This window comes from Psittacula echo, assembly GCF_963264785.1.
Source record: "Psittacula echo genome assembly, chromosome: Z".
NCBI classification, from domain to species: Eukaryota; Metazoa; Chordata; class Aves; order Psittaciformes; family Psittacidae; genus Psittacula; species Psittacula echo.
In genome coordinates this window covers 11,650,379-11,896,676 of record NC_137742.1, presented here as the reverse complement: position 1 = coordinate 11,896,676, position 246,298 = coordinate 11,650,379, and the positions used below count along the sequence as shown (strand labels likewise).

General features: G+C 42.5%; 2 protein-coding genes across 2 annotated transcripts; both read right to left on the bottom strand.

The window, feature by feature from the left end:
- Nucleotides 1–13,176: 13,176 nt before the first annotated feature.
- LOC308231703 (protein unc-13 homolog B-like) lies at nucleotides 13,177–227,454 on the bottom strand (the record flags this gene model as incomplete). Its single annotated transcript, XM_080637365.1, has 40 exons — nucleotides 13,177–13,462; nucleotides 14,629–14,788; nucleotides 15,883–15,975; nucleotides 21,252–21,399; nucleotides 21,795–21,875; nucleotides 26,515–26,571; nucleotides 33,567–33,690; nucleotides 35,683–35,835; nucleotides 39,014–39,102; nucleotides 46,076–46,153; nucleotides 47,089–47,166; nucleotides 47,305–47,448; nucleotides 48,254–48,350; nucleotides 53,610–53,736; nucleotides 60,641–60,726; nucleotides 61,656–61,789; nucleotides 62,599–62,733; nucleotides 64,183–64,272; nucleotides 67,266–67,334; nucleotides 68,335–68,485; nucleotides 70,862–71,025; nucleotides 72,811–72,926; nucleotides 73,814–73,983; nucleotides 83,066–83,207; nucleotides 83,502–83,729; nucleotides 92,041–92,260; nucleotides 92,765–92,839; nucleotides 94,548–94,626; nucleotides 99,488–99,534; nucleotides 142,740–142,830; nucleotides 144,733–145,050; nucleotides 157,348–157,473; nucleotides 159,910–160,132; nucleotides 179,678–179,735; nucleotides 183,006–183,076; nucleotides 191,573–191,696; nucleotides 192,665–192,782; nucleotides 195,983–196,082; nucleotides 199,098–199,127; nucleotides 227,433–227,454. 40 exons carry the CDS (start codon nucleotides 227,452–227,454, stop codon nucleotides 13,177–13,179), a joined length of 4,902 nt encoding a protein of 1,633 aa, XP_080493491.1.
- Nucleotides 110,694–113,150, bottom strand: LOC308231666 (uncharacterized protein; the record flags this gene model as incomplete). Its single annotated transcript, XM_080637329.1, has 1 exon — nucleotides 110,694–113,150. One exon carries the CDS (start codon nucleotides 113,148–113,150, stop codon nucleotides 110,694–110,696), a length of 2,457 nt encoding a protein of 818 aa, XP_080493455.1.
- Nucleotides 227,455–246,298: the final 18,844 nt, after the last annotated feature.

Sequence of the window (246,298 nt, the reverse complement as noted above, 5' to 3'; positions counted from 1 at the left end):
ACCGGTTCCTATGCTGCTGGTCCTTGTCTTTACATGTAATCTCTCACCATCAGGTGTCATCCCCTTCTTTCTACTGGGAGGAAACTTGGGTAAATAGTGTTTCTCCTTGAGGACACTCCATATGGTTGCATGGCACACTTGGGACAAGTCATTGATCTGGATAACAGGAGGAAGATGGGGTCTTCAACACACACCATTGCACTTAGCCAGGGTGCAGCTGGGACTGTGCTGAGGGAGCTGCTGTTTCATATATGCCTTCAGCTTGGGGGAACGATTTATTGTTGGGCAGTCAACACAAGGATACATGCTGCCATTGCATAGCCCATGCCATCATTGTATGCACTCATAAAGAGGAAAAGTCAGGTTGCCCGACAGCATGAAAAATAACCAAAGCAAAGAGCCATTATTCAACCTTAATGCTATTTTAATAATGACCTTATAGACGCTGTAATGCTCTACAATCCCACTTCAAGTATTTTTCCCAGACAATCCTGATTTCTTATGATTTCTGCCATGTCTCATAAACCTTTTGTTCCAAGATCTCTATTAATGGAGTCATTGTGATATATTGGAGCAGTATTCCTGCTAGCCATAGCTCCAAAAACCCCACAATATGATTAATGTGGCAGGGAGAACACTGTGGTTGGTTGGAGTGGCACCAGGTCAGCAATACCACAACACTTGCAGGATCTCATCCCTCTATTTCTGCCCAGCACCGCATTGTGCAGTATCACTCAAGCCAGGTAAGATCCTAACAGAAGCAGGACCTTAAGCAAGTGGTGAAGGAGATGTTAGTCCTGGCTGAAGCTCAACATGCAGATCAGGCTCAAGCACGCTGATGTAGTGGGTATGTGGGAAATCTGCTTGTGCTGCCATGCTGTATAGAAAAGGAGGCTCACTTTCACACCATTTGACAAGAAAATAATTTTATCCTCATACCAAATACCCTGCATCAGTGTTCTACACTGTTTATAGTTCTGAAGAATGGTCCATTATGCAGCTGCAAAACACCCGCTCCATGCAAATGACAAACATGAGGAACTACAGAGCCGTAAGGGCCTCTAGAGACCTGTGTAGTCTGGCTAAGAAATCTAACCAAAACCAACACAAGTCCTCCAGCATTGTTCCTGTTACAAAGATAAATTAACTATGTTCTTTTCTTGATTGCGCTAGAACTACATATTGTATTTTCTTCATTATTTGCAATATTAGTCACATAGAAAGAAACCCCTGAGGATTCAGAGGGTTTTGGTTTGTTGGTTGGTTTTTTTTTTCCTTTTAGTAGGGGAAAAAGACCTATTTCTGCTGATAATTTCTATTCAACAGAACTATGTAGTCAGATTCGATACTCTAAAGAACTGGCTATGTACAGAAGTGGTAAGAGCCCAGACCACTGACTGGCAAAAATATCTCAGCCCTCAGATGGCTGAACTGCTATTTACCACAAGCAGGTAACAGGATTAACTGAAAGGCCTCCAGCAGGAAAGGTCCTTTCATTGAGAAAGTTTTCCTTGGGACAAAGATGCTGAAGGAGCTTGGAAAGTTTCTTTGAGCAACCTGGTCCTGTGGCAGGGGTGTTGGAACTGGATGATCTTTAAGGTCCCTTCCAGCCCAAACCATTCCATGACTCTATGAAAGTTGTATGAAGCTGTGAAGAAGAGCTGCGTGGAAGCCCTCTGCAGCACAAGTCAACATGACCTGAAAGAACACTTCTGTCTGATCTCAAATCCAATAACCAGTATGACCTCGAGCATTTGAGCAAGATGAACCAACCAGACATCTAGGAAAAAGGAAGCTTTGTGCTACCCATAATCTGTGGAGGAGGGACAAGTTCAGCCTCTGGTACTTCACAGGAAAGGTGGAAGAAGGAAACATATACTTCTTCTTAGCTTATTTCTAACCAGCTGTTCAGTGGGATGGAGATGGGGGGTTACTGTCTGATCCTTCCAGGGCACTTCTGAAGTACTGAAGCATACGATCTGCCAGTGGTTTGTTACGTGATGTTTCTTTCTTCTTCTGGACCTAATTCTGATCTGATTTGGTCCATGTGGGTTCATTTCAACAACTAATGCTTTCCCGGTAAACCTGCAGCTAGACAGCATCAGTCAAACCTCTTCTCTTCTCTTGCTCTGAACACCTGAACTCCTATCACAAGTGTGTAATAAAGTAAGAACAAGTGCCTGGAAACCTCAAACCAGTGAGCATTAGGGATATAAACACTTCAAATGCATTAATCAACAGAGCGAGACCTGATCTCCATTTCTGAGTGTTTTAGCAGAAAGATGAAGAGTATCCTTCTGGGAGAGGTAACACACACATCCAAAGCCACTGAGCTCAATGCAGAGTGAACTGGGTGACCCACTGTGGTCTGGGCAATGACATAGATTAGGTAAAATGATTTAGTGTCTTTCCTTGGCTCTAATCCTGTGGATTTAACATACACTGCAGTCATAACCACTTTGGTGTCTTATAGGAAAAGGCCGTAATGGTTTGTAGTGAATTGGGCAGATGGTGGGGTGGTAAACTATGAGAGAACTTGTGGGCTCTTCTGTCACAGAAGTTGATGGCTTTTAAATGCTGGAGAGGATTGCTTTCAAAACTCATGCCAGCCACGTTTTCTGCCAAGTCACGCTTTTCTGTCAATCTTTTAAAGCCACATTGCATGACTCAGATGAAACCCACAGCATGGACAAAATTGGCTACAGCATTAGCACTTGTTTTACTGATGCTCATTATATTGCAAGAATGGTGCTCTGCAGAACAGACGTGAGTTATTACCGAGGCTGAGCTATTACTGGTACGAGGATGGCACCAGATAGACACTGGAGGCTGAGCAGCATCAATGCTGAGGAACAAAATATGTTTCTTTATCTCCCGTCTCATCATCCCACACTGTGCAGAGAAAATGATCAGTGGGGTATCCTCAGGCCACGTTCCCTTCTTGTCCTCATCCTCTATTTCCCTTTGGTTCAAACCTCGTGCACATGAGCTAAAAATCTTCAGATTTCAGCAAAATGCCTGATTGCCACAGTTACTCCGCATGACACTGGTGAATCCTACAGATTTTCTCAACATCAGGAGCAAAGGATTGAACACAGAAGAAGCAAAACATTGAACACAGACAAAGGCACAACTCACCTTGTCTGTCTGGACAATAAATTATACATGAAATACAAGAGAAAGCCAGTAAATGACTTATCAAGGATAAAGAAGACAACAGGTATCACCTTCCATATTGCTTGCTGTTATTTTTAGTGGAGAAAAGCATTTGCTGGCATCATTGCATCTATGAAGCTGAAGGGTCATTTACTACTTAGAGAGGCACCTTTTATTGTGAAAGGGCCCAAAGCAAACTGAGGGGGAGATCACTGAAATGCCATCATGCCAATCATCTGGTGATTGCTGGGAAGCATGGCTTACAACCATGGAAATCCTTGCTTCTGCTGGCACAGGAACGTAGGAACCAGGTTTAATGTGTGGGCTCATGAGTTGACCAGTGGAAGGGGTTTGACTTGTCACCCTGAGGATGTCACCCTCCTGCTTCTCCTTTGGCAAGAGTGATCCCAAAGAAAAAATATGTCACTGGCCTATAAATCTGTGAAACGGAACTTCTTCTGGCAGAAGTTTTGCTTTCATTTCCTCCATAAATTGTAACTTTTGGGGAATGGATTTGACATTTTGCAGCACCCATCAGGTGACTGAAGCCTTTGCAGCCTTCTTCATTTGGGGAGTAATGGCATGAGTTTAGCTAATCTGAACTCCAGATGAAAGAACCAGATGTTCTCCAGTTGTTTTTTCTGGTGCCAGTGTCTAGACTGGAATACAGGCTCCCCCTGCAGAAAAATGTGCAAGGGTTGCCCATGCGGTGCTATCAGATTAAAGGAAGGGTGATTTGGAGAAATCAGCTGTATTACAACAGCTTCACAGCCACTACTGAACGTGGTCCCCAACTTCTGCTGGTCGATGTTTTGCTACTTCCAATGGGGAGAAGAGAGACAAGTAGGAAAATGCCTCAAAGACTTCTCATCTGCAGCATGTGGGGGTCGAGGGTATTTGTGAGAGGGTGGGTGGTTTTGTTCAAAAATGCTTCAAAACTGTCCCTGAATCACAGGAGGTATTTGTGTCTGAATTCCCCCCTTCCTCCCAAGGGAATAACCTATTGCTGCTGCCAAGCTCTGAGAGAAAACCTGGGTTGCTATTGTACGGCTTTATTGCATCCGTGATGGTCATTGTCAGAAACTTCCTCCTTTGATGAAGCAGATGACCTGACCTAGGCTTGACTCCAGGTGCACGAAAATAATTCCAAATAAGGTTCTGCAGCCTGACAAGCTGCTGTGCTCCAGAGAAGGACAAACTCACCATGTTTAGCGGCAGCTTGAATTAAAGGAGGCTTTTTGACTCCATCACCGCTCGCAGCTGCCAAAGGGATACACCTCTGTGCACGTCAAGCTGTGATTAGGAAGGAGGTAATCACAGTAGATTATGTTTTCTGCTTCTGAAGATGCTGACAGTCAAGGCCGATGTTCCTTCGTTTGCCAAACACTAGGGGGTTACAAGAACGAGTCTTGGGAAAAAGCATCCTAGGAAGGGGAGGAGAGGGGAGAGAAGGAAAAATATGCCTGAGTGCTTCTGTGTTTGCAAACTTCACGTAACTCAAATGTACCTCCCCATAGGCCATGCCACAGGGTTGGTATGCTCACATTACCTGAATCGCAGCCAATAAATGGAAATCTTTTTGGTTGACAGTTGTCATTAGAGGAATCTAGCGTCTCAGCAACTGGCAAATAGCTTCAACTAATAAAGGCACTACTAGATGTGACAACCGACAGGTTTTGTCAGCACATAGTTACAAAGATGATAAAAGCAGGTGTTATTCTGGGTTTGCTTCCAATAAGCAATAAAAATACTGAAAAGAGCAACTCATAAAAACACTGTTGTCCAGTGAATAGTTATTTGCAGTTTAAATGAAAAGATAATTTCTGAAACATCAAAAAAACCCACGTATATGAGAAGCCAAGTAAGAGTAAATAAGAACGGGTTAAAGTTCATCTGAGTTAACCATGAGGATGGAGCAGAGAGAATGTAGAAGTTCTTTTAGGTACACAGAGTGAGAGCACAGAACGCTATGTACTTTGTCACAGCAGAACTTGAGGCTAATACTTTGGTCTCAAAGTGAAAACGTTATTGGGCTGGAAGAAGTCTTTGACACGGTTTGTGATGAGCACTCCAGGCCTGACATCATGCTGAGTGCCTGAGGGTGAGATGAGTATCTCCAAATAAAAGCTTTAGCCTCCAAGTGTTCTGAATCTTATCTGATATTTCTTGAACTTTCAGTATGTTTGCATCATTTATCACTTAGTATTTTATTCTACTGAAACAGACAATGCCACACTTCCTGCGCGTCACCAGTAAGCTGCCAGAAACTATAACTCTTCTTTCCCATTGCATCACCGTGCTGATCTTCAGTGTATTTTATAATGCACAACAAGTGCTCAGAGATCAGCTCAACCATCTCATGCTCTGGCTTTTGCTCAGTGTTAAGCAGGATTGTGGGTATGGAGGCTCTCGGGTCAGACTGACAGATGTCACCCAGGTCTGGGATTAGAGAGGAACAGTTCACCTCCTGTTCTTCTGCCTATATTTGATGGACACATTTGGGAGTGAAGAATGTGCTAAGGTGGTTGCAGTGCTGTAGTTGTGGTTTGCTCTCTCATGGTTTCTTGAGATTTTGAGTGGGCTGGATATGATGCTAGAGGATTCCCTCGGTGTTCTGTCCTAAGGGGAAGCGGAGCAGGTGTTCCCAGGGACTCTGCTGAGTTTAAAGCCTGTTTTGTGGTCATGGGTGACTGAGTGACAGGCTTCATAGGGACCCTAGGGTCCCTTCCATTGTGTGTTCTTTTTCAGGAAGAAGGTGGGCAAGGACAGGCAGGTAAAAAATATCCCACAAAAGACCTTGACCTCGGAGGGACTGCCCATAGAGCAAAAACCAGCCTGAAACAGAAAACATGGAAACAGAAAGCACTGCAGTATGGTCACCGAAAGTTCAGAGGGCTCAAACACCTCTGATCCCAAGGGAAGGACCACTTCCATACTACATTTCTGATAGCTCCAAAATGTGAAACTGAAAGCTTGGCTGCAAGGGTCAATTCATCTGTGGAGGTGGAGGTTATGTGGCTGCAGAATAATGTGCAAAATGTATTATATATCCACGTGACTTCCAACTGTTAAGCTGTGTGAATGGCAGGTAAGGCTTTAGGAGAAGTCTCAAAGGAAAGACTAATAAAAGGAACGATAGAAAGTGAGACAAAAGCCACCGTGGTTTTGGCAAAGCTAGAATGTGCAGGTCCAACTTGACCCTGGCTCATAAACGATGCCCCAGCTCTATCCTGTCAAAGGTGTACTTTTCTGTAAGCTGGCTCCATTGCGTCTGAGATGACCTGGGAGCAGCGGCTGCTGGCAGGACTAAATACATGAAAGTAAGAGGCATCCAGTTTCATTTGGGAACCAGCTGAAGCTTGTCACAGGTTGCTGCTGGCCAAACCTAAATCTAGGGACAAATCTGGCAGCTCAGATTGAGGTGGACTCAAAAAACCCTGTTGCATGTAACATCAGATGGAAACTCTTGTTGAAACGGGAGGAGACTGGGGTTAGTGAAAGGACTACGAGGTGACATAATGGAAATGGGCTGAGAAATATGAGGCAACCAGAAAGGCAGGGACTGTTAATGAGTTCTTAAAGCTAGGGAAAAGTGATGCTAGAAAGGCTGCATATTAGAGCATAAACAATGAAATTATGCACATATGACTGGAAAAGGAAAGCACTGCTTACAAGCAGACACCTAGCTCTTGTCTGGTTTAGCAGAACAAAAATTAGTGGAGATGACAGTGTTATTCAAGCATCAGAAGCTACTAAAGAGCCTTCATCAGGATAAACAACAACGTGGTGCAAGGACAAGTATTTCTGTATTGACCATAATCACATGCAGTAACTGAGAAGGGAATTTTTAAGTCTAAACAACTGAGGTCCTGAAAAAAAATCCTCCAGTGTCCACACTCCTGGTATAAAAGAGGAATTTGGGGGCCTATAGCACAACCGCTATGGACGGCTAAAACCCATAGTGTATACTCCACCAACCACTAGAGAATACTGCCAGCCTCCTTAGCCATATTGCACACATTCACAGACCTGTGTCCAGAGTTTTCCCTCGAGGGGAGGAAGCGAGAGCATACGAGCAGAAAAGGAGGAAGATGACGTGTCTGGAGCAAATCCCATGAGCAGCCTGTCCTTCTCCACTGCCTCCGCCCTCCCTGCTGTGCCCAGAAGCAAGGAAACTGAATGCCATGCCTGAAGTACTCAGCTGCCTTCTCAGCCTGTCCTGGTCACTCCCCAACTCCCTCCATTCTCCTTCCTGCCTTATTGTCTCCATCCGTCAACTTGCTGATCTCTTCCAGGAAGACCGATAAACCACCCTCCCCACCTCTGCCCTTGGGTCTCTGCTCTCTCCCATCACACAGCCATCCTTTACCATAAGGTCCTTATATCTCCATCACGTGCTCACAAGCGCACGTCAGCCCTTCCGAGTCCTGCTATCTCACTTCTCCAATGTGTTTTTCTGGTGGTGTCACAGCCCTGAGTTAGTCACAGCCTTAGACGGGGATTCCCTCAAGATCAAAAGGTCTGTTCAGTCCAAAGCCAGGCTTGCTTTCTTTCTATTTTTAGGAAATTACCTCATGTTTTCAAATAAAGGCCAGAAATAAAAGGACTGTTAGCAGCTTTCTACCATCCATCCAACCTCAGCAGGTGGCTTTTCGTTCTTTCTTGGGTTTTCTCTGAGAACCCTGACTTTCCAAGTTGCAGTAACCTCTTGAACTTCCCTTTTCGGGTTCCTACAAAAGGTCTCCCTGTTAGCTGGGAGGTCTGGCATTATGGCTGCTCCCCCAGCATCCTCCCAGTGTCTTCCACTAGCAGCCTGGAAACTTCTACTGAACTGCTGAGTATTACTCTTAAGATTAGGAGCAGACTGCTACCTCCAAAAGGCTTCCTCCTTGAAGCTGGTCCTCATTTTGAGTACTGAATGCTGTTATGGTCCTCAGAGCTCAGAAATTATCCACATAAATGGAAAAGGCTCAAAGGAGGGCAAAGATTATCAAAGGTTTGGGGTAACTGAATAAACTTGGACACTGCAGCCTCAAAGAGCAATGACTAAGGTGGAATATGATAGAGTTCTACAGTATCTCTAATGCCCAAGAAAGAACAGAAGAATGGAGGGCAACAAATTAAATTAGTTGCAACCAGGTTCAAAACAAAAGACAGGTCTTCATGCAAAAACTGATGAATCCACTCTGAAAAGGCACTCAAGGTGGGATAGGAGAAGGATAACTTAGGACTTACTAAAGAGAAACCACGGAGTCAGGAACATTCCCCAAGTTAAAAATCAGCAGCACCACAACGTGCATCAGCAGGAAACATCCTTGGTTTACCTTGTTCTTATTCTTCTCTGGACAGCTTCGTGTAATGACTCCTGGAGGCCAGATTTGCACAAGACGGTCTGAAACCGCTTTGCTGTTTCCACCAACCCTGCAGAAATCCCCGGGCAAGGACAGACCATAGCAGAATTCACCCACCTGCCTCCAGCATCCAGCTCATCTCTCACCTCTCTCCTGGATGCGATGACTCCTGGATGGCACAGCAGGCCATTTACACCATTCCTTGCTTGCTGTCTTTAACACCATGTTCTTAGAACAACCTTTTCCAATTCAGGATAGCCATTCCCACCCAAGGTACACCAACATATATATATGTATGCATTTATAAACTGAGTATTCTATTTTTCACTTAATATATTTATTATTATATATGTATATGTACATTTGATACACCCAGTGTACATCCTCTATCCAGCTGTCATTTTGAGGAGTGTTCAGACAGAGTGAAGATAGTCATATGCACAACACAGTGCTGTCACAGGTACAAGAAACAGGCTGAGCATTTGTAGCTTGGGACGGAAAGATTTTTCAGGCAGAAAACATAGTCTGAAAGCATCACAATGAGTGTAAAACCCCCAAAATGAGGCGGGATGGGCAGACACTGGTAGACAAACATGTTACTAAGCAACGCTTACGGAAATTGATCCCATGATTAAGTTCACAAACTTCACTTGCAGGAGAAGCATTAGACTGGGGGATAAGCAGCATACTCAGGAGCCTTGGGTTCCTGGCTCTGCTAATAACAGCCAGTCCTCTTGCCCTGCCCAGGCCTCTTCCCCATGGTTACAGATGCTGCTTGCGCTGTGAACAGCTTTTCACTGGTTTCTCTCCACTCCAGTGCTCACTGAAGTGATGACAAGCAGGCATACTGATGAATTAGAAACCTGTGTATCATCTAGCTTGGTACTGAAGCGGGGCTTTAGAGCTGTGCTTTAATCAACACATCACATGGGATATGCCACCAAAATCAGCAACTTCCCTATGAGGAGCCCAGAAACAGAAATGCAGCTACCAGCTAGACTGGGAGCTAGATGAGTGTTACTTGCATTAGAATAATTTAGGTTGGAAAGGTCTTTAGGATCATGGAGTCCAACCACTGCCAAAGCCATCACTAAACCATGTCCCTCAGTGCCACATCTACATGTCTTTAAATACTTGCAGGGACAGTGACTCCACCACTGCCTGGGGCAGGCTGTTCCAATGCCTGAGCACCCTCTCTGTGAAGAAATTGTTCTTAATATCCTGTCTAACCACCCTCTGGCACAGCTTAAGGCTGTTTTCTCTTGTCTTATCACTTGTTACCTGGGATGAGAGACCAACCCCCACCTCACTGAAACCTCCTTTCAGGCAGTTGTAGAGTGTGATAAGGTCTCCCAGAGCCTTCTCTTCTCCAGACTAAACCCCCTCAGGTCCCTCAGCCATTCCCCATCACACTTGTGCTCCAGGCCCTCTATGGTCCATTGTTCTTCTCTGGGCCCACGCCAGCACCTCAATGTCTCTCTTGTAGAGAGGGTCCCAGGGCTGAACACAGGATTCGAGGTGCAGCCTCACCAGTGCCCAGTGCAGGGGGATGATCCCTGCCCTGGCCCTGCTGTCACACTATTGCTGGTACAGGCCAGGATGCTCTTGGCCTTCTTGGCTGCCTGGGCGCAAGCTGCTCATGTTCAGCTCCATCAATCAGCACTGTCAGGTCCTTTCTCATAAGCAGTTTTCCAGCCACTCTTCCCCAAGCCTGGAGCATTGCATGGGGTTGTTGTGGCCCAAGTGCAGGCCCTGGCACTTTGCCTTGTTAAATAAACCTCATCCCACTGGCTACAGCCCATGGATCCAGCCTGTCCAGACCTCTCTGCAGAGCCTTCCTATCCTTCAGTAGATCAACACTCCCACCCAACTTGGTGTCATTTGCTAACCTCCACTCAACTGGGACCTCTCCAGTTAGCCAGGGCTGCTGATACATGATGGAAAGTGGCTTGGTGAGCACTTCCACCAGCTCCCTCAATACCCTGCAGTGGATCCCATCCAGCCCCATAGCTTGTATGTATCTACGTGGTGTAGCAGGTCACTGAACATTTCCCCTTGGATTTTGGGGGCTTCATTCTGCTCCCCATCCCTGTCTTTCAGCTCAGGGGGCTGGGTACCCTGGTCTTATTGTTAAAGGCAAAGAAGGCATCAGGTACCTCAGGCTTTTCCTCATCCTTTGTCACTGTTTACCCCCGCATCCGATAAGGATGGAGATTTCCTTCTTGAAGAGTGTTCAGCCTCCCTGGACTCCTTTGCCCATCAGGACCGCCTCCCCAGGGACGTGTTGCTAAGCATGTTACCTAAGGAAAAAAAGCTGTCTCAGACCACAGAAGTTCAGAGACCTGCACTATCACGGAATACGAGTCTCTGAGTTATCTGAGACTGTCTGCTGGAAATTGGCAGCAGCCCCAAAAAATGAGGAGGGGCAGTAGTTTACTTGACATCAAGAAGGTTTATTCTCTCATCTCTTGTCAATATCATTTACAGAGTATTAATGCTCTTATCAGATGGAAAGCCACAAATCAAGTTTGACACATAATTATTTTTCTTCACATGCTATCTGTAAAGTATTCTACTTTACAGATATCCTACTGCCTGCCTGAGTCTTTCCACTCACCACCTTCAGGAGGCTACTTGAGTGCAGAGGGAACCTGACTTAAAGGCCAGACAGGAGAAGAAAAGGAAGTAAGTTATTCTTTATGCTTTTCTGCAATGTCTCAGCAGGTTACCAAAAGCCAAGAACTTCAAGGAAAGATGTCAAAGATGGAGTGACCATGGAGGAGGGGGAATTTTCTAACTCAGACCCTTTGCTGGTCATCTACAGCACCACAGAAATACCTATGTACTAAACAAGAGTAATTTGCAAAGATGTAGTAGCAATACCACCCTAAGTGATTTAGCAAACTCAAATACAGTTACACTGCAACAGATGACTCCAAATGCTGCTAAAAGACTTTATTAAAGACTACTAACAGTTCTCATAACAATGGCACATACAATGATTCAAAATCATGACAAATAGCATGGAGTTTTGAAGAGCACTATTATAACACACCACGGACAACAACAAAGCAGATGTGCCATCTCAGAGCTCTATGAGCCGGCCCATGAAATAGGAGTTACACAGCTGTACAAGTGTCAGAGAAAATAGAAAAAAAAAAAGAAAAAAAGGTCATTCAATAACACAGTCCTTATATTTATTGACAGTATTACAGTACTTCATGGGCAAGGACTGGCTTGTTCCAGCTGCCCTTTCCAGAGCACAAGGGCAGCTGCAAATAGCAAAAATATATCCCCAAAGTATCCCCAAAACAATAGGAACCCTCTAACAAACATACCTCAGGTGCAATCACTTCTCCAGACCTTCCTGCTTCTGAATTTTCAGTCAGAAATTCTGACCTCCCTGCTGTCACTTTGCTCAGGACAGTGTTTTGTTTTGCAAGAAAACAAAACAAGGATGCTTCTTTAAGACAGTGCAAAAGTATTTTCAATGGTATAGTTAAAACACAGATTAATGACAAACAGCACAGATCAACCGCAGCACGGCCAACAGAGACTTCAAGATAAACCAAATGGACCTGCTGCTCTTTGACCAGCACTCCAGACCGAGTGCTTGCAGAGGGGAGGAGTGCTGATCTCTCCCAAGCAAGCCATCATTTCTGGGTTCATAGTGAGGAATGGTCTCAGCTACTACAGGATAACAAAATGCTACAGAAAGCCTGCAAGTATTAAATTATCCAACCCTATGTCAAATAACTAATGAAAGAGTATCTAAGCGGAAAAAGTATATAGCAGCCATGCTATTTGTCATGGCTCTAATGTTGTTCCCTTCCTTACCGTGTCGGCCACGGTAGCCGAAGTGTGACTTGCGGAGTTCAGCAGCTTACAGCAACCCCGTGGTGATGCAGATTTCCCAGCAGCACATGGGGATTTATATTCTCCAAGACACACAATCTAATTACAATAGCAGGGCAGCTGCAGTCTGCTCCTGCTGTATTGTCTTTGCAGCTTTTGGCTATGAGATCTTAGGCCCCTCTGCACTTGTCCAACTGATCTCACCCATGCTCACAGCAGCACATCCATGGTCATATTCATCTGGTGTGCATCTTCAGAGCAATTTGCAACTTATTTTGTAAGCAGACGTTGAGGTGTCTGCATATCACATCGGGACATTGGTAAAATCTGTGCCAGAACATCCACTGGCAGCTCCACAGTACACGAATTAAATGAGAGATAACCGTGATTCGCCAAAGCCTCAAAACATTCTTCTTCTCCCAATTTCCACACAGTTGTGTGTTTGCGTCCTAGTGTGATTATGTAGAACCTTTTCAACATCTGCCAACTTCAGAGGATAAAATCACAGTGCTGCATATCAACAAAACCCAGCATACCTAGCCTCCAATATAAAATAATTTATATACGCAAAGCAGAATTCGCATCTTAAATAACAAGAGACTGTCTCATTCTCTATGGTGTCTTAACCCAGCTACTAAAAAATAAATAACTCACATCAGACTGATGGGTTTGTTTCCTGTACAGCACACGTGCGTTATCAGAGCTGACAAAGACAACAAGAAAGAAACTTTTGTGATTAATAAAAGAGAATTGTTGAACACTTGCACATATTGGCACAAGGCAGAAGAGAAAAGGGAATACTACACAGCTCAGCTCAGGTGCCTTCCTCTGTGGAGCGGGACTCAGATTTCAACTTTACAAATTCTCTGGCAACTTCATCATTGGTTCTTTGAGAGAGAATCCTCAGGATTGTAAGTCCAGTCTCATCCATGTGAATCCTGCGCCCCAGGGGGCACCAGCAAGCACAGCTTCCTTTGTCTGCTATGTCTCTGAGCTGCATCACTGCTATCCCCAGTACCCGGTCCTCCCGAGCAAAGCAGTAGTCTTTCACACAGACTTGGAGCTCATAAGCATCAGGACCATCTTCATTTCCCAATATGCTGAAAAACACACACAAGTTTACTTACAGTTTCTCAGAATGTATAAATTACTCTGCAAAATAAAGGTGTCTGCAGCTGGCTAGAGTGCTTTGATGAGCCACAGAAAACTTTCTACATAAAACCCTGGTCAGAGACGGAGAAGTAAAAAAGAATGCATATGGGTATTTTTGTTGGCTTACAGCAGATACAGACAACCTGTCTAGTTAAAAAGAAGAAATGAACAACCCTCATCAAGTTCCCTTTGTATATGTGTGTGTTAAACTGTGAAATAAGAGGAGCAGAAAACATTAAAACCATGTTAACAGATTTTTCAACTCAGATGACTTTAAACATTTTTGCTTCTGTTAAGAGTTGCTTCCTTTCAATAATTAATATTTTAATTAGATGAAGTCTTTGTTAAAAATTCAGAACCTTCCATTAAAGCAAAAGCTAATAAAAATACATCCCCAAGCCCCTCTGAGGTTTCTAAAATTAAAAGAATAATTTTAGAAGGGCAACAAAAATCTCTTCTCTTAGAGGAAGCCTGTCAAAGAAAAATTATATGTATGGTCCCTCTCCCCATAAGATGTTTACAGTCTTTTGCTGTTCATCTCTTTTCCTCTCATTCTTAATGTACAGCTGGGTGAGCATTACTCTGTAGCTCCCTTTATTGAGCCTTCCAAGAACAAAGATGCCTTTGTAATAATGAAAGTCAAATAAGCAGAGTTCAATACTCCGTGTTGAGAGGTACTGCAATTTTCGCAGTGCAACTTACTACCAGTTCCAAGGGCTTAAGCACTTGTTCCCTGGAAACAAGTTCCGAAAGCATGTCCCACAGGTCAAGTTGGGATAAAAACACACATTAATATTAAAAGAACTAAAAATATATAATGAACTTTTAGCCTCAACTCTTACCAATAAAAGTTCATTAAAATGATGGAGCACAATAAAGTAGGTTCATAGATCATGCAGTGTGCTTCAGAAGGCAGGCAGAGGATGCTGCTGATACAAAACAGACCTAAGCATCCTACCCACATTTCCTGCCAAGACATTGAAGACTGGCCAAGCTACTGCTTCATGTACTCTTCTGGGCCCCAAGCAGGCTGTCTGTAGACTCTGGAAAACCTTCTCTGCCCTCTGCACCTGCGCTTGCCGCGTCAGATCCCCAAGCTATTTTTCACACTTACAAGTGAAAAGTTTCATTGTATTTGGGAGCCCAGTTGTTGCTCTTTGACTTGGTTGTGAACTTCCTCTTCTTGTCACTCTGTTGGGGCCCAATCATGGTGATTTCCACAAATGGACGGAACATGCCAGATGTCTGCCACTTCAGGTCATTGGCTGCCACAACTGGAAAAGAGAGTCACAACCTGGTTTACAGTAAATACTCATTTGTCCCCATTGCTCTGGACACCTTTCCTGTCTGCTTCTAACTTCTTGTTTCAGAGGACAAAGTTCAACTCCAGGCACACCGGTGCCCCTGACACATGTGGGCAGGACTTTTTCGTAATATAAAGATATACTTTTTTGCTCTAATTTAAGTTCTGTGATAGGCTTGGGGACAGCACTTTGCTTGTGACATATGCATAGTCAAGAAACTAGTCCAAAAAAACCAGGTATTCCCACAGCTCTGGGCAGACTGCCCTGCCAGTTCAGTGCTTGGGTCTACATTACATATGGAATGAGATAAAAAAGGTGGTGGTGGGCATTTTGGCAGATGATAGTAAAGTCTGTGTTGAAAAGGAGAATGAGACTGCAGGTGAGAAAAAGCCCATGAGCTGTGAGTGGTCCCAGAGCCCAGAATTATTAGCTGTTTAGTTCTCATTCACTCTCTCAGGTCACTGCAGGGAAGAGACTGAAGCATGGCTCTGAAAATCAGGTTTTATACTGCAGTGTAGATTTAACCAGAATAGAGGCCTGAAGAGCTATTTATATAAATCTTTAGAGGAAACTAAAGTAGTTAAATATGCTGTATCCAAGCAAAGGAGATGAAGGAGGAAGAGGAAGCCTGGGATGAATCACTGCTTGGGTTATTTTCAGAGCAGCTCTTCAGGGACGAACATGGCCTTCAGGATGGGGAAGAGGAGCTTCTGAACTCTTACTGGCTCTGTGATCCTGGTTTACACTGAGCAGTTTCGCAACATCACCCTGTCCTTCTGCTCTGTTCTCTGCAGCACAGGCTAAACTGTGGTGCCTGATGACAGGCATCATCTGATTTTTGTTTACTTCATACATCATTGCCAATAAACAGCAGGACAGTACATTGGTCTGTCACTGGCTGGACAAGTTCATTTGCTGTTTCTCTCCATGTTCCTGATATAAAACAGACAAAACAATCCTGGATTCACATCCCATGACCTAACACAGAAATACAACCACTGCCAACTGGAGATTTTCCCCAGTACAGTCACAGAGCCTAAACAGCAACACATGTCTTGCCATACCTTTCACTGTGACCTTGTGTTCACCAGTTCCGGGGTGGGTATACAGGTCGATCTGTATAGACACTTCCCCCACAGGATCATCCACACCAGAGCCTGTTAGAAGAAAATTGATACCTCCTGTGCACACATAGATTAACATTTATGGGCACCCACCTCTGGTTTATGGCCTCAGCAAGGCAATACAGTGTTTTCACAGCACACCCTCCATAGCCAGCTTTTCAGCCTACACTGATAAGGTAACATTAATGCAAGATAACATCAGGCTTGCATGCCCAACACGCGTAAACACTAGCATATTTTGCACTCTCCCATGAAGATCACATCCCGTTGAGAATACTACTAAGAATTTTAACAGAATTTAAAAGACCTAAAGCTCAACAAAGGACCCTCATAGACAGCAAGGATTTTTCAGAGGTTCCCACCAAGCCATTGTGTGTACATGCAGGCATTCCAGTGGTGGGCACTGGCATTCCTGTTCACTCGGGGGAGAAGGGAGGATGAAAAAAACCAGCAAAACAAAAAAAAAAATACACCAGAGAGGAAGTTTAGGAAAAAAAGACAAAGATGTTAGAGATTTGTATGGAGCCATTGTGCAGTTACACCTTCCAGGAACCTTTTTCCATGTTGTACATCAGCTACAAGTTGTTGCCCTGACTGCCTGTTGACTTTCCCTTGAAGGTTAGTAAGAACCCCTTCACTACCAAAAAAGATGAGAGAGAAGCACTCACAACTTGCATATTTATTCCCCTTCATCAATAAGCCAGGGAGAAAACAAGATATAGCTTCGCAGAGGAAATGACAGCATGGTGTAACAGAGGGAGATTCCATAAATCTTACAATTTGTGTATCACAATGTTTTCAACCTTTTAACTTTTTATCATAATTATCAAGCAATATGTGGAAATGACATTTTTTCTGTGTAGGAAAGTCAAGATGTCACATAAATTACAGAAGATGGCTTTGCAAAATGAAAATTAAGCTTTGATAATAAGATAGTGTGATTGATTTTGCTTTCTCTTCGATAACTATCTGACCTCAGGTTAGCAATGATGTTGTAACTGGGATACCTACAGGGTAACTGAGTACCTACTAACAGCAATGTTATTTTGTCAATTTTGAGGCTGAGACATATTATTAAGTGAAAGAATTGGTGCGTTTGAAACTGAAGGAGCTTGAAGGATAAAATTAAATAAACATTTTGATTAGATAGATCTAACAAGTCACCTTTCACAAGAACATCCTGCAGGCAGCAAAAACAGTCGTTTAAAAAACAAAAGGTTGAGAGCTAATCTGTGTAATTCTCTGAAGAGAATTACAGAAAAATTTGAGAATTACACAAAATTTGAGAAAATTCTCTGAAGAGAATTACACAGCATGGAACTGTAGGCAGTGAAAGTCACATTAATATACAAGGATCTGAGCAACCAAAACAGAACCTCAAATTATTATCTTAGGGTAGATTCTCATTCTTGACCTCAGTACAACAGCCTCTAGACTAAGATTTGCACTGTTTTCCCCCCGCTTAGAAGTGCAGTGTTCCTTCTTTTCCGTATATAAGCACAGAGCTTTGAAATTGGAAAGCTTAATTAGTGACCTGACCCACCTGATAGTGTGGGTCTGTCACACTGTTGGCATTTTCCATGTGAACAGACGAGGTTATCAACAGTATATAACAACTTTATCAGGCTACATCTGCAGAAATATCAGCTGTCAAACACTCAGGTCTTAATTACACTAAAGATGTAATTAAGAGGTTATAAGGGAGACACTGATGCTTCAGAATACTGACAGTGGAATCACTGCATTACCTTTGAGGGAGTAGAAATATAGATATTTTTCCTACCTTCATTCTTGTCTTTTCATACAAAAGTTTTGTTCTATTAACTGAAATGCTCAGAGACAAAAAAACTACTTGTAGATGGCCAGAGAAAAGCATTCTGAGCTTGTACAATTGCATGCGTACACATGCTTGCACATTCAGTGACAAACTGATTTAAATTTTGGCATGGAAGTCTCATTGGTATTGCAATACTGGAAGGTGAAACTGCAGAACTGAGCTCGTGCAATGGGTTATAGATGTTATTTCACCTAAGATAACAGAAAGACTTTGGACAGCAAAAAATAAATTGAGAGATGAAACACAAGACAACTTAATTTTTTAGGGCTCTCCTGAGCACCCAGACTTTCACCCCCTTCTTCAAGCCAGATGGTTCAAGCTTGGCCATAACCTTCAGTGCATATCAGACATGACCATGTGTTGCAGTAGCCTGTCTCAGCAGACTATATACATGCAAGTCCAAGATTTGAAACAGCATTACACAGCCCATGGTAAAGGGTAGGGGAACAAGTCCATAGCATCTCTCAGAAAACAGTCCATTTTCAAGACAGCTTTCATATCCCATGAATAAATCTCAAGCTTGGTGACAGGCTCTCAGGCAAGGTACAGACTTCTAGACAGCGCAATCTCCGACTCTGTGTGTGGGATGCAAGCATTTGGTGAAGGTTCACTTCTACAGGGAGCTACGGGGAATGGGTCTCTGGAAAAGGTTTCTGAGCATGGGCAGGATGACTTCAAAAGCAAGGCAGTTGAGTAATGTTGTTAGGGTAACAACATTAGTCTTGAACATACCCTTATCTGGAAGAACGTCCTCATTAGCGGTAAATCTAATACCTTTCCCATCATGCACTGAGACATGAATTCAAAAGGCAAGAAGTGAGCAGGACAGAGAGAGAAGAGTATGAATTACAATCCAATTAGTGTTGTCACTTAAACAAATAAAAGACAAGTATTCTTGCTCTTAATAGACAAAATATCCATTTAGATCTTCAACACCAACACAGTCTTTGGAGAGCAAGGTTGTCTGCAAGTAAGTGATTGGCTTAAGTCAAGAATAGAATGTGTGCTGGCATAACTGAACCACAAGCCCTGACCCAACTTTGCAGAGCAAACATTTAACAGCATAGTGCTATAGAATCCTGCTCAGTAAGGAAGGGAGGGCAACAGCTACCTCACAAACTGGAAGATGAAACCATTGAGCAGTGAAGTAAGAGAGGCAGTCAGCATTTAAATATTTCCACATGCAGCCTCTCATATGCTTGTGAAAAGCTTGACTTATTCAAATCTCATCAGTCAGAGAGCTCTGGTAAGCACATGTCAGTGTAAATACTAGTTGCTTCTGTTCCTCAAACCCACGTGCAGATCTCCAGACCAATACACCAACTGAGGTTACCAAAGAAGTGTGTGCAGCCCCAATCCCAGAAGCAAGTCATGCCTTTCTTAGACATATTCCATCACTGATCCTATAGAAATAAGGTGGCGTAGCTGAAGTCTTCTGTTCCCTAAATGGGGTCCAAAACTCTCAAGCTACTAATGTAGAAGATGACAATCTGGACTGGCTCAGACCATTATCTGTCTTCTAAAGTGGCTCAGATCAGCCACAAAAAATGTCATCAGTCAGCTATGAGATACAGTGGATGACCTTGTAATGAGTGCATCTTGTGTCCTAAAGCTAGAGCTGCACCCTTTCTAAGTTTTTAAAAAAAACAAACAACAAACCAAAACAAACAAAATCAACCCTACAACCCTACACACTTCTGTGGCAACCCTGTATATTCCTTTTGCTCTTAGCTCACATTCAATTATCTTTATGTATCTGATAAACTCACCCTCAATCGAGTTTTACAGTCAAATAATGCATTGCATAAAGCTGCTTTCTCATACTAGCTTTGAATTTGCCACTTTTCACCTTCAATGGAGCAACTCCTTCCTCTGATTTTAAACACTCCTGACTGCAGGATGGAGTGTAGAACAGCAGTGCTGCACATGTCCTTATATCTTGGCTCATCACAACAACATAATAGGATCCACATACAAACCTAGCTTTAATTCATGGTCTGGATATATAATGGGAAACATTCACCGTACAGCAGCAAAGATTGAAAACACACTGCTCACACAAGTTCCCTGTTAACAAGTGTAGCTCTAAATGGCAACAGCCAAGTTCCTGGAGTCTCCCGTGGACGTGGCAGTCTTTGACATGTCTGGCCACTGGATGTCATCGTTGCTCTGCTGGAACACAGCTAGAGGACCACTCTTCAGTTCACTGTTTTAATGCAGTTACCTTTCAGCCTCAGCAAGAATATATTGTGCCGCTAAAGGAAGGGATGATTCAGTCCCGCAGAACTGAACTCAGATTTTTAACTTTAGAAACAAACCTTGTTCTGCTCAAGAACTCTCAGTGATTTCTCCACTGGTTGGGGAATGCCAGTATCAAAGAGTCTTTTGCACACGAGGGAAAATTGTGTTGTCTTGGAAGTGCTTTCCCCTTGATTTAGGGATCAGTGTGACAGTATGCTGACATAGTTAGTACAGTCTGTGGGGCTTGGAAGGACTGAAGGAAAAAGTATCCCAACAAAGAGAGGGTAAAAAGACACCCCCATGGAGCTGAATGATTTTGCTGCTGGGATGTAGCAATCCAATGCCAAAGCTTCTATTTAAATACCCTGAAACCCTAAAATATCAGTTTCAGTTCTGATCTAAACTTTAATGGAGTCTGTCCTCTCTTCCTGAAATCAGTGAGATTCAGTCAGCCACTAACAGCCCCTGGCTGATGGGACCAAATTATTCTGTACAACTATCTCAAGATGTTCATATGAAAGCAATGAAACATAGAGACAATTAACTGTTTCCCCCTTGCAGGTCAATGAAATAGCACCACCATTCTCACGGCTTCCCAGAGAGCTAACAAAGAACTCCAGTGACCCAACCCAGCAGCTTCTTAGTATGCTGTGGTGATTTGTAATCATTTAGCTCACACACATCCTGTATTGGCTGCAGAAAAATAGTGCTTTCGTTGCTCTCCTACGAGACTTTTCCATTTACAGACAGCATGTAGCTCTGTGACTCATCACTTCCCTGTCAATCAGGACTACATGGGTTGCTGGCAGAAGGCCTGTGACACAAGCACCAACTAGTTTCTGTGGTGGTGTCTTGCTGAAATGGTTTCTCACACCACTGTGTAAGCCTCCGTACAGTAACTTCAAATTCCACTTAAGTCACCCACCCACATTAATTCATGAAACGTGACTGTTGAGTGAGGATTGCAGAAAAAAGGACCACAAACACACCAGGCCCTGTGCCTCATAAATTTCTGCTCTCTCAGAATGTAGCTGAGTGGGAAATAACCCCCTTCTCCTCCACTTCTTCCCAGTTTCAAAAGCTCTGAACTGTCACGTTTCCAGAAATGTTACTGCCAAAAGCACTCTACAAACTGGCAGTACAAGACAGAGTAATGTATATAATATAAATAGTAATAAAAAAAAAGCAGAGAGCTCCATTCAACTTTGCCAACAACACAAAAGAGCCTTACCCTGAGCTGTCTGAGTCTGGACAAAGGTTTTGATGAGAGTGTCTGTGGTCTGAGTGTAGAGAGAGAGAGCATATCTAAGTGACTGCAGGTCTGGACTCTTCTCCAAAAAGGTTTTCTTCAGTCCATTCCCACCAGCATGGAAATATTGCTAAGAGTAAAAAGAAACAGGTAGAAAATGAGGACAAACTGCAACCAGGAACCAACATTTACATGCTACTTGTGTGTGTGGATGGGAAAAGAGCTGGAATAAATTCACAAAACAGCTTCTGTATTGGAAACCCAGCTCTTAGACCAACTGACACCTATGACTCATGGCTTTCCTCTTCCAAAGCACTATATAAATATGCTGGCTCCAAGTATGCCTATCACCTGAGTCTACTCAGGTGTACACAAACACAGCAGTATCACTCACTTGGAGCCTTTATCTCTGTAACTGCAGCAACAGAGTCCAGGCATCTCTTGAACTGGCACAGGCACTATCCTCCCAAACAGTATTTGGGGATGGAGCAAGTGAAGGACTGAGACAGAAATGGAATCACTTACTTTGATCGTATCCAGTGCCAGATCCAAAACAGCACACTGCTTTGGAGTGAGACTCCTAGTTTCTTCTCTCACCATATGATCCTGTGAACAACCATTATATTTGACATGAGCATGCTGACAGAGACTAAAGCAAAAGGAGCCCTCAGTTATCATCACCTTCTCTGGATTCATGCTGTGGCATTAACTCAGCTGTTTAAGAAACACTTAATTGAGTCTCTCAGAATCATTCATTATACCTTAACTTGAAAATAAACCCACTTTCTCTGTTTCTTGCAGGTACAGAAGAGTGAAATAAGGGAAGGAACCAGACAGAGGTAAGCGGCAATTTAAAATCATTTTGTCTCTTAGGAAACCCAAATAGGAGTTTGCCTGTACCCTGTCATTCTAGAGCAGCTGCAACAAGCTCTTAAAATACCACTTAAATCAACAGATTCTCAGAACCAGATATTGGGCAAAGCTGTTACATGTTGTTTGTGGATTTTCTATATTCTTTCACCTGCAAAGGTAAGTAATACATCATTGGTGTAGAGGAAGAAAAACAAACCAGCAGCATGTCTAGAAAACCCCTTTGCTAAAAGTTTTCCCCATTAAGACTCACTATCTCTAAGAGCAAAGAGCTAGGAATCCCTTGGCAAGGAATTCCTTTTCTCGCAGTAAGAGTATATCCCTATCAGACTCCTGCCTGACCACAAGGATGTGCCATCCTTTGGTTTTTCACTAAGCTCTTTCTCTTCGATGCTCAGTCTAGATCTCAGGGAAAACTGGCACATTTCAGTAAGTCAAAAGCTTTGCACAAAACCCAAATTCTGTGTGAGCTGCTGGAGGGTCAGGCCAGCTGACTGCAGCCTGGGTGCTGAAGTATTCACAAAAAAGATCCAGACAAATCAGGCAAAGGTTACTTATCCCTATTTTAAACATGTCATGGCCTCTGATATGAGACACTTTTCAGGAAACACGTCTACTAACTAGTTTTGAGTATAGCATGCCTGCATGTGGCATCATGTGCGTGCTCCATGATGATAAACCTACTAGCTATCTGGCTGCCTGGTGATTCTTCACATTGCCTGGTGCTGTTCCCATTCATTATCCACCTTGATCCGTCTCCTGCCTGACAGAGACAGGTCTCACTGCAGTCTAGGTTCAGTGCTAGGCATTTGCCACCCTTCTGACAGACATCTAGCTATCACCTCTTCACAGTGCTGCTTTAAAGTGTACAGAAGATGTCTCTCGAGTCAGCAGTAACTAAGACAAGTTTGCACTATGCTTTCTTGAATAGCAGAGACATGCCCCAACTTGCCTCCTTCCCACACACAACAATTTTCCTGGTCTGGGGACCTATGTGCAATGGCAGAGTACTCTGTAAGCTGCAAGGATTCTCCTATTGCGACAAGCCGTCCTTAGGGGACCAATAGCTCACCTCCCTCTTCTTTGTGAGCTGGGAGTAATTCAATTGAAGATGATGTGGCTTCACACTTGAGTACACAGAGGGTAAAACATTCTTTTCTCTGTCTGACAGCCAGATCAAGTGCACAATCAGCCAAAGTCCAAGGCCATGTTCATGGGAGAGGTAAATTTAGACAGGGTAGCTGTGTCCCCAAGGCAGAGTGACTTTCATGTCTGCTGAAATTACTTTCTAGGTCTGCCTGCCAGATTACCCACGAGGTGATAGAAACCAGGTGGTCAACATTTTTCTCTTTAAACACCTATGGAACTCATTCAGCCCCACTTTGAGTGGTCACATCACCCAGTGCCCATGCTTTCAATGCACAGCAACATGTCACTGCTTTCTAAGAGAGCTTCTGGGTGCCATATAGTTCAACACATTATGTAAAAATAACTCAGTGCCTGGACTGGTAATGCCTGCATCTGCAGAGGAGCCCATAACTGTCATTCCCCTCCTATCTGTCCTCTCCAAATCTCAGACTGCACAGACCCTGCACTTCCCGGACTGCCAGCCAGGAGCAAATCACAAATATTTATGTCAAATAATTATGCAACTTCAAGCAGAAGTAGTAAAAAGCCACAAAAATTAAAACATCTTTTCCTGGTGTCCCAGACGCATCCTTGTGCTCTCCACAGGTACTCTCAGAAGAACCTCTGTGGTCAGAGCTTACCCTGAGGCAGTGCAAGGGAGAGGAGGCTGCTGCTCCCTGCTCCAGCAGCTGGCTATTAACCAAACCAAGCAGAAAGAGTTTGATAATAAACAGGAGGCAGGTATGTGGCACCAAGGTGCCAGGTTTATGGTAGGTTTTCTGAGGGCTTTAAAATACACTGTGAAATTGATTCATCATCAGGCAAGAGCCTGTCCTTGTTGGGTCTGTCAGTCTCAGTTTTTCATCTGAGTTACCTGATTCACAATGGCTCTGTACCCCCTGTTCTACTTAAGACAAATAAAGCTTAAAATCCATCCCATAATTCTCCCAAGCTTTCAGTGAAATTGCAAAATGCACAGAGGGGGGGCTCTGCAGAGCCATTTACTCATGACTTCCCTGCTAGCTTGTATGTGCCTACAAAAACAAAAGGATAAATATATATACATATATATATATATATATTCACAATGCTTACACAGACCCAAACAATTTACAGTCTTGGAACACCTTTACTCTTCTGGAAATTTCTGGATGCAGTATTAGTTCACACCATCTGCCTGAACTAAGTGTCTACAAAATTCAGGTGGTAGAGTGTTTTCACATTCTGTGTGGCTCTCTTGCCACATACAAAATCCTGTGTACCTGTGCTGCTGCAGTCCTATATGTGGATATGCAAAGAAAGGCTTGAACACACACCAGGGCTTGCCTGATTTGCATGATTACATGCATTTCTAATAATGCAGTGAAGAGCTATTGAAGTTGAGCTTTATAGTAACTGAAGACAAGGTGCTGCTGAGGGATGGCCTTCATGATCAATGCAAATGGAAACCCACAAAGCTTCCAACTCATTCCTGGCAAAATGCACTTTTTACATGTTAAGAAATTCCAGTAATGAGAAAATACATTAGAAGTAAAAGGTAACAGTGAACATCACTGGCTATGCCCAGGAATGCAAGCAAGCCACAGGAACTTGTAATCTGTGCACAAACTCGTGCTTATAACCTAGGAGAAACAGAGCAAATTCAGAGCTCTCTCCCTTTGACATGAGGCGTGCACACAGAAGGCAGGGATGGCTTCTCTTTCCCTAAATGCTGGATTCTTGCTGATTTTTTTTTCGAAAGGGGATGCAGGTACTTACAGGTAAAGAAAGTCATGTTTGGAGGCTGTGGTCCAGCTCCCACTCTCCCAGGCTGGCTGCACAGCTCCTTGCTCCCCATTCCTCCCATGGAAGCAACAGAGAACATTGCAAGCACAGGAAGTGGTGGAGGTAGTGAAATCCCTGGGAGTCACCCGTTAGGACACCCTGGCAGTGGGAGTGCATGGGGCCACCCCCAGCACAAGTGACAGCTATTCCCCTGGGGAACCATACTCAAAGGTTTGCCTCATGTCAGTGTTAACTGCTATGCAACAGCGTCAAAATGCAGCTGGAGAAAATGATTGTGTGTGCATCTAATGACACACCTGCATGTCCAGATCACTTACTAGGATTGCTAATAAGCACTAAAATGAGTTATGCACTGTCCTGGCTCATAAACATGCATGTGATGTATGGCTGCTGGGCAAGGGAAATAGGAAGTCCTATACAGACAGCTGTAATAAGTGCACAAGACAAAAAAAATAATTATGGGAGAAGATGAATGCATTTTGAAATTGCACTAATCACTTTGGAGAATGCCTTTTGCTGTGGGAAGATTTCCCTGATCACACTCTGAGACAGAGTTCACATTCAGCTCTGTCTTCCTTGCAGCACTTTGCACAGTTTGCGCATTGTGACACTTCAGATTTAGTGCTCCTCTTGCACAATACCTGCTGTGTAGCACAAGTCAAACCACAACACAGTGCAATCTGAATGCTGTAAGGTGTCACTATTTTCATACCATTCCCATCGTGACCAATGAATTAATGCTTGATTAGATTAGACGAGGTGGCGTGCACTTAGTAATGCTCATGTCATGCACTGTCACGTCATGCATTGTCAGAACACATCAGCATAGCCTTCATGCTAATTGCCAGCTTGCCTGCAAAGAGAGCCCACGCAGAAGGAATTTACAGACATGGGCTCTCTTCCATAAGCAACAGCTATATTTGTAACAGTTCATATAATTCATTAATAGCTAGCACAATCATCTTTCTGACCAATTTCTCATTACTGGGATCACATAAGGGACTCCCTTTTATCTCCTACATGGAGATACAGAGGAACTGGCCAGATAACTTGATATTAAGTGTTCAAGGCCAGGCTGGATGGCGTTTGGAGCAACCTGCTCTGGTGGAAGGTGTCCCTGCCTGTGGCAGGGGGTTGGAACTGGATGAGCTTTAAGGTCGCTTCCAACCCAAACCATTCTGTGATTCTATGAACTCTACCTTTTTCATTTTAAATTGGTATACGCCAAATACTGTAGCTACAGAAGAAATTACTTGGATAATTAAACTCACAATAAAATTTAACAGTTTAACACAATACTAATGTTAGCAGAATGCATTTAAATGCACATGTAATGCATTTAAAGGCTTTCCTCTATGATTGCATTCAGCGACAAACCACTGGAAGCACAGGACATGCTACATGCTACTACACTTCCATGCTTACACACACGGACGTTAACACAAGCCATGTAGAACAATACCTTCAGCTTTGACAAGTGTCCCAGTTCCTTAGCAGCACTGAAAATCAACTGTGTGCCCTATGATTGCAAGAAGTTAGAAAAGAAAGGAAGGTGAAAAAAAGATCATAAACAAGCTTTGCATTATTTTTCCTTTGAGCAAGTCAAGTCGATTCATAGCTAGAACTTTATACAACCATCCCAAGGCCAGTCACAACTCAGCTCCTTGCCAGTTTATTACCTAATATAAAACCTGGAATTTCTGTGGATACCACATCAAGTGCTATTTTGGTGCACAATATCATGCAAACTGGTTCACTCTTGCTTACAGCAGCTACCCATTTAAGCAGGATGTGCCTTCAAATGGAAGGCGCAGGCTAGGGGTGAAGTCAGCGTGCTGGCTTCATCTCCAAGTGCTTCTTTGGATTTGAAGTTTACATAAGCATGAAGACAGCTTAAGACTAGCCAAAGCAAAAAAATCACACAACTGATGACAATATCTCTATAGAACTAGAGCCCAGCTACTGGGGTGGGAGTAAGCACACATGAGATCAGAAACAACACTGGGTGTCAAAGAAAGTCCAGTGAAGAATACTACAGCACTGCCTTTACATGTCACAAGCTTGGTCAATGGCTCTTCTTCCCCCACTGCGGCTTAATGATGCTGTATGACCAATGAAGAAACAAAAAGGAGAGATAAACCCCAATGATGAGAAATCTTGCTTCAAGTCACTCACACTCTAGCACAATAGATTTTTACACTACTGCCTATTACTGGAGTTGGTATAAAATATCAACCTACTGTAATTGTGGCTGTAAATTCTGCATCTATCATATCAAGAAACTTTGCTCTCCACTTCAGCCTTCTCAGGCTGCTCAGATGCTATACTTCCCCAGAGAAAGTTGCTTATTCCTGGAAAATATATCACAGAGCTCTGCAGACAGCTCCTATTCCAGGTGCACCTCTAGGGAATGAATCTGGAACTAAATCTGGGCTTGGTCTTAGGACCAAGACAAAGCTACTGGTGACCCCTCTTCCCCAATTAAATCTCCCCTCCATTATCTTTCCCAGGAAACCCTCCAGTATATCAGGAGCACTTAGCTCTTGAAGATGATCTTTGGCTCTCCCCGCTATAATTGGTCATTAGGGGCTAGCATTAAAAGTACACATCAGTGTCACCCCAAGTGTCAGTTGAGAAGTGCCTGCGGGATGTCTCAGGTAAATACCTGAAATAACCTTCCAGAGACAGACACTGCTGGTGGCACTTTCCAGTAGGGTCTTTTTGCTCAGGAAAACACTTAGGAGAAGAAAAAGCTCATCTTATTTGGGTACTGCTGGCTCCATGAGGACTGAGGACCACATTTCCCCACAGGCTTCCAGCAAGAACAGTGTTCCTTTCCACAGCCCTCCTTCCCTCTCCTTTACCATCTCTTCTCATCTCAACAGCCTTTCACCATCCCACTTAACCACAACTGCTGTAACTACTCCCAACACCAAAATTCCTCAAACTGTAATGAAGAAAGATGTAAACCCAGAATTAATATATTGTTCTTTGCCCCTGCCTATGTCACTTAGCTTGGGGCTTTTCTTTGCTGTCTTCCTCAGTGTTTGTTTACTTGCTGCCTTTTAAGTCAGTACTCTGGAGCAGGAACTACCCATACACGCATTTGTAGAGGAGAGGGAATTGGGTTCAAGTGCGAAGATCATTGCTGTAATAATTCTTTTTATTCCCCTAGGATTAAAGTTAACATCAGCCATATCGATGGGTTCCCCTCAGCAAAAACTGTCTTTATACCTGCTCCTAGAGCTAGCAGGCACCCTTCTACAGAAGCAAAGCAGGCAAACAGTTTTCAGATGTAACACTGCAATGACTGAGACCCATTCCAGCGACACTGGACACCCTCTGCCCATTACAACAGCAATCCAGAAGTGAATTTTTAGATGAAATACTTTTTTCTATAGTTTTTTCAGCTTCAGAAATTTCTTCAAATTAAAAGACTCTGTGACCTGAAGTCACAGACAATCTCTTGATTTGCTCAATCTGTAACCATCATCTAACCCTCACTGTTCCTCAGCCTTTTATGTTTGTTGAATACAAATCAATACAGAAGAACATTATTGACTTTGTACGTAAATAGAAACCCTTGATAATTGATTAAATTCACAACTCTTGGGGGGGGGAGGAAGGTAGAGAGAGAAGTGCAAGCAAGGACAATTCACCCATAAAGGAAAGCTTCTGAAATAGGACTGGCAGCTTCCCTTGCTCTCAGTACCCAATAGGTAGCACTAAAGAGTACAACTCTCTAAATTGAAAGAGTACAAAATTCTCTGTATTTTCAGCAAGAGAGCTTTAAGATGACTGCTTAACAAGATGAACGGAGGTTTCACTGTGAGCCACACCAAATACAGCGCCTGCTGTTCTGTATGACTGGTCACAAAGTTTGATTTTTGGGTCTTAAAATTCAGGTTTTCATGCCTGTTGACCAAGCAGAAGACAAAAAAAAAAAAAGCCCAAACAATTTTTAGAAACTGAATTTTGAAAAGAGTAGTCTCAAAACACACTAACTTACCTTATACAGAATTTTCATGGTTCATTGGACACCTTTTTTTAATATACATTTGAACAACAACATTAACCAGCTTAGTCATGTAAGGAGGGCAGGTGGGTAACACTGAGCAATACCCAGTGGCTTGATACACTTCAAGGAACAAAGTTGCTCGTAACTACTACTCACTCCTTGCCCACTAAGAAAATCCTCATCAATCAGTGTCAATCTCTGTCAATGTGTCTGTAAGGAGAAATTGTTTTACTCTTATACTGAGTTTGTCAGCAGCGCTGGTAACATCTAATGAAAATCTGGACAGCTTCTTCCTCTGCCAAATGGCATTTTTGTAAACAAGATTCTATGCCTCCTTAAAAAAAAAACGATTTATTCATGGAAAACATATCACAATGCTCTACAGACAAACATTTATTCCAGGTGCACCCCTAGGGAATGAAAACAACTAAACTTCAATACCAGTTAGTTTTGAGAAAAGTTGCCCGCAACAGAATTGATTCAAATTTCAAGGGTAGAATATGAGGAAAAAAGAAGATCTTTTTATAAATTGCTTCTGCCTCGCTCTGTGGCAAACACAGCCAAAAAGGAGACAGGCATCAGTGCTGCCTTTCCTGGTTCTTCCCGTAAAATTACTTTTACCTTCTTAAACTTTCTGGAAACATGAAAGACACCTGTACTCCACAATACAAGGATTTCAAATTCTTTGCTAATAGTCTGCTTTTCCCCCCTCAGGGAAAGCATTTAGAGAAGGATTATCAACTGACTAATTGCTAAAACCCAGTAGAACTACCCTGGTTTATATTCCAAGAGGCTCAAACTCTCACAGCTTAAATGTCCTACTGCTCAACTGACAAACTTAGGAAACAGAAGCCTGCTTGCAAGTCTTTCTGAAATCCAGTCCTTTTTGGAAAACGTATTTACTCAGGCTGAGTACATACTGAGACATACCAATCCAACCTAGTTTCATCTGGTACATTCCTTTCCCAGATTTTTTTAATTCTTACATTCAACAACAAGGGGATGTGTCCTTTTATTAGCAGCATTTAAGTTCATTTAAAAAACTTTATCATCAGGCAATGTCCACTTCCACCCATTAAGAATTAAGACTATTTTTTAGCTGTTGGCAACTCTGTATTAAACTCTGAGGAAACAGGCTTAAAAGTGGGGATGAAAAAAGGGAAAATAATAACCTGTCAGTACAGAGACCTGGGCACATGTGCAGTTCACAGACCATCATTTCATTTAACGATAAGAAAGCTTTTTCTCCTCATCGCAAAGGCAGTTTTAGACTTTCCTGTTCCTAGCTAGCACAAGGAGGAGGCTTCATTTAAACTAATGCAAGTTAAGAAAGGTTTCAGAAAACCTCTTAAAGCCACCCTTTCCACCAGCACAGAATAGGTCTGGAGTGGTGCTGCTTGCAGATGAGCTTGAAGAACAGCCAATTTGGAATTCATGTGTGAAACCTGTCCGCAGCTTTAAGAAAATTTTCTTATCTTGGACCACGATCTCATTTAGCGAAGGGAAGTCCAACAAGCAGAAAAAAAGGATAGCAGGAGCAAGCACAAACGAAGCCTCACGTGAACGGCTGCAGTGTACTATGTGAGATACATAAAAGAGAGGCTCCAGAGGAATCATCTCTGTGTAAATTTAGCAACCCTTCACTGATCAGACTAGTCACTGATGGCATACTATAGTTTTGTCCTAAGCAGCAAAGGAGAAAGAAACACATAACTAATCCATTAATATCCCAGAGTGTTGTGCACAGAACCCCAAAATAAAGATTCCCAGGGGGCTGTGTTTGCATATCCACTCACCCAAGACACAGAGTGTTTAATTAAATGTTGATCTTTACTTAAAACTAGGTGTGAACTGCTCAGTGAGCTACTGGAGATCACGTTGCTCCTAATCTCACAACCCACAGCAGTCAATGCTCAGAGAGGAGAAGCCTCATCTGAAAGTCATTAAGGGACCTGCAGTTCAGGTAGTCAGGGTGGGAGGCTGTCAAACTGCCCCATGCCCACTGGGACTCGGCAGTACCTGACTGCTCTCCCACCCTACACAAAATCTTCCAGAAGCAGCAGAGAATAGAAAAGCAGAGCTCAGATTTTCTTCCCTGTGCGATACAGGGAAGAAAATATAGTTGGAATGGATCAGTCTGAAGAGTAAAAGGAATTAAAGCACTGTGCAGTGCCAGCAATGCAAGCAACAAGCGAGACACACTGCAGTGTCAGGAACCATAGAATCATAGAACAGTTAGGGTTGGAAAGGACCTTAAGATCATCCAGTTCCAACCCCCCTGCCATGGGCAAGGACACCTCACACTAAACCATGCCACCCAAGGCCTCAGAACCATCTACCCAAGTATGCTTTCCACAACCACCATCAAAAATGCTTTTGCACCTCTATCAGTTCTACAGAAAGTAGAGCAAATATTCCATAAAAGGGAATGTCTCCTACTATGAATACCCCCTACTACTTAAGGCCTGCAGAGGAGTTTTAGGAGAAAAATTGCCATTCAGTGCCCTTCAGCCACGGAGAGGCAACACTAGGGTTTCTATTGCTGAGGGCTGGGAGTGAGTTACAGTGCCTGGGGCTCTTTCTGAGTCTGATATGCTCAGAACACTGTCAACCCTGAGTTTTGCAATTGTCTTGCCCTGACACTCTTCACTGCTAAGATGATGAAAATCTGGAGGTGACAGGATAAATCACTGCATCCCAGGGGACAGCAGAAGTAGCTCTCTGCTTTTGTAGCCCATCAAGCACCTCACCACAGGTACTCTGCTCAAGGACTGCAGACAAGGCCAGTTTAATCACTGCATTGTTCACAAACACCTTTCTGAAATGGCAACTCTTTTCCAGCCTGGACTTGTTCAGCCTCCTCACTAAGATACAATTGATTAGACAGCTGAAAATCCAGCCATGAGTATTCTTCATTATTTGAGACAGCTGAGGATGCACTTCATTACACAAAAATTGCTTCTCATTTTGAAACTGAAGCGATGGGAACAAAGACACTTTGTTAAAGAAAAAAACCCATAAAAATCAAAGTGGCTTATAGCAACGTCCTGCAGATTGGAAGAATTGGCTGATCACAGTTACTGCCTTCTTCATGATGCAAGCACTGAATCAGTCTCCCACTCTGCCTTTAAAATTCAAAACTAGCATATATAAAGCTCAGGCAGCTCCTCCCTGGTTCTCTCCAAGGCCCTTGATCTCAGTGCCTCAACTGTGAAGGAGACATGTTAATGCTGCTCTTACATGATGATTTTATCACCTGTCCTAAAAGACTCCTTTTTGCAACAATTCAACTGAGAAAAAGAAATTTCATCCTCTTATATTTAGATTTTTTTTCTCCTTTATAAATCAAAGAGGCAAGCAGAAATGATTACTCCAAACCAGAGCTCAGAGCAAGCAGTGTTTAGCAAATTACACCTCATGCTAATTTTATGCTTAGCAGGTACGACAGCACACTGCATCTCAGCAGTTTTGTTTAAAGCTGTCAGCATCAAGGCCAGAGACAAAGGCTTTCCCTCTCAGAACAAGAAACACCTAGTGCAAGATGCAGGTTTACATCAATTCTCCAGACACTGCAACCCAAGAAGTCCACTCAAAATATACCGGCAACTACTGAATAGTGAAAACACTAATGTTCAACCCAGTCCTGGGGAAAAAAATACATCAGTATAAATAAGCCACAGACCAAAAGTTTACTCCAACACATTGATGAAGAGAAGTTCTGGATCACCTCCAAATAATGAGGCTATAACCCAAACTTCACACTGCCTCCAACTGTGTCATTCCCCAGAGCAGCTGGGCATGCATGAGTAACATTTAAACAGTTTCTATGGTTTCTCAAAATTGGGGAAGAGTTAATCTTCCATTGTTAAAAGCATCACTACATTCATAACACACATTCATTCAGCACATCCACACAGCTGAACAATTATATAAAAGACTGCTTTTGAAGGCCAACTATCTGGACATGCTTCCAATTCCTCACCATAAGAGACACAGAAATCATGCCAGCCCATACTGATGCTGAAGCCTTTTGAGGGGCAAAATGGGAGGTTGTATCATTAAAAAGCAAGCCTAAATCAACCACATCTTTACAGAGAGACACTTGAACAGATGACAATAATTAGGAAAAAGTGTTTACAGGTGTTGATCTAATGCCATGAGGACAACACTAACTGCCCAATAATCCCACATACTCGGCTCTCTTTAAAGGATTGCAAATCCCTAATCAATGTGGTTGGATATACTTGATGGCAACTCCCTTTGGATCACGGATTTTTAATTGTTGTGGGTTTTTTAGTGTGCTCTGTATTTTGCAAACCTACTATAAATAGAGCTGCTCTCTTTCTTCACCAGGTTACAGACATATTTTTCCATCCTTGAGTGGGCTACATGCAGGCAAATCTACCTGGACAGATGACTCATTAGGACAAGGAGATGAGTTACACAGGCAATGGCAACACTTTCTGCTGTGAGTCAGGAAGGAGAAAATGCTTTACCGTATGATCTGTCAGAGGAGGCAGCACAATCAGCTTCTCCATGGTATTCATTACTACCCTCCAGAGCTCTTTTAGCACCCTCTTCAACACTGTCTTTTCACACACGGTTGCGAACAGTGTCAGGCTGCAGGGAGAGAGAAAGAACCGCATAATTTATGCGGTAAATATATAATATATAATATATAATATATATAAATATATATATATTTATATAAATATAAATATATAATATATAATTTATTAGGAATGCAATTTACAGGGAACAGTAGATGTGTATGGGAGAATCAGTGCTCCGTCCAAAGCAGTTCATCATAATGACTGCTTTAAGGGTAAAAATCTTCCCTTTTCATAAAGTGCAGCCTGTCCTCACCATTGAAGTTCTGACACTGAAGATGTCTGGCTAATAGGAATTTATGGCATTTATGATCCCAACCGTTTCTATTTATTATCCTGGGATTACAGAAGGCATCCCGAAGTTACGGTGGTTGGGAATATGCCACATGACAGCATGTAGTTCCCTTTAACAAGGTACTTCCTGATGTATTGGGTTTACAGGATATATAGGAAAAAATACAAACAAATATAGAATAATAGGGTTTAAATTGAAGGACCTATTATGATTTGTGTTGAATACTTAATACTTCCCAGAGTGCTAGGCCAAAGTTCTTGCAGAGCTTCTGACAGCTGCTGAAATGTCTAAATCTTCCACATCTATAACCACCTTGAAGTATTTCTTGGACTTCTCTGTATTTTGTGCCAATTATATCCACCACCAATCGCCTGCCATACGTTTATCCATGCCTTTTTACGTAAAGAAGTTCTGCTTTATCCCTTTAGTTATTCCTCCTTTGTTATTGCACAGACTATCAAAAAGGCCAAGAAATGTTAGATTCTTCTTTGAAATTATTGTTAGATTTTGGCATTTACTGATCACACTGGGAATGCTACAAAATAGGAACTCTGCAGCCAGCAGTAGTGCACAGGCGATAGCAGACTCTTCTGCATTGCGTAACATCTTCTCCCAGGTTTCCCTTCTTCCCATAGCTGGTTAGATAGCAAATTAACAAAGCTGAACAGGAACAGGACTGATGTGGGTAGGATGCAGAAAACATCTAAAAAGACTCTCCTTCTGCATAGGAGGAAAGAAAATAATCCAAGCTCAGATTAACATAATCAAAATTATTTCCTCCACATCTGGTTGAAAGGCTTGCAGCATATCAAGTTCCCAGTGATACAAAGGAAGGTGGTTTCTGAGGATTTGTGAAGGCATGCATGGAAAATGCTCAAATGGAAAAGCTCCTAGATGTAATGATTGCTGCAGACAGTCATAGTGACCCAAAAGAAAGACAGGACAATCAATACAAAGAGCAACAAAAAAACCCTGTATTTTAAACTCATGAAGCTTCACATCTCTTGCACCATTTATTATGAAAATTGCTGGCCATCATTTTCAAAATAAAGAATTGCTGTGCATCAGCAAGAAGTTTAACTTCTACAGTGATTAAAAACTATTTTTCTTTGTAGTTCAAGGCTTAGCTGATGAGAATTATGTGCAGTTAGCCAAAAAAAGCCCCTGTACAGCTGAATCATACTGCGTGGTGTTAATAGCAACAGTTAATTAAAGCAATGGATCAAGCTTATATACATCACATAGTTCGGAAGCTCATTTTCTAGTCAGAATAGCACCAGGTATGACTAGAACAAACATGCTTACATGACTGGGATACTGAGTAGTGTAACTATCTCGTGTGTAAGTATGGTTTGCAATAAGTTTGCTAATAGGATACTGCACAATTTGTACAGGAAAAGAATATATAGCTAGTAAATTTCGAATTTCAGTCTTTCCCGCTACCTGATCAGCAGTGTGTTTTGCTGATAGCTATAATTGCCAGAGGGAGAAAGGAGAATAGAGCGTGCTCTGACACTCAATGAAGGCTGAAGAGGTAATCCATGAGAGAGAGGCAGATATGGGAAGAAAAGTCATTAATTCTTTTTGAAAATTTGGAGGCTGGACATCTCAAGAACAATTCAAGAATGTGAAACTATTTTTCCTTTCCCCTTCCTGTTCCCAACCTGATGCACTGTATGTGTAACATGTATTTGAACACTCCCTTACTTTCCATCCAGGAAATCCATCAATGGCCTCAGGACATTATCTGCATCTTGTGCAACTGTGTTTCTGGCATTAGCAGCAACATTTCCCGTCCCTTTCACTTGACAGAGGATATCAGACATTTGCTTGACACACTCATCAATACGAGTCTGAAAGCTGAACAGATAGGAGAGATGCAAAAACAAGATTATCAGTGGCATAGATCTCAGCTCTAGTACATAAGGTAAAATACTGCAAGTCCATAAACCACATACTCATTTTACATACTCTTCCTTCACGAGATTTGCTGCTCATTTCCTTACTGTATTTGTTACCAAGCGGCAGGCTATCCAGTCCCTATGCCCATTATCCACAAGCAGCCTACCACCTCTAACATGAGACATGCTCACATTTGAGAGGAGTTTGTTCATTCATTTGCAAAAAGAAATGTTCCTTTCCTGTTTTCAAGAAACACTGCTTTTCTTTGCTCAAAGCACTCTGCTGTATCTCTGTTTTCTACATAGGTTGTTCCTGCAAAGACTGGGGTATCATATGGAACAAGGGCACAAGGCATGCACAATTCTGAGCACCCAGGAATCCATAGGCAGTGATCCCGTGTGACCCATCATAAGTCTTTAAAATAACAGAGACAGCCTGAAGACAGGCACCAACAGAAACCAGTTCACTGCCATACAATCTATGCTGTATCAAAGTGTCAAAATGGGATGTGGAGCTCAGCTGTGCAACGAGCAGTGTCACTGTAATGAAGTGACATGCAAGGCATCAAAGCACAGTTATTTTCCTATCTTGTACTGCTAAAAGGATATTCAAAATGAAATAATATATGGTTAATAATGATGACTAGATCAGCACAGCTGTCAACATATCAGCTCAGTGAATAAAGGAAAATGCTTTGACATTTAGAAGAACAGTTACTAACAACAGGGATTATAAGTGACATTTAGCTATCCACTAACAGCACAGGGGTTTGAAATCAGGAAAAGAAGTCAGTGTTAGCAGCTAAGGTAAAGATTTAAGGGCAGGTACACAGGTTTGGAAGTCAGCTTTAGACTGGAATAAGTGGCCTGAACTTCTGCTGTGTGAGCCACCTTGGACATCCTTGTGCTGGGTACTAGCATAAACCCCTCTGTCCTGCGGCTCTCACCTCCCTTCTCCACCCAATCAGTCACCTCTCTCCCCTCCTGCACTGCCACCTCCACCCTCATGGTCCCTCTTGCTCACTTCTAGCCTGCCTTTCACCAGAGCAATTCCAGACAGCAACTCCAGAGCTGTCTCCCCACACTGTTTCCACTTTCTGCACTTCTAGAGGAGAGTGGCTTGCAGCAGTCAGTTGTGGCTACAATGACAGCTTAACCAGAGGCGTTAAGTCACATAAAATAAAATAGTACCAGGTACCAATAGTATTTCCTGTACTGCTGACACTGCCTGTTCTGGTACAGGTTAACATCACCCCACAGTTCTCCCACATGCTGCATCAGTTGTAAGGCCCTCCTTTAAGATGCTTTAAACCCCCAGCCAGGGGATGAAAAGTAACAAAATCCCTTAGAAGATAAAAGTTAACATGAGGCAAAATAGTGAAAAATTATAAACCCATTACTGTGGCAACAGGTTCACTTGAAAGTGAAACTCATGCAGATGTAGAGTTCAACAGGAGCCCTTGGCAGCAGCAAGTTAGAAGACAACCTCACCTGTGCTGTCAGACAGAGCCTTCTGCTACCTGTTCCCACAGGAATTCCCTCCTTCACTCCTACAGCCACCAAGAACAAAACAGAAGCTACTGAATGTAGTATAAACGATCTTGAGGCTCCTTTTCTCCATGATATTCTTCAAAGCAGGAAAAGCTCCTCAGTCCAGACATAACCCTCTCTCAGCACAAGGGTGGTGAGTCTCTGCAGATACATGCTGCTTTTCCAGCAGACGCAATTATCTCACATAGGTGAAGAAAAGGTAAGATCTGCAGCTTCAGGTGCACACAGTGTGGCAGAACAGCTGCTTACAGGATCTGCACAGAATATTGTGGATATCTGTCTTACCTCCCCACATTTACATCCTTTAGAAGATCCCACTTATACAGTAAACCACAGCTCTCCTTTTCATTCCCTATTACTACAAAGGAATGAGCAAAGCATCTGAGCCGTCTGACTGGCTAAATCTCTTGCCAGCACATCTCTCTCAAACACTCCCCGGTATGTATGCTGATACTGAATAATCTCTTTAAATCATATTTGCAAATGTCAAGATTGTACCCTAATTGTCTTTTAACAGTGCACCATGGAGACAGGTTTCAGATAACAAAAACCACTCCTTAATTATGATTTCTCTCTCATCCTCCATCTAATTATGAACCTTATCAATTCAATTCAGCTACGGTCTGAATCTCTCCATTTCTTGCTACAGCATCCATGGTAATGGGAACTTCTCTCTTATCTCCCTACTTAGCCCTGTGTGCTAAAATACAAATAGTCGCTGACAAATCCCACAGTGTGTTTTTTGGTCATAAGTACTGCAAATCTGTAGACTGCAGGAGGCCAAGTTGGTACAATTTGCTTTATTCCTCTTGCCCACATTTCAGCTACACTACAGTTCATGCCTGCATTAATCTCATTATAAACCACAACTTGAAATGAATGGGGTTTATCTTGAAAAGTGGCTACTTTTGAAGATCATTTGGGAGCCCTGTATTTCTAGATTTTGCTTAATTGATGTCTTTCATGGTTCACTACAAAATTATTATGAAGTCAAGTGCATTTTTATCCCCAGGTAAATGGTAACATGATTTGCAATAAAACTTAATTGCCATAAATTACTCTGGCAATACTTTAAAGAGCTCCTCCCTTTGAAACAGCACAAAACACCATTCACTGCAACACAGAACAGGTCAATTTCAAATTCTAAACCTGTTTCATTTCTATTCCAATATTCATTTAACAATCAGAAATCAGTCAACTGTTTCATACACTTAGAGCACAACATTTAAACAAGAATGTTGCTCCATAAACGCTGAGCTGGAAACTGTTTTCTGAGCAATAAAGAAGCAGGCACTTCTGTTACTGACAAGCACTACTTACAGAAAAAAATCTACTCTATGTAATTCAAATACATTTCACAGTTGAGAGATCTCCATGTCACATTTCTTGGGAAAGCAATACAGAAAGGAGAGACTCTATAAAACATTTCTCACCTCTTTAGATGGTTTTAGTATTTGAAAGAGCATGAATTTATGAGAAAAAGAAAAATATAATGCAGTTGACAGGAGTGTCTTTTCTTAATCAGACTGAATGAGATTAGGCAAGAGAAAGGAATGCTTCAAGGACAGGGACCTCATTATACTCACCTGTTACCAAACACAGCACTCAGCTCATCCAAAACATTGTTCAGCTTCACCTGGAGCTCTTTGAGATGGTCACTTGCTTCTGCATCCAACTGTGGATGAAAGAGAACTTAGCCTGAACTCAGAGGACAATTTGCTGCGCTTCACAGTATTCTTCTTCACTGTCGAGGCTACTCTTAATATGCAGGTGACCTACCACCACTGGACTCTGCTAGCTAGGATGCTCTCCTCCACTGCCTGCTGCTGTTAGAGAAGCTGTGAAATCAGCAACAGCCAGTCTCCAATACCCTTTGAAACCTTTACTGGTATTTGTGAAATGGAGAAAGAAAGTGAACATGAAGCCCCTGTGGCCAACAGAGAAAGCAGGCTGAGAAACCAAGCACTGTGCATTACCTTGGGCTCATGGGTCACTTCACTCCTCTAAGCCTAGAAGAGAGGGATTTTCAGACTGTATGTTATTTACTTGTGCATTTCTCCATTTACAGTCTTGAAAGGTGCTATTTCACCTTCCACCTTCCTGTCAAGTGTTCAAACTGAAGACTGACCCAGCCACTGCTCTCAGAAGACTGGAGCCCGGCTATTTTGAAAACGTGGCCACAGCATCACAGCAGGAACTGTTGTGCACTGATCACTTTTGGAAAGCATAATCTCAGCTATGGGTATTGAGCACAAGTAGCTCTACTCCCACACGGAGCAAAACAGCTTTCTGTATGCAATTGTTCAGGAGAGACTTCACAAAAGAAACAAAAAAGAATGCCCAAGTACTACCTGGGTGCTGCTGACACCTTGGCACATTGTGTAAGAATGTGCTTGCATAAAGCCACCTGCTTTTACATCCAGTGGTGCCCTGTATTCCAGCTGTAGTCATTTCTCCAGCCTCGGAAGAGCCACTTTTGGGTAACTTACCTGTATGCTTACATAAACCACATGTTTAATGATTTGGGAATATTTGCTCTGGAAAAGTAACTTGTAAAACAGATTTGCCTTTGTATGCAGGCAGGCAAGCTGCTTGTAAAACAAAAACCTTCCAGAAATGTTTGCATTTGGCATTCAGAGCTTCAGACCTTACCTCTAAGGCAGAGCATCTATTTACAAACGTAATGAGCCAGATGCCAGTACAGTGGTTAAAAATCAGTTTAGATTTTTATGGTATATCCACATATACAGGGTTTGAACATGACAGGAGTTCCCAATTCTATATTCAGTATTGAAGCTCTCTTCATATTCGTCAGCATCTGTCAGAGAAAGCCAAGCCTTAAGGGATTTGGAATCTGATCTGTTCATTTTCCTGTTGTAAGCTGGCATGGAAAACTGACTCCATTAGGCATTTGAACCTGTGCTAATGAAATTCCTGGATCAGAATTTTAAAAATAATTAAAAAAACCTCCAAGCAAATGATGATTTATTTCAGCCTCATAACTTTCGGCATTGCTAGCTCTGATTATTTTTCCTTTACTAAAGTGAATCTTCACTCCTATTACTTTTTTAACTCCCTTGCTGTAAGAAGGCAGAAGGAGGCTAATGTGCCAATCACCAGTCATTCTAGCCAAGCTTTTAGGTAACAAAACAAAAACACCATCTGTTGGTGGTGGTTTGTCTTGCCCCTATATTAATCCTTCCCTTCTACTGTGTAAAGGGAGAATGAGCCACAAGCTGTCTGGTTTGCTATCTAAAATTAATGGCACTGAACAGTCCTCTGATTTTGGCCCTTTTTGGATGATTTGAGGCAGCACCAGCTCATGATTCATCAAAACGTTTCGAGTAACTTCTTTTCCAGCTGGGAAAAAAAAAAGCCAGGAGAATTTGGCATATGACACCTATTCCTCACTATTTACTTCTACATCTTTATAAGCTATCACATGCACGGTCTAGAGGATATTTAAGGTCAGGATCAACAACTTGCCATTGTTCATGAGCCATGCAATTAACGACTAGCTTTACTGTGAGGTGACATGGAGAGCTCACCAACTACTTCTAAGCTTCTCCTTCCTATTGTACTTGTTGACTGCAAACCAACTGTCTAGGGAGCAAAATAAGGGCTTATTTCTAGCCCTCATTTAGGAAGAAGCTGGAACAATGCTTTGCTAAGGGGATGATCTCCGTTACCTGTGGGGTGAGGAACTCTCTCTGCTCCAGAACACTTGCTTACAGCTCTCTGGGTGCAACTGGCAAGATGGCAACCCAGATTTAACTTTGAGGTGCCCAGCCTAACCCTCAGGAAGACAAACCCTGGTGGTAAACATTCTGATTCAGTATCCACCAAGTCCTCTGTCATCCTAGACAGGCTGTTGTCTTCTGAGCAACTGCTACTACAGAAGGAGAAGTCCACATAATACATTAATGATCATTAAAGCTTTGGCATTAGCAAAGTAAACTTCAGGGAATTACCCAAGTGTGATTTAAGTCCATTAGGAAGGTGCTGGTAAGTGTATACTACTGTTTCACATATATCAATTACATGCCAGTTACAGAGTTCCCTGCAGCATGTGATGTAACTGCAAACAATTCTTTGCCAATACAGTGAAGCACTGATAACACTGCTCAAATGACACAGCGTATGTTTTGCTGTTGCCGCTCAGCCAATGGATTCTATGCATATCAGCTACTGCTGATAGCAGGACATGCTACTTGGACTGCACAGTAAATCTGGCTGGTAAAGCAGGAAGTAGTGTTAGGCAATTGGGTCACTGCCACATGTCATGTCCAAACCATTTCTATCAGAAGCTGGAGCTCAGCAGGCTTATGATCTCCATTTTGTGGGTGTATCAGAGATGATTCAGAGGAAGAAAGCTAATGAAAAGTTCTCTGTGCAAAACATGGGACAGCACCCACAGCGAGGTGGCTTCTGATCTCTGAGCAAGTGCTTAAATTCCAGTGGAAACAATGGCTGGTGCAGCTATAGCTCTGTGGTTAAGACTAAATATGTGATGCAGAAAACTGAGGTGCACGCAAAGAGGGAAGAGGTAACCCTGTATTTACATTTCAGGGAAGAAAGCAAGGCCCTGTTAATTTCCTGAAAAGATTTGGGACTTTGCACTGCAGAGAATCTGAGCCTTGAAGTCTCATACAAGCACATTCAGGGCTGGAACCTCAAGCTCCTTGCTAATCTGAATGGTGCACAGCACGATGATCTTCAATTTAGGTTGATCTTCCGCTTCAATCATGGATGAAATGGAGCCCATGAGTCTTAGAATTTGCTGTGATGGGCTTCCAAGATTTCCAAGAGATGTCATTAGTTCTTTGGTTTCTACATACACTGGTGTGTAACCAGAACTGGAACGCTCATCTGTAGCTGTAGAAACAGCTTTTGCCTTCTAGAAGGTTGAAGATGTTAATCTTAAAGCCAGAGAACCTGTGAAATCATCAGGTCTGATCTGACACATCAGCAGTTAGAGAATTTTGCCCTGCTTTCCTATTTTAGCTTTATGCAAGTTACAGAGTTCATGTGCCTCAGGCTTGAAGTTGCTGATTTTTGTTCTGCCCCCTTCCACTAGTCCCTGGGAGTTCCTCTCTGCAACTATGAGGCAGGAGTTCAACTGATCCAGTCTCCCTTTAGGGACTCACTTGCACTGAGTTTTCATCCCCACTTTCCTATAGGATTCAAGAGTAATATGAAACACTGAATCCAAACAACAGCTGACAGCTTCTCAAATACTATGGTGGGCTTAGCCATGGCATGTGGGAGGCTAAAGAGAAGTCATCAAATAGATAGGGCAAATCCTTTGAGAACATTCCTGTCAAGTCTTGGCAGTTTCTAAGCAGTCCTGAAATTTGTTATTCAATAGGTGGCTAACACATAGGCTAACCCGGCTGAGCATTAAGAGGACAGTATCCTGAAGCATTGTACAGATTAGCTTGAAACCAAAGGCATGAAAATCATATGATGACAATCTGCTGCTAATTCCTTGGGTTCCTCAGGCAGTGCTCGTCTCTGATACTCACCTCTCATGCTTGACTTTGGGGAAAAAAAAGAAGTGAAGAAATGTATTAAACTAGGCTTCCATAACACATTCAGACTCCAGCAGTGGGCAACGAAGTACAGCACCTTTTAACTTCAGTGCCATGAGTTCATAACTTATGAAAAGCAAAGCAACATAACAGATTGCAGAAAGCCATTTCTGTCAAGCAAAACAAGAAATGCTTATTCTGGTGTCAGGGACAGTGTGCAAAGCACACTGAAGTCTGCAGGAGAACTGCAGAGGTGGGTAGAAAATGCAGGTCACATTAGGTTTTATTAGATAATGTATGAATAATTAAATAAATGGGGCCAAGTTCAGGCAAATGCTAGCAATGAAATCTATATAGCCCACTTTGGCAAAGAGCTAAATTACAGTCTCCATTCTGTGGGTGTATTGGAGGTTATTCAGAAGAAGAAAAGATTTCAAAAGGTATCAAGGACTCATACTGCAATTCCACTGCTCATTATGCTTTTAATGCTACCTGCCACTTCATAACCACTGGCTTTTCAAAACGTGTTTCAGGAACGTCTCAGAATGCTACTGAAGCACAGTGAAGCTGTTTTGATCCTGTGAGATCAACACAGCTCAGAAGGGAAATAGAAGTATAAATCTTAAAAATCATTTAAGATACCTCTTTCTGTGTGTGCACTTGTGATATATATATATATGCCTTGAGATCTCAAGCACAGACCCAAGAGAATCCCACCACAGAGCTCTCTAAAGCTCTGCTGCTGTCATTTCTGACTAGTAATGTTCACAGGCATATGATGCCAACACATTAACCACAGACATGCTGGGTAACTTTTGCACTGTCTGTGCCTTCTAAATACTACAGTTGGGAAACTCAGTAAGGGCAAAGGTACTATTCCTCACCTAGGAAGGAAGAAAAAAGTAAAGGAAAGCACTATACCCAGGAGCCCAATCTCAAGAAATAGTACTTGCCAAGCACTTGTGTTCCACGTTATGCTATTACACTGCAGGATGACTATGGGCAAGCCCTGTCTTTTCATTTTCCTTGATGCAAAAGGAAGTAAGTGATAATGGATTTCTGTAGCAGTGTGTTTTGGACCCACTGGCCAAGAGCACTAGGTAGCAGAAGTATTTCAAAGCTTTCCAGAGCTGTGCAGTGCTATAGCTACAGCTTTAGATGGAGATGGATCTGTGAGTCAGAAGCAGATGAAGCCACAAGCACGCATTAACTCAAACAAATCCCCAAGGTCCGGCTTCACACATGGTACATCTAACGTTCTGCCACAGGAACAATGGAATAGTTGGTACCTAGTTCTCAACAACACCTTTGGGAACAGAAAAAGGTGAACAGCTCAAGACAAGCAGGACATACCACTGTGCTATTTTCTTACTTCCCCAAGGAAGTAGTTCCTTTTTGAGCAGAGCAGTCAGGATACTGCTTGTGCAAGGTACTGTGTGATAAAACCCACAGATGTATTTCCAGCAGCATGTTTGCCTGCATGTTCTATTTTCAAAGTTGTTGTTTCACCAATTGTTACTCGGTTTCAATCTGCATCAGAAAAAGAGCTACTCAAACTAGGACAAGACCTCATTTACTCTAGCAAAACAGAAAACCTGGCAGGTTTCAAGTTAAGAAGCGAAGTACTACATAGTCACCGAGAGGCAAACCCCTGGGGACAGCAAATAACACAGGCACCTAACACAGCACCATTTATTTCTAGTGATCAGAGGCAGCCTAATGAAGTAGACAATCAGCATTTGGAAAGAAAAGAAAAAAATCACTTCCAAAAACCAGCTTCCTAGCATGTTTACCAGATTTGTTCCTGTGAATTTTACTACTTGCAGCCTGGGTTTCTCTCCCTCTTTTCTTCTGATTTCACAGTACAGGAGAAATATTGGATTCATCACATCTGTTCTACCTTACTTACGCCTCCTGAAAAAGGTTTTGAAGGGCAGAACGCAGACAAGAGGTCTAGGCTAGGAAAAGCAGTCATCAGCCCTGATAAATACTTTTTTTCTTATCCTATATAACACCATATCAGGTGGTATTTTCAATTTAAAATACAGGAAAACCCTACTTAATGGCCACCAGTAGGGAAAATAGTAGCAAATTGATTCCTCAGGGGAATCAAGTGCATATGGATTATAACTTTATAAACCACTTCAAAGACCATTTCATCACAAGCTTATTTTTCCCTGAGAAAAATGAGCATTTAGCTACCTCTGCTATTACAGCTGGGTGCCTGTAACACTAGTTCTTGTTGCAGGGCTCTGAAATTGGGATTGTTGAGAAATTAGGATGCAATTTCACTCAGAAAATGAATCACTTGTGAAAGAATGACAGCAGTTTTTCTTTGCCTCATAGGGTAAATCTATTTGTTGAGATTTTTGCCACTTCATAGAATTCTGCCACTGAGCACAAGAAAGATGCAAAACAGCAATACAGGCAAAAACTGTGCTGCCCATCAGCAAAGCTAACTTTCCTCTTGGCATACAGGTCATTGCACAGGCTCTACCACAACACAAATAAAGAAAATGCACTTAGGCTTTGAAACTTATTTTTTCCTAACATCAGCATCAGCAGTTTTTTCTTCATCTTCCTGAATCTTGAAAAGCAAAGAAAAAAGAAGAGAGGAAAAAAAAAAAATACACTGATTATATCAGAAACAGTGACCTGGGGGAAGAAAACCATATTTCTGCAAAAATGGCCATCTCAGGATAAATAGATACATGAGTACAGAACTATTATTTGCATGTCTGCAATCTATTAGATATTGGACATTTAGTGCCACAGGTTCCACATTTATATGCCATGTAAAATGATTCAATGTCAACAGTTCTATGACCTCAGCTAGAGTTGTGAAACCATCATGCCCACATCCAGTCCATGTAATCACATTATGTAGCCTTCTCTTTCCTACTCCCTGCTATTCTGTGCTTCAAAACATTTGCTCCTGCATCTTATGACAAATTTAGTTGAAAAGTGCTCAGGCATGGCTGTCCCCTCACACTTATTATAGTGCCAGGTGTGACAGGGCTCTCCTTATGAGTACAGTCTTCAAAAACCAGTATGATGCAAGTAACCTAGTAACAGCACAGTGGGGATGAGTAATTCTCAGCCTCTTAGCGCTCTTACCTCTTTACCACCCATGGCTTCAAACATCTTCTCTAGCTGCACCCTCAGTTGTTGGACATTATTCATCAGGATGCAGGGCTGAAGAGACAAAAGCAAGTGCCTGTTACTGCCTAGGATGCTGACACATTTTAACCAATGGTGCACTTTGTGCCTCACCACCCTTCTCCAAGTACCACCAGGTCTGAGAGTCAAACAGGAGGTAGAGTATGCACAGATTTCAGTTCCAAGTCATTTTTTAATCCCGCTTGAAATGGGATAGCCAGCTCCAGAAACCTCAGATCAGGAGATCTCTGCTGCTGCTTTTTCCTCCTCAGCTTTATCAAAGAAATCGGTGTCAGGATGAAGTTTAAGCCTCTGCAGCTCCTGCCATGCTCTGCCAGAGTTCAAGCTGTGTCACCTTCAGCCTCTTAATGCTGCAATAAACTACCGTGAGTGGTTTAAACCCAGTGCCAGAAGGGAAGCTGCCAGCCAAAGCTGCTTCAGAGACACTCCCAGGCCAAGCCTGAGAGCAATAGTCAAGAGCAGCCTAAGCAATAGACTTCCCTCTGCAGTTACGTGCCCAGTACAGGTGTGGGAGATAGCAAAACCAGCACAGGACAAACCCAAGGTTCAAAAATGTAAGGCTCTGTTTTATTTAATAGACAGAATTCTACTGAATTCAGGACTAAAGAGCAATTAGATGGAGACAACAGTAAACCAAGAGTGCTGCTGACTACCAGATCAACAGAGCCTTTTTTTTTCAATCACCTTTCTGACACACAACCCAGACAAGCACAGTGGAAGCAAATTTCCAGGCGACCTGACAACTTGCAAGCCCTGCAGATCATCTTCAGGACCTAGTATTATTTTATGGCCAAGAAACAATTCAATCTGCAAAAGGATATGAATGATGATAAAAACAATACTGAAAATATTCACACCATCAACACGGTCAGGTGCAAAGTGAAAAACTTGGTTTCATCAGGACAATTATGTGATTCCTCAGGGCACAAAAGAAGTTCAGCACAACTCACCAGTTTCTCCTTGGAACAGTAGGACTGGAAGGTCTTGGAGAGAATGTCAGCATACTGCATCAGCACTTTCCCAATAGTCTGTGAAGATAAGATGTGATCACTGTTACTTGTTCTCTATCACTGCAGGAGAACTCCAGGAAATAAAATGAAAACAAACATCATATTGTTTTGCATCCCACTAAGGGAAACTAAACAGATGGATGTTGAAGGTATTACCTTAGCAAACCTCCTATTATAATGAGCAACAATGACAGGGTCTGGGCACTCCAGCTTCTTAATGATCTCAAAGCTCTGATTGAGCTGGGTGAAGACATCGACCACTGAGCAGGAGAACAGAGCATGCTCGGATGTTTGCTGGAACTAAAACAGAAGTAGAAGGAGTCATTCTCAAAAGGAAAGCTCTGAAATACACCCATTTCATGGATGTCTCCATTATCTGCTGTGTTGGAGGCAGGACAACTTAATCAAACCCTACATTTTCCTCAGAATTAGTCAAAAACTCTCAAAAAGGCTGAGAGGAGCTAAATAACCAATTCTATCTGATTACAAGTTCACTGTCCTTCACCAGCTATGACATGACAAGTACCAAGGAAATGCAGCATGATCCTGAAACCTTTAATGTGCACAGCTTGCCTGTCAGTTAATGAGGAAAGATGGACTGAGTGAAGAGGTTTTTTTAGATTTTCTTAAAATTTAAAGAGAACGCTTACATTAGCTTCATAGGCTACAGCACCAACAGTCACTGAACAAATGGGAAAGCTCTTGCTCTCCACTGGGAATACCCAGCTAATTAAGAGTAAGATCAGTCTGTCAGTGGATTAAGGTCACTTTCTTACTGCATGACTAAGTATGTGCAAAGTGCCTTATATTTCAATTACCTCTCATAAACAGAGGGAGATGAGAGAACACCTCCCTGTTAATCTGCCTGACAGATTAACACCAGTAGAACAGACCAGACATAAAGGAATTATATTCACCTTGCCGTTAAACAGCTCTTTTTGACCTGTAGAGAAAAGTCCTAAAATAAACGAGTTTCCCAGTTGTTCAGTAAGCAGACAGAGCTGCACCCTCCATTTGTATGATGGCTCAATTTCCAGTGCTGGTGTTTGGTTTTGAGCACTGAAACATGTAGCACCAAGTCCTCCACTCAGAGTGACTTACGTACCCCATCTTTTTTATCTCTCTCCAGAGCACCATGCAGGAATTCTAAGGAAACGTCTTCATTTTCATCTAGCCACTGCATCACAAACTGCTCAAACCACCTGCAGGAGGGACAGGAAAGACACCACATTACAGCAAGTAACAGGCAATCCAACCACACTCAGACAGTGTTGCTGTTTCAGCCAGACTTGTGAAAGCTTGCCACTGTTAGATGTGATCTGAATGCTGTTACCTGTGTGTGCAGCCAAAGTTCCCGAAAATACTCCTACTTGTATACAAGCTACCAATGAGCAGTGCCTGTATCATCATTGGGCTGGGTCAGCAGAACACAGCCTAGCCCAGCTTCTGCACACTGTTGGTTCTGAGCTGGTTTTGTCCTTTCATCCAGACAGGACAAGGGAGACTTCCAAACCCACTCTTTGCACGCCAAGAGAGACAGCTGTCCTGCTGCCCATTTGGTGTACTATCTTTCATGTGAGAGTTGCAAATGAGTATAAAGGGAGGAAAAGCAGTGCCTGTTTTCCAGGGCCCTTCAGCTACTTTATCTGCAGATACAGACATATTTCTGGAGTGCCAGAGGGGAGAATCAAGGCTATAAGATTTCTCCACTTTAATCCTGCTCTTCTTTTCCCCAAGCTTTCTATAGAACATCCTCCCATCTCCATGGGCTGCTGTTCTGACTGAGATGACGCTTGATTAAAATTGACTTCTGGTGATAGCACAGCACATCTGTTGTGGCTTCCAGGAAGCTGGCCAGCCCTATAAGCATCTCCTCATTGTTTTCTCTTGAAGGAGCACAAAGGTAGTTCATATTAAGTGATGAACCAACAGCCTGGAAGCAAAGTCAAGTCCCAAGAACAGGCAGGTCCTACAGGCAGCACAGCAAAGTCCGTCTCTACTTCTCCTCACTTAGGAGGATAAGCTAAATTGTAGAGCAGAATCCAAGAAACTGCTGAAACAGACACTGCTATGACTCGGGAAGATGCCTTACATGAAGCGGTGTTTGAAGCTACCTCCTACACTGAACAAAAGGCTTCTATGCAACACCATTTTGGCCAAACAGGAAGACGAAAAGCGGTTTCAGTGATCTTCAGGGATTTTACAGGCAATCATCCCCCTTTGGGATATATTCCCATAGGACAAAAGAAAGGAGGAGTTGTCTGTGTTTAAGCAACAACAGAGCACCTACAGCTATATTTAAATGTCTTGTTTAGCATTTGTTGTGCGCAAGTTCCAACATAACCACAGCTGAAACAAATCTCAGTCTCAAATATTACTAAACAGCATTCAGAAACAAGGGGGAGATGTGCCCATGTGTAATTTCAGTCCATACAAAAGATTATAATATGAGATTCAGAGTACAGCCTTCTCTAAACAGACAGCTGTGTTCATATAAAGATTGTGCTAATTATGGGCTGAGTTCGCAAAGACCATGAAAGCCAGACATGAGAGAAGATCAAGAGCAAATTCACAGAGAATACTAGGTAGCCTTGAATATTCTCTACACTTCAAAACATAAAGAACATCAATGCTAATATTGGAAATTGTAACTGACACAGTGTTAAATGCCAACAGCAACCTATCTATGCAGCCCTATTTAATACAGACAGCAACAGTGGAACATTGTCACACATGGATGTCCTGTATTATGGAAAAACTTCTTTGAATGGCACTTCAGACTCCTAAAAGCATATTTTGAACTCCGCTACAAGCTTCTTGAGCTTACAGCATTTTGCTTTGAACTACAATAGCGTATTTTAAAACAACAGCTCAATCCTTAGAGAACTCAAGCAGTTTACAAGGAAGTAGCTACACATTATTGACTTGTTTCACAATTCCCTGGCTGGAAGTTGCTGACTGCTTCAGTGTCATAGGTCCATGTACAGAAGGGTTTACTTGTTTGTGCCAGAAGGGCCAGTTTTCATTTTGAGAAGCAGAGAAACTTCCTGATTATCATTCATAAGAAAGAGCCATTCACTGCTGAGAACAGTCACTGCCCATTTTTATGGCTACCGTATGCTACACAAAATCAAAAAGGTAGGTATTTTACTATCTTACCAAATTGTCTAAACAAAGGTGACAAGGAAAAAGGCACTGCTGAGTGGCTGTTGGTGGTGGTGTGTTTGCTCTCCTTCCTATTAAAAAAAGCATTACCTCCGGAAAGAGGTTTAATATGAATGTTTAAGTGCAGTGAGTAACTTAGGTCAGGTCAGGAAATTCTGTATCTGCATTTGCAAAGACAGCCTCAACTTTGTCTGGTTTTGGCTGGCAGGAAAACAGAAGAGATAGACAGAAATAATGGATAAATATTTCTATCCCTGGGCACATTCAAGACTAAAATGTGTTTGAAGCTGTAACACAAGCTAGAGCTATCTTTAGCCAAATACTCCCTGCAGTGTTTTACTATCAGGTCTTAGGCTGCTGAGCAAATGAGGGGGCTCTCTGAGGACTGTGAAGGTAACATATCCAAAATGATATTAAAAAATATCTAGCACTGAAACTAATAAAACCAATCTGATTTCATGCAGAAATAGGTTCAAAATGTTGTTATATAGCAAGTATCTTCTTCCTAATCTGCTTCAATTATTGATCTAGAAGCACAAACTATAATGACTCATGAGCCAGCACACAAAGCAGAGGCTTACGGTGCTGCATCAGAGACACTCTGTGCTTGCAGGGGTCAGTACAGCCAACCTCTCCAAACGAGGTTTGCATGGAATACGCCTCAGTCCTGCCTGCCAGGAAAGGGAGCGGTGCTTTGTGACTAAATGAAAGGTTACCTCTGTTGGTTGCACAACAGTAATGTAATATAAACAGCTTCAACCCACATCTTGGCCACTAGCCTGGCTCCTGTGGTGTCAGTCTACAGGTGAATTAATCTTGTTCATCTGCTGCACGGATACATGTGGGTACCCAATGAACATCCTGTGGGCCTTGGTAAATGCAGAAGCAAGAAGGCCAGCAGGGGTTCAGTGAGTAACAGAATAAACACTGTGTTTGATGAAGTGAGCCAGAAGACAGGATTTCAAAGGAGGGAATGCCTTCCCCCATCAAAGAGGAGATAGTCTCCAGTACAGCTACAATAGCAGCTGCATGCTAACATCAGTATTAAAACATTTATTTACACATTTAAAAAGCTACAGTATTTTGGAAACTCACACTTCACAGCTTTTCGCTGGCAGCTAAAAGTGAAGAGACGAAGTTTTTAAGAGCCACTCCCAGCTTTGCTGCTACTTCAGTTTCACAAACTGCTGCTGGATTCCACAAAATAACGGGAGTACAAAGCCTTCAGCTTCAACACTTTGGAGCCTTCACTTTACTCACGTATCTCAAAGCTATCAGAAACACAGGTTCACAAAGTTTGAAGACAAAAAGCAAGTTTGTGGATAGCCTCGTCTGTGGAGTAGACGGACACCTCAGTTTTTCTCTGGACAGCAACAATTTAGTTTCATCGAAAGAGTTTACTGATGTGCAAACATGATGCATGGGCTCCTTTGTTTAAGGAAGTTTCAAGACTAAAAGTGCTTGTGATGAAGCAAATCAAAGGACAAAAGCACATTGCTGTAATTGATGCGAAGGGGCTATTTCTTGACAGGTGAAGGTTATGGTTGAAATAAACATCACCCGTGCTTGACAATGTGGCTGTTGTACTAAAACACAGGAGTGAAGTAACAAAGCCAGCAGCTGCACATGTACATGAGCACTGAAGCTCTACCAAAAAGGCCAGCAGAGCAGAACAGTCTGCAAAAGGCTGCAGAATGAAACTGAGCATCATTATCCTGATTACACAGGAGAAAAAGAGAGATTAAGAGTATCTGATCGCTTGCCTGAGACTGCACCGACTCAAAGGCACAGCAAAGAGAACAGGGCTTCTGAGACTGTGACTCCAGCACCCTGTTCACTGAGCTAATGCCTCTTGCTGACCTGATTTGTTAGGCAAGGCCCATAGCCTAACTGCACCAATTGCCTCAAGTCTTATTAGTATGCAGCTAGCGCCAGACTTGAGGGACTGCATGCACCACAGGATGGAGAGAGAATTCAAAATGCCAATCCAGAAACACAGTCCAAGCAAGATGATTGTTTTTCAAGAGGTGCATGTGCAAAGTGCTGCATTTAGACCTCAGTGAATATACCGGATTGCAAGAACAGGTAAGTAGGACACTGTTGAGGGTGCCTGGGTGATGGCCTGTGTCCCACTGGGAGCATCACTAGCCAGCAATACCCCTGAAGAAAAATAAAAAAGGCTGCTATCAATCCAACATGTGAGAGCAACAGTGCTGCCTGAAAGGCAAAGTCTAGGGGAAACATCACTCCTTAAGTCTGGGTGTTTTGCATCCAAACACAGACCGGATGCAAAGAAGGAAGCAAACTTCACTTACAAGGAAAGCTGGTAGCAAATGGGAACCAGCAGAAGACTGGGAAGGGACACGAGAAAAGCATTTTACTCTTGTAAAAAAGAAACAAGTTGTTCTTCTTGCCCACACTGGCAGGACAGGATAACAAGCTCAAACGAAAGCAGGAAAAGATTTGGAGGGGGAAGAAGGGGATTGTGTTAAACCTCCAAAACTCAAGGGAAGGTTAACTGTGAAGCACAGGGGAAAAAACTGATTTGAGGAGATGTGGAGCAACCACCAATCAAAGTCTCTGAAAACCAATTAAACACTGGTCAGAAAAAACACACCAGCTCTTGCCTTAAGCCAAGCGTGGGATTCTAGCTGCAGTATTCCCTTCAGGTTGCTCAGACAACATTGGGCTCATAAACCCTTTTCAGGTCTGAAATCTACTGCTGCTCTCTTAAATGAAAGTTGCAAACAATTGCTTAGAGCTTAAGAGCAATTAAAGAGCTTATCTGATTTTTACAACTAACTCTCCTGGTCTTAATTAAAACAAAACCAAAACCAAAACCAAAAAGAAACCCCAGCATTATCTTTAGTTACAAATCCCATTGTGTATGTATATATATGACATCCATACACACACAGAGACATACATACATACATACAGTACATATAGATAAAGCTGTATCTATTAACAGAAGAATGTAAGCTTACATCCAGAAGTCTGCTGTTCAAGAATTGACCAAAGCACACCGCGTAGGCACAAAGTAGTTTAAAGACTGTCCGTGACATTGCTAAAGCTTTTGGGATCTTGGGAGATACTGTACAGTAAGGGACGGAATTGTGACAGGGACAGTGGCAGGAACACCAGAGGTGACAAACATGCACACAAACACAGAAAATCAGGAGTAAAGAAATGGTGTATCATGAAGGCAGCCATAGGAGAAAACCAAATGACTACCCTCAAAGTAACAGAAGGAGACAGATCTTGGGGATCTACTACAATAGACATAACACACTCACACTGGATATTCAGGCACTTTTCCCTTGAAGGCAGGCAGATCACGAACATATTCATTGTACAGCCACTTCACTTTGAAGTGTAGATTCATATAGTCTGCACTTTTACACAGCCTGTGTTTCTCATGCTCTGTAAGGAAAGAAAAAAAGAGTTAGGTCTGAATTTACCCCTATCACCGTATTAGGCACAGGAGCATCTTACAAAGCATGTCTGTAGTATGCAATGGTTTTGTAGATGGAGCACCTACAGAGCCACAAAATCTTCACAAGACAGGATTTTGGCAGCAGGCAGGGGTTCTTCGTGGTTGACTGTTTAGGCTCTGGAGTTTATTTCTGTACCTCTAATTAATACTTCCATTTGTTGCAGATTTTTTTGTTTTCAAAGCAATAAAAATAGAACATTCTGACGGCCTTTGCATTTAACATATGACAGTTCAGATTTCACCTTTGCAGGAAATAAATCAAGGAGAGCAAATCTGTTCATTCTTGGATATAAAGAAAGTCACTATCAACACGTTACACTACATCCCCTAAAAGACAAGAGTAAAAAGCATCCAGTTCTTTAGAGTTTGCCAGTGGGAGTCACAAGCAAGTTCAAACAAGCTACACAGGAGCTGGAGCCTTCTCTGATCCACAGTTTGAAGGAATTCATAGCACTTCTCTTCCAGAAGGCAAAAGTTTTCTTATTTGTATTGCCTTCCTGAGCACAGCCCACTGAAGTGACACATGGATCTCCATCTGGTGCTGAGCCTCTTCTCCTGCCAGGTTTCATTATGGTTTTGTACCCAGGCAATGCTGGGACAATGCTGTTCCTCCCTGTGTAATACACATACCTCCACAACATGATCCTTCCCATACATGTCTGCTGCTAAAGCACTTGCCATATTCAGACCAATGTTTCTGCAGAACTCATGCTTCTAGGCTACTGCTCCCCTTTCTCTCTTCACGAGAAATGTATACTCCACGTCTTTGCTCTCAAGACCCTTCACAGCCTACGTCCACACTACCATCATTCAGCAGTTGATTCCCACCTCTGAGCAGCCCACAATCCCTGGTTTTAAGCTACTTAAGTTCTCCTGAACAATCTCTACACTTTCTCCCAAGCCAACCCTCATTTGCTTACACAGGCTTACCACACTGCTTTTCTTCAAAATCCTCCTTGAATAGAAAAAAGAATCCCTTTTCCATGATGCTAAGAGGACTCAGCAGTTTGCTTTTTGCCTGCACTGTGATCTTGAATTATCAGGTGTCCAATTCTGCCACTCCCTAGTGCTGCCTGTCCATATCCATCTCTTTCTTCTGCCAGACTTCAACAAAAATGAATACAGTTTGTGCCAGGTCTATTTGTTCTCTCCAGTACCGCAGCAAGCTCCTAGTCCATGGCTACAGTGTGAGATAGGAGACTAAAATACACATTATTTTGGCTTAGGCTTTTTTCCCCCCCCCCCAAAAAAAAAATTGACATTAGACTAATCTTTCTACCTTTTATAAGGTTACCTCATTTCTGATGGAGCTTTCCAGCAGCATCACTACTGATGTGTAGACAGGATCCAAACATGTTAAAAGGTGGAAATTTTTTTCTCATTTTTGAATGAGTTTAATCTAGGACTTCAGTACAAGTATCCAGTAACTGGGTAGATATATGCACACAAGAGCAATACACGCTACAGACACTCATCAGCATAGGATACATCCTGATGATGCAAAATGGCCCTAGCTTTCTACCTGACAAACAAGCTTATCTTACAATATCATAATCTATTTTCATGTAAACATCAATTCTCATAACAATTTCAAACCATCAAAAAACTTTCACCTCTCTCTCAGCTTTAACAACATGTATAAGAAGAAAAGCCAAACAAATTATAAATTATCCAACCGAAAACACAAGAAGCAAAGAACTTTACATGGATAATTATTCTGCAAGCCTTGTCAACATTCAAACAGTGGAATACCTCAGTGAGTTGTTTGCAAACCTCTAACGGTGTAATATAGATTTCCTTCTTCAACATGTAGATCCACACAGATACAACCTCAAAAAGAAAGAAACCCAACCTTTGTTTTCAAGAAATTAAAATGCCTGTTATCCAAGAGGCACAGTCCTCAGAGGTGATAGTTTGATGGACAAATTACTTTACATGTGCTACTATTTCACATGTACTGTGATCCATTGCTCTTCACAGTGAATTTGCTTGTACTGGAGCAAAGGAAAGTCCATTCCTGTTAAATATTAATAAACCTAGAATCTTTCTTGAGCGCTAAGGAAGTATATGGAAATATCCAGTTCTCTGAACTGCTGATCTTCCTCCACAATAACTGAGGAAGAAAATGCAGAGCTCACTGCGGATCTAAAACTGGAAACAAACACAGCAATAACCATGCCTGCTTAGCTCCCTGTGACAGCAAGGCAATCAATGGACAATTATAACTTCATTAACTTTGACATGTGCTGACACCCAGGTGCTGTTCCCACATGGGTAAAGCACTGTTCCTGCAGAAGGAAGGTCTGGCTTGGAGGTAAAAAGAACTCAGATTTTATCAAAATTAAGCAGTGCACTAAGAGCAAGTAATTCAAGCCTTTCCTGGGGTTTAGGACATTCAAAAGGCTATTAAGTTGAAGAAAATGAAGATGCAAAGCAGCCACAGAAGCATAAGCCCAAGGACTGCTACTGGGACTACCTAGCCATCTAAAGCAGATAAGGAGAGGCTTGACACCAAGGGGATAAAACTACAGGAATGCAAAAGAAAGAAGGAGAAGTCTTACCACCATAAAAGAGAACTTTACGTATGCGGAAGAAAGGTGGGGCTTGTGACAGAGAAAAGACAAAAGAGAACCATAACAGCTCAAACATGCTGGAGGACAAAGAAAGCCAACAAAGCCCCCAAGCCCCTTTACCCCAAACATCTCGTTCCATCTGCCTTCCCCCTTCAATAGTCCCTGCACAGTTTGATCACCTGCATTCTTTGTAAAGGGAAATCTTTAAGAGCATTTGAAGGTGACATGGAAACACAGCGGCCAGAGGTGTACTCTGAAAACCCATTTTGGATAAAAGCAAAATGTAAAGTGCAGAAGCCATCAATCTTAGCACGTTTCTGTTCTGCTTTATCACCTGCTGGCTTTTAAAGGGCTTTGTGGCAGCAACAGTGGAAGAGTGCACAGATATTTTGCAGCATCTGGCGTGTTTTATCCTGAAAAGACCACAGAGTTCTCTAAGTCCCTCACATTTCCTCAGCGGATTTCATCTGCAAAAGCCTCCTCCGGAGAAGAGCTTCTAGGGTCACCAAGGCCATATTATTAAGGCATTAATAGGGAACCACTCCCTAGAAGCACACTTTCTAGTGTCATGTCTAGTTCTATTTTTCAGGCAGAGAACAGGACTTCCTTAATCCACCACATCTTTAATCCATGTGATTTTTTTTTTTCTTGATTGTTAGCCTACTTTCCATGGGTTAATTTCTAGCTAATAATACCAAATTTTTGCAAAATAACTCTAATAGGTACCGAGGCTGCCAAAGCATTAACACTTTAGACAGCTGGCATCTGTGTGTACATCTGATTCCCCTCCCCTTACTAGAAATGAGAATGTGGCAGAATGATTTATTTCAATCCAGCTCGCCAGCTCTACTCAGTCTCTCTTCCTACCAGAGATGCTTCCAATTTGCAACTCTCCTAATGCTGATACATCCAAATTAAGACTAAACGTTGCTGTCAAGGATGATGTTGATTTTCTATTACTGTCTTCTACTAAAGAAAGAACGGAAGCCCTCTTTGCTCAGGGTATTTGTGTTTTCTGGGTTGCAGAAGTTTCACAGATGACAGTGAAGAAATTTGTAATCCCAGTTATCAGTGGGCTCAAAAGGAGGCTATCCAGCACCAGTCAGCATTCCAGAGGTGGAGCTAACTGTATGACTTGGAAAAAACATCCTCTATGCTACTGTGACTCCAGGGTAGAATGATCTTGCCAGCCAAGTCTGAGCCATGCAACATAAGTATCCTATCTGTTTTCCTCTTAGGTTGATGGGGAACAAGGGACACTCCTCAATGCCTCGTATACTGCCTCGACAGGAAGGAGGGAAGGGCTAGTCTGCTGTTCATGGTGTCCTGAATTGTTACTGCTTTGGGAGAAAGAGAAAAAAACAAGTAGGGTAGATCTTGGAGTTTCTGCTGTGTCTCAGAAGCTGAGTCTCCCTAGGGGAGATGAAGGCATAAGATAGGTCTGCCATGCTCTTCGTCTTCCAGCAGTCAAACACACTGCTGCTGTGACTATTGCTACCAGTTGCTGAAACAGAAAATGGATGTTTGACTCTCCATTTCTGCAGCAGCACTGTGGTCGTCCAAGTCATCTTTGCAGATCTGCTCATCAGTGGCATAAAACTAAGGGAATAACACTAATATTAGGAACTACATACAAGGTACTAAAACTATGGGTATCAGATGAAAGTCTTTGCCGACTCACAACTATAAACTCGACCAAGGTGCACAAACTTACCACTTGGTGAGGTGAATGAGCTCATGTTATCTAGAACTTAGGAACAAAACACCATGAAGAAAGTTAGAAGCAGGAGTTACACTCTGAATTCATATGCACATATATAAACAAAACAATTAGCTTTTGTTGCAGAGAGCTCCTGATGCATACAGATTTTTGAGCACAACAGAAGCATACCCAGGATTATTACACAAACTGAGAAATGACAGGGCACAGCAAATCTAATCATCATCCTTCACATGACTTAATCTGTCTCCTTTAATCCCTTTTATCCCCTCATTAAAAATAAATAAATAAATAAATGCAGTAGCTAATCTAATCATCTGCATTTAAAACACATGTAGTAAGTAACTGAATTATTGTATAGCTTGTTCTAAAGGTTATATTCCTAAATTTCTGAGAGCAAAGCAGTGAGGAGTCATGCTCACATCAAATAGAATTCTGCACTCTGAGGATTTCTTTAATATATATTTGGAAGAGACACACACCAACACGAACTCTACTATTGTTCAATCCTCCTGCAGGACTTGCACAGCTAGAATACCAATACATGTACTACACAGTTTTTCAGCTTTCATTCAAAAGGCAAACACTTCCCTGCCCATCAGCTGCCTCTGTGTCAACTTTTCTCACCACAAAATACTTTGAACAAGGATGCTCTCTCAGCAAGTATTTGCTATGGGCTGGTGAACTCATGGATTCACCAGCCTATATGAATGGGAAAGTTATAACAAGTCTTGTCCTAAGAAGCTCACAAGTGATCAGAAGGATGCCAGGAAAAGCTAAAATAAGTCCAAGTTCACCAGGGTGGACAGAGGCAAAGGGGACACGGTATGAAATGTGAACAGAGAAAACCTGGAAGGCAGAACTAACCAAGGCACTGGCAATCAAACAGAGCCATTTAAAAGAGGAACAAGATTAAAAAAACCGAAGTCTTGTCCCCTTTGATAGTCAAATTCACACACATAACAGTAACCATTTTGCAGCTGCATTTTGGATGCAACAGAGAAGAGGAATCTTAGGAAAGTCAGCAACTAGATCTGGAAAGATCCAGCTCTTGTGGCTGCTCATAAAAGAGGAAGATACAGCACTTTCAACATGTAGAAGAGCCAACTGCATTATAAATTCCTGAGGGTGAGCACATAGGGGTAAATAAGGACAAAATAGAAAGGGGAGCCAAAATGGTTTGCAGGAGCAAACAGTTTCTAGGGAAAGTGTACATGAAGTTACCACAGTTGCCCTATCTCTAACACACAAGCAAGTAGTGATAGTCACTATAAAACAGACTCTTCAACATAGCAGGTCTTAGTCCTTCTTTCCAATGCCTGTTCTTACATCAACACGACCTCACAACATAAAGGAACTGTGAGGTACAAGTGTATATAAAAAGTGCCTAACACAGAAATGAGAACACTTCATCCAGACCTGCAGCCTGCTGAATTCAAGCCTAGAGCTGGCAAAGAGTGTATCCACACAGCACAATCTCTACTCCTGTTGCGCTGTCGAAGACTAAGAAGTAGATGGAGTCAATCTTCTTAGCTTACAGAGCAACCCCACAGACCGTTCCCAAAGAACAAGCTGCTCTTACTCTTTTACTGACAGCAGTTTTTCCTAGAGGTCTGAAGTGAGCATCTAATAGGCTGTCACTTCTAGGAGTGACCTGAGATCAAACTGGGGACAAATGGATCAAGCATGATTTTGTGACTGACCAAAAGCAGTAGCTTCACCTGGTTTTGGAATATGAACACAGCTAGCATGCCACAGCCAGCACTGGCTGGTTTATCTGCACTTACTTGTCAGCATTTATCGGGTTTATCACAGTATCAGTTTACAGATGATCATAAAGCCTGACCCTGCAAAATACTGGGAAAACAACTGCTACCACAGCTGCACAGTTGGTGGGAGCTGGATGCTCTCTGAACTTTGTAAGAAGATGATTACATTGTGCAAATGAATTTATAGAACTGAAAATAAATTCAGAAACTGTAATCAACCATCAGAAGTGGACTGCAAGCAGCAGAATTCCTTTCCAGGGGTTTGCTGGGCTCTGTATGCCTAACTCATTTTCAGAAACAGGAAAATGTCTCCTTTTCTAGGAGTTGGCTGGGATTACGCAAGATTAATTAAAAATGAAGATATCAGAAGGAGGATTTGTTCTAACAGTATGATTCTGCCAATGGCTTAGACTGTCTATGCTGTACTATTCAGGAAACTACAGCCAGGCACAACCTAGAGTCCACCTACTTCTCCAGCCCTTTCTACCATTGTACATTGCACAAATAAATTGCCAAAGTGAACTGATTTCAAACCAGCTGGGATGACAACAACCGGCTTGCAATGAAGTCTGACACACAGGTCTAGAGATCATGCAGATCTCAGCCTCGATTTTCACACATTATGCAGCTGTCCACAAATAAACCACTAGAAATCCCTGCTCTGAACAGTGATGGTACTAATGTGCACCATTAAGCCTCATTTACAGCAAATGAATTGAGAACAAAGATCAGCAAAAAGTCAGCTGGAAGCAGGGAGGAATTCTCTTACCTTCCATGGCGTATTTCATATCCTGGGCAAAAAGACTCCACATCACCTCTGCACTGATCTTCCCAACAGCAAGCTCCTGAGGAAACCTAAGTGGACATTAGGGAAAGGCTTCAGCATGTATCAGACCAAAAGGCTCTCTCTTCTTTATTCGGCTCTGAGTTAAACTACAAGCTGAAAAGCTCAACATTACAAACGCCTCCTTCACCCTAAATAAATGATCAGGTGGAAACTGGAGATCATGAACTGGACTCTGTGGAATAGACTAAATAACCTGAAAACAACACTGCTATTGAGACTCGTTTTAATTCAAAAAGCCAAGCCCTGGATGTCTCTCCTAAAAGAGAAGCATACAGTAATTCTGGAAACATGATCTCAGTGCCCTTGCAGCTTTTTTCTCTTTCTTGTCCATATGTCTTTTTTTCTAAGGTTACTAGGCTGACCTGTGAGTACAGGTGCCCTTGCCATGTTTAATCAATGATCCCTAGGCCATAATCCAGCATTTTGTGTGTAATACTTTGTTAGATAGCTCCTGCCCTGTGGGACTGTTGGAGGAGTATCCACCAGTTAAACAGACTAGTTTCAAGTTCCTTTCCAATGTGGCAATCCCACCCACTGCAAGCTTCCACCGCTGCATGGACAGCACATTCCTAAATCACAGCGTAAGGTGGTGTCAGCATAGCACCATGTGTGTACATTAATGCGTGTCCCAGACTGCTCAACATGAGAAAAAACCAAAAGAACTCTCACCCCATTTTCAGGTGCCTCCCTGAGTTCAGGATTGTAATAATCAGGGTGTTTGAGCTTGAACGCCATCGTAACTGAACCTTTTGAAACTCTTCCATCCCAATCAAAAAGTTATTTATATAGACAGAGACAGATAAGACAGAAAGACAGACAGACAAGATAAGTACTTCCATAAATACACAAGTGACAGAAGAGATAGAAAGCAGTTTAACAAATAAAGCAGAGCACACAGAGACTAGCATTAGACACACAAAACAAGGAAGATTCTTACTGATTCAGGACTGGGGTATAAGAATTCTTGTCCTCTTCTATAATGGAAACTATCAAAGTGATGAGCTTGGGCCAGAAATCCAGGTTCCTGATGCTGGGGCCCTGTTCCTCAGGAGGAAGGTCCTGATTTTTGTTCTGGGAAGGAAACCATTGGAAAACCAGTGTAAATTTAAAGTGGAAAGAAAAAGCTGGCAAATGTAGATCACCATAGAAACTTCAAACACTAATTCCCTATGGACCTTTTTCTCTGAAGAGCTTAAAATTATTAATGCCTGCTGTCAACTTGCATGATCTAATGCAAAACACAGTAACAAGCCAAACCATATTGCTTACTGGTAGCCTTAAAGCCAAATAATCCCTGTTTTGTTATTTACCACGCCAAGAGCAGGGCAGGCTCCAGGAGATATGCTCAGACACCATTTGCTATAAGCTAGTTTGAAATACTTGCTTTTTAGGGACCTGGGTTAACAACTGCATCCACGCTGACACATCGTGTGTGCATTACTGCAGAGTGGCCAGTAGAGCTCTCATGGATTTGAAAACAGTTTGTGTCTAGAGGTACCTCCTAAACCCAGCGCAGGGCACTGGGTTCTAGTAACCAAGATAAAATTTCACTACTTGAGGTTTATCTATGCTAAAGACTGTTTCTTGAACAGTCTACATTTTGCTCTAATTGGCTTTTTTCACTCAAAGCTGCATCAAACCTTCCCTTCGCAGATTGAAATAAAATAGCTGAGCTAGCAAAACGGATCGTAATTAGTGTAAAATAATTATCATCCTCCACTTACTAATTAGTGTTCATTAGCTGATTACAAGTTTTTGCATTCAGAAGATAACAAGTCATATAATTTTGTTTGTGTTAGCTCTCTACACGAATTAGTATTCTCATTATTATTTGAAGAAAATCAGAAACTTGCGTTTCTGCCCATTTATCAGCTACTCACAGGATCTGTCTGGTACTCGCGACTGTACAGCTCGTGACAGTTGTTGAAAATGTACTCATAGGTGGAGTTGAGGCAAGCTTTCACACAGTCCTTCACAACCTGGCTGGCTCGGGGTGGACTCTGCAGCTCTTGGACCTGACAAGGAGGCAACAAAGATTGTCAAATAAAGCACTGCTCATAAATCAAACATGGAAAGAACAAGTCAGTGGTTTGGGAGCTACCAAGGACTTGGTGGATCTCTTTTCAGCAACCCCTGCTATCAGCGATCTGAAACCGCAAATGGATTGCTCTCTCCAGGCATAAAAAAGCAGTGACAACACTTATGTCCCTGCAGGATCATTTGGAACATAAAAGGGATTTTGAAGCATCAAGGATAATCTTCAGAATAAATAAATCATGTGTATTGATGCGTGTATAATCTGAGCCAAGCACTCATAATTTCTGTTAAATTCATTGGATTTTGCTAAGAAACCAGCAAGCAATCTTTCTCTACACTAGAAGAATGTGCAATACACTAGAGGAGTGTATCACATCTAATCTGGAAAGCCTTGCTGAAAACCAAACACTTGCATGCCTTTAAATACAAAAACTTCCTTTAAGGATATCTTTCATCACAAGCTTTATTGAATTTTAAAGTACACCAGACTCCTTAGGGACATACCATCTGATACTCCTTTTCCTCTTCCAACAGCAGCCCTTTGCATTATTTCATCGCTTTAGAAAAACACTGCAGAGTTAAACTACACAGATACACAGCCATCACCCTGTGAATGAAACTATAACCTGAGATGATTTTGATATTGTCACTACCTCTAAACTTTTCAGAGTATTTCTATAAAGCAAACTTTCAATACAAATATATTGTCTGAACGGGCACTTTCAAAATAAAGTTCTAAAACTTCATTTACCCTATGGCTTAAGAATAAAATTATAAGCACATCCTGAAATACCTCAAATTAAAGGTTTGCTTTGGTTTTGATAAGATAAAAATTACTAAACGACATGTGCTGACGTACAATACTAAAAACAAAAAAGGCAAAAAAAAAAAAAAAAAAAGCAGGAATAATCTCATTATACACTGCTAGAATCTTACACTTAACTACACAAACAGCACATTAGTATTCACAACAACCTTCTTGGATCTCTGCTGAGAGATATGATCCCATTTCAGTATCTCACCCCCCAAGAAATAAATTTAAACTTATTTATGAGATAAAAAATGGTGAAGAGATGGCAATGACCGATAAATGTTGTACACAGGAAAAGCTTCCTAATGCCATTAACAAAAGTTAAATTATCTTCCCAAACCCAGAATTTTCTTTTTTCTCCTTTTTTTTCTTTTTGATTATTTGTGCCTTATTTATGACTGAAGAACCTCAGGGGAAATCACAACTTTCATCTTCATGATGCAAAATACAGTGAAGTAAAGATAAAACGTGGATGTTTATTACATGGTCAGCAGATGATCTCCATTTTCCGTAAGTGTCTAAAGCAACAACATGAAACTATGATTTGAAAATGAGAAACCAACTCCTGAGGCAAAAACTGCAGAGGCCGCGCTTCCATCCCCACCCATAACACTACCTTCATCCTGAAAAAAGTGATGCTGGTCAGCAAATCCACTGTAGACTTCAGGTCCTGCAGCCGTTCCCGGCTGCTGGCTGGGAAGTTATTCTGTTGACAAAAAAGGAAAATCCTGTTGGAAAGCACAGTCAGATCCATGCAAGACTTTAAGCATGTGCTAAATAAGGAAAGTGTCTTGGAAACATTTCCTGCTTGAGAAGCTTTTACCAGTCAAAACAATGCTCAATAAATAAGGCCTTTTTGCTGCAGGAGCTTATCTGTTTGCTTAATTAAATAGCTTCTCGTATGAATGTAAAATCTGCGGATGCCAGGAGACTGACAGCCCTCAGCAGAAGGAGGTAACTCCTTGGCTGCCCGAGGAGCAAGTAAGGAGCAACAGCCACGTCACCAGTAGCTCCTGGCCTCTTGCTTGATGTTGCTTGTGTGGACCCTTTCCTTTCTGCACTCACTGCTTCTATTTTGGTGTGGTATATTAGCAACCTCCAGAGAGAAATAAACAGGGCTGAGAAGGGAAAATGAGCCCTTGCTCCCTGTAAGAAGTCATGGTAATCACTCAGTCCCTTCTAAGACCCAATCTGCTAAGATAAGCATGTATCCTTTCCTCTAATGCACTTATTTTACATACTCTGTCCACCACCCTGCTGTAGATGACCATAGTTTCCTCTTCCACACTCTGGGTTCCACTGAAGTTACACGTCTCATTGTCCCTTCCAGATACGATACATATGTGTGCATATGTATATACATATATACACATATAAATGTATATGCTGAACACAAGGAGCTTTGCTTCTTGCAAGAATCCATTCCCTTTCTGACCTCAGGCATCATGCTGTTTCCTACATTCCGTCTCCCCTCCCTGTGTCCTTTAACAGCATTCATGTTTCTCAGCGCGTTCTTGTAAGCAAGCTGATGTGATTGGTTTTGTTGCAAGTAAAATGGCAAAGGCAACCTTAACTTGGATAGTCTTTTCATATGTGCACAATCAAAAATTATTAGACACAAAGGCAAATAGGGCAGAGGGGAATAATTTTTCATTTTATTTTTATTTTATTTCATTTATTACTGAGGATTTGCAGAAAAATATGCTGTCTCCTGACAGCAATTAAGTACTATTGCAGTTCAGCTAACCACTGCAAGCAATTTAATGCTCTTTAGCAGTATTTATAGATGCTCATTCCTAGACAACTCTCCTTTTAAACTTTACATTGCCCACACATGGACTTTCTGGCACTCAGGGTATTCATCAAAATCAAAGACTTTTCTCATTCAAGATTTAAACAGAAACCGTTGGATGAATATTGAGGACTGAATGCATGTTATTAATCAGAAATAATCACTTAAACAGGGGAAGTTTAGATTGGATATAAGGAAGAAATAATTTACTGTTAGGGTGGTGAGGCACTGGAATGGGTTGCCCAGGGAGGCTGTGAATGCTCCATCCTTGGCAGTGTTCAAGGCCAGGTTGGATGAGGCCTTGGGTGACATGGTTTAGTGTGAGGAGTCCCTGCCCATGGCAGGGGGGTTGGAACTGGATGATCTTAAGGTCCTTTCCAACCCTAACTATTTTATGATTCTATGATCAGGAAAAGATAACATTACTTCTATTGAAATTTAATCTCCTTTATGCTTATGTCGGCTAGTGACCAAGCAGCTTACAAAACAATTTTCAAACTAATTATTCATAGGGTGACGTGGAGCCACCCGAGGGAGCTCCAGCTGTCCCATCCTGACCTGCCAATGGAAGCAACACACATTCGCTTGTCACTTTCTTTTCCACAAATCCACACTGCTGGTTATTCATTGTTTAAAGTGCTTACAAATAGCTTGATTAAATTAGGGGAAAGGGGAGGATTAATCTGCGCAATTTAAATTGTGAATTCCCATCTCCCGTCTTGAAAGCTGGAAACCAACACCTTTCTCTTCCAGAATTTAACATGCCCTTCAGAGGTCTTAAGATAATTATTAAGGGCTCCCAAATTGATTCAGGCATTTCTGTAAATATACTGCCAATTAGATAACATCTAAATTATTTAAACTATACAAATCTCTCCTGATCCTTTATGTAAGAGCTTACTTGTTTGTCCATGGTTTAGCTGCATGAGCCACTGGAAAGCAGCTTTTACTGAAGACCGAGCAAACAAAAAAGACATCACCACTAGAGATTCCTATTGCCACTTGTTGATAATTTTCCCTCTTCTACTCGGTAGATCAGTGCTCTCTTCAGACCTTCTCTTTCTAGTGATGTAGTTTTAGAATAGCTCTTTATACAACATTCCTTTTATCTTCTTTTGCAACTTGCCCCTTGTTTTTATGTCTTCCTAATGCACTTCTCCTCTTAGTCTGCTCATGTTTCTCTACACTATATGCTTCACTGTACTTCACATAAATGCACTAATCAGAAGAGGTTCTACTTGTAAATAAATCAAATCAAAGCTCTTATTTTGCCACCATTGTTAAATTTTTCAATATATTAGTCACTAATTGAAATCAAATAGCAAGGAATTAAAAAAAAAATGAAAGAAAAGCCACATCACATGGTAAGACCATGTTGATTAGAATAGCAAAGAAAGAAAATAGGGGTTTCAAGGAGACTGAGGGACTGATACCAACATCTGAAACTCATCTCTTCCCAATATGCTGAAGCCAGGGGGATCTCAATCTGAAAGGACATCTTGTAGATCCAGAGTCAGTGTCAGTGACTCAAGTTCAACAAACCTAAAGTAAGTGACAACACAAGGGCAGTTCCTCTAAAAGATTTCTGTATACTAGGGGAGAATAAGTCTGTTTTCTGTTTGTAGATGATACCTGAAGTAGCTGATAAGACTAATTCAAACCCAACTTGCACAGTTCACAATCCTTAAATTATTTCAGAAGTCTTGAGGAAGTTATAATGCAAGAAAAAAACATGGTTTGTGTATCCATGAAGAAAACAAAATGGTGTATTCATGCAACAAGCTTGACATGACAATTCTGTAAGACAGAAACTACCCAAAAACTTAGAAACATAAGAGAAATCCAAATAGTGTGTTTCCCCTCTGCCCAACAGAATGCCTGAAAGGATTCTGTTTATTCCCACTCACCCTGTACATTGAGAGATCAATCCGAAGTGAATTATGAAGCTGGTCCAGAAGCTTCACAAATCGTTCTTTCTGTTGAGCAGAAAACACCAATAAATGTTACGTATCATCACTGTCTAATCGATGTTCAGTGCAAGCAGCAGGGTATCAGGGAATTAGTGTCAGATCTCAAGAGAGTAGGAGGAAGCAATATGGATGCATGGTATTGTGCAAACAGTATTTTCTTTTTATTCTTGGATTTACTCTCATACTGTAATTATTTCTGAAGTCTGTGTAACATTAGAATTGTTCATGTGTAACATCAGAAAAATGCTCCATTATCACTCTCAAGTAGAGGCAGAACAAATCTCCCTCTGATTTCTAGTCTGCAATTTGCACCAAACTTATATTTAAGAGAAAATATTTATTCAGAGATGAATAAAGGAACAGGCAGAAAAGGGTCTAATTCAGAGCAATGACACAGCTCCAAGATCTTATCTGTTAGTTCAGTGACAAGTATTACAGGCTTCTCGTGACTATCTTCTCAAGGTCGGGTCTCTTCACTGGATTCTGATCTGGCATCGTGAACACCTCCTCATTCAATCTATAAATTCTCAGTCTGAAGAGAAGCACGAGCTTTCCCAAATACTTTTCCAGCACGCTCAACTCCACCACATGTTATATGAAAAACATTTTAACCATTAGGGGGACAGACATCTTTTTGGTTTGTATTTTCATAAACCAGTTTCTGTTTTTAAAACAAAGTTCTGAAACGATCAGATCACACAATGTATTTTATCAACAGCATCACCCGCAGTGTTTAAGACTATTTGCTTATTCCATACCATCTGTGCTCCAGTATAATTTGAACACAAAGAATAAACATCATAATACATTACATTGATTAATATCTAAAATGCATGGTGATGACAATAAAACGATGCTCTTTGTCTTGTCTAGAAGAGCTCCACAGATTCCAACTCCTCACAGAATTAATATTCTTTACACAGAACTAGTTATGTATTGAGAGGCAGAAGGACCGTAGGCAAATTACATAAGTTGAATTGTAACATCACCAAACACGCTAACATACCCCAAAATTGGAGGCTGCAAAGCGGTCCGAAGCAGACACATTCGTGGAGGCAGTGGTGTGCGCATAATAAGCATTGATATTGGCAAGTAAGGTGCTCATCACAGCTGGCACGCCTGGGCACATGTATTTAGAGGAGAGACAAGCAAAATGCCTGCAAAAGGACAGTTCTGTAAGTCATTCTGGTCTCTTTCATGTAGCACAACTTGATTCTATCCCTTTAATATTCCCCTTACTCTGGCTGGCATCATGAACAGATGATAGTCATTTCCTCCCTTCCTGTAAATCTGCAGCATCCCAGAGCTATTTCAGAAAGATGCCATCTAGACAACAGATATGCTTGAAACAAGAGGAAATCCCTTCACTACATCCCTTTCCAGATCATAAAATAGCTTCTCAAGTATTTCTTGCCAACAGCTTGTGACTTAGGTGATACCCTGTGTTCCTAATCCAGTTCCTAGACTCAAGCTTGACACCAGGAAATCTATGTAATTTGCTGCCACTTGAGGCAGCCACAGGTTCTGAGGTAACATGAGGCAGCAGTAACTGGAAAGCATTAAAGCACAGTTAGATCACCCACTAGTATTTCTGTGCTGCACTGATACGTGATTCCTTAGGGCTAACCCCTTAGCCCGCAGGAAACATGCACACTCATTTGCATTTTCTCATTTAACTGTTCTCATTAAAATGCATGGAAGCTTCCTGCAGGAAATACCAAAATTATGCCAGAAGCGGCTGGGCTTGTGAAATGATTAAACAATCAAAGAAAATCTGTTCGACATAAGCGGGGGGGAAATCAGAGTTCAAGAGTCTGATATTATGTGACATGGCAAGTAAAGTTCATCCCAACACATACAAGAGTTGGCATTTTTAAGCAGTCCTTTTTAAGCAGGAATCCTCACTGAGTTCCCAAAGTAAATCTAGGAACTACTTTCTAAATGTAGCTTTCTCCCTATAGGGCTCACAGAATCACGGAGTAGTTTAGTTTAAAACTATTACCCCTTCATCTATCACTACAGATGTTCTAAAGTTGTCCCCATATTTCTTCTAAGCCCCATTTAAGCATTGAAAGACTGCTCTAAGGTCTTCCCAGAGCCTTCTTTTCTCCGAGCTCTCTCAGCCTTTCCTGATAGGAGAGGTGCTTCAGCCCTCTGAGGGGTTCCATCCACTGGACTCATCACAGACATTAGCTTCTGTTCTAGCTAACATACAAATGATTATAACCAAAAAAGCTCCAGTGAGAGAATTTCTCTCACTGATATTGATGCCTGAATCTTAACATGCTTGCTACACGATAACTACGTACCAAGTGGTCATTTAGACATGGTAAGTAAAGATGAGACATATACAATGGCTTTATTTAGCTAGGAGAAGGGGTGAGGACTGGAACTCTACTCAATGTCTTCTACTTAGCAGAGAGGAGAGGGTTAGTGAGAATATTGAGCCAGGACAAAATCCTTTTAGAGGGAAGACTAAAAGATAAGCAGCAATATGCAGCAGTTATAGCACAGGAAATTCAAAATAGGGTTTTCCAATTTGGATTTCAACCATGGATTTCTTCCCCAGAGTAATACAGCCTGACATCTGGAGCCCAAAGAGGTAGTGAACATCCACCCTTGGAAATTTTCAACAAGCTGAAAGAGGCCCTGAACAGTCTGGTGCAACTTCCAATTTAGCTCTGCTATAAGCAATGACTAGATCTCTGGACCTACCTTCCATTTCTTTTCCACTTTGGCTTAAATCAGTAGGCAGAAAAGGTGTTTGCAAGTGACATAATTATAGATTACACTTCACCCAAGGACTCAGACCTTAAGAGCTTCAGCATCTAACATGAAAAATTTCACGTTTGTCTGCTGTATTTAATATCACATTTGAAATAACAAAAAAGCAAAGCATATCACTGCTAGTCTTTAAGAGGAAAAATGGCTAATCCCAAGTCCAAGTAAAAATATAGTGAGAAGGAAAATGCTCTTTGAAGATCAGGAACTGCATTAGCCTAGCTCCAAAGAGGACAAATCAGTAGCTCCATTATACAAACGTCCTATAAATACCTTCAACAGCACCTGGGAAATTAGTGACTTCAAAGGACTTCATCAATTGCCACAACAGACATGTTGGACAAAGACTTTCACAAAACCTCATCCCTTCTCACATCATTAGAAATCTTCAGTGGGATCCCTGGGCAGTATCTTTTTAACAGAGAGTGCCCAAATGAAGATTTGAGTCTTAAACCATAAATGGCTCACAACCAAAATTGGTGCAATTCCTTAGAATTAGTTTTAAAGATGTGCATACAAACTGTTCAGATAGATGCTTAATTCCAGCACTTTATCAGCATTAATTTCTACGCTTTGAGGAAACCAGTGATTCAGAAACGGGCAGCCTTTCCCCTCACACAGTAAGCCCTATAAAAAGCAGCTGTCACTGACAAGCCTTCCATTACCAACACATTTCATCTTTAAATATCAACAGTCACATTAAACAGTTACACCAATTACCCGCCCTAACAACCACATGAAATGCATCTTACGTCATGGCCTGGTATATAGATTCAATGCCGTAACGCATTGCGAATTCATCCACTATCTCTTGAGCTGTCTCATCAAAATACACCTTCCAGGCATCATCTCCTTTGGCATCAGGGATCTTCACCACCCCATTCCCTTGCACATCTGTGAGATGGTGAAAGAGGTTCTGAAACACAAAACAGGATTGAAAGTATATGTGAGGCTGATGAAGCCTTCAAGCTTCATGAAGAGTTTGGAACTGCTCAGAAGAAGTCACTCACACAAATTTCTTTGCTCTAACACCTCTTTCTTCCCCCCCTACCCATTACATATTTCTTTTCTTCTTGAGTTCTCCCAGCTGAATTTTTTGCATGTGTACCTACGATCTTACCCAGCAGACACTGTGAACGATGCAGAGGAGGTGCATGTGACAATGCATGAACGATGCATGAGAACGATGCAGAGGAGGTGCTTCAATGCAGTGAAACCACAGACTAGTTTCCTGAAACCTACACACGTCTGTCCTCAGAATGAAATGCCTTAACATGGATGAGCTATTTAAACTAGCTGAAGTAACAGTTCTATATTGGCTTTGTAACTATTATTACACAGCAAAACAGTAAAAACAAGTTTATTTTTTTTTAAAAGGACATCCTTAAGATCACCCCCACCAACTAAACAATTGCATTATTATTCAACATAACCCTTCATTTTATCTAACACTGCAAAGGCTTTCAGCTATCACTGCTGTGCAGAGTATGCACGTCACTTAGAGATTCATCAGCCTCTCAGACAGCTGGCTCCCTGTAGTAAGGAATACAAAAGTCCAACAATCTTATTAGGAGCTCAAGGACTCTGCTTTACTCTACTGTTTTTCCTGATTAAAGTATTCTAGCTGCAAATCATCTTCATATTATGATACACAAATGAAAGAAGGTGATACTTAAAAGGAGACCTATTTGCAAAAAAGGGCAGCAAGGGATCATGTATGTTCAGAAGGAAAAAAATGAAATGGCTTACCAAGCATGAGCCATCACTGAATTGAAAAACAGTAAATATTTATTGAAGGACACAACATAGCCAACTAAAAGAAGCCTACTGCTGTTTTTCTAAGCTTCCTATCTGTCTGTTCCCTGGTAAGGCCAGAGGACACCACAGGGCTCATCTAGCCAAACATCTGGATAAATATGTTGTCCTGTAGCTGAACATTCCTCTCTGCGATACATCTGTCCTTCTTTTCTAATCTGAACTTGCTTAAACCTCACTGGATCTCATGATATTCTTGTATGTCAAGTGAAAGGGCTCTGACTACTCTACCTTATTCAGGCTCTTAGACTGACCCTGCTACCTGCCTTCTCTTTGGCAGAGAGACTTTATCATGTCATGTATCAACCTGAGACAGGGTTTTCCTTTTAGTCCTTCTCACAAGTCATCTTTGGAGTTTACCCACCTTGTGCTGCACTGCCTGCCCAGTTCAGTCCACCTGAGACAGGTCAGTAATCAGTAACCATAGCTTATTTTCTGTTCCCCAACACACACCAGTGCAGCAGCAGAGAAGCACCAACACCCACATAACTCAACAGCAAGTGCTAAAGCCCTCCCCAGACCAGAATTTACTCATAAAGAAAGTCACAGATAGGTACAGTACATGCTGAAAACATCACTCAAGAAAATTCACAGGTTTCTCCACATTAAACCTGTGGACCAATGCCTTATCTCTGGATATGGCACAGCTGTGACAGTGGAGCAGAGTGAGCCAGCCAGCCCCTGGTGCGGGGGAAACAGCCTAAAGACGTCTCTGCCTCCCTGACAAATGCAGGTCTGATGATTCAGTGTAGTAAGCCTGGATAGCAGGGAAAAGCAAAGCTCATCTAGTGCAAGGAGAAACATTTTAAGGAAGGAAAGGTCAGAACATTGCTTCTTCAAGAGACAGAAGGAACATGGTGATGACTGAGCTGAACCCACTTCTTACCTCATGAAGGCAAGTGTACTGAATATGATATGGAGCCACCTTCTCCTCGCCTTTGATCTCCACACTGATTTGTAGGCGAATAGCCCCAGACACTGCAGACTTATCTGTTCGCTTTTCTAGAAGAAAAAATCATCAGCAATTTCATGCATTGCTCCTGATCAGAGCAGAGCCATCTTGAGGTGACAACACTGGAAAAAAAACTGCTGGAAGCTCAGGCTGAGCTTGTGATCAGAGTCACCACAGAGAAAACTTTCTGACTTTTTCTAACATTGGCTATTAAGTAGACATCAGCAAAACAAATGCAGTGTTACACCCTCAATATGACATCTAGATAGAACCATGTACATTTCTAGATGTAAGAGGGCCTTTCTGACAGCAAATGTGCTATAGGGTCTTGGGTTCAGTCAGCTGAACTAGAACCACCAAGGACAGTTCCCTTTTCCAAGAATGAGGCTGACTGACGTGGAATTTATTCCTGATTTCACCATAGTCCTTAGCTCCTGGGAACTACTGGTTGTGTCTCTGAAGATTTTGGACCTCCTAAGGTAATTACTATACCTGTCAACTCAGCACCACCTTGTTACTTGCCAGTATTTTCTACGATGTTCTATTCTGGTCACTGGCAAAGCTCTCAACAACTTCCCAGCCCAGTGCAGTCCACCTTCAGGTCTTACAGACTGTTTAAATGCTTGTGTTGGCACAAAAAAAGGCACAGGACAGGAAACACATCTCCAGCACAAATGGAATACAGTCCTGCTCTAAGCATTTTACCCACTCTACTCTTCAATGCCTGACAGGGAAAAACCATCACCCTTCTGACATGTTACACTCTTCACTTTAACTGGGACTAAAGCCTTGGAGCTGCTCTGCAACATCATCATATGCCCCTTGATATCATGTGAGCTTTTCTTCCTTTCTTGCAAACTGTTCATATGCACCCAAGTGCTCTCAAGCATTCCCAAACTAACACATGACAGGTTTTCATCCCCAAAGCCCTGCTCACCAAGATTGTACCACACATCCATTTCTCCACTAAGAGTACGGACTTCAATGATTGTCTGCCCCAGGAAATCATCGGACTCGCGCTTCAGTCTCTGCTTGACACGAGACTTGATGTCATCATCTTCATCCCAGACTCGCACCTTGATTCGGTCAGAAGAATTATGGCACTCACTGCAAACAAAACAAACATAATAATAAGCATCCTGCCCTGACTACAACCACCAACTTCAGACTTGCTAAGCATATGTGATTCTCTTGCTCATCCTCACTCTCCGCAGCAGTTCCCTGAACTTGGGAATTCTCTTCACTGTTGTTACTTTTGCTGTGAAGCCCACAAAAGCCTAGTGATAGCTAGGATGGTAAACTCAGCATACACACCCCAAAGATGATGATGAGCATCTCACTGGTTTCTGGTAGCTCTCCCCATCAATGATTTTCTGTTCAGCTGTAGGCTTTAAAGGCTACTTGTGTTTATGGATGTGCAGTATCTACGATAGTACGACCAAGGCCTATGACAAACACCCTTCATGCTGTTTTCTAATAGAAGATAAATAGCTCAGGTGGAGTTAGTTCTCTTACTTTAAGATAGTCACAAGCAGTAGTGTATCAATGTACAATACATTATGATCAGATGATAAAAACATGGCTGTGCCTGGGAGGAAAGGGTGGGATACAGTAGTTAGAAAGTTGGTATTTAATTACTAGGATCGATTCTGCCTGCTCTTCATAGCTCAGACTGATCTGCTCGCTGGGCGGATCAGTAAGGACACTTCCATTTTAAAAAAAGCAGTTTACTGCTTGCTGAATCAGCTTAATGCACAGGCAGAATTTGCAGGTTTCCCCCTCTTTTTAGGTGTTAGATACCTTCTGTAGATCCAAACAGGCTCCCACATGTCAGAAGTGGGCAGAAGAACCTTATTGTAAGAATTCTGCAGAGCATGAATAAAATAAAGCAATCTGAATGCTCATAGCCACTACAAATGTCTGCCCTCAAGGAAATAAAACCTATGAAAAGAGGCAACTTGTGCTGAAGGCCTGTTTTCCAGCCTTTTTAACATTAACATGCTGCATCTGTTGCTAAGCAACAGGGAGAAGGAAGAAATGGGTCAGAAGAGATTTGCTAAGTCTGGTCAGTAAGATTTGGCAGCGACTGGTATTTACATGATCTCTACCTAGAAATTATTTGGGCTCCTACTGCCATTATTGTAATTCAGGACTGCTTAACAGACATCCATGCAGCTACTATTGATTTTTCCAGTAGAGAAGAACAGCTGTGAATTAATCAAAGAAAGTTAGAGGCAATTCCATGCAACTCCAGTCACAGGCAGAAAGGACCGCTGCTCCTTGCCTTTGCTGTACAATCAAAGGTCTATTTAGAGATCAGAAGAATGAAGGTTCAATAGTTCTCTCCTGCCTTTATTCTCCCCTTCCTCCTCTTCTACTTCAAGGGTATGTTCCTTTAACAAAACCATGCAGAAAGTGTTTACAAGCAGGGAACACTTGGACTGCTGCTCTTTTCAGTTCTCTAATTTATCTGAGCACAATGCCACACCTACCAGCAACACAGCATAAGCATGTAAAAGAAAGCCTCTGCCTCTGACATGGTGCACTAGCATACGTTGTCTCAGTACCTCAGAGGTTCAGTGTTCAGAAGTGCACGGGTGCCTAAGAACGCAGACTGGCACACATGCCATTTACAAAGCACCCGATTTCTTCAGACCTCACCTCTGGCAGACATGTTCTTTGTTAGGACTGCTCTGATCTTGTTTCTTTGCCACTGTAGATTGAAAATGTCTCTTTCTTTTAGGAAAACATTCACTGTTTAGACCTAAATCTACCTTAGCCAGTCCCCTGTGCATGCTACCAGGCTCGTGGAGTACTGGCTATCATCCTTCACTTGGCTACAGCAGCGTAACTCACTGTTGAGTGCTACAGGAAACTTTCCAGTAACATTTACTGAGCAATAGAAGCTTGTATTTTACCACACCTTTCCTTATGTTTTTAAGACAGTGCTCAATTCATATTCCTTATGCTGCTCCCATGCCAGACAGTGAGTCTTATCACTGGCTCACAGCAGCTGAAAGCCTTGTGATGGTTGCTTACCCATAAAATATCAGCATCTACATCAGCAGGAAACATGGACCTTTTGGTGAAGCAAGACAGTTGTGTCAACACCAGTTCTCCTTCCAGAGAGCACCCCAAAACAGAACCATCTATACCAGAGGACTTGGGCTTGATGACTGATAACAGGCTAACTAGTGGGAAATAGCTTCCAATCTGTAGCAGCATCACAACAGTGACAGACTGTGGCTAACAAGCTCTGCTGCTAGAAACTCTCCCCTTTGCTAATACAGGAGCTGGAACATTTCTAAAGATGCCTGCCCCACTTCTTGCTACAATCCTGTGAAGCTTGATGTCACTGTGTGCACACATACGTCTGTCCCGTCTCCCACGGCCGAGCTCCCACAGCTTTCCCAAGAGGATGCAGAGAGAAGAATCTTTCTGTGACCCCATTGTAAAGAAGAAAATACCAAATGCTTTCAGGCCTGTTTCAGAGTGCAAGAGACTGGAAACCAGGTTCCCTTTGTACATGGCTCAGAAATTGTCTCTTTTATGCCCATATTGTCCTGATGTCTGTATTGGTGCCATTTTTATAAGGAACTTCTACACTTCAAGCTACCAATAGAATGACAACTTCAAGAATCAGCATACCAAATATTTAAGGAAACTTAAAATCAAATAAATTGTGGAGTTGGTTTTTCTTTTTTCATGAAGTTTTTCTGCTTGAAGCCAGCAGTTCCCGGAGCAGCAGAAGCACCCGAGCCTGGTTCTGCTGACTGTGCTCTACCTCCATCTCTTCTGCCACATTCCCCTATGGCCTCACCCAACCCCAAGCCACCAGTTCCCCACACACGTCCCCTGCACTGTCAATACTCTGGCCTCCTCCCATGCCCAGTTATCAGCTGGGCTGAGGGGAAGCACGCGAGCACACGAAGCTGTAGTTAATTCTGGTCTGCTCACACAGCAGCATACCCACACACATGCTAATTGGTATATTGGTGGCTAAACAGAACAAGCAACTGCTGAATTTACACTATAGTGCCTCCCACAATGAAGTTAGCAAGTTTACCCTTCTAATCTAGCTCCAACTTCCACCAAAAACACTGTAGAAAGCAATTCTTACTTCCGAGACCTCTCCTCATCTGTAAATAAAAAGACATTTGTGCTGAAACTGCTAATAATTTGCTGCTTGTGCTAACAACATTTGCAGCATTGTCACTTAACCTTCACGAATGCTAAAGCTAAAGTCATATGCCTTGTTAAGCTGTGGCAAAGTTAGTATCTCTTACAGCAGAACCTTTGTAAGGGTATACTATAAAACCATGTGCCCAGCAGTTCACAAAATGATCTTCATGTGAGCAAAGATCACAAGTTTAAAGCATGGAGAGTGCCAAATTGAAAACCTGTAATCTTCCACCTCCATTAGTTCACATTTGTGAACCTATGCTCATGAAGACAGTCTGGCAAATAACTGGAAGGTTTGAAGTCCATTTGTATGCCACCCACGTGGACATCTCTTCGCAATTGATTTCTCTTCTCAACACAGGTGTTATTAACATGTTGACCCTGCAGGACTCCCCAGGCCCTCAGCTTCATTCCATTAACACTGTGCAGACACCTAGACTGTGCATTTCTAAAATGCATTGTGCAGACTAGAGAGGTGGAATGCCTACACAGAGTCACAGAATGGTTAGGTTGGAAGGGGCCTTAAAGCTCACCCAGTTTTAACCCCCTGCCATGGCCAGGGACGCCTTCCACTAGACCAGGTTGCTCCAAGCCCTGTCTAACCTGGCCTTGAACCCTGCCAGGGATGGGGCAGCCACAGCTTCTCTGAGCACCCTGTGCCAGTGCCTCAGCACCCTCATAGGCAAGAACTTCTGCCTAATACCTAATCCCTATCACTCTACATGGCCATTTTATATAAAGATGTTTCCTTAAATTATGTTGTTTTCTTCTATTTTCTGCCTGAAGAGCAGCAGAGCCCAGAGGCCCCTTACGCAGCCAGGAGTTCGCTGTATTAGGCAGCTCCCAAAGTGGAAGACAGCCCCTGACTTGTACAGTGGACAGGCTCATAAAGACAAAAAGCTGTAAGCAGATGTAACAAGAACAAACAATGGAAGTTACGCACCAGAGGAAGCAACAATATTTTGCACATATGTCAGTCAAGCCGCAAATTAAGTAGTTTTGCTGTGTTTTGATACGACAACAAATATTTATGGTTCAAAGAGTCTACTGAATATCTACTGAATATGGCCATATTCTGTAAGACGTTTCCCCTCTGCACCACAGCAGATGCAGCTCTCCAGAAGGGCCTGTAAAGTTCACAGTCCAGTGCAAGGGACATTTCATGTAATGATAGAGAAAGAAAGTGCAGGGCTGCTTGCAGAAATAATAGGTGAGAGTGAAGGAGGTGGGAAAAGGCACAGGAGAGAACAGATTAGCAAGGCTTCAGGGCCTCGATCATTTTAGGAGGAAATTTTTGCTTTTCAGGAAAAAAGTTTCAAAAAAAGAAAAAAAGAGTTATTTTCTGAAAAATGAGAAGAAGATACAGTTGTCAGAACCACTATGAGAAAGCTTAGTAGAGAGTTATAACAACATACACAGAAGGAGCAGAAAAAAAGTTGCCTATGGGAAATGGCCTGGCTGAAAAAGCAGGAAGATCTGGATGCGGTTCAGATGAAGGGTCCAACTGGCAGCTCTGTTGTGGCCAACTTCAACGGGAGCGGAAGGCAGGAAACTCCTCAGGACAGGTTAATTTTTAAACAATACCAAGACTCTTCGATTAGTGAGAAAAAAGGACAGCAGGGAGAACACCAAAGGCAAAATCAAAGTTCTAAGAGAACAAAGCTAAAATCCTTCGTAGCTTAGACATATGCCCTGAGATCCAGGTGTTGCTGTCTAAGAACAAAGAAACGAGTTTTCTGTTCTAAGTAGCATGAAGCTCTTTTATTAGGGGAACAAGTACAATCGTTTTCCTGTAATCCAGTGCTACAACACCAGCTGACAAATTAATGGTGCGGCTCTCTTAACTACAAAGAGCAGATAAAGTGATTCTGAGCGTTACATCCTTAGCTACATTAACCCAGCTTCCCAACAGGTGCTTGCCACAAGGCATCAGCTCTGCGTGCAAATTTAAGTTTCACATTGGTAGCTGAGCAGGGAAACAACTGGGATTTTATAAGTGCCAGTTTCAGAATCCGCAGTACCTGGAGAAGAAAGAAAGCAAGACAAACTGAATGGCTCCTGCCATGCAGTGAAGGGAAGCAGAAGAGACAGTTACAGTGGCATTTATAAACACAGTGGTCCCAGAAGGGGTAGTACAAAATACAGCTCTAGAACAGACGTATATAACCACAGAGAAAACTGAAAGATGCCAAGTGTGACAACAGCTGAAAGAAAAACCGAGGAACTGAACAGAAGCTTGTGAGTGACCACCCACTGGTTAGCTATGCAATAGCAGCATTCCCAAAAGATTAACAGGAACGCATATCATGTGTGGCTCTGCATGTCCTAGTAAAATTGATTATCTGCTAGCAGGAGGCACCACATGTATTTTAACTCAGTTACTCTTCTGCAGTCAGAGAGAGAATAAACATGCTTCTTGCAAACTGTTCAGTGACAATGTAATCTGTTCCAGGCAGTGATTTCACACCCACCATTCAAAGCTTCAGACACAGCTGTACTCAGACTATACAACTTCAAAGAGATATTACTGTAAAATGAACGAGTCATTCTGCACCTAGGCCAAGAAAAACAGCAGTGTCCTGTTTGAATCCAGTACCTTCTACTGTTCACAGTCATTAAAGACTGGGTCACTTCCTGAATAAAAGCTACAGACTAACAGCCTCCAAATAAGCTCTTTAAAAGAACTCTTCCTTTAAAATGGAAACTCTGTCCTGCGGTCAAGTTTATTCTCCCTAAATACTGTCTCCTATTGTAACCCAATGGATGCTCAGCTTCAGCCTTCACAAAGGGTTCTAGGAAGCCTGTAATTTCTACTGACAGTCTAAAACACGTCTAAATGGGGAATGTCCTGTTCTAATCACACTGAACAATGAAAAAAATACCTTCCCTCCAGTATTACTGGGCTGTTTCCTAAGGAAATGGAGTTCTGCTGACTTGTTATGAAAGCTTCAGTGTTCTGACAAGTTTTGTGAGAAGAGAATCCCATAACCAGCTGCTATCCCTGGAAAGCCTGCAGCCGCCTGATTCTTATGTACCAACTGATGCAGACAACTCAGAACCAACTGCAGGCAGGACATGTGCTGTCTTCTGTCCCACCAGAGTTACAGGCAAGGGAAGAGAGTTGAAGGCACAGAGGAGAGAAGCACATGGCAAATGAAGGAGGCTACTCATAAGGCTGCTCATCATAATGATAGGAATGATGAAGGAAAGGGATTGGCATGTAAAGCCAAGGGAAGCTGGGCTTCCTTAGTGCATACTGATAGATCATCTCTTCCATCAGTGCCTGGAGCCCCCCATTAATCCTCATCCTACCAAGCATCCCACTCGACACAATCTGTGCATCAAGCCTGCAAAACTTTGCACTGAAAGATCAGAAATGAGCAGAAAGACCAACCCTTTACATTTTCCTAAGTCTTCAAACTCTGGTGAAAGATACAAATATCTCTAACAATGTATTTCCAAAAGCTGAAGATGTAAGTATACAAAGAGATCATTTTCAGAAAGAAATAGAACCTGCAAACCACTTGCCCAGACAACGCGAATATGCTCCAAGAACTAGTCATTAATCAGCAGATGCCTACAGTTACACAGGCTAGCAATGACCTAAATAGCACTTATAATGGAAACCCAAAGTGTTTTCAACCTTGCCTTTTCTAAAATACGGATCTAAATGTGGACTTTCGAATTGGGTCAAGCCTACCAAAATATTTTTTTCTGAAAATACGCAGAAAAGGAACAAAGTCATATTTAAGGAAAAGTATTTAAGTTAATACACTTTTCCATCCATCACTGTAAATAAATACAGAGAAACTATTTGAAATAGGCTACTGCAGCCTCAAAAATATTACACCTTATTTAAGCTGCTTTTAATAAACTTTACTGAGTCTGTAGAAAGAATTATACCACTCAGCTGTGCACAGTCTGCCTCAATTCATGCCATGGATTACAACAATAATGCTATAATTATAATGACTGAGGCACACAGGTTTCTGGCTCTATATCCAACCTTTTAAAAGACACTGAAATCGTGATTGTATAAAAGACACTGGGCACCTAATGAGCACCAGCTACAAACAAGTCTCTCCACCAAGCCAAACAGAAAAGGAACAGCAATTGCTAACAAACACATTAGTTACTGCCCTGACCTCTATCTACCCACATATCTCTTCCCCTCATTGAAATACTTAAGCATTTTGAACACCAGACTTTTCACATGTCTACCACAAGGCAGGCTTTCAATAACTACCAGCACACATTTCTCTCACTATAACAAATTAACTTCATTCTAAGAATCAAACACACACACACACCCCTTTAAATTTTACAATCTCTTGATTGTCCTGACAATCTCTAAAAAAAGCTTAGTATGTAATGGGTATTTTGGGGCCTGCATATGTGATTTCCATCTAATTATGGGGTAGAAAAATTCAGAAATTTTAGGAGTTGTAGGCTGAAAAAAGAGCCATAAATGTAAAAAAAGAAGATGGGCGTGTAAAAGACCAGTGCCGCATACATGTCTAAATGACTCTCCTCACCCAGCATAAGGTGAGCTTTGACATCAAGTAACAAAACAACACATTGACTCCAGTACTGAATGGAATCAATTCTGCCATCAATCTGGACACCGCGCTCATTTCCTTCATCACCTCCTGCTATTCCAAGGCAATTAGAACAACAACCAAGACACAGGCAAGAAAGAAAACAGCATCAACTCGCATCAACTCTTAATGGCCAACAGCATATTATCTGCTGAATCACAGACATGGCAATAAGATCTGAACAGTGGCACCGTTAAAACTGTGACATTTATCACGTTGTGGTATCTATCTTTAAACACAGTATTTGTTAAAGCTCCTAAATTTAGAAGGGAACACACTGCAAATACCATGGTAACTACTTGGCACGGCAAATCAAGGTCCTTAAGGCTCCCACTTAGACTTATTGCTATTGTGACTGGAGTTATCCAAATGGCACCTAAGCATCCTTACTACTTACCAAGCAGTAATGTTACCTTGGATTAAACTAAGAATAAAGTCAAGGGCTTAACCCCTCAAAATAGCACCAATTTCTGATGTTAATGAAAAGTTCAAAACTACTTTAAAAATAATTTTGTTTTCTGTACATTGTAAAGACAAAGCTGGGCTGATACAAGCCTCATTTTATAACACAAACAAATTTCAGTTTGTACAGACAGCTCCCCCCAAGCAGTTTAGGAATTAAAAAAAGGAAAAAGAGAGAAGATACAAGGGAAGAGCTTACACGTTAAGGAAATAAAGATCTTTGAGGTTAAATGAGATCACTCAGAATCTTTAGAAAATGCTTGCTGGATTTCATGTCTCCACTTTGCTTTATAACATGATCAATGATAAATTGAGGGTATTGTTTACTTATTCAATAAAAGCAGGATAGAATAATACATTCTTCAGTGTTCCGAGAGTAGTTGATACATAAAGGATTGTGCCTACAGCCTTTGCTTTAAATTCAGACACGGATGCATTGCTCATCTTGAAAGCAGATAATCTCTTGACTTACTGCTACATTGATTTTCCAGAGCTGAAAGGGGAGACTGGTAGTGCCACAGCCAAGTAATCAGACAACCATCTTTAACCTCAAACACCAATAGCAGATCACAGCAGTAAGTCACAGGAAGTTTGCTTAGTCTTTTATACAAACTTTACTCCTTTATATTTCAAAGTATTTTGAAAGTATGTCTATTTACCAGGCACAAAAGTCACTGAGTTAAAGATTTTCCTTTCTCTTTAGCTTTCTCTAGAAACATCAATATAAAATTGTTCACAAAGCAAATGATTTATAAATACAGAAGACAGATGAGAGGACAGGTGTGCACTACATACATTGTTAAAGACATCAACCCTCCAGATGCACACACACAGTGAAATAAAAACCATCATACATTACAGATAATGTAGGAACACACAATGACAGAGAAGACACAGATTATACGGACAGACAAAATGGGGCTGAGAGTCATTGTAATAGCACTTACAAGTAAAATTTCTCTTCCCATACAGGGTTCAGATTCCCAAAAATCGTTTTTGTCCTCTTCTTTGTTTTACCCACTTGAACGGTTACATACGGATCGCTGGACCCAGTCTTGTCTTTAGCCTGCAGACCCTGAGCACACACCACTGGAAGGAAAAGACAAGTGTTACCACCCCCATGCAACAAGACAATGCATCCACACATGACACAGCAGCTCAGAATGGCCAGAGGAACAGGAATATCACTTATGAGAGCTCTCCTGATGATCTGCAGCTCATGGTGCACTACAGTGCCTGCGTTAGGAGTATCTCCACCTGCTACCGTACACGGAGAAAAAAGAGACACAGGTCAGAGAAGCCTTTTCTCTCCGTTTCCTCTAGCTTCACACCAACTCTCTTTTACCTTCAGCTCCCAAGTGAGGCCATGCATTCATCACTCACCTGTGATCGTGATCTTTGCTGACCATTTTGAGGTGCCATCAAGCACGCTCTGCTTCACTGTCTTCATCTGCTGAGCATGTGTCAATTTGCTCTCACAGAACACATCTCTTATCAAGTCAAAGATCTCTGGCTTGTTCCGCTCCCGGATTTTCATGCGATCCTTCATTGCCATGATGAAATTCTGCGTTCGGTCTTCAGCTCCATGCTTCGAGCTCTTCTCTGCTGCTCCTGTGCACCAGAAAATACACAATACTCATCGGAAAGAGCCAAATACCAACTCATGCTTCCCTGAATCTGAATGGAAGATCAAAGCCATGAGTTCCCCTCCTCATCATGGCTCTTGCTGTTAACTTTCACAGTTGGAATCCCCCCCCATTTCAACATACATACAAGAGAAAGTGGGCCACTCAGTGCTGGGAGGGGATAATACAAGGGAAGAGACAGAAGAGATAATAGAACGGAAGAAGGCTCAGATTCTTCTATAACCTCGGATCAGGTTCCTCTACTGACAACAGGCCTGAGTTTAATACTCTTGCAGCTGAGGAAGACCCAGAAATAATGGTTCTTTAACAGCAAACATCAGGATGCCTCCTTCTCTTAACACCTTGCTTTGAATAAAAAAATTCCTGCTTAGCAAGTGCTAAGAAGATGGTATAGGAACTCCAGTACAAATAGTAGCTATGAACTTGTCTCAATACTGCACCTCAGCACCATGAGAGAACATAAGTTCAGATGGGCCGACATGGTCAGCATGACTCCCCGTTCAGCAGAGAGTTACTGCACAATCTATGTCCCATTCTGCCTGGAACCACCTTGTTTGGATCAGACACCAAGCCAGAGACATAATAACAAATAAATATAAGGTAGCAAATTCAATAGTTAAAAACTTTGGCCATCATAAGCACTAGTACAGTATCCAGCTGGAAATACAAGAGCCAAGCATAGGGTCTGTACTATGTAGGTAGCCAACTGTATCTGGAAAGAGAGAGGTCTCTAGTCACTTGCATACCTCTCACAAAATTTAGAGTTCAGATAAATAGGATGTAAGAACCCTCCCCCAACCAACTACTCCCTACTCAATTCATACAGTCATGTTTGATGTCAGAATTCAGCCACTGAGAGCTAATGAAAGCACTGACATGAGCTAACAGGGCAGACAAACTTGGGTATGAAATGAAAAGCAGGAATCCAAGATTGCACACAGGGTCTGTACATGCAATCTGCAGCAATTTCAAGCTATGCTCTTAAATCAGATTAAGCTAAACCAATATAAATGTTCTGTGAAAACATTTGATCATAATATTTCTGTTTAGTTTCATATGCTTTTGCTTGTTTTCCTTCTCTGGGATAGTTTAATTAAAGTAAGCTTTTTCCTAGAAAAATTATCTCCATCCAGGTGTTCACCAAATATTACATCACCTTAAAAATCCATATTGAAGCACGTGCAAGTGTGTACAAAGAGAGACATCAATCACAAAGATACATAAAGCTGTTTTCTTTTGGAAGAAATGGGCAAATGTGATATCTGCAGCACCTTTACTATAAGTTTTGCATATGAAACAGTTTCAGCAGGTAATGACCAAATATGAATAAAGGTCTATGAACACAGATAAAGGACCCCCAGCACTACAACATAACAGGCAACCTTGTTATCAGGCTCAAAAAGGTGCCCAGTGACTAATGGTGCCTGAAGACATCTATTTCTAGGGCCTTCAATCTAACACCTTTCACCGTTACTAAATTCACTTCAAGAAACACAACTCAATTATAACTTCCACCATCCAAACCAACAAAGGAAAAAAAAAATACCACAGTTTGGAACAGGCTGTGACCATTGAAGTTTCAGAAGTTCATTAAGGACACTGCATACTCATGCATGCTATTAAAGACCTGGGTATAAAATAAGCCATAATTTCACATTACCTGATTATTCTTTTCATTTTACTTGCTAAAGGCTTGATGTTCAGTATTTCATTTAGTACAATAAAATGTATCTGCCCCAGAGTTGCCTATTGTTGGCTTAAGATGAAATAAAAAGACTGGAATTAATTACATAGTCCCTGCTGTCTCTACTCACCAGTGATGAAGAACTAGCACCACCCAAAGTGATGTCTTGTATCAGGCAATCATCCAGCTGTAGACCCAACATTTATTAAAGGAATAGGAAACTGAAATGATACCAGCGGCTATACTTTGAACTTTAGATAAGAAGTGCTATTCAGCTTTAACAGAACTAGGTCTTCTAGGGATGGAGGTGGACTCTGAATTACACACAGAACTACAGAAAATTGCTGGGAAATCAGGAAGGGCCAAGCTGAATAATTTGCCTGTCCTAGCTGGAATTCTGCAGTCTGTCATGATCCAAATGCACCAACTCTGCCCTGACCTTTGTGACCCTAAGGAAATTAAGAACATGTAGAAATTCAAACATTAAGAGCTTATGTTGTTTGTGCATGAGCTGAGTGCTCTACTTCAAAACCATTTTCTAAATAACTTACTAGACAAGCAGCTTACAAATATAAATGTTTCATTGCTCATCACTGAGATGGAACAAGAGTTATCACAATTCTGGGATAACATGATCTGCATTACTGCCTTAATGCAAGCACTCTAGGAGCATCGTGTGATGCTTTAGAACACAAACTTGGGCAAATGGAGGTATTCTAGTTAAAATAATATTTAACATCCCCACCCCCTCCAGAGACCTTGCATTGTGCATGTATCCCTCTCTGAGGCTAGCAGCAGTTCCTGGCATGTGGGGTTGTAGGAAGTGAGAGCCATTTCACAGAGACCCCAAGAGAATCCTCTCTTTATTCAGCTCTAAGGCTTGGCTCTGCCTCCTGACTTTCAGAGGAAGTCCCCCACCTCCATCCATGCTTCTTCCCCACTTTGCTCAGACAACTTGCACAGATAAGAAGGCTCCATTATTCCTTCCCTGGGGAAGGTCTCTCTTCCTGCGGAGTCTGCACCTGAACTGCAGTGGAAGAACCAGAAACAGACAGACACTTTAATTAACAATACAGACTAATAAAGAACAGAGAAACTCTCTGTCTCAATAGTACACTCTTAATTTTAACACCTGCTTGTTGGTACAAAACCTCCACAGATTCTAAAACATCCACTGGGGGACTAATCACTATGATGTATGTGATATAAACCCAAAGCATGTCACTATACTGGATGGCACAGGGTGCTTTTCCTGCCACTGGACTTGGATCCTATTTATCCTGCTACAAAAAGAGGGGTTTGGACAGCAGATCAGCTTTTCTTGTAGTCCTGTAAATGGCAACAGAAAGGCATGGGAATATAGAAGTACTGCATACAGCATCATACAAATGGTACTGTGCTTTCCTTCTCTCTTCTCTAGGGCTGAATTATAAGTCAATTTATGACTGGAAACAGAAAGCAAACATGTCTATATTGGGAATTGTATCGATACAGCTATTAGTAAACTACCAGTGCTGCTATCCTGTGCTTTAACAGGAAAAAGTCAAGAAAGCAACACTGGCAGGATAGAAGACAGCAGTTCAGTAGGCGGATAATGCTTAGAAATTATATATTCTTGAAACTTAAAATAGATATTCAAGTTTCAGATAAAGGTATCCTTCCTCCTTCTGTGCAAATATTTTCCTGCATAGGATTCTGGGAGCAAACAAGTATTCATCACCATGGTGCCTAATCATCACTCAACACAGAAGCCAAGATGATTATCACAAGAGTGGCTTATTTGGTCTCACTAACAGTCCGCTCACTAAGCTGGTCTCTGAACTGCAGTCTTTGAATTCAGAGTACCACACACACAAGTTTCTTATCCAAAAAGCAGTAAACATACCTGACTTCCAGTCTTGAGTCAAAACGCACTGAACAACTCCAGAGGTGAACCAAGACCCTAGGTGCCAAGACAGTACTGAAAGCAGGACATTCAGTAATGCAGCCCTAACAGCTCGTGTGAAGTTCTCCAAGGTTTGTTGCTCCAGCACAGCATAAAGAAGCACTAATAAAGACATGTGGCTAATCACATTCACAACACAGATTTCCAGTTCAACAGTAGTTTAAAGCTTGAGATCTTATTTCCCCACTGTCAAGATATCTGGAGGACAGGATTCTGATATCCCAGGGCAGTTTCTTTTCTCAGGTTTAACTGTGGCTTTTCAAATGCTAGCCCAGAACTGTACAGGCCCCTTTTACTAGGATTGTGCTAGCATAATGCCCTTCCCTTCCACCCTCTTCATAATTCTGCTTATTTTGCTACATCTGTTCCTTGGTATCCAACACATCCATCCTCTGCTTTACTCTTCCTTTGACACCAACATTGCCCAACCCATTGTATTTTAGTTAGTACCACACCAGTGCACAGGGCAAGGGATAAAAGCTCTCTGTTTTCAACAGCTTTGTGTTCTGGACTTTAAAGACCATCCCACCATCCAGTTTCAACCAAGCAAGAAAGGAAGTGGACGTAAGCAGCAGAGGCTTTGAGTACTTCCAAGAATAGCAGAAGGCTAAAAAGGTGAGCATCCCACCATTAGATTAATGTCTTCTAAGTACCTACATTAGAGAAACATCCTCAAAGAAACAACCTCGTTCCCACAGAGCCATAAACCAGATGGCTGCAGTACACATGCCACAGCAGATTCCAGTTTACTGCACTTCAGGCACTGCCAATTCACGGAATTGCTGAATCAGTCTGCAAATGGATTTTGATTCAAATTGCAGCAAAGCATCGCTGAATTTGAGTGTTTCATCACTGCAGACCCATACATTTGTTGACTGTATCAGATACTCAAGTTTCTTCAAAATGTACGGGTTAAGAAAAACACCCTCATAAGAAATAACCAGACTCAATTCTAACAGAATTTGGAAAAGAGATCCTTTTATCTCTCTCAGAAAGGCATTAAAGGGACAGAAGATGGATAAACAGCACATTCTGATTATAAGGAATAAAACCCCAGGTGCCTGCCCAAAATTTTAAGGCATTAAGACAATGGTACTGTATTTGTGACCAGCCTGAAAATTCATTTTACTCCAATGCAGCATATTCTGGAAGACTTACACAGACTGAAGTGAAGATATATCCTGAGGCACCGAGGTTTTATCAATAGATTTGTATTTGTTACCAGCCTGAAAATTCCTTTTATTTCAATGTAACGTTTTGTGGAAACCTTAAATAAGTGAAGATGTCCTGAGAATGTTTGTGTGGGGCCTTTTACTGACAGCAACAATAAAGCTTCTGTTAGGAAAAACTCCCTGCTGAGTTCAGTATACTGAAAGTTCAGAAAGTTCAGTCTTGAATTTACTGGATCTCTAAACTGTTGCTTGTTCCCCAGAAACCCTGTTTCTCATTCCTCAAGCACAGCCTATGTCCTTAAAACATACAAAAAATTAAATAAGTTTTTCTATTTTCTTCTGGCCTGGTTAGAAGGATTTTAGCATGAGCATGCCAACGCAGAGAACACAGCTGCCAGGAAAAGCCTTTTAATAGATTTCTAGTATCAATAACATGTTTCTCCAGACCAGAAATACATCCATATATTGGCCCCACCATCATCTTAATTTCCCAGCACTATCTTTCCTTGGCCCTCTCTGTCTTAATTACCCAGCTACCACCTTCAGTTTCCTTGACATCTCTACCCCAGATATTGATACCCACCACACTCACTCTGGATACCCCACCAACCCCTGGCTCACAGTCTTTCTATCTCCCCTGTTCTGATGGTGGGCAGCTTTAAAATAACTCAGTAAGTAACTTTTTTGTTTCGTTTTTGCATGTTTCACAAGTTTTGATCCCAGTGTACTCTCAGCTGTTTCCTCTTCATTTGTCAAACTCTGGACGCTAAGTATCTTGTATTTTCATTTTGAAAGGCAATGTGCAAAGCAAACATCTGCAAGCTCCTGAATCAAAACCCAAGTTCTTACCTAATGCTTTACTATCCAGAGAAATAGAGTAATTTCCAGTTGTTACTTCTATTCCATAAAAAAGTGCCCACTTCCACCATCATCACATCCCACATCCCATTGCATAAGTTTATGTAATTCCAACCAGAGTTTAGAAAAGCTGCCCCCATTGTTATTCTTCACAGGCTGCTGCAGAAACATTCTGTTCCCATCAGTGAAGTTGTCTTCTGCTTCCACCTTTAATTTTCTTACAGCAAATTTATTCAATTTTTTTCTTCTGTAAACAGTAAGCTCAAACAGACCATCTCCCTCCCTGCTGTTTATCTCCCTCTTCCCCAACATGTTTCAGGCATAAACAGGTTCAAACAAGGATTAAACCAATTCACAGAGACATCACTGCCAGCTGTTAAACATGAACCACTGTTCAGAAAGGCTTTAGGCCATGGATAGCTGTAAGCAAGTATAAGCCAGAGCCATGTGAGATTCACATGCACGTCTTACACCTCGGCCTTGGGCTCCACAACATCCCTTTAGAAATATTCTACTGAGACAGACCTGATAGGACTATTCTCTACTTTTACTTTTTTTAGGCAGCATCATTCCCATCCCTCTCCTGTTCCACGCTGCCAAGCCTCTTTTGAAAGATTAACTCCTACCATCCTCTATCAAGACATTCTCATATTTTCCCCATTATCACTGAACTTTCTCCAGTACTCATCCCTGTCTGAAGTCTCCCCTCTTGAGCATGGACCACCACAGTTGTCCTCTGCAGGAATATAGTTTCTCTTAGTCATTACCTATTTCTTAAATCAGTTTTTCTTCTTTGTTTTCAACTTCATGACCTCTGCTCTGCACAACAGCTTTGTGCCTGTTTCCTCACTGCTGCTGCTGGTGCAAATTTAATTTTCCTCTACTTTATATAGCATTTTCCCCATACTGAGATATCACAACTCCATTTCAATATTGTAACATTACAGACATTCATGCCTGGATGTAAACGTCAGCAGCTGTTCATCTCAAATACTGAAAATCGCCAGTTAGCAGAGGGTTCTGGTAAAATCTAGAAACAAATAGTTATCCTCAGTCTAACCAACCCTCTTCATCAAGTTGCGTCAAAAAAATGAGATCCAAATGCAACACAGCAGCTCTTTGCTTAGTCATAAAAAGGTCACAACAAAGCCAAAGTGGCAATGATGCAGTTGCCTGAATGCTATAAACTACAAAGATCACCTTGCAACCCTCAAAGACAAATCCAGAAACACTGAGCAACTGAGGAACAGAGATTTTTCACCAGTATCAGCTGTGTCTGACAAGTAAGCCATTGCAAATAGCCCCTAACTACAACTGATTTAAAACTCTGCTCATATCAAAAATACAAGCATAAAAATATCCATTTGAGGTTTTAAGATAAGCCATAGAAAAAAACCATAGGTATCCCATGCTGGATCATCCAGCCTGGTTTTCCTGAGCAGCTAGAGCCTGAGGCAGATAAAAGATCTGACTGTTTATATTCTTGTAACTGCTGTCATGGATTTGCAATAAATCTGTTTGTATTTCACAAACTTTTCTGATTTCTTAGACATAGTCCATCAAGCTATAATGCTAAGAAAATCCAGAGAGAACAGAAACAGCCCCACATTCCTACTCAAGATTTAACACATATGGCAGAAATTTATATTCCATTTAGACTGAGATATTTTTCTCTCAAGCAAGAACATGAATTTGAGACCAAATTAAGAAACTTCTTTTAAGCAAATGAAAATAACTGGGTCCAGCCAGATGTCTAAATTAATAATTTTTCCCTCTTTATTTTTTTAATTTCTTTAATCAAATTCCTTTTAAAATTCTCCATTGTTTGTATAAGGTCTCATTTATTCTGCAAAGTTCCAGCTCTTCGAAGAGCTCTTCTGTAAAGAAAGGGCTTAGGTGCTGAACACTGCAGGATAAAAAAGAAACAACAAAATAAACAGAAATTCTAGTAGAAAAATAAAATGCTGTCCATAAGCTCAAACAACACCTTTCTGTCTGTCCCAGCACCTCTGCTGACTCAGACCCAGGTCTACAAAGTGATTCAGCCATGAGACCTTACTGTTAAAAAGACAAAATGTCTTCCCAACCTGCATTTGGTACAGCGAATCCAAGCTAAGTCCATGGACTCTATCCTCTAAGCAGGAACCCAGTGCTGCTTTTCAGAGCTTAGAACAGTGTAACAGACTAATGGTTGAAACAAGCAACCTGACAAGGGTACTAGCGCAGAAGGGACAGAATAAAAGCCAGAGCATCCAGCCTAGTACCTTGTTCACACACTGCCTCTCTTCCAAGCAGCATATGTCAGCAAACATACCATTTGAACTGACACAAGAGAAATTAGAAGTTACATGGGTTATAACAAAGAGAGTGAAAAGTCAAGAATTAAACCTTCTTTTAAAGTACACCAAGCACAATGCTGTAAAGAAGTTCTTCTGTGTCAGTGCAGCTGCCTATGTCTACAGGGCAGGGGAGGTAGGTTTAGCCCAATGACACCTCCACAGAAAATACAGTCATTTAAACAAATGCAGCTTCTCTTATCACTGAGGAATCACTTATACACTTAGAAAAGGTCTGGTCACACTTTTGGAACAGCTGCACTCCACTGGACACTACTCACTCTGTAAGCAGTCAGCGTTGAGCAAGTCTTGGCACTTCTCATGGCACTTGACTCCACATTCTCCGCAGCGCATTCCCTGCCGCGCAATACCCCACAGGAGCCCCTCACATTCATAGCAGTAGGTAGGGGTTGTGGCTGTCCACACTTCAAAGTTGTGCGGGGTTGTACAAGAAATGGGGTAAATTAAGGCTTGCAAGGTCTTCTTATAGACATGAGATTTCTGAAAGGCAAGGGCACACATAAAACAACACCCAGGAAGGTTACTGAACCTATTTTTGCTGGTTAACACAGGGGCTATAAGGGGAAAGGCATGATCAGTGCAACATATCTACACATTTGAGGTAATTAAATTTATCAAACTTTTACAAGGAGGAGCAGAGGACACCCTTCCAAAGATCTTTGTTCAGGCATTTAAAAAAGTGGGGGAAATAGAAGAAAAAAATTAATGTTTGTGATTAAGGAGTATCTTGCATAAAGTAAGTTTCGCACACTGGCCCCCATGGTAGATACCGCAGAAGGAAACAGTAAGTTTACATTTTTCAGGATCATATTGACACAGTAAGTGTTACTTTTTACAATGTTTGGTTTCTTTAAACAAATGATACAAGAATTTTTGCATCTATCTCTTTAGACATCTGTGAAGCTGACTCTGCGTCCCAGAGACCCACATTCCCTCAATTTGCCTACTAAAAGTTAACAGGAGCCAAGCCACTCTTCTACTTACCAGCTCTTCATCTTTGAGAGATGTTCTAGTGGCCATTGCTGAGGTAATTCCGGCTTTCCGGGACTGAACCAGTGACTAAGAAGGAAGAAAGTTTATTATTCACGATGAGTATTGAGAAGCGCACGAGCAATACCTGCCCAGAAATATGACCAAAGGGACTCTGTCACACCAGACACCAAACCACCAGTCTATGACATTTAAGTTGGTTTCTTAAATGACATCTCACATTCCAGAAGAGTCAAATGCATATTCTGAAAGGTCTCCAACTTGTTTCCATCTGCCCACAACCATTCACACTCAGGTGAAACTTTTGTTTTTTCTCTGGTAAGAAGTCTTAATGAAACCTGGGTTCAAATCTCCACTTCCGTGTTCTGGTAGCAATGGTAGCTTTGTTATTGCCTAAGGTCACTACATGGGGCTCGCTCTTCTATATCTGACTTCGTTCATATCCAAAAGGAGATTATTTCATCAGTTTTACAACATGCACAACACCCCCAACCATGATGCTGAAAGGGTTACAAATATACAGGGTAATAACAGAACAGAGTGGGTTGGGAGCACAGGTTTGAATGTGCTGGTGTTATCACATTCATTGGCCATCACTGAACACAATGAACAGCATTTTCCCCTCAAAACTGCCTCTTTCACATCACGCCAACATGAAGTTCTGCAGCCTTGGACAGCACAGGGCAATGCCTTTGCAGCACCTCATACTGGTGTACAAAGGATTTCTTCAGCAAGCCATTCCAGTTTGATGAAGGCAGAGAAGGAAATTCAAGCTAGCAACATCTGCTTTGAAATTATCTAACCCTATCAGAAACCTCTGTTTATGCTCTGCTTTATGCTGTTTGCAGACAGACAGCAAAAGTTCATTTGATCAGTGATGGGCAGAACAGAGCACTAAGATATACATGCACTGCAAAACTGCAGGTACAAACTAAAAAGCAAAGAAATGAAGGGAAAATAAGGTAAAACAATTTTTGTTTTGGTGAAGACTTGGTGGATAGTTTTTAGCTCCACTTACCATGGCCTGTGGAGAGAGATAATGAAAGCAAACAAAGGAAGTAACACAAGTTAATGCCATTATTGCAAAGATTTAAGATACAACCAGTTGGTAAGACATGTATTAATTTTCCCATGCGTAAGCTGGCAGAAAGATATGCATGCACCTTTTCACACTAATTACAGCATATAGAAACTTTGGTCTTTCAGCTGTTACAGCATTTCCCCCATATATGAAATCGCTACTTGTACTGCACACAGCCAACAGAAAACCATTTGTCCCTCAGAAGCCTTATTTCACCACATCACATAAGCATATGAAACTTGTCCTCATTACTCGCTTGGTTCTTTTGCTTCCTCAGTGCAGAAGCCTACTGGCAATACTGCAAATAGCTTTAAAAATTCAAGCACATATGCTCGTTTATCTATCCTCTGAAATTCCAACCTTCTGGTAGGTTGACAACCCTCACACGGACATTAGAAATTTCCCTAAAGTATGTGATTTTTAGGAAAACATTTTAAAATAGTGCAGCCCTAAAAATAATCAAATATTATGTGTAAAATAAAAAGAACATGAAAAAATATCTTATTTCTGCCAAATGAATGAAACCGTCTATGAAACCATAGCTTGTTCTCACTGAGTTTTTTCCGAGCCCAACTTCTAAGTCTTTAATGTAGGAATTAATTTAACAAAACAGGAAGCGTTCAGCTTCTTAAGTGACAATGAATGTTACCGTATGTCAAAATCGGTTGTTTGGCTAAACAAAAACAAATCTCTTACCAGATCACTGACAAGTGGAATTGGCTTTTTTTTGCGCAGATCGGGCATGCTATCAATGCCATAGAGACCACCTGCAGGCCTGGAAATTCAGGAGAAGAAAAAAAAGATTAAAATTCTCACCAGCAGTGAGAGACAGTAAAGAGATGACAAAAAAAAAGGGCTTCCTTAAAACATCAGTCTCCTTGATAGTATCATAGTCGATGAGCATGGGAAGAATCCGTTCACTGCAAATGCAATTTGAAAATAAACCAAGGTTGTTAACACACTTGAAAAAGTTTGTTTTCCTATTTTCAGTTCTGAGGTCTGAGCTAGGTCAGAGTAGACTGGGCATGTGCTTGCAGAGCACCACTGCTTCAGAGCTACAGATCTGGCAAAAATACTCACCCAAGGGCAGAACCAGAGCTCCCTGGCAGTAACTCACATGCAGCTTAGTCTGTGGTAACTGAGCTGCGCACCTCTGCTTTCAAAAGAATGTTTTGTTCCTAAAGGAGAGCTCAGTTTATGGTTTATTCCTGCCATTGAGTGCCATGGCAGGAAAGACTTTGGTAATTTGAAAACATCCTGTCTCCAAGTCTTTCTCCATCCCCTTTCTTTCCATTCAATTAATTTAGGGTTCTAGGGTGAGGAAGGAGATGCTTTACTGGAGTAACTAAAACAAACCAGAAGATAACACTTAAGAAAGTGTAAAGTTAACAATAAAATTATTGTTTATCTTCTTCTCACACCACAATCCAGATGCTCCTGCCTGGTGTTAGTGGTTGGGAAGAAAGCATGTTAAAGTGGTAAGGCCAGAGTGGCAGGATGCTGCTACCCATCATCTAATTCTAGGCAAGAACATTCTAGGCTTAATCCTGGCCTTTGAGGCCCATACAATTATTAGGAAAAGCCTCACATCTGAGGAGAAAATAGATTTTTTTTATTTCTATAAAAGGGATCATTTGTGGTGCTCAAGCCATCAGACCTCTTCACAGAAGAGCTGTCGTTTGCTTGTGGTAGTAGTGGTGGAGCAAAAGGGCCATTATCATAAAATCACAGAATCATAGAATAGTTAGGGTTGGAAAGGACCTTAAGATCATCTAGTTCCAACCCCCAGCAACACTCAGAACCTGCTAAAATAAAACACTGTAATCTTCTGATGTGACCAACCTGGATAACAGTATCTGGATCCTGCTGTTCACTGCTAACACCACATGGATGTAAGCCTATGCTTGAAGACCCCCAGTAAATCACAGAACACCAGGTTGGAAGGGACCTCAAGGATCCTCTTGTCCGATGTTTCCAGGCAAAGCATGACCTAGACTAGATGTCCCAGCACTCTGTCCAACCACACCTTAAAAGTCTTCAACGTTGGGGAATCCACCACTTCCCTAGGGAAACTATTCCAATGGCTGATAGTTCTCATTGGGAAAACTTTTCCTCTTGTGTCCAGCTGTAATCTCCCCAGGATTAACTTCCCACCTCCACATTCCTTTCATGCCTTCCTAACATTAAGAATATGGTTGCCAAGGCCTTTTTCTTGGCTACAGAGACTGTAAAGGAACCTTCTGCCTCTCTATCCTTACCCACTTGTTTTCACCCCATACCATGCTGGCTTATGCCTTTTTGCATTTGTGTGCTAAACTGGCTCTTTCAACCTGCATATTCCACTGATTTGGTACACCACACCCAGCTACATGCTTTAGGACACCACAACTACAGGGAGGAGCATAGGACAAGCTGTTCTTACTGCAATAAAAGACACACATGGAACTACCCTTTAAATAAATTTAGGAAACCAAACTGTCTCTACAAATTTGCATGTCATGAAAACTGGGAGGCTGGTAAGTGATGAGGCAACTTACACTCCCCAGCAAGCAGCACCGACGCAAACATGCTCTGAATACAGTCAGTAGTCAAAAAAACCCTATTCAGGATGACCAAACCTATGTTATAGTAGACCATGCTTTAGGGTGGAAAAGAATGTGAAGGCACAGCCTAGCACAAGGGAGGGAGGCAGTCTGTTATATACAGAAACACGCCATAGAGCTAGAATAGTCAAATGACTTTCTCGTAGGAGGGTGACATGTCCGAGCCTTAGCTGAGCTGATAGCTGCTGCTGGCTGAAGCCTGGTGGGAAGGTGAGCAGTCACACCTAACTGCATGAACAGCATCAGCTCTGCATGCACCATGACTCACATCTGCACCGTGCTCGCCTCTCCATGGTCCTACACGATGAACACAAACCTCCCGCAGGCAGCTGACACAGCTGGGGATGGAAGGCAAACTCGGACTTATGGAAGGTGGAGATTTACAGCAGTTAATTACAACTATTGGAATCTTTGGGCAAGCATGAGAGCAGTTTTCCAACGCTGGAAATCCTCACAGCAAGGCTACATAGCATTTTTACTAAAGGATACTCTCATTTCCAATAGAGAATTGCAATAAATCCCTTCTGATTTATTATAGAAAGCATAAGCAAAATACAAAGGGAGAGTCTGTACACTGAAAAGATGAAACAAGATGGTCACAAGCAAAAATCTGACTTCTGACAGAAGTCAATGGCACAGCTGGGAATTTACATTTTGTTTCCAATGACTTTTTTTGTTTTATCCTAATTCAGTTGAAAGGAACCTGTGATACTCTGACACTTCCAAGGAAAGGAAAACATATAAATTGCATGGTCTATAAATTAAAGATGAGCCTAAAAAAGTTATTGTGCTCGAGAAACATGTCTAGTTAGATGTCTGGCTTGTTGCAAAATACTTCAGATAGACTGAGTTTTATGATAAAACCAGTTGTAAGCCAGACTGATAGAGAACAAACATATTTGAAAGGTGCTTTTTTTCACCTACTGTATCTTAGTATCCATGTAGTTATACATTAAGATGACCTGCTTTTAGCTTCTTAATATTAAAATCAAAAAGAATTCTAAGCAACAATTCTTAATATTCAAATTTATTCAAAATAAAATTATATATAATATTAAAAATTATTCAGCCTATGCTTTCAGCTACCTCAGTCTCTTTATTCAAACACAATTTCTACTTCACTTAACAAAATTGGGAGTGTTTGCATAGACAGAAGTACTGACAGTGCCTCAAATATGCACACTGGCGCTTTATAGGTAAGCTATATGTAATAGGGTAACTCTCCTCTGCAGTGCATGTAATATTTATGGCATTATTATGGAGTGCTGTTTTGAAGAGTGAATAGCATTTCTGTATGAAAAGATGATCTGCGTTAGTAAATAAAATATACAGATATGAGATACTACATCCAGATACTGATCAGTAATACCAACAGTACTTGTTTTTTAAGATATCTCTCCAAAGCCAGCAACTATAGACAGGGAACTACCGTTGCGTTATGCTAGAAGTGAAAACAGCTTGAAGCATGTATTCATCTTTTAATACAAGTTTTATCATATAGATACTTCCATCAAATTTTTAAAATTTGAGGAAGCAAAGGTGGTTTGCAATGACAGAAGACGATTACTTCCTTCAAAGGATACCCTAATCTGCATATGAAAGAGAACACCAAACGTAAATGTTTTAATGTACTTTGTGGCTAATAAACCACAACGTAGCTAATGGTGCAATTAAAGGTTCACCACCCACAACCACCTCCTCTGTAAACCCCCTGCATCCGCTGATACAGCAAATAAGCTGAACTTTTGTCAAAACTACATTAGCCAGACTGTTTTATCTCACATTGAAAGGGAAAATTACCAGACTAGAGCAAACCTTGCCTTGAACTGACAAAACACATCTTTAAGTATTTCAGGACTGCACGTGTATTCGTCTTTCAGGCTGGGAAATCATTCTGCATGCATGAACCAATAAACTCAGTACATTGTCTCCTCATTAAAGCAGGAGAAGGTGCTGTTGATAGTTAAAATAAATCACTGTCTTTTGCCTCTGCTAATTGCCAGTTCTCCAGGAACCTGCTCACTGAAGTCCCAGGCTCCTTAGGAAAGCATGGGGTTGCTAGGCAGCTCCAAGCATCTGCAGGTGTGGAGGATGCTTAGTGGGAATACCAACATCTCATAGAACAATGACTCCAAAACCAGAAAGCCATAAAATGAAGCCTCTGATTTAACTTTGCATTTTATTAAGAAAGCTGCCTTCAGTAGTTTGAGAATTAACTTATGCATGTAGCAAGCCAACCTCTTCCTGAGATTTCAGGGCAAATATGCTGCTACATCAGCTCCTAATGAGTGCACCACCAGCAAACCGTGTCACCCCCATCACGTATAAGGCACATAACCTAGCAGCCTGTACAGTGTGTCACAGTCTTTTTTTTCCAGAGGGGATTCTAGGGAAGGAAGCTCCCATGCTGACACCTATTATGCAGAGTAGCATGGTGAAATTACAATCAGAATTTGTCTGCTTCATTTGCTGCGAGTAGCATGTTGCAGAGGGAACATGCGGCCTCTCACTCTCACCTGTGCAAAAAGAGGCATGATGATCACTGCAATGATTTTCAGACTTACCAATGTTTTGACTAGTTCAATGTCCACATAAATCACTGCAAAGACAGAAGACCTCCCCAAAGGTACTTTTTTCTTCTAGAAAGGCACAGCAATCTTTCTGAGCTACTCTCTCCCTTCCCTGGTGCCAACAGTGACTGACTCAGGAAAAATGATTTCATCCAGACCACCCTGTGGTGCTCAATAAGAATGTTTAATGCTGTGCCATAAGCACTTGCCACCATCAGGTTTCATATTATACATAACATGTCCTCAAACACAGATCTCTTCAAAAGCTGTGCAGCCCACCTCCAGCTGTTTAAGAGGAGACTGAAATACAGCAGCAGCCTGGCTCTAAGTGAGGCATGGCCACTTGATTAATCCTTAAATCAGCCATTAAAAACATCAGACTTTTTTATTTAGATTGAAACGCAGACCTCAAATTACACTGTACTTATAAACACAGGAAACAAGGTCCCAAAATACCACTTACCCTCCTTTGAGCCACGGTGGTTTTGATGGATCAGCCTCATCTTGACCCTTAAATGAGGGAAAGGAAAAGAATAATATGACATTAGTTTCTGAAAACCCCAGGAAATGTATGCAGATTATATTCTGAGGAAAGGATAACAGACCACGCTGCATGCAGGCAAATGTATACAGAAACTTATTCAAGCACCTCTGATGACCAACATGTCAGGGTAAGTCATACAGACACAGACAGGCTATGCGATTTCACTGAACACCTAAACTGAAACCTGAAGAGCCTGTTCAGTGCACTTTCTCTTTCGACAGACCAACTGTTGGCTTTTTATTTCCAACCAAACAAAACCATGAGCTACTAGACAGCTCCTCCACTCAAGTGAACATGATCACCACTTACATGAACATGGTCATAATGAAGATGTTATGAATTAAAAGCAACTTTATGAAATGCACAAATGACTGATCAACATGAAACTCTGTACAGATACTGGTGAGCTTTGCTCATGCTCAAATGCAAAGAGTCATCAGCCCCCTAAGCAGGAAGGTTCCATTGCAGCTCCACACATCCATATGCAAGTATTTAATTTTCCAAGAGGTGTAAAACAAGGGCCGTTGCTTGCAAGATGATTGCAGGTGAACTGGGATCTCACACTATAATAGAAAACACCACAGTCTGCAAGTTTGAGGATTAATATTAATGAATTTAAACCATGTTCTTATGTTTGTAACAATATTACGTTCACTTGTTTACAGAATGATGTTTTGTTTCTCTGAGAATCTTCAGGGCTGAGAAGTGCTTAAACAATTGCAAAATGCCTGAAGGAAACAAAGATTTTGAGTACGGGAAAGATAGGTTATAGGTTTACCTATAACCAGAAACCTCTTTGCTCCAGCTTACAATTCACAAATTCTCCTACTCTCCCTGAAATAAAAGCTGTTTTCAAACACAACTAAGCAAGACACACTGGTAATAGCTAATACCCCGACCTCAGATAATCATGTCTGCTAACAGTATGAAAAGGCTGCAAGTTGTATACAATGGAAAACGAAGTATTTTATAACCTGAGAATTGTAACAAAAGAAAGGGGTATGGGTCAGGAAATAGGCTCCAGCTTTATGGAAGATAAAAGAACAAAACAAAAGCATCTATTTGATGTCTCGATTTGTACAGCAGCAGAAGTCCAAACTTTTAATTTGTTAGTTCTAAAACTCCAGGGCTGGGCAGATCTGAAGACTACATTATTACTTTAAACAGGTTTGAACAACATGACATTATCCATAACTGCATGGACACTCCAGCTTTTCTACATGATCACACACCCATGGTCCAACACAATCAGAGCAGCACACCAGGGCTAGGCTCTACCCATCTCCATTCCAAGCTGTGCTTCCAAAACACCTTAGCCTGAAACCTGCATTTCTCCCAGAGAGATCTGAATCAACTGCTAGTCAAGAGAAAAGATTTATGAAGTAAATGCAATCAGATCCTTCAGAGCACACGAGGTTCTTCACCTTTGAACACTTGGAAGAGCTGTGGCTAGAAAGCAATCCTAAAATGGAACAACGTTTTATACTTGTTTGAGCTTAACACCAGTCAGTTCAGATGTACTGAATGACAGAGAATGACAAATACAAACGTGGCAACATTTACTGGCAAAAGCAATTAGTGTGACAGGTTTTTCAATCAATTTATCTGAGAAACTCAAAGTGCAAGTGACCAATATTTGAGATAGAAAAGTACTACAAATAGCATGGGCAACACTGAAGCCTGGAGACTACAAGAGCATCAAGAGATCTGTTCAAGGGAAGAAGATCCAGGGAGCGTTGTTTACCTAACTGAGCAATAACTGTTTCCTACAGGCAACCATGAGTCAATGGAGAACAGCTGGGAGTGTGGATGAAAGGAAGAGCAGAAAACATGATCAGGAAACAAACCTCCATCATCACCCGGATTTTGAGACATGCCAAGTACAAATTGTTGACAGTCCAGGTAAACTGTACTTGTTCTCATTTACTTTTAATTACTTTTGCCAAGCCTTTTATACCTACAAATAAAAAGAAAACAAGAGAAGAGAAAGAGCTTCTCTAGCGTGCAACAGCACAAACCATAAGAATGAGCTTTCAGTAAGTGACAGTATTGATGCAGGGGCAAGGAGGCGATGGTTGTGCGTAAACAGGAGTTATCACCTGCTGAAAGTAAAGAGGTAATTTGCTCCAGGCAGCATCCTCCCTGAGAAAATGCCAAGAGAAGCAGCACCTGACTTCCATCAAAAGAGGGCTGATGCTTTGAAACTATAGAAAAGCCAATGCAGCATCCACAGTTAAGGTGTGGGGGAAGAAGGGAAATGTGATCTAGACTAGTGTAGGCTCATTATTGGCTTCAGCAGCTTGAAAGTCTTTAGAACAAACACGAAGGAAAGAATTAACATGGAGGCAATTGGAAAACAGGGAAAAAAATGCAATACACGGCACACCAGTTTTTAAAACACGGGGGTTTTGTTCAACAAATAAACTATTTTTCATTACACTGTAAAATGAATTATCAACTGAATTTTCATTTCAACAAAAAACTTTTGATGCAATGCCATGTGACGTTAATAAGGCCGGATAAGCTGAGAAGGAGTGGGGAGCTTTAGGGTGGATAAACAAGTAACTGTAACTGAGCCAGCCACGGACAACGCAATAAGGATGCTAGTGGGAGTAAGCAGGATCTGCTGATAAAATCTGCTGATGACAAACACAGGAGAATTATTGATACAGAACTCAGATGGTGAGTGGAAAGAACTGATGGCAGCAAAGCCTGCAACAACAGAGGATTAAACACAGTAGGAATGGCAAGGTCAAAGCCCTAAAGCCTGCCATGAATCTGACCACACAGGAGGTGTTCCTCAGTGGAGAAAAGCACATGATAACAGACTTTACTTCTAGTCATCACACTGGCAATGAGCCACTAAGACACTCTGCAAGCCATTTAAGGAGAAAACATAATCCATACAGCATGTCCAGCGGAATGTCTCTGTAGAAGTAAAACCATAAATGCCTCTGTACTGTGCTGGCAAGACTCCTTCAGAAAGGTATATACGATCTTTTTATTCTATATCAAGGTAAAAAGAATTCACAAAGGAAAACGGCAAAGCAGTATGAGGATGTAAACACAATATTATAGGAAGAGACCAGGAGAGCGGGCTTAGGCCAACAAAAGGCACCTTTTTCTGTACTTATTCAATAGACAGCTAAATATAAACAGAGGATGAAAATTTGAAGGTGTCTCACCATGATAGCCTTTCAGAAGGAGAAGCAGACACCAAACCTAGCCAGTTTTAAAGAAGGAAGTTGGGCAGTTTATATATGAGGTAGTGGCACAGTATCACACAGTGGCAGAGTGCTGGCAGTCACCAAGAAGTCCTACGCAGGTCCTTGTTGCACAAACTCATCTAGTCAAAGAACCAGAGGCTGAATTACCTACCAGTGTTGGCATGAGTGTTAACAGGGTCCAGACACCTCTGGGAGTGCCAGTTAAACAAAACAATCCATAGTTTACACCACCGTTGTGAGTAGGAACGCTCCATGTATCCCTATTCATTTAAAAAAGGCAAATGGCAATACTGTTCAGATGGATTTTCTGCAGCTCGGGAGCTCCTCGCTCTCTGAAACCAGGACCCAGGAGGGCTCCAGTAGGTGCTCTAGATCTTGTCATCAGCCATGGATCTGCTTAAGTTAGCCCTTGATGAGAGCATGGCTTGCTCAGAGCCTGGGCAAGCAAACAACAGGCAGATGAGAACACTGGAACAATTGTGAAAGTAGACACATTTAACACCTGGACATCCCCATGCTGCCTGTCACAGAAGGCTTTTTGCTGGCTTATGCTTCGCTTCTCTGCACAGATCTGTCACTTGATCACTTAATTTTCATCTTAATTTTTAATAAGTAAGCACATAAAGCAGCACTGATAAGATGGAGAAGCGAACATGTAAACAAAATAGCCCACCACATCTCTATTCAATTTTGTTTTATTTCTGATGCTGATGGATGACAGTTTTACACTTACTGTCCAACAAATACCTTCAGCTGGCAAAGTGCCTGTCACTGTAGTAATGCAGTATATTCACTCACAGTAAAGCATGCTGCAATGAGTGGCTGAAAGGCCTTTTCCAAGTAATTAAAGTTTCTTATCAGGCAAGAAACAGTTAGCAAAATAATGCTTGTGACAAAATAGCAAAGATTAATACCCTGGATTAAACACATCAACAGACATGATCGTTTAAGGCACATTACTCAATGATAGAGAAGGCAATGTTTGGTGAAGCCTGAAAATGAAACAAATAGGGGTTTTTACTTAGCTGGGAAAAGCAGCAGGTAGGCTTAAAAGTAACTTCAAAAGTTATTTAACCAAGCTACAATTTGTAAATTTCACAGTTTATCTCATACACATGATGTTGTAATGGACAGAACAATTACATATTTCTGTAGAGGAGGAAGTCCATAAAATGGACAGAGGCATAAAATAAATAAACGAATAAATAAATCACCAAGTCTGGAGCAGCACAAGACAAAGGAAGAACATCCTCAGCTCTGTTAGCCCTCTCCATATAAATCCATCCCTCCACATAAAAGGCTTTCTCACAATGTAACTTTCCATCACGTTTAAGTACTGTGTCGAGCACATTATCCTCTTAGATAAAATACAGATATAAACCATGGAAAGATGATTTGTTTAACAACAAAATACTAATAATGATTTTTTTATTTGTTTTGAAAATCATCCTAGCTTGTTTTCAGATACCATGCTTCATTATTAAACCTCAAGGCCTCAATTTAGCTATAGATTAATCTGAATCAGGCTAAAACAAGGAGCATCTGTTTCACTGTCTAAATTAAACTTCTGGTCATGCCTAATTAGAACATTTCTTCAGGGGTATTAGCAGAATTAGTCTGAACTAAATCATCTCAATTAGACTAGTCAGTCTTGTAGTTCCATGTCTTCATTGACCAAATACACTATGTTTTACATGGATTCCAAGGCTGCAACAAGCCAAGGGATTATTTGAAATTCATTCTACATTCCATATTCTGCAAGAAAGTCAATTTAGATAATTACTGAAGAGCCCCACAGGAAGCTCCTTCCACCTGATATATCTTCCAGTTCCAATTTTCCAGCTGCCAGATGAGCAGCTTAAAGGAGGCTGCGGTGTTTTTGCACTGAGGCCAGAAGAGGACAGAACTTGACGCCAATATTTGACACCAGGTATCTCTGCATGCCTGAAAAAGCGCTAAGGGACAGACATTTACCAGTAAGAATGAAACAAAACTGCTGATACATGAGCCAATAAAGCTTAGAAATGCAAATTCATCAAACTCAAAGGATGAGATCTGCATGGAGGCCAGAAGCCATGCAATGTTCAGCATACTCCAGGAAGCTGATCTGGGCTGATTCATACAACTAAGGGAGAGGCAGAAGCACAGCAGGCACTGAACCCACATAACATAGGTTCAAGAAAATAGAACAGCTGACAGTCTAAGAGCCAGAAACTTCTCTGTATGAGGTACAGTTGCAAACACAAAATAGGAAGTTACACAGCAGTCAACAACACAATTCTGCGTATCCTCTTAGGAGAGTTACCTATTGTCCACAGAGTGATAAGCAGAGAGTCAACCACCCCCTGAGTGGAGAGGCAATAGTTGTAGGTACTAAAGGAAAAGTCCTGCCTTTTCTGCGGGGCACACAGCCCTGCTCAAAGCAAAGAGCAGCCTGTAGCTAGCTAAAAAGCAAAGGATCTGCAGCAGACAGCTCCCAGCATCCACAGTCTTGCTTAATCTCATAGTGGCACTTTTTACCTTAATTGCTGTAAATGTACAAACCAGATAGAGATGGAATGAAGTAATACAGCTGAGGGAAAATGAGGAAATACTTGGTTTAAACACGATTCATAAAGAGGATGATTGGAAAGATAAACAGCTTGTACTCTGCTGACACGGTGCCTGTGCACATTACGTGCACCCCACAGAGCACCGAAAGGAGACCACTCCAAGCATTCTTGTTTTCCTCTTTGTACAAGGTAATAGGCACTGAACAGACTCTTAATGCATACACAATGTTAGCAATTCCTCAACAACCATAACATGCTAAACTGAATCTCAGCGCCTCAGTGGGAACAACTAGCTGCATGAAGACAAGGCATGCACACACAGGCATTTCAGAAAGAGAGGCTGGTTACAAGGGACAACACGTACAACCTGGAGCTCTCCTCTACCTCCTTCTGCAAAGAAAAAAAGAGAAGGAGAGGGACAAAAGTTAATAGACCAGATTTCTGCCATGAGCTCTGTAAAATGATTTCAGAAAGTGGGGTAAACATATGTCTCAAGTTGATACAACATTTGTGCAGCGGAGCGTTTTCCCATGTGCTTCCTGGGACGTACACCAGTTAATTAATCTCTAGCAACTACTCTCAAGTTAAACTAATCAAATTTTATCCATAACTGCACATGCATTTAGAATATATACTTTTGAGAGATGCTTTTTAGAGTCACAGTTCCTGTTCTATAAACTCAAGAATTTTAAGTAACCTTCGGACAGAATTAGAGCTGCTATTTACCATACTGTAAAGAGAACCTGTCTTTATTACAGAGAGGAACAGATTTTTTCCCTTCTTCCCTCTCTGACTGCATCCACTGCCTGTATCTTAAGCATCCCCCCTCCTTCCCTCTTCGCCCCCTGTACATTTTGCCCATTAGGAGGAACCTGGTAGCTCCCACAGAACACATTTTGCTTTTGCAGATACCATAATGCAGAGAGATACTTTCTGGTTTCATAAATCTAGGCAATCCTCCTCTGAGAAAAAGAAAAAAAAAATAAAAAATCCGTAAGCCTCCTACACTAAATCTCATGTTTATGGATAGGCAATTTCATGGCTAGTAAAGTTATATGAGAGTCATACTCAAAACTTCCGGTACAGGCGTGATATTTTTTAAGTAAGTCTTCCAATCAGATAATTCTATATCTGCATAGGAGAATCATACTACTCATTTGCATATGAAAGATGGAGGGGAAGGAATATCTTCATGGCAACAAGGGCCACTCAAATTGGTTTAAAAGCTAAAATAGTTTTTGAAGTTACTGTCTGTATGGGTGTAATTACACACATGCAATCACCAAGACGGGAAAATAGAGCAGCTATTTTGACTCAATCACTGAGGAGAAGTCAAATCACTTCAGCAAATGAAGTGCTGGATTGTAGCTAAAATAAAACCCCTACTTTCCAACTTAAGACATGCCTGCGTGGATGCTCATCAGGGAGGAAAGCCTCCGGACTGCCCTGTGGGCCTCTCCTTCATGAGCTAATGGGGGAGAAAACGCAAGCAGAAGGATGTTGCCATGCTCTGCGCAACAGCCGGTGCTTCAGGAGTGCTGCGATTTGACAGTCAGCTCTGCACAGACCTGCCAACCTGGAGAAGCTGAGGGTCCATCCCAGACTCTGATGGGAACATGCTTTTTTGGGTGCTGTCACGTCTGTCTGTTCCCCTCTGAAGTCATTTTCCATACCATCCTCCTGCCCATCGCATTCTGTTAGGTAAAACCTCACCCAGGCAGACCTATTTCCACTGCAAGCGCTCTGGTTTTGTCCTTCTCACCCTGAATCCTTCAAACCCCATCTCTCCTGAGTTCGTCCCTGGGGTTGTTCCGGCTTGTCCCAGGCAGATACAGACTTCTCTCATTCCTGTGTTTGTAACTCCTCTGTATTTGAACCAGATTCCTTCCTGATGTCTCCTGTGAAGTCTCACAGAGCAGGAGATGCGGAAGATCTGGACTTGTGTCCCCTCTCAGGTCTGCCATGGCTCTCAGTCACGCTGAGCAGGGAAAGCCCTGCTTTAGCCCCCAGCTGGAAAACACTGAGGACAGATGGAGTCTCTGGCAGCACAACAGCTCAACTGTAGCAAGCTACCAGTGAGCATATGCAAACTACACACTTTTCAAAAGCTTATTCACTTGGCTCATTTGGGGTTGATTTTCCACAGAAAAAATCCTTGACACAGACTACCACTGCCAAATTTTAAGGCCTGAGGGCACTACAGCTTCTGAAATATAGGTCAAACTTATTTTTATAGAAACAGAAAACAATAAATCTTGCATTAGACCCAATTTTTTTTCAAAGAAAATAAAAAAGAGGATTATTTTGGCATAAATTTCATACATGTCTTTTATTTCTGAGCCCCTTCATTTTAAAGCTGTTAGGGACAGTTTCAGGCCAAATATGAGGTTTGGTAAAGCTCTGAGCAACTGCAGACAAAGACGTAAAATCTTCTGATTATCTTTCATTACAGCAGGTGTGCTCACAGCACCATCAGTGGTGACTAATTCAGTTATATAGGCCAATCGCAGAATTCTTTCACCATTCCACTTTTGAGTAGTCAAATAACATCTACAAAACCCTCTGTCATTTCAGGGCTTCTTTTAAACATACACAAAATCCAACTGTCTTCAACTTCGCTTATGCTGGGGTTTTTATTTTCCCTTTTTCTTAGATTAAAACTTTAAAAACTTGCTTAGATTTTCAGCAGATATTTTATTTTTTCTCTTTGGACTTCAAATTAAACACTATTACTTATAAGCATCTGCCAAGTTCTTAATTGCTCTGATAATTTGCATCTGTGTACAGCTATAAATAAACTTTTATGATAGTGCATCCTATCTCTGATTCACCAAAATACACAGATTTACCAACACCTTCAAAGTTATCATCCATTCCTTCACTGCAGACTGCTGCCAAACACATTTAGTAAAATACCTTGAACTGAACTTTCAAGTGGGCGTGAGTAACACAGTGGTTATTCAGGCTCACAAGCAAAAAGCCAGTAGGCAGAACTGAGTTTTCAATGGACCTGACCCAGAAGCTTAACATCCTATTAAGAACAAATTCAGATTTTAAAGAAAGTTATATATGCTCATCTGCAGCTGGGAAAGAAAAAAGCAAATCAACAACCTTCCCTTGCATGGAGTATGATCTTTTTCCCAAAGGAAGAATATAAAAGCTTGGCTCAAACTTACTTTGAGTACAGTGAAGAAGCACATAAAACTGTTGCTTCCCTTTCTCAGAAATGCATGCCAAAACAAGCCTACTTCAAATTGAATGAGTATCCAATTAATTTTGCCCTGCTCTACAGCCCTTGGCAATACTGTCTTCCCCTTCTCTTGCTCTCGCTACAGCTAAGTGGTTATTCCCCTGCTGGATCCTTTTCCACTTGCTTATCCTTCATGAGCACTGCTGCTTTGATTGTATCCCTTGACCTCCAATCGGGACAGGCATGCTCTTTCCAGCCCCCTGCCTTGCTTTGGTGGTCTGAGCTGCTTTGCCTCCTGACAGCTCTTCCAGGTTTTTTTCCCCAGGTTCTCTCATTTCTCATCCCTTGACCAGTGTTTTCCACTACCCTTGACTCCCTTAGACTTCTGCTGTCTCTCAGAGCACATTTCCTACATTGTGATTTCATCCCGTACTTAACTGTTGGAACTTCAGTTGTTGTATGTGATATACAGATGCACCTTTACATTGGTGTCACACAAGCATCAACTCTTTGTCACATCACTACATGATATTCAGGAGAACTGAACCAGGGAGACTCAGCAATGCCAATCCACCCTGGAGCCAGCTCTAAGGTACCAGATCCAGCAGTGACCATCCTTCTCCTTTTCAACTGTTCTGGCTACTTCTCGCCTTGTGAACATGCCTGTATTGCTCAAACTCTGCTGAGATGAGCAGCCTCCTCTCACATTCAGAAATGGGTTATTTCAGTGTTCTTGCTGTATTGTGGCAAATGCTAACCCACTGTCTGTTTCCTCGGGTCCTAAAATTAGGACTTATGTCCAGGACTTGAGCACTATGCAAACACTGCCTAAAACCAGGGAAAGAAGTAACAGAAAGTAAAAATAGCTTTCTGATTTTCCTTTCTTTTTAAAGGCATATACTATCCATGTTTTAGTAATCTAAACATTCCCTTCAAACTCAAAAATACATATGTGTCTGTGCCAAGCCTGCTAACAAATCCTAGTGTTTCCCTCATTAACAACCTATTGTTTGAATCAACTGTACTAAGGACCTCATACAAAGTAAGAAAGCAAAGAGCTGATTACAAGCTTTATGATCTGCATAACTGAGAAGGTCACTGGTAGAGAAGTCAAATATAGATTGACAGATTGTTTCTTCACATCAAAAGCACAGTTGCTGGAAAAGACACTTGGAAGGAGACAACTCTTTCAGAGAGAAAAAGAACACTCTGATTATCTTGACTAGCTTTCATGATTGCAGGAAGTGCACACAGTATTTGATACAAGGAGGTTCACAATAATGATGTAAAGATTTCAAGCTGTAGTTGCAATATCTTCCACTCTTAAAACAAAGCCTTTTCCCTTAACTGTGCAACGATTTGGAGATGACACCAAGAAAGTCTGGAGAGGGAGAGGGCAGATGGACTTACACTTCAAGGTTAGGTTTCATTTCACCAAATCAAGGCCTATCAAACATGGTTTATCAAAACATGTCAGTCATTTCTATCGCCCACATCCTCATGAATGGGTTAACCAGCACTGTTCCACCACTGGATCAGCCCACATCTGCTGCAGTCAAACACTTCAGTACCTGTGCTGGCAATAAGGGATGCAGCTCCACAGAAATGGAAAATTTCTCATCTCATGGGCAAGTTATGGGAACAATACCAAAACACAGGTGTCAGCTTCTTTATTTTTGTTCTTAAAGGTCTCTACTAGGTTGACATCTAGCAGTGATTAAATACTGAGAACTCCCACTTCGTGATGGAGCCACTTGAAGTCTGGATCCACTCAGCACTCAAAAACTGCAAGTCTGGCTACTTATAGCTCAGAGGCACACTTTGTTATCACATGTCTTAACTATTATATTTAACAAGAAACTAAGTCACGAATTATGACGAAAAAACTTAACACCTGCTATTTTGAAGATGCACTGCAAATCTCCCTCTTTCCCTCAAAGAAAAAGAAAGAAAAGAGGTGAAGCTTGGTAAGTTGCATTTCAGTGTGTTACACAATAAATTTTTTTTTGGGGGGGCGGGAGAGAGAGAAGGTCAGTACTGTTGCACAGCATATGTCTTGTCTTCGTAACTATATCCTCATAACTTCTAATAAACTGTCCACCCACAGAGTGAGGTTTTGACTGCCAGCTGCACAAATATCACACCTTGGCAACTCCTTAAAAGCATTGTTTTGGTTTACCTGAATTTGTCTCCTCAGCAGAAATCCAGTTTCCTTCCTGCGCTAATTCTTTTAAGAGTCTCCTACGCATCTGTCTCTTTTCCCTCAGCACATTTTTGAAATTGTTGATGCATTTGTTCAGGTAGATGGTCTCTGCGCACACCTTGTCGAGGCTCATGGGTCTGCAGTCCTTTGCTGGCTCAGGTAGAGAGTTCACATCTCCCCCCAGCTCCTCAGGAGGTAAGCGCTGCCCAGCCGGGATTTCACACTCGGAAGATGGCACCACACTGGAAACAGGAGGCTCATGTGGAACAGAGGAAAGGCTGGAAGGAACAAACTGCATCTGACCAGATGCTTCGCTGTTGGCAGTTGTGTTTGCCTGGCTCTCAGAGGACTGACTAGGAGGGGTTTCAGCAAAGTTGTCAGAGCTGCCACACATACCTGAACTGGTCAGCATCAGTGTATTGTCATCATCCATCTGTAAGCCACTATCATCTTCCAGAAGGGCTTCAGAATCACTTGTCTCCAGTTTGTGAAACACCACCTGCAGAGCAGACCTGAAGTGATGAATAGCTTTCCCAAGCTTATTAGTGTAAAACTTCATGTCTACAAGATCAATGTTGTCCCGGGAATGGTCAAGGAAATACTGGGAATTTTCCAGGACATCCCTAAAGACCTGATCAGTTGGATCTTGATCATTCAGGTCCATTTGGATCATATCCTTCAAACTGTCACTACTATCAGCCATTTCATCTGTTGTATGATCATAGCTAATAGTTGTCACCCCACTAGAAACATCTTCTCTTTGAATATCAGCTTTCTCCACGCTGGTGAGTTTGCATGGGGTATCACCATCTATTTCAATCTCTTCTGTGGTTATCCCTTCATCTTTATCTAGAAGGGAAGAACAATTCTCAGTGATACTTTCAGTGTCAAGTTTGTGCTCACTGCTATTGCTTGAAGCAGATATCTGGCTTGCATGGCCTGAAGAGTCAGATGAGCAGCAGTAATTTCCATCACTTGATTTGGTCAAACTGCTCACCTGAGGGTTTTGCAGAGATTCAGGAAGGGCCTGGTGAACATCACTGTCATCTGAAGGCTGCTCACTGCAGCTTATTGGCTGTGCTTCCTTCCCACTTTCAGGTACCAAGTTGCTTTTCTTAGTCAAGGTTGACTTTGGCACTGTATCAAGTCTCTCCCCTATGCACTGTGTTTTCTTGCTCGTGCTTTTATTCTTAACCTGCCCTGAGTCCGTTCGAAGGTGCTCACTTGCATCAGGATCCACTGAGCTGCGATGGTTCTTCTTGAAGCCAGATTGTGAAGAGACTGAATCTGTTTTGCGGCCTCTTTGGGCGCTCTGACGCTTTTGCTCTTCACTGGTAGCAACCCGGACCCCTGAGCTTTGCAGAAGGGCAGACTTCTGTAAAATAAAGTCTCTCTGTTCACAACTGACAAGTTTCACAACTGCTGGTCTTGGCGTTAGTGGCTTGCCTGTTCCAATATCTGATCTATAAGCATCTTTTATATACTTACTGTACTGGATACCATTGAAACAGTGATATTCAGACAAGAAGTTACAGATAAGCTCTAGCGTGTTTTCACCATCTTCTTCTGGGATGCCATAAAAATACAATACTGGTTCTTCCTTGCGTACCTCCTTACTTGACTCCCGAGCATGTGTACCCTGGGTTTTGCTTGTGGAACCACTTTGCAGGCCTTCTATCTCACTCAAGACTGTGTCCACGCAGCTGGAGACTTCATCCACTGAGCCTTTTATCAAGGTGAGATGCTCTCGGAGCTCTGCAATCTCTGTCTGGATGCGACTTATACCCTGGAGCTCTTTAACAATATAATCAACCACGTCAGCTGAGCGATCTTTCGATTGCCGTCTACGACTCTTGTATGTGGTGGGGGTTTCCTGGAAAAAGTAATCCTGCCTTTCAGCTACCTCCCTCCAGCTCATGGTAACACTCAGGGAAGAAAGGTCCTGCCCCTCAGACACTCTGCCCTTCCTTTCAGAAGAGGTCTGCATTGTACTATCAGAAGTTCCCTGTAAGTCCTTCTTGTTCTGTTGGACCGAGCATGGTATTTTCACATAACCATCCCAGTTCAGTTCCACCTCGCCAACACACACTTCACTCACTCCTTTGGAATCACGTCCTCCATCCTGATGGAAGTCCCCTCCAGCAGCAGAAAATTCAGTGCTCACTGAGCTCCTCTTCATTCCACAAACAAACATGTCCGTTTCAATCTCCACTGGGGAGAGCTGGCAGTGATGAGCATGGTTTGGATTCTCATCTACCTGGCCTTGAAGAAACCTCTTCATTTTGTCCCGCAGAAACAATTGGAGTTTTTGTTTGCGGAATTGCTTCCTGCCCCACAGTTTTACAACAGGTTTTCTGAGCAGAAGCACAATTTCATTTTCTTGCCTTTTCAATCTACTTCTAGCAAACATCAGCACCTGTGCTTCTCATAGTGCCACAAGCTGCACAAGCACACATCAATCACTTTCCAATGCACAACTCGCATCCAGTTTTTACTCTGTCACGAAGCAGCTAACAAAAGAGGGGAGAAAACATTACATTTTGGTTCAGACAGAAATAGCCAAAGTCACTTAAGCAACAGAATGGAAAAAAAAAACCAACAAAACAGCATACACATAAAAACAGACAGAAAGAGGATGTGCTATTTAAAGTTTACAGACATCATCTTGGTTTTGGCCACCTCCCCAGATCAGGTCCTTTTTTGTCAAAATAAGCATTCCTCACTCCTTCTTATATCCAATAAAGAAAGATAAATTAGAATGAGGAAAAAAAAAAAAAAAAACAAAACAAACAATCAAAGAGCAATTATGTGACCATTCCCTTTTTTTACCAGGTTTGCAAATTACTAAGCTGAGCTAAGCTGAGCTAAGCTGAGCTCCTGGCAATTGAGCACTGTGATTTAATTACTCCTCTGAATAGAGAATTCTGACAAGTATAGTGATTCTTCTATCCCTGCATATTTCCTTTCCTTTCAAGTCCACAGTCTTCATCCTTCCTTGCTTCAAACCAAAGCAGAAATCAAGTTTAACTTGGCACAGTACCAGCTATCCCACAAGAATTGCACAAAGTGATGTGAAGTGGCAGGAAAACTGGATGACAGATTTTAAGTGTAAAAACTTGTTATTTTAATATTTTTATCTTAATATTTTGCTACCGAACACTAAAAAAAACCACACCAAAAAAACCCCAACAAAACCTCAAAGCTTACAAGCTCCTAAGTTAACCTGCAGTTAAATATGCCACACTCAGCATATGTATGAACAGGCTGAGCTGACAGCATGAAGATTCTGCACGTCACTTCTACTCCAACCCCCAAGATTCTGCAGTGGATCATTTTCCCAATTTAAATCGCCACTGTAAAGAGCAACAACAACAAAAAAAACCCTATGTTAACTACTTAAAACTTTCATGGCTCTTCACTGCCGTACTCACTAAGCAACAATCAGCCAGAGAGTAAGGCAGACAGACACCCATACAGAGGTCCTCTTGGAGCCACTGGATGACAATGTCTGATGATTCAATTTGGACCTCCTGCTGAAACACATATTCTGACTCACATTCTTGTTTGATTTAAGATCTACAGTAATTGTCTTTCATTTTTATGATTACCTTAGTTCTACAGCCTTTCAGCCTAACTTAAACTTTTCCAAGCATGTCCTGCTTCGCCATGTTTTCTGCCATATAGAAAGGATTAAAAACAGGGGGGTTAACCTTGTTTTAGCTTTAGCTGTTTTAAGGCTAATGTGCTGTGGTTCATACCAATATTTTCTGTCTCTTCCATTTGCACCTTCTTTGGCTCTCCCAGTGTGGTCTTTGCAACCCTGAAGCCCTCTGCAGGCGGGGGACATATGTCAACCCAATAGCACCCACTGGGGATTGCTGAACCAGGTGCTGAGCCCAAATGTTTCATGCTCTCATGGTAAGCAGAGGACAAAACACTACCGTAAGTCCGTCTGCACTTGATTGCGCCCCAACAAACTCATTCCAAGCATTCTTACTGCCCAAGGGCCAGCTCCAGAGTTCACAGGAGCTTTCACCTAGTGCTTCTTTCAAATGTCACACAATTTCAAAGCACTAACTCAAAGTTTCTATACCTGCACCAATCCCAAACTGCTGCAGTGCAGAAACCCTCCCTAACACATCCTCCAGCTCCAGATGACAGCCATTCACACTATCACCAGCATTTCTCTGTTAGTGAGCGTTTTCATCCTGGTGAACATCTTGTTTTCATTTTTGCTGTTTCATTTTGGGGGCAGGGAACAAGAGAGTGGGTTTTGATCTGGAGGAAGCAACATTCGCAAATACCAATCTCTATAATCAGAGCTAATTAATATGCTATAACATAGGCTGCATCTGTGCTTCAGGTTTAAGCCCCATCATCCAGCATTTCAGCTGAACTTCTATGACAAAGACAATACCTGCCCTTATGTAGGCTAAACAAATTCCCTGTTAGATTGATTGTCAGCTTCTTAAAGAAAATATATTTTAGTTTTCTATATAGAATATAGAACAGGTTGCCCAAGGAAGTGGTGGATGCTCCATCCCTGGCAGTGTTCAAAGCCAGGATGGATCATGCCTTGGACGACATGATCTAGTGTGAGGTGTCCCTGCCCATGGCAGGGGGTTGGAACTGGATGATCTTAAGGTCCTTTTCAACCCAAACCATTCTGTGATTCTATATGTTTTCAGGACATTGGTCCATATAGACCATGTTTTCTTTTTGATGTCTTTCTTACCTATTTCCTCATGGGACAGTGTTGACCTAAGAAATACTTGCTTAGGCTCTCCTCCCACTTACACAGTTTATCTTCCAATTGAGTGGCTAACTGGTGTTTTACACCAGAAACACGCTTTTGCATCAGTACCAAGAAGTGAACCCTCAGGAAGCAAGCACCTGAATTCAAAGGCAGCCAAGAAGAAAAGCTCTACAGTTGTGGCTCCCTACACATGTTGCTTGAGGGGAACACAGAGATGCTAATTTCAAATATTTACCAATATATTGTACCCCAAACACTGGCAGAAAAGCCTATACCTGCTTGTGCATGGATTCCTTCAGAAAGCTCAACGTTCCACACTTCTTTTCGCAGGCAGGTTTCAAGGCATCAGAGGGGCTTAATGAACAATTTAGTTTTAACAAAAAAAGAAATCAGTTCTAGCGAGAGTTCACTCTCATTTCGTTTGTCTGCTGCAGCTCTCCAGCAGCAGTTTGTTAAGGAGAACACTTATTCCTGCTGAACACTTAACTTGCAGCAGTTTCAAAGCAGGCAGCTCAGTGCAAACACTACAATGCTGTCATTTTTAGTTATATATACAGTGTTTGTGGTATATACATATGTATGTATAAGTATATATAGATACATAGAAATACTTACTTCATTGGAGGTTTTTGAAAAAATATCTTTGATTCCCAATACCAGTAATATCCTTCCAGCAAGAGCTTCCTCCCAGGAAACAAGGCCAGAGCAGAACACAAGGATGGCAGCTCCGGCTCAGAGGGAAGCCTTCTACCTCTCCGTGCAGTGGGTGGCAGTGAACGGAAATATCCGTTTCCACTAAAGAGCAAATCACTGCCCACTGACAAGGATGACAAGAAGCAAGAAGCACCTCTCCCACAGGATTCCTCCCTCCATTCCCCATATTCTGCCACCCCAGAAACACACTCAGACCTGGGTATTCCCCCTCCTCATCCTTTGGGCTAGCTCCATAGTGCCTCTGCACCTCCTGCCACGGTCCTTCACTCCTCCTTTCCACCCAGTGTTGTGCATGTGCTCCTGTCCCCTTCCACCACTCTAGCCTAAGTGCTCTACAGTCACTTGTCTCCCTGTGAAGATCCCTTACTCCTCTGATGTTACCTCTGTTAGGGTCATACTTCTTTGTAGCATAGATAGATAGGCAAAGCGACAATGGAAATTAATGCAGGTTCACCCAGGAAAAAAAAAATAATCTGATTTGGATGCAAATCACAGAATCACAGACTGGTTTGTGTTGGAGGGTTGGAAGGGACCTTTAAAGCTCATCTAGCTCCAATGCCCTGCCACAGTTAGGGACACCTTCCACTAGAGCAGGTTGCTCCAAGCCCAATCCAGCCTGGCCTTGAACACTGCCAGGGATGGGGCAGCCACAGCTTCTCTGGGCACCCTGTGCCAGCACCTCAGAACCCTCACAGGGAAGAATTTTTTCCTAATATCTAATCTAAATCTTCCCTCTGACAGTTTAAACCCATTCCCCCTTTTCCTGTCCCTACAGGCCCTTGTCAAAATCCACTCTCCAGATCTCTTGTAGCCATCTTTAGGCACTGGACACTGCAGAATCCTTGCTGAAGTCTTTTTCTCTTCCAGAATCAATCCCGGAGTCATGTTGCACATAAGAAATCAAGTCTTTAAAGAAAAAGTATTTGCATCCTGGTATCCTGCCAGATACTGCAAGCCCTCACTGACTACATGATCTTCATTCTGACTGCCTTTTTAGCAGGCATTTTTCTCCAGGAGAACTCCATGCTCAGTTCAGCACAGTTGTCTCTGGGTTGGCAGACTGAAGGGTGGCATGCACCACTTCTATATCCCCCAACTCCCCAAAAGGAAGCCAGGCTCAAGCTAAGCAGGAGGAAGATGTTGCTGGCTTTACTTGGGGATGTTTGGGTTGTTTTGCTATTCCCAGGATGACAAATTAAGATTTTAAACAGGGGAAAGAGGTGAACTATGACCAATAATGCACAGCTTATTGCCTTGTCACCATGCACACTCCAAAATATCCTTGTAATAAATGAGTAACAGTTATTTCTCCTCCTCACATATGATTTGTTCTAATAATAGGAGCAAAAGCATGGCATACATTCACCAATGACTGACAAATAAGAACATGAAAAATCCCATGAAGGAATAAAATGTGATTATGAGATCTCTGCTTAGCTGGAGATCAGTCACACTTTACACTTAACAGCACCCTGGGGAAGATCAGGCTCTCACCAGAGAGATGGCTGCCATCACCTCTGAGCGGCATCTTCACTTCTGTGAGCCCCTGGACAAGCATGGTTCAAAACAAAGGCAGCACTGCAATGCCTTCAGCACTGCCTTGCACAGTAGTGATATAGCTGCAGTCAAGTGGAAGAACAGGCAGTGAGAGCAGCACTACTATATCCATTAAACCTCTGCGGAGATGAGAGAGGTTTATCTTACAGAATCATAGAATGATATAGTTTGGAAAAGACCTTTAAGACCACTAAGTCCAGCCATTAACCCAACACTGCCAAGCCCACCACTATCCATATTCTCAAGTCCCACATCTCCCTACCTTCTAAATACCTCCAGGGATGGTGACTCCACCACTTCCCTGGGCAGCCTGTTGCAGTGCTTAACCACCCTTTTTACCGGCTATCTGGTTTTCATACCACAAACAGAAATACAGAGACATCTGTACCCCACACCATCATGTTAGGTGCTGGTACCCCAGGGTAGACATGATGTTCAGAGTCACCAGCAAAGAGGTACAAAAACAATCAACTCGGACTAACAAAAACATTTCACAGCAGCCTCTCTGGCTATCTTCACTCATGCCACCATGGCACCGAGTGAAGTCTTTTAGATTAGATTGTATTTTTAGTGTGTTCCACACAAAGTGGTATTGCATTACCTGTACTAGCAGTTAGGAAAAAGCAATAAAATGATTGATAAATGGTCTTGCTACTTTATAAAGAACCGTTTAAACATGAAATATATCAATAAGTAAAATGCAGGACATTCTGGAGGAAAAAAAAAAAAAGGGTTTTGGCATTAACAAGAAACAGAAATCATGGCTAAGGCTGCCATAGCAACATCGCCCCAGCACTCCGCATGCTGAAACATCCACTCTTCCTGGGAATATTATAGCATTTTTAAACACATTAATTGCTCAAAGAATCTTAACAACAAGGCTTGACAGACATAGAAGGGTTACCGCCAGCTTCGCCTATTTCTGACTTCTGGAGGTGAGGATGCAATTTTCTAATTAACATGATGAGATTTAATTTTGGGTTGGAACATACCTAAACATGACATCATCGCTCGCTTTTGAGAATGTGTCTGTTTTCAAACCTTATCCTGATAATTAACAAGAACTCTAACTTTTAAGTCCTGGCATGAGTGATGGGAACAAGAAGGTGATGAGCAGAGTGATTTTGGGCACAGCAACAGGATCAGAGAACAAAATGGACTCTTGAAAAATGTATTCACCTCAGGACATTTAGACTAAAAGCAAGGTACAGAGGGACACATGGCACTTCACAGTGGATTAAAGAGGAAATACATCTATACTATTGAAAATGCAGTAGTTACAAAAGGATGAGAATTATTTGACAATGTGAGCAAAGAAACTATTACTACACAGTCCCTTGGTAACCCTTTCATAGTCCTATTGCATGCAAACCTCAGCCTAGGTTCTTGTTCAGGAATTACAGCACAAGATGTGCAAAATGTGCAAAACCACATCCCAGCCCTGCCTGTAGAACTTTCTGAAATTTTAAGTACTTCCAACAACGTCTCTCCAGGTTTCAACTGTACCTACAGGTTTGTGTCAATAAAGGTGAGCAAAAACTGCGTTACAACACTTCAATGCAGACATCAATGAGAGCCAGCCTTCACACCGGTCACATTTTAGGCAAACACTTGAAATCCTTCCAGAGCAGTCTGATAGATGTGACAAAAGGGCAGGTTTGGCCAGCCAGTCACCCTCATGGTGGAAAATTGATGCAGGGAACACTGCATATTGGCTGAAAGAATTAAAAAGTCCTACACCTCCCACACTGCAGTTCTCACCTTTTACACATTGGCATTAAACAGGGGCAAAAACTGCCTCTGAGTAACATTTCACTGCACCAGCAAGTTATTGGTGTAGCTACAAAGTGAAGAAACAGTAAAAATTACTAAGTATGAGGGTAAAACACCCACTGAAGTGTTGCAAGTGCATTCACCAGCGTAAAAAATTCTGTTGCAAAAGAGCATGAAATTAAATTAATGTAATTAAAGAGTGTAAGTATGTAGTAGAGCAAGGAGATAGCACACCCTGCCTTAACTCACCAGTATCCCATTCAAACATATGGGACACCATGAAAGTTGGTAAGCGTGTCTCAGCTTTCTGTAAAATGAGACTAACATCGGTCATCCACCCAACATCAGTTCTCTAAGCAAAGATAGAGAGGGATTGAGATGTTTGGGTCTTTTAAGTCCAACTGTCTTGGGAGCACCCCGACAGTGCCTCAGCACCAGGCAGACCTGCCATTCTTTGAGACACGCTTATTCCCTCTGCAAGCCACATCCTTTTGTCAAGATAAAAACAGCAGTGGCTGTCACAGCAGTGCACCAGTTGCAGTAACAAACGAGGTCTGTCATTACCTGGTGGCCAAGAAAAGGTGGCATCCAGAAACAGAAGGAGGTGTTGCCCCTGAGGGAGGCACAGGCTGGATGCTGCTCACCATGGAAGGCTCATGTCTAACCAGCAGCAAGCTAAGTCTAAGGCACCTACCTAGTTCTGAGACCATCCTGTGCTGAGAAAAAGGCAAAAAGAGTAACTGACTTCTAAAAAATAAGAAAGAAATCATAACAGCTTCTATCATTCCTATGTAAAGTCATTTCACTCCATACCTGAGCAGCAGCTATCAGCAGATTAGGAGCAGACTGAGAAGCAGTTAAGTTCAGCAGCCCCCTTACTTCCAGAGCACAGGGGATTTGTACACAGTTGAATCAACCAATTAATGTTTTTCCTATGACAACCTAATGGGGTAGTTGTTCCTTAAAACAGATTTTTCCCAAATCAGGATACTAAGGACTAAGTATTATATTAAACAGATGAGTCAGGAGCAAGAACTAACTTTTTGTTGAAAGGGAACAGCACCAAGAACTGAAACACAAGTACTGGAGCATGCTGACATGTTGGCTTGCCTTGGGATCAGAACTGTAGAAATGCCTGCTAGCCTTTGGGGAAAGGTTTCTGATTGTTCAGCAACCCCTATTCAGAGAGCAGAGAGACAGCACTGCCAGTACAAACCCAGTACTTCTGTTTAAATACGTTTTTAGAGCACCGTTATGAAAATGTTAAGAGCTCTGCCTAGACAGACAGAACACGCTGTGCCTTTCCTCTACTTGTAATCCAATTTACAACCCAGTGCTGAAGCAATGGTGTGCTACGTTTTTGATAAGGACCTCCAGGAAACACTCATCCTTAGGAATTTTCTCAAAACTCTGATTACTCCCTGGAGCCGTTTTTTGAGTTAATAGCACCTCAGCTCACAGGGACACTCAGGGTGGGGAAGGACAGGCAGCATGCACTAACACAGGGTGACAAATTAGGAGACCCAACTTCTGTTGTCAGGGCAGTGCTAGCACAGCTGCGGTATGGACTGGTGCTATATGATTTTGCTCACTGCTTCTGAGGTGACTCCTTTAGAGCAGACACTCGGCAGCGTTCAGCCGGGCTGGGTGAAGGTAACGTAGGCAGCTGATGGAATAATTAGGGTTTTCCAGCTCCTGCTGCTAAACTGCAGCGCTCTGCAACTGAAATCCTCCTGGGCTAAAACTGCAGCTTTACTTCTGTAAGCTTTCCCCTTTTCATCTTGAGGACAGAAGACCTTAGCATCCTGTATTAAGTCTTGATGTTCATCCCCCAAAGGCTCGCCCCACTGGCAAAGGAAAGCTGCCCATATAAAAGGAATGAAAACTGAAAAGATATCTGAAACAGTCGCACCATCTGCTCTGATTCATGAGCTTGTACAGCACCCTCATCGCTCTTGCATGCCAGTCATTTTTTCTCATCAACTCACAAGCTTCTCGGCACAGGAAATCAGGCCAGTGACAAACACCGTGGGTTAAAAGCAAGCCTGTTTTAAGTGACATTTAATGAAGAATCAAGCAAAAAACTCTCAGTCTATTTGCTTTTTCAAGTGATCAAATTTAACTTATCCCCAAATCCCTCTCCCTTTTTAACTCTTCTTCACATAGTGATCTTGATGTCAAATTCCAGCTGAGATACAAACCCTCCCAACAGAGAAGTATGAGAAGTAAACAGACACTACTTCAATTAGAGCAGCAATAACACATCTACAATTAGTGACTAATGGGTGAACATAAAAACTGAGAAATACAGCATACAAATAAATGTACTAAGAGTAAATTGTTTTTACAAAGCACGTGTTTAAACCCAGTCAGCTTCCTATGGAGCTGTTTAGCTGTTACTAAAGTAAACACACACACACACACACACAGAGTCCACTCTAAAAATAAAGAACAGTTCTTGGTTGCTGACTGCTTGCAGTAGGCAAGTATTCCAATCATTCCAATCAATCCAATCATTCACTTACCTTGCTGGTTCAAAATAAAATACAAGGCTAAAATGTAAAGGAAATGTATAGAATTAATAGAAAACTACAGAATACAATAGCTTGTTCTCATAGAAAAGACAAGTCCTGAAGGATTCCTAATCTTATTAAAGGTTCACCAGAGAGTGAACTTTCCCTGTGGAGATTATAAACATATTGTTGGTGTCCCATCTCAGGTAAGAGGGAAAACAATGTTAAAGGCACCGAGAGTATCCTGTTCCACATCAGCAGTAGGATGAGAAATCACGTAAAGTTGAAGGCATATTTTGAAGGGGGAAGAAAAAAATGCAAAGAGCTACTAAAAATCCAAAAAGCAAAAAACAGCAGAAGCCAATGAATGTAAAAGCCAAAAATGCAGAAATCCTGTCGGCTTCCAGGGGTATCCCTCAGCAGAAATTCATTAGTTCAGCACCACAGTGCATCTTCTCCCTTTCTCAGGCAGTACCAAGTACAGTTAAAACTTCATCCTTCTCTTCAGTTGTGACTCAACAGAAAATATTGTACTTCAGAGGCAGAGAGAAAGCTGTGCAGCTATTGCTACTTTACTCCTCCTCGTCAGCTGCTTGCTGCCTAGCTCCTCACACACGCAGCCTCCCCGCTTCACTCCTCGCCTCGGAATGATTCTCCACTTTATTATCCATTCAGAAGGAAACACGAACTGATGGAGCCAATCTGACTAAAGACAAAACGCACTCCTCTGGCATTACGGGAGCAGGCAGTACAGCGCAGCAAGCCGATCTGTGCTGGAAAAGCACTCTGCCCGATTCCTGGCATCCTGCAGGACTGCCGAGCAGGCAGGCTAGGGAAAAAAGCCCAGGACTCACACAATCAACCAGCTCCAAGGAGATTCTTCACCCAACTCTGACATAGATGTTTATTTTTGTAACTCCTGTTCACCCCCAGACTAACCTGCAAGATTCAGCGACGCCCTCGCTGAGGCAAATCACATCCAGTTTCCAAGGAACACTGGTACGAGTTCTGCTACAAGTGTGGGGGATTGAACACCCATTGATCTCACGTTTCCTCAAAATAAAAGTCACATTGTTACATAAAAGAATGACTGCAGGACTGTTGTGCACAGAATCACATCCACTCACGTTCTACCAATAACTTCTCTCCCAGGAGCGAGGAGCGGCAGGCATCCATCCTGCAAGAAGCGCCTGAATCAAAGGCACTGTTTATTTGCCCCACAAATGTGGTGGGGTGGCATTTTGAAGAGGCCTATATGACTTAGCTGTGGAAATGCCACTATCCTCCCATCTGCTCAAATACCTCCTACCTCTTTGTGAGCCAGCTTTGCTGTGAATGATACTTCCCCTCCAATCTCTTACCTACACCAATATCATCTTTTATTTACCACTTCCCCCACAAGCATCACTGTGCTTCCAGCCCTGCCCTCGCTGCATGGGATATTCTCCCAGCACCTTCTGCCTTCTGGTCTCACAGCTCCATGCCAGTACCTCACCGAAACTTCAGCTAGCAGCTGCCAGGCTGTGTCCCCAACGGCTCATTTCTCTGATGGACGTAAGCACAAGCTTTGCATACAGGTAGACTGATGCCACAGTTCACAATACTTTGGCTCAGCATCACTTACCCCTGCTCTCTCCATGTGTAGCCACAGCACTGTCCCTTGTAGCCCAGCACAGAAATCACACCACCAGCCTCCTTTCAGACTCTCCCTAAGGTTAGTTCTCCTCTATGGTCACTCATATCCTCCAATCTCCCAGGAAGCCCTCCCTCTTTTTGCACTGTCTCTTGCTGCGGCAGACTGGACCATAGGTCAGATTTTCAGAAGTGCTTTAGCTTTAAATGATTTTAAGGAGCCTGACCCCAAGTTTCTCATTATATGGTTGCACCCCACCAGAACGGAGTTCCAACCCAACTAAGGGCACTAGCTTCCACTGCAATAGAAATGATGGCTACTAAACACACCAATTGTAGCACTTGAGCTCAGAGCCGAAGCTCTGCATCAAATTCATCCACATAAGGATGAAGATTGCCCAACTGAGAAAATAAAAATGCAATCCTGGATTTGCACGGCACTTAGTTTCTTCAAAGCTCTGCATATGAATAAGGCAAAAAAGATCTTGCCAGGGGTCTTTTTCACAGCATTAGTTTAAAAAAAAATATTAAGCATCTGTCAGACAGCACTTCCTTATTCACATTAGTGCTCTAGAGCACCTGAAATATCCATTAAACAGCCTCTCACGCCTTTATACGTGTTACTTTTTCCAAAGTTTGAACTACAAGTGGAGCCAACTTCATCTTGCAATTGCTACCTTCCCTCTTTCCTCCTTCGTCTTTGCCCGTCCTTGCAGCCATTAACACCATACATTAGCACATCCAAGTCAAAGATGTACTGGGGTGAAACCGAGAATCCTCCAGCTGCAGCTCTTGAGTCCCAAAAAGGCTGTGCAGATTTCCAAGCACTGCCACATAGAATGCCAATACTCCCATGCTGCCTTGTAAGAACAGGAACTGAAGAAAACATGGAAAAAAAGAGCAAGTCTCCTAGACAGATAGGCAATGAGGTGCTGGAAGGTGTCACAGCCCTAACCACGGTTCACAAGGAGCTGGAAAGCAAAATGTGGCTACAAAAAAATCGGTGCCCTCAGATGCAAGGGAGATTGCACATTTCAAACGTTCAAAAAAACCTCACCTCCACACAGGAGATTGAGACAGGTTCTATTTTTCAGGGATGTTTTGTTTATGGAAATAATGTAGATTAGAATTGGGAAAAATAGGCACGACGTGTATCTGAAGAAAACCTATTAGAAAGAGTGTGTTTTACACCTTAAGGCTCAAAGCACTGAGTTATTTGCCTTCTACTAGAGAAATACCCACTTAAAAATTTAAATACTTATTGAAATCTTTTAATTCACCAACAGATTTTAATTTTAGGTTGAGCCAGCAGGGAATTATTAAAACTGATAACGCTCAGCTCAGCTATATAGGCCAAATGCTTTGATGTCTGCGAGGTATACATTACCCTTTCTTCTTTTTTAATCCTCATTATCTGTTTCATTCCAACTTCCTGTAAAGTACTAAATTACTGATAAAATTGTAGAAAGTAAGCAATTCCTTCACGAGCACGAGTGGATTAACCAAAGGAAAATGAGCACGCTTCGAGCACAGGTCCTGCTCCTCCCTCTCCCATACTCACACTGCTTCTCCCTGCAGGAAGACGAGCAGGAACACTTTCAGCATCCTGGCACCCGGGAAAGTAAAAAATTGGGTGGCAAAGTAAATTAGAGAGTAAGAGTGTTATATAGAGAGCTGAAACAAAGAGACAAGGGGGAAAAATGTGAAGAGACAAGAGAGAAGAGTCAATGGAGAGAGCTTCCCTGGAACAGCAGCTGCATCCAGCTCTCACCCAGGTTTAGTTCATCTCACAAATGGCAACCCAAGAGCTCTCTAAAACAAATTCATTTGTTTCACTGGAACAAAAATAAGAATCATCTGTCCCAGATGAAACTGCCCGCTCTACCTCCCTCCCTACAGAGCTCTCAGTAAGGTATTTTTGAGTTCAGTGCTGCATTAGACCTCGGAAGTTCAAACACACAGCATAAAGCTTGTCAACTGACTCAGCAGTGAAAACATGCTATTTATTATCTTCTTCAAAGCCTCAAGAAGATCCAGTCAATCAGCAGTCTAAAGATGAAGTGTTAATGAAAAAGCAGTGACCTCCTGCTGTTTGACAGCTGTCTCCAATAAATACCACGCTTTGAGGAGCTGTGCATCACCACAACCTAAGCAGTACTGCTGAGACAGAAGCCTGGAAGAGAAGAGACTGTATATTCCAAGACATTTAAAACTAGCCTGTCAATGCCATTTCTGTTGTTACAATAGCTCCAGAACACACTTACGAAACATATGCTTAAGATGTCACTTTCAGATGAAAGAACATATTTCTTTAAGAACATGTCATTCAAAGCACTGATTCTCTCTTTTCCCCTTAGGAAAGGGTAAGGTAAAGTGCAAGAGCAACCTATATACTCAGAGCGGAACAAAGGCACAGGTACCTTCTACAGTACCCTGCGAGCACCTTGGAAACTGGCCTTGAAACACTTGAAGGAAGGAGATAATCTCCCCCCAAGCCTCAAAAGTTCTCCCTCCTTACAAAAGGGGTTTTTTTTTATAAAAGTTGAATTATTTGGTTTACAGAAAGATAACAAGAATAGCACTGGCACGCTGAAAAACCTGCTAAAGATCAGAGATACTTGAACTGCTTACCTTCCAAAGACAGTCAAGTCCATTTGTTGTGCCTAGGTGAGACCAAACCACTGGCCAACTGGTCTTCATAGGAAGGATGTTTACACTCCATGTGTTAACATTATTTGACTGTAAGGATGTCCACTGGACCCCAAGACATGAACATTCCTGAATTAATAGAAGGAAAGCCTTTCAAATGAGAATAACGGGTATTTCCAAGGCCAAGGATGTAGTAAGACTTAAGGAGTGGGATTTTCATAAGGTTATGAGTTAGCATAGCACTGATGTTTTTGTAAAGACACAAACCTCTTGCACCTCACAGTTTAGGCTGATCTTTATCAGGTAGGGATTGGTCAGAGACCTTAAAGAGTGGCCTGAAGTGAGACCTCTCATATCCTTCCCTCAGCAGCTGCTGCTGCTGCCACTCCAGTCAAAAAACCCTCCACAGGCTAGAACAGATCTAGTCTGAAATGGGAAATTTTAAGGTGCACAACCTTTAAGGGAGCGATGGTCATAAAATTAGAAAAGCTCAGATTAAAATCCTCCTCCATTCTATTTGTTTACAGTCATCAGTGTCACTCACAACAAAACCTTTCCTGAGAGATGTGAGACAGCTCTTCAAATGCACAAGCTAAACCTGCTTGCCCCTTTCTTGTCTCCATGTAGGTTTTCACACTGTGAACTTTTGGGATACAAAATCAAATACTATCGGCTCTGTCACCCAGCAGGGTATTTTGTTCCTCATCTGGTAAATGCCAGACACTTCAGGGCACAAACAAGCCTTACCTCCCAGGAACCACACTCCCTTCAGAAGCTGCTGCTGAGACAATAACAAACCAGCTCATCACAGCCCACACCAGCCTTCAAACTCAAGACTGAGACATTAAAAGCAGAGCTCTCTCAGGTGATGGGCTCCAGAGCAGCATACTGTCTCCCTGTGCCCCAGCAATTACAGACACAAAACCTTCCTTAAACATGCTCCCAAAAACAACTGAATCATAGGATCATAAAATCACAGAACGAATGCCCTTAGAGCTCTTGCCCTGTGCTCTGGCTGCCCATCCTAACGCATGGAAGCCCTTCTCTAACTGAAGCACCCATTCACCATTTTTAATCAAGAAGTACAGGCAGAAGGACTCATAGCAAATCTAAGCTCTTGCCCTGCAACTCAGCTGACTCAAAAATTTTACTATCTGGGTGCCCACATTCCAGAAACAGCTGTAAATCTGGCTTTTAAAGCTGGAGTCAGCTTGAATACCTTAGGTCAACAGGCAGTGAGAAAGCATCTACAGCAGAGAAAACTCTCCCTCTGCTGCTTCCTCCTTCAAATTACATCTCTCTCCCTCCTAATGGTATCCAAAACATAAGGACTTGGTACTTCGTGAAATTAGAAAATTACAATCAATGTCTTAATTGCACATCTAATTAAATAATCAGCATCACTAAAATGCAGAGGCATCTGAGCATAGGCATGTGCTGGGGGTGGAAAAACCTGAAATTATACTCAATTATACTCTCAGTTAGAGCAGTAATTGCTTTTGATCAAGAAACCTGAGAAGGAGAAGTTGCAGATGCTGTGAAATATAGATCTCAGGTAGATGTAACAGCCTTCAAACACAAACTAGTTGTGGCAAGCACAAGGGAAGTAAACTACTGAGCATTTCTATTGTAAATACGGATAAAGAAATAACAGGCTTAACTTGCAGCAGTGGAAAGCTAGGTTAGACATCTAGAAAAGTTTTTAATCGTAAGTATAAATAAGCGTGGAAGCTACAAAATCTCCATCCCAGAATGTTTTAACAAGAAAGAGTAAATGCATTTTTCAGAGATGCTTATGAGGAAGATGGATGGTCTAGTTAATCTCTTCACATATTGCCTGGGTCTTGGCTTTATTGCTCCTTACCTCTGTCATTCCAGAACTTGTTTCAGGTAGGGAACCGCAAGGTAACACATGAACCTGCTAACAGGCATGAAAGTGTGTTGGTCCCGACAGATGGTCTGCATGACAACCCAGCTGAACACAACACAACAGCTTAGTTCAAATGCTTTTGAGCATGTTTTCCTACCTGGGCTTGACAGTGAGAACAGGGAAATGGTCTCTGACAACTGTTCATGCATTCTGCAGAAACACAGGTCCAGCATCCAAGGATGTGGCTACAGGAATTCAATGCCTTGATCCTACAGGGTAGCACCCAGTATGAACTTAAAAGTGGATTCTTTTTCCAGTGCAAGTAAACCTCTTTCTGAGGAACAAGAGTGGGTATTCTATTGCTCATTGAGCAAGAAACTGTTTAATATTGTTTTCTTTGTGTCATTCAAAGCACGACTGCATGCAGTATTTACTGTACCACAGCCAGGCCCTAAAATTACAGTGCAGTTACACCGCTGTTCAATGCAGTGGGCTAAGAAGTCATCACCATATTGCTCAAGTAATTCAAGCACTAATTGGTGTTTTCATAGCATACCTGTGAAAGTGAGAAAGTCCCTATTACAATTGAAGAATGAGGACAAAGTCAGGTTAAGACCTTCTCTGTTTGGACAGCCATCTCAAGACAACAAAACCCTAATTTTTCAGAATAATTAAGTTTGGAGCATATCAAACACTATGAAGTCTGGTTTTCAGCGACTTCACTTACTGCTCTGATGGCTTGTTTCCAGAATCTTAACTCAAATAACCAGAAATCAGTTCCTGGATCAGAAGGAGAGAAAATGGAAAAACCCTTTTTAAAAGCCAGCATGGCTTGCCCAACATCATGTAGTAACATGCCAGAGGAGTTACAACTAATGACCTGATGGAGCGCTGCCCAGCTACCTTTGCTGACAGATCGTGCCCTATACCAGCACCTTCTTCCTCATTTGTCACAGACGCACCAACAATCAAAAAGCAGGGAAGGAATATGTTTTACTGCCCTACCTTCTTTTTTATGACTTCTGCCTTAAATAATATGCTTTTCTCTTAAGCGGGAATAACTTCATGTATTTATATTCCCCGCAGAAGGCAGCAGTTGATTAACAAGCCAAAATACCCCATAAATAATTGTTATGAACCACATATAAGCCTCTGTCAGTCTCTGAGAACACTGTTAGTGTAGGCACTGAACAAGAAAAAAGGGGCATTGCCACACTGTACCTCTGACAAAGCTGATCTCCAGCAGTCATACTCGTATTAGTAAGCCCAGACACAGCTTTCACACCTTCAGTAACACTTGTCAGGCTCTGCAGAATGGTCCTGGATTAACTGTGTCTAGAAATCCAGTCAGTCTGCTTGTGTGATTGGAAGGGACAGGGAAGGAATTTAATGCAAACAAAAACTGAAAATAACTGGATTTAGAAAGCATCTGCCAGGGGATGAAAATTGTACTACAAAGCAGGCTTTGATTACATAGCTGACCTAAGCCCAGTGCCTGGGAGGCCAATTAGCCCCTTCAGCAAGTCTGTGACAGGATAGGCAAGTAGATTGACCAAAACACACCCAAATGAGGAGCATGGGTGGCTGGGGTCATTCCAGTAGCTGCTGCCTCTGCTATTTGCTCTCAAGTCACAGAAGTCACTCCACCTTCACCAAAACTGGACAGAGGCGGATGTAAAGATAGGGTTAAAAAGGGATGATTCCAGCAGCTGCACACTGTTGTGTATTAACTAGCTATTACTACCGCAAGCTAAAATTAGAGTGATTTAATTAGGATGAGTAACATGTATCCGTGTCACTAAATATGAAGGAGACTTGTACTTGCTTTAAATTGAATTCCTTAAATTAGGCATAACAAAATTCAGAGTGAATACACCAGCCAATCTATACAGTTTTGTGTAGACAAAACTGGATCCTTCAAGTACCCGTTATATGAGATATCACAAAAACACTTGCATGCATTTCAATCTGCTGCACTAACAAGATACATTGAATAAAAATAGAAAAATTTAAATAAATTGCAACAGAATTTAGCACTCTCTGTTTCTCAATAACAGTTTCTCCAAAATGTGTGTGTTATTTTAAAATACAAGGTGAATATTGACTCATTAACAAAAATAAAAAACAGATGGAAATATGGTTAAAATAAACTGGTCTTTTACATAAAGCAGTCTCTATCTGTATTTCATTTATTTCTGTATGTAACTTCTTAAAGTAACCAAAGTGAGGCTAAATAGATCTATCAGTTCACAGCTAAATCTGAATACCCAGCTAGCTCTAGTATCTCCTTTTTAGGGCACAAAGCCAATTCTGTCTTGATATTCCCTTGCTTTTCAAGCTCTCCTAGAAAATAATTTTCCAGCATTAGCTTTTAAAAACTTTTAATGAACAAAGGTTCAATTGCAATTTACTATCTAAATAAGCGATTGAAATCCCATGAGGAATTTTAGAAATCTCATTTAAGAATAAGCCTGTTTACAAACTACACCATATTTTCTGAAACTATTACCACTTGAACATTTGTCAGAAAATAAAATGATATCTATGACAGGTTCATTACCAGGCATGAGTCACTAATAAGTACTGTTCTTCAAGTACAATACTTGAACCTTCTCGCTGTCTAGCATCGTTAATATCTATTGCGCAACTGCACAGAAAAGCCATCCAAGCAGGGCTGCAGTGTGGTTTTCACAATTCTACATCACTGACAGCATCTAAGTAGCAAATAACCTCTCCTATGCACCTCTGGTTGTGCTCTGAAACCCACAGAGTCCTGCAAAGCACCACCGCTTGGCAGCAAAGGCAGGGAGGTGGACAGTGTAAGCACAGGGAGGCCATGCTGTGTAAAATAGCTATGGAGGCTGTGGAACCATGGACATTTCTCACAGCCTACTTAGAGACTTTCTGGATGATGAAGTCCCATTCTTTGCTCCCACAAGTGACTGTCATACAATAGCTTTCATAAACAGACACATTTTAGATTAATTAGAAACAGAAAGGGCAAAGAAATCCATTTGGGAGCTGTTCACTAACAATTAGAAAATCACTTTCTGACTTTTAGCCTGGGTTTGTTCATAACCAGCTTATAACCTTCTGTTCTTGTGCTAACATTAACCTTTATCTTAAATAGTTGTAAGCTTGCCAATGTTTACTCCCATGCTGTATTAGTACATGGCAGCAACATCCACTCTCAGCTTCCAGCCTGCTAAGCTGAGCCATACTTACTTGGTCTCATCTCACACCTTCAGCACCTCCCTTGACAGGACTTCTCCAGTGTCCCCTCTCCCACTTCTCAAACTTACTCTGTAATTTTTGCAATAGTCCCCATCTTCCTCAAATAATTTGCTGGCTTCCTACATGGCATATTACACATATGATGGAAACACAGGCAGATGAGACCTACTGCCCACCTGGTATGTCGCAGCGTAGCACTGAATATAAAGCAGCATGCAATTACTGTCTTCACTAATATCCCGTTTTCCAGGCAGCAACTTTCTTTCCCAATTGTTTCTACACCCATGTGTCCTGGTTTAGCAGTAGCAGTCATTTTTTCTACTGGTGCAGTGCTTGTGTTTTGACTTTCAACCTGGGAATAATACTGATAAAGCCGATGTTTTCAGTTGTGGGTCAGAATGTTTACCCTGACCAAGGACTTTGTGAGTCTCATGCTGTGCCAGGGAGGAGGAGAAGCCGGGAGGAAGCAGGGACAGGACACCTGACCCAAACTAGCCAAAGAGGTATTCCATACCACAGCACATCATGCCCAGGATGTAGAATGGAGAGGGCCCGGAAGGGCTGGATCACTGCGGGGTGGGGGGTGAGGTACCGGTTGGTGAGCGGTTGTATTCTCTTCCTTGTTATTTCCTTTATCATTATTACTATTAGTGGTAGCAGTAGTGATTTGTGTTATACCTTAGTTATTAAACTGTTCTTATCTCAACCCGTGGGAGCTGCATTCTTTTGATTCTCCTCCCCATCCCTCCAGGAGCGGAGGGAAGAAAGGGGGGTGGGGGGAAGTGGACTTCGTGGTTCTGATTTACGGCCTGGGCTTAAACCACGACGCCATGCTAGTGAGGGCAGACTAAATGAGCCTAAAGGTAGCCAGTACAGCCCTTCCTTCTCTCATCCTCATCCAGCTCATACGAGTGGCTTAAACAGGATCCTCTTGTTTTTAGCAGGACAGTCCCATAGGCCAGGGAGTAGCGCCACTGCTCACCCGGTACCACATCATCCTTCAAGCCTGAAGGCACAAGCCACCCTGTATGGCAAGAGACTTGCTGCCCACAGCACCCCAGTAAATTAGCACTCAAGACTTGCAACAGCCATTCCAGCATCTGGTACCTGCGTATGCTTGAGAAACAGGTGACAATCCCAAGCTACATTTGGGATTGCACCCCAGCTTTATGCCTAAATTATCTTTAGTTTTATATTACAGACAGGATGAAGCTGTCAACGTGTTCAGGAAATTCTCCCTGCAGAACAGCTACACCATACATTGATGTTCTCAAAAGCCTTTCGGCAGAGGATGTATGTTACAAACCCAGCTCACAGGCCACCAGGAAAGGCTGCAGGCATTTTCCTACAGATTCAAAAGCCAAGGAGAGGAAGAATTAGTCCCACTTTTACCACATACTGGTTTCTAATGAGACCAGACCACCAAAAGCCCTTTTGAAAGTTCCAGTGATTAACCATCACAGCAACGGAAATGAACACACAGATTGACTCAGATCAGTCCTTCACAATGTCAAAAAATTGTTCAGACTGTAAATATGAGCAGACAGTAGACAACTTGGTGGTGGCCATGACATGGCTTAAAAATCCTGTTTGAATGCCAAGAAAGGAGTCTGGATGCAAAGAAAGTTCTTGTATCACCTGCCAAGAATTACATTCTAATAAGCAGCACTCACTTGCTGTACCAGAAGACCTTCAAGTGGCTTTAATTCTATAAAGCAAATACATTAAAATGATTGAAAATAAAATTCAAGTGCTACTCTATTCTATAATCCATGTAACACCAGCTAGAACTGGAGTTCTGCTATCTTCAGGCATTACATTAAGCATTAATAACAGGACTTTGACTTCCAAATGCCACCTTTACAAAGGGGGAGGAAAAGCAATCATTTTAAAGATGGATGCACAGTACGAGAAGATTCCAGTTAAACAAACCTTACACAACTCCAGAAATTAGCTCAGAAGCATGCATCTAAACAAGTTGTGTAACTATGCAGCCTCAAAAACAAGAAACAAGTAAAGGAAAAACAACACTAAAAGACAAAATTGTCATGCACTTAACCCCTTTTCTGACCCACTGCCTTCTCCTATGAAGTTATGATGCTATTCAAAGGGTTTTCTAACACTGCATGAAGGGTTAACATTTCATTTATAATGCTCTCAGCCTGTGCTAGTTAGTTCATCTCTCCCCTGAGACTTGTGCTTTGTAAGCCAAAGCCCACTGCTATCTCTCTGGTGCAGCATTTCTTGCACAGATTGCTTCAGTAATGCACAACACTGGGAAATATCCCCTCCTCCCACACAGAGCCTTAAAAATAAGAGTGTGAAGTCTGGCTCTCCCAACAGCCAATGCTATTTTTAACGGCTGCGTATGTGGCAGGTAGGAGTCCCCCCACCCACCTTTCCCATTGCACCCCTATTCAGAGCTGGAGGAACTGACTTACTCCAATGCTAGATGAATCTCTCTCGATTTCTATTGAGCATCATGCATGCCATGGCCAGGACACCACAGGTTTTTGTGCCCCACTCCACAGCAGACAAAAGTCTCTATCAAGAGAGCACACTTCTGTAATTCTTTCTGCCATTACACCCCCAAAACAAAGAGGGGATTTATGTGTAAGATGGCAATGGTCACTTCATCTCCGGTCACTTCATCTCCAACATTTTTAGTATTACCATGCAGTCTTTGATATATACTATATAGAGGACTTGGTCCACTCTCCAACCAGGTCTGGTTTCCGTTTTTCCTGAAAGCTTTAGGCAACTGCAGCAGCAAGCCTTGGGAAAAGAATCATAGAATCATAGAAAGAAAAGCACTTGCATGACAAAGTGTTTGGATGAGTCTTGGTACACATGTGAATGTAAGCTGGGCAGCACCAGGCAGTGGAAAAGGGCTTACTGTGGTTCAGAGGTGCTCTGGGCACATAGATAATTCCTTCAGCCTGCAACATGGAAGTCAATTCTGGAGATAACAACACCAGACATTGCTGTAACCAGATTGCCTAAGAGAAATGATGCCAGAGACAAAAAGGCAGCAATTCTGGGTATGCAGTCTGATTGGGAACCTGGCAGCTATGTAAGATATAAGTCATCTAACCCCACTGCCAGCCCAATGCTGCTACCCACATCTTGGTCTCTGACGAGCAGAGGTGCCACCTCCATGGAGAGGAAGGAAGGTAACCAGAACACATTTTCCTTTAGAAAACACCAATTTGTCAGAATCAAAAATCTGATTTATAGGACAATGATGAATTTGAACAGGAGCATTTCTCTTGTCTAAGATATCCAAACAGGTGAAGGAGCACAGGGAAAAGTGATTTCCTAGAAGAAATTCATAAGCTGTGGCAAACCTAGGTTAAAATCTCAGTATTGCCCAGTTTAGATCAGGAACCAGAGTCCTATTTCCCCCTCATTCTAGATGTAGTCTAGCTTAAAATGCTGACTCTTCCACAGTGGGCTCTCCCATCTGTCATATCCCAGTCTGCCTCAAAAAGTCAAAATCCCCAAGTCTAACCCCCCCCCCATGCCAAAAAACCCTCAACTCTTTGCAAAACCAGCAGGCACTTTCCACCCAGCTTCACTCCAGAAGTCAAAACACTCACACATAAAACGTTTCAAGTCAAAAAAATAGATACAATGGCAGACTATCCACATGCCTTCCAGTAGTATCATTTTGACCTTTACAAGTCAGAGAAGAGAAGCATACGGTTCAGCCAAACAGATCTACTTGAACTTAATGTGCAGTGCTGGCACAAAGTACAAGATCCACTCAATAGTGGAACACCCTGTGTTTGTAGACTATGTTCCAGATGTTGCATAAACATGTTTCCTCTTTTTATAAGGAAATCAATGGAATAAACCATGGAAGAAGAGTAAATTGCACTTGGATTCCCATTCAAAGGCTGCCTATGAATTTTGACTTACAGGTGTCTAGAGTTTACAATACTGTCCTGGGTTCAGCAGTAGCAGTCAGTTTTTCTCCTTCTTAGTAGCTGTTGCAGCACTGTGTTTTTGACTTTCAGCCTGGGAACAAAGCTGATAACACCGATGTTTAGACTGACCAAGGACTTTGTGAGTCTCATGCTGTGCCAGGGAGGAGGAGAAGCTGGGAAGAAGCAGGGACAGGACACCTGACCCAAACTAGCCAAAGAGGTATTAAATACCACAGCACGTCATGCCCAGGATGTAGAACTGAGAGTTCCCGGAAGGGCTAAAGCACTGCGGGGTGGGGGAGTTATCAGTCGGCGGGTGGTAAGGTGTTGTATTCTCTTCCTTGTTATTTCCTTTATCATTATTACTATTAGTGGTAGCAGCAGTGATTTGTGTTATACCTTAGTTATTAAACTGTTCTTATCTCAACCCGTGGGAGTTGCATTCTTTTGATTCTCCTCCCCATCCCTCCAGAAGCGGAGGGAAGAAAGGTGGGGGGCGGAAGTGGACTGCGTGGTTCTGATTTACGGCCTGGGCTTAAACCACGACAAAAAAACTAGAGAAAGCAAAAAACTAGAGAAAAAAACTAGAGAAGCAAAGCTATAACCCTAAATAAAAGTACAGATCAGGAAAAGAACATGTCAGGATGCTTTGCCTTCTTACGGAGGCTACCCCTGGTCTTGCAAGCCCACAGGAAGTTTGCAGTGAAAAAGTAAAAACAGTGCTATAGGAAAGTCAGCTATCCACTCTGCAAACTCCTGTTAATGACTAGAAAACTCCTCAATTTTGTTTGGTTTTATTTTTCCAGTAAGCAACAGGAAGATATGGAGGAACTTGTTGTCACAGGAGGTGACAAGTGTCCTGTGTCCGTGGAATACAGACCATCAACACCAAAACTGCTTTTTAGCAGAGGTGAACAGATGTTGAGTGTCAGAACTACCAGTTGAGTGCTATGTTCAGAGAAGCTTGTAGAAAATCCTGTTAATGATTTAACAGGCTCATAGCTGCTGTGGTCATTATTGAAAGTGTTTCTGACCAGCTTATTACCCTACAAGAGAGTATTTCTCTAAATTTTAGCATAGCTACTCTAAAAAGGTCAAGCCTGCTGATTTTTGGAGATAACGTTATCAAAAAGCTACTCAAAAATCACAACAGCATTATTAATGAAGGCACATTATTTTCCTCTATGTGCATACAAATATGTTGCTGCTGCAACATAATTGTGAACTTTCGCTGTAAAGCAGGTTAAAAAATGATAGTAGGTATCAAAGAATCCCAGTAAGGAGTAACAAACATGCATCTTATTCCAAAGAGATGCGAATAGGTATTTTATTTAAGAGACTTGAAGATAAAAGAAGCTTTTCCTCCTCTGAGGAAAGCATGTCGGCTGAAACTCTCTTTCCAGAGCAAGAACCAGAGGAGGCAACAGACACAGGTTGTTCAAGCATCAAGGAGTCACCCTGCACTAACAACTGCCTGGGGAAAGACAAAATGGGCTCTGGGGAGTCCCACAAGTCTTGCCAGCCTGCAAACTCAGATACAACATAGGGAAATCAGATTTTACAGCATGCAGAGGTAGTAGAACAGCTCCAGTACTTTTGTATTTTTAAATACAAATGCTTTCTAAATAATTACCATTAGGCAATCCGTAAGGGATCTGAAAGCCACTTATGCATTTTATAGATAAGGTGTGCAGAAAGCATTTTTGAGTGCCCTTGTGAGCATAGCCACCTGACAACAGTCTCTACCTACAGCTAGCAGTGACCTTTGGGTCATGCCTTACCTACATGGATCTCTCGTGCAGGAACAGTGATTTCATGTCCACAAGGGTGGTCTGCAAGTCCCCACCAACCTTGATCCCTGGGAAATTCAATTAGCAATAATGGTATTTTGGTGGAGGTTTAAGATAACCTCCATAAAGAAAATAGGTGAAAAAGAAGTAACATATTTAACTAGAGATGCAGTTTTCCTGTATGAAGAGAAGTTTCTAGCAACTCTCTGTTAAGAGTCACAGTGCTTCAGTTTGTTTCTTTGCCACTGCGTGGGAGGCTTTGAAAATGCAGAGCTTACTCATCTTCACGGGACTGATAAAAAGACACCTAGGCAACAAAGCTCAAGAGAAATAAAATGCTGAAAGTAAACTATTGCATGGGCTGTACAGTTCATGAGAGATGGAAAGGGGCAGTTTTCAATCCTTTTGTGGCTGGCTTAAAGCAGGCGTGTCCTCCACTAGCCATCTGGGCTCATGTACAGTACATGGGTTTACTAATCAGAGGACCTGGATTCACATGTTGGGAGTGGGATGAGGCAGGTAAGTTAAAACCAAACTAGCAATCAAAACTGGAACCAGCTGGTGTCTTGCTGGTCTCCTCACTCACTGTGGAAGTCCAGAGAGGGCTCTTGAGAGCATCCTACAGCTATGTAAGACGGAAATAGTGGTGGTTTGCACCAACAGCTTGCTTTCCCAAAATAAATAAACCCAGGCTTCAAACTCCAAAATACCAGTACAACAACCTCCCTGGACCAGGGCTTTTAAAAGTGAGGCCCTGATGGTTGTTAGGTATTTGCAGGTGCTTGATCAGAAGTGATAACTGTGGAGCTATGGGGCATGGGAAAATAAAACTAAGGGTACAACTGGGTACCTGTAAGGCTAAGGAGAACAGACACTTAGTCCTTCCACTGCTGGTGCTTATCATATTCCAGAAAAACAATGTCATGAACTGCATCAGTGTATTTTCTAGTTACATAACAGGCAAAAAGAACAGACTATTATTTGACAGGCAAAGACAAAAATTAAAATAATTATTATAAAATGGCATCTAGAAGAAGAAAAAACAAGTAGGAAACACTGCCCAGTGACTTTGATTTGGAAAAGAAAATGAGTAAATGGATGTATTTAAATTCCTGACATAAAAGAGGAAAACTATGCATAAGGCTTCTTCTCCTGTAAAGAGATTCAATGTAAATGGATAAAACCCAAGACCCTACACCCTCTCGTAATACTTAAATATATTGAAAAGAATTGGTAGGAGAGACAACTGGATGATTTGACTGAATTTTTGCTCTTCTCCACTCTGCCAATTCTTCTCTTTTACAAAACTTACATTCAGATTTGTGTAACTTTAAAAGTCACAGAGCCAAGTCCCCAGCTGAAGGCTATTTTGGTTAAGGAAGTTGCAGATGCAATAGCTGTGTGTTTGTTCTTCTGGAAAAGAAGCTCTCACAGAAGGACTGCAGCAGATGAGCTATCAATTAATCCCCCTTTGTAGTCAAAGTTCTAAGTGTGAAGGTGAGAATTATTGAGTCATTCCTCCCAGGGCTGAGAACCCTAGTTTGATTCTGGCATAATTAAGTTTCTTCTTCACAAACACAAGAGAAAAAAAACAAAACAGCAAAACTGAAGGGGGGGAAAAAACCAAAGTGCGTGCCACCACAAAGCTTTTTTTTTATTTTTTAACATGCATAGTTACAAATTTCTGTGCCTTTTTCTAGCTATCAAGTCTTAATTAAAATACGACATTTCTCTGACTCATGGTGCTGTAGGATGTATGTATATTATTCACGTGAATATTAATCTCTTCCCAGGTAGGAGGCTGTATTGCCAAGGGGATTTACAATCCCATCACATATGGAAATTTCTTGGGTGTATTTTTTTTCCTCCTTTTCTTTCTTTCAAATTTCAGACATATCGTTAACAATTAAGAGTCATAAGAACCATTTCAGTAGTCTATGTGAGAGGAATCCAGTAGTTCGGATCCATGAGCTGGAGCTCCACACGTATTAATGAAATTATAATGCACATTGAGGAAGGGGAACATGGAAAAGAGCTGAGGGCAGTGCTTTGAAGAATAAGGACATAAGCAGCTGCTCTAAGCACTGGAACAAATGGGAAGGATAGTCCTCTTGAAAGCTTTTAGGCAATGATAGAGGATGGGAAGATGTTAATAGAGTGATCACAGAAATGAGACACGACCTTTTCTAACTGCCGACAGAATTAGCCATTTAGACTACCATCACGGAGACCTTTAATATCCTGGTATTTATCTAGATAGTCCGTATCCATATCACTGACATTCAAACAAGACCTAGGAACCAAATGATGATGCACAAGGTGAGAAAGCAACTAGCAGAGATGCTCTTCTGGATTTGAGCTAAAGTGCAGAGAAAAACAGGGATGCAAATGCATCTGAGAAAACAGTCTTCCTGATACCATAGAAGGAAAGGAATTAGACAAGCTAGAAAAACACAAACTAATAAAAACTCAGAAATCAGTCACTGGAGCTCATGAGAAACAGGCTTGAAGGAACAGGGAGTTCAGGAAGCTGTTAAGTTAATGAAATAGCATTAAGAGACAAAAATCACAAGCTGATCCAAGTGAAGAGGATAGAAAGGACCTGTCCCCTTCTTCAGAGGGCGTGAAGTCTCTCCTCGTGGAAGCTTTAAAAGACAAGCATGATTGCATAGGGAAGAAATCAAAAGGCCAATGCAGAAAAAAATCCCCACCTAGCCATGAACACACAGTATGACAAAACCCCCTCATGGCTGCTTCTCATAAAGACAAAACTATCATCAGGTGGCATTAAAGAGGCTAACATTTGATGCCTTAATTGCTTCAGGTCTTCACTAACAGAGACAACTGCATTCAGGCAGCTGGTAGAATTATTACTGCTCTTTGTAAAAAAAAAAAAAAAAAAGGAATATGAAAGTTCAGCAAGTTATAAAAAACAGGATGCACTAAAGAAAACCAACCAAAAACTGAATTTGAAAGCAAACAGATAAGGTAGTTACTTCTAATTCAGCTGGCCCTGAGAAATCTTCATCCTCAGGTACTAGGCTGCATACTGACAATCACAAAGCACTAAAAACTTGAAAAACAGGCAATGCACTTGAAGATCTGAAAAGGGCAAAACAAGCTTTTACGGTTAAAAATAGGAAAAGGAAGATTTGGACAACTATGAAAGCACTAACTTGACTTCTTCCTACACACCCCTGGGAATTCAAGACTGGAACAAATAATAAATTATTATTATCTTCAAGAACATAAAAAGGAGAGAAATAACAGCAAGCATGTTCTCTTCTTCAAGAGAAGAACTGTGTCAAATCCATTTAACTTCCTTCTGTGACAAGGTAAATTAGTCTTAGGTGTAGGAGAAGAACAGTAAAAGTTTTATATCCTGAGGTCTAGGTGAACCTGCTAAAACAGATCCAAACACGCTGGGAAAAAGTCATACTCAGAGTAGCCAAATTCAAAGCATGCATGAAGCAGGGTCCCTCAGGCAGCTCTGGTAGCACACAGCCTGGCAGGTTGGGTACCCTGCAACTTTTCACACACAACCTGAAGGATTTGTAGGCATAACAGATTAGGAAGAGACAGACAGCAATGTGCTTAAGGAGTGAAAAAACACACAATTCTATAAGGAAAAGTGCAAAGCCACATTCAGCTGTAATCCAACCCAAATATAGGCTAGGGAAAAACCGACAAAGCCCTTCTTCAGAAGGAAGCTCAGTCCTGGAAAGGATAAGAGGCAAACTATGCATGAGTGTTAGTCTGCAATAAAAACGCACCATCACAGCGGGATACCTCATATCTTGGGATATCAGGATCACAGCCTGGAGAACAAAGTTTTCATTGTTCTGTAGTGCACATGAGCAAGCTCTCAGCTGAGAACATTCTGAACTTCTACAGTCAGCTTTGGACACCGCAATTCAGAAGAAACAAAGAAAGGAAAGGTGAGGGCGGGCAGCAAGAAGACAGACTGATTAAAAGAAAAAGTGTCATTTAGTGAACTTGAGAAGAGCAAGTGGGGTTTCATCCTTTCTTTGCAATAGCCCTTCACTATTTTACAGAGGGAGAGAATCCATTCTGCTCCTTTACTATTTGTCCTTATCATGAGAAATGGATTTATACGGCAAAAGAAAGATCAAGAGCAGAGGTTAGGAAGCCTTTGGACAGTAAAGACAGCTAAACCCTGGAGCAGGCTGCTGGAAAGCTCCGTATCTTACAGATTTTGTTTTAAGGTAATTTTTGATCAACAGGCATGGTCAAGGCAAAGCAAGTCACGATTATGATGTCATAACTAAACCAGTGTCTCTGTAACAGTCATCTCAAAGCATGTGTTCCTTCCAGTTCTGCAGAAACACAAAGAATGACGCTGAACCACCTCATGGACCTTGTAGTCTCTCAAGAAAAAAAAGACGGATACGCACAGGGAGACGCATCATTGAATCTTTTGTTCCTTCTAGTATGCTTTGCCGTGTTTTCCATAAGGCACAGGACTAAACTGTTTTGCTTGCATGCGCTACAAAACCCCAACAGAAGTTCTTAGATATTAAGGGTGTACTTAAATTTCACTTTCCACGTCAATATGACAGTTTTGAACCAAATGCCTTCTGCTTAGAAGTGAAGTAACACAGTAATTCTTAGATGGGAAAGAATCTACAATCCAGATAAACCATGTCTGCTGTGGCAATTCAGATACCTCCCCAGATGAAAGGCAAAAAGAATAAAAATTGTTTTCCTAACATCTTGCAACAAATCCATAAGAGAAAAGTCCGGCTACTGGTAGCAAGATACTGTCAAATAATTCCTTATAGAAAACAAAACAGGAGAGCTATAGCTGAAGGTAGTATTTCTAAATAAAATATATTAACTGCATTTTGGGTAGTAGGCAATAGTTTATCATCTATAGAATATGAACACCATATGTTATCTTTCTGTGGGCATACAGATGGATGAAAGCAGAAGATTTTTTTAAGGAAAAACAACAACTTTTTAGGTCTTAATAGCTGTTTTCTAAAACAAGAGTGTTTATACTGCTGAAGAAAATGTCACAACCTTTTCCTTTTGACTTCCCAAATCAGGATTTTTTATTTTTAAATCGTACTTTCATGAGATGGAAATACCAATACTTATTATACACCCACTTTCAATTAGTAGATATAAAAACATTTTATGTAAAGTTTCCCAAGGAACATTTTCACGTGACAAATAATACAGATAACTCCAAATAAGCTAACAAGCTATCCTCAAGTCGCCTGGAGAAAAAGTCTTAATTTTTAACAGTTTAACACAAACCATTTAGTCCCAGACATTATTATTACTATTTACAAATTCAGAGCTAATTTCTCTGCTACTGCAATTTTTCTGATGTTCATCTCCAGTTCCACACAACGATGGTCAAATTGTTTGGTATTAGACAGCTCTAAGACCATCACAAGGGGCTGCAGTCCTATACAATATACTTGATTAAATTTTTCTCTGCAAAACATCAAAACTGTGAGAGGTGTCTTACAAGGAAGAAGAAATGAAACCTTTAGCCACAGATCTAAAACCCAAGTAGCACAGAGAAGGAATGAAGCAATACTCCATCCTACCTCTTGAAGCCGCAGTCGAACTTTGCTAATAGCTCTAATCCAATGGGCTCTTGCTGGAGGAAATGGTGGTGGCTCATTGTCACTGTGGTAGCTTAAAGGCAAGAAAGAGAAAATCACTATATGAAGTACACTCATCTGTAGTGAAGATTTAATGTTACACAGTGCAATCACAGTTTCAGCTCTGGAACGTGAAGTAACCAACAGCCTCCAGTCAGCACAGCCCTGCACATGTTCTGGGAATTGAGAATCTAAAGCAGAGGTTTCCTTATACACAGGAACCCTTGTGGAAACTGATGAGCTGAAAGATATAAGCTAGGCTACAATCCAGCTCCAGAAGTAAGATGACTTTGGTCAGAACATCAGGAAAGCAGTCCAAGATATCTGATCAAGCTAGCTCAACACACTGGTATCATAACTGCACACACCAAAGAGGCAGAAGGAAGATTTTACATCCCCATGCCTGTTGCAGATCCCTTCTAACCACTGCCTCTTGCTGATCATCCACCTACTGCTACAAATTTACAGGCCCTTCTCAGTGGAAACACCAGCCATAGGGCTCAGCTGGGATTATCCTCATTCACTGCCCCTTTCTCTCTCCTCCTCTTTCCTATAGCATTTCAAGGGGGCATGTGCATTTGGCAGCAGTGCTCCTGCTCCATCTGACTGCCCCACAGCACACTTTAAACTCCATAACCTCATCACACATTGGGCTTTTGGTTGCACTCCTTTTATATGTTACTGAGATGTAAATCACTGAAACAAAGATCTTTCAGTCTGCAAAGCACGCAGCCCTGCTAACAGTATAAAAAAAAGCATAGCTGACGGCATCATGCATCCATGCTGCACAACTAGCTCAGATGCAACTCCAAGGTTCAACATTCAGAGCTCAGTTCCATGCATACTCCATGGAGACAGTAAAGCATTGCCAGCGAGTGGAGAGAAAGGGAGCCAATAATGCTCTGGAACCAAGTTAGATGCCTAAATTAGCCTGAAACAGACTATGTGAATAACCTTCCCTGTGAACAAATATAGGCCAACAGTTCTGGGACCAGACTCCTGCTGCTCTGTAAGGAGAAGAGGAAAGTGAGACAGAGTTTAAACAGTTCAACACTTTTGCTAGTCTTGTTTCCCTTTTTTCGTTTTAAGTGTAAGGGTTGCCTACACATGAACTGTTGTAGTTAATTCTCTCATATAAGTACAGTCACATCAGATGTACCCTCCAAAGGGTGGAGATAGAAAGACATCTTTCTGTGGATCTCACTGAAACAGATAAAAATATCATACCTATATACATATACCATCTTTACTCTATGCAATGACTTGATTACCTCAAGGAAAAAAAAGTCACTCCCAAAGTTAAGTAGAGAAATTCAAAATTCCTGTCAAAAAAAAAGCTCATTACAACGCACATTACAACTTTTGAACTTTTTGAATTACAACTTCTTTTTACTCATTACAACTTCTGAAGCCTGTTTTCAATATTGCTGACAACTTGGAAAGCCCAAGTGCAAGGACAGGGCAAGCTGCCACAGTGAGTCAAAGGAACGTGTCTATTCGTAATGTAATTCTACAACCTGCACCTACATGAACACTAAGTCTAATTGTGGTAGCCTACTACATAAGAAAGGAATTAGTGCAGCTCTAACCATGACTACAAGTAGTTCTTGGTTGCTCACACATAAGCCTGACCACAAATGAGCAATACAAGCAGCTATTTGGGCAGACTACATTCATGAAACCAGAAATGGAAAATACAGCACATGAGCTTCAAGGCACTAGCAGGCTTTCCTCTTTACATACAGAGAAAACACAGTTTAAGCTTACTCAATGTCTCATACATACCTGGTCCTGCACATAAACATGCTTCACAGATCAGCAACATCAAGTTAGTTTTTGGAGAAGGCTAAAAGTAAGTAACTTCCCCAGGAAACGGCAGAGAGAGGTATCCTCTTTGAATTAGTTGAAAAGAACTTATTAACATAGTTTCACTTACCTCACATGGGCTCCTGCATCAACATCCTTGGGCTTCTCAAGTTCCACAGCTACAGAACGGTCTGCACGTTTCTCCTCTGTCTCATAGATTTTCTCCTCCTCTCCTTTGCCATGGGGTTCCCCTTGCTCCCTGTGCCATGCCTGACCATCCCTCTGGTAGCTGCCTGAACTGTGGTAGGAATGATTCGAGACTCTTTCTTGGTGATCATCTTCTTGCTCAGAGCCATGGGCACTTTCATGGGAATGGTCCAGCTCACTGAGATGAGAGCTTCCCTGGCTGACATTACAAGAGGAGCCATATCTACTACTGCCAGCAGGACTACGAAAGAATAAGAAAGTCCATCAGAAAAAAAACAGTGGCTTGGGGAAACACAAAGCAATCTGCACATCTAACAAATGGAGTGGAACACTAAATATTACTGAAAAGATGTGTTATAAAGTCAAATTTATCCATTACGCTCCCTGAACTAGATCCAGACTTCTGAACCTCAAACCTTGGGTAGGCAGAAATACTTCATACACAGCCTACCAGTATACAGACCACGTATGTCAGTGGTCTTTTTTTCATTAACTAACTACTACTTCACCCTTCATCAGCTAGAAACTGCCAGTGAAGATATTCTAATAACCAGACAGGAATAAGAATGGAAACATAGCAATTCAGAGTGGAAGTGTTTTTGTCTTCTGCAGATTCACTGCAGCTAAGTTCTTTACCCTAACCATTTTAAGCTATTATTGAGAAGTACAGTTAACTTAAAGTTAACTTTACGTGTATATATATATGTTTATGATAAAATCTATTTCAGTCAAAATCAAGGTTGTCAAGACTATCAACTTAAAACGTTTTACAGAAGTCGAGCAATGTAGGAAGCTACAAGTGTGGCTCCAATAAAGCTTTTTGAAGAATTCACCACAGAGGCATGAGCTCTGTATTTCAAGACACCACTTCCAGGACTGAATTCCTAGAATCCTCAGACAAAATACAGTGGATCAAAATTTCTCATGCAGTCAGGAAAACTACAGCAAAGAATTAAGTAGCACTAATGTTTCTCTCACTTGCACACTTAGGAGAATTTCAAGCCAGATAGGAAGTTTTGGAAGTGCAGTGTTGCAATTGTATAACCACAGGCACATTTTTCACTTCTTGTATCATGCATAGATATGTTTAGCAAGTCACTGCTTTGATTTTTGAGGGCAATTGTAACTTAACACATGCAAAAGACCGAATACAGACTGATGGAACACTAGTGACTTCCTTTAGTGACTTTCCTAGCTGCATGAAAAAACCTTTGCACAGATTTTAGGAAGAGAAAGCATTAGAATACCTTCACTGGTATCTCTGAAAATGTTTTAAGATCTTCAATAATGTGAAATGAACCTAATTAGCTGTGTAATATGTCACCAGTAAATCAAATTTCTCTCTAAAATTAAAAGCTTTTACCTTGCATTTTGGGAAAAAAAAAAAATCCTCATTCCGTCCAATACATTCTACATACTGTTACTTATTTCTTAGCAAATGCAACATAATTATCACTAAACAAGAAAGCAAAGTGATTGTATTAAGCAGAATTAACACACAAGGAATGTAACTTCAGAAAGGCCAATGAAATTAGCACTAGAAGCATCTCATTCAGCATGAGAAAAGCATTCTCACACCCAGTGTGAGAACATGGGAAATTCAATTACATTTACAGAAAAGAGAGTGGAAAGAGGTGAGAAAATGGTCTAAAGGCCTATATGTAACTAGTGACTGCAGTTTGCCACATCCTCAGTGACAGATATTAATATTGCTACAAACACTTGACAACAAACAGCGGATGGAACTGGCTACAAACATCAGGCACCAAGGTATCTACTGCAGCTGTATTGCATTATAAATGGTGAAAAACTTGGAACCATTTATTATGCTTCATTTGTAACTAGCCTTTTCTCATACAGTTGTTCCACACTATTCAGATCTGCAGCCTGTGTGCTAGGATGAAGCATTGCTCCCTCAGGAGCAGAATCAAGCTCAGTTTCTTTCCGTTCAGGCTCAGCTGGAGCATGCTCTTCTGCCTGATCTTCTTTCTGCAGTTCACCTGAAATCACATTCTGATGGTCTTCTGACTCTTTATCAATCTTCTCCCTCAGCTCTTTGTTGGATGTATCATCAACAGCGCTTGCACCAGATGGTTCTTCAGAAAGTTCATTGTCTACAGCATCAGGCTGATTTGAAGACAAGTTTATTTCTGTATTTGCACCAGTCAGTTGATCTGAGACTGCAGATTCTGAGTTTTCATCTGAACTGACTGTTCCTAACACCCTGTCATCTGGTTTTGACAAAGCCTGTGGTGGTATATGTGGTTCCCTTTTGGCAGAGGTCTCCCTGTTGTCTTTTTGCCAGGGAAAGGAGAAATCTAGCTTTTTCCCAAATACTGCTCCTTGGGCACTCTCTGGTTTACCCACCTTTTCTTCACTACCTCCTTCAAAGAGAGTAGAAGAAAGTTTCTTAAAGCTGGACATGAGGCCCTGATCTGCCCCTGCTTTATTAACTGAAGGTGGCTGCTGAGAGAAGAATGACCCAAATGGCTTTCCACTATCAGCAGACGACATAAAGCTGAATTTTGGCAAACTGGCCATGCTTGGTATTTCAAACACTGGTTTATTACTGTTTGCATCTGGAGGAACACTATTAGGTTTCTTCAAGTCACATTTGGAAGCAGTGCCTTTTGCAGGCACCTCATCAGCTGCTGAATGTTCAGCAGCTTGCTGTTCTACCTCACTTGTCTTCTCTTCATTCAGCTGGAGCACATGAACACTGGGCTCATCAGCTGGGGCTGGGGGTTCTCTACCATTACTACGGATCATGTCCTGCTGATCAATGCCAGCATTGGCCTGATCCCCTGTAACAACAGGCTTGGACTCAAGCGTAGCACTCTCATGCAATTGGGAAAGGTTTGTGTCTTCCCCATTAGCTGGGGCTTCCATTTCCACTGCAAGCTCCTCAGTAGAGCCAGTCTGAAGGATGTCAGTAGCTGTGCTGTTTGTAGGAGGAGCCTGTTCCTCGGTTACGTGTGAAGATCCCACATTAAGCTGGCACAGATCTCCATCAGTCTGGTCAGTGGCCTCAGCCTGCACTGTATCAATGGCATTACTGAAATCAGACTGGCATGGCTTAGTATCTACCACCTCAGAGGGCTGTGCATCATTGTCCAACTCCATAACCTCAAGGGACTGATTTTCACTAGACACTGCTGTTTCTGGAGCGATCATCAAAGGTTCCTCGTTACAGGTTTCAGAGTTCCTGTTTTCCCCAGTTTCTGTTTTCACAGGAGACTCTTTTGTGGAGTTCTCTTCTGTTGAAACAGGTAATACATCCTGCTTCAGAGAGCTCATGACATCTCTTTTAGACTCTCTGGCTGCAGCTGTGTTTTCTGTTTCTCTAGAGTCTTTTGCTGGAACAGGCGCAGTGACATCTTTCGCACTACTGCTTTGAGGTTTAGGGGTGGATTTTGGAGGCACCTCTTTTGGAGATTCTTTTGGACCTTTGAAGATGCCAAAGAGATCATTTGTGAAAGCTGGTGTTGGGCCACTTGGGAGGGATGAGAAACCAAAGAAAGAGGAGCTTTTCTTCTGTGCAGTGGGAGGTGCGGTAGCTTGAGGCTGGGAAAAGAAACCAGATAATGTTTTGGGTGGTTTCATTTTTGTCATAAAACTTGAAAACATTTCAACTGAAGAATCCAGTACTGATTTATCACTCTCAGATTCCTTAGGTTTGTTTTGCAAATTAGATGCCTCCGCCATTTTAGAAGGAGACGGTGGCTCTTGTGCTCGTTGTGACCCTTCACCAAGAGTTTGTTCAGGTAATTTACATTCTGGCAACTCATGCTGTACGCATACTTCTTCAGAGATCATTTCATTTTTAATGTCACTCACACTATTTAAGTCATTTAGACTCTGGGAATCTATTTTGTCCCCTGAGGCCGTGCTATAATCCTCCTTTTCAGAAGTTTCTTCTTTTGAAGAATAAGGCTCTTCTTTAACAACAGGAAATGCAACACTGTCCATTTTCCCTGTGCTATCCGAAGTATCTTCTTCTAAAGAAATAGCCTGTTGGCCCTGAGAGCCCTCCTGCACACTGGGAGTCTGAAGGCAAGGACCAGAGGCAGCTACATTGCTTACTGCAGTGTCATCAGTCTGTGGAAGCTTCTCTAAGTCACTCTCTTCAGCTACCTCAGCAACACTTTCTACAATTTCCACTGCCAGCATTTCTAATTTATTTTCTTGGATCATTTCTGGGATCGTTTGTTTGCCAGTCACTGCTGCAATAATATCAACTTCTTCTTTATTGTTTGCTTCCTGTTGCCTGGCAGAACTGCTAATTTTGACACTAGAGTCGGTAGCAATATTTTGCTTCACATATGGCTTGGAGTTCACTGGCTTAGCTGGTTTTGTATTATTCTCCTGTCTTGGAGCAGCTTGTGGTTTCTCATCCAAAAAGGATGTCAAATTGAAGAAGCTAAAGCTAGTACTTCTTTGAGGTATGCTCTTCTCAGCAGTTGGACCGCTGGAGAAGAAGGAGGGCAGATGAAACAGCCCCTCTGTTTCCTGCTGCTTCCCACTAGCAGGAGCAGGTGGTGAAGGCTTTGCCTCATCTGATCCCGTGAAGAAGGAGAATATGCTCCTACTGGCTGGCTGTGCTGGCTGTGATTTCGAAGCAGTGATACCAGAAAAGCTGAATGGCAAACTGAAGCCTGACTCTTTACATGCTTCATCTGACTTTGGTTTTGCCTGAGTAACTGGGCCTCCTGAACGATCTCCTCCTCCCTGTTGCTTTGGTGTCACCGTGGGTACGCTGCTTTGCTGCGCAGCTGACTGACTCAGCTGGCCAATTTTGGGGTGTACACCCACTGCCTTCTGTGAAATGTTCCCGGGAAGCACTTTTTTACTCTCAGGAGACTCCTCCTCAGCTTTTCTGCTTCGTTGTTCCATTTGCACCCCAGGGCTAGGAGAAACCTGCCTATCCATGCCCTCTGTTCTCACCCCTTCCTTCAGGGTGGAGGACAGGCATGGCATGCTGGCACTCTGAAGACCCCCAGACTTCTCCTTCTGTTGTCTCGACTCAGTTCTGCTACCAGTTTTTGGAAGAGTACTTGAGGTTGGTTGAGCAGGCACAGGCTCTGCTTTGAAGAGATCTCCAAGGGATCCAAATAAGGATGAGAAGTTGGAGGTTTCCTTCTGTTCTGGCTGTACCATCTTTTCTGGTTTATCACTTTGACTTTTTCCCAAATCTGGTGACGGCTGTGGGGCTTTGCTTACTTGTGTTTTAAAGAAGTCAAAAAATCCAGAAGCCTGTGGTTTGTTGGCAGTGGAGCTTGCAGGAGAATCTTCTCCAAGGCTGAACAACTTCAGAGCGCTCTTAAATAACGTCTCCTCAGGCTCAGTGGTTGGCTGGCTCTGATTTGGCTGTGACTGACTCGATTCATTAATACTTGCATGCCCTTCAAGATGCTTGGAAGCTGGTGTTGCTTTAACAGGTCTCTCTTCTCGTATGGGCCCGCCATCTGGAACAGTTTGGCTCAGCAGAGAAGGAGATTTAGTTAATCCCTTTTTTTTAACACGGAGGTTTTCATTCTGATTTAAGTCTGGCTTTTCATTTCTAGCAGCCTCCAAATTAAGTTCTGATGAAATATTTCTTCTCGGTTCTGACGTAACAGCAAACTTCTGCCTTGCTTGTGCCTCCTCTAATTTCCTATTTGGTGCAAGCGATAAAACATCAGTTTTATTTTCAGATGATACTGACTGTGTGTCTGTTCTTTTCAAGGCAGAACCTCCTGATGTCTCAGGGTCAGGACCTGAAGACTTTCCAATTAGTCCACCCAAAGCGGAAAATAAAGAGCTAACTTTGCTCACTGGTGTTTTCTTATCTTCCTCAGTCTTTTTTGCTTCTGCTACACTTTCATTAGATGCCACAGTTTCTTCAGTTTTAGGAGCAGACTGAAACAGATGGAAACCAAAGAATCCTGATGACCCACTCCCTGTAGTTGTCACAGGGACAGCCTTATCTGATTCCTTAGTGTGAACTTCCTTACTCAGTGATTTATTTAAAGCTGCTCTGGAATGTGTTCGGAGATCAAGGGTTAGCGGAGATTCCTCTGAATAATTCAGGGTTTCCTTTTCAGGTCTAAAATCTACTTTGAGTTTTTGAAGTTTATAACCTGAGAAGTCTAAGGGCTGCTCTCTCTGATAATAAATGGACTCTTCAAACATTTGTGAAAAGGTCTCCAAATTCATGTTCATTAGCTGATCGCTCCTCTTCAAAGCTACTGACAGGTCCAGGGGCTTATTTGTTGTATAATCACCAAAAGACTCCTCTTCAGCAAACCAAAACAGCTCATCTTCACTGCCAAGAGGGACTTTAAAACCACAAACAGCAATCGTGTTGTCTTCTAGCACAGTACTTGGAATGGAATCTATCTGAAAATTATAATCCCAGTAGTCCGGATAGGAATATGCTTCAGGAGCACATACATAGACATATTGTCCAGTGGGATCAGTGAGTAGTGAATACACATACTGGTTATCACTGTACATGTAATATCCACAGTCACCATCTTCTGATGGCCACCATATACCCTGCTCAAGCATCATCAGCCACTCCTGATACTCCTGGCTATAAGATGAGTACATAAAGCTCTCATCCATACTTAAAGTCTCTTGGTCAATTAGAGTCCACATAGTTCCATCACAGCCAGAGGAATAGCTTAAATCCATGGGCAACTCTTCTAATGAGTAACTGCCATCTCTTTCAAATGGTGAAAAGTTATGGCAACTGTCATTGACAGAATCAGCAGTCCATGCATCATTTTCTCCTGAACAAATATCTCGAAACATTAACTGGTCAAATGACTCATAGGACGTCACACTTAAATCTAAACTTTGTCCATCAAAATTGGCATTAGTCTGCCAATCCATCACATTTGCATTCCCATCCTTCTTACAGAGATTCACTACCGCATCATTTTCAGGCCAGTCCAAGAACTGAGGGGGCAGAACAGAGTTCTGGTTTAACACATAGTAAACTGGTACTGCTATTTCATGAGTGCCAGCCAGCTCCCCTACTTCATATTCCCATTCAAAGCTAGAATGCCTTCTTGTTTCTTGATAAGCCGAGTACTGCTCCGTACAGTTATAGCTTTTATTAGTCAAATAGAGAAATTCATTTGATCCTTTGTTTAAAAGAGTTGGGAAAACTCTAGATATTTCATCCTGATAAGGGATATGCCTACCATTTACAGGCTTTCCAGATAAGTCCTGTGCCTTGTCTTGAAGATTTAGAGCATCAGGGAGCACAGGATGCCCACAGTGGGGAACATGGGGCTCAGGTGTTTTATTCACTCTTGCACTGGACTGGTGGTCAGTCTTTTCGGAAGATTCCACTGTTTTTACATTATCCAGTTTCTCCTTTGGTTTGGGCAGGAGATTTTTCAAGAAGCTGGAAGATTCTTGCTTTTCTCCAGTGCTGCTTTGAGTGTCAGAAGCCATTCCTGAGTTGCTGGGTTTTGTCTCTGAGCTAAGATCTTCACCTCTATCGAAAAGCTTCATGAAGCCTAGAGGGTTTGTTTTCACCTTCTCTTGCTTACATTCAGACAAGTTTTCACTTGAAGCAAATTTAAGTAAGCCAGAAAATAATCCAGCAGAAGTGTTTTTCTGGCCATCACTCTCACTTTTAGCAGCCAAGTCTTGATTACTGTCTGTGTTTTCACTGGAAGGAATGTGAAGAAACCCAGAAAGAAAACCTGGTGTGCGCTTCTTCTGCACGTCATCTGCACTTGCAGCTTTTGGTCCTCTGGCTGAAAAGGTGGATTCAACTGAGCTGTCCTTTAAGTCTGGTACATTTAGTTCTTCTCTCATCAATCCTCCCTTCACATTTCTATGTTCTTCCTGAGTACCTTTAGTTATCTGCTGCTCTCCTGAAGCCTTGAAGGTAGCAGAGGCACTCTCCTGGTGGTTTTTAATATTTATTTGGGCACTAGATAGGTTTCCTTTAGTCACGTTTTTTGTTTGTACAAGTTCCTCCTTATGGTCTGATAAATCTGGAACAGAGCTAGATTTTAATGAAATGGCATTTTCTGAATTACTGTTTCTGTCTTCATGCAAAGCAATGCTGCTAGGATTCTGATTACTTCTTTGGTCCTGTGAAGGTGCTAGATTTTCTGCAGAAGAAAATTTAAATAGTGAAGGAATAAAGCCTCCTTTATCATTCCTATGTTCCTGCTTTTCCGAAAAACCCAACCCACTGAGAAAAGCAAGTTTCCCAGCGAAAGGAAATGAGTGTTCATCTGATGAACTATTTTGTCTTACATCCTCCTCAGACTTATGGCCTTTAAAATGCCCAGACGTACTTCCTTTCTGCCCTTGATCTGCAGAAGGAAGCAACAACTGACTGAAAGACTTTTTGAGTGGACTGAAAAAGCTTTCAGCTGCTGTGCTCTGATCTTGAGGCTGTGAATTAGGTTCCACATTATCTCTGCTTTGCTTGTTTCCTGGTCCATGACCTGTAGCATGCTGATCCCCTAAGCAATTTTCAGGAGGCTGCTCCCTGGCAGTGAGTGCACCCCCTTTCACAGTGGCATCTGGCTGGTTTGTAACATGATGCAAATCTGATTGCTTCTGTGGCACATCCTGTTGCTTGGGAGCCAAAAGACCATCAAAATTGGCTTTCAGACTGAAAGAACTGACTGAGTTTGTGAGCCTGCCAAAGATAGAAGACACAGAAGTGCTATTTGCATTCACCTCTGCCTCGCTTCTAGTCTCACTTGTCCGTGTCTCTGGAATGATGCTGCTGGTCTTGGCTGCCATCTCTTCAGATGGTTTCTCGCTTCTGTTTGCCTCATCAACATTCACAGCACGGCTGTCCTCTTTGGTGTGTTCCGCTTTTATGACTTCTTGTTTTGGCACTTCCTTCTCGGAGAAGATCTTCAAAGGACTGAACATGCCTAGAACAGAATTCACAACCGAATGTTTGTTCTGCTGGCTGCCGGTGGTTGTTCCTTGTGGTTGCCGGAGATCACGTGGTGTGGAAGCCTTACTGTCCACCTCAGTGGTTTCTGGCTTGCTGGGGTTTATGTTCTGGGGTTTTTTATCACCACTCACCTGGGATGGTAGCAAAGAGTGAATGGAGAACTTGGTGTCAGCTTTATTATCTGCTGTCACTCCAGAAGATGAACTCTCGCTTTTGTACTTACCAGGAAAAACATTTGAGATTCCACTTCCTGATGAGTTTCTGCTTTCCGTTTTCTCTGGGGTGGCAGAAACAAGCTTTTCAACAGAGGCTGTAAGCTGTTTCGTGCTTGACCCCACCTTTTCAGTGAAAGAGCTGAATAGGGAATTCACCGTATTTTTCACACCTGACAAGTCTGGGAGAGATTCAGATTTGACCTTGGTACTCTCCTCTGCAGCAGGATGCTTGGTCTCTTCAGAGTTCCTACCCTCTACTGAATTATCTGCATTATCCTGCTTCACTGACATGTTCTCAACATTTTTCCTGGTCTCTGTCAACGTACCAAATTTGTTGATTTCTTCCTCCTTTTCAGCCAAGTATTCTGAAACTGATTCTACTAGACACTGTAGCTCATCCATTGTGTCTATGTACTCCTCACTGGGCTCTTCAACAGGAGAGAGTGTTAAGTCTTGCACAGGATGACCATGCTTGCTCCCTTTAGCCTTGTGTTTTTTATAACAGCTAGTTTTCAACTGGGAGCCCAAATCTGCAGGGTAATTAACAGTGAAGTTTCTCAAATGGCTGATATCAGAATCAGACCATGTTTGTGAAAGTGAAGCCAGTTCCTCTATTTCATCATCTGAAACAGGTGAGTACTGGAACTCATCAGAAGCACTGCTGTCAAATTCCTCAAGGATATCCACAGGCACAAAAGTGTTATCTGGCATGCCTACGACTTGCATGTCATCACTGTTACTGAGGTGAAGTGAGCCCTCATGGTTCACTCCCTGCTTGTTCAGCAACCTGCCACTTTTAACCATGAAGCCGTTTTTGTATGGACGCAGGACGGGATAAGCAGGCAACTGCTCCTTACTTTCAGAGCTACCAGTATATTTCCCAGTTCTATCATATACTGGGAAATCATCACTAGGTTCAGAACTAGTTGTCACACCATTGAAATAAACCATTTTCTCCCCAGGAAACTGCAGACCTTCATTACTTCGCAGGCTTATTTGTTCACCCTCTTCAAAATGGTATCGCAGCTTCTTTTTCCTTCTCCTATCTATTGTGTCATATTCCTGAGGATACCTAGGGACATCTACAGACCCTGACTCCACACACACATTTTGGCAGCACCTTGATCTTTCACAGTGGTTGAAATTTTCTCTTTTTGAGAGAGTTGGCATCTTTTTTGCTTTTGTTTCCTGCCAACTTCTATTTTTATGACTCTTTTCTAGGAATTCCTCTATTAGCAGTTTTCCTAGTTCTTCATAGTTACTCTCCTGTTCTTCTCCATCTTCGCAGTCAAATGGAATGATCCTGACTCTTTCTTTTCTAGCTAGAGATTCTTGTCTAAGATGAGAAATAAATAGGGTAGGAGGGAAAGGAAGAAAGGCAGAAAAGGGAAGAAAAAAAAAAAAAGGAAAGGAAAAATAACATTTTTTTAAAAAATATCTAGAAAGGACAGAAAAAAAATAGTAATGAGAAACCATGCATTAAATAAGGAAAAACTAAAATCAGAAACATCCAGAGATAACAAACTGCAAACCTGCCTATCTACCACCATTACATTTCAATCAAACAGTCAAAAAAAAGCAGCATGGGTTATGATATTCCACCAGCTAGAGCTGCACAAAATTTAGAAATGCCTGTTTGAAGCAGAAGAGCTTTTTGTGATCAAGTGAGGGCACACAGCCTTGGCTGTATCAGTACTCTGCTGTTGCTTTTTTAGGCACGCTGAAAAAAGTCACTTATTACAGTAACAGGACTACTTTGAGATATAGAGCCCACGCACAACGTTCCACTATGCTATGCATGCATTTTGGTCACTCTAGGCTGCAGAATTTGCTTTATCAGTATTCATAAAGCACACAGCACTTTGTTTCTCCTACGGGTGGCTACAGAGCAGAGACTCAGGAGTCACTGGACTCCAGGGAAGTGGGGATAGGGGACAAAATGCAAACTGTGCACAGCAGCAACATGACGAGTTCCAGCTATGCCACACTTCAAGTGTTCGAAAAACACGTACATGAGTCCCTTAGTGACATGGTTTAGTGGTGGACTTGGCAGGCCTGAGATAAAGGCTGGACTTGATGGTCTTAAAGGTCTTTTCCAACCTGGTTGATTCTATGATTCTCTGCTGGGAGGGCTCTTGCTGTAGCTAACGCCCTCAGGGGGCTCCTAACAACACAAAATGAAGATCCTCAGGGCTGTTACTGATCAGAAGGCAGAACAAAAGATTGGCTATGGATATTTGTCCATTATAAGCCTCAGGTGCTTTTCAGGATCTATACTTCCCACATAGAACACATCTAAGCACATTCAGCAATCTACACTTGTCCACTGTGGGAGAATTAATTAAAGCAGCTAATGTTTTGCTATCAAATGATCTGAAGCTTCATAGAAACCCAAGTAAATGACCCTGGGGATTCTGGGATTAGTTCCCAGATGCTGATCAGAAGGATTATCTCAATTGTTCAACCACATGAAAGCTAGTAGCCAGAAAGCTTCTTTTCTAGATAAGTCTCACAAGAAGAGCTCCTGCCAGCTGCATAAAAATAAACAGGTAGAAAGTGAATGTAAAAAAATCCAAGTGCTCATCTGAAAGATGCGTTGCAGCTTTGTCTCACATCGTTCATTGCTGAGAACTAAGGAGCATGAGGGCACACATGGCCTCACCCCATGAAAGTTGGGCAAGAGAAGGGAAAGGGCAAAAGGCATGTGGATATTGTATGGATGCTGCTAATACAAGAGTCTTCACCTTGAGAGGTACCTGGGGCACCCCAATTTAAGATACTGATGGGATAGCCCTGAAAGAGAAATAGCTCACTGCATTTTCAGTACTGCTGCTTTAGTACTTCATTTCCACCAGTATTAGCTAATTTACACTAATTGGAAAGATACTCATTACTTTAAACGAGCCCTGTTGTACACAGTTTAGAATGCTTACTACACTTCTTGCGTGCAACTTCAGGCTGGTAATTGAAATAATTTTCTTGAAGAAGCTAATGAAATTTAAAAGACTCCCAGAGCCACTATAGTTACTGGATCGAGCCCTTCCAAATCTCTGCTGCAAGCGATGGGAGCTCCATGAATGCCTGAAGAGCCATTAACTGTAAATGCTGAATCAAAAATTGACTAATTTAGGCATAAAGGAAATTACTTTTCTTCCTAATTGAGCACCTCCCCCACCTTGTTTCCCCTGCTATTTACTAGAAATGAAGTGATGACAAGAAGTCCAACACCAGAGAGGAGAAAAAGATGACAACATCAGCCTGGCATTAAACTACCACAGATCTGAAACAGAGCCAAGGCAAACAGCAAGTTGAGTATCAGCTGAAACGTATCACAAGATCACTTCACAACAGCAACAGCAAGGAGACAGGCACACAGGCTGCAAAGAGGTTAACCCACCTATCAGACCGATCTAGAGAGCGCCTGCTTCCTATCGAACACTGGCGGCTTGTCATTTGACTAGACTCAGATGTGGACTCTAGGTCAGTTCGGCCACTCACAGTGGAATCTATGCTATCATATCGCCTTGGAAGTACATAGAGCAAGAGCAGGGAGACATGGAGGACACATGGTTACACAAAATTAACATTGCAAAGAAAAGTTAGTGCTTTAAAACAAAAAATCCAAGGGGAAGATGTCTGCTATTCCAAAACCAAACTGGCTGTTGGCAGCAAAGCATACTCCAGGGATAAATAAGAAAAATGGTTGTTATCCTTAGGAGAGGGGGGAATAAAATATACGCACTTCTACCAAAAGAACACAATCATATGTAGCAGCTAATAACGATCAGAACTTTTCCAGCCAAACTCAAATGTTTTAACAAAAAAAAAAAACAACCCATGTTTAGTACACCCAGTTTCAATTGAAGCATTTCGGCATAAGTCAACTTTTTGTCCAATTCAAGAAAGGTTCTAGCAGAACCTTGTCTGTTTCCTCTTGGTTTGCCCAGGACAGCCTCCTACGAGCTGTCATTTCCTCAGCAATTACCAACTGCAGCCTGCCAGGATCACTGATTTCATCAAGTCCTGCCTGGTCCACAGCACTTAGAGCTGCTAGGAGAGAAAGGCAAACACAATTTGGTTGTGCAGTACTGAGTGTTTTGAAAATATTTAAGATCCTCCCACATGCTTCTTTTCAGCCAGCTCTCATTAGAAATACATTTCTGATAAGAAAGAGAATCCCACGTAGCTTCTCTGGAAGGCTTATTTTCATTTTCTAAGTTTTAAGATTAAGGATGTGGCAGAAAATCTTGCTGGGCATGTGGAAAACGCACATGGGAACAGGAATGCTCATAGAATCACCATCTAGGACTTGCCTTCCTGGAGTGAAAGTAATTTTAGACCAGAGCAGACTACAGAGCTCATAGTTTTTAAGTAAATTTTATCAGTCCAGATCCTTTCATGTCAATACTTCCAGGAAATCAGAAAAATCAGAAAAAAACCCACAACAAATCCAAGCATGTTGCGTCTTAGTATTCTCTAACAATTCAAACCATACGTGCCTCTTTGGAAGGTCCTACAAACATATTTATGCATTACTTAGAGTTAAAAGTTCACCCCCTGACTCCAAGCAAGGTGAGCCATGAAAGATTATTTGTATTGTCAACACCAAGAAGTCACATAACTGTCAAAACACCCAGCCATCATTAGCTTCCCCAATACCGCTGTTGGGCTTGGCTCTTCCATGAACAAAAAGCTTCAGCTCAGCTTCCCAGGCTCTCAGTAAGATATTCAGCAATTTCACCACTGCACACCAGCAGAACAGAATAGCATGGGAAAGGGAATAATGTGCCCATATAGGATACTTAATGGACTAGGAAAAAACCGCTAAGAATGACATGCTACACTGCAGTAAATGCATTTTGTTGGCACATTTGCTCTGCTTCTTGAAATCTCAATAACAGTAACAACTTTAAGTGTTACCATTGAACTTCAGCTTTTACCATTAAAGACCATAAGGCAAAAATAGTAAAACTTAGCCCCAGTCAAGCACCCATGAGGACAACTGAACACAGGTTCAAGCTTCAGGAAACTAGATCATTCTTACCAAGGGGGATATGGCAAAACAAATCAGTCCTGCATCTCTAACTGTGATAGTGTTTAAGCAACTGCCTCTTCCTTCCACATCAAAGGCAGAAGCAGCAGCATGGCAGGTTCTACTCACCCATTATTATCAAGCCAACCAGGACCTTTTAAGGTCTTCTGCTTTCCCCTTACACTTAACTAACTCTTTATTTGGAACAATGGTTTTGTAAAGTTTCCACAGTTCCCAGCACAACCAGCTCTAGCTCACAGCCATTGATCTTGGTAAGTTAGTGCTGTAACGCTTAATACTTAAAGATGATATAAGCAGTTGTAAAACTACAGATGTATGGTCAAAAAGCTAATTTAAAGCAAGTAAACTATCTTTCATACAGCTCAAAGGAAACAAAAAGAGAAAAAAACACCACTATTCAACAGTTCTAGATGGTAACTAGGTAAGGAAATAAAAAAATAATAAAATAATTAGTTACAGACTTTCTTCTTGAATATGCTGCTTTGGCAGAGCTAATAGAAGAATAGGAGCCAATCCAGAACAAAAGACAAATCTGCCTCACATTTAGAAACTCCTAATAGGATAACTCTGCTATACTGTGTTTAACTGGCTTGGGAGGCATACCCATGCAGCGGTACCAGAGCAACCAATTACCCAGTCCTCTGGGCTTCCAAAGGTGAGGTGAAAGTATGACCAAGACTAAATGAGCTTAGTTGAGCACATCTTTAAAAGGGACTTCACTGAGCTGTCAGATCTGGAGCAACACATTTCGTAAAGGGATTTCCCTAGTTCACAGTGTTAACAAAACATGTAACAACTTCCTTTCAGAGCCCTTGAACCACCCTCCTCTGCTAGCATCGCACCTTCAGGCTCTGCTATGGCAAAAATCGATGGGAAAAGAAGAGCCACCCAGAAGACAGCACCTACCTGATGGCCACGTGCTCCTGATAATCCAGATCATAGTTCTGTAAGGAGTCAGCACAGGTTTCCCGCAAGACCCCTTGCTGCTGCAGGCGTGACGGCACAGTGAACTGGTGCACAGAGGCATTGGGCTGCACAGTTGTGTGGTACGGAGGTGGAATGCTGTTACTTGTCTCACTGCGGTAGTCACTATCTCGATCATCCACAGCGCTGTCAGCATCTTCAAAGGCTAAGAAACAAAAGCAGTTAAGGGCATGGCTCCCTCAAGTTACCTTGCTTGGGACACTGAAGCCCGCTTAGTTTTTAGTGGGCTTTTTTTAGTTTAAAGAATGACAAAACCCCCTATTTCTGCTATGGATGTGTCTCCATCTGGTAGCTGGTTATAATCTCCAGTTCTCTCAAGGATGTGCCAAGGAATTCCAGTGATCACCTCCATACACTTCCTTCCCACTTCCTATCATCGGAAGTTATCTCTCATTTGTCATTCCTAATAAGTAGATTAAGACATTTTTATTTAAAACAAGTACCCCAAACACCCAAAATGTTAGGTTCTTTGCTGCTGCCAAAATCAACATTTATATGTTGGGTGGAAAAAAAATCAACCCACAATATTCCTTTATGGAAAGGAGCATTTTCCTAGAACTTTAAAACCTTTAATCTGTAATAGTAGCTCTTCTTAACATCCTTAGCCAGTACTTTGGGCTTCTGGATTTATTTATTTTTGTTTAGTGCCTCCTTTTTTTAAGTTTTTGGGGTTTTTCTTTAATTATTAGTTTAAGTTAAGAGAAACTAATGAAAAGCACTCAGTAGGAAAATCAGAACTGGGAAAGTAGCTCTGCTTGTAACTGATTATGCTACTTCTTACATAGGAAAATTGCTACATTTAACACATGCAGAGGTACATTAGCTTAAATTTAGTAGTGAAAGACTAATGACAACCTTCACAAAGGAAAAAAGCTCCTTTCCAATGAGTCCCTCTCCCTGCAGAAACACTTCTGCTTGCTAACCCTTCAGGAAAAGAGAATGCACAGTTACAGTGAGGAAAGGTATCAAAAATGCAATATTGGTGTTTGGCTGTGCAGGATGCAAGGTTATCTTTGCAAGCTTAAAGTGAAATACACACACCATAAGGCAGCAGAGTGCACCATTAACATGCTTGAAACAAAGCGAAATAAGGATCAGCCATTATTCACTCTCTCCGCCACCAAAAGCCTGTGTAAAAAGGACAATCAAATTAAAGCCCCCTCTGGTAAGTTATTCAATGGTGTGTGTCCTACACAGCAATTCACCACAGGCTGCACAATAAAGTGAAAGTGCTGGTTTCATGCCAGATCCTTAAAGAAACCTGAATTTAACTGCAGAAATTCCAAGCAGATGGAAACCAGCACCAGGAAACACCTCTCTTCTACTGGCACTTCCCAAACCTCCAATTCAATTTTGATGTTTTTAATCCAAGGTAGAATTGTTCTTAGTGATATCCTAAGTTCCTTCCCAACTAAGATTCTATCAGTGCCCTGAAGCGGATGGAGAGTGGAAAACAACTCCAGCAGAAAATGTCTGCGAAACACAAACCACTTGAAAAAGCCTGGCTCTACCCCCTTAATCACAATCAATTCAATTTGATTGTCCATACTGAAAATGGAGTTAAGCCTCCTGCTTTTTAGTAGTTTAAATGCTGCGGAGTTCTTGTCAGTCTCTAGTCAATTGAATATAAATGAATAGCAATCATATACTGCTTTATTCAGCTGTATTAAAAGCACAATGTCCCTCAATTTAAATACAGTTCAGCACATAGAAAAAACACTCAAGATGTGCTACACAAAAATTATTTGATGTGCCAAAGGACCACCAAATTTCCTGTGGATCCAGGACAGATCTATTTGTAGATCACAAGGTACAAGCCATCTTCAGAAGGACAATGAGCTATTACTCACCTGAGCAATGTCACTGCTGAACACTTGAGTGATTACTGTCCAAGTCGCAATAATTGCTTTTATTTGGACAGAAATACTGTTTCAAAGCGCCTTCTAATGCCTCACTTCGGAGCTTGTCTGATTTTTTCTTCCCATCAGATGTAACTCTCATTTAAGGTAAAGCCTAAATAACTCTGTATGATTTAAAGTACTTCAGCTGTGGCCGCACAGTCATTATAAGAACTTACAGGAGCTTAAATTAGCCCTGATGAGTTCCAGGTTCTAGATCTGGCAGAAGACACCAGACCAACAGATTTAGGGAGAAACAATTTATCTCACCACAACACTGCAATAACGAATAAAAATCTGTAAAACAATTATCTGGGTCAGAAAACCAGTGAATGCAGTAACTCACTAACACTGGGCTAAACTCAATATCAGGGTGTGCAAAGACTTATACAATTATGGTTATGAGGAAGCAGGAAACAGCTCCTCTGGGTCAGCAACTATGCCCAGTTGATAGGCTCAAGAGACTTCAAATTCCCTAATTAGACTGTTGCAGAAGCACTATCTGGATTTGTTAGCCTCTGCACTATCAAATGAAGGTTTCCCATACGAAGCACAGAATCTCTAAGCAACATGTAAAAATAGAATCATAGAATCACAGAATGGTTAGGGTTGGAAAGGACCTTATGATAGCAGATTAGCTTAAATGCTAATCAAACATTTACAGCATATATGTTTATACAAGGTGTCATTCTTTATAAAGAATTTCTCCAGTTCTTACTGGTGTTTAGCATGAGGAAGTCTCTTAGAGGTCTCAACACAGAATGCACCCCTGATGACATGTTTAAAGGATGAAAGGCTCCAGTTACCACAAATGCCGATGAGGTAGGAACAAGTTTCTCTGATATATGCACCTATAGCATCCACAGATGTTAATACCAGGCAGAAATCCTCAACTGACTCATAAATAAAGCCCAAACAGAAACTCTGATTCACACTGAATTTCACCTACTTCATGAGCAATCTCACTTTAACAGAAGCATTCACAAATCAAGACATAGCTCAGCCTGATTAAAGGCACCAAAACCTGGCCCGTATGTGGCTTACAGCACACATTACCTTTGCAGGAAAGTATACTGTGAAATTCCTGCATATGGCGACGATCCCATTCATCAACATACTTGACACTTAAAATTTATTTAAGCAAGAGACTGACAAGAGCTTGCAGAAGCAGCTTTGGGATGCAGCATCCCTTCAAAAGGAGGGGTTAGGCATTATTACAGCCCATGTTTCAGCAAAATAACCCTAACAACACACATTGCAGTGTGTCAAATTCAAGCATTATCTTCTTCAAACAGATGATACACCAAGTCTCCCATAAGGAAAATTGCAGCTTAGCCTCAGCCTTTGAATATCAGTTAATTAATAAGAATGTACGTAACAATAAACATAAAAAGTCAATAATTGGTTTATCCCAGTCTGAGAAGTTTCACATATACCAAAGAGCTCCCAAGGGATGAAAACAGTTTCTTTGTCACTGGACCCACTGTGTAGAGAGTGGTGGGTAAGGCTGAAGGGGCAGGGCAGAAGCATGCTGTTTGTATTTAATAATTGAATATTCATGCATATAGGCAGCTTAAGAAGAAAACCCATTGGACAGTCACATCACACAGTAGGATTTTACAAAGCGCAGGGATAAATCAAGAAAGGACATAGCTTCTCTGAAGCAAACTGCCTCCTGGAAACCACGTTATTCCTTCCCAGTCCTGCCTCCAGAATTGATTACACCACTGCTGCAGGGCAGAACACATGGAGCTTTTAATACACTAACCTCAAAACCACTTTGCACAGTCCTGTCACACTAGTTCTACTGGCCACATTTAACCTCTGGCAACTTTCTTTACATCAAGCTTCAGGACAGGAAGGAAAGCTAACTGCAAAATTATCACAGATGGCTGGATGAATGCATTTTCAGAACTGGTTTTGTTGGTTTAAGGTCCCAATGCACAGCAGGAGCTCTTCTCAAGGCTGAAATCTGCTAAAATTGCCTCCTGCTTTTCTAGATGTGATGTATCATCAGCCATGGGAGCTGGGGTCCAGTCCCTAAGCTTTATCCTCCACAAAAGCAAGCAAAAACTTGGACAAAAGCACTAAGTGCAGCACACTCAGGCACTCAGGAAGAAGGAAGTTCATGTAAGGTTCTGTATCCCAAAATCCCCGCTACTTCTCTAAAACAAGTCACCGAGCTTTCCACAGCTCTTGTCTATTTGTGTAATAGTAGAAGAGAAGAAGTGTACTAACTGAAACTATGATTTCCACTTTAAGTCCAGAAGAGACCTCTGGCAGCTCCACACCAGGGTCTTTGCAACACACCTGCCTCACCCCTCATCCATTTAAACTGCTTTTCGTAATAGTTGCCAATGACTTTTCTTCTTATGTCTCAGACCCAAAAACTCCATTGTCTACCCAACCACTGGTCACTTCTGACAATCATGTGCACTTTCTGAAATCTTATAATCAAAATGCATATTAAAATCTTCCATATCTACCATAAAAATTCACAGAAATTATTTAAATGCACCTTTACACTTCATTAGTCCATCCTATTGCCCTCATCAGTTAAAAATACATTAGAAATCTGCATAATTTTTGGACAGCAAATTAGCAATATCCAGTCTTCAGTTTAAGAGCTTTCATAACGCTTTTTTCCCCGCTTGAAAATACTTTCTGCTGCTGAAAGTCAACAGCTGGACTGATGGCTTGAAGTACAAAGAACATATACCCTACTTCTTTAAGTCTTTCCCTTTCCTTAAATATAATCATGAGGTTTTCATTCATCAGGAGGACAACCTAAGGACAGCTGTCCCTCTTCTAAAGCCCCCTCTTCCCAACTAGTAAGGCTCAGCACTCCTCTTGCAAGAAGCTTTCACCAGTAAAATTTTCCGTCTACCAACATGCTGTTTCTGCTGCTTCCTTCTCAGTTGCTGTTTTAAGTTTACAATTAGAAATATATTTTTTATTACACTGTCAAGCTAATGGAGGTCACTAATAAACATCATCAGCACAGGCAGAGGCCTGCTTATCAGTATACTAACATGATTTCAAGGAGGACAGCACAGAACAGACGAAGTAGAGGTAGGGAGGGAGCTCCATGAATACACGTAACATTTAAAACAAAAACACCATACGCCAGCACCACAGATAAACAGGAGAAATAACCTCTGCACAACCCTCCTAAATCTCTGACTGACCAATGCCTAAGCACCCCAATTCCCCTTCAAACACACAAAATTTGAGAATAGAAGAAAGCTATTTAAGACACTGATCTTTGTTTTAGTACTATACAAAACTTCAGTTAGTTCTCAGTTATCACACCCGCACAATTGAGACAACCAACAATGACAGCATGAGAAGCTGGGTCAACAATGTCAATGCCCAAAGAACATGTGGTTTGATCAAAGACAGGGGAACAAGGAGAACAAAACATGTTGTGGGAGGAGAAATTGGGAAGTCACTGGTGGAAGACTTCAAAAATGCAGAACAGGTCCATGTGTGAAATGCACTGTAGCATCAGCTGGACATTAAACTTAAGTTACTTGGCTGCAGTAAGAGTGTCATTGTCTCCAAAATAGAAAAGCACCAGCAGAATCTCCTACCGCTGGCAGCAGTCACAGTGATCACTCTTTGCATGCTCAGCATATTCCTCATGTCAAACCCTGTGTGAAACCTCACTCTTGGTTTTGACACAGGAAACAGATACCTTTGTTTTTAAGATTGACTGATCGATCTTTGCAGGTCCATAGGCAGTAGAACCCAAGCACTGTATCTTGAACAGAAGCCTTGCCTGTTGGAACCTGTAGGACTTCCAACAAAGTGAACCCGTTTCGTGCACATTTTTCTGGGAAAATTAACAAAAAATTTGTGGCCTCTGCAAAAATTATCACACCAGTCTTTAGGTGCAGGCATTAGCTCTGCAGATCACAGACTGCTGTGGTGTCTGAGTTTTACCTTTCCAAGGCTGGTAAGCACTAGCTAAATCAAACCCCTATCACTTTTGCCATGGTACTCTCTCACTGGTCTAGAATAGGCTTCTAGATTTTACTTTCAGATTCTGAAACTGAAATTCTGCTTTCAGATTTACTCTTAGTTGTAGTATTTGGAATTCCTGTGATCACTTCCTGCTTACCCTTGCATCTTGGTAAAACGATTACTACTGATTCACTTACGGTTTTCAGTTATTCCAAACACTGATTTGGGCTTATATGGATATGAAGGCCAACACAAAAGATGTATACAAGCATAAAAATAGAATCAACTTTGTTGATTAAAGGAAAAATAGTCCAATTCTGCCATCTTATCCTCAAATTCCAGTAGAAGGCACAAACAACTGATTTAACACATGGCCAAAACAAAGCTGAACAGTGAAGAAATGACCAACCATCCGTACACAAATATGAAGGTTCAGTGAAAGAAAATATAATGGAACAGATTTTCTATATGCATGAATATATCCACTTTCCTTACATCAGAGCATGCTGCATCACTATAGGATCAGAAAACTTGCAAGAAATCAAACTGTTACGTACTCAGCTGCTCTCCCCATCCGAAATAACTCCAGTTGCCTGCATGTAACACAAACGGCAGCAAAGAATAGGAATGGGGGAAAAAAGCTTAGAAAAAACAAACCACAAGCATACTTTGCATGTATTTAAAATGCCTTACAGATTGCAAGTTTGAAAACATGTGATGATTTTTGCTTTATAAATACAACATTAAATTTATTTGGAGGCTTACTCGTATCTGTCCAGTTTGTTTATAAGACATTCTGAATATTTATATCACTATAAACTCTAGGAATTCTTAAGCAATCATGCATTTATTCACACAAGTAGACAAAACACTTATCAACACACTAAGCAAGAGCAGTTAAAACACTGTTATTCCCTAGTTCAGTTCAATTCAGAGCAGTATCCAATTCTAGGCTAAACTGTGCAGGTCATGTCCAAAGTTGCTTCATGTTTCCACTTCTGCTCCCTTTCCAGAACAAAGTTAACCTAAAAGCACCACACCAGTAATACAGCATGAAAAACTATCCGTAAGCAAATCTCACTATGTTAGAATTGAAGGTAACAACAAATTTATGCTAAAGCTAAACTACAAGTTGATAAGAAAGCCAAGTTATTACTTATCAATAACCATGTTGTCTCCCCAAGGTCATAGTATGATGAACGCAACAAACTACTACATACGACCCTCAAAATACTTTGGAGGCATGCACACAACTTGGAACTCCAAGAAAAGCTTCAGAACCAGTATATCTAGAAAATGGTCTGTAAAAACACTTCAAAAAGTGAGTTTATATACAGGAGTGTTGATGTGTATGCAAAGCAGGCAATAAACAAATCCTTCACATGCAACAAGGGAGAGCTTTCTGTCCTGGCTACCAGCATCATCTGTAGCTACAAGCAGTGAGCTCAGAAGATTCAACAAACCCCTTTCCCTGCCCTTGTTAACAAAAGTCACAAAGTTAGAATGGACTTCTTGCTTTTAGATAAAATTGCAAAGAAGATTTTTGGGACAAAAAAAAAAAAGGAAAAAAAAATTTTGTCTTAAAAAGTCACCACCAGAGCAGTATTTAAATAAGCAATAACTGGTCCTGGTGAGTAACTTGGCTTCCCAAGGGGTTAGTCCCTTATGTACATGTACTGCAGAAGGGCCCTCCTGCTGTTTCAACTCTGTTGGGGAAGAAAAGGTTGGCAGGAAAAATAAAAATAGGCACAGATGTGGACTACTCTAAGGAAAAAAAAAATCGTAAACAAAAAAAGCAAACCAGGTTTTAACCTGCTCTCCCTATGTGGGAAATAATGGTGCATCAGAGCCACAACCAGGTTGCTCTTTTCTTCTCAGACATAAAAGGTTCACAAAGCAATGCAGGTCCCCAGATACATGTCAGTACTTCAGTGTCCCTATACTCCAGGCTCTCATCTCAGGCTCGGTTTTTACAATAAAAATCCATGGATTGCCTAGTGATCAGCTTTGACAGAGGCCTGAGTGTTCTTCAGGGGAAAAGGAGATGAGAAAGAGGAACATGCCACCAACCTGGCAAAGAAAACAAGGCAAAACACATGTGGCAAAGAGAGATGAGATGGGGAGACAACCAGAAGAAAATGAGAAAGGGTATTGAAACAAAAGGCAAGAAGAGCAAGAGCATCAGAGACAGACATGGAGAAAGAGCTGAGGAAAAAGAGCAAGTCGTTGACAGAACTCTGCAATGAGCTTTAATTTGCTCTAATAAATAGTGCATGTTAAAAAGAAGACAATTTCCTGTTAATGTGTAAGTCAAAAAACAGCTTATGTGTATGTCATTCCTGAAAATCTCAATCAAGTAACACAGGGGATAGCAACCTCAGCACCTCCTTCCATCAAAAGGTTCCTACCTAAGGTAAACAGTGAGAGGCAAAGGAAGCCACCATTCAGGCATTTGCAGCCCTGATTACTATTAATGACCCAGAGTAACTGCAGTGGCACAACGATGTTGCACTCAGATAACCTGCTAGTTAAACCCATGCCATTAGTCACAAATGAATGCACATGTAACATCTCAAAGCAACTGAGGAAGAAATATCAGAAGATTCTGTAAATTTCCAAAATCAGTATGCAGACCAGAAAAACTATGGAGGAAATGGAGCATACCTGTCCTGCACCTTTTCCCAAAGACAGAACTCCCAGGACTGACAGTCTCTGCACAAACCACTCTAATCCACACAGAAGGAATGAGTGGCTGTTTAAGGGAAAACAGGGAGCCTGACCCCTGAAACCACCTCAACCTCTCATTGCCCTTTTTTCCTTGACAGCAAATGGCCTGATGGTTGGCATTACCCACAGTTTCAAACTGCAACAAGGAGAAAGCCACCAAAAGCTAAATCAAGCCTCGCAGATACAAGATCTGTCCTTCTGGAAGAAACATTACCACCTCCAATAGACAAGAGTCCTTAAACTGACAGCAATATCCCTGAGCCAGCTACTTACCTGTCTACCTTACAGCTACAAGTTCCTTATGAACTGCAGGAAAACCCCACAAACTTTCAAAAGCAGATTAGAGACTGTGGTTTCCATGCCTAAGATAAATGACAGTCTACGGGTGGAGAGAAGAGCAGCTGCCTTTAGACACCAGCACCTGACCCTGCAAGTTTCCTTACATTGAGAAGTTGGGTCTTGGCTACAACTAGACAGAAACTAGGAAGGTAATGCTGCAGAAGCAAACAGAAAGACATGCAGTAACACAAAGGGATTTTCAGCCAGAATCTCAAAACTCTGCTTTTGTTTGTTTTTACTAACACCCACTTCACTTCAGCATCTAACATTCTGGATAAAAGATGGATTTATTAAAGAGTCAACACATATGCTACTTCATTTAAGATTCAGGAGCTAACAGCATATATCTCAGTCCTTCAGCATCACTGCAGAAGACCTGGGCTGACAGTCTTGATATTTTGAAGGTTAATGAAAACAGAACTTCTTTTTAGCCTTTTCAAGTTGTTTTTCTGCTCCACAAAAATAATGCACGTGACCCCAATTTGTTAAGAAAACATCCTTTCCAGATCACCTTTAGGAACAAATTTAAGCCTGTAAGAACTTGAAAACACCAAGAAGTCCAGACAGATAGAACATGGAAAGTGGTAATTCTAAAAACACAAAACCACAACATACACTAACACTGGAATAGATGATACAGACAAGTCAGACTAGTTACTCCGTGTGCTTTTAAATACCCAACAGCGTGTGTCTTGGTTATCACATTATTTTGTATTCATAAGTTTCAGTACTCAAAAAATGAGGTTTCATATAAACCTCCAATTAAGGACTAAGCGATGCCAGCAGCCTGGTGCCTTGGAAGCTACAACATTCTTGTCGTTAACACATTTTATAAAGCACATCTAAGTTCCCACAGTTAGCTGAACATAACATATGCTCGCTCTGTGTCTCAATTATGCAACTATCCAAGGAGGAACTCCTCCTCCCCACTTCGCACTGTCAAGCCTTGATCAGCAGGGACACTGTAGAAAAGCAGAATATTCCAAGTTTTTAATGCAGTCAAATTAGGCTGCCTGCATGCCATTTTGTTCTGTTTACATGTCTCTGAGAGTGGCTGGATCCACTAAGATAGATAAGATACTTCCTCATCAGGACATTATCATTTACTGCTGTCCACTGCTTAAAGTCATGCTGGTGAATTATTTAATCCTCCTGTTATATCCCATGCTGAGGAAAGACATGGGCATCTAAACAAGTTTATAAAAGTAAACTGAGATCAGGAAATCAGACTGTATTTGGTGCTGATAAATTACTGTTTATAGAATGCAAACAGAGCTGGGAAGATCCTGATCAGTTCTTTCTTCTAGGTTTAATAAACCTCCTTTTCTTCCCACTAAGACCCTCAACACAGAGCTCACAGATCCCAGACTCCATAAAAATGTACATTCTTCCATTACACTGGAAGTACAGGTCCCAAAATTAAACATGTGGTATTTTAGTGGAATAAGCTTCTAAAATACAAAACAAATGTAGAATAGCTTTTTAGAACGAAGCCAAGATTTTAGTAAGCAGCATGACCAAGAGTGTTTCATAACAAGAAACACCATTTCCAGTTGAGTCTTGGAGCACCATAGAAGAGGGCTAAGACCTCTTCAGTAGATAAGAAAGCACAAGAGGGAAATGAGCTAAAAGGACCTTACAGAGATAAGAACAGGCACTACAGCACAGTATCAGAGTACTTTTATTTCACTAAATGAAATGACCCTTCTGGCCACCTTTACTATGGCTGAACAAAATCAGATCGAGAGCTGAGAATTTAAGCAGGGTTTGGATCACCATCAAACCATCAAGAGTATCCACTAAGTTATCACAAGCTCTTGCAAGTCATTAATTAAAAACAATCAGGCAAAGTGCCACTTAGTTTTATCTACAATGGGAAAATGGGAACATTTATATCACTGCACTAGTACCTAACACAGCTGTCTCATCTTACAAATTTCTGGGTTACTGAGTCACATAGGCTATTTGGCTAACAGATGTAAACACAAGAACCAACGAAAGGTTTATATACTCCTCATGAGACACAATTTTGCACTACAGTGGATCACCTCACATTACATGTACGTGCAATAGCAAAGAGGAACATAGTGTTCTACAGCAGCTGAGATAAAAGTTTTGGTGTCTTTTTCCCTTCTGATTTTCAATCTTGGACTTTACGTATAAGCCTCATTGCTCAAGAACACCTATTTATGTCTTGTGCATAAAGTTGAGCAATACTTTTTCTATCAGTTAAAAATCTTTAACTTTTTTAAAGGTTATATTCCATTGTGGTAACAAAATTAAAATTAATTTTCTGTTATTGCTATGACATTAAAGGATGAATAATAAAGGTTCAGGGTCCTTAAAAAAAATCCTAACCAGGAAAAAAAACAAGCATTCACAAAGAAGACTAAACAAATTATGAAAGCTAGAGTGATTAACTGAGCCATTTAGTTTTTTTGATCATCGCTTATAGAGACACAGGTCGCTATTAGCAGTGTTCAGCATTTCAGTAGGAAAGAGCTTTAGGTCTGGGGCTTATTTAAAAGCCAAAGCTTTATTTCCTTGTCAACACCTTTCAGAATATAGCATGTACTCCTGAAAACAATTAACAAAGGACATTTAGAGGATGAGCAGCAAAACCACAGATTGTTTTCCGTAGAGTCTGTAGAGTTCAGCAGCAAGTCAAACCTTGTTACTGCTTAATCTTCTAATACTTTTATTTTCAACTTCCATTTGCTGAGTACTTTTCCTCAGACACATCCAGTCCTGCGGTAGAAGCTTTATCCTAAAAATGCAGGCAGACATTTTAAAGGAAGACCTTGACTGTGTTCCTCTGAGCAAACCTATCTTGCCTTCAGCCAGCCCAGGCAGTCAGTGATGCAAAGCCACAAGAAAGCAAGTCTCTCAGATGGAATTTATCCTAAACAAAGAAGAACAGGAGCTGCCAGTTAACCAGAAGCAGAAAGGCCAAGGAGCTTGCTTTCCCAGCCCTTCAGCAAACTACCACAAAACAGCTTATACAATGGTTTCACTTGTACAGACAAGAGTAGCTTTTCTTCTACCCAGCTTAGTCTCCTTCTTTTTAAAAAGAGGTCATTCATGTGTCCTGTTTTGAATTACACTTACACTGTGGGGTTTTTTGAGGACTGTTGTAAGGTTACTGTTTGCACTGTGGCGAGTAGTTTTACTGGATCACAGCTTTTCCAATAACTGCAGCAGGATTTTTAGTGTCACCGACCCTTGAGAAGGGTAAAATAATCACTGACCTCTTCCTTGCTGGCCCAGTCTAGAGATACTGTAGGTAGCTGCTACTTCTCTTGTTTCTAAGTGCAAAAGCAGGCTGGTAACCATCAAAAAAGAACAGCTAGAAGTATAGCATACATCTCAAGAACAAAGAGAGCAATTATCACCGCCCAGCAATCACAGCCAATACGCTGCTTGCCACTGCATCATTAAAGATCATGTATCTCTATGAACAATTAAGAAGGTCAAGTTGTGGCTTGCTTAAAAGCATTTTGATGCTACCTAGCATTGATCTAGTATAGCAGATCATTTTTGTATATATTGTTACCACAGAGGGAAAAGAAAATAATCTCTTAATAGGACGTAATTTCAGCACATTTGCTGCCATAGGGTCAGTTTGCTCAGTTCAGCACTGGTGGGTGGCAGGCAACATTATTTTTGTCTAGAATAATTCACAGAAATAAACAACAGCATAAGGTGGCATGTTCAAAGGAGTGCACGTGTAACCCTGGTTGGCTATGACTTCATTCAGGCTGCAAGGCATATCCTGACAACCAAGCTCTGTAAGCAAGAGCTTTACTCAGGTGTCTTGGACCCACAACCTACCCAGATCTCAGTGCTGCTGCTCTATCCCACAGCCATACCATCTGTGACGAGGGAATCTGAGCAGCAGGGTTTGATAGCCCCTACCCAAGCACACACTAACAGCAGCATAAAGATGCTATGTCCACACGCACAGTGCAGCATCCTAAGCACAAAATCACTGTGGATGCTTTCAGTGCTTGCTGGGGAGCTGGGGGCAGTGAAGGCAGTCATCTGGCTTTTTAACAAAGTTCCTCATCAGTGCCACGGAAAACACCATAATCTCAGCATTAAAGTCAGCCTATGAAGAGGAACATACAAGCACTCTGATGCATCAGTGGCAATGGATCTCTTAAAAAGAGAACTAATGGTCATCAGGAATGAAACCTCTCAAATCCAGCCTTTGGCACTTTTGAAATAGCAATGCATGCGTAGATATTAACTGAATTTTGCCTTACATATTTTGCAGAAAGAGAGCTCTTCAAATATTAGTGAAAAAGAAGGGTCAAAGCAACAGACTGATCTGGTATGAAACAAGACCCATTCCTATAATATGTATTAAACATTCTGCCAGGTTTTAAGTCTTTAAAAGACTGCTTATGTATCTACAGCAAAGCTGCAGCATCTTTTTCCTGCATGCATGTGCACATACACATGTTCCAGATAGCACTTAGGGTTCCTTCTTATTCTCCTGGAGGAAATGTCTTGCTCCTTTCTCTCTGATCTGCTGGCAGACCAAGCACAGGCTGGCTTTGGTTCTTTTTGCTGTTATACCACTGTACCATAAAAGTTCTTTCTTTGTTGCATGAACTCAGAAGCCAGAGCCAATCAACAAATTTAACTTCTTCTGGAAGAAAAGAAATCCAACAAAACCCGTAATAAAAAGAATAATAAAAAATCCCTGACAGCAGTAATAGACAGGAATTTCACAGAGCGAAGGACATGCAAGACAGAACTATGGTGAACTGTGGTCCGTCAGGCTCTTACTGTGAAAAGAGCAACACCAGACTCAACAAAGTGCAAATGAAAACCTATGCAGAGAAGAGAGGGCAAAGCATTCTCAGAAAGAATATCAATCAAAGAGAATAAACACAACTGACTGATTCAGTAGCACTCAGGTTATCTTTCCTGAGAAACATACTGAGCAAACCTGTTGTCTTCCAGATTTTAAACTGCCTGACGAAAGGTACAGGGCACTATTTACAGTAGTTGGCATTAACTAAGACTGCCAAATCTTTTCCACAAAGATGAAGAATACCCTTCTCAACCCACTTTGCACGCTGTCTCCTCCAAGTCAGTGATGCATCTTAAATACTGACAGTGTGACTCACTTATGGATTATAATGGACTTTTATGTTCTTTTATGCCAGAAATGATCTTCAGCATTCAAGGAAAATACCACAATAAATGTCTTTGAACTTACTGACTCAGTAAATGCCAAAGTAATCATGGTTTTTTGGGTTTGTTTTGGGGTTTTTTATCTCCTTAATTTAAAGTGAATTTCCAGACAACAAAATTGTGTCACAGAATCAAAGAATGGTTGCGTCAGAAGGGGCCTTAAAGCTCATCCAGTTCCAACCCCGGCCACAGGCAGGGACACCTTCCACTAGAGCAGGTTGCTCCAAGCCCCTGTGTCCAACCTGGCCTTGAACACTGCCAGGGATGGGGCAGCCACAGCTTCTCTGGGCACCCTGTGCCAGCGCCTCAGAACCCTCATAGTGAGCAGCTTCTTCCTAATGTCTAATCTTAAATCTTCCCTCTGTCAGGTTAAAGCCATTCCCCCTTGCCCTGTCACTACATGTCCTTGTAGGAAGTCTCTCTCCACGTTTCTTGTTGCCCCTTTTAGGCACTGGAAGCTGCTTTAAGGTCTCCCTGGAGTCTTTTCCTCTTCAGGCTGAACAAGCCCAGCTCTCTCAGCCTACCTCCACAGGATAGGTGCTCCAGCCCTCAGAGGATCTTTGTGACCCTCCTCTAGACTTGCTCCAACAGCTCAACATACCTCCTGTGTTGGGGAACCCAGAGCTGCACACAGTGCTCCAGGTGGGGTCTCACATGAGCAGAATAGAGGGACAGAATCCCCTCCTTTGACTTGCTGATCACACTCCTTTTGATGCAGTCTAGGATGCAGTTGGCTTTCTGGGCTGTGAATGCACACTGCCAGCTCACGTCCAGATTTCTACCAACCAACACTCCAAAGTCCTTCTCCAGGCTGCTCTCAATTCATTCTCTGCCCAGCCTGTATTTGCTTTTGGGATTGCCTGACCCAGGTGCAGGAGCTTGCACTTGGCCTTCTTGAACTTCATGAGGTTGGCAATGGCCCACCTCTCAAGTGTGTCAAGGTCCCTCTGGATGGCATCCCTGTCCCCCAGTGTGCCCACTACACCACACAGCTTGGTGTCATCAGCAAATCAGCAGACTTGCTGAGGGTGCACCAATCCCACTGTCCATGTCACCAAAAAGATATTGAACAGTGCCACTCACAACACCGACCCCTGAGGAATGCCACTTGTCGCTGGTCCCTACTTGGACATCAAGCTGTTGACTGCAACTTTGACCATCCAGCCAATTCCTTATACACCGAGTGGTACATTCATCAAATCCATGTCTTTCCAGTTTAGAGAGAAGGACGTCATGCAGGACAGTGTCAGATGCTTTGCACAAGTCCAGACAGATGACGTCAGCCACTCTTCCCTTATCCACCAACACTGCCACCCCATCACAGAAGGCCACCAAACTTGTCAGGCATAATTTGCCCTTAGTGAAGCAATGTTGGCCATCACCAATCACCCCCTTATTGTTCATGTGCCTTTGCACAGATTCCAGGAGGATCTGCTTCATGACCTTTTTGGGAACTGAGGTGAGACCAACTAACCTGTAGTTCCCCAGGTCTTCCTTGTTTCCTTCCCCCTTTCCAGTCAGTGAAACCTCACTGGGCTGCCACACTTCTCAGACACGATGGAGAGCAGCCTGGGCACTTCACCCACCAGTTCCCTCAGGCCCATGGATGCAGCTCATCAAGTCCCACACACTTGAGAACCTGCAGCTCCTTTAGATGGTCTCAAACTTGATCTTCTCCTACAGCAGGGGCTCTTCATTCTCCCTGTCTCTGCCTTTGCCTTCTGTGACTGGGGCAGTCTGCCTGGAGCTCTTGCCAGTGAAGGCTGAGGCAAACAAGTCATTGAGTACCTCAGCCTTCTCCATGTCCTGGGTAACCAGGTCTCCCGTTTCCATTTGGAGAGGGCCCACATTTTCCCAAGTCTTCCTTTTATCACCAACATACCCATAGAAGCTTTTCTTGCTGTCCTTGATCTCCATGGCCAGATTTAACCCTGTCGGGGCTTCAGCTTTCCTAACCTCATCCTTGGCAGCTCTGACAATCTCTCTGTGCTCCTGCCAGGATACCCGTCCTTGCTTCCACCCTCTGCAGGCTTCCTTTTGGTGCTGCAGTTTGTCCAGCAGCCCCTTTTTCACCCACACAGGCCTCCGGGAGTTTTTGCCTGACTTCCCTTTTGTTGGGACAATCGCTCCTGAGCTTGGAGGAAGTGATCCTTTAATGTTAACCAGCTTTCTCAGGCTCCTCATCCCTGCAGGGCTTTGTCCCATGGTACTTTACCATGCCAATCCCTGGAGGGGCCAAGGTCTCCTCTCCAGAGTTCCAGGGTAGTGAGCTTGCTTTCTTTCTTTCATTTACATTCAATTTCAGGTTGTGAGTAAAAGGTCATATAAGGATGCTGCAGTTATCCAACAATGAGGTATCAGGAAATTAAGAATTACAATTACATTTAATAGAAATACAAACAAAACTGGATTCATGGGCACTACTGTGCTTTGCTTGTTGCTTGGGATCACCAAAATCAGAAGAATGTGATCTTTCTGGGGCAAAAGAAATATATAGGGAAGTACACAAGTTGGGGAGGTAAAAATAAAATGGCTAAATATGATGAAGTAAGAGACAGGAAACGCTAAAATCAGTAGGGCTTAGAAGAGACTTCATGTACAAAAACAGAGCCACCTGCTTCATTTAAGAGTAGGTAGGAAGCCCAAATCCTGCATTACCTCAGAAATCATGGGTCAGACTCATCTATGAACAAAGCAGCATCTGAGACTGTGAAAGTGGGCTGAAAGCTCCATAATCTCCATAAAAAATTAGAACACCTCATCTGGGCTGAGATTTCCTGTGGCATAATGCCAAGGCAGCAGCCTACACAAGACCAGAGACGAAAACCCACCCTCACAGATCAGATGCTGGCTTTCAAACACGGCCCAGCTCTCTTCTATCACACCCCTCTCTGTCCTTCCTCTCTCTACTCAGCAGAGATAAACAGAACAAATTGCATCTATGCAGGAAATGGGGAAACAACCATGCGAAAAAGGGGGTTTGGGAAACGGAACAGATGTGTGGAAAGTACAGAAGCAGAACAGGCCAGAAGTATAATCCAATTTTAAGATATAAGGGACATGTATTGCCTTATTTAATGAACCTGACTTTGCCTGTTGGAGTAGGATTTCCTCTAGTAGAGTGAAGAAGGCAGAAGATTCTTCTAAGGGCTGCAAGAGGGCTAAGTAGGACACCAGTGGCATGTACACCGTATGAAGCATTTTGCTGCACTTCTGCCCTATAGCACATCAGGTTTTAAGATAACTTTTTATTTTTCAGGATTAGGGAAGATATTCTTGTGGGGCAAAAACTACTGACACTGATGAGGTCTTTTACTCCTTCTAGATACTTAATCTGTTGTCCAGTTGATAGTGTCCTGTGCTCCCAGAGATCACATCTCATCATAATGGAAAACTGAGTTAGTGCTACAAATACCCTCAAGAATATTTTTATTATATCTGAAAATATATCTATCAATTATTTGCCCACATGGTAAGTATGAACACACACTTATTGTATTTTAGGTTAAGGAAGGACACCCACCCTTCCCCTACTCAAAAGGGGTTTGAGCTCGCTCCTGCCATCATACACAAAGGTCAGCTCAGCTTTTAACAGAGATGCAATCAATGCAATCTGGGTTGTGTTCTTGAATTCCATAGGACCATGCTACATTCAGGCAATCTTCTGCACAGATTGATGCAGGCAAAGTTCATTTTTCACAAATATTTCTACATTAAATGTCTATTTTATATTTGTCTATGTAAATAATTAGATGTTTATAGATGTTGGATACTTGCAGGCAGTAGACAAGGAAAAGTACATGCAGTGCCACAAACTTTATTGAATTACTAGAAAATTCTCAAATACATTAACCACATACTGCTATGGAATGTTAAACATCAATTCTAATGAGTGTTTTAATCCCATGAATGATTAAATTAATTCTTACACGATACTAATTGTTCAAACCAGGGGCCTTCAATTAATTATTTTAAAAGGTCACCTTCTATCAAGATACAGGCTGTTAACAGGCAACAAAAAAAGGGCAACTGTGGTTCTACTCTTCACTATGTCTATGGGAAAGAGCTGAGCTTGTGCTCCAAAGAAGAAACCAGCTACAAGAGTTTGAGGATGGAAAGCACAATGCTGTGGACGCAGGTGCAGATACCTTCCCGACACAGAAGCATTCCTCCTATTTTACTCATACATCTCAATACCTTGAAGAGTCAATGAAACCAGCCTCTTGAACCAAAGCAAAGCCCGAGGCATGCACTCATTTCAGCAAATTATACATTCATTTCTTGGACACTTCATATCAAACCATTCTGCTTTTGACAACAGGTATTCTCCATACTACACTATTACAATTTAGCAAAATACTAGTTTCTCTAACAACACTTCTTACTTGTAGGCTTTACAAATCAATTGTACCTTTCCGACTACTTAAGCACAAGCAAACAAAAAAGTGCTTTATTCTTTACATATACCTTTTTTAAAAAGGGAGGACACATTTGGTGTTAGCTGGGGTACCACTGTCAGAGTACTTTCACATAACTTTGCACATAACTTTCCAGCTACACAACACGTTGCTGATTCTAGGCAACTGGTTCATGTCCATGTTTTGTTGAAGTGTTTCTGGATAACATAACACTATACAGAAAAATTAATTCTACTCAAAAAGGTAAACAGTAATTAACATTTCCTAATGTTAATTGTTTTGTAGAGATCCTATAATCAGTCTAATGGATAAACAGCCTGCAAAGTGGAGTATGCACATCTCATAGGATTTGAAGTAGAGGATAAAGGATTTGTTTAAATTATGAGACGTGAATTTTATTAATGTTATGCTAAAAGAAGATAAAACATTCACAACAGACATCACTGAGTTTTCATCTACTGTATGTTAAAAGCAGTGTTTCAGGAATCTAATTTTGCAGACCATCAGATACAGTATATCCTAGGTTTTTTTTTCATCCATGTTTTCAGAAGCATAAAAAAAAAAATGCAAGATGAGATAAGCAGAAATTAGTAAAAATATTTTTCATCCATCATCACAGCATTTAGAAGTAATAGCAAAGAAATCAGGCATCAAGTACACAAGCCTCTGGTGCATTTTAAAGGACTACAGGCAGTATGCCACCATCTATTTTCCTTCTCTTAAAATGTCATGAAAATAATATTCAACACATGATGTACAAAGAGAACATAGTCTAACTTAAATTAGATTTAAAAAAAAAAAAAAAAAAATCGGCGTTTTCTTACTTGCATCAGTATTTCAAAATTCCGACAATCTGGGTGACTTTAAACAGGTTTTGACTTTCTGTTGCACACTTGAACACAGATTGAAGACTCAAGGCCAGATTTCACTTTCTAGCATCAGAAGCCTTTGACCAACATTTTGAGGGGCACAGTTTTTTATGACTGACAAAAGCTATTGGCTTCACATAGATTTGCGTGTTTTCAACAAGAAAATATTGTTCAGATGTTTTGATACCATCGTTTGATAACTAACCAGAGAAGGAAATAAAATACACTGAAAGACAAAACTGTTCAGAAGAAATGCGGTCTAACTTACAACACTGGGAGGCAGCACTGGGCAACGGCTTCTTCTGGACTTCCTCCTGAAAGGAATACTAAAGGAGAAAAAAAGAGAGAAAAAAAAAGGGGAACACAGAGTAGTAAGAAAATAAATGATGACTCGTAAATGGTAACTTCGAGAAACAGCTTTCAGAGTACAACATGCCACACATCAGAGAAAACATCCCTGGTAGTAAAGCATTAAACATTCTCCTTAATATCCATATTGAAATACACTTCTAGAAGCATCCCTTTTTTTTTTTTTTTTATGCCAAAATCAGCTGTTAAATGTGCACATCTGGTTAAAGTAAGATCTGTCGTACTACAAGCAGAGGTCCTATTCTCAAGTGTTAAAACCTCATATTAGACAGCTAAAAGATCCAGTTCTCCACACCACAATGTCATTGGGATGAGAAGCTCAGCACTTTGTAAGCCTGTTTATGTTTAGACACTTGAGCACCGCTTCAATAGTTCAAAACTCACACTGCCTCACAGCAAGGCTGCAGTAGGAGATTGAAGTGCTTAGGTAATTAGCATGCCCAGCAGGGCAGTAACACAATGTTTGCCCAGCCAACACTTACAAACTCTCCTGTGATCCACTGTACATCCAAAGTGAAGAGTTTTTCATCTCATTTAATACTAATTAGAGAACAGAGACATATTTCAATTAACTAGCTTTGACTTTTTACAAAGCTGTTTGTTACAGCATCAAAGCGTTCCCTAGAGGAATGCCAGTGGGTTTGTTTTGTTTTTCTCCTTTGTCTCATATTACACAGAGATGTAAGAAACTTGGGACAACTGACCGAAATAATGAGAACAGTCTTCACTATGAGAAAAAAGTCTGATAACAAAGGAAGTGGCAAAAGTGCTGCAATCTGTGTAAACAGAGCCACCAGACAGCCCCTGCCTGGACTTGGTAAAGATTAATGACCAGTTCATTACACGGAAGGTGACAATCTGCAGACTTCAGTCATGGCTATCTTCCAATCTGTGCTATTTAAAAAGCACAAGCGATCCTGAAAGGTGGTTAGTCTTACCATCAACAAACTGCCAACTCACTGAGTTAATCATGACTGTGAAAACAAGAACTGCTGGATCTCACAGCACTGACTGTTTGTCAAAGTGGTGAGAAGTCTGTTGATGAGCAATTTCAGCAGCACAGCAATGGGTTCCAAATTATTATACTCAGAGATCCAAATGCAGCAGTAGTTCGTTCTTTTTCAGGCATCAGCCCAATGGCCACCAGCAGTCCCAAAAAGAAGAATTAATATTAAAGTGTTTGTAGGAATAGAGATTGGAAAGCATTTCTATAATGCCCTATCAACTCCAAAAGAACCTGTTTGTCCATTGACTCAAACCAAGATAGCTGAACTTTAAAAGAAAATGAGATAAGGGCACAAAGTTGTCCTGTACTAAATACCATCATGCAGACTAGGACTCTGCAGCCCAAAAGCCATGCAAGAAGGCAAGGTCTCTAAGGCCAAGTGGCACAAAGTAAATGAATGAGGAGTAATCATTCAATTTCTCCAAATAAACCTGCCTGCAACTGGTTTCACAACATAGGGCTTGTTTGCTCAGAGCAAATAAGATATTTCTTCAGGCAGTGCACAATTAGGGTGCTGAATTCCTGTGGTGTTTGCTACAACACAACTGACCTGAATGCATTCAAAAGGCAGCTGACATCCACAGAAGAAAAATCTACTGAGTGTTGCTAAAGATACTCCCTCTTGTTCTGGAAGTTCCTGAGTTATAAATCGTTGCAAATCAGAGGAATATGCAATGAAGTTGACATCCCCATTCTGGGTTGCTGTCAGACATGGGACAAGATGAACCTTAGGTCAGGCCCTGCATGGCTGCTCTGACATTCTTTCATTTCTCACTGGTGACAGAGGAGGTCCATAATAAATGTGAGATCACTAGGTCACCAATACAGGGTCAAATTTTATTACTAGGATTTAATAAAAGCACACACTTAGCATGCAGATGGATGGCATTCCAGGGAAAGGGGCATCTCACAAAGCTCAGGATGCTTTTCAGCAGTACCAGTTCAGGGATGCACTAGAGGGCACCTGTGCTTCACTGAAGTACCTGGCAGCTCGCAGTAGCACAGAGGCACCACAGCAGCATCACCAACAGGACACATCACAGATTGAGCTTTGCATCAAAACGAAGTGGCACTCAGATTTCTAAGGAAGGCACGAGAGGTTGCCCTCAAGCAGGTACGTTTTTATCCACCCAAATATTGGAGTGTCCTCAAGTCAAAAAGGAAACCCACCCTATTTTTCTTCAACTGAATGACTCATTAAAGAGCAGGAACAAATAGATGAAGGATCCTAGAACAAAAACCTCCTAAGTCACTGTCAGCTTGCAGAAGAGGAGGCTCCAGGGAGACCTTAGAGCAGCTTCCAGTAGCTAAAGGGTGCCTACAAGAAATCCTGATTGAGAGAGGCTTTTTACAAAGGCATGTAGGGACAGGACAAGGGGGAATGGCTTTAAAGTGACAGAGGGGAGACTCACATTAGATACTAGGAAGAGTTCCTCCCTGTGAGGGTGCTGAGGCACTGGAACAGGGTGCCCAGAGAAGCTGTGGCTGCCCCATTCCTGACAGTGTTCAAGGCCAGGCTGGATGGGGTTTGGAGCAACCTACTCTAGTGGAAGGTTGCTTCCACAGGAAGGTGTCCCTTCCTGTGGCAGGGGGTGGTATGTCAAATATTATTTTGAAAACAGTAGGAACTGTAAAGAAATTTTTAAATCATGTAAGACTGATTTAAAAAAAAAATCAACTTTTAGTTTTCAGCTGTTTAGCCAAGTACACACTAGGAAAGAAAGCAAAGCTATAGCTAGCAGGTATTATACTAGAAGTTATATATAAACTGAGCCATTAACAACTGGATTAGGACACAAGCTAACAGCTCCAACAGTCCTTTGTTCCAAGAAAGCTTCAGTAACTTGCTTTGTCTTCTTCCTAGAAAAGGCCAACTGCAAAAATGTCCCTTTGACTTGATTTCACAAGTGATAAGAACCTACCACAGCTTGTCAAAAACAGCTTCACCCTATTCCGAGATGAAAATACGGTATTACCTTTCCTTTGAGTGTACACGCACCCAGAAAACTGTTCTCAATACTCAAGCACTTCCAGCATGCAAAAAAGTGTTCCTCTCCTAATACTAACAGTACATTGAAAAAGTAGAACTATAAAAAGTTCATGGAAGACTTGTAAATAATTAACATTTAGCAGTTACCTTAATCACAGGGATCCAATACAAAGAATAAAAGCAAGTTATAAGGCATTCAAGGCTACATTCATCTTCAATTGAGACATTTACCTCATCATCTCCCAGTGAATTTATTTGTTCTAATTTTCTGGTCCAGTATCTGGCCTCTTCTTCAGGGATATCTATACCAAAAAAGTAAGTCACACCATATTATTAACCAGGTCAATTTACATTTAGCACCAGTAGCATTAAAACAGAAAGGATATTCCAAGATCACACCACAAAAAAAAACGCACACGCAGTTTGAAGTTATAGGACTGTCTTGTGTTAGCAGACAGATGAAGAAAAAGCAACCCACCATTGTAGACAGTAACAGTACAAGAACTTACATTGCTTTCTTGTCTGAAGGTGCACACCACGCAAAGGTAGGAAGGAGTAAGGCAGGCTGATTCATACTCAATTCATCTATTAGTTTATTAAAAGCTATTTCACACTTACATTAATACACTTGCTATCTGCCTAATAACACATAGCAAGATCAAGAGCTTCTTCTGGAGGTTTTTACAGCCTCAGTAGAACAGGGCTTTTTCTGAACAGCACACCGTGCAAACATACCTGCTGTAACACAGATTAAATACCAAAAAATAAATGGTCTCTTGTATTCCTTTGCAAGCAATAAGTTAAATCTTTTGAGGTAATGATCAGTGTTACAGGCAGTCATACTCACACGAAAGCACGTTCCCATTCTTACACCACACTGCAATTCATTGTGAAATGAAGTCACAACCACCCTTTTACCTTCTAGATTTGCCAAGTTGATGACTGACAGCAAGTGGAAAGCATTATCATCTTTATTTTGGTAATTATTTTCTGTTTCACACTTTGAAGTAATACAGTGTCCTAAACGGTTTGAAGAAAGCACAAACTTCTGCCAAAAAGAAGTTTCACCTCTCAAAGTACACCCTTGGAAGTGCTTTGGAAAGCTTAACACAAGGTAAGTTAGGTACAAACTGCTCAAGGAATAGAGCAAGAGATGCACAGCATCAAGGGAAATAGCCCGCTGAAAGAAAACGTATCACCCAGGCTCTCAATCCAGGACAATTAAGTAAATTATTTAGAAATGGGATAGTATAAAATCATTGGAAAGATGGAAAAAAAGTTTGGGATTTTTTCTGCCTGTTGGGGATTTTTGGTTTTTTAGCCACTCAACATCCTCCTGACTGTAATGACTTCTGAAATTTGGCTTCTTATGGCCCAAAAATACACCAATGCAGGAACTTCTTAGATCAAACAGGAAGGAAGTGGAGGGACTGCTCCAGCTAGACTCCACCAATCCTGCAAGCTGACAAATGAGGATGAGTATAATACCAGTTTAGCAAGTTTTCCCAGCTCTTTTAACTCTTTACACTCGTAGGTGCCTCATTAGGAGCTAAGAAGTTTACATTTAACAAGTTTGTTTTCCTGCAATGAACCATATCCTACGAACACAGCTGTAATCATATGCTAAGCTATGCATTGGCAAGAATGGGAGAAGTAGGCTGGAATGGTCTTCTGATGAAAAGGTGGTTCTGTAAGCTACATCCACTCTTGCTCCTGAGAGAAATAAGAACAAGACTTACTGGCATGTAAGCACTCCATTGGGACCTATGATGCTTTCTTATACTTAAATGGTATACCTGTCCTACACGTCCTCTCTCAGCCACATAAAACATCATCTTATGAAGCCAATGACCCCAAAACATCTGGAGATAATAGCGGCCAGAATGCTAGAACACAAACTGCTTTCAACAAGAACAAGGAACGTGCCAGATTTAGTGGAATTCGAGATTTCAAAAGGAGGGATTTCCTTGGACTATGAATTAAATGGCTACACTTTTGTAACACAAACACCACTGTATTTTTATGCAGCTAGTCTTACCCAAACAAGGAGGATAAAACAGGCCCCACTTGAGAAAGTTTTAGAGAGCTGGAAAATTAGAACCTGGCTCTAGCAAACCTGCATTAAGTAGGAAAAAAAGAGAACCTATTTCTCCTTCCTTGAAGGGAGACTAAAAGAACTTATTTTAGCCATAACATGCAGAGCTAGTTGCTCTTTCTAATGCACAGTATATTGCTTTGTTGTTAGATCCTATTAAGAAACAAGAGAAACATAAGAGAGTCTTCCACAATTACAGGAGTTGTAGAAATATATACACACTTTTGATCACCAGGGCTATGGATCACAGGGGGACAGATTTATTAGATGAACTCTCCACAAGTTAGGGATGGGATTCAAAGGAAATCTGCACAGAACTAACTAGAAAGAAGACATCAATTAACTGAAGGACTATCAGCATACAACTTGATGAGATTTAGAAGAATAAACTCCCAACAAGCACCTGAAGCAGGCCAAACATTAAAGCAAAGGATATGGAATTTTATCTCTGAAAGCCATCACTTCTTTAAAAGACAAAAAAAAGCTCACAAACTGAGGACTAAAGGCCAGGCAAAACAACTCAACTCTGCAGCCTGAAATCAAACAGATCTAGGTGGGATGAAACAATGGATTACCATGAACACTAAACAAAATGCAGCTGTCTCAGAATAGGCTTCAGTGTTTTCCCCACAGGCCACAGTTTAGCATGCCCAGGCACCAAGCAGCACCATCTTCCTTGGATACAAGATAGGAACAACAGGTCCATCCAAGATGCCCATTTCATAGATGGAGTTATCAGATATTCAGTGCAGGATTGTTGCTATTCCATTGAAACAGCTTCCTATGCAAGTCAGAGATAAAAACCTGTAAAAAATAAAAATCTACTACTGTCTAGATACTGGCTGCCTTAAGGACATCTTCTTGGTCTTAGAGAAACCCTTTTCATCAACACAAATGGCAGTACAGTTATTGCACAGCCAGTCTTAAACATGAGAGTTTAAAACTTTAAAACAGCAACTGGCCTAGGAACTTGAGTCAAGTTACCTGCTCAGAAGAACCACCCAATGAGACAGAATTCTCTGGTTTTTGAGAAAAACAGTTTGCAACTATTTTTCAGCTTCATCATCCATTTTTGTGTCATCTCAGTCAGCTGTGTTGTTGACGCCGGTTCTTCGGAATGCAGAGAATGAAAATCCCTATAGCAGAGATCACAGACTGATTGCTTGTAAGGCCATGTCCACTGGCCAGCTGCTACGTCACTGCTCAGCTTTGATTACAAGTGCAAGTTACCCCGCTACATTAACTTTTGGTTACAAGATAAATAGCTGAACTACTCCAAACAGAGGCCATCTGATGCCAGCTCGGGACTTTGCTGACATCATGCTTAGTAAACAGAGGAGCAAGGCCATACGTCAGTGAAACAAAACTGATGAACAAGAACAGAGGAGATGAGCAGAGGAGATGAGCAGACATGTTCACTAGCTTAATTTGATACCAACATGGAAATGTTGCAAGCTTTATTATCCTTGCTCCTACTGCCATCTTCAGCTGGAAGCTGAACCCAGTGTCTTCTATGGGCTCCTGGTGTTAGGGAGCAGTAAGGTCTGGATGCTCCCTAAAGGAGGAGAGGCAAAGGATATCCCATGGCTGGCAGGGCAGAGGACTTGCCAGCCAGGGCCCCATCCTACAGCACCTGAAGAAGGAGAGCAGAGATTATGTCCAGGTTCAACCAGGAGCCCACATCCACAGGCAGGTCTGAGGTCAAGCCAGGAAGTCAGTCCACATCTTGGCCCGGCTCTGTGGGCTCCATAAGCAGGCACAGACCTGGCAACAGCTGAGGTGGGGGATTAGTAACTCCCATAGCATCACTCAGGACTGAAAGCTCAGAGCTAAGCTGAAGTAAGGCTCCTAGGCCCATGAGCAGAGGGTGTGAGTGGTCCCAGGTAAGATTGCTCACAGCAATTAAGACTCATCAGTGCACCCATGGCCCTGACACCTGGATACACTACACCACCAGAGAAAGGAGACACAGCAGTACAGAGAGTTAGCAGACTGAGGAAGGAATTAGAGAAGAATTTGCCTCATCTGTGCAGACCACTTCGTTCACTTAGACCCCTCAGGTACCTAAACGTGGCAGTATTACCACTTGGAGATCTCTAGCTTGGCAATAACCAGGAGCTTCAGCCATAAATCTTTTCTTCACCTCAGGCTTGGTGGTCCTTTCTCTACTCCTTGCACATCACCTTGTGCCACCTGAGTTTTTCTCAGGCAGCAAGCCCTGGTCTGGGGCATGCTCCAGGTTCGCATGAGTGAAAACAAGTGCTGGAAGTAGAAGCAATACCCCTCCTCTCCCCACTTTCTTACAAGCCTTCACCTGGCTTTCTCTCTTCCCAGACCCAATTTCTCCCCTTTCCAGCGGTACAGGAATCTTCACAGGTTCTCACTGAAATAACTTCATGGTGCTGAGCATTTCCCTTTCTGTACAGCTCCCAAGGTAATAAAACAACAAAGCACATTTACTCCACCTGATGGCTAGATGCAGATCAGCATGCTCCTAGCCTGGGAGTGGCAAGAACACTAAAAGCATTTTCACTCCAATGATCTATAAAAACAGCCTGGCACAGACCCAAACTGCTGTAGTTCGGGAGCCAAAAGCATATTTGAGTTCTTTATCCTGTGAGGAACTTGCACACAGCCACTGCACTTCTAGAAAAAGGGGGACAGAGTAAAATTGCTTTTGAACAGCACAATTTTACAGTCAAAAAGCAGCATCTTGGAAAGTCTGTGCCAGCACACATTCACTACATCAGGAAAATAATAAGAAGACTGTCTTTTTCCTACTGGCAAATTGTCTAATACCAAGAATAGTTTTCTCCTTTCTTAGGTATGTCTGTCTTGTTCCTGAAAAGAAACAGGTTACGATCAGTGGAGAAAGCTGCTCCAGCCTGTCTTCACTAGCAACCACTTCCTCCTATCAAGAAGGCAGTAGGTTTAATACCATTTTTAAAAGACTACCATGCATAAAAATGCTTTGCACCCTAGGGGTTAATATCAACTCTCACCAACACTTCACATTTCAAATGCTCACGCTTTGCTGCACTTTTATAGAAGAGGATTTTCAGTCATTCTGTTTCTGCAAGATTAAACATTTAAGAACACAAGGCTGGCAGAGAATATTAGATGACAGTCTGGTCCCCAGCAGCATAGTCCATCTCACACAGATGCTCACTGTAGAAGATCCACAAATCTCTCCCTCTTGTACACCACAAGCTAATGTCACGCTAACAGCACTACTGAACACAATGCAAGAGCTGCATCTGGAACATGCAACAGGACACATGGAGCATACATCAAGGCCACCACAGATGTTCTTTGTCCTGGTAGAAATCTGGATATTAACAAGGTTTAACACCCGGATGACCTCAGGAAAGGTTATTTTATAACACCAGGTGCAAAGACTACAGCTTTCACCAGACTCTGTTAGGAAGTGACTGTGTCCCAACTCCAAGCCGGGTAAACACCTAGAAACAACTTCATGGGGGGGGGGGGGGAATATATCTGCATTGCTTTCATCATGTACTACCACTACCACATAAGCACGTTCTGCATTTACTTCAGCATTAGCTGTTGCCAGTCTCCAAAGTACCAGGCAGGAAGAATCCTGGTGGAAGCAGAAGCAGCAAATTAATCTGGGATAAATATAGTACAAACAACAAACCTGTTTCTAAACCTCTTTGCATATTGATCATGTTTTACACCAAGCACTTCAGCTTTTCTGGTTTTCAAATTCATTTATAATCTTTCACAATCCCTTAAAAAGTTCTCAAGCTCCACCTAAATACAGTGAGATATTTTAAATACACAGACTGAATAACCTGGAGTACTGCATCTGTGTGCCTCAACTAACCTCAATGAAACTGAGCAGCCAGAAGTGATAGGAAAAGCACAGAGAAACAGCCAAACAGACAAACACTGTTTTTTGTTTAAAGCTACTATCCCAGACAGCTGTATTATACCAGACTTGAAAAGCAGCACAAGCTCTACATGTGCACACATATTGCTCTGCTTCTCATGTATCTACAATAGCCAGGAGATCTTCACCTGGGAAACAAAATGTGATACACAATGTTCCCAAGCGTCACTCCAAACATGCTGTTATTAAAACATAACTTCTACAGCAACAGAGCCGCTGACTAGAGAACTTCCACAGCAGATCAGTGATCCATTTAGTTCTCCATGTAGGTTTAAACCAGCAGTTACCAGCTCATATGATCACAGTCTTCACATGTGGGTCACTAAGAGTCCATACTGCTACCTTCCCCTTAAAGGGAAACTGACCTACAAATCTATCAGGAGAGATATGGAGGCAGTGCTGTGAGCTGAGCTACCTCCATGCATCCCTCCAAGTCTCAGAGTACTGCAAGGGCAGGGAGACAGCCTAACCCATCTTGCAGAGTCCTTCTCTACCCTAGAGATGATGGCAGGAGACATTCAGTCATGGTGTGAAGGGAAGCACTGCTGAAGAAGTGGTATGGAGAGATGCTATCTTCCAGAGGAATATCCCGCACTCTTACTGCCTACCACTTTTTAACCTGCTTCTGACCTTGCCATGGCATGACAGACTGAAAATGGAGAAGATCCAAGAAAAAGTACAGCAATCTTCAAATGAAGAGCAGCAGAAGCCTTGAAAGGGATAACTGATGCACCCATATTTTCCTGGATGTTATGGAACACTGGACAGACAACTTTTCACACTCTAAAATAAAGACCTTCAATACAGCAGAGTGGAGTTCCTGTTATTTTAGTATTTGGCATATTAAGCAAAGGAATAAAGTAACAGATGTGCTTTAAAGGATCAGTTGTGTTAAAAACAGAAGAGCCACAAAAAGCTGGTTATTTACTTAATGTTTTCAATTTTCTGCATTAAAGCCTATTTCTCAGCATTCTATGCTCTATAGAACATCATACATTTTACAACAGTAGTTAAAAAACGCCAAAATAAACAAACAAATAGTCCTGTGTTTTGAGTATAGTAGTATGGAGAAAAGACACTACTACATGAAATATTTTTTATTTTTCAAATCCAGATGCTCTAACACAAAGTTTTACAGGAGTCTGTTTTCCTGTACTTGAAAAACAAAAAGCCAATCACAAACATAATGCACTCCAAAACATGAACTGCAGAAGAAAGCAAGTTTTCTTTTGGATACTCTCTGAATACAGAGAGAGATGAGAACTTCATTTCCTTTTAAGCAGAGAGAGTCTGCAAGCAAGTATGTCAGAATTAACTTAGATGAGAAGGAAGCAGCTACAAGCTTTGCCTTTTAGCTACACGAACTGCGTTCTCTCTCTCCCAGAAGCCTGAACACTCATCCAGAGAACCAATGTTTCAGCTCACAAGGAAATCAAGTGAGTTGCTCCTCCTCTTACATTACAAGCAATTTCAGTAATAAATGTCCCACTGACAGGGTGACAGCAGCAGTGAATCACCAGGACATCTTCACAAGGAAGAGGGATGGCTCCAGAACAACGTTAGACAGCTTAGTTGTCAAGACAGCCAAGACGTCAGATACCTTTTCCCCTTCATGCACTGGACTGTGGTTAAAAAGCAGTGCCTATTACATTTATAAAATGATGAACTCACCCTGAACCACGCCATCCAGTTGACTGTGCACTCCAATTAGTGTGCTCAGACCACAAGATACAATTTATATTGACTGCAGTGCTGCAGAGCCAAAGCCTGCATCCTCCTTGGCATCCAGGATGGGGGTATAAGACTAATAGATGACCTAACTTTTTCCCACAACAGATGGCCAATCCTGACAGTTGCTGGCCAAATGCCAGTGGGTGCACAAATGCTGCACGCGTGCTTACAGCATGATAGAAACTGTGGACACTGCCAGGGGACTGGCAGCAAAGAATAAGCAACAGGCAGAGGGGGAGAGATGAGCCTTGCAGTGGCAAACACCTCTGACACACATCAGAGCTCAGTTCAGGAGAAAAATAACATGAGCCCCAAACACATCATCTCTGTTCTTGGTCCCAGGAGTCACTCAAGAGCTGGAAAGAGAACCTATGTAAGCCCTGGATTCAATTCGGCCAAGGACTCACTTTTGGCGTATGTTCATTTGTTTGATGGATTTTGATGGGGGGGGGGGGGGTGTTAATGCAAAATAAAAAAAAAAAAAATAGATAAAATCACACAAAACTTTACTTGAAATAGGTTTGCTCCAATTAGCTGCTTTTCCACATTCTGTACTTTTGAACCACAAGCAACTGCCAGAAAGGCACTTTTTGTAACACCAAGTTATTTATATCCTCTGCTAATGATAATATTCAGGAGCACTAAGCATTAATGTTTCACTAACTGAACTGCATGCTTCTAATAGGGTTTAAGTGCACCCACCACAGACCAGCTGTAACAACACACCTGACCTCTTCTGGAGCCAAATTTGTCTAGATACAAAGAAGTTAATGTTCCCTGCTCAGGAACAAAATGTGTGACAGCACAATTCTGAAATAGTATTAATAGTTTCTTAAATTGCTGCTAGTCCAAATATTCCAGTACTTGGAGACCTTTAAACCTTTCCTATTTATTCTGATCTTGCTAGAAAGAAGCCCATCAAGAAATGAACACCAGCAATTTGTGCTGAACTGATTGATAGAAGTGAGAATGAGGACAAATGGATTACAAAATTCAAGTTGCTCTCAAACACTTTCTTCCACTGCCAGCACCATGGGTAAGTTACTGAAATGTACTCACCAAAAGGTAATTCAAATCTTGTGTCCAGCAAAATTTTATGAGGAGTCGGGTTTTTGGTTCCACAGATTTCATCGTGTTTCATTACAACTTCTGCCTCCAGCGTAGACCACTCCCCAGGACCTTCCTGTGAATCACAAGCCACAGGTGAATTTCCAAGTCTGCCAGGTCTCTACGCAGCAACTCTCACACATTTGCTAAAAGACTTCAGAAAAAGCCTTACAGTATTCTCAAGGCCTGGTAACTGATTTTAACATCAAATGACATCAATCCAGCACACACCAGCAGCTCTTCTTCCATATCTCAAAAGGCCTTTATCAAAACAAGTCGCAATCACCTCCTAGCAGAACTACTGCCTTCTGAGTGGCACTGCAAAGGTAAGACCTCAAAGGCAGGCATCAAGGAGTACCTGAACAGCCAGAAGAACTCAGCATCAACCAGACCTTACAGCCACACTGCTGGGCATCCCACTCTTTTCTTTCTATGGAACACATAAGCTCTCTCTCCCTGCTCAAATTCAATAATCTTTCAAATAAATGTCCTGAAGTTTGAAGTAAAAAACCAAACATGTCCTGCCTATCTGCAAGTTAGGGTAGTTACACACACTGGCACATGCCACCTCCTACTTTTTTCAATTCATATTAACACCATTAGAACCTCCTAACACCACAACCAGAATTTTTAAGATGATGTTGTAGATATGCTTTGGGCCTACCTCAAAAGCTGTCTTGTATTATCAGGACATCCTCTGTCTTTAGCTGGAACTCATGCAAATTTGAGCATCAAACTAAACAGTCCTTAAGACTTCAGACATTTGTCAATTATGTGTATTCCTTAAGTAGATTAAGCCCTGCTTTCTGAGTCCACGTGCACGAAGTGAGACCAAAGACCTCTACTTAAGCCCAGTTTTGGTGTCACTATTGGCAACTTCTTTCAAAAACAAGAACAATGTGATGCCAACAGCCCTCTCCCCTCACCCAGCCTTCCTGACTTCTCAAGTGGAAGTTTTGCAGAGGAGTAAAGTCTCAGCCAGGTTGGTAACCCATTTACTATCAACACTGCAGCTGTCAAAATAAAGCTCTGTGTCAGCTTAACCTCATCAGATTGATGAATGGCCTTCAGAGCAATCCACACAGTCCCAACCAGGGTGTCCCAGATCAGTCCTTTGTTCCATACTTCAACGATTAGGCCCAGGTCCAACCGACTGATCTCACTGCAACAAAAGAAAAGGCAGCACAGGTGAGAAAAAAGCCGAATACAACCAAATTCTCCTGTAGGCTCTGCATTAGCACCATGATTATACCAGTGAACAATTTCCATACAGTTTTGTCAAGCTACAGGGAGCTTCTGGAAGCATGTGGCCAAGGTGGTTCATACTCACACGGAACACTATTTTCCAATGACTGATTTCTCACAGTTTAACACTAACTACACAAAGACTGCAAGCTAAAGCCCTGTAAGTAACAGTCCCAAACCCAGTGTAGCTTCAGCAGCAGCACTGCCTAGCTTCAGGCTGTGTTGCACTGCTCCTGCTCCAGCACTAGCTTCTTCCTTCACAGGACATCACAAGGCTTTGACCCATGTGAATCTCTGGCAGCAAGTGGCAATGCAGCCACGCAACCACCAAGTGCCAAGTTCTTGGAAATACTTTTCTGAGGGTTTTCAAGAATATCTTCCCTCTCAGTAAGGAAAAGGATGTGCCTCAAAATCGCTTCTTCCCAATGCTTCATAACATTTGTGCCTCCCTCTCTTCCATGCCCACTTAAGAACAACGTAACACACACACACAGCCCGAATGCTGGTGAAAACAACAAAGTAGAGAAGAATCCTGAGCTGTCTGTTGATACAAACTGTCTTATCATGAAGAAAGACTATTGTTGCTATCTCTTGAAGCTCAGGACTTCTCTTTAGTGCACCCACTAGTCCCCAAAAGTAGGTATCTTGGACACAAAGCTGCAGTCTGTCTGTCCAGATGTACCCACATTAAGTTTATCATGGGAATTTAAAAGCATATTAGTGGCTAATTTCTACAGACTGCAATCATGGCCAAAAAAACCACTGTTATAAATCCCAGCATCTATCTGAGCTTTGCCCTGGAGACTTCCTACAACTTTAAAAGAGAATATTGTATTTACAAGGTTCAAGACAAACCCTACAGCTACAGCAAAGCACATTAGTGTCTATTTTAAACCTGAGTGCTTCTGTTCTTGTTTAAGACACTGGAATTGAGGTCAGGAGTGTCCAGTATGACTCATAGTCTAAATAGTTCAAAAGCTATTACACAGCCTTACTATAAGTTTACTGCTAGCATGTTGAAATAGAGTCTCCAGCTTCCTCTGTTTGGATACAGCTACTCATTAAGGCCAAACTAACAACTATGCACCTGCAGCATTGCTGATCTGCCCTCCCACCACTCGGCTCTTGGAAGATGCAATAGCTGATTGCACTAACTTGCAGTAACAACAGAAACGACTGATTTTCTGCTGGCTGGACTACTGTGAAGCCAGAAAGGAAGGAGAAGGAAGAAATTCTCTATTTTCAGGCACACAGTAAAAACACGATCTTTACTTCAACATACACTGACAGAGCAAGATATTGCTCTTAAGGCACCCGACAGGCTTCTGTATAGAACTCCACAGGACAGGCCACCACGGAAGAATGAAAAATGAAAGGATTTTCAATATAGTGGCTTTGATTGCCTTCGTGTCTCCCTTTCTCCACCTTCTGGCTAGACGCAGAATAGCTTCAAAGAACAAAAGAACTGAGGAATTTGGTGTCCCTCCCTTTCCACACGCACACAGAATTTAAATGAAAGACATTTCTAAGAATTTCAACACCGATTTAACCATCATGTTCTAAACATCAGTTTGCACTTTCAAGAGGTGTTTGCCGCAAATACGCAGTCTTCTTAAAGCTACTTCAAAATTAGAAAATGTCCCCAAAGAATACATTAAAGTGCTTTACTGGTCTGGTAAATAAGCAAATCTGAAATAACCAAAGAGCCCCAAATTCTGAAGTGTTATGTCTCACAAGGAAGGAAAAACAACAAACACAGACAGAAAGCATTTTCTTGGTTTTAGCCTATTCTTCTACTATGCCTCATAGAGATAAACACAAACAGCAAAAGCATTCTTCCCTCAGGGATAAACTACTGTGTTCAAAAGCCTCTTCCAACTCCACAAAGAAAAAGACCAAAGCAGGGAATAGTAGTACTGGAATATCAGTGTAATTTTGCCTGGGACAATTTAACATTCACAGAATCATGAAAAACATGTTCCCTGCTGCATGCAACATATTTATTATAAAGAAACATCAGAACTGTGCTGTTGCCTGGCTAAAGTAGAGATGATAATGGCAAGGTAGTTCAGCTAATATTCTGCTTTCATATCCCCTAGCAACTAATTACGGAACAGCACAGTGACCTTACAGCATGCTAAGCACCCAGCTGGTATCAGACAGCAGTTCCAGCACCTGGTTGAGGGGAAGGAGGAGGAGCAACTGTGAAAGCCATCATTGAACACAAAGTGCCATTCTTAAATCACTGGTGAGCAGCCCCCTCTGTGGCTGGCCATGTTTTTGCTCCTATCCACAGAATGAGCACAGGCATATGATTTGGCAGACAGGTACAATTCCCTGCCCCAGCCTTACCCCAGTCCTGCATGGTTTATATCAGTTTATATCAGACAGCCTCTGTCTGATCAGGAACTGCAGAGCTGAGAAGATGGTGGCATTCAGCAGCACACATTTCACCAGACAAAGGACAGGCTTCAGGCTTTGTGCAGGAGCACACACCTCATGTGTTGCTCCGAAAATGGAGTGTCACCAAAACAAAGGAAATGGGAGCACAGCTATGATGGCAGTACTGCACTGACGCAGGTGAACTCCTCAACCAGAGGCAAAAGCTTCCACCAACTGCTGCTGAATTTGGAAACACACTCACAAAATCCCATGTGGGTCTCTTGCTACAGATACCATGTAAACACCTCATGTTAGACTCCACAAGATGAAGACCACATCATCATTCCCCCGCAACAGCAGTGTCCGTGCCAAGTTCAGAGAAAATCTCTGGGAGCTCAAGATCTAGTGATTTAGTTCACTTTGTCTTACAAAGCTATAGAAACAGAAGCAGATGCAATACATGAGTCATTCATCCACCAGCAAAAGAAAACCAAACACCATTTTAAAAGGTACTGGGAAATCCTGGCTACATGCAGGACTATCGAGGCCCAAAGCAAATCAGATACACAGGTCAGTGTGTACAACATAAAAGCATTTAGGCTGTCACCAGGCTGTGCATTTTACCTACTTAAGTACTCCAACTTATACAATGCAACAGCAGTTCCATATAAACATCAGTGCTGTGGAAAGACTCAACCACAAGCACCCCTCATCACTGCAGAACACCATACTTACAACATGAAGTCTTGTTCCCAGCAGGGTTGATCACCTCGCACGGCTACTGTTGTGCTCTTCACATTTTGCACTTTCAGGGTCACATAGGTATTGAATTTATCTGGGGAATGGGAAACAAAAAATCATCTCCTCACGTAAGTGCAACATTGCAAGGTTTTCAGTCCATACATTGCACCTCAGGGAACCCAAAATGAAAAGCCCATATGCATGGACATTGAGTTAGGGACCCAGGACATTTTTTACTTCATGTTAGGATGATTTTTACCTACCATCAAATTTTCAATCACAGTTTCTTAGAAATTCACCCACAAATAAAAACACTCAATTAAGCACTTCCAGCAAGTCAGGGACAAAGAAATAGTAAAATCCTGAAGAACACAAGACACTTTGTGTGTAAAGATGCTGTAACTGAAACACAGACAACAGGAAGAGAAGACAGTCTGAAGGAATAGGGCCCCTCATGCAGACTGAAAAACAAACTTGCAAAACATAAAAGCAAGAATCATAGAATCATAGAATAGTTCAGGTTGGAAAGGACCTTGAGATCATCTAGTTCCAACCCCCCTGCCATGGGCAGGGACACCTCACACTAAACCATGTCACCCAAGGCCTCATCCAACCTGGCCTTGAACACCGCCAAGGATGGAGCATTCACAACTTCCCTGGGCAACCCATTCCAGTGCCTCACCACCCTCACAGTAAAGAATTTCTTCCTTAGATCCAATCTAAACTTCCCCTGTTTAAGTTTGAACCCGTTACCCCTTGCCCTGTCACTACAGTCCCTGATGAAGAGTCCATCCCCAGCATCCTTGTAGGCCCCCTTCAGATACTGGAAGGCTGCTCTGAGGTCTCCCCGCAGCCTTCTCTTCTCCACGCTGAACAGCCCCAACTTTCTCAGCCTATCTTCATACGGGAGGTGCTCCAGTCCCCTGATCATCCTCGTGGCCCTCCTCTGGACTTGTTCCAACAGTTCCATGTCCTTTTTATGTTGAGGACACCAGAACTGCACACAATACTCCAAGTGAGGTCTCACGAGAGCAGAGTAGAGGGGCAGGATCACCTCCTTCAACCTGCTGGTCACACTCCTCTTGATGCAGCCCAGGATACGGTTGCTTTCTGGGCTGCAAGCACACACTGAAGCCGGCTCATGTTCATTTTCTCATCGACCAACACCCCCAAGTCCTTCTCTGCAGGGCTGCTCTCAATCTCTTCTCTGCCCAACCTGTAGCTGTGCCTGGGATTGCTCTGACCCAGGTGTAGGACCTTGCACTTGTCATGGTTAAACTTTATAAGGCTGACATCAGCCCACCTCACAAGCGTGTGAAGGTCCCTCTGGATGGCACCTCTTTTCTTCAGTGTATCAACCGAACCACACAGCTTGGTGTCATTAGCAAACTTGCTGAAGCAGTTGGACTGATAGTACGTATCATCTCTTCCCTTCTGACTCAACTGCTCTGGTAGTTCCAATCTGGTTTTCCACGCATGAATCTACAAGAACTTTACAGACCAGTTCGCAGCAGAAAGAAAATGCAGTGATTTATGGTAAATGTGCTAAAACTGATAGGTCAACTGGTTTAACCAATACAGGTAAGAACCAGATTACACTCACATTTCAGCAAGCTTTGTTTAGATATTTTGCTTTTTATTTTAAATCTGAAGAAAACGCGTGGAACTACTTTTTTCCTAATGGCTGCTATCTTTTAGCTAATAAAACCAAACGCAGCCAAGCACAGACACATACAAAGTTTGAATATCAGTATCCAAGAATGAACAAATTCCTTTTCAAGAGGTGTTACCATCCCAGACCTATCTATCAGTTTAATCAAGCCTGGAACAAGACATGTGCTACATAGCTGGAAAGCAGTGTACATATTTTAATACTTCAGTGTTCTGCTATATTTATTGCCAGCATAAGACAGATCACAGTCCATTTTCATACTGTCAAAATTTGCATGCATCATTGTTGCAGGTTACTATAACATGTCCCAGCATATAGTTTCAAATACCCTAACTGAAATCGAGGAATGAGAAACTACATGATCCAGAAGCTTGGGAAGAAGTGGAAGTCATTGAAAGTCAGATTCCCTCATATCTAGCTACATCACTTGCATCTTCACGGAACACTGGACTTGTCAGTGAAATCACACACTTCAGTTGAGTTAAACCTAGACTGCAAGACAAAGCCGTGAGCAGGCTTCTTGATTACAGAAAGGATAAGGTACACCCTATCTTCCTTCCAGTCCTGGCACTCTGCTTTCCTTGCATGGAAATTCAAGGTTGGTGCACACGCAGATTTTGACCTGACATGGTGTATAGACAAAGAGATCTGGAAAACTTTCTGCTATAACCTGAGGATGGTTAGATCAAGATAATGAAGCTGAACAAATAAGTCATGAATACAGCTGTGTAATTGCTTCAGATATAAACATCTGAGTAGGTGTTATTCCAAAGGCAAACTGCTCATTCTTTTGTAAACTGCACATAAAATTTCATTCAATATACGTGTCTGCCTGCTAAGGGATTCCATGCTAGCTACTGAACTGCAGTGAAATAGCTGCCTCGACTGTAAATTTTGGGTGTCACCAGCTGTTTGGTTTTATTTTATTACACAGACACAAAACCTAGCAGATGGGATTTCAACCCCAAGCAGGGCCATTATGGACTGCAACATAAGAGAATGAATCAATTCTGAGACACCATCAGCAATCCTGATCAGGATCGAGGCGGTACTGAATCCACACAGGCATGCACCAGTTCTGCTTGGCAGACATTCTAATATCCTGGTTTTAACAGGGGGTTTTTAACATCCTTTAACAGAGAAAGGATGAGAGGAAAAGGACATGGTTGGGTGGGAATTGGTGACAGTAAAGGAACATCTTTGCTCACCCATCACCAGTCAGGTGAGCAGGTAGGTCCTTAGCACTGTGACACCAGATCACAGCCTTAAGCCCTCTATTAACTCAGGATGCCTGGACTCTCTGGGTAGATTCTGTCATTCCTAAGGAGAACATGGAGGAGCCGAGAGGAGGTAGATGAAACTGGCGTGAGCAACATGAGCAGGAGAGAGGGAACAGGTATCCCCATCGTTGTTAACAAGCATCAGAGCATGGCTTACCTGGTGGTCCTTGGAGTTTAGCTTTCTTTACTGTAAAGAGAAAGAAAAAAAGAGGCTATTAGTGATTTGTCCTGCTACAGTCAGAGTCAAAGTGTCACAGGGCATCACATTAATTGGACAACACCCCAGCTGAGTCCTGGTAGCTGGAAATCCACATTCATTTTAACAGTTTAACAGATACAGAGAGAAAAACCTCTTCTGCACCGCATGTCACCTCTCTAACTCGATGCATTTAAAGAATTACTGTTTGGGAAGCAATGTCTCATTACTAACATACAGCAATTTCAAAACAAGTCCTTTGCAAACAGAAGTTACTGATGCTTAGCAAGGCGTCCTTTCGTGCCACCTCACTTACAAAGTTACACTCTAGAAGAAAGTAACACTTCTTATAAACAAAGATTCTCTCCTAACAGCGCAGAGCAGAATTCCAACCACAACTGCCTGAATAGTAGCTCTATAGAAGGACGTCTGTAAATCAAATTAACCCACTACGCCAAACGAGCAGCAGTCTAAACTCAAATGTCACTTTTCCTCTGTTTATTTAATTCCAGGAGAGTATTTATCAAAAAACAATGGTTAAAACTGGTTCCTATCTCATCAGATGGGGAAGGTCCATGTCTAGTGGAGCTCTTGTTTACCTTTCTCTTTTGCAAGCCCATATCCTCACTGGTATTACTAAGTGTGAGAAGGCATCTCTAGGCTAAAGCTAGTTTTCCCAGTGGAAAACCAACACAAAGGAGAAAACATTTAACAAGCTAGGAAGCACAATACACCAGGGAGCAGAAGGATTTAAGAACTGGTGCAGTGAGGTTTCCTCCAGAAAACAGAGCACACAAAACTTACTAAAGGCTCGCAGGGTCTAACTTCCAAGACAAATGCTCTGGAAAGGAACATTAAAAAATAAAAATTAAATAAAATAATGCACAGAGCTGCCGTGGAGTGTGATGCTGCTGAACACCCTTGCTATTTGAGACATTTTCTTTTGCAAGCATTTTCAGTGCAGGTGGGTGTTTCCATGAAGGAAACGCTGTACCAGGTATAGGATGAACCAGACGCATCTCAGCAGAAGTCAGAAGAGCTGTAGCTTTTATATACACTGCCAAGGCCCACATGCCTTTAGGTGCAAAATAAACAGCTTCATGTTCTCCCAGGTTCAGGGCCTGAAGCATTCCTGATGTCAAACCTAATGGGGCAAGCAAAACATACAATGGTGGGGGCAAGTGTTCCTGCTGACTGAAGATGCAGATTCCTTTTTAATCTCCAAATCAATCAGCCTGTTTAACCACTGAGAAAAAGGCAATCTACCCACTTTCTAGGTGCCTGTGGATTCATACAAAAACAGGCATTTCATGAAATACTGGCCTCAGCTTATACCTGATCCTCCCCTCTCCCCCCCCCGCCTTTGCAAGAGGCAGGAGACAAAGAAACCAATGCATGTGCTTGAGGGAAGGGGATGCCCAGTAAGCTTCAGCAGGTCCTTTCCCCTGTTCATATCAAGTGCCACTGCTGTTAGCAGGGAAGCAGAGGCAACCCTAGTGTGGAAATTCAGCATTATTTGTCAAAAAAGCAGCCAGAGTGGGCCAATGGCTGCCGGACACAGAGAGGAGATGATGTCTCTGCAGCAAATGATATGCAAACTAAGACACAGATGCTGTCTGTAGTGTGGACCCCTAAGTATTGAGGTTCATTTGATGAAAGGCAGCAAACCTGGCAATGCCTTGGCATGCGGAAAAAGGTGCCTGCAAGGGGCTTCAGCAAGAGCCATTCCAGGACGCACAGAAACAGGGATGCCATCTGAGGCAGCATCAAGGATGAATGCAGATTACAAGCCTGCTACAGACTCACATAACAATGTGTTCTATCTCTGGTAAATACGAAGAATGAACCCCATGCCTGTGGACAATCTGCACATAGTAAGTTACACCTTTAGCAGCAGAAGCATAGGAGAGCTGGATCACAAACCTGGGAGTCTCATCTCACCAGTACTCCTTTGCTCTATCTGCATGTTTATACAGTGTGTTCAAAAACACTCCCAAGAAAAGCAACTTGGACACGTTTTAATTTTGTTAGCCCACCAGAAAACACTTCCTACGAGTGTGTGTAAAAATCACTGCAAAGGTGCAGTTCCCATGATATTGCAGGAGCAGGACTGGCCATAAGAACCACAAGGGTTCCCTACATAACAGGAGTTCAGAGCTGGAAGGAGCTGTTAGACATTGCCAAGACTCTGTTTTCCAGCAGAGGGAATTCATAGGTAAGGTCTAACACACAGCACTGCACGCAGCATGCCACTGCTGAAGGACCACAGTAAGGGTAGTTTCCCTAGGGAAACTTTTGTACCCACACCTGCTCCTTCTGTCTACTTAGATCTCCTCTATGCTAAGTGCTTAAGAAAGAACACAAAGGACTAATGAAGTCGTGAAGAAGCCAGACCTATTAACAGTTAATTACAGTGCTGCAACAAAGGCTGAAAACTCATTGCTACTCCAGGGCCGGAGGCTGAAATCAAGCCATGTGAAACAGTACATCTTATAAAATAAAACCTGTATCACAAAAGGAAGAAGTTCTGTAACGCTCACCAACACCAAGTTTTACAGATACATCTGCCTCTGCATTGCCACAAAGTAAAATCCTGAAGACAAAAGTCAGTCAAAGGTCCAGATGAGAGATTTCCTGACTCACTCCCATTTATCCCATAGGCACTTCTGTGCAAGCTGCATTCTTAAGCTACCTGGAAGTGTTAAATTCCATTCAGTTTCAAATAGCTTCTCTCAGCAAACTGGGCAGCACAGAAAGTCAATCCATTCAGAGACAAACACTGAATTACACTGAACCATAATCCTCCTACACCACCAGCAACACCGTATGGGAAGGACACCAGCGTGAGAATGAATATGATGGAAAATTAGAAAGGAAAGTGAGACCTAGGCTTTGCACTACCCTGTACGAGCAATGTATAGTACAGATGCACAGAGATGCACCTGCTCTCACTGTGCACACAAAGACTCATTCAATCACTGAAAAAGGCCCAGGAATATCAGAGACGCAGCTATTACACCTCAGTTCAAGGAGCTATTAGAAGGCAGATGGGTTGTGCTGAAATAACCAGATGCAAATTAGACAGACAGATACAAAAGCAATGAAAATTGATGTAAACATTCAATTCATCCAGAGATATTTTTTTCCTCTGTGAATCTCTCATCATTTTGGTGTTACTTTAAATAAAGAGACAAGGAGAAATTAAGTTGAAGTGTTGCCTGAAACTTAAAAGAAAAATCTACAAAAGGATTTCCAGATGCCCTATAGCTGTCAGTTACAAAAGGCTGGAGAGTCAGACAGATTCCTGAAGACCAGGAAAAGAAAACATGAGCCAGAGACTGCAAAAAAGGTCCAGAATCATTGTGGAAGTGTGGAAAAACAACAGCACAATGTGCATCAGAGTATTCTTAAACTCAGTTCTACAGAGAAATTCTTGCTATCCACTTATTTTTCAATCTGAGGGACAATTCTTTTCCTGACTAGGTGCTCCGTACATTAGCAAGAGAATTAAAATCAAGCATGCCAGATTACTGAGGTTCAGACAACACACTGCCCAACCTCCTAAGCAGGAGCACACTCGTATTCAGTTAAGGGAACCTGGGTGTTCTCAATATCTGCAGATTCAAGATTACCTTTAACATCTGCCTACAAATCAGAGGGATGCAGACACAGGGAATGCCTGAGCAGATGGCCAAAAGATTACATCCTAACTAAATCCAGCACATGACTTATGAGCTGGTCACTTGCAACACTACCAAAACAACTACGTCCTTACACATGTAAGCGCCATGGAGGGGCTGTGAGAGAAATCAGAAGAATGAAAGGAAGCAGTTTAATTAGTGCTGTTAAAGAAATGCAATGCTGAAAGTATTCAGAGTGCACTTTCACGATCAGCAATTTGACAAAGAGCTTCCTCTTCCCTGTGAAATGAGTGCTGTTAATGTGTTTTCGAGAACACTTCCAACTTCTACAGTAACTGACCCCAGCTGAACAGCACAATTGATAAGTATTTCCATTTCACTGCGTGTTTTTTCCATCTTTCCCAGGTGCTCAGACTTCAGTGCACAGTGATAGGCAGCACTAGGTGCAAAGTTTGCTTAAGCAACATGAATAAGAGACCACAGCAAGCTGCTCATACTGCCCAAGACTAAGCCAGCACACTAAATTCACACCCTGCGTGCCTTGCAGCACACACACAGAAAAGAAGGGAATCCCTTCTGGTAGGGAAGCGCTGGCTAAGCAGTACTCCAGCCCTTCAGGTCCATTCTGCAGCTGAGTCTTGGCAGTAATTTTGCTGTCTGAACCTTGCACTAACAGCTATAGCACATGCATTTGTTGCAGAGCCAGAGTCATCACCTCTGAAACCTGTTTATAAAACCCACGACAGGGCTGGCATGCGGCACAAGACTGACACATCTAACAAGGACTGGTGTGTCCCTGGGGATACAGCCTTGACACACAGGGACCTCTCCCTCCCCAGAAATCAAAACATTTTATATGCACAGCCCCTGCACATCCTCACCTCCCACCTGAGGGTGAGGAACCCCTGTCTTTCCCACCACCTGAACCCAAAAGGTGCCCCAGGCTGGAGGAAACAGAGGCCATGCAGTGACCTGAACCCTGATTTTAACTCAGGTCACTGTTTTGTTTCACATGATCCCCGTAAAAGCCCACCAACATCAGAGGTACACTACTAAATGCAATTGCATGTGCCATAGCAGAACAGCAGTACTGACTGTGCCATGAAACTCTTCTCATGACCTCATAACTCTAAGAAAGAACTGGATGAAACAGCAGTTTAATGGTTATTAACCTGTTATGTTATTAGGTTATTAGCCTGTTATGAAGAGCCGACATGTTACAGCCACCTTGGTATTCCCAGTCTCAGGCAGGTACCAAAAGAAAGGCTCCACTGCATACTCATACATGCAGAAGGTAAAGATATCCCTGAATTAGCTCAGAGAAGGCATAATTACGGGTAATTGCACAGGAAGCCCAGCGACCCACCAGCCCCACTCAGCACCTCAACAGCCTCTGCTGGAACTATAGAGAGCCCATGCTAAGGCTCTGCTTAGGCTCCATCTCCTCCTTGGTAGCAGAGCCCTACTGAGCTGGGGTTCTTAATGCAGCCCAGAGATTCATTCAGCCCCAGGGGCCACCGAGACAAAAAAGACTGAAGTCACATTTACTACTTTGTACTTTGTTTTTCTGCCAGGGAAAACAAACCACTGATTTACATATGAACACTGTTCCACTCTAAGCAGGGAAAAGAGCACTTTCTGACGTGATGGAAACACAGCGGGTACCTTCATGTACCAACAGACATAAAAGCTGAGATTGCATTCACAGTAAACAGAGGATAACGTTTTGTTGTTGCTTGATGTGAAAGGAGGGCTGCGCTGACCAAAGAACTCCTCTGCTACCAGAAGGAACAGCCACTGCAAAACGGCTCACACTTTGTTCAGTAACTGCCAGAGAGCAGGAACATGGCACAGATTTCCATCAGTACCTGATGAATTAAGGCTGTAAGGGCATAATTATTCTGACTTGGTAGCTGAAATAGCCCTTCAAAAATCCATCACCCGTTTGACTGAGACAACTGAGGAGGAATCCAGATAGCTTCAGCAGCAAGCCATTAGTACCGCTAAATTCACCTCAATTGAACCAAGAGATCGATCTGCTTTAATAAGTAGCCCAGAATAAATCGAATGGACTTAATAAGAGTTTATTAATTTTTAATAGTTCATCAAAATGAACAGACAAAAGAAATAAAACAAAAAACAAAACAGAAAAAAAAAAAAACAAACACCCATTTTTACGTTACAGTTCCCACTGATGTGGCAAAGAGTTTTCTTCAACGTGACCACTCTAAATGCCCACCAGACAACTTGACTCACCTGAGAAAGGCCTTGGGAACCACATCAAACAAAGGGGAGGCATGCTAGCTTCAGCAACCAACTACATTTGAAAGGCATCTATCCATCACTCTTGGATGCTTCTCAGGAAGGGGGTTAGGGCAAGAGAGAGATTCTGTTCTGTTGCCTGTGGTAGAGAATTGATCTACCCAAGGGATTTCCATTCTGCCAGATGTCTTGAGAATGAATTAGAATCCCCCCTAATTCACATGAATTAGCATCTTCCTGCTCAGATGATCTGCAAATTCATTACCCTGTCCAGAGACACACAAAGCTACTAAGTTTATTTGATTTACAATACAATTTCCAACAAACAGCTTTCTACCAGTCACTCCAGCCTTTCTGCCCACTGGACAGTGACTGATAGCAGCTGGGACATGTGTGGCTGCTTGGAAGGGTTTTCCATATTCCTGTGCTAAGAGGAGACACACTCCTAATACTAATGCCATTTAACTTCAGCACCACTTCATATAGAAAATACAGGAAAGCAGTACATAAGTAGACATCCCAATAACCGTCCATGCAGCCAAACCTCACTAGAAGCTCCATTATTCATCTGTAAATTCTCAGATCAGTTAAGACTCAGGGCCTGCATGCACAGAAGTGTTGCAACCCACAGGTAGACAGTACCCTCCTCATTTTCCTCCATAGCCCATACACCCCGTAACTTGTGGCGGACAGACATTTCCAGTCCCAATGGATCACTGCAGCTGGTGCCTGGTTCTGCTTGCTGAGCTTCAATCCAGCATTTGTTTCTTGCCAGGATTTTCACAGCCCCAGGCTCAGCATCCCACCACCTGTATGGGCCAAACTTTGGTGAGCAAAGTGCTGAAATCTACCCAGAAAAGCCTAGCTTTTATAAATCACTGTCTTGTATCAAGCTCTATTTCTACCATAGCCCATGGGCATCAGAGTGAGTAGCACAGTGGCAGAAGTATTTGGAGTATTCCCCACTGTTTTGTTCACATGAAGGTGGAACAACGTGATGGCCAATCTGCATAAAACTGAGCAAATCCACAATTAATATACTGTGCTGAACCAGTATGTCATTAAATTGTCTAATTAAAGGTACATCTGACTATTTTGCTCAATCATCAAGTCTGGTCACCTTGGTTAACTAGGTAATTTTACACCTCCTCAGCTCAGATTTTGCATAAAACATGGCAAAATCAGGTCAGATTTTGCATAAAACATGGTAAGTGTGCACAGCACCGCTAAGCTTGCATCAAAGATTCATAATGTTCCACTTTTTCCACCCTTACCAAGGTACTAGATAAACAGAGGAAATTAAAAACCTTGGCAGGACACCCTTCCTGGCAGCTGCAAACACTGCAGTCAAAACCATATTCTCACACTATATCTGGAACAGGGGACCAACTTTGGAGACACTTTGGCAAGGGTTGATTGGGGTTTTGGGGGTTGCTCTTTTTCAGTAAAACCCAGTCCTCATCAGGAAGATAAGCCTTCTCTTCAAATATCTTAATTCTCTGAAAGGCACTTCATGCAACAGAAAGGGTGCCTATTCAATTTATTTTCTGCAATGGTTTAATGTAGTAGGCAGTTAATGTAAGTAATCTTCTAAACACGTTCAATGACAAATCAGATTCAGACAGTTAGAGAGACATCTGGGCCTTGCTTACACATTAATCTGTTACCAGATTTGATTTGACACACTGACTTAACACTACACAGGTTTTCGACCTCCTGAACTCAGGAGTTCTACACGCATTCTTGTTTGTTGCTTAGCTCAAGAATTCACCTACCTGAAATATTGCCTGAACTGTTTCAGCAACAGAAATTCACAGATGAAGAAAATGTTATAACAATTTTAAAAAATACAAAAACAGTACTGCAGAAGATATGCCATGGGAAATGCTGCTGTGAACCTGTATCTCAAAGAAACACAAACTGAAAACAAAGCATCTTACTAAGAGAATATAGGACAGTAAAAATGGAACTGAAACTATACATGCAACTCATAGAAAGCAACTGTGCAGGGAACAAAATGCAAGAGGAAAACTAAAGAGGTCTGCAGCTGGTCCCTTCCCTGACATTAGGTTAGACATCAGATTGCTCTTCCAAAACCCAGAACTTCCCTCATATCTGAACTTGTAATGCATATGGTGATCCTACTAAAAAGCTAGCACAGAACAGGATCTACACTGGAAAAATACAATCAATATATCATGACCATTAGGTACTGCAAAAGGATTCCAGCATGTTAAAAGCCTCAGGAGATCTTACCAATAAAATGCTTAAAACATTGACAAGTTATTTTGTAAACCACAGCTCAAATTATTATTACATTAAGCATTAGCATTTAGTGAAACTTCTGCTTTGCAGTAAGGAAGCTGCAAGAAATTTATTTACAGCTGGTCCCAGAAAAAGCTTCCTCTGCATTACAGTAGGAAGCATTCAATTGATTTCAGGTAAACAGCAGCTGAAATAAGCTTGACAATATTGTTTCTTCTGTCTGGAGAGAGAGAGAAACGAAGGAAGGAAAAAAAAAAGGCATATTCATGAACTGTACAGCCAAAAAAAGCTAGAAACAGATGCTGGGAAGCAGTAAGGAAAGTAGGAACATACAAGCCTTGAACTTTATAACCTCCTGAAACAGATTAGTACTGCCAGTTAATCCAGAGTGCCAACAGCCCATAAAATATTTTCCAGCTTTCACATTAAATATACTTGGGAATGGAAGAACTGCAGAAGCTTCTACTTCCAGGCAGCTTGTGTGGCTAAACACTGCACAGGAGAGAGGAGACAGCAGTTTCAAAAGCAGAACATGGTGCACTGGAATTCCCAACACCAGCACACTCAGGAATTCCCATTAGGGCTATCTATGTCCATTTCTCCCGCTCGCACGGTCCCACAGTTCAGCTGGCAGGCAGGCAGTCACAGGACACTTCCCCAGCCAACACAAAGCAGATCAATCCATTAAGCTCAAGTCACCTTTCAGGTAACAAGTTGAAAACCATAAGCCATCTTCTGCACACTTTAGGACCTGCTGAAATGACAGCCTTCCAGTGCCCAGACAAAAGTATTTCCTCTAGCAATGCACCTTACTGTCATCCTTAAAGGCTGCACAGAAAAGCTCCAGTTCTCAAGAGCCCCGCAGTCTGAGCTGGAATACACGGTGCTTCAAAGATACACCAAGTATGTGTGCTGCTCTCCAAAAAGCCCTCTACTTCCTTACTCACCTTTCCAACTTACCTGACAATAATCATGATCTCAATGCAAACTGACAAGTTAATTCTAGTGAGGCAAGAGCCAGCATACTCTGATACTTATTTAGAACTGTGCTCTGCTTCTTCATAACCTCCCCACTGACATGTTAACACCCACCCAAAACATAACTTCACTCCTACCTCTCACATCAACATCTGTTTGCAAGTCAAAACTGAATGCCCATGCTCTGAGACACAGTTTGTGGAGCAGTCAAGTTACCTTCAGATGGTTTTTCTTCACCAAGAAAGGACCTGGAAGTGTCAATTCTGCTGCCTTATTTCTCCACCAAGAACTGCAACCAAGTCGCACAAGAGTGTTCACAAATGATACTCCCCATAAAGTCACTTCTGCCATCTCACAGATGTTTACTTTGCGGTTACTGCCCCTCCCTCACCAGCATCATGACAGATTTGTCAGTCAGATTTGTCATCTACTGTTCCCAAATGTCATTTGTTTAAGTAAGGCTGACAGTCCCACTGCTCAAACCGGATGCTGGAAGTCCCCAAGAGCCACTTTGGCATCAATGACAGTCCCACACCTGGGTCCCAAACCAGATGCCTGCTGCCTTGCTGGAGGCCCTTTGCACACCTTCCGCAGGAGTTTGCACAAAGAGAGGTCATTCCATGATGGGAAGGCTTGCAGTGCAAGATCCTTTAGCCTGGTATCTTGTCCATACAAACACCTAGACAGTTCCTAGGGAACAGCAAGACAGCAGTATCTACTCCCTACATTAATATGGACCCAGCTTCTAAGCTCAGGACCCAGAGGTGACATTTTTGGAAGCAGAGTTTCACAGTCTGTTTTACCATCAAATCTCCTCTATTCCCAGTATAACCACAATTTAAGGTTGCCAACAGCCAATCTGAGGTGCATTCCACTTCGATATCTCTTCAACAGTGAGGAGGAGCACACACTTCAGATAGCTGGCTTCACAATTTAGCTTCTTTGCTATACATGTTTGCTGACACCTGTTTTAAAGTAGGCAGACAACACAAGCAAACTTGTTTGACTCTCCACTGAGAAGAAAGGGACTGTCACTCATAAGGAGAGGTAAGACGCTGTGCTACCTGTTTGACAGAGCAAATAGAGTCACCTGGCACAGGCAGGTGAGCATCACCTCCAATTGATTGGTCTGGGTCAGTGACATTTTTCTTGAGAAGTGGGAAAACAAGTGCACACACAGAAGTTTTGTTTTGTGATGACACACCAAGAGATGATGCCTTTTCCAAAGTTTGCTTTCCAAGTGGGATGGTGAAGCAGAGTATGGTGATAAAGAAACTTATTTGATACTATTTGAGTAACAGGACAGCTTTTAAACAAAAAGGAAACCAAGAATGTAGCCAACGTCCCTGATTCTATAGGACAGCTCCATCTACTTACATTTACCATCCAAACACCAACATCAGTTGCTAAAAAACACTGACAGGAGAAATCTTCTAACACCTCTTTCTGGTTTTTGGCTGACCAGCACAGACACACTGCTGAAGACACACTGAAGTTCTTGCTCAGCAGGTGCTTTGAACTGAGCAGTGAGGACAGGAACAAAATCTCTTATTCAAATCACAGAGATTATGAGAGCTTAATCCTGACGCTGGCAACACGGACAGCCCTGTCAGGTGACCTGGTTCCCCAACCAAGAGGTGAATTAAGCAACAATCCAAGCTGCCTCTTCCCTCAAATACCCTGTTGCAGCCTTCATTTTATTACTAAAAGAGCAGTTTGGGTGTTTTCTGGAGTGAGTTACTGGAGTGTGCTGCAAGTACTGGAGTGAGTTACTGAGTTTGTGATTCTCTGAGAAAACGATAGACTGCTTCGCTCACTTTGCTTTAAGGAGTTCCCTGCAGGTTACAGATTTCTCCTGAACTTGTTTTATGATCAGAAGAGACAGCATCATTATTCCTGAATCTGACCCTGAACAGAAAAAAAAAAAATATATCCATCAAATCTTTCAGAATTTTTAGATATAGAAGATAAATAATATTGGGCAGAGAATAAAGGAGGCTTCCAGTTTTCAGTGGCATAAATTATCCTTCTTTCAAGCTCTGTAAGGTTCAGGAATACATTATTTTAAGTTAGTGGAAATGTCTTAATTGAGTAAGGGAACAAAACCCACACTACTTCATTTTACACAAACCAGATTTCAACTCATATATGCCCCCAGCTGTCAAAGACTAAGGAAATATGCATAATGAAAACCACATCCTTGCACCAGAAGGCAGGAAAAGAGACAGACTGATAATGTATTAAGTCTGCTGGGAGTCAGTCTGAGTAGGTAACCTGACTTTCCTGACAAACCAATGGTTCAGCTACTTTATAGGAAAAGCTCCAGTGCAAAAAAGAAAACCCCACAAAACCAAAAAAAAAACCCCAAAACTGAACATAACAAACAAAAGTCAAAGAGGAGAAAATAAAAATACATTAAGAAAACCCAAACCTCATTCAGAAACCAGATCAGCAGAAAAATTCATTTGTTTAGGTTGTTTTGGTTTTTATTTTGAAAACAAGATACACCTCTCATGTCTTTACAGAATAATTTCCTCCAAGACACAAAGCATATGCAGCTGCATTGTACATACAGGTAAAAGGCCACTTAAGTTATCTGAATCTTGCCAGAGTTACTAGGTCAAATCACACAGCCTGGTCATGGTGAGGTAACAGCTGCTAGAAGACACATTTATTCCTTGGCACCAAACGAGGAATAAAAAACAGGAATTAAAGACAGAACAACTTGTGTGCTTTCCCTTTGGCTGGCATGTGCTTCTCAAGTCAACAAGAACACTGAAGTCATCTGTACAGAATCCTGAATGACTCAGGTTTCTACACTCCCTGTTCAAATTTAGTTCAAACAAGATGCACCCTAGGAGAAGAGATGCTGACTAAACACAACAGAGGTGACTGCCACTTAATCACAGCCCTGGGATATTTTCTGGTAGTTTCGATTTAAGTGATAGGATTGCAAGCAATCAACCAACTGGAACAGAGGCTACTTGTCAAACGGGACTGAGCATCATCTTGCCCTGAAAAGCATCAAGGTAAAAACTGATATTAGCAAATATCTTTGTTCAACTTCAGAAGTCTAGCATATTCACCAAAAGAGAAAATCAATCAAAGCAACAGCACATTTGTGGTGGATTCAGTAACTCTCTTACTTATCTTTTTTAAAGGCAAAATCATCCCACCATACTACCACAAATTATAAGCTTCCAGAAAAAAATAGCACCTGTGTTTTCCTCTACCAAATAATGAAGCATGATTGGTCTAGTTTGAAAAACAGTTTTAGTGAAATATTGCATTACTTAAATATTTAATTGCTTGAGTTCACAAACCAGAGAAAAGATTATTATCTAGAAGATAGAAATAAGCTGACTACGAGCATTAAGAATGAATAAAAGAACTCTTCAGGATATGAGTTACAGAGGAACTGAATGAAAGTCCCAGGCAGGAACAGAAGATCTAACAGAACACTGCAGAATAACTCTTTGGCAGCATGAGTTTACTCAGCATTCACAAACTGCTCACACAACACTGATCCCTGGAGGACACACACACAAATTGTAGAAACAGGAAACTGTAGTTTGATTGGCAGCAACATTTTTGCGTTATTTATGTTGGTTTGGGTTTTTTTGCTGATCGTCTTGGGACATTAATCACTTACAATATCCCCCAAGAAGAAAGCTGAAAATGATGGTTTGGGTGTGTTTGGGTTTTTTAAGTTAAGTTTGTAAAGACAGAATGTGTTTTATAAAATCCAGCCTGGAGACTGCCACCCAAGCAAGCACATGAGTTTAACTCCATCTGGGAGAAGCAGCCGAATGGCTGCTCCCCATGGCAGTTACACAGCATATGAAAGAGCTGAGTCTCCCAAACATATCAGCACTCAGCTGCCAATACTTTTGTTTTAACACAACATGTATACAGATAACTGAGCCACAACCAGGTCTTACTAACGACAAGCATTATTCACGAGACTATTCTCCTGAAACCCATGCTGTTTGCTTCCATTTGGGTCTCCATAAGAATTAGAGAGAAAATTCCACCAGGCTATTCCATTAGAATCAAAACCATTAACTAAAATAAACAGCCTTAGGTAACAACTGAGTATCAGCAAGTTCCCTTACATGTAGTTTGGAGCTTTTTATCATTAAAATTTGCAACTAAGCAAGATGCTACATCAAAACTTAACCTTAACATTCAATTATCTATAGCAAATAGCTGTCACAGCAGTAATTCACATCCTAACAAAGTTAGTGCTGTGAGGATCATAGGACTGGAAGGGCCCTTTGGGGTCACCACCTCTAATGTTGGCTCTCCCATCACCTGTATCACTTAGGACATTCAAAATCACTCCTGACTTCCAGCTTACACTTCAATTAATGGCACACTTCTACCTTCTGTATCTTACGTCAACACTATCCTCACTCATGTTTAATTTCCTGATGGACTTAATGGACAGAAGTCACATATCCCATCAATTTCTGTTTATCAGCACCGTGGTGCTGATTCATCAGGCTTCTCCAACACCTCTCCTTTCACGCAGCTTTGTATTTTTCAGAAATTTTTATCATTTGCATTTAAGGACAATAGCTCTTTGACATAATATAAACACATTTTCATTATTGCTGTCCTCAGGGTCATTGAATCCATCATACATTATATTTATCTACTTCCAAACTGGTTGTGCCATTATGACTTGTCATAAAACCAACTTTGACACACACGTCCCTCCTTTTCGTGCCATGCTGTAAGTGGAAGACATCTACCTGCTTCTCCCATCAGGTCTCTGTACACTTTACAAGGCTTTTGTCAATTCCTATTTCCTTCAGAAAGCAATGTCTGGTATGGTGATTTGTAAGATCCTATGAAAGTCTAAACAGATGTATGCTTTCACCTAGAAACAAGAGGTCATCCCAGTACAGTCTTCCTCTTGCAAACCCAAGCCGTATTTTATATCCTGTGACCTTCCACATTACTTTCACCAGTCTATAAAGTTTTTATTATTCCCTCTTTAAAATTTTAAACCTTTCATACTATCACTGTCTTGCCTGCTTTGGAAGATCCATATTTACCTATTATCATCACCCATCTCCTTATCTTCCCACTAACCCACAGACACCACCTTTCTTGTTCTTCAATTAGGCAATGCCACTGCTTGCTTACAGGAGGAGTTAAACTTCTGCTAAGAGAGTTCAGATTCAAAGTGCTGCATGTTTTAGCACTCTGGGCTACAGATTACCAGACTCATATTAGAGGTGTTAAAAGTTTTACTCCTACCCTATATATATATCTGTGCATTATTTTCAGTGTCATTCTCTTAAGAGACATTTCCTACAGTTCAGGAATCACATCCAGATCATCTTTACCCAACTCCCTGTCCCTATGCACAGAAGTACAGTTCTTTCATTGGCGAGACAGGCTGTCTCTCCTTTCCATGTGACCAAAGCACCTTCTGTTATTTGTTTTAATACCCTTTGCAACGTCACCTTGTCTGCCGAGGTGAAATCCACAGCCTTAGCCCTGAACTTCCTGATCCTCAAGATACACCTTCCTTTACAAACTGATTTTTGCCGACACCTGCCAGAGGTTCTGTGTTTGCTCACCAGATCCTGACGCAATGATCAGGTGAATCATCAGCTCTGGGGTTATTTCCTAGGTGGAGTCTCTTCTGTTATTTGAGATGCTAATATTTACCCCTGTAGCTTCACTGTATTTCATGCCTTCCCCCGTATCCAAGCTCCTCACTTCACCAGAAAGCTTCTTCAGTCTCATTAGTGGCTCGACAGCTGCTGGTCTACATGTTTATCTGTTTAACTTATTACTTTAAGTTGTGATCACTCAACCAAGTTCACTTCTAAGCCCAGCTTCCCTGAAGCATCTTCTGTGATTTTTAAAGCTACAGTTTAGTTTTTTACAATTCTACAGGGTTTTTTTAAGTCTACAGTTAACTCCATCAGTTTTATGGCTCCAGTCACTATCTGATGACGTAACCGCCAGATAAAACAGCCCTCTGTACCCAGCCGTTATCAAGAGCATTCATTCTCTTGTGTGTGGGGAGTTAGTCTCTCACAGTGACAATACCCAGAGGTACTTCCCTATAACCATATTACAAGATTTCTACCCACATTTAAATCCTGGACTACGTGCTGCAGACCTCTCGTGCTACTGCAGAAAAACCTCTGATCAGCTCTTCCCAACGCAATTTCAGCCCAGCTGGTTCTCCTTTATCCACACTAATGCTGATTTACAATTGTGCATCACCAACAGAGTGGAATTTTACCAGTCACCTTTATTCCTCTCTTTCCAGAACAGGACATCTCCTCCAACAGGACATCCCCTCCAGCACCTCTGTTCCCCTAATAACCCCTACTCCTCATGGCTTCTGCTAACCCTGAGGGCTCGTTCCTAGTCCTACACCAACAGCCCCATTCCTACCCCTCTAAGTCACAAGCTGCCCACTCTGCTTTATAACACCGATGTGTTTGCACCCTCCTGGAAACAGACTCAACACTACTAATTAAATTGCTTTTCACTGTTTACTTTATCTAACTGTGTCACTTGTCATTGCAGGACCATGTAATCCCCACTTCATCACAACACCAGTTCTTTCCTGACGCTCTATGATTAAAAAAAATACAATGCATATACATGGGGTTAATTAATCCATATTCAGACTTCTACCACCTGCAGCTCTGCTCCAATAAAGCCTGAGCACACTTGTATATCTTTGACAAAAGTGTCAAACCAGTAACTTCAAACTCAAGTTTACAACAGAAGTAAAAGGTTTGTTGGTAGAGCTCTTTTAAACCATGTTCCTCCAACCCAGGCAAGGCGTTAACAAAACACTGATTTAACACTGCGATCCAATAAGTCACGGCATGTCTTGATCTCTTTCTAGCCCCGGGAAAATATGTAAACACTTGTCATTCTAGTCGGATTAGTCATAATACAACAGCCACATACCTCTCTACTCAAGTAACAGACATTACCAAACTCCATCCTTCTGAATCCTTAAGTACTCACAGAGCAAGGAGCACAAATTTCATAATATATTCTCCAATCTAAGGAAAAGCAAACCAACTTCTGCTGTTACGATGATGAAGCTAGAACACCACTTTAGTCTAAAAAGCATAAATTTGTCTCATACGATGATGACATAAAGCTGCCAAAACTACAGAAAATCCTTCAATTTTAATTCAGAATCTGATATTTTTCTAGAAGACTCTACGTTGTTATACTAAAAAAATACTATGTCCTACATCTAGTGTGTCCTACATATTAGATTATTACAACAATCCAGTCTGCCCTTATAACTATAGAGTTTATAAGCAGTTAATCTCCTAAAAAAATCTCCTACTAAAATGGAGCATACACAGACTCCACTTACTTAATTTGATATAACAAAATCTAATAAAATTTTCCACACTCAGCAAGTTATAGCAGGTAGAAACGGCTGAAATAGAATTACTGTTTCACATCATTTTTCCCTCCCCACCAATCCATACCCATGTTGTGTGCCAAATTCAAGATATACACTACAAGTTTAGGTTCAGATCAGGAGTGCAAGGTTGGGGGATGTTTGAACCAGAAAATATCAAGTATTTATTTTGTTAAAACAAGACTTTATTAATCTATGAAATGCATTATGATTTCAGTAGCATTAGAACTCCAAAATCAAAAAATGAAGGCAGTCTCAGCTCTCTAGTAGCTTATGGCCCCTCAGACTCTGAAAGAGGAGCCACATGAAGTGTGCCTTCCACAGAGGCCAAATAATCTAATGAACAACACCATCTGCTTGCCTTTAAAGAACTCTTATGATGAAGAATAACTCCTGAAATTGGAAAGGTGTACAATATGTGTGTAGTAGTGTACCCAGCAGTCAAATTCCTTTCTCACCCACAAGGTGATAAGCTACCCTGGCATTATCTCAATTTGTGTCTGGTTTTCCTGGCTCCATAGGAAAAAGCAGTTATTAAAGATTTCCAGAACCTACAGATTGTAGATCTCCAGCGTATAATGGCAGTCACAACACTCCACAGGGACTTCATTTGCAAAGGACTATGGTTGTCACAAAAGAAGACTGTGTCACAACTGAATGTAAATCATCACAGGTACTGGAAGTCTGAAGTCCCTGAACATTTCCTGTACACATGTTCTGAGGTTTATACAACCCCCCAGGAAAGGGAAATGCCTCTAAATGGTTTCTTTTTAGAAACTGAAATAACTACATATTCATATATTAATATATATGAATATATATGAATGGATTGATTCCCTGGAAACTGCTATGTTTGCTAAGCAGGTATTTTCAGTTTACAACATAGCTAGAGTGAGATTTGACCCAGAGTTTCTTCATGCCTAGCCTTTCCATCACCTCCGGACTACATTCTTCTATATAACTTCCCCAAGGAAGCTGTGAATGCTCCGTCCCTGGCAATGTTCAAGGCCAGGTTGGACAGAGCCTTGGGTGGCATGGTTTAGTGTGAGGTGTCCCTGCCCATGGCAGGGGGGTTGGAACTGGATGATCTTAAGGTCCTTTATAACCCTAACTATTCTATGATTCTATATGGAACTGTTTTGAAATATCCTTAAAACATAGAATCATAGAATCATAGAATAGTTAGGGTTGGAAAGGACCTTGAGATCATCTAGTTCCAACCCCCCTGCCATGGGCAGGGACACCCCACACTAAACCATGTCACCCAAGGCCTCATCCAACCTGGCCTTGAACACCGCCAAGGATGGAGCATTCACAACCTCCCTGGGCAACCCATTCCAGTGCCTCAGCACCCTCACACTAAAGAATTTCTTCCTTAGATCCAATCTAAACTTCCCCTGTTTAAGTTTGAACCCGCTACCCCTTGTCCTGTCACTGCAGTCCCTGATGAAGAGTCCATCCCCAGCATCCTTGTAGACCCCCTTCAGACACTGGAAGGCTGCTCTGAGGTCTCCACGCAGCCTTCTCTTCTCCACGCTGAACAGCCCCAACTTTCTCAGCCTGTCTTCATACAGGAGGTGCTCCAGTCCCCTGATCGTCCTCGTGGCCTCCTCTGGACTTGTTCCAACAGTTCCATGTCCTTTTTATGTTGAGGACACCAGAACTGCACACAATACTCCAAGTGAGGTCTCACGAGAGCAGAGTAGAGGGGCAGGATCACCTCCTTCGACCTGCTGGTCACGCTCCTCTTGATGCAGCCCAGGATACGGTTGGCTTTCTGGGCTGCGAGCGCACATTGAAGCTGGCTCATGTTCATTTTCTCATCGACCAACACCCCCAAGTCCTTCTCTGCAGGGCTGCTCTCAATCTCTTCTCTGCCCAACCTGTAGCCCTGCCTGGGATTGCTCTGACCCAGGTGTAGGACCTTGCACTTGGCATGGTTAAACTTCATAAGGTTGGCATCAGCCCACCTCACAAGCGTGTCGAGGTCCCTCTGGATGGCATCCCTTCCCTCCGGCGTATCAACCGAACCACACAGCTTGGTGTCATCGGCAAACTTGCTGAGGGCACACTCAATCCCACTGTCCATGTCACTGACAAAGATGTTGAACAAGACAGGTCCCAACACCGATCTCTGAGGCACATCACTCATTACCGGTTTCCAGCCGGACATTGAGCCATTGACCACAACTCTTTGTGTGCGGCCATCCAGCCAGTTCTTTATCCACTGAGTGGTCCACCCATCAAATTGATGTCTCTCCAATTTAGAGACAAGGATGTCGTGTGGGACAGTGTCGAAGGCTTTCCACAAGTCCAGGTAGATGACGTCAACTGCTCTGCTCCTGTCCATCAGTTCCGTAGCCCCATCATAGAAGGCCACCAAATTGGTCAGGCAGGATTTCCCCTTAGTGAAGCCATGCTGGCTGTCACCAACCACCTCCCTGTTTTTCATGTGCCTTAGCATGCCTTCCAGGAGAATCTGCTCCAAGAGTTTGCCAGGCACAGAGGTGAGACTGACTGCTCTGTAATTCCCTGGGTCATCCATTTTCCCCTTCTTGAAAATGGGGGTTATATTTCCCTTTTTCCAGTCATCGGGAACTTCACCTCACTGCCATGATTTTTCAAATATGATGGCCAGTGGCTTAGCAACTTCATTCGCCAGCTCCTTCAGGACCCGTGGATAGATTCTGTCAGGTCCCATGGACTTGTGTACGTTTAGGTTTTTAAGATGGTCTCGAACCAGATCCTCTCCTACAGTGGGCCTAGGGTCTTCATTCTCACAGTCCCTGCGTTCGCCTTCCAAGACTTGGGTGGTGCGGTCAGAGACTTCGCCAGTGAAGACCGAGGCAAAGAAGTCATTAAGAACCTCAGCCTTCCCCAAATCCTGGGTAGCCAGTTCTCCTGATATCTTCTGAAGGGGGCCTACATTGTCCCTAGTCTGTCTTTTACTCGCTATGTACCTGTAGAATCCCTTCCTGTTATCCTTAACATCCCTAGCCAAGTTCAATTCTAACTGGGCCTTAGCCTTCCTCACCTGGTGCTAGTGACATTGATAGCAGTAGGCTGGAGAACATAAAGAAGGACTACAGAGCCCTGGGAGAGGTGGTTAGGGGCTCTGACTTTAGATACTTTAGAGCAATTAAAAAAATCACAGCACTCTGACAGAACTCAATTTGCACAGCAGTTTTTGAAAAATCTGGTCAAGGATTTGCTGAAAATTAAAAAAAAAAAAAAGCCTTACAGTAAGTAATCTTGTGACACTCTGGATGCCAGCAATCAGTACAGAGCAGAATAAAGCATACAGCTCCCTATGCTAGAAGTTTATAAAGCTGTATGTCCTCGATCAGGCATCCAGTGGCACAAAAACTGAGATAAATCTACGACAACTCTAAAAATTGTGGTAAGCCAAGAAAGAGACAAGTTCCATGAAGGGAGAGATCTGCTGTCATAGAAGGAGTTCAAGCAACAATTCATCTGTTCCCAAGCCAACCAACCATCTCCCGGCCCAGTCCTTAGACAACAGCCCTGTATCATCCTCCAGAGCAGGTTTCAGGTGATGCTGTCCCTTCATCAGTTCATGCTGCCTTATTCAAGCAAGCTGCATTCCTGCCACAGGGCCTGTACCGCTCTGCTGCCATAAAAGTTCACAAGAATGAAAGGCTTAATGGGCCGCCATACTCAGCTCCAAACTCCTGTCCTCAGAAGAGGCCAATAAAGACAACAGCAGGTTAGGTATATGCAGCAGACTTCATCTGGACAGAGAGGTGACCCAAGAAGTCATGTAATTAATTTTATTTTTTTATTCTTTTTTTTAATGATATTTCTTAAACTGAGTATTACTGCATTGTCCTGAGCTGAGAAAATAAAACATTGAGTGTGTCAATAATCGAAAGTGTAAACCTGCAGTTATCTTAAACCTAATAACTATGTCTCTGTGGTGGAAATGCTGGAGCCTGTTTAGCAGAGCATTTAGCTGTAAAGCATTAAGACAGTTAAGTCACAGGAGCTTTAAGTAATACGGTTAAAACCAGTATTCCTTAAAGGGACATGGTCAAGGCTGGAAGCCAAACTTCTTTTAAAACACTCCAACAGTTTTAGGCTAGAGATTATCTCAAACAAAGACACCTCCCCTTATCTGTCATCAAACATGCCAATCCAGTCCAATTCCCTTTCCATTCATACGGGACATTCAGCTGCAAGGAAAAAGGCATGCAAAAAGGGAACAAAACAAAACCAGTGTTTTTATCCCTTTAACATAGTTTCTAACCCACTCACCCTGCCCAGCAATGTTAAAACTTTTGACAAATTTAAGTCTGGCCAGCAAAAGTGAATTCTGCGAACAAAGCGGGTGAGGCAACACCTTGATTTAATTCTCTCTCAAACAGGAGTTCCATAAGCTGAAGGACTCTGCTTCCATGTTGAATGCAGGTAGCTGACTCCCTTACAGTTCTGTATTTAACTGTAATCTGTGAACTCATCACAGAAGACAGCATTAGTTGACATAAACACAGTTAAACAGAGAAATGCTGCAGAGTTCATATGCCTACAAGTATTTCTTCAGTTCCTCTAAAACCTGTAAAAAGCATTCCAACTCAAAAACTGTTAACAGGAGAACAACTATTTTGGATCCACACTACAATTTACTTCTATAAAACAATTATGTAAAAGTTCCCTGCTGTCACCGTGATCAAATCAAATAGAACATGGTGTGCCCAAAGACAATCCCCAGTAACAAAACAGGGACATATCAGAGGGGGTGACTTTCATAAAGCTGAGGGTATTTATTCAAAAATTGACTGAGAAGAATAAATTTGAAGTGAAACTGATATCAGATGCAGGAACCATTCATTCAGAATTTTCTAGGGGGGCAAAAGGCAGCTATTCCTCAAGCAAGAAGTACAGATTTAGTTCATTCCACTTCAAAGAGGTATAACCCATGGCAAAATAAAGAAGAAAGAAACAGTGTCAACGCAGTTTGGGTGTAGGAAATTAGCTGCAGGAAGAAGGAAGAGCGTTAAATATAACAAAAACTTATGTTAAAGAGAAAAAAACACCAATAAGGATATTGCCCTCCCATCCCATTAATTGACTTTACTGCTAATGGTGAAGAAGCAACAGGCATCTGTGCCCTGTGCCCATGGGCAGGCAAGTACCTGTGAGACCACATACTTCCAAGCCCATTGGTAAGTGAAATGACAGTACATCCAAGATGAAAATAACAAAACTCAGAAGGGCTAGATAATTACTACTCAGATAGCAAAGTCTGTAGCCCAGTGACATTTGTTTTCAATGCATCCTGAGAGAACAGAAAACAGGCTCCAAGGAGAACCAGAGGACAGGTAGCTACAGATCACAGAGAACACCAGGCAAGTGCCTGAAGTGCCTAATGAGTTAAAGTTCAGACAAAGTGATGCCTACTATTCAATACACATTTGGAAAGGCTGATCTATACTGCACAGATTTAACATGCAGAATTTTTTCAGACGTATGACTTGCTACTGCAGCATAGCCTCATTAACATTTAAATGACATAATATGGTGGAAAACCAGTGAAACAGGGCAATGGTTAGCCACTTGAGACACCAGCCATGATTAGTGGGGTGTCCCACTAAGGCAAATGCCTTCCTTGTTTAGACATTTTTGCTCCTAGAATGGGCATTTGCCAATTATAAAAAGTCAAGCAGGACACAGCAGCCAGTGAAGAGGCAAATAATAAAAGCAGCATTATGCACACTAGCTTAGTCAGGTATAAAGAGGGCCTAAGAGAAAACAAAAACCACCTTAAATCCTGCTAAATGCAGACAGATCTGATGCAAACACCCAGGATAGACCTATATAATAGGAATCCATACCACAGAAAGCATCTGTCAAATTTTACAGGTCACAGTAGACAAGCAAAATATTATTTCAGCAAAGTCCTTGGCAAAGATGGCTAATGCATGTAAAGATAAGCACAAGCTGGCAATAGGAATAAAGCAGGTTTCAGTTCTCTGCTTAATGATAATGAGATTAGCACAAGAATACTAAAACTAATTTTCATTTCTATAGAAGCTTTATAAATATGGTCAGAAAATAAAGACTGAGAAGAAGAGCAAATTCAAGTGCTAAAGAGAAACCTTTCAAAATACGTAAGTCCTTCTATCTAACAACAGACAAGAACAGCAAGTTGCTTTCACACACTTCACACCAAGGAATGCCAGGTACAAGCCTTAACCTGCCAAAAAGGCAGAGGAAGACCCTATGGCAGCTCCCAATCTGTTCGCAATACCACACAGTGAATTATCTGAAAAAGTCAGAGAGCAAGCAAGAGTTACAAGGCACACTACTCTGTTTTAAGCTCTCTTGGAAAAGCACCAAGAACAGCTTTCACCAATTGATTCAAGTATTTCTCAAAATATTGAGTAAAATTTGATCACAAGGCATTAAAAAGAAAAAAAAAAAAAAAAGAAAAAGGCAGGAGGAAATTTCAAAGGAAACTTGTACAAGGATCATTTGCCCCAGTCATACGTATTTCACATGCCTCCAAGTCAAATATTTGAAATAAGGTCCTGGATTTACAAAAAGCAGTCTCGCTTGCTTGGACTTTATACGCCATTATGTAAATTGCAACTAGCTCTCAGGCTGTTACAGTACTAAACCAGGAACTTCCAGCATTTAGATTAAATCCAGCACTTTGTTGCATATTAAAACAGTATTTTAACGACTTTAATTAAAGTTTGACCTGGCAGATCCCAAAGCAAAGGAGTCAACTGAGAGGACACCAAGTGAGCAAAAAAAGCAGACACTATTAAAATTCAGGAACTCCTGCACTTTTCCTTCATCCCATTGAAAATTACAAGGGAGGGTCAAGTAGCTCCTAGTTCCCAAATATTTAAAACAAAGACTCCACACTGTTGAAGCTTTGGCAGCAACAGCATCCAAAACTGAAAGAGCAATGGTTTGAAACAGGAAAATGAATGCATCACAAGCCAAACGTGGTATGCAGGTTTTCAACATTCCTACTTAACAACAGAAGCAACTTGGAAGTTTAAAGGTTTTCTCATCAATTAAGCCACCAATTACAACTTTACAAACCCCAAATTTAAGTCTCAGTGCAAAGAAGGTCCTTTAGTAGCAAAGACTCTTTTATCTTAGTGTTCCTAACAAGATTTCTAATGCATTTTATTTTGTTCCAACACTATACAGACCGGTAGCTTCTTGACTAATTACAGCTAGAGAAAAGGAGTTCATAACATTTACATAGCAAATTATTCATGAAGCATTATATTTTTATTAATACCCTACCTTTATAACCTGTACTTCTTCTACTGCTTTTAATGTCTAATTCTATTCTTTTCCATTTTGATCTACATAAAGACAAGCAGGGTTTCTTTTTAGGGAGTTTCAGCTAGAGACTTTCACCCTTGAGACAGAAAGAGCTGGAGGCACTGCGTTCACCCTCACAGAGAATACCAGAGTACGCTTGAGATTATTGCATCAGGGGAGAAAAAAAATCCTTTAAACACAAAGAAAAATCCCTGATGTTTGACTACCAAGCTTCTAAGTAATGGATATTTCTAAATACCCCACAAGACGAGCAAGTTTTCATTTCTGTTACTACTAACATCGATTTCCATTTTCCCTATTCACTCCTTTCACTTGGACGTCAACAGAGTTGAATTTGGTGGCAGGCACTAGAACATGAATTTTGCTGGCAATACAGAGATGCACAGCTAAGTTCACTGAGTAGTATTCCAACACCCCAACTGTTCTGATAAAATTATCCCACATAAACAAGCTTTTCTAACTCTTCAGAGCAGCAGCAAAATAAACAGTAGGTAAAAAAAATGTAACACCTGAGACATCCAGACAGTGCAATTTCACACAACAGTCATTAACTTAAAGTTATAGAGTGCAAGACCAGAAGAGATCACCTAACTCAGTCTCCTACATACCTCAGGCAGCCAAATCTCACACAGATACTGCGGATCAGGTCCCAAGACAAAAGCACATTAAACAAAAGGACTATGCCCTCAGGGAACTAAACCAGGTACCAAGTATAGGGATGAGGGAAGCTCCCTACTGCCAATATCCTTGCAACAGCAAAGGATTTCAGACATCGACACAGTGAAGATGACAGGCAATGTATGAGACAAAGAGACATGGTTTTTATTACTACAGTTATCAGATGGATATGGTAGGTCAAGAAGTTAGGAATACAACAGCACTGAAGAGACAGCATAAACTGTTACAAAGCAGAGAGGAGGTAAAATAGAAGGGAACCATCGCTATCTTGAGAGAGCAAGAGCTGTGGACAAAGTAAGGTGTAATAAAAGTGAGCAAGTGAAAGGGTCTGAGGTCTCGGGAAAACAATGGAAACGGCGCAAAGGAACCAACAACAGAGCACCCATGATGGGGTGATCCAACTTCAGCAAGGTCCTCCTTTGCTACGACCCTTGCAAGCTGTGCTGAGAAGAATAAATTTCATTAAGTTGAAATCTGAAGTAAAATCAAGACTTCCAAGAGAAGCCAAGGAAATTTAGCAATGCAAGACTGGTATGAAAGACTAGACTGCTTCAGTGGGAACAGTTTTATTTAATATGCACTATTCTCACAAATACAACACTAAATGCAAACTAATAAAGCAGGCTATGTCAAGAGAAGATTACCAGACATAATCCAGACACAGCTGCTCTAAACAGGAGTATATGCAATCTCTTTTGCACTCTAGCAGTAGAATCAAAATATGGAGAAGTCTCCCCTAAAAGCCTCAGTCATGTAATATTCAGGATTTGTTTTCTCCTTCACTTCACTTACACCCTCTGCATATTTTTCTGCTCCAAAAGAGTCCTTTAATTTACTCCTGTAATAGCCTGTTATCATTGGCTCACTTCACACGTAGAATCATAGAATCAGAATAGTTAAGGTTGGAAAGGACCTTAAGATCATCTAGCTCCAACCCCGCTGTCATGGGCAGGGACACCACATACTAAACCATGTCACCCAAGACTCTGTCTAACCTGGCCTTGAACACTGCCAGGGATGGAGCATCCACAACAACCTTGGGCATCTGGTCCTGGTTCATCTAGATTTCCCCCACAGTGACTGGGGAGAGACTGCAGCTCTCCAGTGAAATCCTTCTTATCCCAAGATAAATTCTGAAGTTGCTGCAAGTGACGCATTTCTCTCCATTGCTATTGCAGGATCCTAAATGACTAGTTTGGGTTAGACATCCTCCGCAGACGTGTAAGTGAGCCCAAACTCACAGTTCCTCTGAGCTTAGATTTTCTGTCTGGTACTTCTATGGCAAATACAGCTCAATGATTCTGAAAAAAATCCAACCAAAGCCCAAAACAAAACAAAACCAACCTGTTTTCTAAGAAGAAAATGTAAAAGAAATGTACTGCTAACCATGAATCAAGAAGCCATGTAGGTTAGCTACGCTTTCAGGCACAAAGGCAGCACACAGACACGTTTGATGTGTGCCGTTTTAGATTAGCCATTCATTAAAATACTATAAATGTGCGTAATTCAAGTGGGAGGGGGGGAAATAAATCAGTGAATTTATCTTTCTGTCTGCCAGGCTCCTTGTTACACTGCCACTTAGGGTTTTTCCACATTTCCCTTTATCTGTTAAACCGCAATTCAGAGGCTATTAACAGTGCCCCAATCGCCTACATTTATTTCACAAGATTTTTTAATTGTCTTCCTTTTTTTAATCCCAGGCCTACAGCATCTAACCCCATGCTACTATGCAGTCTTAAATATGCACCACTTTTAACATATTCATACAAAAAAGCAGCTTTTCCAGCTGCCTTCTTAGTAGCTGCACTGCTTCCTCAGAAAGGTTAGTTCATTTTGGTGAGAAAGGAAAATACAAGAGTTATGTTTTTTAGTCTGATGGGGATCTTTTTTTCCAAAGAAGTTACAATTAAGCCTTCTTCTCCTTGTATCCATTCTCCTGGTATCCGCTTTGTTCTTCAGACTGCTCTACCTCAACACACTTCCGTTTTAGGTTCCATGGTTCACACTTGTGAACTCTCATCAGCTTGTTCTTGCAGTCACAGCTATTTCAGAAAACACATTTCTTCAAGTTCTGTAAATTGACTGCATTATGCATTCCTACAATAAAGTTGCTCAGTATCATCTATCTAAATTATTGTTGGTATTTTCTGCGGTCTTAGCACAGCAGATGGAAATGAAAGATGCAATTTTCACAATAATTCTCCAGCACACATGGTCACCAGCCACCTCAACTTTCTTTTTTTAGCTCTTTACACACAACCAAAGAAAAAGCCAAACAAGAGAGCACATCACTCCAGGCTGCTAAAATGCTTTTGCCCCAAAGACTCTGCAGACCAAAAATTAACACCCTGAAAAGGCAGGACAGTTCCAGTAACTCAATCATGCAGCTCACATTCTTTCACTACTCTTAGTAGATGGTGTACACATCTTTAACACTGTCAGCTTCACATGGGCAAGTTGGATGGGGCCTTGAGTCTGGCCACTGGTCTAGTGTGAGGTGCTCCTGCCCAAGGCACAGGGTTGGAACTGGATGAGCTTTAAGGTCCCTTCCAACCCAAACCATTCTATGATTCTAAACACCACATTTCTTTAAAGGACACCCTAAGAACGTTTTGAGGGTGAACCACCAAAAAAGTGAAGAAACACCTGTAACTGATAAGCACCTTTGAGCCAGTCAGAATTACCTTCAATGAAGATATTTTGGCAAAGCCTTCAAAACAAACTGGATAAATCTACCAGACATGGTAACTGTGCTTCGCAGTGTACACAGAACTGCATCAAAAGCGTTTTTAAGATAAACTTCACACTTTCACACCTCTAACTCCTTAGACACGATGTATGATTAACAAAAGGGCTGAAAGTTAATTTACAAGCGCTCTCCTCAAAATAATGCACACTGAAGGATGCTCCATTAACACCATCTGCAAAACAAGGGGTTTTGATTCAAAAAGGTGACAAGCAGCTGAGTGAAGAGGTGCTACCAAACCACCTGATGCAAGCGAAAGAAGAGCTGAACCGTCAGCAGCACACGGGTGCCAGTTGTTTTATCATACCTGGGAAATGAGTTGAGAACATTAACACTACACTTTAAAGCCGCAGGGCACGGCTGGCGCCCTGGGACACCCTGTGACCGCGGTGTTCAGCACAGGACGGTGACGGGAGGCACGTCCCAGCACCTGAGTCCTGGCAGGTGGCTTTCTCCAGGGATTTTACTCATTTCTTTGGCACAAAAGAGCGAGAAACTGAAAACCGCAGACGAGGGAGCAGCCGCTAGCGCTGCAATCCAGAAAGTGCTGCCTTTCAGTAACCTGTTCTGCAAGGGAACAAAGCTCGGTAGCAGGATGAGAATCTAACCAGCAGCGTATCTGAAACAGTAAGGCATGTGAAGGGTGAGTATATGGAGAGTGACAACTGCTACAGCCCGTGACAGCAACCTGCTCCCTGCGAGCGCGGTTTCGCTCAGCGGCAGCGCCTCAGCTCGCGTCCAAACCACCTCCAAAGTCAAACACGGCTCCTCCCGGGGCTCGGCACCGGGCGGGACCGCTGCTCCCCGGCATCGCTCCCGACCCCCCGCCTGTCTCCGCTCCCACAGCCACCATCCGTGACCACGGCACCTCACGGGCTGTCCGCCCCCCACGGGCCACGGGGTCGGTGTCAGGCGCTCGCGGGGCACCGGCCACCCCCCGCGCTCCGCCCGGCAGCCACCGCCCCACTCACCTCGCACGCAGAGCAGCGACATGGCGGTACCCGCCGCGCCTCAGCCGCGGCCCCTGCAGCCACCCCCGGCTCCGCTTCTCATGCCTCCCGCTCCACGGGCCGGGTGCGGCGGCGGCACCCACAGCGGGGCGGGTCCGCGAAGCTGAGGGGAGGGGCGGGGCACCCGCCATTGCCACCCCGAGGCGGCCCATAGGGGGCGCCGCTGCCGCCCGACCCGTCACCACGGCAACCGGCCGGGCCTGGGTGTTGGTACCCCCGGCCTGCCATGGAGGGAGCGGGACCGGGCGCCCCTTCGCCAGCGGGGGACCGGGCCGGATCGGGACTCCGGGGCATCGTGTGCCGGTGGGAAGGCCCGGGCAGGGAGTCCGGGTCCCCTCCCGCTGTCTGGACCCGGTGCAGCAGTGTCCATGCCTCAGGAAAGGGGCGGCTGTACTTGGTTGAGGTTTTTGGTATGTTGCTTCTTTCTCTTATTATTATTCTTTTTGTATTTTTCTTTTTTTCTGTTTTTCTCACTTTTGTTTGCTGACAGAACTTACTGCATAAGTCACAACCTGCTTGTGTGTTTGCAGGAGCCATTCACACTATTCACACTCCACCACCCTGGGAAAGGCTCTCGTTTATCATAGAATTACAGAACAGGTTGGAAGAAACCTTAAAGATCATCTAATTCCAAACCCCTGCCATGGGAATACCAGGTTGGAAGGCGCCTTGAGGATCATCTGGTCCAGCCTTTCCAGGCAAAGCATGAACTTTGATGTCTCAGCACCGTGTACAGCAGAACATTAAGAGTCTACTGTTAAGGAATACACCACTTCCCTGGGAAGGTTATTCCCATTGTTGATTGTTCTCATTGTGAAAACTTTTCCTCGTGTCCAGTTGGAATGTTCCCAGGAGTAATGTGCGCCCATTATCCGTTGTTCTCTCCACCTGACTCCTTGTGAAAAGGGAGTCTGCATCTTTGTAGCCGCCCTTTAAATACTGGAACATGGTGGTAAGGTCTGCCCTGAAGGTTTATGGCTTTTGTTACCACGGGGGTATATGGGTGACTGCTGCTGGGCATCAGCTGAGCTTCTTATGGGGATAGGAAATCATATGGAGTGAAACAGAGTGCCCAGAGAAGCTGTGGCTGCCCCATCCCTGGCAGTGTTCAAGGCCTGGTTGGACACAGGGGCTTGGAGCAACCTGCTCTAGTGGAAGGTGTCCCTGCCCATGGCAGAGAGTTGGAACTGGATGAGCTTTAAGGTTCCTTCCAACCCAAACCATTCTGTGATTCTGTGATATAATGTGATTATTATTGTATTAATGTTTAGAATAACTCAAAAGTCTACATAGAGAGTACTCCTAGCTAGGCATTTCAAAGACATAACCAACCTTGCCAAAACTCAGACATAGGAGAGATTTGATTTCTGCCCTGTCCACCACAGCGTGTTTTAGTGCCCTTATGTTTGCTTCACAGAAGTGTATCAGTCAAGGAAATGTGTAAAAAATATACATAGAGCTCCTCTGAGATCCCAAGAGGAACAACTTGAAAGGACAAACCATGATGTTCCTGCAAACAAACAAGCAGACGGTGTGCTAGAAGTGTTAACAGAGCCAGTCTCGAGGGACTGGGAACAGTTCCACTTAGCAGTGTGAATGGGAACTGTCAGTGCAGGGAGCTGCGAGTGCCAACACTGAGGCAGGCAGGGAAGAAATCTCCTCTTCTTGCCCCTGAACTGGCTTCAGTGCTGCTGAAATTCTACTAAATTCCTCAAAAGCTCTGGTTTGCTTCTTTATGCTCCGCTCAGGTGTAACAGTGGTGGGCTGTAAGGGCTCTGGCACACCGACTTCTGTGTTTTGGCTGCACATCAACAAAGCTTGCCTTACCTGTGAGCTGGGCACAACACTGGATTTCAGTTAACTTGAGGCAATATTAGTATTTTGCTCTAAAAAGTCCTTTACTATTTATCTCCCCTGTGTCTTAGTGTAGGACACCACATCCCCAAAACCTCAGAGTTTTTCATCAGCAAAAGATATGGTCAGGTGTTCCTGAGCTGTTCTGGTGCCTTTCCTTTCCTGCCTTCCTTTGCAGTCTTGTTGCAGACAAAAGCTCCTGAACTATGCATGAGCTAATCTCTGCCGTAGCCACACAATCCCTTTGTGACTGCTCCCCTCCCTTTGCTAGGCCCCGTAGCTCTGCCCATCACAATTTAAAAATGAAAGCCTTTGAGAACATGATTTTCACCTACTGCATCACACAGCACCTGGCACAGCAAGTCTGTATCTTGCCCACAGCTTGTAAATGCTACCATGATACAGAAAGTATCTCATCAAGGGCAGATGATGTCATATGCATTTTAAGATCATAGTAATGTGCTATTAGGAAGCGTGGCAGTTGTAGCTAGCATGAGATATCTTACTACCAGCAGTAACTCTGAAAGTAGGGATTATCATGGATGTTACGAATTCCCTGCAGTTATGAGGTCCAACTAGACGCAAGTGTTTATCAAATCAAAAGAGATTATTTGTGTAACTCCTGACTCCCATATACAGTTGATACTTGCGCGTCTGTCTCTCCCTCCTCTCCTTTCCAGTTCAGATAGCCTGGAATAATTACCATGCCACTACTGAGAAACTTTTGAAAGGTACAATTACCCACTTCTAAATTATGCTTGTGCCTTGAAATCAACTTCCTTATGTTTTTTCACAGCTGAAGTGGCATTCCCCAAAATAATCTTTCTCTTATTTTTTCTAGTTCTTCCTCTGTTGTCACAAATATGAAAATAGTTTAGTGATAAAAACACTGCCATAGAAAGAAGAAAAAAAATACCCAGCACCACTTCCTGCGCTGTCCTCAACCTCTTAAATATGAATGATCTTTCCAGATTCATTCCTATAAATCCACAAAAGGAAACGCCAGGTCCACAAATACCTAACTACAAGCAAAGCCCCAAATCCTGTTGTAGCAGACGTGATCTAAATTCTGCAGCTGACAGCATGCTCTGGAAGCACAGGCAGCACACTCTGTCAGCAGTGTATTTTTTTTTTCTAATGGAGAATTCTACTGAATTAAAGAGGAAAAATACAATGCAGTGAGTACGCTAGAGTTACCTCCATACACTGAACTATATGCCTTTCTGAACAAAGAACTCTGCAAACTCAAAAAGAGGGAATTGCTGCCAGCTCCAGAAGGATACCCAGTTTTCCCTCTCTGTAGAGCAAGAGTTAATTTTTCCCTGGCTACACAGACCCCAGCCATTGGTGTCAGTTCACCTGCTGTTGGATAGGAAAGTAATAAATGGGTGATCCTCCACTCACTGCAGCTTGCCAGCTGTTTTATTCCTGCCTATTTGCTGTAGTTTCCCTACTCAAAGAGCAATACTGTAGCTATATTTGTAGTCTAAGTAAAAGGTATTTTCTTCTTCTTTTCTTATTCTTCTGCCTTTTCTGAGGTCTGCATTTCTGCTGCTGGAGAATGGCTCAAGCTGAAACTTGACGTAGCAAATCCAAGTGGGCTTTATTTTAAATCAAAGGGTTTAGATCTGTTAAACTATTTTCCTGTTACGCAACTGACAAAAAAGAAATCATCTCAGACCTTGTTTTTGGGGCTAAGCTCTAAAGATAAGGAAAAAAAGCTTTTAATTTATCCTATGACATTTGGCAGGAATTGAGTGCTGGATGTAGACTAAGTTGATTGATATTCTGATATTGGGAAACAGCTCTCAGATTTGGCTGTAAAGATAACAGACTACTGAAACGGCTTTTACTGGCATTTCTGGTCTATTTTCTTGCTAATAAAATGTAACCTTTACAAAACAGTTAGAGGATCAGAGGATCTTTTTCATAATGCCACATGGTGTCTGGTGTGTGGGAGATATTTCAATATCATCTTGAAATGCAGCTACCTCTGGAGCAGATCACAGGAGGTAATCAATGCACTACCTGAAGAACACTGTATACATGCACCAAAACTTGCAGGGAAAGCAGCCTTCAATCCCCTCAGTTACACGTAAACCAGAATGTTGGTTTTAACACTCAAAAATGCTCAAACAGCATGATCCCTGGGAAATTTTAAAGGTCCAGGAATGGATAGATGAAGAGGGCAGTGAGGGGCAGCAGCTCCCACTGAACAACTAGATAAACTTTGGGCTGCAACTTGGGGCATCTTCTTTCCAGTGTCCCCATCTTGGCTTTTCCTAAAGACTGGTGACACCTGGAAGTGACAGTGCTCTGCCAACTGAAGGCATTAATTTTACTGAAGGTGCCTTAATTTTAATTGCCTTTTGAATCAGAGAATCTGTGATTGTCCTGTTCAACCTGCCACCATGGCACTGAAGTCCCTGTGCTGAGTCTTTCCTTTCTGAGTGCTCAGGAACCCTTTGCAGCCATTCAGCTTTCCTCCCTACATAGCATGGGCACTTGGGTAGGGTTTAGTCTTTGTGCCTTAATTCTCCATTCACAGAATACAGGTTGTGGTAATTCTTCAAGGAAGGAGGTATTAAAGATAAGAGGTATCCTGATTATAAATACATTAGCAATGATAAGATGCTTGGACACTGTCACCACATAACTATTTAAAACAGATAGCACAAAGGGATTTGCCATCTTTCAGATTACAAATCCATGCTCAAAAGGCTGGAGAGGTGAGAAGCATCCTTTCATCTCAGGGAAAAAACCCACTGCATAAGAGAGCAGCTTCCATGGGAACTGACCTTTCAATTACAGCTGCTCTGCAGAGAAGTCTTTCAACTGCTCCATGCCAGAGTTGATAGAACTGAACCCATTTCTCATGCAATTATCCCTAACGTACCAAAAACAGCATTTCTTGTTCCTATTGGGGCACTTTGTCCTTGAGCAACACAGCGGGATTGCACTGCAGGCTATGCTTGTGCAGCATGGGGTCTCTATCTGTCCAAGCAGTGAGCAGCAAAGCTGGCAACACACGGTTTGTGTGAAGGATAGACCACACAGGGGTTATTCCCCTGGGATCTGATCCGAGGGGGATGCTAGGAGTGATGCTCTCTGCTAGCGATCCCTCACTTGGCCAGCATGGACACTCACAGTATTACCGCTCCTGCAAGAGCAGGTGCTGTAACGTATCCATGAGCTGAAGGATTTTCAGGTACTCTGAAAGCCTCTGCCCTAGGCTGAAAAGTGATCTTTCTGATCGGCAGAAATCCTGTCCTTTGAGCAATATTTATTCTCGGCTACATTCTAGCCTTAACTATCTGCATGCCTGCTGACAGGCAGGCAGGAGCTTGGGACACAGGCACACAAGACTGAAGAGAACTCTGAGGTCAGAAGCCCTGTACCTACAGTCCCACTGCTCCCTTCTCCTCAGCCCTGTCTCTTTCACAAATAGCTAGGGAGTTGCTCTGGTATGTTACAGGAACCCTTCAGCAGCCACTATCTCCAACATATTCGTATTCTTTGTCCTCCTGCCAGCTTCACTTTTCAGCTAAAATAATGTTTCTGTCTTCCAAATATTTAGCCATGAGACAGCAACCCCATCCCCTCAGTAATTTTGCTTTGCCAGACTTAAAAAAAAGGCATGTTTTTCAAATAGCCCAGAGATCACTGCCTCTGTATGATTTGCATTCATAGCTCTTACTGTTTAACGCTTCTCAAATACGGATGGCACATACTGTGCACAGCAGGTCGCATCAGGATCAGGCCAGTATTTCCTAATGTTGATACCTCAGATTAGCTACACAGATCAATGCAGTCCTGGGAAATGGTCACCTTCTGATTTATAGGAATAAGTGACACCCGTTCTGCTATTCCATACTTCGATTGGATTCATATTTAAACTGAGCCATGGCTCCCCTATTACAAAGGGAGGGAACAGCTATTTCATTTTAAAGAAATCAGGTACTCTGCCTTTCCAAGAGGAATCACTTTTAATTTGGCATGGTTCAAAACCCCTCACCCCACCCAGGCTTGTTTCCTGCCTTACAGCTGTGTTTAGTTTTTGTTCTGTTCACATTAACAGACATTTGATGAGTGCAAGAGGTTGTTCTTCAATGGAGAAGCCTAGGGGGATAGCTCTTATCTTGCTTTTGTAGTTTTTATTCATTGAAGAGAAACATTTGTCAGAGGTAAAAGAGGAGCTATTTGTCAAAGTTAAAGTTGTTGGCAAATATAGCCTAAGCAATGGGCTCTGAGGAAGAAGCACTGTGAGACCGCAAAGGACTCTTCTGTCTGCTTGGCCTGCTTCACCGTCACAAGAACAGAGTCAATAGTCACAGAGTCAGTCAACTTCTAGCAAAGCGCATCACAGGCCTAAGGGAAACCACGGTACCGCCTGGGCATACTGTATCCCTCTGAGTTTGCTGTGGAGCTGCTGCCAGAGCTTCTCCCCATCGGTGTGATTTTGTATCATAGTCTATCTGTGATCTGAGAGCAGCAGGGAGAGTAGGAGAGCTTCTACATTAAAACAAAAAATAACTCGGTGAGGTATTTAGCTGTATTTATGAGCAACATAGGGTTTTGTCAGAGGATTTTCATAGTGCTCTCATAAAATTACCTTCTGGAGGAATAAAAAGATCATTGCAGGAAAAGGCCAAGCTCGCACAGTTTAGCAGAGCCTCCAGACCTCTAGAAGTGGCCGAGTGACTGACATTTCCTATGCAAACAGGCTGTTTAACCTTCCAGCTGAGTTGTTCCATAGGCACCAGAGTCCCAGTGGCGTGCATGTGTGCCATGCCTTCCTGCTACGTGAAGAACAAGGGGAAAGCAGGCAGGCAGGCAGGCAGGCTCACCATCCCCCAGGCACACACAGCACGCTTTCAAAGCTGTGATAGCAGAATAAAAGCCCTGTTGGGAACACTTTCTGCCACCAGCCTTCTCAGAGGGGTGTGCAAAGGCAAGTCTTTAGCAATTGCACGCTCCCCGACTCACCCATGAGTCTCTCTGGTTCTCATTCTGACTGTCCTTCTTGTCTCCTTTCCTGAAGGATTTAGAAAAATCCTTTTCAAAAGAATTTAAAATGCGAAGATAAGAGAAGTTCATCCATTCCATTAAATGCCTGTGCAATGTCTAGCACTGTGCTGCTGATTTTTTAAGACAATGAATAACTAATAAGTAGGAAGCATCTCATTGTCCAGATCGTAATTTTTCCCATTTCTCCCTCAAATCCCTGTTTTTAAACAAGAAAAGTAAAAATTAAGGACTCTCTAGATTTTACTTCTGTCCATAATGCACAGCCTGGCAGCTGTGGGGCGTGATTTCCTTAATAACGGAGCCAGCTGCAGGTGAAGATAAGCCACAGAAGATGTAGCTTTGCAGCCTGAAAGCTGTTGTTTTTTATGGACCATAACTCTTCATTACCATGCTGCTGAACTTCACCTTGCATCCCTCCTGGTAGGTCTGAGGGGTGGGTTTTGACAGAATAACAAAAATAGAGGATCCTCTTGAAATCTTCCCCAGGAAAGCCTGGAGTAACATCTGTTTGAACAAGATGGGTATCACTTAGGGACTATTTCTCGATACTGTTTGATACATCTCTGAATTAAATTAGCAGCTAAAAAGGAAATACAAAAGCAAAATTCAAAACTGTGGCTAAAAATCCCAGATTTCTTCTCTTTCTTGGCTGGGTATTAGCATTCTATGTTGCAATCAGAACAGACATAGCTCATGAGCTCTTCGAGCCTCTTCTTAGAGTTGAGGGTAAAAAGGACTAAAATTCTTAAAAAGGAGGAAAATACTTCTCTTCCAAATTTCTTTTCTATCATAAAACAACAAAAAAGGGCAATAAGTCTTTGCTCTGTACTAATGGAAATCCAACCCAGCTGTTTACGTGAAGTTGCTTAGGAAAATCAGCAAAGGTTAGAGAAATAGCCTGGCACAGATCTGGTTGTTTAAACATTGGGGCTGTGATAAGGGGTCTGCAAGGATCCTGCCATGGTTGAGGTTTACCTTGGCAGCAAGCTGTAAAAGCTGAGGGGTAAAGTCCATGGTTACTAGATTGTAACTGTGGGGCAGTGGGGCAGACAGCCCTAAGCTTCATCGTAATGCCCAGTACCCTTTGCAAGATACCATGATATGCCTGGGACACTTATCCAAAACCACCTAAAGGAAAGGAGCAGGAACCATCAATGCCTCCAGCCCCCATCTCCACCCTGAACAGCACCTACATTACCTTGGGGCTGCCATTTCCCTCCCCGCTTTTCTTTCTCCTCTGTTCCCATCTGCCTGAGAAGGGCTTAGCTGAGGCAACTCCCAGAACCTCCAACCAGAGCAGAGCTTGCAAACAGCTCATGACTGGTGCTGGCATGAGTTTGACACGTCTTGTCTCAAGCAAGTAGCTGGTGTTTCTTACTGCGGAAAGGGATACAAAGTCAAAACAACCCTGGAGATAAAGGCACTGACAGAGTAATGCCACTGAGATCAGGAAAGCAGGGTGGTGTACAGGGGTCTAGCCTACCATCCCCTATGGGAAATGAACTTTCCTGGCCTGCTGAGATGCAATTCTCTATTCTGTTTTGTGCAGTTTCTCACATCTGAGCACTGAAACCATGCAGCCTATAGCAACATCCATCTATACGAGCTGACAGGATCATGACAGGGATAGCCAGCAGAAGGTTAGGTTGGGGGCCATCACTGAACAAAACCTACCCCTGCCAATTAATAGCTGGGATGTCCAGGATCTAACAGGAGGCAGAAGTGGCTGCCTAATTTCTAGAAATAAGAAGCCATGAAGAAGCAATTTACCTGCAATACCATTTGCTTAGCCCAACGCATTTTTGGCCAGTACCAGGCATGCTTTTTACTCCTTTACACTTGCCACTCAATGTTATAAAGCCAAGATCCCAAGTGCATGCGCTCACCAAAGACCCTACAACCTTATCCTTAGACTACTGCTCTTGGTCCCAGCATCCTGGCTAAACTCCATTTGGGCAATTAGACCATGATGAGGTAACTGCTTGTGTATGCCATTCCCTTTCCCTGTGGAGCCTAGCTCTGAACTATTTGGTGCTGTGGGGATTTCTAGTCATTAGCAAGGCTGTTTCCCTTGCCAATGGGAAACTAAATGCTGTCAGAGCTTGGGGAATGGCTCCACTGTACATGGCCTGACTGTAGAATGGATATTGCCTGTGTGCCTTGGATATTGCCCATGGTAGTCAGAGGTCCTCCTGACTTTAAGGGTGATGCTGATAGAGCCTGCTCCTGGAGCTGAGGTGTGAGCAGTAAGACCCCCAGCTGGGAAAAGAAGCCTAGTGTCATTGTTATGCTTAGTGGGTAGGAAAGAAACAGACTGGCAGAGTCATTTACATGTGCTAGGGATCATTTTGTGGTTTGCAGATTGAAATTCTTAATGGCACTCATTACAAGTAGTTTGCTTCCAGATGCTGTTTGCTTTCATGTTGAGAGCTACACACATTAACATAGAAAACTCTGCTTGGAAAAGTGTTGAGTACTGGCAATTGCACAAATCTAGAAGAAGTCAGCATCCAAAATGCAGGAAATTTTAGGCAAATTCCATAATTTTCCCCTGTCTTTTGATCTTTAATTGTTATCCATTTATGTCCCATGGGATATTTGTATATGTACAAAAATTATGATGGCTTAGAAAGATACCAGGTAGACAGATTTTTACTTCTATCACAAGATCTTTTATCCATCATCTGTCTCTTTTCCTACCCAGCTATTGCACTCTAGTCTGCGGCTCTTATGCAGCCAGCTATCACCTCCTGTTCTCATCTGGTGGCACCGGTGCTGTCTTCTGCAAGCAGAAGAATGCAGAAGCTCCTTACAGCCAACCTTGGCTGACACATCCTCAGGGAAAAGCCCAGTTCCTCAAGATGATTACAGCCTGCAGCATCCATGTCAAACTTGACTGCAAAAAGACAGATATTCTGACACCAGAGCCCCCTATAGAGACAGCACAGATGTAGAAGAAAAGCATCTCTATGTGAATCCATCTTCTCATGAAGCAGCCAAGTTTCTCTAGAGGTCTCCTGTGGAACTACCAAGCAGCCCAAGCCCTGCTCCTGTGTGCAAAGATCTACTAAGACAGCATCCAGCAGTGATAAAGTGCATCTTTCTGTGCAGGATCTGGAGGGTTTTAGTGCAGAGGCTGGAAGTACCAAGGAACCCGTTAGGTCAAACCTAATGTGTTTCTTCAGGGTTGCTCCTAACCTGAGGTTTTACCAGAAAACTCTCCAGTTTTGATGTTATTTAGGGAAAGTTCCTCCCTGTGGCCTCCCCACATATATCTATAGTGCTGATAGAGTGAGTTTCTACAGCCCAAATCTGTAACTAAAGGATGCTGTGAAGGCAACACAAATGTCCCTTAGGAAGTGAGTTTCGTCTGCACGTGGGGATGGAGGAGGTGGCATCTGTACCCTCTCAGCTTTCTGGGAGGAAAAGCAGAGCTGTTCTATCACTTTAGGTGTGTTTTGGACCATCAGCCATGGACCGTGAGCCCCTTCCAGCAGGGAAAAGGCAGTTGCACATTGGAGTCTGCCAAAAGTCCAGCAGGCAGCTCAGCTCCCTCACTGAAGCAAACCAAGACAAAGGAACTTTCCCTTTGCATGCAGGGGTTTCTCAGAACTCATCCTTGCTCCTTCCTCCGAGGCCACCAGTGCTGAATACTCTCAGCCTCATCATTTCTACATTTTGTGTGTTCATACAGCCACACAGGCAGAGGTGGGATGTGCCAGTGCCTTGGACACGAAGCAAAAGCAGGAGTGGTCACTCTCCACTGACAGTGAGTTTGTGCAAGCCTGTTCTACTGCTCTCCTCCCCTGCAAAGCTCCTGAGGGCATTTTCTAGACCCTTTTTAGTTCTGCTGCTGTCCTGCTGCAGTGTTAGAGGGAGAGCAGATGCTTTGTCCTCCCGGATTTGTCCTCCACTGGATCACTGAACATGTTTATTCCTGGAGAATCCATTTTCCTTCAGATTCTGTGTCCTCTCTGGTCATTCCCTCTGAGTGCCTTTAGAGCAGGCATCCCCTGGGCTTTCTGTGAGATTCCCTCTGGGTCAGCATTTAGCTGGGCAAATGCAGGTGTCCACAGCATGAGTGTCTGTCTCTGAGCTCACTGGGTCCCTCTTTATAATCCATGGAAACACTTCTTGGGAACATTTCCTTTCACCCTCAAATACATGTTAAAACTAGGTTGGATGCCCCCAAAGTACTTATTTTTCCCCAGTGTCCCTTGGTGTTGTCTCTATGTGCTGCTGTGTCTCAGATCACAACCCCGCAGAGACAGGTTTGTCTTTCTATTGTGAGCTTGCACAACAGCAGCTGAAGGACAGCCCCTCTGGAGCAGGTTATTGCTGCAATAACTCAGACTGCAAGGACTGAAATACACTCTTTGCCTGATTAAATCTGAATAGGGATTAGTAATGGAGGAGGAAAGGGAACTTTAATTCATAAACATTATCCTCTTTCCTTCCCTCACCCATTTGTCAGCAAAGTAGATGCACGGCTGCAGAACAGCACTTTTTGAGAGCTACACGAACCCCCATGCTCCCCTGTGTGTTTATTCCAGCTGCAGCTAGCAGAGATGAAGCTCCAGAGCCAGCCCTGTCAGGGTGAGAAGCCAGCTTCTGGAATTACCTCATCCCTGTGGAGCATATCCAGATAGCACAGATACCCCAAAAGTAGCCAAGTGGCTCCGGCTGCAGTGCAGCCACCTGCACTTGAAATGAAAGAACTGTGATCTCTTCCTGACCCTGCCCTTGGGCTCTCACACCGGAGAGCTCTGCTGATGAAAGCTACCTTGCTTGTGCCTTTCTGCTTGCACAACACAGATATGGTGGCCAAAGGACTCACTTAATGGCATAAGGTGCATCAGCAGGTGACATTTATCAGCACTAGGTCACACGTGGGGTGTATTTTTTCCCCCTCTGAACTAAAATCAAATCAGCTTTGCTAGTGGGGCTTTTCTTTTTGCAGATCAAAGTGTGAAAGCTATGGAGGCACACCCTCTGGGCTGAAAATTGCTGCAGAGAGCCCCAAAACACTTCCCATGCACTTCCATCCACTTCAAGCATCCTCCACTTCCCATCCATCCATTGGTCTCACTGCCAGCATCTTCCACCAGCACAGTGCAAAGCCCACAGACAAGAAGGCTTTGCTCAGACCCCAAATCACTCTCACACCTTTCCAGTGCAGCACTGGGGATCTGCATCTTGGACTATGCTTCCCTGGGACAGCCAGGGGCTAAGGCTCCTGCCTCCTCTGTGGCTATGACCTGGTTTGCTTGCGCTGAGCCGGCGAGGCTCATCCATCGAGCCTCACGTGGGCAGCTGGCAGGGATTTTTGCATCCTTTAATTCTCAATCCTCCCAAGAGCCTGGTGAGGGATTGAGTACATTCACTGAAATGAAGGGCAGGCGAGAGGGGCAGATCCAGGCACTGAAGAGACCCAACGAGAGCAGTTTGTTCCCAAACATCCCTTTGAGTTGGAGATGCCAAGACAGGAACAACATCCAGAGTGGGCATTTCTCTGGCCAGCAATCCAGTGGCACAGCCAGCAGCTCCCATCCTGCCTGCAAGCAGCACGGTGAAGCTCTGTGGAGGGTCCCAGCTCACTGCAAGCAGATGTGACAGGCTGTGAGCAGCTGTGATTTGGGGTGGGGAGGTTTGTCCTCTCCACTATCTGCTGCCCCCTGAGCACAGAGGTGCCCACGCTGTGGCCCTGTGTGTGAGCACAAAGAGCAGTTGTATGCAGGTGGATGCTTAGAGTATTTCTGGATGCCAACAGACATACTGGCAGTGCAGTAGCTTGCTCATGCTGCCCAGCCGTGCCTGACAAAGCTGGCAACTAGTGCAGCCCGTCCTTCAGATCTGCCCTTCTGCTTTCATGGGCTCCTTCTGACCTGGCTTCCTCTAGAGATGTAGATGTGCTTAGTATGCACAGAGGTGAAGATCAACTGTTCAATGAGGCATCTTTCTGCCATAGTTTCCTACAGACCTCAGGGGACACAGGTAAACCCCAAGCCTGAGCCGGGCACCATCAGGAATATCCACTGAATTATCCCATGGCAGGAGCTTCACAGCTTTTCCTGTTCTTACAAAAATGCACCTGCAGAGCATGCATGGACAGGTGGAGAGAAGAAATGGAAGCCTGCCAGGCCTCCTCATGGCTGTACCATTGAACATATCCACAGGGAATCTCAGGCACAAACCAGCCTCCAACATGCAACACACAGAGGGAAACAACAGGATGCATGAGTACGCTGGACCCTGAGAAGTGAGACTTGATGTCAAAGAACTGGAGCCCCCCCAGCATCATGACTTTGTAAAAGCATTTCTCTCCATCTCTTTGACGGAGGTGCATGGCCACATCAGGGTGAGATGCCTATTAGCACTTTTAATGCATCCTGAAACCCCCACCTTGGGCTGGTTATTGCAGCCCTCAGGGTGTCCCTGCTCCCCATGAGGGAAGAGAAGAGCCCATCACTCCCTGTCGCTGGCTGGTTCATTTCCCGCATGCCTACACTGCTCATTCTCGCTCAGAAAGGCCCTGAAAGAAGGTTCTGGTAGCAACCATGTACCTGTTGTGGCCTTATCCCAAGCCCTCTAGTCCAGGAGCTGTGGTACTGGAGCCCACCAGCATGTCCCTTGTCCCCACATCCCCTCACAGAGGGAAGGTGCTGCAAAGCCAGGACAGACAAGATGCAACCTACAGGTGCCACAAGCAGGGCTGTCCCATGGCTTCGGGTCCTCACTGCCACACGTCTGAGCTCAGGTACAGACTCTCTGATATGGGTGCAGCCCTCCTCCAGGAACACAGAATCATCGAATCAACCAGGTTGGAAAAGACCTTCAAGATCATCAACTCCAACCATTACCCCAGGTTGCCAAGGCCACCACTAACCCATGTCACTGATGGCCTCATCTACACAGTTTTGAACATGTCAGATCAGGTACGAGACAGGCACTTGTGTGGGTCACTGCTGGGTGTGGGCTCACAGCGGACTCACTCTGCAAGGCTTCCCGGAGCTGGCATGGGACATAAGGACACAGAGGCATACAGACATCCTCTGGACACAGAGATCTGTGCCACCATGGCCACTTTGTCCAGCTGACCCAAGGTGGTGCCCCCACTGCTCCTCATGCCCAGTGAGGCTGTCTCCTGCAGTGGGGCTTGCAACTGGGTTCCACTGACCCATAGCAGGGTGCAGCCAGCACCGTAGGGAGGACGCGCACCCCACGTCTGTGGGCAGAGGGGTTCCCAAGCCCAGCTGCCCCCAAAGAGGTGCCGGTCATGGCCCTGCTGAACATACGCTGGGCTGGGCTGCCACCTTGTGCCAACAGGCAGCATCCACTGACCGAGCCAGGCACGGGAGGTGATTTTCCATCACCCCCGATTTTCAGTGACCGAAACGGGGATATAGCCCCAGATGTCAGTTTCCAGATAAACCTTCCAGAGCCCAGCACCTCCCCAGCAGCAGGCATCAGGGAAGGGGCTTTGCTGTCCCTCCACAGAGCACAGCCCTGGTGCCATCTTCAACCACAACCTAAGGGTTCAAAAATCCCATAGCTGGGATCCTGCCACCCAGCAGCCACATCCACGGGGACATGCCTGGGTGCTGGAAACTGGGGTGTAGCACCCGAGGGTGCTGGCACTGTGTAGGGTGCAGGATCCCTGTGAGTGCTCTGAATCACAGAGCTCGGTGGAAGGGCCCAGCCTCAAACACTGAGCAGAGAATCACAGAGTGGTTTGGGTTGGAAGGGACCTTAAAGCTCATCCATTCCAGCCCCCTGCCACGGGCAGGGACACCTTCCACTAGAGCAGGTTGCTCCAAGCCCCTGTGTCCAACCTGGCCTTGAACACTGCCAGGGATGGGGCCGCCACAGCTTCTCTGGGCACCCTGTGGCAGCGCCTCAGCACCTTCACAAGGAAGAACTTCTTCCTTATATCCAACCTAAATCTCCCCTGTTTCAGTTTGAACCCAGGTCTTGGCATGGCCGGGGAGAAACGCCAAAATTTAGGTGGAATCTGGTGCCTGTGGTGAGCAGCCCCATGCCCCTGGGCAGCCTGCAGTGGTGGGATGCATTTCTGGGTGACCAAGGTGACACCAAGGGGACGTTCACCTCCTGATATCAGCCCTGGCTCACACACTTGGCATCAGTAAAAGCTGCAGCGTGTCCAGAGGGCAGCAGCAAGGCTGAGATGTCACTGCCCAGCTCAGGGCAGCACAGCATGCACCAGCTCCAGCACAGCCCACGCCTGCCGGCTGTATGGGGCCGATGCTATCTGGGTGGGTAAACGGAGTTTATCAGTTCCTCTCTTCTTTTATTTCCTTTCCTTTTTGGTTCAATGCAGGCACAAAGGAAAGGGAATGTTTCTGCAGGGAAACTGTAGTGAGAGAAGCTTACGTGTTGGAAACAAGGGAGGGACCTGTTCCCACATCCAGCACTGGGGCACGGCACATATCTCCCCAGGGCCTGCCCAGACCAGTGGCATCCTCTTTGGAGCCCATCCCCACTGCCATCCTAACCCTGACCCAGCTCCCCAGCTGCAGGTCAGGGCAGAGGGCCATTGAGTGAAGCCAAATTGGCCAGAGCTATGGGTGACCTCAAAGGGTGAAGTAGCAGCAAAGGGAAGTTTGTGTGCCCAACAGTGAGGGATGAGCAGGGATTATTTCCCTGGTGCTAAGCAAGCACATGCTGTTCCCAGGTGCTGTTCCAGCACTGGATATAGGGTGGCAGTTGAGCATCCCTTGAGCACTGCTGGCAGGGACATCCCTAGTGTGACCTCCTGCTGAGAGCAGGATATAATCAACATAACACCAGATCTACTTTGGCTTCCTACTGCAAACCCCCAGGCGTGGAGATCCCTCCTCTTGGTACCCCCTGTATGGGGCTGCACATCTCCCCTGCAGAAACTCTTCCTGTTGAGCATCCTCAGCCTGCTAGGCTGCAACCAGCAGCCCTCACCCCTCATTACATTGTCTGCCAGCAGCTCCAGGATGGAGCTCTTGAGTGATGCCCACAGAAAAGCCACACGTGCACCTCAGAAACAAAGCAGCAGTGAAATGTGGTGGATACAGCACTGGATTAAAGACTTGCATCCAGCTGCGTAGGCTGTTAAGTCCCTTTGCTCCTTGGAGCCTAAGTCCCTCCATGTCCCATGGAGGTCATGCCATCACCCTCCTCTGCCAGGAGCTGGGAGATGGCTGATGAGAGGGAGGCAACACTGGAGCTCTGAGGATCGTGTGGGGAAGAGTGGAGGAAGAGAGAAGTCAGCCTGACCCTACCACCACTGCTCATTAAAGCGGGATCAGATCCATTGTTCCTCAGCAGCGCTGTCACTAATCCCCTTCTCGTCAGGGCTCTGAATCCCAGCAGACGTCCCCAGTCTGGGACAAGGCTTCAGCGGGCACCAAGGCTCAGCTGGATCATCACAGTGACTTCAGCTGTGCTGTGATCCCCAGACATGCAGGATTCCTGCAGTTCCAGAAGGGAACGCCACCCGTTCCCCACAACCCTTCCTGTGGAGGGCTCCTCCAGCAGGAAACTCTACCAGCGTGATTCATATCTCCAGGTTTACAGCCGTTTCGGTCAAACAGGTAAACCGAGCACCTTGTGGAAACAGGTTCCAGTGGAGGAAAGGTGCCGCAGCACCAGCTAATGCTCCTTGGGGACATCACCTGCCTCCAGCACAGCACCATGGAACACCAGGATGCGTCCCCTCCTTGCGACTGCCACAGGGAAAGAGAAGCAGGTTTTGGCCTGTCTCTCCTCTCCTTGGTAAACACAAGGAGAATGGAAGCATGAAAACCCCCAGAGGCAGCACTGCAGGAGCCTCTGCAGCCTGCGAGAGATAAAAAAGCCTTTCTGCAGCAGCCTGATGAAGAGATGCCTGCGCGGCACGCTATTAAGAGGATAAGTGACACCCAACGCTCCTCTCGCACGCCTGCCCCTTGGGCTTTCTCCATCTCCTTTGCCAGATGAGGCTATGTGAGTCACTGCAGGGTGCCCAGTTCAGCCCTGCTGCTGCTCCACACCCCAACAGCCTGGCACAGCTCACCAGGGGCCCCCAAGCAACCTGACAGCCAATTCCCACCAGCTTCCTCCAAGGGCCTTTCAAAATTCCCTGCAATCTTTCCCTGGAATGGCTCCAGATCTTCCCAGCCTTGCTTCTGCACACAGATCCTTTATTGCTTTACCTACACGGACTTGGATTGGATGTTCATAGCGTGGGCCAGCCTGCTGGTGCAGGCAGCATGCGGGTGATGCATGCTTGGCATCACCCTTATGGAGGCACATCTTGCCCCATCATCTCTGGGAGATGATGCGTGTGCTTTTTGAGGGCGCTTTTGCTATTGCAAAACCCACCCACACCAACAAAAGGCGTGTGAGGACGTCACCCTTCCGTGATGAAAGCTATTGGATTCAATTAAAACTGCAGCAGGAACCTTGCTGGTGTCAGCTCCTCAGCCTCCAGGAGCTCTCCGTTGGGAGCAGCCAGGCTGGCAAACAGGCCGAGCAGGGATGGAGCTAACCCAGCGATGAACTCACCGGCACCCAGTCACCTCACCAGTGCACCCTTCAAAGGGAAGCCCGGCAGGGAGCAGAGCTCATCGCGGAAGGACGTCATTCCACCACCCGGGACACCTCATCTTCCTGGGGAAACACCCTCCTCCCAAGCGCTCCCGGCGGGACAGCCTCTGGAAGGTGGCCAGCCGTGGTGCAGAGCCCTGTTTAACGTGGTTAAGCACCCATGCTTGCCTCCACCGACCCTTGTGGAGTCCTTCACAAGACCCCATGGTGGGCAGGGAGTGGATGAAGCCCACTCCTGGCAAGCCCCAGGTGGGCTGTTTCTCTGCATGGCTCCGGCAGCAACTTTCCCCCCATCCCCTCCAAGCTTCAGGAAGTTTTCCAGATACTCTCTAACCCAGCACCATCTTCCACCTGCATCACTGTTCCCTATCAAATGGCCATTCTTGAGGTTCTGCCCTGCTCCTAAGAGGAACAGGGGCACCCTCACCCCACCCAGACTGTTAAAAGGAGCTTTTACGTCCTGCTCCTTAATCTTGTTTCTGGAACAAGAATGTGTTTTAAAAATCAAGGGGAGGTTGCTAAGGGACAGTGAGCTCAGCAGAGACATCGCTCGCAAGCCCGCGGTGCTCAAAAGCGGGAGGTAAATAACTCGGGATATTATTAATCCTTCGCTGCCCACACAATAAACAGAAATTTATTATTCTTGTCAAGGACAAAGGAGCCCATATTTTCCTGTAGCCGAGGAGCTGAACCAGCAAATCTTTTGGATTCAGCCCCACAGCGGGTTCAGCTGCGACTGAAGTTGTTCCAGTTCAATTCCTGTTCAGGCCAATAATGATTCATTAACTGTTTGTTAACCCTGAGCTCATTTCAGCCAGCTTAAGCTGGAAAATGCAGCCCGCAGAAGCAGCCATGCGATGGGGACTGAGCTATTTTCACCCATCTGTGGTTTCCAGGGCCTCTGCTCCCATCCTGATTAGACATCAGAGCTTCTCACCAGCTTTCAGAGCTGACACATGGGGCCAAAGGGCAGAGAAGCTCAATATTGGCCTGGGAGCATGTACCGTGCTGTGAGGGAGGAGCTGGGTCACTGGCAAACTGACCTGCTGGGTCTCTTCCTCCCTGAAACCAGCACTTGCATACGTGTGGTCAAGGCATCAGCTCCTAAATCACCAAGTGCACTGACGGATTATACGTTTCCATCATCACACTTGGAAATCAAAACACTCCATGAATCAAATACCCTTTAATGGCCCAAAACCTAAATCTAGGGACAACCAGTGACTATTTAGCAAGGAATCTCCCCCAGCAACAGGCTGAGGTCCTGGGAGGCAGTGAGGTCCTGTGTCAGCACCCACTGCATGGCCACCCAGCAGCACCATTTACTCCCTGCAGAAAGGCACCTGTGCGGCTGGGGTGTTAAAGGA